General features: G+C 43.0%; 24 protein-coding genes and 1 long non-coding RNA gene across 37 annotated transcripts; 12 read left to right on the top strand and 13 right to left on the bottom strand.

The window, feature by feature from the left end:
- Positions 1 to 18,961: 18,961 nt before the first annotated feature.
- On the bottom strand, positions 18,962 to 32,239 carry LOC308134178 (uncharacterized protein). Of its 3 annotated transcripts, none has more exons than XM_080501812.1 (20): positions 32,214 to 32,239; positions 32,041 to 32,138; positions 31,227 to 31,416; positions 30,816 to 30,947; positions 29,207 to 30,085; positions 28,111 to 28,584; positions 26,588 to 28,033; positions 26,406 to 26,501; positions 25,750 to 25,905; positions 24,698 to 24,814; positions 24,418 to 24,540; positions 24,282 to 24,338; positions 23,697 to 24,206; positions 22,862 to 23,080; positions 22,064 to 22,724; positions 21,506 to 21,636; positions 21,362 to 21,415; positions 21,118 to 21,284; positions 20,957 to 21,020; positions 18,962 to 20,026 (listed from the first exon to the last, which is right to left on the bottom strand). In XM_080501812.1, exons 4-18 carry the CDS (start codon positions 30,876 to 30,878, stop codon positions 21,156 to 21,158), a joined length of 5,115 nt encoding a protein of 1,704 aa, XP_080357938.1. In that variant the 5' UTR covers positions 30,879 to 30,947; positions 31,227 to 31,416; positions 32,041 to 32,138; positions 32,214 to 32,239; the 3' UTR covers positions 18,962 to 20,026; positions 20,957 to 21,020; positions 21,118 to 21,155. The 3 variants fall into 3 exon arrangements, with proteins under 3 accessions (XP_080357938.1, XP_080357940.1, XP_080357939.1); XM_080501814.1 differs by having other exon boundaries at positions 26,412 to 26,501; XM_080501813.1 differs by lacking the exon at positions 32,214 to 32,239 and having other exon boundaries at positions 32,041 to 32,163.
- A 297-nt stretch (positions 32,240 to 32,536) lies between these two features.
- On the bottom strand, positions 32,537 to 55,387 carry jakmip1 (janus kinase and microtubule interacting protein 1). The gene is made up of 23 exons (XM_080502793.1): positions 55,124 to 55,387; positions 48,752 to 49,059; positions 46,913 to 47,245; positions 46,389 to 46,550; positions 44,408 to 44,620; positions 43,255 to 43,368; positions 42,868 to 43,014; positions 42,460 to 42,630; positions 41,262 to 41,321; positions 39,869 to 39,997; positions 39,551 to 39,679; positions 39,349 to 39,432; positions 38,361 to 38,423; positions 37,005 to 37,103; positions 36,024 to 36,125; positions 35,880 to 35,933; positions 35,726 to 35,791; positions 35,418 to 35,486; positions 35,127 to 35,204; positions 33,926 to 34,135; positions 32,929 to 32,994; positions 32,727 to 32,803; positions 32,537 to 32,619 (listed from the first exon to the last, which is right to left on the bottom strand). The coding sequence occupies exons 2-22, from the start codon at positions 48,905 to 48,907 to the stop codon at positions 32,753 to 32,755; spliced, it is 2,556 nt and encodes an 851-aa protein (XP_080358919.1). The 5' UTR covers positions 48,908 to 49,059; positions 55,124 to 55,387; the 3' UTR covers positions 32,537 to 32,619; positions 32,727 to 32,752.
- A 6,103-nt stretch (positions 55,388 to 61,490) lies between these two features.
- wfs1b (Wolfram syndrome 1b (wolframin)) lies at positions 61,491 to 69,882 on the top strand. The gene is made up of 10 exons (XM_080502789.1): positions 61,491 to 61,629; positions 62,540 to 62,920; positions 64,087 to 64,163; positions 64,344 to 64,488; positions 64,585 to 64,758; positions 64,870 to 64,950; positions 65,030 to 65,190; positions 65,584 to 65,820; positions 65,927 to 66,045; positions 66,514 to 69,882. The coding sequence occupies exons 2-10, from the start codon at positions 62,542 to 62,544 to the stop codon at positions 68,060 to 68,062; spliced, it is 2,922 nt and encodes a 973-aa protein (XP_080358915.1). The 5' UTR covers positions 61,491 to 61,629; positions 62,540 to 62,541; the 3' UTR covers positions 68,063 to 69,882.
- Positions 69,883 to 72,584: 2,702 nt separating this feature from the next.
- On the bottom strand, positions 72,585 to 92,900 carry LOC308134798 (serine/threonine-protein phosphatase 2A 55 kDa regulatory subunit B gamma isoform; the record flags this gene model as incomplete). 2 transcript variants are annotated; one of them, XM_080502599.1, is made up of 9 exons in its annotated part: positions 72,585 to 72,879; positions 74,029 to 74,120; positions 77,912 to 78,081; positions 79,015 to 79,179; positions 79,920 to 80,097; positions 80,721 to 80,833; positions 81,808 to 81,973; positions 82,416 to 82,513; positions 92,825 to 92,900. In XM_080502599.1, 9 exons carry the CDS (start codon positions 92,898 to 92,900, stop codon positions 72,585 to 72,587), a joined length of 1,353 nt encoding a protein of 450 aa, XP_080358725.1. The 2 variants fall into 2 exon arrangements, with proteins under 2 accessions (XP_080358725.1, XP_080358724.1); XM_080502598.1 differs by lacking the exon at positions 92,825 to 92,900 and adding an exon at positions 88,934 to 89,015.
- A 9,062-nt stretch (positions 92,901 to 101,962) lies between these two features.
- LOC308134579 (uncharacterized protein) lies at positions 101,963 to 105,140 on the bottom strand. Its single transcript, XM_080502354.1, has 4 exons — positions 103,795 to 105,140; positions 103,576 to 103,682; positions 103,332 to 103,449; positions 101,963 to 103,210 (listed from the first exon to the last, which is right to left on the bottom strand). Exons 1-4 carry the CDS (start codon positions 104,069 to 104,071, stop codon positions 102,243 to 102,245), a joined length of 1,470 nt encoding a protein of 489 aa, XP_080358480.1. The 5' UTR covers positions 104,072 to 105,140; the 3' UTR covers positions 101,963 to 102,242.
- A 7-nt stretch (positions 105,141 to 105,147) lies between these two features.
- On the bottom strand, positions 105,148 to 110,336 carry LOC308134580 (uncharacterized protein). Its single transcript, XM_080502355.1, has 5 exons — positions 110,264 to 110,336; positions 109,460 to 109,831; positions 109,071 to 109,198; positions 107,209 to 107,263; positions 105,148 to 106,323 (listed from the first exon to the last, which is right to left on the bottom strand). Exons 2-5 carry the CDS (start codon positions 109,758 to 109,760, stop codon positions 105,344 to 105,346), a joined length of 1,464 nt encoding a protein of 487 aa, XP_080358481.1. The 5' UTR covers positions 109,761 to 109,831; positions 110,264 to 110,336; the 3' UTR covers positions 105,148 to 105,343.
- Positions 110,337 to 111,681: 1,345 nt separating this feature from the next.
- mif (macrophage migration inhibitory factor) lies at positions 111,682 to 113,621 on the bottom strand. Its single transcript, XM_080501878.1, has 3 exons — positions 113,442 to 113,621; positions 112,107 to 112,279; positions 111,682 to 111,950 (listed from the first exon to the last, which is right to left on the bottom strand). The coding sequence occupies exons 1-3, from the start codon at positions 113,547 to 113,549 to the stop codon at positions 111,884 to 111,886; spliced, it is 348 nt and encodes a 115-aa protein (XP_080358004.1). The 5' UTR covers positions 113,550 to 113,621; the 3' UTR covers positions 111,682 to 111,883.
- A 2,625-nt stretch (positions 113,622 to 116,246) lies between these two features.
- Positions 116,247 to 121,466, top strand: LOC308134666 (uncharacterized protein). The gene is made up of 6 exons (XM_080502438.1): positions 116,247 to 116,384; positions 117,093 to 117,419; positions 118,849 to 118,902; positions 119,023 to 119,174; positions 119,786 to 119,897; positions 120,011 to 121,466. Exons 2-6 carry the CDS (start codon positions 117,125 to 117,127, stop codon positions 121,018 to 121,020), a joined length of 1,623 nt encoding a protein of 540 aa, XP_080358564.1. The 5' UTR covers positions 116,247 to 116,384; positions 117,093 to 117,124; the 3' UTR covers positions 121,021 to 121,466.
- A 1,737-nt stretch (positions 121,467 to 123,203) lies between these two features.
- Positions 123,204 to 130,935, top strand: LOC308134312 (zinc-binding protein A33-like). 2 transcript variants are annotated; one of them, XM_080501986.1, is made up of 6 exons: positions 123,204 to 123,771; positions 124,926 to 125,021; positions 127,180 to 127,413; positions 127,585 to 127,607; positions 128,260 to 128,375; positions 129,094 to 130,935. In XM_080501986.1, exons 1-6 carry the CDS (start codon positions 123,247 to 123,249, stop codon positions 129,654 to 129,656), a joined length of 1,557 nt encoding a protein of 518 aa, XP_080358112.1. In that variant the 5' UTR covers positions 123,204 to 123,246; the 3' UTR covers positions 129,657 to 130,935. The 2 variants fall into 2 exon arrangements, with proteins under 2 accessions (XP_080358112.1, XP_080358111.1); XM_080501985.1 differs by having other exon boundaries at positions 129,091 to 130,935.
- Positions 130,936 to 135,051: 4,116 nt separating this feature from the next.
- cabp2b (calcium binding protein 2b) lies at positions 135,052 to 144,367 on the top strand (the record flags this gene model as incomplete). Of its 2 annotated transcripts, XM_080501938.1 has the most annotated exons (7): positions 135,052 to 135,135; positions 135,705 to 135,986; positions 143,212 to 143,242; positions 143,330 to 143,464; positions 143,654 to 143,763; positions 144,008 to 144,155; positions 144,243 to 144,367. In XM_080501938.1, 7 exons carry the CDS (start codon positions 135,052 to 135,054, stop codon positions 144,266 to 144,268), a joined length of 816 nt encoding a protein of 271 aa, XP_080358064.1. In that variant the 3' UTR covers positions 144,269 to 144,367. The 2 variants fall into 2 exon arrangements, with proteins under 2 accessions (XP_080358064.1, XP_080358065.1); XM_080501939.1 differs by lacking the exons at positions 135,052 to 135,135; positions 135,705 to 135,986 and adding an exon at positions 140,979 to 141,027.
- Positions 144,368 to 145,370: 1,003 nt separating this feature from the next.
- Positions 145,371 to 146,433, bottom strand: LOC308134957 (beta-crystallin B1-like; the record flags this gene model as incomplete). Its single annotated transcript, XM_080502820.1, has 5 exons — positions 145,371 to 145,542; positions 145,644 to 145,786; positions 145,891 to 146,023; positions 146,116 to 146,234; positions 146,341 to 146,433. 5 exons carry the CDS (start codon positions 146,431 to 146,433, stop codon positions 145,371 to 145,373), a joined length of 660 nt encoding a protein of 219 aa, XP_080358946.1.
- A 1,546-nt stretch (positions 146,434 to 147,979) lies between these two features.
- LOC308134303 (beta-crystallin A1-like) lies at positions 147,980 to 149,306 on the top strand (the record flags this gene model as incomplete). The annotated part of the gene is made up of 5 exons (XM_080501974.1): positions 147,980 to 148,054; positions 148,186 to 148,304; positions 148,475 to 148,616; positions 148,721 to 148,863; positions 149,159 to 149,306. 5 exons carry the CDS (start codon positions 147,980 to 147,982, stop codon positions 149,304 to 149,306), a joined length of 627 nt encoding a protein of 208 aa, XP_080358100.1.
- Positions 149,307 to 161,434: 12,128 nt separating this feature from the next.
- LOC308134799 (catenin delta-1-like) lies at positions 161,435 to 178,923 on the bottom strand. Of its 4 annotated transcripts, none has more exons than XM_080502603.1 (21): positions 178,810 to 178,923; positions 173,085 to 173,209; positions 171,895 to 172,058; positions 170,214 to 170,282; positions 169,952 to 170,071; positions 169,580 to 169,839; positions 169,008 to 169,286; positions 168,668 to 168,908; positions 168,320 to 168,542; positions 167,660 to 167,855; positions 167,456 to 167,573; positions 167,156 to 167,306; positions 166,928 to 166,945; positions 166,534 to 166,602; positions 166,106 to 166,233; positions 165,792 to 165,942; positions 165,493 to 165,685; positions 165,052 to 165,260; positions 164,894 to 164,935; positions 164,730 to 164,797; positions 161,435 to 163,244 (listed from the first exon to the last, which is right to left on the bottom strand). In XM_080502603.1, the coding sequence occupies exons 3-21, from the start codon at positions 172,051 to 172,053 to the stop codon at positions 163,236 to 163,238; spliced, it is 2,703 nt and encodes a 900-aa protein (XP_080358729.1). In that variant the 5' UTR covers positions 172,054 to 172,058; positions 173,085 to 173,209; positions 178,810 to 178,923; the 3' UTR covers positions 161,435 to 163,235. The 4 variants fall into 4 exon arrangements, with proteins under 4 accessions (XP_080358729.1, XP_080358726.1, XP_080358727.1 ...); XM_080502600.1 differs by lacking the exon at positions 161,435 to 163,244 and adding an exon at positions 163,794 to 164,518; XM_080502601.1 differs by lacking the exon at positions 161,435 to 163,244 and adding an exon at positions 163,794 to 164,518 and having other exon boundaries at positions 164,730 to 164,794.
- Positions 178,924 to 180,664: 1,741 nt separating this feature from the next.
- On the bottom strand, positions 180,665 to 185,153 carry LOC308134665 (uncharacterized protein; the record flags this gene model as incomplete). Its single annotated transcript, XM_080502437.1, has 4 exons — positions 180,665 to 182,029; positions 182,161 to 182,236; positions 182,315 to 182,415; positions 185,147 to 185,153. 4 exons carry the CDS (start codon positions 185,151 to 185,153, stop codon positions 181,227 to 181,229), a joined length of 987 nt encoding a protein of 328 aa, XP_080358563.1. The 3' UTR covers positions 180,665 to 181,226.
- A 67-nt stretch (positions 185,154 to 185,220) lies between these two features.
- LOC308134863 lies at positions 185,221 to 186,949 on the bottom strand. Its single transcript, XR_013936781.1, has 3 exons — positions 186,538 to 186,949; positions 185,728 to 185,839; positions 185,221 to 185,642 (listed from the first exon to the last, which is right to left on the bottom strand). It is a non-coding gene; the product is annotated as an uncharacterized lncRNA (long non-coding RNA).
- Positions 186,950 to 187,432: 483 nt separating this feature from the next.
- Positions 187,433 to 187,834, bottom strand: LOC308134663 (uncharacterized protein; the record flags this gene model as incomplete). The annotated part of the gene is made up of 2 exons (XM_080502435.1): positions 187,554 to 187,834; positions 187,433 to 187,437 (listed from the first exon to the last, which is right to left on the bottom strand). The coding sequence occupies exons 1-2, from the start codon at positions 187,789 to 187,791 to the stop codon at positions 187,433 to 187,435; spliced, it is 243 nt and encodes an 80-aa protein (XP_080358561.1). The 5' UTR covers positions 187,792 to 187,834.
- A 553-nt stretch (positions 187,835 to 188,387) lies between these two features.
- Positions 188,388 to 193,166, bottom strand: smtnl1 (smoothelin-like 1). The gene is made up of 5 exons (XM_080502352.1): positions 192,925 to 193,166; positions 190,436 to 191,043; positions 190,214 to 190,328; positions 189,946 to 190,097; positions 188,388 to 189,726 (listed from the first exon to the last, which is right to left on the bottom strand). The coding sequence occupies exons 1-5, from the start codon at positions 193,003 to 193,005 to the stop codon at positions 189,363 to 189,365; spliced, it is 1,320 nt and encodes a 439-aa protein (XP_080358478.1). The 5' UTR covers positions 193,006 to 193,166; the 3' UTR covers positions 188,388 to 189,362.
- Positions 193,167 to 199,662: 6,496 nt separating this feature from the next.
- slc43a3b (solute carrier family 43 member 3b) lies at positions 199,663 to 208,792 on the top strand. The gene is made up of 13 exons (XM_080501966.1): positions 199,663 to 199,682; positions 200,021 to 200,291; positions 200,458 to 200,587; positions 203,404 to 203,450; positions 203,534 to 203,610; positions 203,803 to 203,895; positions 203,991 to 204,130; positions 204,746 to 204,855; positions 204,985 to 205,128; positions 205,381 to 205,488; positions 205,677 to 205,863; positions 206,470 to 206,593; positions 206,681 to 208,792. Exons 2-13 carry the CDS (start codon positions 200,126 to 200,128, stop codon positions 206,789 to 206,791), a joined length of 1,437 nt encoding a protein of 478 aa, XP_080358092.1. The 5' UTR covers positions 199,663 to 199,682; positions 200,021 to 200,125; the 3' UTR covers positions 206,792 to 208,792.
- Positions 208,793 to 213,633: 4,841 nt separating this feature from the next.
- rtn4rl2b (reticulon 4 receptor-like 2b) lies at positions 213,634 to 219,421 on the top strand. The gene is made up of 4 exons (XM_080501820.1): positions 213,634 to 213,771; positions 215,126 to 215,352; positions 215,439 to 215,672; positions 216,892 to 219,421. The coding sequence occupies exons 1-4, from the start codon at positions 213,723 to 213,725 to the stop codon at positions 217,762 to 217,764; spliced, it is 1,383 nt and encodes a 460-aa protein (XP_080357946.1). The 5' UTR covers positions 213,634 to 213,722; the 3' UTR covers positions 217,765 to 219,421.
- A 4,413-nt stretch (positions 219,422 to 223,834) lies between these two features.
- selenoh (selenoprotein H) lies at positions 223,835 to 225,684 on the top strand (the record flags this gene model as incomplete). The annotated part of the gene is made up of 4 exons (XM_080502434.1): positions 223,835 to 223,850; positions 223,946 to 224,093; positions 224,924 to 225,066; positions 225,578 to 225,684. The coding sequence occupies 4 exons, from the start codon at positions 223,835 to 223,837 to the stop codon at positions 225,682 to 225,684; spliced, it is 414 nt and encodes a 137-aa protein (XP_080358560.1).
- A 1,369-nt stretch (positions 225,685 to 227,053) lies between these two features.
- Positions 227,054 to 229,494, top strand: clp1 (cleavage factor polyribonucleotide kinase subunit 1). Its single transcript, XM_080502833.1, has 6 exons — positions 227,054 to 227,079; positions 227,496 to 227,770; positions 227,933 to 228,040; positions 228,128 to 228,247; positions 228,346 to 228,483; positions 228,595 to 229,494. Exons 1-6 carry the CDS (start codon positions 227,070 to 227,072, stop codon positions 229,279 to 229,281), a joined length of 1,338 nt encoding a protein of 445 aa, XP_080358959.1. The 5' UTR covers positions 227,054 to 227,069; the 3' UTR covers positions 229,282 to 229,494.
- Positions 229,495 to 230,911: 1,417 nt separating this feature from the next.
- Positions 230,912 to 242,174, top strand: zdhhc5b (zDHHC palmitoyltransferase 5b). Of its 5 annotated transcripts, none has more exons than XM_080502221.1 (12): positions 230,912 to 231,021; positions 233,099 to 234,509; positions 235,201 to 235,322; positions 235,518 to 235,675; positions 236,300 to 236,472; positions 236,626 to 236,728; positions 236,881 to 236,972; positions 237,310 to 237,442; positions 238,369 to 238,477; positions 238,659 to 238,765; positions 239,907 to 240,820; positions 242,038 to 242,174. In XM_080502221.1, exons 2-12 carry the CDS (start codon positions 234,361 to 234,363, stop codon positions 242,141 to 242,143), a joined length of 2,166 nt encoding a protein of 721 aa, XP_080358347.1. In that variant the 5' UTR covers positions 230,912 to 231,021; positions 233,099 to 234,360; the 3' UTR covers positions 242,144 to 242,174. The 5 variants fall into 5 exon arrangements, 4 of the variants coding, with proteins under 4 accessions (XP_080358347.1, XP_080358346.1, XP_080358349.1 ...); XR_013936766.1 differs by having other exon boundaries at positions 230,941 to 231,111; positions 239,907 to 240,937; positions 242,038 to 242,163; XM_080502220.1 differs by having other exon boundaries at positions 230,941 to 231,111.
- On the bottom strand, positions 242,172 to 247,903 carry tmx2a (thioredoxin-related transmembrane protein 2a). The gene is made up of 8 exons (XM_080502224.1): positions 247,684 to 247,903; positions 247,478 to 247,538; positions 246,753 to 246,866; positions 245,812 to 245,888; positions 245,436 to 245,542; positions 245,148 to 245,213; positions 244,908 to 245,037; positions 242,172 to 244,818 (listed from the first exon to the last, which is right to left on the bottom strand). The coding sequence occupies exons 1-8, from the start codon at positions 247,870 to 247,872 to the stop codon at positions 244,654 to 244,656; spliced, it is 909 nt and encodes a 302-aa protein (XP_080358350.1). The 5' UTR covers positions 247,873 to 247,903; the 3' UTR covers positions 242,172 to 244,653.
- A 126-nt stretch (positions 247,904 to 248,029) lies between these two features.
- Positions 248,030 to 250,180, top strand: pmf1 (polyamine modulated factor 1). The gene is made up of 5 exons (XM_080502697.1): positions 248,030 to 248,268; positions 248,420 to 248,525; positions 248,805 to 248,905; positions 249,725 to 249,920; positions 250,086 to 250,180. The coding sequence occupies exons 1-5, from the start codon at positions 248,051 to 248,053 to the stop codon at positions 250,149 to 250,151; spliced, it is 687 nt and encodes a 228-aa protein (XP_080358823.1). The 5' UTR covers positions 248,030 to 248,050; the 3' UTR covers positions 250,152 to 250,180.
- Positions 250,181 to 250,657: 477 nt separating this feature from the next.
- med19a (mediator complex subunit 19a) lies at positions 250,658 to 253,610 on the top strand. The gene is made up of 6 exons (XM_080502576.1): positions 250,658 to 250,994; positions 251,427 to 251,549; positions 252,316 to 252,449; positions 252,584 to 252,680; positions 252,767 to 252,861; positions 253,278 to 253,610. The coding sequence occupies exons 1-6, from the start codon at positions 250,775 to 250,777 to the stop codon at positions 253,341 to 253,343; spliced, it is 735 nt and encodes a 244-aa protein (XP_080358702.1). The 5' UTR covers positions 250,658 to 250,774; the 3' UTR covers positions 253,344 to 253,610.
- Positions 253,611 to 255,000: the final 1,390 nt, after the last annotated feature.

The following is a 255,000-nucleotide window of genomic DNA, read 5'->3' as shown; positions in this document are numbered from 1 at the left end:
GCTGCTTTATCTTCACATGCACAATGTCTGACAGGTGGCGTGTGTGTGTGTGTGTGTGTGTGTGTGTGTGTGTGTGTGTGTGTGTGTGTGTGTGTGTGTGTGTGTGTGTGTGTGTGTGTGTGTGTGTGTGTGTGTGTGTGTGTGTGTGTGTGTGTGTGTGTGTGTGTGTGTGTGTGTGTGTGTGTGTGTGTGTGTGTGTGTGTGTGTGTGTGTGCGTGTGATTATTCTACTCGCTGGTGGGTCACGGACAAAACCCTGTTCATCTGACACCACTACATGCGCAGAAACGTCGCCTCGCATATGTCAGTGTCTGCATCAGCATGCTGTAATGGACATGTCTTCGCTCGCAAGCATGCTGATGAATCCACCCACTAAGCACACGCATTCACACGCACACGCGCACACGTGTCCAGACCGTGCTCCCTCCACGACAGTCCGTCCAGGGTAAGGTAAGCGATTCCAGTCTACTACACAGTACACCTCACACATGTACTCCCCTGTCAGTCTTGCTTAACCCCTTCCCGGCTTCCTTGTAGCACCCTGCTTTCCCGACTGGATGGATGTCTGCCCCTGTTTATATTCCTTACATGGACTTTAGTTAAGGGAAACAATTTTCAGCCAAGCCATCGCTGTGGTTGAACAAAGGCCATCAAGGCCAATGATAAAGCCATTAGGCCATGGCGTTCATTAAAAGCTGCTCGCTGCATGAGCCTGCAATGGTGAGAATCAATGCAGGGTGAAATCAGAAACAGAAAGAGGGACGGAGGCCGTGTGAGAGACTTAGATTTTACAGACAAGAATGTAGAAAAATAAAACAACAAGGTTAGTTGAAAACTGGAGTGTGTGTTTAGTAGTGAGACACTTCTTTGGCAGGATGAACGAGACCCCCCCCTCACACACACACACACACACACACTTCTCTTTTCCCACCTCTCCAGATAGAGAGATAAATCGGACAGTAGCTTATCTAAATCAAACACGGACTCAAACATTTCGCACATGAACACAAGCACCCGCATGTGTATACACAAAAAGGTTCAGTGGTTACAGCGAGTAACAGTCACAACGTATCAGGAGAAACAGGTCTTTAACTACACACCACAGCGGCGACACGCAGACATGCTGATTAAATTCTGGAGACCCGGCTGAATAGACGAGATAAGGGAGCGTGATTTGCTGTAGTGATGATGTTTAACTTCGGTGGAGGAGCTGCACACACATCTGTCAGTAGAAAGAAAGCGCTTGGTTGATCAAACGCTTTCAAAACTCGGTGAACTGAAGGGGTGGGGTGGAAAAAATCCCACAGTAGGAGAGCTGAAAAACTGGCTATTTGGCTCAGTGTCTGCAAAGCTGACATTTTGTAAACACCAAGATTTCAAACACAGAGGGAAGAAAACAGAACGCAATCACAAAATACAAATAGAATAGAATAGAACAGAAAAGCTTATTTCAAGATTATAAAGTCCTACTGGATCGACCTTGTGCTGATTGTTGTGAACTGCTTTATCCAAGATCAGGTTTGAGTCTCAAACACCTCTGAAGAGGAGCAGGAGACTATATATGTAAACGCTCCTGAATGGCTTTTAAATGGATCTTGTGGTGAGGTTGTTTTGTCAACTGAAATACTAAATACTTCATTACTGTTGCTTCACAATCCAGAGAATGTCTGAGAATCTATCACCAAGAAAGAAAGAAAAACAACAACATACCCCATTTCAGCAAGCAAATACTCATATGTTTACATTCAGTTTCATACAGTGACAACAAGAATTGCCGCTCCGATCTGATGGGAGGAGGAAAGAAAACAACGGGCTGTTGTTTCAGAGTCACAAAATCTACAAAGATGAAGAGAACAAGCCATAACATGCTTATTTCTCTCCTTCATCAGTCAATACAATGTGAAAATTCTGAGCTGTTCATTGTTTTATTTGAGTAAAAAAAAAAACACAATCATGTGATATCTTTAGCACAATAAGACAATAACCATATTTTGAAATGGTAAATATGGAAATGGAGAATAGAGTAAGAATTGTCCATTTACCATTAGGGAATGCTGTCCAACACTTTAAATTTGTTACGTGCAAAATTCCAATTTGATTCTATTTATTTTTTAGTTGAACGCATCAATCAAATTGTTGGCTAAAGCAGATAGCCAAAAAAGCTGCTGCTATTTTCAATATAATCTGCTCCAGTAATGAAATTGTTTATTTGTCAAATGTATCCAAAAAAAAACCCCAGGAAGAAATGGGGGTATTGGGGTAAAGGGTTAATACAGAGATAGAGAGACACAATCTCAGACACATGTTCACACTTCGTGGAGTTTAGAGTCATTATCTCACCTAAAAGGCATGCTTTTGGACTGTGGGAAGAAACTGGAGTTGCCACAGGAGACCATGCAAGGCCAGGAAGAACATGCAAACTTCTCACAGAAAGTCCTCCAGCCAGTAATCAAATGGAAAACGTTCTTGCTGTGAGGCAAGAGTTACTACACCACAGTGTTGCACCAGTGAGGTTCAACCATTGTTTATAGTTACAGTAGACCCTACAAGAGGTTAACATTTGTTTGAAGCCACATACCTCTGAAAGCAAAATGGTTCCTAATGGTGTCTTTAAGGTCAAGTTGAATGAAGTCATGATCCAATTGGTTTGAGCATTGAAAACTCATTGATGATCACTGTATCACAGTCCTTCACTGACCCCCTCCCCCCTCGCCACCCCACCCACTCCAATCATCACCACCTGTGAGCTTTGTGGTCCTTAAACAATATAATGCACCTTTGCTCCAGACAAATGACAATCATAATTCTACTGCAGAAGAACAGCAAACGTTAAAATAACTTAAGCTGCCAAATTTTCATGGAAATTGCTTGGAAATTATTTTGGGAATTTGAAATAAATGACCAAAATAAATCTAATTTTACTTGGCTCATTTATCTATGTTGCATGTATTTTTTATTGGGGTTTTTTTTGTTTATAACTGAGAAAGATTGTGACGGAAAACGTGAATGTTTAGCGCGACTGCAGAGAATATATCAAATACTTAAATATATAATCTTAAAAAACATAATCACCATCTAATACATTTTAAAGTGATTAAATAATGATTAACATGGAAAATGACTGAGGCATTAGTTAAACCCGGACATTTTAAAATCCCTGACGTCAACAGGCTCATCACATTAGGCTGAACGCCAAACCCTTCCAAGACATTAAGCTGGACACGGTCTGTGCCGCTACTCCGTCCTGTCCAGGAGGCTGCGGATCATCTGGGGTGCCAGCCAAGCTCTTCCTCATCATTTATTAAGCATTACACAACAGACCTTTTACAGGACTGAGATGGCAGCCCGAATGAATAAATGGAGGAAAACATGGTTTTAGACTGTGGAGTTGAAAAGTAGCAAGCATCTGACAGCAGCAAGAGGCGGTGTTGACAAGCACACAAAGTGGTGAACAGGCAGTGAATAATAAATTGGCTGGTTAGTCGCTGTCTGGTCTTATTAGAGGAATGCTGGATGGAATCTGTCATAGCAGTGACCACACAGAGGAGGGGACGGAGAAGGAAGGGAGGCAGAGGGGAGGGAATAAAAGGAGACAGGGGAGCAATAACTGTAGGAAGCGAAAAGACAAGAGAGACAAACAAAGAGTGGGGATCTTGGAGGGAAGGAACTATAGATAGATTGGCGAGGGTGGATGAGAGCCGAGTCATGGGAGGGGAGAGCAGGAAAGAGGGTCTTCAGGTGAAAGAGACCAAACAGAGAACGCATGAGAGAGACAATCAAAATCTGCACCTGGCCTCCAACAGGCCCAGTGATGCCTGAGTCATCAAAACAAAGAGATTGATTTACGGATGCGAAGCGAGAAGGAGACGAACTCGGCAACCCCAACAGACACGGGGATGAGGAGTAACACCAAGACAAGTCAGTTCCTGCAGCATAGAGCCAATCAGGCGTCAGTTCTACGCTCACAAAGCCACAGGTACATGTGTCAGTTGCTCCACCACCAACGAACTCCACTGGGCAACGAGGCTCGACTGCGATCAATATGCAGCGAGCGAGCAAACACTGGCAAAATCACTTCAAGTCGACCGGTCACAACAAGTAAATCATAGCATTGTTGTTTTGGACCATTTAATTCAAATTACAATGAATAAATTACCTCTATTAGTAGTAAGCCATGCAGACAGTCTTTGTTTTGATTGTTCAAGCTTGTGCTGAAAACTGTAATCAAACAAATACTGAGGGACTGCTTCTTTTGCACTAAAAATTACAATTTGTCAGTAAAACTCCCTGCCAAAACGTCTGATAATTATATTGTGTAATAAAGAATGTAAAAGATTCCGATGTAATCAGCACAATAGAGGAAATTCTGACGATATAAAAGTGGCTCAGAAATGCTTTTTTTTTTTTTTTTTTACCAACAATGGATCACAAAAACAATCCACACAGTGACGTAGTGGTTGACTTCCTCACCTTTGTTCGGGTTGCTTGTTCTCCCCATGCATGCATGGGTTTTCTCTAGATAAGTGTGTGTGTGTGTGTGTGTGTGTGTGTGTGTGTGTGTGTGTGTGTGTGTGTGTGTGTGTGTGTGTGTGTGTGTGTGTGTGTGTGTGTGTGTGTGTGTGTGTGTGTGTGTGTGTGTGGGCTCCAACTTTACCCTTCTGTTTCAAGCTCGTCACATCTATTATGGTCTTTTTCAGCTCTAAATGATTGAATAATAATAATAATAATAATAATCAAAGGGCTGCAGTGATGCATTGGGGGGGGACTTAGTAATTAAAGTTAATTTCCGTTATACAACTGTGCAAATTTGAAAAGCCAAAAGTACTTAAACTAAAAACAAAACTCCTCAGAGCAGAAATATAATTTCTGTGACAGTGTGAGACATGAGGCCGATGTTGTTTTGCTGATGCATGAATAATGAGAGAATGGAACAAAGTTTAACTATTATTGAGAGAGCTGCCACTGCCGAAGAGTTTCATAATGTATGAGTCTGCTTCATATTTGCTCAATTAGTTATAGATTGTTTGGTTGCACTTGCTCCGAGCTCATTACAGGGTTATTAATTTAACCAATCCTCCAGTACTCAGAAATTCTAACCATCAATTCTTCCTAATATTTAGTGGGGGAAATAGAAAATGTTGTTATTGTAGTCATTCCATTTAGATGATTTCAGTTAGAAAAAATGGCATTTGCCAATATATGAATACATTATACAGCTTATTGGTTTTATTGTAATTGACTGATGGATTTACTGACATAACCTTTGAGCCGTACTATTGTACTTCAACATTTAAATGTTAATTTAATGTGTTTATTTGTGTATACTTAGACCTGTACTGTGAGTGTACAATCCACACCCTTGTGGACACATCCCTTGCTTTTGTGCATGTGCTGTAATTATAATTCTACACAAGTTGCTTTGGTTCCTTGTTTTTCTCTCGGATGGTCATTTAGAACTTACAGCTAGCGGTTATTTCTCTGTATTTGTGTTCCTGTATTACAAGTTCAGTGAGCTGCAGATGTTCTAACCTGAAATGTAAGAAAAACAAAAGGATTTTTTTTTTTTTTGCTTTACCTTCCGAAATGCGATGTAGTGAAAAATGTTAGATTGAGTTTGACTGTCATAAATCTGAGCAGCTGCCAGTGATTCACGATCATGAACATAGAAAGATTTCACTAAAATATATATATTTTAAGTCAGTGCAGATAAGGAGTTTAGATCAAAACAAAATGTAAACCAGAGGAAATATGATTCTTGCGCATGCAAGGGGTGCAAAATCTACAAACACGACTTATGATGAGTCTTCAAGGCAAAAAGAACAGAACATCTTGCAGGAGGAAAATATTTCTTCACCTACTTTACTGTAATTACTGATGTGAAAGTAAATGCACAGCGATAGAGCAAACACCACAGCCATATGCTGCAGTTTCTTTGCTGCGTGTCTTTAAAGTGAAAGTAAAGCAGAACTGTCACATCTCACATGATTAATTGTCCACTCACAGTCATGTTGCACCTATTTGCCTCAAATCAAGGCAAATAGTACATTTAGGTTGAATGCTTCTTATCCACTGTTTAAAAAATGCATGTATTGAAAGGCTGAGCTGTGCATATAGCACATATAGTACCGCTCAGCCTCAGCCTCTACAACCAACATTTACAGGGTTGCTCATTAGATTTATTCCATACATTTTTCATTTAAATGTGATTTTCAGTGTTTCATTCAGGACAGAACAAAGATGATAATTTGTTATGTAAGGCATTTCACCATATATTAATTATTTTGGACTTTTTGGCAGTGACACATCCCAAAAAATTGTGAAGGCAAATACTGGAGACGCAGATTAAAGACATGTAGAACTGTATGCAGGAAACCCAGATGAGCTCAGGAACATTTACACAAATTATTCTCTGTTCGAATCATGAATATAACTTAAAGGTGCATCATTCTGTAACTTCCCAACTAACCTGTCGCCACATAAACTATGCGTTGCCATCCTGGAGGAGGCAGCATTCATAGATTCGCTGCCAAGTTCCCACATTTTCTCCTTATCTATACAACCCTGGTCCCAATCTCTGTCATCCACATTGCAGTCACTTCCTTTACATTGAACTAGTCAAACCTCTAAATTCTCCATCTGATTTCCAGAGCTGGAAGTTGGATTTTATTAGACAATAAAAACAAAAGCAAATCGGGAATGAAAAAAATAACCATCTGACTGTTATCTGTTTAAAAGCCAGAACCTATACTGAGGTATAATGAGTCTTCACATCTGCAAATGCATTATTGTTGTTGTTCAAAAGTATGTAGACGTTATAAAACAATACTTTTACGTCTAGCTTACTTAAAGAGAGAGATTTGCATCGACCACATGCAGCCATCACATCAGTATGGCTTTACGGTTTGCTTCAAAATACACTGGGTAAAGCCTATGTGACAAAAAACATAGTAAATTGAATTAAAATGAAAGAGAAATGCTAATAAAATACAATTTTGTGTTAACTGACATAGAATGCTCATCACATCGAAATTGCGCATAGGTTTTTATGACTGGCAGTAGTAACAGTGTGCTTCATTTTAAAGAACGGCGGCCTCGTGTTGGCATATTTCTCCATGGCAACATTTTGTTCTCCTCATGGCCACAGCAGCTATTTTTCTGTCCCACAGTGATTCTCTCTGAAGACTCACCACTGCATGCCGCCCACAAGTTTTATGTTGCTGTCAAGACGTGAAAAATACCACTTTAGCAGCTTCAAACCGTCCTACTCCCTCTGGTCAGCAGACGGATGACGCGTCAGTCTTTAAACTCTGGTCAGTGTGAAGTGAATTTGTAGGACATAAACCAGGAGGAAGCACTCTGACACCAAGCTGTTTATCCATGCATTCCTCAGCTTGGGTGAAATATTTACAGCTTCATTTGCCATAAATGTTTTACCGACGGCGTCACCTTGCCTGTGGGCGCAGCTGCACTCAGGCCCTGTCACCCTCCACCAGCTGCTATTCCTGGACGTAGTCAACACCAAACACTCTGGAGTGTTTGATTCCTCGAAAGCGCAAATGCAAAATCCAATTTCCATTTTTGTTAACTGCTGCTACGTCTGATTCCTTTACCATGGGAGCACCCCAGTGGTTCAGTGTGAAGTGAATACAAACACCTCAATTGACTCTCCCCTCCGAGCCTCCCTTTTCCTCCACCTCAGCAGATGAAAGTGATGGGAGTCTTAATTGTATGCAGCTTGGGGATTGATTATAGCGTTGAGGGGACAACGGCAGCTGGTCCTAAGAGAGCCTTTTTCATATGAATTATTGTCCATTATATTTTGTATTAAACATTGGTTGTGTCCCCTGTGGCATGTTGAAAGTGATATGGCAGCACTTTGGAGAGAAGCAGTGGTGCAAACAGTCTCACACACACACACACACACAAATGCAAATACACACTGTATCCACACGAAAGCGTGTGAGCAGACACACATAAAACATGTGCTTGATTACACGTGCAAACTGTGTAATATTGTCTGTCCTCTTATGTTTTTCATTCTTCCCTACTCTCTATTCTGATCTGGCTGTCCTTCTTTCTCTTTCCGGAATACCAAACCGCCCGCCCCCGACTCAAAGCTGAGAGGAACTTGAAGCGAATATTTAGAAAAAAGAATAGCTGAATATTTGATCAGGTGCTTATGAGGCACACTGCAGAACTGAGTCTTTGCCGCTGATGACAATGAACCCTCAGCTTGAAAACCCACCTCAGTGCGTGTCACTCATCAACCGTCAGACAAGCAGCCTCATCAGCACGCACTTTGCAAAACTGAATATTTAAAGCTTCATGTGGTTAGAGTCAACTTCACTTGTGCTCCAATCTGCCGTGACTAAGTGGGCCTGTGTGCTTAATGTGAAAACAAAGAGAAACCTGACGCCCTCTGCTGTGCAGACTGAGAAACACAACGATGGACTGTCAAGTGAAGCGTCCATCTGCTGGACCATTTCATTCAATTTGGGTCACATGGGTCCTACCGAAAAGCAGGTTATCCATCCATCCATCCATCCATCCATGTCAGGAGAAACCCATGCCGAGATAACAGGATAACTCCAAAAATAAATGTCACTCAGCAAGCAGACTGAAACGGGAATTTTCTTGCTGTTAAGCAAAGATTTCTCATCACTACACCCCTGTGCAGCCCCTTCAGTCAAATACTGAAACATACCGGTACTAATATTCGCACAAAACAAACACTTCCAGTCCTGTTACTGACAGAATACTGGAAGCATTCATCAACCAAAATATTTAGGAGAATGGAGCGATCTGACGCTAATATATATTTTCAGCAGTAAATGACAGCATTTTTTTTTTCTTTTCTGACTTCTGGAAATGAGCTGTTTTCAGTGGAACAAAGAGCTAACAGAAAGGAGGACAAGGAGGGTAATTAACATTGCAAGTGCTTCCTTTTCCCCACAGAAGAGTCAACACAGAGGAAGTTTCTCGCTGTGCTTTGAAGAGCTGAATTTCACTGCTTTTGTTTTTTTTTTGTTGTTGTTGTAGAGAACATCCAGAAGGAAATGTAGAAAAGTTTAGTATTCAAAAATGTGAAAGATTTTTGATGCAGCAAATAGAGTCAAGTGAGGACAAAAAAAGAAAGAAAACCATGAGAAATAGAGCAAAGAAGAAGAAATACTGTGGTCGTGTTCTTTGAGGGATGCGAGTGGCAGCAGCCTTCCTTCTGGCTTGCTCTGGCTCAGACATTTTCTGTGTTTTGTTTTGGATTTTCAGCCAAACATGTTTTTGTTTGTTGATGACTGCCATCAGGTGCATTCACGTGTGCCCAGGCTGCTGCACAGCACACATTTCAACCACCAGGCAGGTTGGTTTTGGGTGCCAGTGGGATGTACCAGAGGGCAGGCTGCATGTGAAGGATAAGTGAAATGAGGCAGGCTGTTTACTGCCAGGCGCGGCTTGACAGGATGTTTACTGGGGTTTTTTTAGAGATGACGGGAATCCGAGGAGAAGTTTAGAGCTGAGGCAGTGCAAAAAGTGACAGACAGATAGAGGTGAGCGAAAAGGGAAAGCTAAAGCGATAAAGGGGATTTGGTGTAATCAGCCCGCAGCTACAGGAAGAGAACACAACTCGAGAGGGGATTTCTGTGAAACACCAGCAAGTAGATAAACGAGGGATGTTTTTCCACTCAATCCATCACCTCATTTTCTCACCATGAATAAATTAAAGCTGCCAAAGACTAACTGAGGGAATAATGGCACGTGAAGCATCAAGAATATAGTATGCTTGAGGCTGCAGACCAGGTCTTTTCATCTCTAACCTGAATATGTACGGTTCAATTTCATTTCCTCCTTTATGTGCCGCGAACAAAGGGGGTCCGATACAACATGGTCCTTGGGAGGATTTTTACTTTTACGACATTCAACGGTAGTTTCTTCTCATAATTGCATTGAAGGTGCAGAAGTGAATCAATTTGAGTTGAATTAGTCATGGTTGAATGTAAAAACCTCCTATTCCTGTTTCTGTAATAAAAGAAAATCTTTCCAAAACAAAGCTTTTACATATTGCATTTATGGTTGTATCATGGTTAAATAAAGTCTCTGCGTGCACATGATGTTGTCTTGTGCACACACATGCCACATGTATGAGTGTAGAACAACGACCACCACCAAATCAATTCAAAAATTTAAACGTCCTCAGGGTGCTGTACAGTTCCATTCTGATCCAGGGAGAAACTTTTATTAAAAAGTGGGACTTCTATGACAGCTCTTGGTCAAAGAAGTCCTGACGTACGGGACAGTTTTACAAGTATTCTCTCTCATCTCAGTATTTAATTATCTTTCTTTTCAGTCAGTGAATATTTTCAACACTGAGCATAAAAACACACAATATATGTGATTTGAATTTTCAAACAGGACAGGAAAATCTGTGTAAATCTGAAGCATGTTTGACAAGAATGTTTTGTTTTTTTGGGTGCTTTTTTTAAATACAACATGTATTTTCTGAGATCTACCAGCAGAGGTCATTGCTGCTCTTACAGTCTTATAAAGCTGAATTCTCTGAGAAAATGTGCCTCCACGATTTCCCCCAGCTCTCTGGAAACACAAACCATAAGTATATCTTACCAGCAAATGCAGCTACTTTTATAGATACTATTGGAGCACAACTATTCATCATGCCGTCCTTTACTGTGGATCTCAAAGTGTCCAAAAATGCTGACTGGTAAAAGGTCATCTGATAATAAGTCTGTAACTCACAGTGAAGAATTTAGCGGGAAAATACCTGAAACTCCATCCTCCTGATTTCAGTATGTGAGGAGTGAAAATTATTAATCGGTCAGGCAGTGAGTGTGCGAAAAGCCAGGGCTGGATGCAAAGATGGATGTTTGGATCAATATCCTAAAAAGGGCAATCATTGATTGATTGCACTTGGTTATAATTGACTATGCATGAATTCCAAAGGGATGTAAAAGGTTTGGATATTTCAAAGCCATGTAGATTAAAAACAGCAACAGAAAATAGCTCCTGAGGTATAGAAAGGGACATAAGAAGGTTGTGATGTTTCTATCAATTACAACTCGTGCTGTGTACAGTCCATTATGTTGGACATGTTTCTGAGGGCTGACTTAAAACCTGTCTTTCATTTTTTTCCCACAATCTTTCATTCTCTCAATGCTAAATCACTTTCCTAACTTCTTCAGACACTTTTGTTATGAAACCGTTTTGTCATCTGACCTTCATAAGCCTAATGGAAAATCATATTTGAAAAAATAAAATATCGTAAAATTAGATGCGATTAAGTATCATTAGAGAAGCATGAAATCACATTATCACTATTACACTCTCAGTCCATTAATGCGAGATGGCTTCATAACAACTATCCAGTTTCTGATGCAGGCACAGTCTGAAATAGATTTACATGGGACCCCAGCCCTCACTAAAACAGTGAATAATTAAAAAAAAAGAAAAAAAGAACAGATAATATGTGTTATTATCACCAGTTATTAAAAGCCAGGACGAAATGTAATTAGTATTTCTACTACCAGTGACTGGGGGAAAAAAGGGGCACGGTCAGTTTTTTTTTTCAAACCCAATTAAGACAACATCAAACACTGAGCGAGAATGGGCAGTAAATACAATCCATAAAACTCCAAAGTGTGATGGCTCTTTAAGCAGCTGGTGTGTGTGTGTGTGTGTGTGTGTGTGTGTGTGTGTGTGTGTGTGTGTGTGTGTGTGTGTGTGTGTGTGTGTGTGTGTGTGTGTGTGTGTGTGTGTGTGTGTGTGTGTGTGTGTGTGTGTGTGTGTGTGTGTGTGTGTGCCGTGAAGCTCATCGCCAAGTTGTCTGTGTGGGCGATTTGATGGTGTTACATGTCATGGGTGATAAATATGTGAATGTGTTTGTTCATGAACGCTCATCAGTGAGACTTTATTTTATATTTTGTTACAGAGTAAAAGCTTTATGTTGCTGTTTACTGCTGCTGCCTCCCCTCGGACTGTGTACGAGTTGTTCTGCTAAAGAGTCATTTGTTATGCAACCAAACCTCAGCAAGCAGCTCCTTCATGATGTGATGAGTGTGTGAGACCTTCAGGGCAATTCTACCCACTGTGGCTGAATGCTCAAGCCCTCCACAAGCATGTGTGTGTGTATGTGTGTGTGTGTGTGTGTGTGTGCATTTGAGTTTGTCTTTGTGCTGCTACTGTATGTGAATGAGGGACTTCTTTGATGTTTCCCATCCCTGCAGACAAAATGTCAATTGGTTTTTATACTGTAAGTAGTGTGTGTGTGTGTGTGTGTGTGTGTGTGTGTGTGTGTGTGTGTGTGTGTGTGTGTGTGTGTGTGTGTGTGTGTGTGTGTGTGTGTGTGTGTGTGTGTGTGTGTGTGTGTGTGTGTGTGTGTGTGTGTGTCTTCAGGCTGGTTCTGCGCTGCATATAGCTTCTTGAAGGCTTTGTATGAATTTCCTGATGAGTCCCAACAGTAAAACCAAAAAAAAAAAACCTCCAAAAAATTGTCTATTTAATTTTACAACAAAGAAACTGGACCTTTAGTGATCGAAAAAGAAAAATTCTAATGAATCCTGACAGTAAAACAGCTCACCCTCCCCTCAGCATCAGCCTGTGTACAGCCGCTCTTCCCCACTGCCGCACAAACACGTTTTATTACTCACATTCATCATGGCAGCTCACTCAGACACATTCCACGCTCTATATCAACTTTATCTCCCCTCTCTATTAGCTGCTTACTGCCTTCATCTCTGACTCCTTCCCTCGTCCCTCCAGAGAACCCGCACTGAACAAAACGAGGTCAACGGCAGACAAAAGTGGAGGAGGAGGAGGGCGAATAAAAGAGTTTGCAGGAGATGAAAGATGGAGTGGACTGAACTTTGACTTCTGCTTTTGATGCCGCTGAAGGGTAACATTTGTGAGCTCGCCTGCAAGACGGCTCCTCTTTGCAGAGCACAGGGACCCACTTTGAACTACTATTGACGCATGCGACACGTAAGACTTCAACTCACATGGACGCACTGAAACCAACCTCACCTTTACGCACGTACCTTTGATGAGAGTCCCGGTGACTAGTTTGTGCACAGACGTGGCAAACTTGACGAGTCCCTGTTTGCAGCGTTTGGCACACCCCGCCATCCCGACAGTGACCCGGGACACAGTGGGCTGAGCAGGGTCGGAGCAGGACCGGAGTTTTTTTTTTTTTTTTTTTTTCCCCCAGGTCCAAGTCAGCACCGGCGGCAGCAGCTCCAGCAGAAACCCCGTCTCCTTACCAAAGTGGCAAATCAATACAACTTCTTCTGCTGCAGTTTATCAATCCAAGCTCTTCTTACTGTGCTGTCTTTCGTCCTGCAAGGCTGGAGGGAGAGAAAAAAAAGAGAAATAGTGATCTTCCCCTCTGTTCTCGACGTTTTCCTTCCCCCTCCTCTTCCTCTTACTCGTCCTCCTCCTCCTCCTCCTCCTCCTCGTTCTGCATCCAACGTCTGAATGTGTCCAAATTAGAGTGAGATGTGCATGTAAGGGGAGTGAGGAAGGAGTGGGAAAGTGGAAAAGACTGAAGAAGGTGCGTGACAGAAGTAAATTCAAAGTCAAAGTGAAACAACTGCAACTTGTTCAAGGTGCACTTACCAACCCAAGTTTCTCAAAAACTTCCTTCCAGTCTGCAGTCAGGCTTTGGGACTGGAGTAGTAAACCCTTGTTGGGGTTTTATTTCTCTCTCTGTCCTCTTTCTTCTTCTTTTCTTTTTCTTTCCCGCTGCTTATCAAAGTTGACCCGCTTTTAAATGGCGAAGCAGTAATCCACTTTCAGCACCGGTGACAATGGACAGCTCCCCACAATGCAGCGCAAACACACTGGGCTCCTTCCGTTTTTCCCTGTAGGCAAATACACACAGACACACGCACACAAACACACTCACATCTACTGTACACACTCCGCCTTTAGCCACTCCCACAGCTCTCAACGTAGCACATGAACGCACTAGGTGTTCATCAGATCATAACATGAGCTGTGGCGGTCTTATATAGATAGATAGATAGATACATACTTTAATGATCTCCAAGAGAAATTCACACATATATGTGTTTATCTTCCATAGTATAGTCAACCTATTTCATTGAAACATGTAGATGTTATGTATATTTAACTGTCTGTGACTGTTCACATAATATTTTCAAATTTAAAGCATACGATGTTAAAAAAAAATAGCCCCAATACACCTTTTACCATAATTTCTGCAGTTTGATTTACTTCTGCTTCATTTTTTTTATACATGCAAGTGATGTCTATTGGCATGTACGCAAGATTTGTATAGCAGTTTTTTTCCCCCCGTTGCTTGGCATATTTGATGATTAGAATTAAAAATAAATTATTATACCCGGGGGAAACAATTCAAAACAGCCGAGTTTAAAAAGATAATATGTGCATGTAACTGGAGTTCTTCATAAATACAATGATAAAAAGAAAAAGGTGATTGAATTTTAATGAGATTCAATGGCCAGGGGCACAAAAGAAAAGATTATTTATACATGCAGTGCTCAGTTAAATTCAAAATTTCAAAAGTTAACATGCATAAGTGTCATTAGATAAATTAGGGACATTGTCGTATAAGTCATAACATGTGCTTAAACTGAGGGGGGTTTTTTTGTACAAAGGAATCTTTACCAAGTTATAACTCCTTAAGAAAAAGATAGTATAATGGTAGTATTAAGCTGCAAACAACATGGTATACATTATTCTAGTAGATGTTTTATGTATGTATAATTTCAGTTTCAGAGGGAGAAATTAGCAGTTGGTGTAAAATAATTTAACGAGAATAAAGTTCACAGTCTAATCAGATTCTGAAATAACAATGTCGGTCAAAGTTGCACTCAAGCTCTTTTTTTAGATGATTGTTCATTTTTGCTCATCATTAGTGAATCTTCATGCGTTTTATTTTCTTCCAATATCTTATCTCATTAATTACAATGACCTGCCTCTCAATACCCTCTGGACACCTCAATCGACTTAATCCAGCAGTTGGATTATGTGCTTTTGACCTTCATCAGGCCTCTGATTTGTCCTAACAAGACTTTACACTGCACCATCATCATCATCTGAAACTGGCACATAACTCAAGAGAGATGGTGAGACTAAAAGAGAAGAAAAGAAAAAAAAGGCAAACTCATGAGAGAGAACAAATGAGAAATAGGATGCAGGGAGATAATCTTATAATGTCTTTCTGCGCTATATTTAGTATTGAATCGTATGGTTACTGGACCAATGGTTAGGAGGCAAAAATGCTGGGAGAAAAAAAAAAAACAGCAATAAGGGCAAAGTTACACAGAGGAGAAATGAAGAAATAGATGAAAAGAGTCACTATGGGGCTGGGGAGGGGGGACGAAAGCAATGAAACAATAAAAATGCAAATGCGAGACATAAAAACAGCAGAAATGGAGAGAATAGATGGCAGAGAAAGGGAGGATGAGCATGGGGGGTTTAGCAGGAGGTGGAGAAGGGAGGCGTTGGCTGGAGGTGGAGTGTAAAGCTCGATGTCCAATACGGTCTCAGGGTTATCTGCTGTCAAAGTGAAAGGTTCTGCAGGGATGGGGATCAATACCGGCTCTGAATGTTCTGGTTTACCGAAAGAGGGGCTTGGCAAAGTGAGTTCAGCAAAAAGAGAAAAAGAAAAAATGAGAAAGAAAGAGGAGCGCTGAAAGAAAACAGAAACAAGTCAAACGCTTGAGTGCAGAAAAACCGGAGGAAGGATTGTTTGCTCAGGCACCACCACTGTCTTGACTATTAGGAATGAAGGAGATTACTTTGCGGGGGAATTTACATAAACATGCTTCCCTATTACCGCCCCCATTGTTGGTGATTAATGAGATTAGGCCTGCCATAGCACACAGATTCAAGGATGTAATAGCAGCTAATTGCTTGTCTCTTCCCAAATTAGAAGTTGCGTTGTTTGACGTTTGCTTCAACATGGGTTTGCTCAAAGTGATGAAGCTCCAGTTTTCTCTGCCTGGTGGGAGCGAGTGCCTACCTGAAAGGCACTGTAAATGATAAAGATGGAGAGAAAATGGACAAGAAACCAGAGAGGAGGAGAGGGAAACCAAGACTGGCTGGAGGAGATTGAGTTCCATGGTTCATAACAGCAAAAAAACATTTTAGAATGAACCAAGAAATGGACAAACTTGGGGGGAAAAAAAGAAAGAAAGAAAAAAGCAGAGGGTGGAAGAAAAGAGAAAGGGGTAGCTGTATGCTACTAAGAGGTGTGAAACGAAAAGAGGATTTTTTTGATACAGTCTGAAAGGAAATAGAGAGATTATAGTTCATAAAGACTACAAGAAAAAAAAAAAGGAGAAAACAGAATTGTGAAACGACACATGTATGCAAATGGAGTAAAAACCTAAAAGAAGGAGACGGGAGAAGAAGGGGAGATGAAGAAGAAAGGAAAAGGGAGGACAGTGAGGGAGATAAGAGAGAAAGAGACAGAAGGGGAGGTGGAGATGGGCAGAAAAATGAGCGAGACAAAAAGAGGGGAGATTGCTTTGAACGCTGTAGATCTGTCAGAATTGAATCAGAGGCGGCCAGCTGTAAGCTCTGATAGTGCTCTGCCTCTAAATATAACAGCCTGAGATGGACTGATAGGGCCACAACAACAGACACGGAAAGGGTGAGAATAAAGAGCGCCTCACAACCCATGCCTGAAGAGAGACGGGACGCTAAATGCCCTACGCATAAGAACAAACACAAGAATTGCCACTTGCCAGTCTTAATTTTTGTGTGCGTGTGATGTTAGTTTCACCCCATACAAGTGTGTTTGCATAACACGATCCCCTGCGCTGACAAAACATGTGCCTGTGGCCAAAAATACAACCAGCGGCAAGACTATCACAACGGCGTTGCTGTTGCATGACAACTCCACCAAACACAGGAAACCTTCCAGCATCAAGGCCCATGTGCCCAGACGCAGCGGGAGGATAAAACCCACATTTAGAGCTCGTCTCCGGGTGTGAGTGGCAAACGTTGCCCTGGAGGCTCTTGGAAGTCGACTTCAAAGTGCCACCCGGCTCAGGCCCCGGATGCTCTAAGTGTCAGTGGCAAGTGGTGGAGTGACACTGTCCCCTCTGGGTGAAATCACAACCCCCCCCCGACCCTCCGTCCCTCCTTCTCATCTGCCACTCTTTTTCCAGCGAACCCTCAACCCTCAAGCTTCCCTGCCGATGACAACTGTCCGTCTGCATCATTGCACAGACACATGCACACGCACTCCTGCAGGAGGGAGATATCCCCTGCAGAGCTGATGTGCTCTCAGACAAGCACACACACAATGGAAGAAAGCTCCAGAAGTGTCTGAAAGCGCCGCCAACCTAGATATCCTTGCAAGAAGCTCAAGCACATCTGTCGCTGGCGTTGACCTCCCTCTGACAAGTGCGCACATTGATCCGTAGCTCTTGTTTTTCTTCCATCTCTCTCCATCACCCATGATGGCCTGAATGGAATAGTCAGGGCTGAGCTATGCATCATTAACATCCAGCTTGTAAAATTAATTAACCCAGGAGTCATTAACTCATGTAAACAAGACGTTAAGCTTACACCACAGTACCGGAGGCCTTTGCATCATGCATGTCGGAGCGCATATTGTTAATAAAGGCATGTGTCCCTCGAGAGGGAGAATGGAGTCCTGTGGGTTCAGCAGAGCTTCTGATTTAGGGGCAAGGTGCATAAAAAACATCAACACAGCAGGTTTGGTTTTTTTTGTTTTTTTAAGTTTCTTCACAAGGTGAAATGCAGGACCTCGGCGGACCACCATTCCTCAGAAACGTCACACTTAAGCATCCACAAATGTGCAATAACCATGCAAATGTGCAACGCAACTAATTATGTATGAGTCTATTTGATACATAGAAACTAAATGTGTTTGTTCAACATTGCAGATAATGAATCATGCATTACAAAGCTTTCAATTGCACAAATATCACACGCGTAAGACTGCAGGCTGATCAAGGTGGCAACCATTACACCACCATGAATCCTGCTATTACTGCTTTTTATTAAGCGAGGTGAATATTTATTTTTGCAAAAAGCTAAAAAAGATTGAAACCCTGTTTTGTGTTTATGAGCTGATTAGCTCCCTCCAGATCTCACACACCTCCACCACACTCACCACCACGCAGTCCCCTCCTCCACCTGTGCTCTTCTGCTGAGCAATGAGGTCCCAAAGCTGCAGAGCACAGCAGGTAATATCAACCTCCTTCATGCTGCTGATGCTTGTCCTTTTTTTCCCCCCCTTGCTTCAGGTTTTGGAATTGTGCCTGATTTTTATTGAATGGTGAACCACTGGCTAAGATGTTTTAGCCTCCTTTAGCACATCAGCATCGTCCACTTCAGTAAATCTTTGTTGAAAGCAGCTGTCAGATGTAAACCTAGGAACAGTGCTTAAAAAAAAGAAAAGCTTTCAGTCCAGCTGACTGCCATCTAGTGTTCATGAGGAGGGGATTTCACATTGGACAGGGGTTCCGCTCAGTTTGATCACAATAAGGCCAGAGCTGAATAATGAAAGCTTAACAGAGAACTCAAGAACTTTCTATTATTTTTAATGCAAAGAAAATAGAACTAAATTCCAACTAGTTAAGCTACATAAACAAATGTCTTTTTACAGACTCTGATCAGATAAAAACACTATATTATATCGAAGTGGTGCTTTCATCTAATGTTTCTCTCCAGACTGATGCAGGAGCATTCCTGTTGCTTCTTTTTACTGCATAATTCTGCAACATGCATGTTTCCACAAACACACCCTGACTGTGTTTTCTATGGTTTGACTTTTTCTTCAGCAGCAAAGTGCACACTGAACATTTCAATTACTCGAAGTAAAACACATTATAGCAACTTGCGTGTATAAAATGCAACGGTTTGATGTTTTGTGCGTACACACAGAGACAGACAGCTGCTGGTTGGACAGATAATATTATAGAAACATTTAATCTCTGTACAGTTGCAATGGGAAATCAATATTATCAAGTACAGATAGAAAAATACTCTGTCGCACCATGATCACTCCACACCCGTACATATACAGTGAGTAAGTAGGAAAACAACAAAGGATGTGTTTTTAACAAATAGAAAATAGAAAAACAATATAGCGTGCAAAAATGAGCTCTATTAGTTGTTAAAAAAAACAAAGACATACAGTGTGTGGTATATTGGCATATAGTGATAATATTCTTTATAAAAAAAAAATATCCGTGTTACTTTCTTTTTTTCATTCTAGATATTGATATTATTAGCTGTGTGCAAACGGTTTGACAGAAGCAATATCTGGCTTCAGTGTTTCAAGACATCTCACAGACCTGCGTGGAGAAAGGAGACAGAAAAGTCTTTGGAGTGATTCACCTTGTCACATATTTGGCTTCATGTGTAAAAATCAAGTACTATGACCTCAGTGGGCGGGAGGTGTTGTACAAAAAAGAAAGGGGATGGGGGCGGATCAGAAGTCCGGAGAGGCAGCAGTGGAGCTCCTTGTTGAAGTGATAGGACACATGATCTTTCAGCGGTGGTGTAAACATGATGCAGACGTCACTCCAACTGTTTTTGCGTAAGTAAACTTAGTCTTGGTGTCACATCTGCAGCTTTTCACAATGGGATTCAACTTCAACTTCATAAATCTTTCCTTTCAGAAAAGCCGTGGGACTTATTTGATTGGCAGCAACTCTGGAAATCACTTGGCGAACTGACTGAGAGGTCCATCGGGTTCAACCATGAAACAGAAAGTCCATCCCGACAATCAGCCTGCTTTTGTCACAGTTCTTTTTTTTTTTTTTTTGACATCTTCATGTAATCATTTTGAGGTTTGAGCAGCTGGCTGCAGGTCACTGCGTGTTCGTATAGGCTGGTAAATACCGCGTGAGGTGGGTTTTTTTTCTTTTTCTGATTGGTTAACCTGACCCTCATATGGCGCAGTTGACCCAGCAGTGTGACGCTGTCAGAGGCGAGGTGGAGGTGGAGGTGGCAGTTCGGACGGTCCCGCAGAGGCCTGCAGCTATAAGTGGCTGTGCACAGAAGACAGACATGACACACACGGGACAGGAAAGAAGAAGTAGCCCATTACTGGAAAGACTCCGATTTTATGAAGATTGGTATGAATAAAAGGAAATAAACGATTCTCAAAACGTTTAGTGGAGGTTTCAATGACGTACGTCATGAATCAAACCTTTACTAAAAGGCTTTAAACACAATGCCTGGAATTTGTTTCACATAAAGACTGAAAGAAAAGTTACGTGCCAAGATAAATATCGGTTCAAAATCACTTCAAAGTTAATTGTTTGGCCAGAATGCAAGACAAAGTGCATCACACAGTGAAAACAGCAGCACAAACACCTTTTCAAATAATTGAATAAAAATTTCTAAATAAGTTTAAACACAATAAATATTTAGCAGAACAAAATAATGTCAGCTCCAGAGAAATGATTTGATGTCAATGCACACATATGTGTGTATAGACACACACAAACACAAACACATTTATATATAAAACAATAAGAAATTGTTATTAAAATCCTAAACGATAAGAACAATCAATTAAAAGCAAGGCTGAACAGATTTGTCTTGCGTTTGTCATAAAAACTATTAAACGAGAGAAAAGAGAAATTCAAGTCAACCTTTTATCCATTTTATTTGTACTTATTATGGCATCTAGTTAAATAGTCAATAAAAACATCAGTTCTGGTGAAAATTTGAAAGTTTATCTTGTAGATTTATGTGGCTAATGAGCTAAAATGATGAAGCATAACACAGAAAAAGGCTTTAATTATTCCAGTTTATGCGATGCAATGTTCATGGGAAATATAAGCAAGTTTCACTGTTTGAAATTAAATATGGGATTTGGGAAAAACATATTGAAGCATTGAAGCAAATAACTGAAGTTCCGAGTGTCTATCGTGCAGAGAATGTATCAACAGTGCTGTGCAAAGATCACTTACCATCCTACGCTGATCCTTTGCCAGGACGTTCCGTCACCGAGAAATCTACTGGACACTAACATCACTGCTCGTTGCGTGAGAGAGACAGATACCGTATTAATCAGGTTTGTCAGGTTTTCATGTACACTTGAGAGGAGAAGGTACAAGAATCCTGCCCCTGCCTGCTCGTCTGTGTTGTCGCAACGGAGGAGACCGACGGTCAGCGCTGGTCTGTACGAGCTGATGTCCTGTATACGGTGTGGACGCTGTTTGAAGCCAAACCGTTAGATCCCAGCGTCTGGACGCCGATGTGGAGCGGGAGGCTCAGGTCAACATTCTCCAGGACGCACTGAAAAGAGGGAGCACAAGACGTGTCACGCATGTTGGTTCAGGGAGCAGGGATGGAGAGCGGGAAGTGTCCGATACCTTAGTGCAGGCTGAGCTCATGACAGATTTGTGGAACTCCCCGTCTACGACCACCTGAGAGGTGACGGTATAAGAAAACAGTATATTTTTGAATACGTTGAAAACAAGGTCGATCTTTAGAAATAAAATGTGATATTTGTTTACCCTGTATCCATAGACAAATGTGCCGTTACTGCAGAACAGCTCATCGAGTGGCGGTCTCTCCCAGCCAATCAGGAGGCTGCTTTGACCCACTGTTTTAATGACCTCAACGAAGCCAACCGCAGCTGGAGCATCTGGAGGGAAATACATTGGAAAAAAAAAAAAAAGGTCCAACACATTATGTCTTTGATTTGGTTTTGTTTTTGTGAAACAAAATCCAACTTTATAATCCAGCAATTTTAAACAAACCTGAGTGATTTATTAAAAGTTAACCGACGTGTGTTGTTTTGGCAATAAAACACACCACCATGCTGAGAGAATCTACAGCAAAATGTGCCGCAGCTTTTTCTCAAATGCACAGGGCCGATCTAAACGGCACATATCGAGGCGGAATGTAATCACATTACAGCAGAGCGCGGCATTAAAACTCATATTCTGCAAGTGCAACGTGATGAACCGAAGGCAAAGATGTTGTTTCATTGTCAAAACAAAAAAGGTCATGTCACCTTTTTAATCAAAGAAAAATGTTTTCTCCCAGAAATTTCAATAACTGTAGCATACCCGGTTTGGGTTTGTCAGCGTCGTTCTTTTCTCTGGCCGACTTCTTGGATTTCTTAGGTGAGCAAGAACCAGAGCGAGTGCAGGATGTAGAAAATCCAAGGGCAGTGCCACTGATCTCGGAGGTCGTGTCCGACACTTCAATCTTAGTTGTGTTTGAGGCAGTTTTTTCTGGTTTCACACTTTTGCCATCACTGGCAGTCGTCTGATTCTGATCAGCAGAAACTGGACGGAGAGCGTCAGGTGTGTCGGGACTTGCAGCGATTTTATTGGTTAGTTTAGGGGATTTCACAAAAAGGCCATCACTTGAAAGGGGCTTATCTTTGCTCGGTGCCACGGTGACAAGAGAGGAGCTTGAAAGAGTAGATGTTGTTTTAGATGTTTCCGCTTTACAGGGAAGGTTAGCAAACCTGCCGGGACTGAATGATGTGCTGGCCGACCGAGATATCACTGCATTAAAAAGTGTCGTTGACTTATTTGTGGCCGTTACTGCTGGAGAGTGCTTAGCTTGTGTTGAAGCAGTGGTGGCTGGGAGACAGGCCGTCTGCTTAACCCTGAAACTCAGGTTCTGCTTCTTTGTGCGAGAGGACGCGTTCAGGGTTTCTGAAGCAGGGAGTGGCAGGCTCCTCCTGGATTCTTGTTCTCTTCCCTGGGTCTCTTCATCCTGGAAATGAAGACGAAGATTTTATTGTAGCTTGCGTCAGAAACATGATCAGACCAGATGAGATTTCTAAACACAGACCAACACGCAGAGCAGAATGAAGCAGAGCACTTTAGATCTCGTTAAAATTCTCTGTGTACCCGATAGCTGCTCATCAGTGTCTTCTGCAGCTGCTCGTGTAGGTTCAAGATCTTCTCGGGGCTACTCAGCCGCCTGCTTGGGCTGAAACGTGTGTTTGAGGAAGGAGAGGCACGACTCAGTGAGGGTCCAGTGAAAGAGGTTCGATCTGGCGAGGATTTATCCGTTACATCCATGTGGTGACCTCCAGTTTCCTCAAGTCCACGACCAGAATGAGATGGCTAACGAGGAATTGATAAATGGACAAAATAGAATTATTGTCAATTCATCTTCAATCTGTGCTGCTCATCATTAGCATTAGTTATAAAGTAACCATGTACTCTGGCCCTGTCTAAGTTAGCTGGGATTTTTTCCAGTTCCCAGCGACTCTGAACTTTATAAAGCAGTTTTGAAGATGAATGAATGAATTAATTTTTAAACATACTGTGCTGAACTGTCAACTTTTCTGAATATTATCTACCATCGTATGTGTCCTTAATGTCACAATGTCAGTGCAGTCACTATCTGCAATCCAGGCCTATTTTACCAACAGCATCTGATTTGTACTAAAAGAGCAAGAAGCAAAAAGGCCTATTTGATTCTGACCCATGAAACAGGATCTGAAGTTGTCTAGTTTCCACTAAAATATTTCTAACAGTCATCCTAAGCATTTTAGTTTCTGCACAGAAACTGTTTGGTCGTCTAAAACTAAATGTCTGTACAATTTTCTTTTGGACATGGATGGATGTTTTGTTTGTTGTTGTTTTTTTTTTTTACAGCTTTTTAGTCCCACAAGTCCAATGGCATTGTATTGGCTTTAAGATGCGTCTAAAAAAGGTTTTGCTCATGATGCCTCACCTGGACTGTCATCAGGCCCTCCGTCAGTGGCACTGCAGGTGATGACACTTGCACGCCACCAGGCTCCTGCACAGGCAAGTCAGTGATTTTCTTTCCTGCTGGTGCGACTTCATGAATGCAGACTTTAAGGTTTGTTGGAGACTTTGTTGTAACTGCAGCAGAAGAGTGTTTTTCACCTCCACAGCGCTGTGTTTCAGCTTCAGGTGTGACCCAGTTTTTTTGCTGCTTGCTCACAGAGCTCTGCTCATGAAGGGATGCTGAATCCCTGTTATAATCTTGAAACATTGAAATAAATTCTGGTTTCAAAGCAGTCCAGTAGTCCGGTCTGTTGATGATTCCCACGGGTGTGAAAGCTGCCGTATAGTCCTGCAGGGTGGCATCCCGGAGCAGCATCTCAACCTGATGTGTGAGATTTGAGTCCACGAAGCCTCTTCTGTGCATGATCTTCATCATCTGCGCTAGCAAGTTGTTCCTCTCTTGACACTTCATCACCAGGCAAGACAGCTTGGCCTGTGATTGGACAAACGCTCGTCAGAGCACTTAAACGAGAGCACAAACAAAGTCAATATTACTTTGTTTCCTCACCTTTAAGGGGGCTACGTCCAGATCTGTCTGGCTTTTCCTTTTCAGCAGTGCGTCATACTATAACCAAAGTAAAAACAGTCAAAACTAAGATATGCATTAGGGTAACAGTTTATAAAAGCAATCCAAGTGTACTCACCTTGGCTCTGATGTCATTGTAACGTGCCCTGAGTGAAACCAGAGCAGTACTCAGATCATCCCTGTTGCCCTGTCCTCTTTTCAGCACTATATACTCCGAGTTCAACTCCTCTAGAGCGACAGTCTGCAGGGTTTTTCAAAGGCACACGTGATGAAGACGAGAGTAAAGCAATCTAGGATTTATATATGTATATCTCAAGTATGGGGGTGCAATGTCAGAAGTTTACTATTCAGCTTTACTGGCTTCACTGAATATCTGAGAAAGAATAAAGACTTTATACCTTAGCTTTGAGTTGAGCAGTGAGGATATTGTATTGCTCCTCGGTTTGAGACTTGAGTGACAGAATGTCAGACTTCTCCCTGAGCAGGTTCGTCAATCTGTTCTGCAGCTGCTTCACCTGAAACGCATGAGCGCACGCACAAAACTGTTTAGGCCTGACAGACAGGTGTAGCAGCTTTCTCTGGTTTCTCTCCAAAAGAAAAGAGGTCAAATTGTACTGACACAGACTTTGAGAAGATACAGTTTTGTGAAAAAACTTTTTTAGAAAGCAAAGGAGGGGCAAAGTGACCCAAACTTACAACCTTCTTCATATGAGGTGAGTGCTCGCCACTACACCGACGTGAGACAAGACATATCTGATATTATGAAACAGCCACTAATTCAATTATGTGAAAATGCACAGGAAGGAACGACTTCAGGAGGGAAAACTGTCACACATGAACAATAAAGAGCTGTGAAAACAAAGCTTGTTGAGATCAGGGAGTCTTTCTTTTAATGGGAGGAAACGAGAAGTGGCGGCGAGTCAGTTTCAATAAAAAAAATTAAGCTTGGACGTTGAGCACGGCCTCCTGACAGTCAAGTATGGAGGGAGGTCTGTGATGCTGTTGGGGTGTGTTGCTGGTGAACTTGAACATTTGGCCGCCATCATAAATAGAGGCTTGTACCATCAGTGGGAAATCTTGGCAACCACATGATAGTTTCACAATCCAAGCACAGCTCTAAGTCAAGTGAAGTTAAGTTGAGGAATCACAAGTGTGATGCTGATTTTATTTTGTTTGTTCTAAACTTTAACGGCATTAAAATAAAGAAAGTCACTTCATGCAAACAAAAGAGTATGTGCAAAATGACTTTATAAATGAGAAAATCAGAAGCGTAGAGGAAACAATACTATAGATTTCAACTAAGCAATATGTGAAAAATTTTTATATTTCCATTGCTACATTTCCTTTGACCCTTTATCAAAGTTTAATTTTTCAATATATATTCATCTAACCACAAAGTCTTGCAGACTGAGGGGATTAGATGGTGTTGATTGCATATGGAGTTAAATACCTGGGTTGTGAGGTTGTCATTTTCCTTTCTGATCTCCTCCATTTGACTGTTGACGTCTGACAGTCCCATCAGCTTCTCAGCTGCCTGAACCGCTTTTCTCTCCGCCTCCTCCCTCCTGCCGTCTGACTGACACAGCTCACTGCACAATCTCTTTGTCTGAAGGATGCAGACGAAAATAAGTTGCCGAAGTTCTCAGCGAGGCATTGTGGTACTGAAAACATAAACTGATGAGAAGGGAAAAAAACTCATAGGGGTTCTGAAATGAAAGCATTACGTATGGGGAATGATAAAAGGCCACGTTCGGAAAAATATTCGAAAAAATGCTTATGAAAAAATATTTGAAGTGGGTGAGAGGATCTTTTCACTTCCAGTGCAGTGAGATGAGCAGTATTAGCTCAATGGCCATAGTCAGTCCAGGGGCTACAGTCTGTCAGGACACCAGTGTTTTAAAGAAAATAAGTACAGTTAAGCCGTTTAATCCATGATAAATGTTGTGGTGCAAATAAACAAGTGACCGTATGATCAAATAAAACCAATTTACTGGCTTGTGATGCTCTCTGAACCATAAGTTCAGAAAAAAAAAGTAAAAAAGTATAAACGATAGATGGATGGATGATTATGTATATTACTTCCTCACATTCAGTAATTTGACTCACTCTCACCTCGACACAAGTCTTGTCCAGCTCGTCTTGTGACCTCTTCAATTTTGCTCCCAAGGCTTCAATCTCCTTCGTCAAGTCACTTTCTTCCTGCTACAGATCAAAAAGACATGTCGATAATAAACTACAGCTCTCAGAGTGATTTACAGCATCAATCAATGGGTAAAATTACACGCCACCTGTGTAAGGCTTCCTGTGTGGTCAGTTTGACATCGTTGTGTGGCGTAATTTCCAGCATGACCGTCGGGCTTCTTTGTCACATTAGTGCTGCCTGCATTCAGCAGATTCTGCGTCTCGCTCCTAGTTTCTGTTGGTGTTTGGATGTCTTCAGCTTGTAAACTGCATTTGTCCTCCCTTGGGCCCTGGATTACCAACATTATCTGTTTTCTGTTTTGTTTGAAACAAACGGCACTTTCATTTTCTTCTTTGAGAGTGCTGACTGACTTTATCAGCTCAGCCGGCTTTTCTTTGAGAGTATCAGATAATTGTTCCTGGTTCCTCTGTTCTTTGAGACACAGGAGGGAATTGGTTAGTTTGTCTCTCTCCTCTTTCAAATTAATCGCTGCCTGGCTCAACTCATCACTTTCTGCCTGTAAACTTTGCAGTAACTGCATGATTTGATCTCTCTCTGCTTTTCCTCTGGAGAGAGACTCGTGTATCGCCTCTTTATCTCCTTCAAGAACCAAAATAGACTGTGTTAGCTGCTCTTTCTCCAGTTTTAAGCCCCCCGTGGACCTCTCAAATTGGTCTTTCTTGTCTTTTAGTCCACAGACCATCCTGTTGAGCTGCTCCTTCTCTTGCTTGAGACAAGCCAAAGATTGAGAGACGCAGTCTCTTTCCTCCTTCAGTCCCCAGATTGCTCGTGTTAGCTGCTTTTTCTCTTCCGTCTGTTGGTGGACTGACAGAGTTACATCTTGTTGCTGCTCTTTGAGGGCATTTATGTTGTCACTCAGCACTTGTTGTTCTGTTTTGAGACGCTGTATTGATGTGGCTCGCTGGACCATTTCATCTGTCAGTACACTGACATGCAGAGTTTTCTGTGAATTGCTCCTTAATGAGTCATTGTGACTATTCTTACGGAAATCAGATGCTGAATCTTCGGTCTCCTGGTTGCATATCAACTGAGCTTCTTCTCTTTTAAGGACACCTGCAGCTGAACTGTCTGTGCATTCATCTTTGTTGCTTGGTGGAAAATGTCCTGATATTACAGAATTATAATCACTTAACCACAGAGCGTTTCTGCACTCTGAACGCTTATCATCCGATTCCTGCCTTTGCTCTTCACTCTCCAACATCTTTTGCTGCAGCTCCATAATCGTATTGAGATCATCTTCAGTCTTCTTAGTAAGTTCTGCATTTAAACATGTTTGTTCCTGGTTCTCCTGCTCTAGCTTGACAACATTGTCCTCTAGTCTTGAGATACTCTCTTTCAGCTTTGTTTGCTCCGTCATGGTCTCCTCCTCTTTAAGCTTAATGTGAACAAATAGCTCCTGGATCCGATCAGCCAACGCCCGGTTTTCTTTATTCAGGGCTTGGGTGAGATCTTCCTGGGGGACGGCATGAGTTGTGTCATCTTCGGTAGAAGAGGACAGAAGATCTCTGTGATCACGAGTAGTTCTGCAAATCTGCAGAGAGGTAGAAATTGATTAGTGACTTACTGGAGTTGAAATGGCTCACTGTCACAAAAGCGCCTGAGATTTACCTTTTCACCTGAAGATCCTTCCTCTGACACTGCATGTTGTTCCTCCACCAGTTTCCTGAGTTGTAATTTCAGCTGAGCGTTCTCCTCACTCATCTTCTGCATCTCTTCCTGTGTGCGCTGCAGGGCAGCCTCGAGGTGTTCACGTTGCTGCCGAAGCTTTTCAAGATCTTCCCCTAACCCCAAGCTCCTGTACGCTTCCCTCAGGGCATCAGATTCCTCACTCGGGCTTTCCTCCACATTAAAAATCCCTTTCGAGCACCAGTTCCCAAGCTTGAACTCACCTAATGACTCTGTAGTGAAAGACGGTGACTTGAAATTGGAGTCAGAGCCAAAGCAGAAAAAGTGGTTGAGAGAATCATTTTCATCTGTGGTTTTTGATTTGGGTGATGTAGAGTGATCCTCTGTGGGCCTGGGTGTGCTCTCTGCTGCAGCCTGGTGGTGAACACCTGAAATTGTTACCTCTTCTGAGGATGGCTGAAACGACACAAAGATTCCAAGATCCTTATGTTTTATCTTTGCATTAAGATGCAAAATGTTCTTATAACTACAGTGGTTATTTGAAACTAAATCTTTGTGAACAATAGACAATAATGAATCAGAAGAAACAAGTGAATACAATTAAATGTTATGGTGTACCCTATCGATAAGCCCCTGCCCTCTCAAAGTGCCGCAGGATAAACCTCCCTTCACAGACATGTTCGAACACATTTTCCCTCAGGATACATAATGTGAGATTATAGTTTGCAGTTTACATATTTATCTCTTTCAAACAAGATTTGGGACAGACACAATATGAGGAATAATTTGCACAGAAACTAAACTACATAAATGTATACCATATTAGGACATGTTTTGATCTGGAGTAAAAAAACAAAAACAAAACAACAACATTATGTCACTAATGGTCAAATAAAATATCCAGCATAGTGTAAAGTTTCTCACTTCACTCCAAAGGTAATTAGTTTTACTGTCGATTACTGGGCCCTGCATCTCATGACAGTGTGTTCATCTTTAATTACAACATAAATCCATGGTTTGATTGAGCAACAAAACCACATGAAAAAACCATTTAAGGAATTACTCAATCTCCACATACCTCTCCAGAGCTCCTTGTCAAAGATGGTCCCATGACAGTGGCATAGGTGAGAGTGCATTTAGGCTTAATATCCGGTGAGCTGGCACCAGAACTTAGGCGTGAGGACTCGGGGATTGAGAAAGACGGACTTGGTGTGTGGTTAGCTGCCTCCCTGAAGACCTGCTGCAGTCTGTGGTTCTCCTCTTTCAGCTCTTCAACCTCCTCCATCAGGGAGCTTTCAGAAAGTTTCAGCTGGTGCACCTCTGCCTTCGTCTCCTCCACTCTGCAACCCAGGAAGTGGTTGTTCTCTTGGGCCTCCTGCAGCTGCTCCATTAAGCCCCTCTGCTCGGTCAGCCGGTCCTCCTCTCTCTCCAGTAGCACCTTGAGATCCTCCTGCAGGCTGATGATAAAGCTTTGCAGTCTGGCCTCATTTGAGGGATGTTTTGCATCATTGTTTTGGCCTCCGACATCGTTCTCCGTCTTTCCTTCATCTTCCTCTTGCCTTTCTTCTCTCTCAATAGCCACGTTTGACTGCCATTGCAGCCTCCTCTCCTCCCTTTTCTCCTCTTCCCCTTCACCCTCTCCTCTCGTGGAAGGCAGTCTGTCTTGTTCCTCCAAGTGTGTGACAGTCCCAGCAGTAATTCTGACCGCTCTCGTCGTTGCCATGCCAGTGGCAGCGTTCACAGTCATCTCAAGCAGCTGCTTTTCTAGAGTATAAACGCGGTTCTGCAGGGTCTGCTCTCTGTCCCGGGCTACGCTCAGCTTGTGTTGGAGCTGCACTTTAAAGTTCTCAAAATACTGTGACTGGCGACTCATCTCATCCTCTTTGGCCTTCAGTTGCCTCTGGCAGCGCTGCAGTTTCTCCCTCCATACCCGCTCCCCTTGCTGCTTCTCCCGAGTCTGGAAACAAAGGAGAAAACAGGAAGCAGAGGAAAAGAGGGCGATGCCACCGAGTGAAAATCAAGGAATCATTTTTCTGAATAAAATTACTCAAAGCTAATTTTAAGTCGCGTCACAGCCCATCCAGACAAAACTCTACTCTCGTCCAAATAGGTTATCTATTTGTGGAACTGCTCAGCATGAGGGGAGTCTACCAACCACTACAGACATTAGTATCCAACAAAGTGGCACATTAAAGCAAAACATTTTTATAATTTAAAACTAATCTGAGCTTAAAAACAGTACATCAACGTATTTAATTACACATCTAATGCCCATTTTTGTATTTTAAAGACTAAATCATCAAAGTTTAGATGACATGAAATAAATACTTGTGTAAAAAAGTAAGGACCACATCGCTAAAATAGAAGTTAATCTGTGTACCGAGGATGCAACATAGGAACCTGTGACTTTTTCAAACTACTTCATATAGACTATGAAGTGTTTTTTTGCTCAATCTTTTGTAATGAGTAAATGCTTTTTTTGCACTGAACCGCTTACAATGTGCGTAGACCTTCCCTTTTATTATCAGGTCATTTCATTGTCTACCACTCAAACTTGCTTTTCTATCAGCAGAACATCTGTTAGGTGTCAACTCAAATTGTTTGGGAGTAGCTTTTAAAAGCCACGCGCTCCAGAAAATATAGTTTCAGAGTTTGCATATTAAAGCTGACAGAAGATGTTCACTCACCATGGTCCTGACCTCCTCCCTGAGCACGTGGAGTCTCTGATCCAGCCTCTGGGTGTGTTGCATACTGAGCAGCTGACAGGCAAAGGCTAAGTGATATAACTGTAGCAGCAGGCTCTTCTCAGACTTCTAACTCTAAAATTGCCACAGTGCGATAAAGAGAAGCCCAAATTACATCACAACATCATAACGACGTCAACGAAGTACATTTCTCATCTAAAAAGCTACACACTTTAGTTTTACCGCCTGATATGAAGAAAAGATATAAACATAAGCTCCTGCAGTGAGTCATTGGCAGCAGGCAGTGTGCAGTGCAGTCAGGTGTGTGTGAGATACACGATATCACCAGAGCCAAAAGTGAGTATATAGTAGCAGGCGTGAGTGTGTGTCACTGGATCCCCCCCAGTCTCTTACCTTTTCCTCAGATAGCGGTCAGTCTGAATGCAGGAACCTGCATTCTGCTCCAGAATCTCCACTTTGTTAAGCACAACCTGCAGGTCCGGACCGGTTACAATGGTGGCTGAACTGCTTCCAGTACCTGCTGTGTCAGACGAGGTCATGTGATCCTCTACCGGTCAGCCTATGCCCACTTGGTCAGTGTTACCTGTGGCACAAGAACTAATCATGTCAAATTTGTTATATGGAAGTTAACATTTTGGACATATTTTTTTTCACCCCACACACGTCCGACACTGTTGCTGTTTTAAAATAAACAAAAACAGAAAAGGATGCATGTGCTTAACATTCACTTATCTATAATTCAACATGTCAACAGCTTGGTAGCAAGTTGTTGAGCAGCGGTATCTCAGGTTACCCCAACTCCCAATTGGTCCTCCACCTCCAACTATACATATATATTATAAGTGAGGAGTGTCGTTCTTTCCCATTCTCTTTTCAAGCAATATTCAAAACAACTAGTATTTGCAGTAATCATTACCGCTTTGCTTCGTTTACCTTAAAAACATGACAAGCTGGCTTTTGCTTTACGGTAGACATGTTGAAGCATGACTTTTCCTTAAAGCTCTGCAGAAAGTTTGGCTAATGCATAACTCTGCACGAATAGCAAGCTAATGAATGACTATTTCACATGGGTAAAACACAAAAGATGATTCTTTAAAAGATTATGATGTATGCAAACTAAAGCAATAGGAACACCAGCATGAATCATCAGTTGTAAGTAACAAAGGTTTAAAGAAGGAATTTCTTAGATATAAGGTTTAATAATAACCTGGTTTTGCATTGATCCTAGTTTCCTCCTCGAACTGCAACAACAAGTTTCCAGTAAGTTCAGCTCCTGCTTTGTGAACTTGGTTTCACTGCTGTCTCCTTAGAAACGACACAGACGTTGGACTTTGCCAGAATCCTCGATCCTCTCCACTTGGCATGCAGATTTTGGCTCACCCCGTCACGCAGCCTTCTAATTTCTCCTCTCACAGTGTCTCCACTTCTCATTGTCCTACCGAGCGGTCCCACAGCTGAGGCTGTGGCTCTTCTCCCTTTAAGTAAATCCTCTGATTCAGAGTCTTCTCTCCGTAAATCCACGTTTGCTTCTCACAGAGGAGTTAAGGGTTTTATGGTCCAGGTTCAAGAACCACTAAAGTAGATGTCCTCTATAAATAAATCTCAATAATCTCATGTATATCTGGGTATTCACTAAATTCTCAAATAGATTTGCATTCCAGCTAGGAGTCCTCTGCAAAAGTGCGCATTTATCAAAAAGGCCATTAGGTTTTTGTGAACTGTCTAAAAATGCATAAAAAATGTTGCTTCTCTTTCATCCTTGCTTGCATCCACAGCACCGAAACACCTAGAAGATACAAACGAATAAAGTTCAGACTGTTTTCAGCATCATCTTTGTACTCGTCCACATCCTAACTATTCATTGTGATAAAACAGTCAACACACACACTTTACCTGATGTGGTTTCACTGTTATTTTCATTAAGGCCAAAGAATAAATGCTAAAGAAAAGAACAGAAAGAGGAACAGAAACTAAAGGAGAGAGAAGAAAAGATGTGTCAGAAAAGCTTGTAAAACATCACAATTTAATTGCAGCAGAGATAAAATATTTAAATTCTGTCCCAATTATTATACAGGTCAGTGGCAAGGGTGTGTACCTTTTCCTCTATATCCTTTATTTGTCTTTTTTGCAAGTCAATCCTGTCCTCCAGCTCTCTAATTCTCTGCAAAGCAAAAACAGAAGTTGTTAAGTGGGTCAAAACATATTTACACACAAGGTAATAACACAAAGAAAACAAACAGTCGCTTAACAGTTAAGACGGTGAACCAATTATCACAGCATATACTTCAAATAATCTGCTGGCTTCCCATCATGCCCTCTGTCTCCATGGCAGCTGTGTTGGATAAGAATGAGTTGCCACGGCAACCGCCCAGCGGATTTAACTGTGAATGGTTGAAGTGAGTCCGTCTGTGGGACTTTAAAGCTGAGCAACACTTTGGATGAAAGCGCCCTCCGCTCTGTGATCGACAGAGAACATCTGTGTCCTCGCTACGCTACACAACTGCACATGAGGGCATCTGTGACTTGTTTTGGAAGCTGAAAACACAGCCATTTAATATTATGATCAGATGTTGCAAATCAGTCCTCGATTAAAGCTGAATGGTTCTACAAATTAACAGAATGTAATCCTCCATTTGAGTGGTGTCAACACTTTGTTAATCCAAACTGATTATTGAATGGATGTTAATGTTCTGTGGTTGAAGGTTATTGCGTTAGTAAGAGTAATTCAAACGACTGGAATGGCATTTCGGGCGTGGTGATTATTGATGTAGTCAATGAGCAACAACAAAGTGTTCAAGCCATGGGTGTAAATCTACTCGGGTGGTAGCAATATGGAGGTACACTGAAGGAGTTGGGGAGGGAATATTAATTTCAAAATGACACACACACACACATACACACACTCATCTGTTCACACTTTCACTACTCTAGATGCACTTACAATCACAGTACAGGTAGCACGCACAGGGATACTGCATCTTTTTCAAAGCACCAGGGGTCAAGGTGGGGTCAGAGGTTTCTGGTGGGTACCTGGGATCAGACTGAGGGCGGGCAGGACTCAACAACCTGACTTGGTTTGCTTTGAGCCTTACCTGCTGGGCCTGCTGTAGGAGCTCCATGCGCTCCTGTAAGATCTGACTGTCAAACTGCCGGCTCTGCCTGAGAATCTGACGCCGCAGCTTGTCCACAGCTAGCCTCAGCTCCTCCCTCTGCCTGTCTGTCAGCGACTCAGCCACCGCCTGGCATGCCGGCTGCTCCTGCTGCAGAGCGCTATACAGCGTGGCCTCCAGCTCCTCGATCCTCTGCATAGCCAGCCAAATATACATACATACATACATACATACAAGTATACAAACACACACAGACGCACGCATGCACATGCGCATGCAAAAACACACACACAAGCATGCAAAAAGACACACATGGAAGCACACCAACACAGAGACACACACACATCACTGTGACTATGGCAGATTGGGGGAATACGGTTCCACTTTATAGTAGGGGGTATTTAAACTTGACCTTTACATGGCAATTCTATTACAACACAAAACTGTGCTTTTGGTCTTATTTTCTCAGAGAAAAATTGAAATTGGCACAGCAAATACCATGTAAAAACCAAGAGCTGAGCAACACAATGTCAATTCAGACTATAAACACAAAACCAACACCAAAACTGACCAAACAACGTGGTTAGAAATAGATGGATATTGAACTAGATGTTTATTGGCAATCGTCTGTAGAAGTCAGTATGGAAGAGAATATTTATAGATCATTAATTCTGACAAATCTAGTATTAAGTCAGATTAAACCCATCTTGTCTGGAATCTTTCTTTGACTTCCATATGAAGGCCATTCAGTGGGATATTCCTGAATCAAATGTTCATTGTTAAATGTTCTGCTTTTTGAGAGAGAAAATCTGTGATTTGCCTTATGAGAAGATAAAAGAGGACGCAGTTGTAAACAAGCAGACAAATACCTCTGCCAATTCAGTGCCTCAGACTATTATAATTGTTTTATAGTTCAGACTTCAGTTGGTAAAAGATGCAGTATCCCAACACAATGTGACATATTTTACCTTCATGGAGTATGTTGGACTCATGATGTTTAATGGGGTCCCAAATGTTTATGTGTCATGCTGTAATGACAATGTGGTGCCCCTGCATTCCTGAATCACTGTATAATGAGACATGTTGCCTTTTACACTGGTGAGTAATACATGAAACGCAGATTGGTCATTTCCAATTAGATAGCGTGAAACCACACTGTGTAATACTGCTCCGGACTTCGTACCATGTAGGCCTGGTCCAAGGCCTGTTTCCTGTAGTCCAACTCTTCCTCAAGGAATCCTTTCTGCTTACTGAATAGCTCCTGCAGCAAGATCAGGCAACAGTGTGATAAATACCACACAATGGAAAAGTGAAAGAAAAAAAAAATCAAGTAAAAAGCTACACAAAAAGGCTTTTTAGCACTGGAAGAGAAGAAAAACTTATCAATAAAGTTTTTTGAGTGCATTCTCATAAAAGGAAATACAAAAATTTTGTGGGTGCTTATGTGAAAGTTTCAAAACACATTTTAATTTACCTTGTCATTTTCCAGATCAATCATCTTCTGTGTGAGAGCTGCCTCTGTGCTATCTATCTGCTTTAACCACTGCAGGAATCAGAAAATTAGAGTCATGGGTGTTGCAACTTTTTTTAGATTTTATCTCAGGATCAATCATGCAGACAAGAATACGTTGTTGTTACTAATTACATTAGTTAACATTAATTTGTTCCATTCCCCAAACTTTAACACTCAACTCAAATGCAATAGTTGAATTGGCTATGAAGTGAGATTTGCAAGGAACGTCCACTGTGTGTCACTAAAAGCACAGAGAGGCTTCATTTCACCTTTTCACAGAGAGAAATCACCGTCCCTGCCTGGATCACAGCGACCTGCTCCTCATTCCTCAAATTCTACAGAAAACAATTTATAAAATTAAATTGGATATTCAAAAAAAGAGCCATTCAAGATTATTTTAATGAGACAATTACTCAAACTCACCCCATTATCACCTAGAATATCCAGTTTCTTCATTAGCTCAGGAATAATAACATCCTGCACAAAAGGTCAGAACCAAGACATCATGTGAGAATCTGCGTTGGATATAATTAATAGGAAAGAATCCTTTTCTGAAATAATTTTTACCTTGACTCCCTCCTGGTGGCAGTAGATCTGCAGAGCACTGCTGCTGTTTTCAGGGAACGCTGACATGTGCAGATTAAGGGCAGGAGATCTGCGCTCCCTCTCCTATGAAAGGAAACAGCATGTTAATATTCATACAAATCAACAAACACATTGATATACATTTTTTCACATCAATTCCTGGGTACTAACGGAGCACCCCATCGCCATAATGATTGCGAGTGCAGTAAGAGAAAAACTTAAGAGACACTCTCTCTAAATGAATATTGAAGTGAAATGGAAGGGAATGAGGAATTTACTCACATGACACTGAAAACATGGTCGGGATCTGCCAAAATGAGGGAGGTGAAAACCCAAAAATTTTAAAAGGACAAACCAACTAAACAAGAAGGAAGTCATGCTTTTAAAACCGCAAGCTGAGATAGTGATCTGGTGTTTCACCGACACGACACAACTTCTACACAAACAGATAAACTGACTGGCTTAAGTAACACTGGAGCCATTGCCACCGATTGCCTTCTAGCTGTCATACAGGTGTGTGATGTTAACCAAAAATAACCACCAGCTGTAATATACCACATTTTCTACCGTTTCAGTTCTGTGTTATAGATTTGTTGTCTTATGGAAAATGTAACATAAACTGGAAAGTACCATGCCAAAATGGTAGACAAAATGAACAAGGATGGGAATGGATGGTGAACGTAAATACATCTTTATTCAATTAAAAATTATATTCATCTCAACACATTTAACATTCATGAAATGAAATTTAAAAAAAATATATATTTCAGTCCAGTGACAGGGTATGCACACAGCTGCCATGCAAAACAAGGGAAATTAAAAGCATACAGTGAAAAACTGAGATGAGTGCAGGAAGGGAATGCATGTCTGTCTGAGGAGTCACTGTATGTAGGTCTTGCGTCTGGAGCTGAGGCCGTTGTTGTCGCTTCCTGGCGACAGCTTGATGGCAGTACAGTCTCTTACTTCCAGTTCCAGCACTCTGAATTCCAGCAGCTCATTCTGGTCCCGGGCGTCCTGAACCTCAGCATGCAGCTTCGACTCCGTCTGCTGCAAGACACACATCTGCAGACAGAAATGTATCTTTAATCTTCGAGAGTTTCTGAACTGTGTTGCAGCAGAATCAGTTCATATCTCATACGAGATATAATTGATAATAATCTAATAAAAACCAAATCACACACAATAGATGACTTGCATGATTACACATCTGAGGATAAGCCCAGTTATTGTACCTTAATGATCATTAAAGTCTTACATCTACAGGTAGAAAAGACCTCTGTCTATATTATACAGAGAAGCCAATGACACTTCTGTACTTAAGCGAATTCTTCAGGTTTCTCTACCTTACTTGAACATTTTTCTGTTGAGGAATTTTTTACCATTACTTTCTACATTTGAACACAACTTTCTGTACTCTTGAGTAACCACCTGTTTCAATGCTGAGAAACATGATTCAGAGTTACAGTGAAGGAAAATCAGCTTATGGCAACAGTGATCAATACTGGCGCTTCAGAAGTAATATCAAATTAGAGTGAACAAGTTACATCAACAACTACTGAACACTGTCTTCCCATTTGTTTGTTTTTTTTAAAAAGAAAGATTCATCACATAAAAGTTTGAAAAAGTTTGTTTTATACAAATAGAAATTCTACATCGGTGATTAGTGACTCAAAACTGTAAGGTAAGTTCAACCATGATCAGCTTTAATTGATCATACAGCCACACTAAAAACATTGTATTATAATAACAGTTATAAAAAGGTTAAAGCTCTCATCAAAAGTTAGTATCTGTAATTGTTTTTAAGTAAAGAATGCGAGTGCCTGAATCAGTTTTGCACAAATGTAACAATCCAAAAAGTTTTAATGGAAAATACCAAAAACAGTGGATTACCTGGAATAGGCTGTAATCTGATGAGTGGTCACATATATAATCCAAAATTTCAGCTTTCCAAATTAGTATATGATGTAAATTAGCTTGGTTTTTAATAGCTTTTTTGACATTTTGAGATCAAGTCATTAAAATTGTATCTATTGATATACATCTATATGCTTAATATAAATGAATTGCAAAAAATAAATGAGTTGACTGATGAGTAAAATGATCTTATGCTGTTATAAAACCAGTTTAAGACTACATAAGGAAACTTGGAATTTTATATTGAGATATCTTTTTTAAAGTAAACAAGATTTATATTTCAGGTTAGAACAGGTTTATGAAATGCTTTTAACTAATCTTCGATAGTTAAAAAAAAAAAAAAGAAAGCCTTGCTGGTACAAAATATCTGTGGCTGCTGTGGTACAAGTGAGTGATTCAGTCTACCTTCTCATGCAGTTCCTGGTTGGTCCTGAGCAAGTACTGCTTCTCCTCCACCCATTTTGAATCCTGCCATAACAACCAAACAAAACATCAGCGGGAAACAACACTGGTAAGAAGAGGACAGGAAGGAAAAGATCCCCAGTGACGGATTGTAATGAACAAAAACGACAGTGACATAAACCAGTCATCACACGTTCACATGCCGAGCGACCTTCACCTGACGCATGCAGATGTAACACAGACACAAAGAGACAGGAGCAGAGTGGCACGAGTTTTATTGATGCACAGAAACGAAGCACGGTCCTGAGGAAACAGAACAAAACGAGTTGCATTCAACAAGCCAACAGGAGTTTACAGTGAGGCGAAAGAAAAACAGCAGAGCAGCCAATCAGAACCACAGCGCTGGATCACATCACAGTCCAACAGGAAACATGCGGAAAAGACAAAGAAAACCCTCACGATCAGTTATGTTAGGCTTATTAATATCAATTCAGAGTTTCAGTAGCCCACATGATATTATTCAAGTGTTGGTGATAATTAAGGTGCGAAAAAAATAAAGGCTTTTCATGAACGCTTGAACTGGTTGGGCTGAGTTCTCGGATTTAAACGTTTCACGATAACTTTTGTATATATTAGTAAAATATAATCAACCCTAACAGCACGTTCAAGTTTGTAATGATTGTTAAATCCTCCAAGCTTATCTCTTAAATCTATTCAGATTCCTATCACTTGTGAAACGGTTTACAAGACTCCCCCGAAGTGCTGAGAAACAATAAGAAACACCACCACCGACAGTACGGACAGGGGGTAAAAGTGGAGCATGCAGGCACAGCTGTGAGGTAAACACATGCGGGAAGAAGCATCACAGGATTCTGCGGCAGACCTGGTCAGCATAGCGCCAGCCCAGGAGCAGGACAGCCAGACATACATGCAGGAGAGCCACTGACAGCAGGACCTGTGAGCTCCAGTCCCCGTCCTTTGTCTTTATTACCTGCCCCCTCTCAGCCAGGGCCTTCTCCAGATCAACTATCTTGGCCTGGCAGCTGTTGAGCTCCACCTGCAGCTGCTCGCGATTCTGTGGGGGACAAAAGGAAGAGAGAAATTTCATCAGCAACAATGATTTGGGAGCGGTTGTTATTTCTCATGTACGCCTTCAACTCGGTTTTGTTAAGGGACAGATGACAGATACAAACCCTGGCCTCTCTCTCTGCATCCAGAGAGCCGCCGGTCTGCTCCTGCAGGAGGGCATATGCCCGCTGAAGAGCCTGATACTCTCTGGTGAGTTGACGGAAACGAAGTTCTGATTCTTCACGGGAAATACTCTGCCGTATCAAAGAAGTGACCGGGTCAAACAAACTAGAAAGTCTTCACCTTCACATGTGAGAAAGTGATTTTCAACTGTCTATGCAGTTTCACTTTTCCTCAATAATTGCAACATCCATCCAGCAACTATTATAAGAACGAAGCAATATGAAGGTCTTTGAATAACACTAAACTTAGAAAGGTTGTACCTCTTCCAAGTCCTCCTCTGGAGTGGCAGGCGTGCGGTCAGTGAGGTCAGTGTTATAGGAGGTCAGAGAGGACGTCTCGGAGTCCACCGACTCCTCATCAAATCCAAAATATGTCTCCACAACATGCCTCTGTAGGAAGTAGAGAGGAAACGAATGGAATAGCACACAAACAGCAACACACCTCAAAAATTTGATTACACCTGATTTCAGATTGGAAAACATTTAATCATAAACACCAAATTCAGTGTCAGTCTACTTTACGAAACAATACATTGCTTATTTATGTCAAGTAAGACCAAGCTGCTGCATGTTTTTTTTGTTTTTTTATCATTAACTTCTTCCTTACCATCATGTTTGTAAGTCATCTCCTGGCAACCCGAGAAATAAAGGCAGACAAGCGCACACAAACAAATGAAGGATGAAAAATAAAGGATGAGGAGGAGGTACTCCGTCATTCTGTCACAAGACCAAAAACACCAACAATAAACTCCAAAGAATCTGGTCCAAATATGTCTAGCATATCATGGACAACACTCTCCAGTCTACAGAGTGCACTGCAGGCCAAGGTCCAAAAATGTACAGTATTTCTCACCGTCACAAAAAAAATGGATAGTTTCAGATGTAATCAAGCTACTATCACAGATAAAGTAGAAGGCACTAAGCTGTGTTTGTTCCCCAGCTGCTGTGTTGTTGTTTTTTCCCTGTAATTAAAATTTTCCAAAAAGAGAGAGAGAAAAGAAATTCCAGATGCAGGTCCAAAAGCTCTGCCCAAGTCTGCATCCAACTTTCCAAGCTTGCAAACCGCTTCCAGCAGGAGAGGTGAGGGGAACTATACGACACGCATCTACAAACTCCTCCTCCTAGCAACATCAGACCCCGAAATGCCCCCTGATGTATTAAAACAAACATGCCGACTCAGATGTACACACACACAGAGCAGTTTGCTTTTTTTTCAGAACCAATTAAATATTATCAACCTTCACTTTAACAGTTAGTGAAGCACAGAAACGTTAAACACAACATTTAACTTGCAGCTTTTGTGATCCATCTGTGAAATATTCTATAAAAAGCCCAAAAAAATAAAAAATAAAAAAACTGAAAATGGTTTCCAACATGAATCGTTGCTGGGTGTGTGTGTGTGTGTGTGTGTGTGTCTGTGTGTGTGTGTGTGTGTGTGTGTGTGTGTGTGTGCGCAGCATGACGCTCCCAGCTGGAATGGATGCTGTCACTATTGTCTCACGAGTCCAATTAAACACAAACGCACAGAAAAGAACACACACACACACACAACTGAAAGTGGCGCATGACGATCAGTCAGCCACAGATATGGGAGTTGTTTAGTCACGCCTCACTGGTTCAACAGATGTGTCGGAAAAAACCCACGGACACTTACTTTTGACATTTTGAGGGGTTTTCTTCTGGTTTTTTTGCACATCACTAATCGGTCACGTTCCTACGGAGAAAGAGAACAAAGCAAATCAGCCTCAACAGTTTCATAAATCCCCCATCACATCTGAATTTATGACATGTCTCCGTGCACTGGGGAGCCACTTTGATCAACGGAAAAAATTAACTGCCAGCAGAATTTAACATTTCATTTAGCAATGTCTAATTTAGACTGCTGAGAAAAAAAAAAGTCCAAGCTTTTATTCTATTCCATCTTGCAAAAACTTGCAACTGTTGCAACGGAAAGATAAGATAAGAAATTCTATTTGATATCGCGGCCGTCAGGAACAGAGTGATGCTGAAAAATGTCTCCGTGCCTTTGTAATTCCCTGTCAGGGTGGGCACAGCTCCTCTCACCGATTCAAAATGCTGCTGCAGAATACCGACTGAAAGGAACCAGAGAAACCGCTTCTCTCACATACTCGACTCTCTTCAATGGCTCCCTGTCAGAAATTAAGGTTCTTCTTTTAACAACCAGGCTGAGTCATACCTTTAAAAAGCCGCAAGTCCCCTCAGAACATTTCATCCTAACAGTGATGCTTCATTGAGGTTCCCAGAGTTTTACGTTTTCAGGTTCTTCTAATGTGGAACTAGTTCCCTCTATTAGGGAAGCTAACACGGTCTTCACTATTACTAGAACTCCACCATTTGATCAAGTTTGCAAGTTAGAGCTCCCTAGACCATCTTTTATTTAGGCTGCTATAGCTTTAGATTGCTACAAGACTTTCTGTATCTCACTGTTTCTCTCCTTTTGTCACTCGCTATTCATTCATATGTCACTGATGGATGTCACTAATGACAACTGAAACTGAAGGAGCATGATCTCTGCCTCCTGCAGTGAGCTCATTGTTTAGTTTACTGACCAATATGAGTTTGTTTATTCTCTGCTCTGTCCTTTTCTCTCTTGTCTCCAAACACTGACTAGTCTAGACTAGACTAGACTCCTTCCGTAGCAATATTCTGGATATTGTATTTAAAGAGGTTATTGGACCCTAAATAACACGACGTGTGAATTGATGTGCACAGTTGTTTGTACTTTTATGATATCTACAACTGAATTGATTGACATTGGCAGTAAGAAGTCTCAAGAGTGAAAGACATTGTGCTCTGGAGTTTGATTATCGAGGTTCCAGGAAAATCTTGACCTGCGTGAGCTCGTCAATGATGCCCCGTTGCTCGGCAACCTGCAGCTTGAGAAACTCCACTTCCTGCTCCTCGTGGGCATGGCTCAGGTCTGTCAGGGAGCTCGGCCGCTTCAGCTGGGTTTGAAGACACTGCTGCTGCGAGGGTGGACGTGAAGAGGCGGCTTTTTCCTTCTGAGGAAGGAAAAGAGAGAAAAAGAGACGTTTCCTCACATAGCCAGTAGAGGGCCTGTTTTCTTTATAATGAACGCCTCAATGAGACCCAAAAGACAAAAACAAAGCACCTCTTTGTCGACTGCAAAACACTCATATCTCTCAGGACAAGTTAGCATTTAGAGTATTTAAATTTAATTTGATCTTTGGTATCAAGGGAGAAATAAGAGATGATAAAGTAAGGCAGGTGCATCTCACCATCTCAGCGTTGTCTCGGCTCAGGTTCTTGAGTTTCTCCTCCATGCGCTGCAGTGTTTGCAGGAGGTCGTCGTTCTTCTTGGACAGCCGCTTGTTCTTCTCAAACATGGGCTTCATCTGACTCTCTGCTTCTCGGACACGCTTTAACTGAACAGAGGACGGAAACAGGAAGGGGAAACCCTTTAATCTTATGTTCTGACCTCTGACACTGAATTTCCTCCCTGTGCTGTGCAGGTAAGCTCTGCACTGAAGGACTTCTAAAGTAACCACTTTCATTATGTCTCAAAGAAAATTATTTTTATTTTAATATACTTCAAGTTTTTGTCGGAAAATGTCTATATGTATGACTATAATGCACACGTGTAGTTATACATGTGTGTTCCTCACCAATTCATTCCTCTCGTCGGCCAGCAGTGCATTTCGATCCTCCAGTTTCCTGATGACCGAGTGGAGCTCGGCAATCTTCAGCTGGAACCTCCTCATGTCACGCTCCTCCACCTCCTGTTGAGTCGGGGGGAGAGGGGAGGAGGAGGAAGACAAAAACTGAAAAAAGGGAGAACATGCAGGCAGGCAAGCAGGTAATGGAGGTGGATAGGGAAGAGGAGGTGATGGATGAGGGAGGAGTAGTCATTTCACAAGGTGAATGTGCAGAACACAGACGTTATTTAAAATATCTGTCTTTGTAATGAGATTTTTTTTTTTTTTTTTTTTTTTTTTTAAATGGCACACTCTGAGATCTAAGACAGGGTTATCCAAACCTTTTTTCAACGGATGAGACTTGAGTGTGTGAAAGTGCCTCAGGGCCAACAGCCTCTGATAACGGTTTCAAAAAATAAAATATAAAAAAAAGTTTTCTTGCAACACTGATTTTAGTTACATTTTTGTACCAAGTAAGGAAGCTCCATCTTGTTCTGAGGGCAAAAATATGTTACGCTATTAGCATGATATAGTAAGTCATGCAAGATTGAAAAGGCTGTGATGGGTTCACACATTACATAATTCACAGGTAAGTTACACAGTCGTGCTGAAAAGACAGATTAAAAGTAGTATTGCACGTTGATTGTTTTGACTTTGTTTGTGCTAAAAAAAAATATATAACATTCAGGGACACTGGAGACAAGTCATATGAATCAGACTGTGATCCTGGAGTCGCATTTTGAACATGTCTGATTTAAGTTATCCCAAATAAGCTTTCAAGTGGAATTGAAATGTAAAAAGAAAAAAATTATGAAACATCTACTCAAAGAAGGAATTTTCCCTCTTGAAAAACGTAAAACACAGAGCAGTTGCACTTTTTCTCAACAACAGCAAATGTCAGGGAGCAGTGCTCCTTTCCACTTGCAATTTTTTTGTTTCATTTCTATTTCAAAGATTTCGTAACCTTTTCTTGACATTACTCAACTGAAAGCTAAGAAAAATATCTGTCATACGTATCATCAGAATCAAAACTGTATAAAATTGCATCTGTCATTTGGTGTTTTCATATGAAAGGCTGCATCCATGCAGAAGTATAGATATTTCACTCTGTGTGTGTTAGTACCTGGTTGTTGACCAGGTCTTGGTTTTCCCCGAGCCCAGGCATCACTTCTCTCTTGGGGCTGCCGTGGTTGTGTCTCTCAGCCTCTCGTACCTGACCCAGCTGCTCGTCCAGGGCTTCCTTTTGGAGCTGGAGCTTCTGAGCGTAGCCTGCCTGCACCCCAAGCTCCCGCTCCAGAGCACACATCACCCGATCCTTCGCCTTCAACTCATCCATCTATGAGTGGTGGGTAAGAGCACAGTGACTGAAATTATACAGGTTTGTGAAAGTGAAAGTCTTTCCCCCACCCTAACGGTTCATTGTACCCACATTATTCTGACTAAACAACTGGAATATTTAGTACTGTATTACTTTAAAAAAAAGAAACCACACACACGTGTGAAAGGTACAATGTTCTAAAAAAGTGCTGTTTTCTTCTGGAATCAAATCTGAACAGAAAAAAATCATGTTAATTTAAATACATCCATTACCCAGCATGGTAAATCGTTCTTACTTTATCCAAATGAATATTCAGTCTTCATGAAGGCAAACCCTCAACTCGGATTATTCATTAAGTTTCTAACTAGCGGACGACTCAGTAACCTCGAAGTCCTTTCAGTCTCAAAATGGTTGATGATGACCCCTGGTTACTTATTATCAGCGCTAAAGTCTTTAAAATACCAGAGTGCAACCTTGATAAAATTACAAAGCTTTGTGCTTCCTTCTAACAACTCTTACCACCTTTGCTTCCCCCCGTATTTTGTTCTTTAACATTGGTATTTCCTGCACCGCCGGCTCTCACCATTCATCCATGCTACAGCCTACTCTTTTACTCTTCTTGGTGAAACATTCCTGCGCTAAGGACACATGTTCTTGCAGCCATGCTCTTGTTACATGGTTAATGAATAACTGAAGCAGGTATAAAGGCTTAGAAGTACCACACTGTGAAGATAAACTACAGACAGGCAGTGCAGCCAGTCGCTTCCAACAGGCCAGATAAGCTGAGCTGGAGCTAAACTTCAGAAGCAAGAAAACAGATGTTAGTCTGTGAGGATTGGAGATGATACTCAAATGAGGTCATGAAAGACACAGACCAGAAAAATACTGTTATATATGGTCTTGTCTTTGTATTATTTTAGGAAAACAAGAAGCATGCTTCATTGATTCTCTTGGGTAAATTAAATATTTGCATAACTCATCCCATTCATGGTTAACCTTAACTTCACATTCAGGAAGCAGTGGGCTGCCACAGAGTGGTGCCTATGGAGCCCAAGTGTCTAATAACTCAGGGACCTAAAGAGGATTCGAACCTGTAATTCGCCTTTTTTCACCCTCCAGACAACCCCTGCCTCTCCATACTCTGTAACTCTACTGTGGTCAGCTCATTGTGATGTACATAACAGGACACATTGACTCTCTCAAAGAAGCCGTTATGGGGAAACGATCATGCGAGGTATCAAATTTTAAGGTCCTGAAAATGTGTTTTGTCAATCAGCTTCTTAGAAATAACAACAGAAAGATTTGTATTAGTGTCTCCACCAATCAGAATTTAATTTGAATGTGACGACAATTGAAGGTTTGTTTGCAGTAGTACAACTTAACTGTATTAATAAATTAAGCACAAAATAAAATGCGTTTGTTGTAACAATTCTTCCTGGCAGCAATACATCTTAAACAGTTTGTAATCCTGTTCTTTTCCCTTTTTAAATTTGTATGGAGTACACATTTGGAGGATGAGCAGCAGAGCTTAGTATGCAGACTGCGTCAATTAAAAAAAAACATTTCTAATGGAAGAATAATTTAAAAAGAGAAATAAACCAGATTTACATTCCCAGACATGTTGCTGCTAAGAAGTATTGTTGACCAAAAACCAACTCAAACAACAAGAGCTACAAATGTGTACAAAGAGTCTCACCAGAACTTGTTCAAAGTTATCTAAAGACATAGTTGGGGAAGTGATATGAACTATCTGTAGTGCATGTTTTCCAATTTCATGCGGTCTCACCAGTCGACGGATGTCTCTCTCACAGTCGCGTTTAATACGATGCACCTCATCTTGGTGCTGTTGGTAGGCTGTCCGTAGATCAGCAGCTTTGGCTTTATCAGCTTGAAGAGCATTGGCCAGCGCCTCATCAGCCTGTTTCCTGGCTGTTTTCTGCTCCTGAATCTAAAAGACAACCACAGACACACACACACGCATCAGTGTTCCTAACCCATTAAACTGCTGTAAATTTAGATGTCATGTCAGTCTAAGAAGGCCACAGTGAAACAATAGCTTGGCAACGAGCTTTTCCACCCTACTTCCTGTTTTTCGGAAGCAAAAATACAAAAGGTGGACACAGTCACGCATAAATACACACACGTAGACCGATGAAGAAATGTCTGTCTCAACAATAATCAGTGTTTTCAAGAATCACTTTTCTGAGATTACAAGATGCCATTTTCCAAAGCAACGACTGCAGTACGTGCAGTTTTTTTCTATGTCAACATTAAAATATGTAATCACCTACATATCAGAAAATAACCCACCTCCTGCTGTAGCTTGAGTCTCTCCCCGTCAAAAGCCCTCCGGGCCTCCTCCCGAGCCTCTCCGAGCAGAGCATTTTTGAGCTTGTCAGCTGCGCCATCTCTCAGTGCGTTCACCAGCCCCTGGAGCCGCTGCACCTCAGCGTCGCGAATCTTGATGGACCTGGCCAGTTCCACCTCGTGCTGCCGTGCCAGAGCTTCACGGGCAGTGGCTACCTCGCGGAGCTTCTCTTCATGAAGTTTGGCACGCAGGTCAGTGAGTGCGACAGCGTGCTTGTGTTGCTCGAGCTCTCGGGCCTGCCGCTGCTCCTGGAGCCGTTCGCGAAGCTTACATACCTGTAAGAAAGCATAAAGAAAACGTGGTATTGCGCACGTGCGATATACACCGTGTGCCAAAATACTGTATAAATCTGAAAATATAAAAGGGTTGTCTTGTATTCGGGGTCTAATATTTCTATCCAAGTTCTGCATAACTGTGGGTTGTCTTAGACATGGATCAATATCTACTCATCACAGTGCATTCATCCATGTGTTGAAATTATAAATATATTTTTGGGTTAAATGATTGTCAAACCAGCATAGTCGTTTGCGTGTTCAGATTTATGATACGTGGCAGATTTTATTGCTACAAAGTCTCGACTTTTCTTTTCTATTGTTTATTTTAATGTATTTTGTTGCCAACATCTGTTTTAGTTTTGTAAGTACAACTGTTTGTCCTTTCAGATTACGTGAGAGAAGTCCGAACTGAGCAAATGTCTATGATATCAGCTTTATATATGAATCTGATGTTAGATTTGTCTTACTGATAAGTTGTATGTAGAAGTATAGGTAATATGATTTATTTGAAGTTGACTATACACTGAAACAGGTGTGATTTTATGTTACAGCTTCATGTGCTTCGTTTATATTGAATATATACACAGTTTTTAAAAAAGTCTCGACTTTCCTGAATTATCACATTCATATAATAATTGCAGTCTGACCTATTCCACCTGCTTTCAGTGCTGTTACAGCCATCTCTCAGCTTTATAAGTATGCAGAAATGAGATGCGAGAGGGAGTATGGGCGTCAATCAGTAGAAATGAAAAGAGATCCTTTTCCTCGGGGCAGCCATACAATGTTGCCTCATGTGGTACATGCCAATGAAATATACACTGCATGTCGAGGCCCAGATTGGAATCTGGTCCCATCCATTATCCGGCCGGCCCAGATTGAAATTCCTATCAAATATATCTAATTCATCCTGCCTGAAAATTGATAGGAAAAAGTTAAACTTGTCAGAGTGATCCTGACTATTACTTATTTACAATAATACAATTATTTAGCACTTGTCTCATCTTTTCATTTATTTGCTGATTATTTTTCATCTGTGCATTATTATTTAGTTCCGTAGTTTAATTTTTAATAATTAACATGTCCATGACCTGCTTTCTAATCAAATCAAATTACATTTGTGGGAATGACTGATGAAGTCTTTACGTTCAACATGGAATTCCAATCCGGGCCAGTTGGATTCCGGATCAGGCCAGATTCCAACATATACATCCCAAGGCGTAAACAACTTTTGTGAGGGTAATGTGAGCATCCAGCTCGTAAAACTGTTATTTGTAAAGGTTAACAATCATTACAGCTCATTATAATATTGCTAGCTCCAAAATGTTCTTGTTGAATTTGCTGAATCTGAATAACTGTAAGGAAACATGAAAAAGTCCATATTTCATAAATTGTTTACGGTTTCCCTCCTTGTACTTTATATATAGGTATAGCACGTTGACTTTATACTGTCGGGGGAATCAAATGAGTACACATCCACTTGTTCCTCCGCTTCCTCTGCCACCTCACCTTACCACCCTCCCGCTGGAGCTCGATCTGAACATCCATCAGTTTGCTCCTCAGTTCCTCGTTGGTGGCCGGCACCGAATCAGCCATCACCTCTGATTTCTCAGGCTTCCTTCCCTTTTTTGGGGGTTGGGCCGAGGGGGGTGTGGTCGATGACATAGCACTCCAGTTGTCCGGTCAGGACAGACATAGAGCGCTGGGTGTGCCCAAGCGGAGGAGAGTCAGTCGCTGCTGCTCCTCCTCCCTGCAAGGCCCTGCATCACCAACACGTCACGGAGAAGTCTACATAGCTGCTCGACGGCGGAGAGTTTCTGTTTGACAGACAGACAAGTGGACAAGAGAGAGAGAGAGAGAGAAAAAGACAAGATGGAATATGTGTGAGTCATTGTTAAAAACCGGGTTACACGAAACAACTCTGAACAATATTCTCAGCACAAAGACATGTGACGCACTCCAGCCAGGGGAAAACAGACTATTTTAGGGAATAACATTTACACTCTCTTCTCGACAACATATACTTGTGGGCCATTTCTCAGCATCCTATTTCAGTCCCTTGGCTGTACTTAGAAGCTCCGTAGTGCATGAAAATGTGTCTGGCCAACACAGTTTCAGACCTGAGCTTCTTGCACCTCGCTAGATGCTTCCTTCTTCCTTCCATCACAAATCCTTCCATTAGTTAGATTAATCTTGCCATTCCTGTGTCAAGAGAGACCATAATCTGTTTGTGCCCAGCAAAAACTAATGCGGTGTCAGCACTCACTCATTACTTAACGGCAAATTCCTAAACTAAGACAGCCTCCTCTAATGGGAGTCCCAGAGAAACATTCAGCATTTAGGTGAGAAGTTGCTGCTTCATTTCATCAGTCCTTGTTGATGTTTGTCTTTTCCACTGCTTCCTTTTATTTATGCACCCTCATTGTGATTTGCATAAAGATTTGAATACAGACAGCAACCGGCCATCTGATTGACAATTGTTCCTTATACTGTACCCATTAGTGTAACCCAATAGCGAGATGTCTTTTCTAAATACGAGATAAACGAGAAAGGCTATACACCCGGCATATTTTGCGATTCAGTCTGCTGCAGGTAGAATTTTGGAAACCTGTATGCAAGTTTGAGCATTTTAATCCACTTTTAAAATTTATATTTGACTATAAACCCAAATAGTTGACTATAACAATTAACAAAGTTACTTTAAATGGACTTTCAGAAAGGAGGTAAAAGTGATTAGTCAAAAGATACAATCATCCCAAAAATTTAGTGGTTGTTGCCTTCAGCGAAGCTACACAAAATGTCACGACCTCACTGAGCCACAGAAAACAGAGCAGACACAGACTGGGAGCATGTGAAATGTTTCTTTCTTCACCCTCATGCATATTTTCTATACATGTAAACTTGACGTCGGTGCGTTACAGTGACATGCATTTACTGAGCTGAAAGCGGAGTCCTCTAATCTCATCCTGGAGTGAATTGTAACCCAGTAACCTTCCCGTCGTTCTGTCTACTATTAAATAAATAATGCAGTGATAAGGGAGATGAAGCATTAAGACCGTGGGCGCCTCCATCTTTTTCCTGCGCACACATTGCCAAACATTCACACAACATACACAGATGGCAGAAATAGTTACCAAGGCAACCCTTGCTCTCAAAAACTCTTCCTTTCATACCAAAGGATGATGGGGAGGACTAGTCTCGAGCGGATAGGAAACACACAGAAACGGCACACACGCCCTCGCTGTAATGGTAATATAGAAGCCGTGCGTTTAAAGCACTCATGATTTTTGTTATCCGGTCCAATGTTTGAGCCGAGCTTGAGTGAGAGACAAAAAAAAAAATGTACTGATGCTGGAGGGCAAGGAAGCTTTTTTTTCCGCATGAATCTTTACACAGCGCACACAGACAAACGCTGAGTGAGAACCAGCAGAGAGAGAGAAAGATGGAGGATGATTACGCCGATAATAGCGAGGCAGACGAGAGGAAAGAGCCGAAGCCAAGTAGAAAGAAAAAAAAAAAATGCAGACCACAAGTGGAGAAACCAATCTTTAACCATCTCCCCTTACATTCCCTGACCTCGTCTCAATCCCTCCACCCCCATTTATTCGCTGGCATGGTGATGCTGCTGATCTCACTCTCATTCACAGAGACAGAGAGCGATCATTCAGACACAGCGAGCTCCGACAGGCACGCATTCGCTCAAGCCCGAAACCGAACAACCAGGGACAGATACAGCTGACACGTATTCTCTCTCTCTGGTCACAAACATCCATTTATTTAAAGTACACTGACCGGGCCTGCTGTGCTAACATGTCTCACAACCTGCACATATAATTCACAAGAATCCAAGTGAAGAGACAGAAGCATTCACAGGTCACTCTGCAATGTATAAGAAGGCCTGAGTGGCAATTCTATGACTATGTGCCATGCGCTCCAAGTGTCCTGCTGCATGAAAGTCCTGTCTATGAATTTAGGGAACCACTAACATACACACAAGTACTGTACACTTATTTTTTTTTACTGACGCTTACAGTTTTTATAACAGCATCACAAAAACCAGCTCGTCTCTAAATTGGCCCAACAAACAGGTGTTTCTCTTTTTCCGCTAAGATGTAATACAAAGGGTTGTCCAAATAATAACCTATAAAGGGCACAGGTGAAATAAGACGATGTCTCACACCTCATAAACCCCAAAATTTCACCTGAGACTAACATGTTTTCACAAGCACAAACCTATCAGCCACCCACAGAGCGTCCCGGAGCCACATGTTCCCAAGCTGCCGACCGGGCGCTAAATCTCAAGGTTTATAGTTCCTATGAAAACCAGGAATGTTATGTGGGAAACTGGAACGTTTTATTGGGGCAATGAGACGCCAACGAGCAACTTCACAGAAGCAGAATAAAAAGCCAGTTGAAGTCCTAGTCGTTAAGTTGCTTTGTGCCCTCCGAGCATCAACAGTTAGTGTATCTTCTGTTCAACTGGAAACACTCAGAAAATGACAAGAAACCCTTCAACAGAACAAACTTCTTCCTCATCACTTGTGAAAATCTTTTTTTTTTTCTTAAACCTGGATGCAATCCCACATTCCCAACCAACCTCAAAAACGTCTGCGACTCATTAAATCAAGTCATACTGGAACCCCTTACATAAATTGAGCAACACGTCGACAAAGGACCACCTTCAAGGTCTATTTAAAGCCAGTGAAAGTAGCACTCAGGAGATCGGCTTAAACACTAAGTCAATGCATCGTGAGCGCAAAGAAGGATGTGATGATGAAATTCTGCCGTTTCCCACGACGGAGAACTACCGCTGAAGGAAAGTGTCAGCATCAATATGGATTCATCGTCATCAATAAAATGTTAGAATACATAAATTCATGCAGAAGCAAGACTTCAGTTCCTGTCTGGCTTATGGCAAATCTAGGACACAAAGGTAGGTTCATCACCAGTTCAAAATATTTCTTTTTATCTACTGTGAGATGACAGGTCTATAAAGGGTGACAGCAATGCACCGGGGATTAACCTGGTAGTTAATTTTGTAGGAATGACTGTTAATGTACATTATAAGCTTTTGCAATGTTTCGTACAAGTAAAACAGCTCAGACGCAAACTGAAAGAGTTTTAAGTTTGACGAGACAGATATATAAACTGATCTTATTTTGTGCCTCACAGTCACATCATCCCATTTGAGTTCAGTCTCTCTTCTCGGTTGTTAAAAATCCAAACTGTTCTTGAACCTCAGTGTGCAGCCCTCCTCTCTCCCCAACCATCACCACCTCACGTGTCCACCTGGTCAGTGAGTCTGTCCAGCATTTCTGTCACCACTCTACTACAGACCAGTGTCTGCACTCCAGAAGGTCCTGAGATGTTTTCTCTGATGTTGCTTCAAATTGCTCGAGTCTAATCGGCAAAACGTTCAGATTTATTCTGCATTATAAAAATTATATATTTTTTCTCATCATATGGTCATATTGATTTACTGTTGACCATTTATCATGTTTGATCTGTGAATATTTCATCAACATATTTTAATAATGGTGTTTCTATTGTGCTGATAAAGCAGCTTAATGCCATTTCTCAAATTTTAGGATTTTTAAAAGAAGTAGAGAAGGTGGATGGATTTCTTTTTTTTTTGCAACCTGATTCATCAACCCTCACAGTTCAGAAGTGTTCTGTATGTCTTACAATAAGCACAAGTTTCAGAGCATTATATTTTCTTCATGGTCTATTAAACACCTTTGTTTGCAGAGAGAGTTTGCAGACTGTTGCGCAATACTAATATAACAAAACAATAATGTAACATCATATCACTGAGCAAATAGACTAGACAAAAGTACAAATGAATTTATTTTTTTTTAAGCTTGTGCAGATACACATCTTTAATGTGGTTGAATCTGGTTCACAGGGTCTTTGCAGTGGTCACAAACTTGTTTCACGCACCAAGCCAGACAAATCAGATACATCCGCAATGTGTTATATATTAACTAGACTACAGAGTGACATAAAAGCCCAGTAAAGATAATACGTGTTCCAGTCGGTGCTCAAACAAAGACACCTCACTTCTCTGGCTAGAACAAACATCAACATCAAGGGTGTGGCGAGACTGATATATGTGCTCTTGTACTGCACATTTGTTACGCTGCCTTATCTTATAGTCTCCCTCACACACACACACACACACAACCCTATTGCAGCCTTGTGTCAGTGTCAGCCAAGTGTAGACTGTCAGAACAGGTCTGGCCACAGTCCAGACATCATTCCACAGTCTACACAAACAGACGCACACACTTAAAACACGATAAAGATCCCGCTGTGAGGCTGAGTAACCCTGCTAAGAGCAACACAAGTAGAGCATATGACCTAAAAACTATTACGCCAGCAGAATTACTACTAGTGACTGACCTCAATGACCAGTCAACCCAAACAGACAAGCATGAAGGGTCTTTCTGACTCAGGTCCCCGCTTCATAGGAACTGGCATTGCTCGTTTCATTGCACGGGCGATGATCTCGTTCACCTTGCCTCTGAATCCGTCGATACTGACATCCATTACGAGAGGATGAGTGTTTTCAACGTTTGCATGCGCAACGTGAAGGAGTGTTTTTGCATGCACGAGTGCAGACGCGTTAGCAGGGATAACCTCATCCTCCACTCCAAGACATGATAGTCTGGGAAGGATAAACTGTGGCTGTGAGAATTAGGAGGAGGCAATGAGGGGGTCCACTGGGATTATTCTGGGAGCAGCCAGTCACTCAGCCCATCACACCGAGCACAGCAGTGGCTGTGAAGGGAAAAGATGCATTATGTATAAACAAATTAAGTTATGACAAACAGGGGAGGGTTGGTTGGTTGAGAGGTTAAAGACATGAGACAATAAGGACATGTACATTCCAAGCCTGTAAGACTTAAGGAAATTCCTAATGTGAGACCTGAACAGGGACTGGGTGAGGTCATCTGGAAGCTAAAACACTTGACAAATCACATATGTGGCACGATCTACAGTGCTGCTGCTTTTGTTCCCGACTGCATTAGCCCGAATTAGGAGCGCCACAGCATGCATCAGCCTCTGATCAAACCGAAGTGAGTCTGAAACGCATGCCCGGACGTCCACCGAGGCAGATTTACGAGCCTCCCGGTGCCGCCTCTGCTACAGAAGCAGTGCCCTATAGTCTTAGGACAGACAGGAGTCTCCCGCCTGTAAACACAACGGTCAGGTGTGGCAGTGGGCTCTCCGGGGTGAAAAGATTATGCCGGAGACATCGGGGTGGCTTACTGTGATGTGGCTGGCTCTCTAATGAGCTGTCAAAGAGGAGATTAAAGGGGTGAGGAGCTGCTTGCTGCTGGAGGAGAGTGCTTTCACACTACCGCTGACACCCTGTTTGTCCGGCTTTGCCAACCACACCCCACAGCAACATGCATGGGGCTGCTGCAGCATCCTCTCCAGCCACGGAGGGACTGGGGCAGCTTCATTCCAAGTGTCTGACTCCCATGTAGCATGTCCATCATGGAGAGTAACCACACTACACCACAGGGCCTCGTTCAAAGCTGGGCAGGACAAGGAGGCAAAATGCAACGAGACAAGAAGGGTGAAGACATTAATATTAATTACTCGTCACGCCTCACAGCTTCCTGCATGCAGTCAGAACGATCATTTTCACATCCCAGCGTCCATGAGAGGATGGGCGACTCAAACTCACACAGGGAGGCTGAAAGGATGTAGCCCGGGAGGGAAGAGGAGGGCGGAGGGGCTGCCTGTCCGTCACTGCGCCCCGAAGCTCATGCAACACGGATGTCAAGACCTGTGCAACAGCAGCCAGCCGCTTCCCCGGTGTCCACGAAGCAGTCACTGGGAGTTACCCGAGCCCCGAGTCAACAAACTTACATGAAATGGACGTCCGGAGGTCCCCCAAGCGGTCTGATGTCGGGACGCCGCTGCGTGCTCACATCCAGGAAGGGAGGCTGTGGTGTCGGTGCGGGTTCGCTCTCCTCCCCGGCGCCGCGGGATGCGCAGACCGCTCACAGCGACCGTTAAAAAAACTTTTGCCCCGCAGATTTAGCGCACATTTCCCGGCACCAAGTGGCCGCTCACTGCTGACAACCCTCCCGTGGCTGCGGTCCCGGCGACTCAGGTCTGAGCTTCGGCGGCTTCTCCTCCTCCTCCTCTCGCGCTGCACGTTGACATTTTTCTTCCACGCCCACGCGCATACAAGCACGCTACGTCATCAGTTCCCATACACACGAGGGGGGGAAATAGATAATAAATAAATAACTCCGCTTCCTTGCTGGTGTCGGACGTGGACGTTAGAAGGGAGAAAAAAAAAAAGAAAAGAAAGAAGCCGGTGGGCGTCACCGGCAGCGTGATAGAAGCGCGACACCTGACTGCGTGTTCAAGGATGACACCGCGCGCCGATAATTGCGTGGAAAAGCAGCGCGCGCGCGAGAGAGACGTTACGTCGTCTGCTGGCACTGTGACCCACACACGCGCGCGCTACCACAGCATTTCTCTTTGAAACATCCTCGAGATCACACACGTCCAGCTCTTTGTGATCTCCATTCGACCGGGTTGAAAAATAACGTATGTTAGTGCTACGAGCTGCAAGTACATTATGAGAAATCCTGCATTTAATTGAACATTTAATTGCAGCTTCAACAATGAAATATTCGTCTGCTCGTGCAGTAAAATCTCCCAAAACCACGTTCGCATCTCATTAATTTCATTGCACTCAAATATGCAAAAAGAAGAGGAAACATTTTTTTACGAGAATTTAAAAACTGTTAAAAACATATCAAATCCTATTTTTGGCAGTGTTTCTCTTCATGAGCTATGGAAATGCATGTTGTCACAAATCCAACTGCACAACATAGCTTTGATGCTGATGTTACTTTGCTGATAATAAGGTAACTCGATTTCACCGATCTTGTGGCTAGGACTATTGCCTCATTTGTGAAATTTGTATGTTCTCCCTGTGTATTTGCAGGTTTTCTCCTGTGAGTCTGGTTTCCATAAAACAGTCCAAAAACATGCATGTCGGCTAACCGGTGAACCTGAATATGGTGTTTGCATGTTCTTCCTGTTCCTAGGCTGGCTTCTTCCAAGTAGTAGTCCTCCCTCAACCCCCCCCCCCCCCCCCCCCCCCCCCAAAAAAAAAAAAAAACCATGCACGTGAGGTTAATTAGAGAATGTAAAATGCATGTGAATGTGAGTGTAGTGGTCTGTCCCACTGTATTTGTCCTGATAGACTCATGATATGTCCAGAGTGTATTCTGTCTTCACCCCCAGTGTCAAAGAAGATGAAGCAATACATGTCACATGACGCTTAATTTAACTTTAAAAAGAAAGTCACAGGGTGTAGGCAAATCCGCAGCACATCATGACCATAACAATACAATAAATGAAAAACAAAAGAATTGTGGTTGTTCAACTGAAAAAACAAATGTTGGTGAACAATCACAAACTTAACAACAAGCCGATTGTTCAATGATGTTAGCAATGTACTATCATTTTAAAAAAAACACTCAAAAGATTTCAAAGTAAAGGAGAAAAAACGGTGATTCTGCTACCATTGTACCCCGCAGAGCATCACTGTAAACAACATTCTCAGTAAAAAAAAAAAAAAAAAAACATACAATGATTTTACAGTCACCATTTTTAAAGCGTTGCTCTTGCGGTAACACTATACTCCATTCCTAGTGAAAAGCTTCACCTTAAAGGGATGTTGGCCTCAAACTGTTTATTTATTTATTTATTTATTGTTTAATCTAGGACAATATGACTCGTCAAATCATAACAGTAGGTAAAATAATCCGACAACATGAAAGTGCTGTGAGTGTGGCCTAGTTTCTGGAGGGATGCATTACTTCCACGCAGCTGCCCGTCTCTGCCTCACCACACTGTGCCTGCCTGTCTGCCATTCATGAGCGGCACCACACCACACACGTTGCCCCTGCTCTCCGTGGCTGCAACATATGTGGTCCACTGCTGCGGGGCAAAGCAAACTGCAGGAAGTGGCCCAGGCAAAAAGAAAACAGTCAGGGGATGAGTTCAATTGTGTACATGAACTCTGCTTCCGGACTAATTGCTCACTCGTTGAGAATTGCCGCTGTGCGTCGTATTTATTTTCATAGGGCATTTGTGAATGAGGTTGAGGTATTATTCTGCACTCCCGTCTGCTTCCTCCCGAGACACATTGAAGACAGAAGTATTTTGGGTTTGCTGCAAAATGAACTCAGGCAATTATGTATGAATGTGCTGATTTATTTACTTTTTTTGTTTCTTTTATGTATTTTTGGGTTGTTCTTCCCATGTTTTAAACAACATTGTGTTTTCGTTCATTTGGTACCATACTCCAGAAGGAATAAGAGCGCAGCTCATAGAAACACAGCATGAATGGAACTGTGAGAAATCTCCCTGTTTTGGCGTCACACGCTGACCTTGTGATGAGACTTGTGATGTCTCACCCTCAGATAAAAGGACTTGAGGTGTTTTTTTAGACTCAGGTGACAATATTGCTGTAAGCATTTCTCTTGCGCTAATATTAAAACGTATCCACACACGTCTATTCAGGACATTTACATTCCCTTTGCTCAACAGCGGGAAAAACATGGTATTGTGAGGAGTCACTTTCATGATTAACTGAGCATAATCATCTTAGGTTTTCAGCATATCTATGAAGGATGTCCATAATGAGCTTAACATGGGCAGATTAAGCACATATAGATTTATGAGAGTGCCTTCAATTTTCACAGACGGGGCAAAGCATCAAATGATTACCATAACTAGCCTTCTGTTCATCCAGGATTTTTAAAAAAAACAACAACAAAAAAACTGTGCACACAGAAATAGACATAAAATCAAACAATATTCACCTTTCAGTCTGTTTCTGCAGCACAACGACCTGTTTTTTTTACGATATAAAGTCAACAGTCTGGAGGAACACTTTCATATGAAGGTAATTATGCTTTCTGGTCATGAGTCACTGCTGTTAGTCACTAAAAAGTCTTGAGTTCGATGTTCCACTTGCATCCCAAACACTTTCATTCACAATATGAATCGTGTCGTTGTGTCTCTTTGCTCTGTTAAAGAGGGTTTGTTTTTTTTCTTGTTTTTTTTCTGGAGGGGCACCAGTTTGAGGTATGAGATGAATCATGAAAAACGGCTGTTAGTCACTCTCACATTTTCCAATGTACAGTCCAAGTCTTTGAATGCTCCACAAGTACAGTTTTACTGCCTCAGTCACAACAGAAACATTCAAATGTGGCCACAGTGCAGTATGAGTAAATGGAATTAGTCTAAATGCATAAAGGTTCACATTAGCATTTATTGCCCGGGCAAGTCCACCATATGTTGGTCACTTTTTCAGTTTCCAATGTGAACTGAATTCAAGTGGAAGGTTTTTCTGGAGTCATCAGAGTTTGTTTGTTTTTGTTTCTAGATTCACAGTATTTTCATCAACAAATCTTCAGTGAACTGGAAAGATTTAACATTATTCATTTGAAATGTCAAAGTAACTGAAAGTCACCCTGTTTACAGTTACTCCAATTTCTTCTGTTTAATGTGCAGTGTTATTAGTTTCTCCCTGTTTTACTCAGAGGAGCATACACAGAGGAACTGGTTGCTAAAAAAAAAGAAAAGAGAGAGAAATATTTCCCAAGATGAAGTTGCACTTTCTCTCTTTTGAAAGTGTGCAGGAATGTCCACTGGTTTAACCACAACAGGATGTCGTTTTACACGTCAAGTTACGTCATTAGTGGTTTCAAATGTGCAACTGATCGGATGGAAACAAGTTTGTTCTTTTGTTACTAACATCCCTCCGAGGTCCATCCTGACTGATCCAACTTGGTGCTGATGTCAATTCAGACTGATTGTGGGAAAAGATAAGAGAGAGACGAACAGATCATCAGTCCATCGCAGAACAAACTGAGAGAGACAGACCAATGCAGTCAACCTCAAACAAATGTTGTTGGATATTAGAGAGAAACTGAAGTACCTTGAGAAATCCCATCCACACACACACACACACCCAGATTGAACAATGCAAATTCTACAGGGATTGACCCAGCTTGGACAATTCCACCACTGCATGACCCAGGGAATCCGCGAAACACCATGAAATCTTTAATTTGGCCCAAGTGTCAGCTCACTGCATCCCTCGCAGGCAGAAGCTTCAAAGGTCAGAATAACCACCAGGTAACATTCGTGTTGGGAGTACTCATCTTCACTGCAGTCAACGTCCATTCTGATGTAACCTCTGTAGTTGCTATGGTTACTGACCGCACCACCTCTTTTCTACCTCAGGTGTCTCCTTCTCTGTGAGTCACTGGCTCCACTGAAGTGGACCTGTGGTCTGTACTGCATATACCTTTACCACAGAACGGGGGGGTGGATTTTCAACTCACAATTCATTGTTGTGTCATGTGTTTCTGAAGTGATGACAGGGAATCTCCCTCACGTGAGACCTGAGTCATTCTATCCTTGAGGGAGATACAGAGTGAGAGAAAACAGGCAGCCTACAGTCACCCCAGCTTATTTCCACTTTCCATTGTGAAAATACAGACCAAACAGTTGGCAAAAAAAAAAAAAAAAAAGAAATGTGTGTGTTGACTGTGCAGGAGGGGACAGGGGCATTGGGGCCCTGACTAATCTTGGATTTGCATAATCAAAGATTTGGACTCATAACAAGCTGATTATTACAAATATCCTCCTTAGCTGTTCAGCATAACTTAGATGAGATGCATTTGTGAATGCATGTGTGTCTAAGCCCATTAAAAGACGGATTGCCTCAGATAGATTTAAGGTGTCCATGTGAGTGACCAAAACTAGTTGAAGGAGTCTTGTTTATCCTCTCAAATGGATTGTTTTAATCTACTAATCGAGATGCATTTACATAACAGTTTCAACGCAGCTGCAGTTGAGCAATTACTGTCCTAATTTCCTTCTTTTCCCACAGTGAGAAAGCTCTCGTTCTCAGACATGAATCTTAGTCTCAATCTCTCCCCTGAGTCTTGTTGGCTTTAAAGTTCTTGTCTGCTCTCCTTTTTCTTTTTCTTTTTTAAAGGTTGTCCCCCATTTGAACTCACTATTATTCTTAATTTTGTATGTTTAGCTGCTTATGGCAGGAGGTTTCAATTACCACTAATACTATTCACGCTTTTGATCACAAATACTACTTTTGTATAAAACAAAAAAAGGTTGTTCTTTAAAAACAATAAAACCAATAATGCCATGATTGCCTTGTTTGTGTAATGTATTTTGTGGAGTTTGAACAAAGCGACTATACATGATTGATGAATACAAAAGTAAATCTGATTGCATACTTGGCACATTTAAGCCACTTACAGTGTTAAATCTAAAAAAAACACTTGTCTGCCTGTGTAAAACAATTGCATATTTGCACAGTTAGTGTTTCTCTATTGAATTTGTGTGTTTGTTGTTTGCTTGCCTGCTTGTTTCCGTGAAAAAGAGTAGGAAGAAGCATCGGATTATTGAATCCAGTTCATTTGTTTGCATCCTGTGTTTTTTTTTTATAATTACAAAACAAAGCAAAGAAGAAGGCAACCAGTAGATAACAAGAGATATACACAGAATGTAAAAAAGAAAGAAAGAAAGAAAGAAAGAAAAAGAAACACCTAGCGTATATTCCATCCTTCTTTTTCCCTGTATGGACTGACGCAACCAGTTCTATTTTTACAATGTTGTTCTTATTACAAACATTTGGCAAACACTTTAATTTAAATAGTTTCTAAGCTTTTTCTACGTTTAAAAGGCTCGAATAGTCTTTATTGTTTATCGTAGTAACACTAATAAAAGGCCTGCAAAACTATGAAAACAGTGATTGTGGCATTTTAAAAAGAAGCTATTTAAAAAAAAAAGTTTTATGCTGCCATCTAGTGGATCGAAACTGATATTACACGCTGAAGAAAAGAAACAAAAAGAAACACATGTATCAGTTATTATCCAGATTAAAGTAGCCTATTATGAGGTCCTTGTTAAAAAATTGGATTGTTTGTTGGATAATCTCCCAAATCTGACTTCGCAGCCAGAATTTTGTTGTGAGCGATCAAAAAGTTTACCGATCCTCGATTGCTCTTGACTGGTAACGTGCGGGTGACGTCACTCTTCTTCAGGCCAATCAATTCGCCCGAGTCAAAACGTTGCGACGGCGTCAGCCAATGAGAGTGTCCAGAAAATAAAGTAGGCGTGTCTCAGGCTCGGAGCAGCTGGCAGACTGTCCTGCATGATGTGTGTGTTTTCGGAGTTTGACCACAGAGTGAGAGACAGGAGAGGACAGGATACAGCTTTCTGGTAAACAGGAACAATGTCTCAGGGCGACAGAGGAAACTGAACTGTCTACGAAAGCCGGGCCGGATTTCAGATCGACCGTGTGACAGGTGAGCGGGCAGCAGAAGTTTGATGTCAGTATGAGTTAGCTTTAGCTGCAACTCAGTCCAACTACTGGAAAAATGTGTCATGTGAACGACAACCGAATCGAACAGTGTTCTGATTGTGGGAAACATCTGCTAGTGTTTGGATCCGTACATTATGTTCTGATGATCAGAGGAGCCGAGTGTTGGTGGTCAGGAGGGGGTTTCCTCTCTGCTGCCCTCCAAGGATGTCACCTCTTCTCAATACAGCTGCTCAGGTTTCGCTTCATGAGACCCAAAATAGACCACGGAACACATGTGAGCTTTACTGTCAGAAAAAAAGAAACTGTGGGGTCAAATGGCATGAATAGGCAAAATAGATCAACTGAACAAAAATTACTTAAACGGGTTTATGCAGATTTCTGAATCGTGTATTTTGTTTATACAACATGAATATCACTGTTGGCTTCCCAGCATGAGTCTTGACCACAAAGATTAAAAATCTAATTGAAATCCTCGAATCCTTGAAAATCGACTAACAAGCAAAATACAATATAGCTCCATAGAAATACCTGAATACTCTGAGAAGCACAAGCAAATTCCAAAATATGACCCCGATTTGACAAAAAGCTGGAACTAAGACAGGCAGGACTATATAACAACCTTGTTCTGCAAAACCATCACAAAAAGATTCAAAATGACAAATAGATAAGTAAGATAACTGCTTTATCATATCTCGTTCATTTAGTTTATGTGCTATAATTTGTTGACTATACATAGCTTCATAACTGCAGGTAATCTAACCACAGTATAACTTTAAAGTTATGCCTGTGACACATGAAATCAACGATAGCCTTTGTCAGACGTCCTACTCTTCGCTGCACATCACAACAGTAAAGTGTGAAATTTTACTGATTTGTTTGACATATTCTTTCAGCCATGGATCCCAGCGGGAATTCATCTGTCCCCAAACGCACCACATCTTCTCCCACCACCCTGAGGCCGGGCCCCTCGTCCCTCAATGCAGCACCCACCACAGTGGCACCAGCCTCAGAACGGGCTCGGCCCAAACTCTCAATGCCGACGCCACCGTCGACGCCGTCATCTTCTCCCTCCACTACCTCCCCTCAGTCCTCCCCGGGATTTTATTCCCGCTCTTCCTCACTCTCCACGCCAACAGCTTCGCCCCTCCGTCAGCCTCTCAGGAGCCTTTCTCAGACGGGCAGATCTCAACTCAATGCAGCCGCCACAGAGAATCCCATAACTGGATCCTCAGCTGCTGGGGCGGTGCCGCAGACTCCTCCCACACCTGAGCCAGGTGAGCATGAAACTCTGACCTTTGACCTTCTGCATTTCCTTGGTATGAATGAAGTCTTACAGCATGGTTTCACTTTGCACTGCCTCAGCAATCAGTGCAGCCAGCACGACCCAGGTTTTTCCATCTGTACTCCAGGGTCGCCATGACAACGTGTACCACAACATGCAAAGTTGCCTCTCCCATTTAGCTGACCTGAGGGGAAAGTAAAAGCTTGCCTCACTATGGTCTTTTTATCCAATCCTCCAGCTGCTGCATGCAAGGGTTACATCGCAGGAGGGATTTGAGCAACACTGAAAAAAATGTGATTTAATTTTACACTTCAAGTAAACTGAAAAATATAACATATAATACATTGTGTGTCCAGCCTGTCTAAAACAGATAAAGTTTGATACATTTCAAAATTGAAAAAGGGGGGGGGGGGTTGTCGATCGCTAGTCACTGTGTAAGCATGATTGTTTACTGGGATCGAGAAAACTACCAGCTGCTGCTGACTGTGCTGAACAAACAGTTATTTTCGTGATTGTGCGTGCCAATGCAGAGGGCTCGCAGCCGAGCAGCTTCCCAGGAGCATCTATTGAGAGCTGCCAGATCTCGTCACATTTCCCTCCGTCTCCTCATACAGACGAGCACAAACTCACGCCCACCAGTATTACTTACATGGAGTGGGCGTTCGTGAATGTGGGAAACCTGTCACCGCCTCCCTCCTTTTTTTTTTTTCTTTTTTTCTTTTAAACACATGAAGTGTGACACATTTTCAACGGAACCTCCTCTAGGGAAGTGCATTTTCAGGGTTTCAGAAGTCATTAGCTGAAAGAAAATGGTAATTAAAACAAGGGTTTTCAGAAATAGAGTGTATCAGCTGTTTCTGAACGGGTCTGACTCATGCTGCGAGCACTCCTGTCACCCACTGGCACACTGGCCTGGTTTACATAGGCTATTTCGGTTTGTGCGGGTCATGTGTGCAGGTTATTTTAAACTGTGAATACGTAAAAAGTTACAAGCTACCATTTCATGTTAATTCCCATAAAGAAAAAAATTATAATTACAAAAAGATGTAACTTTGCTATAGTCCTCATACTGTTATTATATAGGAAGACCATAATCTATTTGAGATCAGGTGTGACAGTTGTCTCATAAAGGTTGTTTTTTTTTTCTGTTTGTTTCAGATGAGCCAGAGGAGGAAGTCAGCTTTGAAGATTTGGAGGAGAGAGCAAAGTCGGGTGATGCAAAAGCTCAAACCAAGGTCAGTAGCAGTGAGCATATTGTAAAAACCCCTGACTTCAATGGCCATATGGTGTACAGGCTGAGCTGAACAGCCAAGTAATGATAATTGTCATCTTAAGGTGACATTTTGACAGGAAGGACAGGTCGATGAGTCACAGTAATGCCTGTCTTGCAAGTCTAAAAGTCTGTGTGTGTCCAGATGGGCCGATATTTTCTGGCACTGGCAGAAGAAAGGGACGAGGAGCCCAACAGTTGCACCGCCGTCACTTGGTTGATCCAGGCTGCAAAACAGGGCCGCAAGGATGCTGTGAGACTGCTGCAACAGTGCTTATCCTCCGGGAAAGGTATGAAAATGCCCCTCTCAGTACGCTCAATCGGAATTCATCAGTACGGCAGCGGTGGCGCAGTGTTAAGGGACGGAGCTTCTCTTGCTTTTCAAGGCATCACTTTGGAGAACTTTGAGGAGGTGAAGAAGCTGTGCACGGAGACGCGGTTCGAGCGGGGAGTGAGGAAGGCGGCTCTGCTCATGTACTGGAAGTTGAATCCTGAGAAGAAGAAGTCAGTGGCGGTTTCTGAGATGCTGGAGAATGTGGAGCGCGTCCACACAGAGCCAGGTAGAGCAGCGAAATGGACAGATGCTCAGACCAGTTGTTCATTATTAGACATATTTAAATTTTTGATGAGGAAAAAACCCCCCCCTTTTTTTTCTTTTTTTGTATTTACAGGCAAACCAATCTCCCGTGGTCCACTGAACAGCTCTGCCAAGAAGCAGCGGCGAGTCCTGGAGACGATGGTCACCAGCGAGGGTACGTGCGGAGGATTGTGAATCGAATGAATGGATGGTAGTTATGGTGAAATAAGCTCATCTTCTGTGCCTCTTTGCAGCCAGTTCCCACGTGGGTCTTGATGACTTTGTCGAGATGACTAAAAAGTATGCTCAGGGCATCGCACCGCCTCCAGTCATGGCAGCTGCCGGAGGCGATGACGATGACGATGACGGTGAAGTACCAGTCAAGCATCCAGATGAACTCCCCCTGCACCAAAAGGTGGGAAACCTCTTTATGGGTTAATTTGCTGTACTCCTGATCTTAACAAGTTATTGTTCACATCATCTTTATCTATATCTTTTATGTTTGTTAACTGTTTTCTTTGAAAATGCAGTTCCTAACAGTTTATTGTTCTGCTTTTAGATTTGGTTTTAATGTGCGTTTCCTATTTAAATGCAATTTCTGCAATGGTATCAACAATTGTTTTGCTTTGACTTTGTTTTTAATGCTCTAAAATGTCATTTGAATGTTTCTTCAGTGTTTCATTCTGATGTATTTCCTCCTGTCTGAATGCTACTATATAGATAAACTTGCGTTGCTCATATTTCTCAAACTTTAGTACCTTGTAACTGACCTTGATTCTTTCCTCCTCCTTTCTTGTGGCTCCCTCAGCTTTTGAAGTTCCCCCTGTACGCTTTGCTGGAGATAAAGGAGCACCTCATCGACTGGGCTTCACGAGCTGGCATGCAGTGGCTCAGCGCCCTGATCCCCACCCACCACGTCAACGCGCTCATCTTCTTCTTCATCATCTCTAACCTCACCATTGAGTTCTTCATCTTCGTCATCCCACTGCTGATCTTCTACCTGTCGTTCTTCTCGATGGTCATCTGCACACTTCGTGTGTTTCAGGTTTGTCTTTCTACTCCACCGCCGCACACTTACCTGAACGTTGCTCACCTGAATGTTGTCTAGTTGAGGAGATATTGAGAGCTTAAATAAATCTATATTTCCACAGAATTCCAAAGCGTGGGAAAACTTCCGTGCTCTGACAGACCTGCTCTCTCACTTTGAACCTGGTCTTGATCTGGAACAGGCTGAGACCAACTTTGGATGGACCCACTTGGAGCCTTACCTGTAACTCATTCTCAGTTTCTCTCTAGAAGCGTGTTTTTGAGGCCTCAGCTGACAGTTAACACACACAGTTTATACGTATATTGTTGTCCGCAAGATCATTTGTATCAAATAGCAATAAGTTAAACGTTACAGAAGAGCTTCAGACAAACCCTGTGACAGAATGTCGGTATTGCCACTTCTAATCTGTTCGCTCATAAATACAAAAAAAATGTTCACCCAAATACTAAGAGCTGTTAAATTTATAAGCCTTAAATAATGAGGTGGAATAATTTGCTACACACGACAAATATTGTAAAATGAATGATTCACAATCGTATGTAGCTTCTTTTTTGCAGGTTTATTTTTTAAGAAGTCAAAAATATGGTGTTTGATGATTCATTAGTATGAGAAAGAAACTGTTATTTAATCTGTACTCATCAAAAAGAAACCGTAAAGCTGAACTTCCTTCCTGTGTCTCTGTTTTCCCAGGTATTTTCTTCTCTCGGTGGTCTTTGTGGTGTTCTCCTTCCCCGTGGCGGATAAGTCCTGGATCCCCTGCTCGGAGCTGGCGGCCGTCGCTCTCTTCTTCACCATCACTGCCTTCCTCAGCCTCCACGCCTCCGCTCAGCTCTTTGCCCGTAAGGCGCTGGCCACCGAGGTCCTGTCTGGAGCGTGCGCCCTCACACACCTGCTGCCAGACTCGTTGTGGTTCCTCAGGATCTTTGGGTTGACGTTCGTCACTGTGCCGCTGGGAGACGTGGTGGCTCTGAACCTGGGGATGCCGTGGCTCCTTTACGGACACCTGTTCTACCTTCTCTTCCGCATGGCGCAGCTGAGGGGCTTCAAGGGCACATACCTGTGCCTGGTGCCCTACCTGGTGTGCTTCACCTGGTGCGAACTCTGCCTGGTGTTTCTCAATAACGCCTCGGCTATAGGGCTCATCCGCACCTGCGTCGGCTACTTCCTCTTCCTGTTTGCCCTGCCTATACTCTCATTGGGTCTGGCTGCCATGCTCGTTATACAGCTGCTGCAGTGGTTCCTCACTCTGGAGCTGACCAAGATGGTGGTTACATTGACTATTTGTTTTGTGCCGGTGGTCCTGAGGCTTTGGACCCGCTTCAGTCTCAACCCTATCGCGGTGTTTCGGTCGTTGTCGCGGAGCAGCATCGTCAAGCTCATCCTGGTGTGGCTCAGCGCCGTGGTGCTCTTCTGCTGGATGTACGTCTACAGGTCTGAAGGCATGAAGGTCTATAACTCGACACTGACGTGGCCCGAGTACAGCAACCTCTGCGGCCCCCTCGCCTGGAAAGACTCCAACATGGCCCAAACACAGATTCTCTGCTCCCATTTGGAGGGGCACCGCGTCACCTGGACGGGACGCTTCAAATACGTCCGCGTGACGGACATCGAGAACGGGCCGCATTCAGTCATCAACCTGCTGCCCGTGTTTGTGGGGAACTGGATGAGGTGTCTGTACGGCGAGCCGTATCCTCTGTGTGATGCGGTGAAAAACGCCACGGGCTTGCCGCAGCCCCTGCCTGCCCCGGCGCCGCCTCCGGAAGATCCCCTCTGCAAGCTCAAAAAACTCGCCAAGCACAAATGTCACATCAAGCGCTTCGACCGGTACAAGTTTGAAGTCACGATGGGGATGCCGCTGGAGCGGAAGACCAAAAATGGGACTATCGTAGAGGACGAAGACGTCACGAAGGACATCGTCCTGCGCGCCAGCAACGAGTTCAAGTCCGTGCTCCTGCACCTGAACACCGGCAGCCTGGTGGAGTTCAGCACCATCCTGGAGGGGCGTCTGGGCTCCAAATGGCCCGTGTTTGAGCTGAAAGCCATCAACTGCATCTCCTGCCGCGACGTTAACGTTCCCAGCCGCCGGCAGTACAAGATTGAGCACGATTGGAGGCACACGGCTCAGAGCGCCCTGCAGTTCGGCTTCGACTTCTTCTTCAACCCTTTCCTGACCGCCCAGCTGGAGCAGCACCCGGAGACGGAGAATGAAACGGAGACCGTGACGCTGGAGGGAGGATGAAGAGGACATGCCGCCGGTGGAGATGATGGCGGAGGTACTTCCCTCAGGTGGAAATGACCCGTGTTTGCAATATTAAGTAGTTATTTACTGTGCGATTTGCTGACAGATCCTCATTCATTTGTGTTCAAATGGGATAAACGCACAGTGATGCAGTTTTTTTTCAATTTACTGCTGAATACTAAATATGGAAAACCTGGATGTAAAGCTCCTCAACTCTGTATATTTTTGGTTCTTAAAATGTCATCCAGTTGAAGCTGCAATGTGTGAATTCAGTCATTAACTAATTTGTTTCTTGTGTACTGTATCGATGCTGTGCTCAAGCACAGATTTTTACGTTCTTCGGTCCATGTCATGATATTTTGTGGCAAAAGCCAAACTCAGTATTGAGTAACCTGTGCTCTTTTTCTGTGGCCGGGGATTACAGCAGTAAGATGACCTTATAGATGTAAATGACATCATGAAAGGTTTCCTTTTATTTCACCCTTCAATCCTCAAATATTTTCCATTGTATTTGAAGTGAGTCATTGGGAAGTGGTTTCAAGTGCCTTGAAAAGATTAGATTTCAAACATGATTTTGGGGAGGAAACAGATTGAATTGTTCATATTTTACCTTTTAAAAAAGATTCAGTTTATTCAGGATATCTGCTGCTTGGAAGCTTGGATTTAAATCCTTGTCACACTGTTAAAACACACACACACACAAATTCCCTCATGTTGAGCATTTCAGTCGGTGTATAATGAACGCTACAAACAAATGTTCGCAGCAATAGCGAGAAGATCTCACTGTTTAATGACATTTGCAGACTTCCAGACAGCTGATGACGCAGCGGCCTAAAACCAGCATCGCAGCAGCAATTTCACTTACAGGAACATCACCTGTTAATTCAAAACTGCGGCGGTTTTAGTTGTATGTCTGCTCAGTTTGCGACAGTGTGATTTGTAATTGATTTATTTTGTTGCATCCCATATCCAACTTAAGATCGGAATCTCTATAGCCGACCCCAGCTGACTTAATTTAGAATGTGGAAGACGACACTTGTACAGGCACACACTGAGAACATGCAAACTCCACATAGGCCAAGCCCATACTTGAACTGAGAATATACTGCAAGTTTATCTTTGTTGTGTTATCAGGATTCTAAATATTCACATTGCAAAACACTGCCTACACTGCAATAAATTATGTTTTAATGCACTACGCCTTCCTATTCTGCATGTCGACTTATGGCCAGTCATGTCGAATCTTACCACACTTTGGGTGATTTAAGAATAATCATATTTCACATCATTATTTCGTTATTGCATCATATTTGGTGGCAACAGTCACTAAAAATAATGGCAAACATAAATAAATAGTCATCAACAGATGTGTGTTTGAAGAAAAAGATGACGCAGTTGTGTTTGAGTAAAATTGGGTCCAAGAAGAGAAGGAACACGTAAAAGCTCGAATTCCAAAGCACAAAGACGTCACAAGATTTATTAAAATAATACTAAGGCTTGTTGAAAATATAATTAACACATTCTCAGTCATGGACTGAGTGCTGTACACAAGCTGTCAGCTGGGATTGGCCCTCCCCTCATTGTGATGCTACTCACTGTCCACATAGAATTGATAATAACTCTGCCATTACTACTCCTCTAACGTTGGTGATGAATTAACCCAGTTTGCCTCTGAAGTGTGTTTCCATGTCTCTCGTCCTCCCCAAGTGTTTTTCTCCTGTCTTGTTTGTCTCCTTCTCTGCTGTGCAGGGTTTAATTATACTCAATATTTGCTGTCAGCAAGTGATGGTGTGCTGAGAAATGGGATGTCACTACTGTTTTTCAAAATGTGATCTATAAATATTGATGAAACTTTAGGCCTCCTGCTGTTTTTGTTGTATTTTGATGTGTTTTAAATCAATTTGTGGAACAGGTGCTTACATTTTTGTGATAAAATGTTTGTTATGCTAATGCTGCACGTTTGCAGTGTTGAAGGCAGGGTTTACAGACATGATGCTTTAAAATGTCTCTGCAGAAAAAGTCCAGCGTGAATATAAATATGAAAATTAGGGAGATTATAATTGACAGTGTTTGGAGCTGCTGGTTTTTGCTGCTCTGGCTCGCTGTCCTTCGGATTGTTGAGACTATTGAACAGAAGAAAGCCAGTCAATGCAATGATTTGCTGCCTTTTTGAATTGTGACAAGTCAAATTGTCTGCTGTGAAAATGATGTGCAGTCTGTCACCCATCCATCTTCTTTACCAAGTTATCCCACCTATCAACGCAGGGCGCTGTAACTTTTCTCAGCAGGCAGGTTTTATAGCATGATGGCTCACAAATCAAAAAGTTTTTAAAATAAACAGATATTTGACAGGGAAATAGAAAGAACTTAGTACTTTGAAATGCAAATTATGGGGTGTATTTCTCTCTTGCTTTACTTTCAGACAATGAATAAGGCACTTTATCGATACATTCCCAGATAATTATTCTGCAGTTTTAAATGCCAGGGTATCTCAAGTTACAAACTTAAATCCATGGTACTTTTCATTGCCACTTGTAGCAAATGTGTATGAACAGTAGGTGGCGCTGCAGACAACATGACCTCAGACCCATTTGAACTGAAACTTGACAAATCTTTCCTACTGAAGCTTTAAAGAGGGCAAATTAACATAATGGCCCTATTATCAGCTATAAAATTACACTGCAATAAAAAATCACAACTGTACGCTCATTGGATGCAATTTCGTTGAAATTTTATTCAGAAAAAAAAACCATATTAACATTATTTATACCTGCCCATTTGACAAGTTTGTCATCAACATACATTAACACAAAAATATGTGAATTAATGTTAGTTTGGTAAGGATGCCGGAAACAACTGTCAGATGTTAGAAAACAGAAGGGAAAATAAAAGAATAGGCTGTTTTCTAAAAAATAAGATCTTCTGCACATCAGCAAAGGAACCAGTGAGGAAGGCGGACAAGATAAAAGTACCATCTCTCTGCTGTAGCTTTGGAGATAATCATCAGAATGATGTTCAGTCCATTTACAAAAAAAACAAACAAACTAAACCTCATACATGTCCAAAAAAAAAAAATCAGCTGATATATACAGACACAATTTAGCCCCTTAGATTTTTTTGTCTTTTTCTTTTAGGGAACAGCAATAATTGGAAACATTCCCCATTCTTCTTGGCTCTCAGTTTCAGTGTGTAGAAACTGACCCGCGGACGGCTTCATTCAAAATGTACGTGTATGAACCGAACACTGGTAAACATGCTTCAGCGTCCGAAGACACAAATAAAGGTAGGAGAGCTCGGTCATTTATGGTTACTCGTGCTGCAAGGAGCCCCGAGGCCCCTGAAGCCTTTGTACAGCTGGGTCTAAATGGTTAAGAAGGCAGCCAAGTCAGTCAGTCTCAGTTCAGACTTATAAACACCTAGGCTAAATCTGTTTGACATGCAGCATCTTTTTTGCTTGATTGTTGACATATTATTTCAGGTATTTTTTTTTTTTTTGATTTTTTTTTTTGATTTCGTTTTTTTTTTTCCATTTTTGCTTGATCTGAGTATTTTTATTTCGAAGTAGCACACAATGCAGCCCCGGACCAGAAGCAGAAACCACAATCGGAGGAGTTTGGGCCCCAATTTCAGCAGATACAATTGCGAAGACGGAGAGTGGAGCGGATACAAGTGTGTGTTCGCACGTTAGGCCATGACGTGACAATCTGGTAACATCTGCGTTTATATGCGTCACCTGGCTGAACATTGCCCAGTCGGTTGGTCACCTCTCCTGATTCAGGGAGAGCTCAGAGGCGTCCGGTGCACTTGGTGTATGGGAGGGACACCCCTTCCACATCTCACAAAGCCTTTCATCAAAATTACCAGCGTCAACATCACTAGACATGAAGTTACATGAACATAAGTGGGATAACTCATGTGAAATCAAACAGTTATATAAACTCCCCACTTCTCATCAGCGCCGCTGGTAGACAACCACAAAGGATTTTGCTACGCAAAACAGTGGGCACGTGATGAGAATAGGCTCCGTTCAATCACACAGAGGAGAGGAGCAGGACGAGGAAGAAGCAAAAGAAAATTAAAAAAATTAGACGAAAGAAGAAAAAAAAAAGAGACACGTATAAAGATCCCTCCAGTCTGGGGAAGGTTGATCCTGCTTACAAGCTGAGCTGTAGCGATCGACACGCCATCAAACGCAATCCAGAAGCCAACAATCAAGAAAATCCTCCATTCAGACCATTTTGCAACCATAATCCATTGCGTAATCCAGCCTGTTCCCTTTCTAGCCCTGTCGAGGTCCTTTCAGTTCTGGGAGGCGGAGGAGGAGGAGGAGGAAGAAGAGGAGTGTGTGAAATGGTAGACCTAGATGTGTGTATGTATTTGTAGTCGTGCCGCGTGTGTTTGTGAGGACGGGCGAGTGTGTTAGGCATCTTCCCGGGAGTGCGACAGAGTGTCTGTCTGGTCAACGTGTACATTCTGGCATAGTTGTGTTCAGGTGTAAACTCGTTTGTCTGACATTCGTTCGTTAATGCATCTCAGAGTTCAGCTTGTCCTGGAAGATGTACAGGTTGTTGGTGGCAGCGATGGCGATGATGTTCTCCGTCGGGTGCCACGCCGTGTGGAGGATCTTCTTGGTGAAGTCCAAGCTGTCCACGCTGATATCGTCCTTCCGCCGCTTTCCCCCGGCGGCGCAGACCCTCCGCGGCTTCAGGACGGCCCGCGGTTTGCTGCTCTCTCTGGACGCCTCTAGCGTCACGTCGCGCTTCGTGTTGCGGTCAAACATACGGAAGAAGTTGTTGTAGGCTCCGGTCATAATCACACTGGACAGTGAGGGGGGGGGGAAGAAAAAGCCAATTTAGTAATCATTTAAAAATATCACATGTATAGCATATCAAGCACGTCGCTTTAAAAGATAAAGCTCGACACGAAGGTTTTGTGAACAAAACAATGGTTTTGTCTGACTATGAAGCAGGTCTTAGTGATAATAAATAAAGAATAAATAGAGACATTTTGTGGAAGTAAAGCACACAACCCCTATTAATCCACTTTGAAGAGAAGAATCTTTGTTACTTCCTGATGTTTCAGTTAAAAACATGTTAAATTCTGCTTTATAGTACGAGCAACAGCCAACAAGTCAACCTATAAATACTCCTACATGTCCTTTTGGTTCAAATGCAAAAGAATACTCACATTTTGTGCACTTTTTTATGAAATCTATACTTTGGCCAACATGTTTGACATCTCTGGGTTAGATTTCAATAAATAGTTCAAATGTAATATAAAGCTTGAAGATTTAAATCTATACTTGATCGTTTTTACCACACACAAGAATATTTTCTTTAAGGCATCAACAGGAAACTGACACGGACTCATTCTTTACCTGTGACCCATTTAACTACAAAATAAATCCCTGTGACACAACAGTTTCACAAATTGCTACATTTACATGCACATCTCTTATGTGAGTGTGCCAGAGTTTGCTTCATCCTTCTCTCCCCTGTCCTACTTTGTGGAAAAACTCCACTGGAGGTCATGCTCTGTGCTTGGAGGATTTCATTGTGTTCACCTGAAGTCTGCACAGAATATAAGAAATTCATTTCAGATGCTACTCCCTCCAACCGGAGGCAATTGAAGAAAAACTTCGAATGAGGTGGTCTTTTTTGTATTGTTTGATGGTCATTTTGAAATATTATCTACCAGACTGCATCAGGGACGACATTAAGAATAAATCGGCAAGAGGCATCTGGTTCTGAACTTTTTAATGGACATAAAATATCTCAACTATTTGGTGTTTGTATCTCCTTTCTCTTCTCTATGTCTGAAACAGTTTCCATGTTGCTGCTATTCTGAGACTCTTCTCCCTTGGAAAGAAGATGTTGATAGCTATCAAAAGTTCTAAGCTAAAAACATTACGTCAATAAATTCAGTTCGTCACAGTGTTAAGACAGAAACAGATTCAGTTCAGGTACCTGTCCGAGCCGTTCCACGCACACTCAAACTTGTCAAAGATGCAGTCGTTCTCATAAAGGGAACACAACTTGCTGCGGAGGTAATCATGAACCTGGAGGAGGACACACACACACACAGACACACAGACACACAGACACACAGACACACAGACACACAGATTTGATTAGAAATGAGTTGGCACACAGCTGCTCCACTCATAGCTATTGACTCAGTGTAAACCATAAATACAGGGGGCATGCACAGCACAGACAAAACACATTAAATGTGAGCAAGCCGTAACGCGAGCCTCCCTGACGGCAATGCTAATAAGACAAGGCCTGGCCTCAGCAATAGGAGGACCAGGAGTACATTTTAATCTAAACTCCATTTCCATATCACTAAATCCATTAACGTCCGGTTCTCTATCATCACACCCACCAAGGGCGTGATAACGGACACACGCATACAAAGACGCCAGCACAAACACACACATATTCACCGATTAATAATGCTTTTCCCCTCATGCTTTCTACCAACCTGCCTGCGTCAGCATTGTGAAATCTACACCTTACGCCAGCCACCGTGCACTGCATCAAGCCCCCGGGTTCCCACATTCTGCATAAAGTCAGCAATCAACAGTCTCCTTGCAATCGATATATGGTCAAGCCGAGGTCGTCTCACGGTGGTACATCAAACCCGGTGACATTTTTGTTTTTCCCCTATGGGTGTTTTTCTGCACACGGTGAAATGAAACCATGTCAGCTGGAGCTGAATGTACTGATTTACTCTTCCAATGTGCATGATCTCTGATTTAGCGTACAGTGCCTCATCCCTCATGAATTTGAAGGTACTTTCTGTGTTCCGCCATGGACAAAAGTGTAACATTGCAACTTGTCTCTTCTGCATAAGAAAAACTTGCACGAACCACACAGATTTACACTGTTCCTACCGTAAACGTGACCTCACCACAAAGGGAATTTTTGAGGCCTTCAATGACAACAAAGTGAAACCTTCACAAGAGGGACAGAAAATAATTATACAAATGATTCATTGAACCTCATCTGTGTGGTGCACTCACAATGGAGTTAAGGCGCTATGAGCTGTCGGTCGGTCTCTGTGTCGTCTACAAACATGCTGCTCTCCTAATTTCTTCCTGTTGCGTGTGAGCACCTCGAATGTCTCCAGTGATGTGTGTGGAAGAGGTTGCAGATCGTGTTGAGCACTTTGAGATTGCATAAGCCGTGAAAATGTGTCATTTAGGGATCGTGCCATCATGTTGTTTACATAGCAAACTGGTAAACATGTTCTTTCTTTCTTAGAACAGTATTCTGCTGGGTCACAGTCAATGGAGTTTGTTTAGACTTGCCACTAAGAAGAGAATATCTGGCGACTGTTTACTGAGACTGCCGCCCTCCCTTTCATCTCACCATTTACAGTAGCTACTCTCTTCACTCCCCCTCTCACCACACCATCCTCCTCTTTCCCAAACCCTCACCCCTCTCCTCACTCTGTCCCCTCTTCCTCCCTCTCTGTGCTGCATTGCAGATCTAGGTGTCAGGCGCTGTGCAAGGTATCGCTCCTTCCCGCTTTACTTTATGAGGGGAGGCTCAATGACCTATAAATAGCTCCAGTGCGTCTTAGCCTCCCACTCCCGGCTGCCTCATAGGCCCTCACACGTCAGGCAGCCCCGTACACACAAACACACACATACACACACACACACACACACACACACACACACACAGCAGGAATATTAAACACACATTGGAAAAAAAAAATGTTGACAAACACTTCTATTGCCTTGAAATGCATGAACAGCGGCCTCTGTGGCCTGTTGTAATCTCTCAGAGGGGCCACAAGAGACACACACACACACAGCATATATGAGTAAAATATATGTTGGTTCCGTACTTCGTGTGGTCTCTGCACATTTACTATCCATCATTGCACACATGACATTAATCATTCGTTGTCTGTATTTTCAGATCTTTACAGCACATGTGATCTGCCGATCGTAGTCTGAAGGTAAAAACTTTGGCTGCAGTGAGTTCCCATGCTGATGGGAAGTCGGTTCTTTGGCCGACAATCAATCCAATTATCTTTAAAAGGTTTTGACAAAATGTAATCATGAATAAGTACAGTGTTTGTGAGAAGCCACCTTCTGCCCATGATTCATTTCTGTCTCCAATTATGACTTTTTTTTTTTTTCTTCCAGGAAGATAAAACTGTCGTTCAGCCAACCAACAGTTAGTCACAAAGTTGTTTGGGCGACACAACTGTGACTTCAGTCAGGATCAAATACATCCTACAACGGCGTGCAATTAAAACAAACAATTCTGCTGTAGTTGATTTGACTCACTATTGTGCAGAATAGATTTGTAAACTACGCAAAAAAAAAAAAATCACATACTTGTAGATGTGCACTTGTATGTCCATGCAAGTACATGACGATACAAGAGCACATGCATGATTTCATAAATGGGAATTTATGGCTGCAGTATGTGGTGCAAGCAAGAAGATTCCACCACACCTTTGAGGTCCGTGGCATTAAGGACATTTTGGTGCAACGTTTGGCGTTGGCCTGAGCACCCAAAGAGGAGGAGGAGGATACAAGTGGTCACAAATTAATTAGTCATTTCAGTCAATTGTGTTTCATATGACAAATGCAAGACCAGCAGCACTATTAGTCAGATGAAATCAGATTTCCTTTGAACAATGTTGGGAAAGCGTGGCCTTCTCTACCTCTTTCATTAAATTACTCAGTTTGACTCGGTTACTGGATGTCAATAGAATCAATAAATGTTAAACAATGATGGCCTCATATTGCTGTTTACATAATTCAAGACTTTTTTTTTTTTAATACTGATGCTTTTTTTCTTTGATTGCAACATAAAAGTTATGAAACCATGTTATTTATATAACAACAGTTCTCTGAATACTATGAGGGTGACTAACTGTTTATATCATAACCTTTTCATCAGTCTGATTGACTCTTTCAACTGAGCTTTCAGATTGTAATGTTTACGTGTACACTAAAAAAACACTGATCATATCGAGGCACAGGGTTACATGCACTATGAATATCAAATCAGTCAGTCCATCAATCCCATAATGCTTTGCACTGTGACATTGGCTGTTTATGACATCCCATATCCAGGTTTATTGGCAGCTTTTGCTTCGTTTCTTTCAAAATTGCAACACCAAACAAACGTTGCCCTTGTTGAGCGATGCCGCAGCCATTTTTCTATAAAACGGGTGGCAATGTTTCGAAACAAACCTGGACAACGCACCATGAGCGAATCAATTCGACGTTGCATTCACATTGATTCTGGTCGGATCATTAACATAGCTACACCACCTCCTCCACCGCGATCATAACTTCAATTAGACAGAGCCAATTCAATCAGGTAGAATTGTTTACATGACATTATTGTAATTGAATCAATACTTAATCAGATCACTTCTGCCTATCTGATCACAGTGTCTCAAATGTAACCCCCCCCCCCGCTTTAAATTTTTTAAATCACACACATTTATTCATTTCTGTAGAATCTCCCCTTTATGGAATTAAAAGGATGGAGTGATGTTGTCTTACTTGAGTGTCCCTTGAAACAGTTTTTAGCACCTTCAAGCAGACACGCCTTGATTTTGAAAACATGGATTGACAGTGCTCAAATTGAATTAGTTCAACATATCAGTTCAATTGTGACCAATTCTGCTGGCTGTCCTACTTTAGAGCATGCTCTGCGACAAATCAATTCTATTGGCCCAAGTAGGGCTCTTCAACACATTAAAAGCTCCACATACTAGATGGGTAAAGATGAGGAAAATATGCGGTCAAGTGGTTCCTTTTGTCATTGTAACACAGCGTATCGTTTTCGTTCCACGTGGCCCGTCACACACCTGGTATGTCTCCAGGGGCTTGCTCTCCATGTTGAGGTCCCAGACTTTGGCAGTCAGGTAGTCTCTGGTGAGCAGGTAGCGGCCGCTGTGGCTGAACTTGACATCTGACACCGAGGAGATGATCTCGGAGAAAAAGGAGCGGGCGCTGGGATCCTCCGGCTCCTCAAACACTGAACAGTGTGAGTGAGAGGGAGGGAAAGAGCGAGAGAGAAAGAGAGAGGGAGGGCGAGCTGATTAGATGCCAGGCACAAACACAGTCAGAAATCGTTCTCAGAATATTTGGCACCTCTGAATCTTTGCTGCAGAATTTAGAACGACCCATATTTGTTGTTGTAAATGTTGATGAATAATGTTGAACTGCTTAGGTAGTTTTTCAGGCATTGATTATTTGGCCTCATACTGTAATATAGTCTATGTTCTGTACAAATTAGTCTGAAAAGGACAGTGTATGTGTCCTGATTTCATTCCCAGACATGCATACTTTAAAGGAGCTAAAATCTCATACAGATGGCTTCCGTGTACTCATGTACGTGTGATGCTGTACGAAGAGAGTGGACATAAAAAAACAAAAAAGTTTCTCTTATTGCTGAGCACAGCTTGTGCAGTATCACTGCATGAGTGACTCATGGTCAGAGCTGTAAATCAAATGGAAAACATTTCAACAGGAACAAAAAGTGGGAAGAAAGAAACTCAGAAAGCTGAGACTCGCGAATACAAGAAAAACTGTATCACGAATTGAAGTGTCGCCCCTGAAGGAGCTGTAGATTTATGATGAAACCATTCCTTCTTTACTAATAACAGAACTGACGAGTTACAAAATGTTTGATAAGAGAGCACTGAGCACAAATCAAACTTCTTGCATTGCAGCCAACATCCAAGATGACAATAATACTTTTGTTTGTAACAACATGACAACGGAACCCCTGCTGAAAATGTCTTTTATGCCATTGAAGAAATACTAAAAATGAAATAATGAGTACTTTTAGATGGATTTATATTCACATTAATTTCCTCTGGGAGGTAAAAAAAAAAAAAGGTTTGGGCTATAGATAAAAAAAAAGTGAAACCTGTTTGTATGTCTGTGTACTAGCAGGTGTACTCACGTTTCGAGTGCTTGTCGCACAGCGCTGCTTCTCTCATGTCACAGAGGCGCAGCGTGCCTTTGCTGCTGCTGTAGACGAACAAGTTACAGTGATGGGGGTGAAACTCAGCCGCTGTGATCACCTCTGTCAGATCCTCCATGTTGGCTGGCTTGATATCCACGATGTCTGGTAGAAAGCGCCGTCGCTCAGGGAAACAACAGAGGGTCCTTTGCTTTGCATGTTTACCACAACACCGTAAACCCAGGCCAAGTTCACTCATTCATCCCTTTTTTCAATTTATTCACTAAAAGAATGATAAAAAAAACAAACAATTAACGATAATATTTATCAGGAGGAGGCCCACATAAGCCCATGATCATCAAATATAGCTATACCAAACATAAACAGAGCTAACGCAATGTAATAATTTACAGAAGAAGAAAAAAAAAAGCAATTTAAGTATGTCTTAGGGGGGATTGTTTGTAGAAAAGTAATTTCAGCTAAAGCGTTATATTTTAAATCTTGTCTGGGTCAGGGATGTGCCTTTTCTATGCCCTATTGAGCTGGATTAAAACTCAGAAAGAGGCTGAAATATTTATGCAGCTTCTGAATTATTCATTAAGATACATTTTCACTCCTCAAGTATAATATCCCCCTCCCCCAACACCGAGCGGGGCTTTGTGTATTTTTATGTACATCAAAGTGTGTTTTCAAATGTAGGAATTTGTAATGTGTCTGTGTGTGTCGGGGGCAGCAGGCAATTATAAAGCGTGTCTGAGCCTCTACGTGTCGATGTGTGTGTTAACGGTCATTGTCCTTGTGCTTTAATAAATCCATCGCTGCTTTGTAAACATCGCAGCGTCCGCATTGGCTCTCCCCGCTCGCCCCGCCAGCGTTCATATTATTCACATGCTCAACAAGGATACTGAAGCTGCGGTCAGTGATGTCTAGATGCCAGAGGTTGATCCGCAGGTCATCCGCCGACATGTAGGTCTCATAGTCCGAGTTGACCGAGATGGAGTTCACGTGGTAGGTGTGGGCGTTGGCAAACACTCGCCGAGGGCTCACCTCCACCATCAGGTCCATGGGCTTCAACACCGGCACCTGGGAGAGACCCAGAGAGAGTTCAGCAAGCCTCGTAACTCATTATAGAAGATGAGAGGTGGTCAGTAAACAGAGTGGATTCAATTAAAATTATTTTATTTTATTATGAATCAAAAATTAATGCACGACTTCCTGTGGCATCAATAATGCAACCCTGATAGAAAAGAAAAAAAAAATATTTGCTTTTTAGTAATAATACGTGTTGATGAAATGAATGTCCCTGGTTGGTTACCATGACTACGGACGGATATGCTGTATATACAAAAAACACACTATAGTTTCCAGCTAAAAGAAACGTTGATGCTTCGACTATTTTAGTTCACGTGCAGAACGCTGCAGATGTTGTGTTGCTCCTCTGGATAGATGGAAATCGAGGATTTCACCAACCCCCACACACTCACACATACTCACATGCACCTTGTGCCAGTGACCCACTTTTGCACATGCAAACACATCTGTACGTACTGACCCGGTTTTATTGGCACAACTCCACATTCAGATAGATAGATAGATAGATAGATAGATAGATAGATAGATAGATAGATAGATAGATAGATAGATAGATAGATAGATAGATAGATAGATAGATAGATAGATAGATAGATAGATAGACAGACTGTTACCTGCAGGGATGTGACTGTGGAGATGTCCTTGATGCGTCCCTCTTCATCTTTGAGGTTGTACCCCTCGGGCCGTTTGTCTCTTTCACTCACCTTCCACAACTTGATGGTCTTATCTAGTGAAACACATTTGAACATTATCTCATTAGAGAGAAGTGTAACAATTTCTTTTTTGAAAAAAAAAGGTGCTTGTTGAAATTATTAGAGATCAGAGCATGATCAGGAGATCCGAGATTAGATGTAATTGAAAACATCCACTCTGAACAGAGGATGTCACGTTAAGTTCGATTTTATTAAAGATAAAAGCCTGAAGCCTTCAATTAAGCTGTTTTAGAATCGTAGCAGGCAGTCAGCTCATGAATCCATTACCAGTGACATTTCAACAGGACAATCCACCACCCTCCAAAGTGTCGGTATCTGACTGTCTATATTATTCTGGGGGAAAAAATGACAGCAACCGTCTCCACCCTTCTGCTGAGGCAGGTCTTACATTTTTTATACCCTCAATTATAAATAATACAGTGCTTAAAGAAATCAATAATACAGCTTTCAGGGTAAATGTATAGATTGTCCCGTACAACCACAAACAATCAATGTAAACTGTAAAATGGGACCAATGTACCAAGAAAAGTAGGCTCCGAAAAGATCCTAAAGTACATTTGAGAAAATTCATAACTGAAACTTAAAATATATAAATGAATGAATTGAAGAATAAAGAAAATGACTCAGTAGACACTGACAGAGGCAAGTAGTTTGCACATGCTCTGAATTAGAATTTTATCGAAATTAATAAAGCAGTATAAACAAATAAACAAATAAAGCAAAACAATATCTATATATGTTTTCTATTCACACTGACCTGGCAGCCCACTAATCCATTCGGCGATGCTCATGTGTCACAATACAAACTTTTTCCAAATAGGTTAGCTGGTTTTAAAGAATATTTGTGCACAAGCAGAACAGAAAAGAAAATCTCACATGTGTGACATAATTTGCAGCTTTAATTATTTGACCTGCCTCAAGTAAAGTGAGTTCTGCAAAGTATCGATCACAGCCCCACTTTCACAGCTTCTTGTTAAGTGTGTCTCACCATTGGTGGAGAGCAGAAAGTGTGCGGCGTTCTGCTGAGGCAGCCACCGGATCTTATTGATCTTCTCCTCAATCTCCAGACTCTTAAGGTAGTCGAATTCGGGCTCATGGCTCTGAAAGGTGCTGTAGACATTGTACTCTCCCTGGGAAAATGGCTCAGTCTTACTCTGTGGAAATATACGGAGGAAATGAATGTGAACGTGTGAGAATGATAAACCCGCGCTGGACTCGCAGACACAGTCACGGCGCTGTGTCACATTCGCGACCTGATACAGTGACCTTAACCTTGATCGTGCGAGGAAACAGCATGGCACAGACTCGGCACAGTTATAATGATACACTCTCTGACACAGCAGGGGCATAAACTATTTATCAACCAATCGAGAGAGTCGCTGGAGGGGAACGGAGAGCATTCATCACTGCCCCCCCAGCTGGAATGACAATGTATATTCAAGGGTACTGTATGTGTGTGTGTGTGTGTGTGTGTGTGTGTGTGTGTGTGTGTGTGTGTGTGTGTGTGTGTGTGTGTGTGTGTGTGTGTGTGTGTGTGTGTGTGTGTGTGTGTGTGTGTGTGTGTGTGTGTGTGTGTGTGTGTGTGTGTGTGTGTACCTCAGGTTCCCTCTGAAAGATGACCACACGGCCTCCTTTGTCCCCTGTAGCCAGGAGCTCTCCTGTGTGGTTGAACTCAACAGTGGAGATGATATCAGCTGGAAAGACACAAAGAGAGAATATAGAGGAAGAAAGAGGAGGAGGAGAAGAAGAGATGTTGTGGCGTGAAAGGAGAAATGGCGAGGAGAAATAGAGGCAGCCATTACTGGATTGACCACATCTCATTATTCATGTTTATATTACTTATCTGACTATAAAATATTGAACCAAACCAATGTTCAATGCAACATGTGAGTGCATTAACATAAGTGAATTAACATGAGGATCGGTATTGTATTTGATTACTAGCACAAACCCTGTGGAATTGTGGGAGCATTTTAAGGGAGATTCATCCAATAAAGAGCATAATAATCCATCAAAACACATAAAAAAGAAGATACACGCACGCACGCACACACACACACACACATTGAAGCACAGCTGTCTCGCAGTGGGCACAGGTGTTATCTGTGATCCACTGTGACACATACACAGTGACGCACAAGATTACAGTGCCACTTGAGTTCATCTTGTGCGGAGATGAATATGTACCCTTCAATCTCTCTAGTACCTGAAAGAGCATGTATATTTCAATCAGGGATTAAGCATCATTACCTTTTGGTACATTCACTTTTTTTTTGGCGACATCACAACTCAGTCATGCCTAAAAAAGTAAACACACTCCGATTGAGACTAATGAATATGTTATTTATCACTTAGCATTTACTGCGGCGCTTTCAAGGGGTCTGTCTCACATCACAAAAAATGCACAATCTGGAAGAAGAAAATCTAATAAAAGCATCATGTGAGAAATCTGATTAAAGTCGCCGATAATCTACTCTCCGCTCCTTAAATCGCAGATTGATGATTTGGCTGTAAATATTCGTTCGGTGACAAACCTGCGTTAGAAACACGTAAGCATCAGAAGTAAAGCTCATTCAGGGAGATTACAGATTGAGGCTTGACAAAATAGATAGCGGAAGAAAGGATGTACCTAACATAGTACAAAGTAATCTCAGGTTATCTCGCCCCCGCACAAACTATTCTGGATCGGCTATGGAATAATCCTCCACGAACCTCGATGAGTGCATGACTTTAAACATGCCAACAAAAGGTGCTTTTTTTTTTTTTAATGTCTATATGCTTAGTTGCTGTGACAAGTCTCTTTACATGAATGTTTCTTTATTACACTGTACTCAAATTATTCAAATGAAAATAGTCGCGTCATAATGAGTATGTCTTAAACTAAAAAATGAAGTTCTGAAGGTTTTAATCAAAGAAAATGTAAATTATTATCTTATTCCATTAAGAGATATCCTTATATGCAAAGATGAAATAAAAAAAAAAGAAGTAAAACAAGAAAATCCTGCAAGCTTTCATTTTGCCTAAATGGTCTAGATGTGCTTAAAAGAAGAGAGGATGAAGTGCAAATTTAAACTGTTAAAAAATATTCCCTACAAAAAAGCCCATCTTGCTACATTTTCAGATAATAATAAAAAAAAATAAAAAAAACCAACTCTGGATTCTCCTGGTATTTTACTCACTGAGGTGGAACAAAGAAACTATTTTTATACTCAAACCAATGACTCCACTACTAAAGAGTCAAGTTCAGGTTCAGTTTTGATAGAAAAGTAGATGGTTTTCCACTGACTGCAAAAAAATTTTTTAAAATACAATGTTCTGAGTGTATTTATTGAGAGTCAAAGTGATTCAAAGCTGTAGCCTGGCCTATTTTGTGGTAGCCTTGAAAGAGATTTTACGATTGTGGGGGCGGGGGTTCGAGGCCGCTCCTCAATTTTTACACCTGCCTAACCTTATTCATGCTGTTCCACATTCTGTGTATCAAGGGCAAACTCTTCCTCCGTTTCTATCAACTCTCCACTCGTTATTGCACAATTTCTTGAGCTCGGAGGCTCTGCAGACACTTCTTCACAATTCAATTTCACTCCTCTCAATCCCATTCCCATCACATGGTCCTTTGTCATCTCTCCACTCTCACGCCCCAATCCCTCTCTTTATTTGCCCCGTTTCATTCTCTCATTTATTATTTTTCCGTCCACATTCGGCTCTCTCGGCCCTCCCCCACAGCGCTCCGCTGCCTGGCTGAATGTTCACGTGTACGTGGAGATGGTGGTGGTGGTGGTGGTGGTACGGCTGCTGGAAGAGTGGGAAGGATGGGATAGGAAGGTAGAGGGAAGCGGTGCCGGGGCGGAGGCGGCGGAGGGGGTACTCTGGTGAGTAGGGGTTGCCACGGTAACGGGTTGAGCCAACCAGTAGTGGCGGCACTCGTGGCGGGTAGCCGTATATGGAAGGGTGGAGAAGGAGGAAGTGGAATTCATCAATCCAATCCTCGCAGGAAGGAGCGTGGTAAAGTAATTACGCCGCTGCAGTTTTTGTCCTTTAACAAATGTGGACGAATTAATATCAGGAGATGGAGGAGATGGAGAAGACGTGAAGGCAGTTAATGAATGCCCCCCCCCCCCCCCCCCGTGGCACTCGAGTGAAAACAAACTCACAAACGTGCACACAATTTTGAACGCACACAGGCACGCCCATGATATAGAACAAATGTGAGGTGCTTGACACTGTGTGTATGGATTAGTGCCTCGTGCACTAACAGAGGGCTGTGTCGACAGTCAGGTCGCACATGGAAAAAGAGCTAAGCTAAGCAGAAACCACAGAAGCAGCACAGAGTACAGTTGAATAAAATATGGAGCACACACTCTCCACTGTCTCATCCTCTGCCGGCTCACAACCTCCTCCCTCTTCATTTCTGTATTTCTCTATTTCCCTCCCATGCACACACACACACACACACACACACGCACACACATGCACACACACACTTCACAGCCATCTGTCTCTTTCACTCTCTTTATTAGAAGTGCACTACAGAAAAGTAAACCACTACCCATGCAAACAATCTCAGCAGAAACAAGCACAATCATGAGCACTGTGTTCCTCCCCCAAGAGGTGCCACCGACCGGTACAACGATACGTATGTGTGAATGTATGATTGTCCGTCTGTAAATCACTGTTTTATTGTGTAGATAAGATCGTGTGTCTTGGAGTACAGCAAGCGGCCTGTATCAGTCTCCCACAGACAGTCCATTAGCACCAGCAGGCCTTTCTGACTCATTGCCTCACAGTGAAGATGATGATGGAACACACTGTGACTGCAAGTGCATGCATGCTCGGACGCACCCACACACACACACACACACACACACACACACACACACACACACACACACACACACACACACACACACACACACACACACAGAATACCAACCAACGCAAAGCAATACAAAAACATGAATGAACCCAATGACACGCCAAAAAAAACCCAAAAAACATACCACAGTTATGAACGCACAAACAAATGAAAGCTCACATTTCCTGTGTTGCCTTTTTTTCATGAAAAAATGTGAAATATTGTTTAAACGAGTTGCCAAGTCTGAGTTTTGTGTTCCTTTGGTTACATGTGGGTATTTATTTAAAAAAAACAAGCAATTTCCCAATATCCCAACTTCATGGCATTTCATGCAAGTATCCTGATGGTGAGGAAAATATGTGACGGGTAAGAGTTTCCATACATTACTTGATTAAAGACTTAAAAGAAAGTACCAAACTTCCTATTCAGGTGTCAGATTTAGGGTTTGTTTTTTTTCTTCTTTTGTCAAACAGGTACAACCACAAAAATCCATTTCTAAAGGCTTGAGAGATTTGACTTTTTAATGTCTAACAAAGCAAAAACTAAATGTTTAATTGACAAACTGGGGAGGGGAGAGGAGAGGAGAGGAGAGGAGAGGAGAGGAGAGGAGAGGAGAGGAGAGGAGAGGGTGCAGGCAGGGAGGGGGGGGGGGATTCCTTATTTTATTGTTAAGGTTTCTATAGGGACAGAGAGGGGAAGCAGACGTCCCACAGTCCCAATTATAGATATCTTTGGTCTGGGTAAACACAGACCATTAAAGCCGAGCCAAAAACACACACTCCTCAAAAGCCAGAACAAGCCGCCACGCAGCAGGAGACGTACTGTGTGTGTGTGTGTGTGTGTGCGTGCGTGCAGTAGCTCAAGCACCCCGCATTGCCTGTGTACGTGCACACAAGTGTGTGTACTCAATTACCCAGTAAAGAAACACACTGGCTGGAGGAGTGAGGAGGAGGAGGAGGAAGAGGATGGAGCAAAAGAGATGAGGGGAAAGACTGCCAGAGGGAAACAGTAAATGGATCCCTGTCCTGCAGTTTTGGAGTTAACGGCAAAAAAAAAAACGGGTGCATGTGTTTGTGTTTGAGGTGCACATGTGTGCAGAGGGGTGATTTGAGTCCACCACAGCAGGGAAGCTGCCATTTCTCCAAACACATACCGGCACAAAGGAGCAGAGCTGGTGTGAGCCTAATGGTTATAGACACACAAAAAATTAGAATCACAAACCGAGCCCGCTTCCACGTGAACGGAGTACACCTGTAATCCCCCAAGAACAATCACAAATGCCCCGAACTGCAGCAGAGGGTGATTGGTTTTCAAAAATAAACCCAATTCTTGTTTTGCTACAGGATTTGTACAACTGCAGCGTGGAAAAATAGATCAGGGGCTGAGCCTTTTTAGCGTTTACACACTCTAACCCCCGCAATATTGAAAACCCAGATTATGCGTTGAGGATTCATAAATGATGAAATGTAATCCTTCGTTCAATAAATAGCAGCACTTTTTTATAGGCTGTCCCACTCTCTCATCTCTCAGCATGTGCGTAAATAATGCAATAGAGTGATTTGTATGGTAATGAATTTGCTGTTTTTTTGCACAACAATGACAGCTTTTGCACATCTCCTCTGTTTTTTACAGTTTGTAATTTAATGTCTGGATTTTGAGAAGATCCCTGCAGGGGATCACAAGGTCTTCGTGTGATTATTGTGCTCAAAACAATTTCACTCTGCAGTAGATAATTTGTGAGTTTGTGCGGAAATTGACAATTTGTAATTACAAACTAAAAAAAGGATCACGTAATCTTTTACTGTAATAATAAACAACCGCTATACTATGGAAAAAGGTGCAATAAGGTGATTGGCTGTGTCGAAGAGTCAGACTCAAACCAGGGACTCCAGCTTCCAGCCGCGATACAAACATGCTCCATTAGTGGAGGTTAATTGGTGACTCTGAAAGCCGACGCATACTTCAGAAACACAGAGAATTATGTTCTCTCTCTCAGGGCTACAAGAAAAGAACGAAAACAAGCAAAATGTGATTGCTCCGAAATTTGAAGTGAGAGTAGCGAATGCATAAAATCGCGTTGTTTTCTTTGCTCCTTGCCTGTCGGGATTTCTGCTCTTGAGTTTCTCACGAAGTATAAATTGTCCTCATCGGAAGTAACTACGTTCTTGAAGACGCAACCAAATTTGTCTGTATCCACCTTGAATTGACTATAAATGTGTGTGTGTGTGGGGGGGGGGGGTGACTGTGGGTCTCTCTTTGTTCACCCTGTGGTGGGCTGGACACCTGTACATGGTGCCCCCTGCTGTTTGCCCCGTGTTGGCAGGGCTGAGCTCCGACCCCCTGCTGCCCTAATCTGGACTGGAAGAATTCCAAGGTGACTATTGTCACTGTCAAACAAGACAATGTGACTTCTAAAGACTATGCAGGCTCCACATTACAGCGTAATGATGTTATGAGGCCACTTTTAGAGGTGCTTATCAGAAAGATTCCAATGCACACAAGACTTGTGCTCGAAAATTGCATGAATATTAAAAAGCTGCAAGCCGAGCAAAAACGGCAGAGTCATTATTTGTGTGCGAACTGATGGCTATGATATACTGGGTGTTTGTCAATGTTTGAAACATTTTTAAAAGCCTCCATTGCTATGCAAACGATTCAGAAAATATTATTCGGGATGACTTTTGAATAAAAACTATTCTTAACTATGCATGTGTGTGTGTGTGTGGATGTGTGTTATTGAAAAACAAATAGACACAGGATATCTGTGCTTTGAAGGAGATTTGGTGTCATTAGGACAAACTATTTAAAGCCAAGGCGTGTGCGCACGCGCACACACACACACACACACACACACACACACACACACACACACACACACACACACACACACACACACACACACACACACACACACACACACACACACACACACACACACACCCACGCACAGAAACTGACAGACTGAGACAAAACAAAAACAAAAAAAAGCCAGTTACATCCCAAAATAGAGCTGCACAAAAAGGATCTGACGACCAGACAGAGACAAAGTGATGTTCAAGATATTTATAACACTCAGACACACATGGGAAATCACCTCACTCAAACTGCACCCATGCTTAATGTCATACCCAGCCTCTCAACACACACACACAACCTCTCATATGCATACAACACCACGCTCTCGTTTCCCACTCTGGGGTCATGTGGCGTGGCTGTGTGACATAGATATGACCTTCGGGATAAAAGAGGATAGAGCACACACCTTCAGTGTAAGAGGCAAACGGCTCAGGCTCCAGAGAAAGGGTAGTGATGTCGGAGCAGAGGACCTGGATGGGGCTCAACATCCTGGGGGAGGACTCCAGGGTGGAGAGGGGTGGACGGGATGGGCGGAGCTCTTCAGGCTATAGCCAGGAGCAGCCCTGCAAGAGGAGCAAGGATGGACGGAAGTGGGGAAGGAATGGAGAGGGTAGGGCAGAGGGTGAGGAAGGAAGCCGTGGGTTAAGGGTAGGGACTGAGTTACTACATCACCACATCCGGCCATGAGCACTCGCCAATGAATATCTACCGGTGGTCTATTAATAATCACACTTTGTCTATGTCACATGAAATATTCACATGTGGGGTTTGGTGGAAAAGGCTCGCGAGACATGAAGGATGAATGGAGAGAAGACACCTAATGGGACGCCGTCGTCTTTGGTCCCTTTCAAGAAATGAACTATCGCAGGTGTGGATAAAAATGCAGACCGCATACCACAAGGAAGAGAACAAATCAAGAGATGTGGATTAGTTCCACATTACCCTAGTGACTCGATTACTCTTAATATTGATTTTATTCAATTACCCTTTAATCACAGAATATAGAGAATAATGAAAACTGCTAATTGAGTAACACCTACTACACAATCCAATGACTCAAAGGGATTCAATGTATTACTTACACCTAACCTAAAGTATGACATGTTAAAATAAAATTGTTCAATTTCATGTCTAAAGCTAACATACATGGAATTCTGTACATATTGTTTTTACTTTATGTTCCACTGGTTGTATTAGCCTACACATTTGATTTGTGCCATCTTTCTAAAGGCTTCTGTGAAGTTGCAAAAAAAAAAAAAGCTTCCTTAAGCTGTACTATTAGATGTATTATTAGATTCATTTATTATTGAAGAGATGAAAAATATTATTAATGATAAGGGAAATAAGGCCCAGCCTTTATATTACGCTCCAAGCATGAGCCCTAATCGGATTTCATCACGTCTGGTTTCCTCAAGTGAACGCTTCAATGTTTCTAAAAGAGAATAAATGAAACTAAAGGACTGCAAGAAAAAAAAATGTGTCATCCTTTTCCTGGTTGTGAATTCATGCACCTTGTTCTCCAAGCAGAACTTTTTTCGTGCGTGGTCCAAGAACTGTTGTGTGATTGGTTACACACTTGGCATCGTGAATAAGGTTAAAAAAAAAATATATATATATATAAATATAAAACATAAACACTATTGTGGTTTTCATCTTTTGGCATCATATTTTATTAAATTCATTGTGAATATGAATCTAGTGTAGAGTATTGTTTGCAAACACATTATAATGTATCGTAACAGTAATTGGTGTAATTTTAAGATATCAGACAAGACTTAGAAAAAAGTAACAGTCGTCAAAAGGGTTAAAATTTCTAATTTAACAGTTTAAATAAATGTCCCACAATGTGGTATTGAAAGAAATATGTTTCATGAATGGTGTGACGACCTGATTTTTTTTTTTCAGAAACGTACCGAATCAGGATTCTTTTTTCCTTTCAGGTGAGGCGGTTTGCAAGTTCCCAGTTAATAGTAGACACTTCTGTGTAGCTACAGACTAATATAGAACATACATAGTAGGCGGTTATGCCCTTATCCAGCCTGAAATCTATTGCTACTCAACCTGGAAGAGAGGTTGCAGCAAAGAGATATTTTGGAAGGCAGAAGGTGAAAAGAGGGGAGTACAAGATGGAAGGAGGAAGGGAGGGAGGGAGGGAGGGAGGGAGGGGGGGGGGACAGTGAGGTAGCGGGAGGTTAAGCTCCCCTCCCCTGTAGGAGTCAAAGGGCAAGGGAATCCCCATGGGAAGATCTAGAGACACACAGTTATGTATGCACATGCACGCACGTAAACACACAACACACTTGCGGATGCACACCAACACACACACACACACACACATCTACACACAAACTTGAGCACAAAAAACAGACACACTATCAGAAAGATGGAGAAAAACAGGAGACAGCAGAGTAAGCCCAAGCATAAAATCACGCGTCCCCTCTCTCTCTCTCTCTCTCTCTCTCTCTCTCTCTCTCTCTCTCTACCATCCTCTGTCTGTCTCAGACGCACAGAAGCACATTGTTTGAGCAGCCTTTAGAGCACTGTCGGATAATTGTTTGGCAGATGCACCACTTCAGCACCGCGCAATGCTGCGAGGTGCATTAGAGGACCGACGGGGGAAAGGGGGGGCGGGTGGGGGGGTTAATGGGGGGGTGGGGGGTGGTTGTGGGGGATGGAAATGGGGAGTGGGACGGGGGATGGGGTGAGTATTGAGGAAAGGTTGAGGGGGTTGTAGTGGATGTAGATGACAAGGCAGGTAATGACATTTTGTTTTGTTTTTTTTCCTCCTTTATCTCTGTGACAGAAAACCAGACTTGTTGGTCATCGGATGAATTCCTGCATGCCAGATTTTCAGAGCTCAATTGATTCACCAGCCACATCATCCGAGCTGTCACAGGGTGTCACACAGCTCTTTCACACGCGGCGTGTCCACGTTAGTGTGAGCTCATCAACAATTCACCCTGAATAATGCCTGTGTCTGCCTCGCATGTGTGGAATAATTAATACTGCCATTATTGGTGGGTGGAGATGGCCTGTCAATCATACTGGCCAAGCATGAAAAGCAGCATGTTTATCATCACTGACGGTTTCTATGGCAATAATGGATGGATGGTGATGGATGTTAAGAAGATTATTTTTGCCCCTCACTCATCAAGATAATTTTCGCTAGAATAGACAAAATCCTACATTTCTCTTGTAATGAAACAGACAAGCATTCACATTCTCACCTACACATGAACAAAGGCACGTGCTGAGGCAGCTTTCACATACACTAACATTTAACACGATCAACAGGCTTCACTACAGGTCTCCCCTGGCTCCAGCATGTGCTTCTGTGCAAGAAGAAATTATGTTACAGCACAGACAGAGGAAGGCCAATTCCCTTTCCGCAGTGATACAGGGATCATAAATGAGGTTGCAACACGTCCCTGACCCCTAAATGATAATCCGCTGTTCTGGGCTAAGAGGCGTGGCGAACAATGAGCTGAGTGTCAGGCACAGACGGAAAAAGGAGGCGGGGAAGCTAGAGTGCAGGTAAGATTAGCTGTGTTATTGCGATTAGCCAAATGCGAGTTATAATCCATCTCCTAAATGAAACAAAGCAAAGGAATTCACTGGTTTATACAATTCTAGGGCTTTTTGAGTAATCTCCTCAGTCACTTACTGAGACTAATGCAATTTGACAGCAGCACCTGTTATACAGAGGAGTGGGAGGCCTGTGCCTCTGTTATGATTCGAGACGTGACAATCAGTGTAATAAGTGCAAGTTATCTGCTCTTTATTTGCAGAAGAAGCCCTGCTTTCTCTCTCTAATTCTCACACACAGGGACACAAACGGAGACATACATACACTCATTCATTCACTGACCGGATCAATTCTTCCCTGCAGTGATACAAAATACAAGTGTTACACAAGGAAGGAAAGCAGCTAAACACAATCACAGGTATAAAAAGCACAGGACAAAACCGAACGAAAAAAAAAAAAAAAAATCAGTATGAGAGGAGGGGAAAAGGAGAGAAGGAGAGAAAATAAAATTGCTCCGGATAGTTTGATTTTGCAGAGAGGGAAATGTTTACCTCTTGTTGCTCTGTCTTAACGCGGAGCTTATGGGAGATTAAGAAACCCTCCTAAGCTTGTTTCGTCTGAGAGGCAAGCACTTAGGCACGCACACACACACACACACACACACACACACACACACACACACACACACACTCCAAAAGTTGAGTAATGCGGATGCTCGCTCGTGGTGGGAAACACTTAAAAAACACGACGAAGGAGCTCCCCCTCTCTTACCTTCAGTCACATAGTTGTGGTCGGGGAGGAAGCCGCGGTGGTTGAGCGTCAAGGTGGCGTCAGTGTCTTCGCCCATCGGCGGGGCTGGGGGGGGCGCCCTTCTTGGTGGGGCAGCGTGGCGGTGGCAGTGAGGTGGTGAAGGGGGTGGTGGGGATGCTGGTCAGCACGGCTCCCATACTGTTGCCCGCCGACGCCTCCTCAGCACAGGGGCGTGCAGCCGGGCATCCTATCCTTCGCTGAGGATGAGGGGCAGGTAGCAAGGGATGGGGGCAGTCCCAGATGAGGGATGGATGCGTCGAAGGGTTTCCACACAACCGTGCCCCCGAGAGCCAGACGCGAACCTGCAGAGGGATACGTTCTTAGAAAAGGGTGTTTTGGAAAATGTGCTGTGGCGAGCGTGATTTGTGCCCCAGAAGACCACGCAGCACTTGTGAGGCGGTGGAAATCCAACACACCTCGGGTCCACCCTGCAGTTGTTGAGTTCAGGTGTGGCCAGACCACTTCCACTCTCACACGAACACATAAAACACACGGCGGCCTGTGCCCCCTTCGGAAATGGGCAAAGTCGGTGTTGATGGGAAGCTCCACGAGAAGAAGAGGAGCGGAGAAGATGAGGAGAAGGAGAGTGGGGGGAGGGGAGAAAGGGATGAGCAGAGCCCCTGGACGGTGTATCTGCAGTGCTGCTGGTTCTGCAGTGAAGTCGTACGCATGGACACACACTCACAGTGGGATTAATACACACAGACACACTCACCTACACACTTGCAGCCTGCGGGTCAGCTCCTTCTCACTGGATGCTCCATGAATGATCCCTCTCTCTCTCTCTCTCTCTCGCTCTCTCGCTCTCTCCTCCTCTCCTCCTTGGCAAGTGACTGACTCTCGGGATTCTCAGCTGCTTCAGTATGGGGAGGAAAATCCTGCCGGCCCTGCGTTCTGCTGCAGTCTGTGCTCTGGCGTATCTGTGAAAGGCAGACTGAGAGGTAGAGAGAGGGGGAGGGCGAGTGAGAGAGGATCGGTCCTGCTGCGCTGGTACGTGTGCATGATGCATCAGTGGAAGCCCCGCCCATGGTTTGGTGTGGCCAATCATCACAGACTCGAGATCTGCCTGACCACTGATTGCAGGTGATTAAATATGAGGGAGAAACTGAGAGGACGGCGGAGTGGGTGGCACGGCGGAAGCGACTGAGTGTCTGTCTTATAAGGACGTGATTAATGAGAGGAAAAGCAGAGAGAGCAGGAGAGCGGCCGAGAGTGGAAGGGTTTCACTTGACTTGGTGCTGAACATGAACCACAGTACAGTGACGACTGAAGCATTAACCTGGAGGCACAATTATAATTACACAGAAATAACTAACACACTCCTGACACGGATTTTTAGAAGGGAACTGATTCAGTTACAATCATGTCTGCATTATAGCCTATAAATTACTGTTTAGTATGAAGCCAATGCTAGAAAAGGTCAGCCACACAATCAAAACACTGTTGGACAATGTTATGTGTCCAAATGGAACAAATACACAAGTTGTGTTTTTGCACTGTATAATGTGAACCATGTCAATACTTTAAAGCAAGTAGTAATTCAACAGAAACTCCGGGAAGTGAAACGAGTCAGTACACACATCTAGTTCAATGTTTGTGCATATTTAACAGAGACTACTTAAAAAGCACATTTTGATTCTCTTTACTGGCTCTTTTGTTCTTTTAGTTTCGTCACCTCTGATGGGTCAGGTCATTTTCTCTCATTTCAATCTTCTGGGGGGGGGGGGTTAACGTTCTATAAAAACATTTATTTGAACAAATTTCTTTGATTATCTATCTATCTATCTATAACGTCCATACAGATAACCCATAGTCTCATAGGAAATCACCATTTTTGTTATTCTTATATCTCATCTGTATCAATGGTATGAATTACTTATTGATAATCTGTAAATTTCCTTTAGAGTTCTTAACCTCTAATACTTAATTTGCACTGCATACACACACACACACACACACACACACACACACACACACACACACACACACACACGCACACACACACCAGCTTTAGTTTGCGTGGCAGCAGAGTGAGGAGCTGCTGGTGACAGTTGGTGCCATCACTGCTTCTGGCTGCGCGCCATCAGGATTTAACCCACTCCTCCCGGGGAGCAAAAAGGAGCTGATTATGTGACTTACTCCAAGACTGCCAGAGCACCCCCCCCCCACCACCACCACCACTCACTGAGAATGAGCACATGCCACTGCCATTTCTGCCCTTATAACTGCCCCCCGCCAGCCTAACACCAACCACAGAGCTCACCCACTGTTAACCATATGTAGCTATAGCTGCACTGTCAACTCTGCCTGTTCACCTCAAATATATGTCATTAAAACCCCCACACCTGGTTGAATCTTTAAATTATTAAGATTTGATGGTAAATTCATCCATTCATTAGCATCAGTTGTGATCCATCTACTGAGCCCAGGACAGAAAGAGAAAGGTATAATGGTGAGTAATGATGGTAATATTTACACTTGATAGTTGGATTTCTTGAAGTTAGTTGAGATCAGCTATAATTCTGTTTAATGACAGCTGGACACACATCTAGAGAAATGCAATCATGTGAAGCCACTGACATAGAGTGTTAGAAATCATTTAAACCTTATTGCAGATCTGTTTCAAACTTAGTGTTTTCAGTGGCTGAATGTAACTCAACATTAAATTATAAGCAATATAGTTTCTAATTAAGGATGCATCTAACTTTTTAAAAAAAACAAACAGTTTAGGAGTTTGGTTGATATTTGCACACACTTTCTACACATGACTCGTTACAAGATCATCTTACAATTTCTTTTGTATTCATAAAGAAGTAAACCAAATTTAACTCGATACTAAATTATACAACACAAATGACACCTAAGTGAATATACTGGTTGACATTAACACTGGAATTTGTTGAAAAACAAATCATTTTCTTTAAAGCAGTTACCATGCTAATGTGTTAGCAACACTTTATCACTTGAAGTTTCCTCACAGAACTGTTTGTATTGGAGTTTTTGAGCAAAATTGCATTGGTAATGGAATATTTGTCAACATAATTGTCCACTGACCTTTCAGCAATGACTGGTCCTCCAGATATATGCATTGAGAGATAATTCAATGAAAGCTAGGAAGCAGGGTAGAGGATGGGAGTGGCTAAACCAAACAATCCTTCTCAAGTAACCTGGATTTGGCATTCTTAAGAAAGAAAGAAAGAAAGAAAGAAAGAAAGAAAGAAAGAAAGAAAGAAAGAAAGAAAGAAAGAAAGAAAGAAAGAAAGAAAGAAAGAAAGAAAGAAAGAAAGAAAATTAATCAATGAGTTTAAAGACAATTTGTGAGTCTCCTTAATGAAATTAATAGCAATTTAGCTCAATGGTATCGTCTCACCAGCTGGACCACTGAGTCAGTATTTCTAAATGACAATAGTAAAAGGACATGATAACATTCATGGCAGCAATGTCCAACTCATTTATATTTATTTGTCATATATAGCCCGGTGTGCCCTGTGGTGGATCACACCAGTAAAAGTATTACAAAAAACCTTTTAAAGATAACAAATTTAAATGTTTCTCTTTGTTGAATGATGCATTGAGGTATTGGTATGTCATGAAAACAACAGCATTTAATTGATATCGCAAAAAAAAAAAAACCCTGAAATAAATTTTAAGATAAATATACCATGCCATTTGTAGTACTTATTGCAATATTCAAGTTTAATTTCTATTGAGCAAATTTGAACTGCGAAAGCACTCATATTTGATACAAAACATTGACTTAATGGAATATGACATCTTTCTGTGTTTTCTTCCATTGTAAGAATCATGATAGGAGTGTGATCACTATCATCATCATCATCACCCCTCTATGTGGCAGGATTGTTCAGGTATGGTAGATCCAGTTGTTAACCCGCCATGCCTGACCCTCGACCTGAATGTGTGGAAGCAGCCCAGGGCCTGTCTGCTGTCGAGACAGTGTCAGTCAGCCGTGAAGACTTGGCCTCAGACCTGTTTCCTTGGTGACAGGAGAGCGTGACCACCCGACATGCCCTCCCTCTCTGGGCCCTGATGCCCTGCAGTTTTGTTGGACTCGCATCATCTGCTTCAGGGCAGATGGCGTGGATGCTGCAGTCTTCGTTTAACGTCTAACTACTTCACGCGAGCCCGTAATCAGGCATCCAGATAATTTATGTCAGATTTCATCCGAAAACATGACAGAATAGCCTTCTGATGTCTTACGGTCTGAATTCTACAAGGAGGGAAAGTGCAAGTGTGTCAGTTTTATGCAAATAATCTGATACAAATGACAAAAGTACACGGTATCAGTATGAATAAAATGTTGTTGAAAAATTATCATTTCAATGACATCTCACATCTGTGATGCCATAGAATAGATTAAAATACAATTTATTATTGTTATTTCCAAAACAAAACAAAAAAAACAGCTCAACATAATAGTGCAAAATGGATAAAAATAGAAGAAATTATAATAGTATTTTTTGGCAATTTTTTCTGAGGACAATCGTATTTTCCTATCTGTTGAGTTAATCTGCCCACTCCAGGTCCACAGCTGATGCTTCAAGGCCAATCCCTTCACTTTCCATGCTGACCAATATTAAAAAAAAAAACCACAAGGCTATAGGTTTGTGAGTTATGGTGCTGCAGAATTTATTAGCCAGTGTCAGCAGCCGCGGCTGTACTTGGACAGTCAATTACATCTATTAAAGGACATTTTAGTGTGTGCGGATCCATGGCTTCCTTCTGAAAATGACCGGCAGCACAGCCAATACCTCCGTCTCTCAGTCATTCAGCTGTTCCATGCAACATATGAGCTATAACAAAAATAATTGTTTTAAAAACATACTCTTTTCTGCACCTGTGTGAACTGGGAACACTCAAATCAAATCACACTGTTGTCTTAACTCTGTACATTACAGTCAACTGGACCTTGGTGAACCATTGAAACCTCTGCGTATTTTCAGATACACAGACTGACGCTTCAGTAATGACATGATCATAATTCAACTTTTACCATATTGAGTCAGAATATAAAACCTTCCTCCAAATGATAAGCTGCATCGGCATTCATCCACTGGTGGTGGGACTTGATTGCTCTTGAATTCGTCCAAATCTGCAGCCTCAATCTGGATAACTGTTACCTTCCGCAGATTTGATCCATTTACCATCTGTAGAGGGTAAAAGAAGCATTGAGTCAGTTTTGAGAGTATATGAAAGAGAAAGTACACGTTTCTATCAAACAGAGGGAGCAAAAGCAAAACTTGACTTAACTTAACAAAAGAAAGAAAGAAAGAATCTGTTTAAAGTACAGTATTGTAGTATAGATAATTTGTTACTTGCTTCCTTCTAGACATAATCAGTTCTGTGTGATTATACCACCAATTGATCCAGGAACAGCATTATATCTCAATTATATTCAACAGTACGGTGTAAATAGGACAGGATAGCTGTTTTCCAGTCTTTGACAATTATATTTTTGTCTTGTGCCTTTGAAGTGCTCTCTTAGCAAGGGACAAGCTATTTCTGGGCAGAATAACATTGCTTTTATATCCACTGGAAAACAGGTGAGAAATATAAGATAATAAAAAAAAAAAAAAACAATCTAATCTACGACTGGACAATGAAGCCTCTCATCAGTTCTCTGTGGTCCCCATTATTAAAAATATGAAGTGATTAACAACATAAAAGGGACATGCTTTTGGAAACCAATCCCTGCTGACTACAGGTAAAGGCGGAGTACACCTGGACAGCTCGTCAATCTCTCGCGGGAACTCATTCACAATACTTTTCCTTTTCAGAGGTTGTTCTCCCACAATGGAGAACTACGTTTTCAGAGAGAGGAAGTGGACTTCCAGCATTCATTGCAAGTCAGGCCAACTCCCTGTCAGCGTGAAAATGATCAGCATCATTCATCAAGAGAGCCAAGGTGTCCAATGAGATGCAGCGATGCCTCTGCCTGCCTGTGTTGACCTGGCGCTTCACCGTCCTCCCACCCCCACTTCACTGTGCAGACACGGGGTTGCCTGGCAACGTAGGAACACGCGCTCATCCTGACAGACACAGACACACACACACACACACACACATTTGGAAAACCCAAGAACTCTGAATCAGGGAGATAATGTGCTCTCTCTCACTCCAGTCCCTCGTCATCACGCTCAGTGACCCTCCCCTCCACTGCCCGATATGAGGAGACACAGTCTGACCTGATGTGTCTGGAAGCAATCCAGCTGTGGCCCTCTGTTCGACACAGACCTGCTTACACACACACATGGAAACACAACACTCGGTATTTGAGAGCAGACAGGTCAATGCACTCAACTGTACCAAACAGAAACAATCTCACATCTTTGAATAAAGAAAAACCCTCTGTTCTAAGGCATGAATCTACATCCAGAACCTGACTTAATATTTTGTGATTTTGTCTGCTTACTGATGGATTTAAGGCTGGCAGCCATGAAATCAGCATTTCCAACAGACAAAGAGGTTTAGGAGATGAAAGTTAAAAAGCTCCACAGCATCTCCCCAGTCTAACGCTATTAGCACATTAAGTGAGTGCTTAAATACAGTCAGCAGACGATGGATCAACTCAGTGCCTTGAGCGGGAGACAGCACTGTAATCCCCTGAAGGAGGGGGGTTCACTACTGTAATGGCAGCCCGTATGAAACTACGGCCCCTGGGGAGCGGTGAGACTGGGTAGATTATGAATAGCCTTGGGGCGATGCTAAATCCCTCATAGACCCCAACACACACACACACAGACACTATTTTTACAACCATAACATGCAATCGAGTGTGGTTGATAATAGAAAAAAAATAACAGGCACAGACACACACACACACACACACACACCAAAGAATAACACATACACATCTTACAGTTCAGACTTGACTGATACCTCTGAGGGGGTAAATAATTCCTCTCGGTTTTACATCTATGTGACATGTTTGGGTGGGGGGGGCACGCTTACTGGGTGTCAGGGGGATCATTTTACTCAGGCTGGTTTATGAGATGGTGATGGAATGACTCTCTGGGCCAAAGGCAGCGAGATGGCACCAGCAGACGCTTTTTTTCAGTTTATTCCAGGCACATTAAAGCAGAAGGGCAAAAGAAATTGAAACACGCCTCCATATAGGTGAACGGAGAACCTCGTGGAAAATAAAAACACAAGACTCTGAACACGTGATGAACCCGGATTAGGACAAGATCATCATAAAGATGTCGTCAATATGCAGCGATAAATGTATATGGCGAAACCACTTTTGTATTTCTTACAATCTTTTACTTGATGCTAAACAGGAGAAGCTGTTTTCAATGTAAAACAACTTATCACCCAAAAAGTGGATAGTGAAGCTGTTCAACTTCAGAGCAGGCATTGATAACAAAGTAGGCTACAACATTTTTATTTTCTTTGATACGACGCCTCAATTATTTACATTTTAATAAACTGAAAGGGTTTGCGCTTTATAGTCCTTCCAGTCTGGTCAAGTGTTCATTTGTTGCCTTTCCCCTCCCGCATGGGGAAAAGCTGCTTAGGCCAGAAAGGAGATTACACACATAACTAAACATACAAACAGAAAACACTACAAATCCTGTGTGGCTGCTGAACATAAATACACACACACACACACACACACATACAGACCTTTTTGGAGACCTAGATCTGTGTATAGACGTTCATCTTATCCAAGCATAAATGCAGTATTTAAACAGTATATATTCTGAGAGGTCTGTGAGAGTCTGCAGCTTTTCTCAGCGGGGTTTCAATCTTCTCGTATTAACACAAATACACACATCACCCTGACCTGACTCAGATTTATAACTATGAAACTGCAATGTTTAGCCATTAATGTTTCCCTCTGTGCTATTTTCAGTGAACTGTAGGCCTGTGTGACCATGTACTATTAAATCCATTCAGGGTTTTTTTTTTTTTTCTTTATGACTGGTACATGGGCCCAGGGCCAGAGCGGATACAGGTGACCTTTGGGGGGAGGGCAGGTCATTGTCTGGAATCTTTCTATGAGCAAACCAAGGACTCAGCAGCTCGGGGAATACATGCAGTGTGATCAGCCAATCCTCATTCAGCTGTTGAAACGGCATTGGAAAAGAGAGCAGAAACATGGAGAAGGACCCCATCACCCTCTACACAGCTGAAATGCTCAAGGCTTCTTTGTAGATCGAGATTAAGCTTACATGTGGTCTTAACAGAATGCATTCAGACACAGAATGGATACTTTCTGTTGTTATTAGAATAAGTTCCCCATTTATCATACTATTTACATCGTGACTTACAGTGGAGAAATAATCACTCAGTGTTTTGAGTAAAATAAGTAATTTAGTGCTGGAACATTCGAGGTGAGTGCTTGTGAAAACTTTGAACACACTAATGTTGGCAACTGCACATTTTTGAAAACTATGCATTTATCCTTTGAGTTGGGCTTTAATGTTTGATGATGATTTGCAACTCTAAAATTGTCTGTGGGTGTGAATGAGTGACTGTTTCTCTATTTTCTGGACAGACTGGTGATCATCACTCAGTCTGCTGGGAAGGCGGCTAAAGCAACTTAAAAAAAAAAAAAAGGATTGTAAATTAATGATTTCCCGAAAAGAATTTTTTTTTTTTTTTAGACAACATCAAGGGAGAATCCAGGTGTTGGGCAGAGAAACACAGTGACCCAATGACTTACAACTTGATTCTGCCAAATAAGCAGGATTGTAGTTTAATTCCTATATGTGAGGTGACATGTTGACAGAAGTGCATGCATCAGGAAAAAAATTATATATATATATATATATATACACACATATATATATATATAAAATTTAGGGGAACATGCTGAAACCTGGAGAGCATCACCCTTGTTAAAAAGCTCTTGCCATTTAGTTCCAGTTCTCTCCATCTTATACATGTGGAGACTGCCCTCTACTGACTACTACAGAACAATGCAATATTCTGAAAGTGTAGGGGAGTTATGAGTGAACTGCGTGCAGGAGGATTGGATAAAGCAGGTATGGAAGACTGCAGGACGGATGGCATAGAATCACGATCAAAGCCACAGAGGCCATTTGTCAGTGAGTATGTTGTTTATTTTCACATTGCTAAACCAGGTTAAAAAAAAAAAAATCAGAGCACAGATCTTCAGCGAGATGGTTATATACTTGCTGCAATAACATATTGCCATCTTACAACACACTCAAAATAAATATTTGAGAAGATGAGACATACATACACACTTCTGTGGGAAGAGACGGGCTATCCTACCTCAGCATGCCATATGTCTAAACCTAACAACAGCTTGACTTGAATCTGGCAGTTCCCAGGCCGAGAACTACATTTAAAGTGCAGAATAGAAGTTTTTTTTTTTTTTTTTGCATTGCCATTAAATAGGATTCGGCCCAATGTCAGGCTCAGGCGGGTCGTCCATGTAGTAGGGATCTCCTTGATGGACTCTGTGATTATGCACCCTCAGGTTTCCCCTGTGGGCGAATCTTTTGCCACACTCAGTGCAAGCAAAGGGCCTCTTCCCCATGTGAACGTCCCGTTGGTGGGCTCTCAAGTTCCCGCTGCGGGCGAAGCGCTTACCGCACTGAGCACAGCCAAAAGGCCGCTCCCCTGTATGGGTGCGAGTGTGTACCGTGAGCTCCGAGGGCGTGAGGAAGCTCTTCTCACAGAACTGACAGGGATGCAGTCTGACGCCAGTGTGGCGTAAAAGATGTCTCCGCTGGTGGGAGGGGTAGGTGAAGCACTTTGTGCAGTACGGGCAGGTGTAAGGGCGTCCGGCTCCTCCGCCTGAAGCTGGAGGGTGATTCAGAGTGATTGTGTGTCGCACAGTGAGCGACTGCGAATTCAACTGGAGCCGGAGAGGGTCCCTGTTGCCAAAATTTGCGATTCGCCGTGTGTTATTAACGGGCCCTCGCCCACCTCTGTCGTCTCTTGATCTCCATGGTGATTCACCGGAAGCGAGCTGGGATTGGTCCTGGTGAGTCCCCCTTTGTCCCACACCCTGGCCCTGCACCGAATTCTGATTGGAGTCCTGGTTCTCTGGCTCTTGGTCCAGGAATGGAAAAGACTCTTCACCTTCATTGCTGGTTTCATCCGAGCCAAAACCAGGTCGGAAACAAGAAGCGTCTGCGCCGGTGCTGCTGCCATCAGCCTGCAGGCTCTCCAGACTGGTCACGCCACCTCGGGTGGGGTCCAGCCCAGGCAACCATTCCCCTGGCTGAGCGAGGCTTGGGTCAGTCCTCGGGGAGCAACGACCACTCTGAGAGATGGCGAGAAATGGGGAAGAGTCTTGATCCCGAAGAGGTCTTCGATCCACACCACGTGCACTCTGATCCCAATGGGTTACTGAGGAGAAAGGAATGTAGAAATAAACATGTCATGCACTTTTATTTGATGACAAACACACTTTTCCCAACGTCATCTTACACCAGCAACTAACAGGAACATAACCCAACATCCGTCTTACATTTAGTTTTGACCTGTAGGGCAGATAGGGCATCAATCTGCTTCTGCTCTGCTGCAGAAAGGATTCCCTCTGATGCCTGGGCTGTGACAGAGCCCTGCTTCAGGCGCGATGCCGCATGCTGTCAATAACATGAGAAAAACACCTTTAGAGTTTAGAAAGTTGAAACAAAGACAAATCTACACGCGTCACATTACACATGACATTTTTAAAGTTTGAGAATTAGAGCGATGGGATTCATTCTAACCTCGTGTTTTATTGAAATTCCATCTTGACCTGGGACCTCTTCCTTCAGCCTGCCGCGTCCATCTGAAGGGTCTGGAGAAGATGACACATCCTGCTCCACACTTGGTCCTGAGGAAGAGAAGTCGAGTCATTTAAATTAGGATTAAGAAAGACACACAAAAAAAAGAATCAACACATGACTCAACTTTTAATGACTTCCTCAAACAGTCAGCTGTCATACCTGCTCCATCCAGGGTCTGCTGCCTGACTCTGCCCTCTCTGTCCCCGGGTGACAGCTCTCCATCCTCGCTGCCTCCAGCCTTCACCTTCTGCCTCTTCTCCACCTTATCCAGCTTGCCCCGGAGCGCCGAGATCTCCTCGGCTTTGTGCGCCAGCTCCGCCTGCTGCTCGCACAGGCTGCTCTCGAAGATCTTGGCAATCTCGCACACGGCGGCCGCCAGCAGCGAGTCCATGACGGAGGCCAGCTGAGCGTGGAAGGTGCTCCTCGCAGACTCCATTGTCCTTTGTTTCGTTGATGCACTTTCGGTGTAAACAACGGACACACGCCGATGCCTGCCTCCGGAGTCAGATGTGTTGGTTTACCCCTGCATGGTCCTCCGTCCGGGCATCTAGAGGCCAGCGAATGTTGCAATGCAGAACCAACTATCTCGGGTTACAGCAGCAATAGTTACAGAAATATCATGCAAGGTGACAAATACTGATAGTTAATCTTTCACCTAAGGTAAATTAAGACGCTCTGGGTCCCTACGTAAGCTGGAGCTCCTGCTGTTTGCAGATAAAGCTGGTGCGGTGTAGTGAAATGAAGCAGGTGGCATTATGCGAGATCATTGACTATTTTAAACCTGTATTTAATACGTAAAAACTACTGGTGGCGACAGTGAACGAAGGAAGCAGATGTTACTTCTCTCCAACGTGCAAACAAGCGAGCCAGCGAAGCGCAGCCAGCGCTAGTCCTGCTTAGCAACAACTGATGCTAGCTGTGCTAATGCGACGGAAACGACCACAAACCGCTGGCCGGAAACGCTTTGGACAGTCCGAGGCCAAATCTCCGCAGCGGTTATAAAATGTAAATATACTGTAACACATCTTTATCATGTCCTCCTGAGCAGAGATGCAGTCACTCATCGCTTAGACAGCAGGTTGGTGGACGTGATGTGACACCGCCGAAAGTCTCGCGAGAAGAGAAAATCTCGCTGATTGATGACGCCATTGTTAAAGATAACATTCGCAAGAGTTTATTTGCAAAACAAAAAACAAATGTAGCCTCTCGAATTTACGATCTGGTTGAAGATCGTTGGTCAATAACAAAACGTATTTTGGACGGAACCTCAAGCATGTATTTGAAAGAAATGATACAATACCATAAACATATAGCACATAGAACTTTAAGAACACGAAGGCCTCTAAAATAGTCATTTGCATGATAGCTTGAAAAGAGAAAAGAAAAAGAATTAAAAAGTAAATACAATTATTTCAGAGACAATTACAATCCTCTATTAAAAACATTTTGTATTGGCTTGTCACAGAACACAATCATTCAATGTGACAATACTCAAAGATGTAATATTTCAACACTGCAAAAAAAATATGCTAGATCGTGGTCAGATTTTGTATTCACTTTATGGATATACCTAAAAGTAAAAACTTTTTTTTAAAAACGGCTTCTAATGGAAGCCTCAATCAGCAAGCATGTTTAGTGTCTCAATGATGCATTTCCCTGGCTGCAGGAACAAAACTTTGCCCGACACTACTCACAAATAAATGGCATCTCATTTGTGGGTACCCATGTGTTCAACCAAGGCATATTTGCTTGTAAATATCTTCTGACACAATAAGCACGTGAAATACTTTTGCTCGCCTTTGCCCATTGTTTGCAATTTCAAGCTTAGCACCGAATTTGGCTTTTCTTTGTTTTGGGTTGGCGCTTGACTTGCCTTCGTTCGGATGGAACTCCGATCCTGTGTTTCATCATCAATCTCCTCAAGGGGCTCAGTCCATGTGAGATCTTCCCTGTCACGCGAATTCACTCCATCTTTATGGACTTTCGCCATGTGGATTTTCATGCCTCTCTTACTGCGACACATCAATTTGCACAGGCTGCAAGGAATCAAGTTCGTCCTCAGATGAACCCTCATGTGCTGCGTTAGCAAGTATGGATTACCACACTTTTTGTCACACTCTTGACAAGAGTACTTCTTGGCGGAAGCATCTGTCCGCGTGGACAGTTTTCCATCAGAGGAAGGTGTGCTCCCTTTCCTATTGGTTGTCGGTATTTTGCTTGCAGTGGGTCTGTTTTCATGTACAGAGGACAGTTTTGCCGTGGTGGTTGTGATTGCCATCATCCTACTGTTGTATTCCACACAAGACACCCTGTGATAAATGAGCTCCTTCTGAGTTGGTAAGACTTTGCTGCAGCCCCAGCATTTCCTGTGGAGTCGTGCATGAACACGTTGGCCATGCTCCGTGTCAAACACTTTCCTGCAAATTTTGCACCTATGTATGTTTTCGACATTTGTTCCCACCGTGTCCACCACTGCAGACCTCGACTCCGCAGCTGAACCTTTTGCCTTTTTCTCCTTCTTCATCGCTTGCTTGTCCACCTCCTCTTCTGACTTTTTATGCCTTCTTCTCAGTTCTTTGACTTGTGCTAGGTCAGATAACTTCCGTTTCAACTTCAGCAAAGGGCTCTTTTGGTTCGGTACGGGCACTTTTCCAACCGGAACGGTGTTCTGACTGTTAGAAGCAGGTACTAAAAGAAAGAGAGAAAAAGCAATGCCACTCGTCATTTTGCAACTACAAGGTGGGACAAAAATGAGTCTGCAAATGACAAATTTGTCTGAATTTTACAAAAAATTTGGTATTTGCTGCAAGGAATCTGAGGCATGTTTCGAACTGAACCGTGTCAATGTTAGAAGAATGAAGCAATTAGTTTAATATAAAGTAAACCGTTTTACTCAAAACAACTAGCCTGTGTAAGGTGTTGTAAGGAAAGAAAAAAAAATACATGACCTGCAAAGCATCTAAGATGTGGAGAGAAATCAAGATGAAGTCAGATACAACTATAAAACAATAATCATGCTGTAGCCATTAGGAAGGCATTTACCACTACATCTACTTATTATTACTGAGGAACTATTTGTGCATTCTATATGAAAGCAGAAAAATGCGTGAGGCCCAAACTAAAGGTGTGTTCATTCTCGTCACATTGTATCCAGTTAAAGTTAACCCTAGTGCGATTCCTGCTTCAGTGCATCAAACAAGTAGACCAAGTAGGACTCAGGATGCTTGCTTATAAACTGATGATTAAAGTGCACCTCAAGTCTGAAAGCAGCACGCATCGTATAAGATGTCTCACAGAATGAGGTGCTGCATCCTCACAGTTTATCATTACCAATGTGCAAACCAGAGGAATTTAACAAATTGTTGCAGGGTTCTGAGCTGATTAAAATCACACAACCATCCAACACATGTTGTGTTACATTAAACTCGGCCGAGTGTGTTATAGAAGTTATCTTGCAGAATATACACCCAATGACTTATCCCTCATTCGTTTTCACACTTGCATGCACACACACAAACTAACATCATATATAGAACAGCCATGAACTCAAGAAAAGGTAAATGTCAAACTCACTTCTCTTGGAACGCTGGAAGGTTTCCAGGTATGAGCCAGTATCACAAGCACCCCCCTAAACACAAGAACATTATAGTTTATCTTTGGTAATTATCAGGATAAAGAAAACATCAATATTAACTTTTATGCACTTTAGACAGTGAAAAGTAACACATCAATACAGGTAGCTGTGCCTCATCACACCACAGTAACTCCATACAAAGCCCAAATCCCAAAACAGAAATACAATACACACAAACAGTTAATGATATTTGGCTTTTGGTTGAACGTTGTGGAAAATGTCAAAAGTTCATACCCCAGTGATATTACTTCATGAAAATAGGGCATTTTGGTAGACATGTGTAATGATCATTTCCTCATGTGAAACTTTTTTTTTTTTTTTTTTTTTTTTAACAAAAGCCAACATCATTTTGGTCTCACAATGTTAAAACATGACGAGGAGGGCTGTTTAAATACCAATCCTAAAGCCCCGTCTCCACCGCACAGAAAGTACCAGCCTAGACGGATTTAAACCGCTCCGGCTCGCGTCTCACGACATGTAATGCAGTCTAAACTGCTCTAGACCGCTCCAAAGGCGACCGCTTTTCAGCTACCCATCCTTTGGGGTGCCGGGGACCATGGAACGGGTCTGAGGTTGAGCTGCTGTCTGCTGATTGGTCAGTGATTTACTACGCGCCCTCAATATTTTAATGTGCTGGCTGGATGAAGCCTCTGCTGTCACTGTGGTCAGCTGCGCACTGGTTGTTTTTAATTTAATTTTCTTTTCTTTGCTGCTCAACTTTAGTGTTTGTTGTGAAAGAGCGGACTTGAGGCAGGGGGAGACCGGGGCTCGGGACTTTGCATCGCGTTTGAGTTTTCTGTTTGCAGCATAGCGCTCGCCGTGGCGCTGATGCGCGTCCGTGACACCGGAGTCTGGAGCTTTCGTCTCCGGCGCTGACCGCGCTCCGGCAGCTCCGCTTCCCAGAGGCGGTCAGCGTTCTGTTCAGCCGCGGTCAGTGGCGCTTTATCGCGGGGACAGACCGCGGAAGCAATGAAAAGGAGCTCGGAGCTCGGAGCTCGGCGCCTCCGTGTTCCGGCAGCACAGCGCCGGAACACGGAGGCGCCGGAGTGGAGAACCTCCTGCAGAAAGCTCAGACTCCCGTGTCTGTGCCTCAGCCAACCGGGGGGAACGCTCCGGCCACTTGCCCCGCACCCGAGCGCTCAGTGCGGGGCATGTCGCCCGGCAAGCGGCCGAGCGACTCGCTCTCTCAAAACAAACACGGAAGTTGCGGCTGCAGCTCTCCACTGCAAAAAATGACTGCTGCAAAAAGTAACTTTTTTTTTTTCCGCTGCAAAAAATAACAGTGCAAAGTGGAGAATTTAAACAACAACAGAGGATTCATAAGATCTACATCTGACGACGTTCTTTTGTTATAATGTCACATTTCTGCGGAGCTCATAAGCCCCGCCCACTTTTCATGCTCCTCTCTGCAGTGGAGACACGACCCAAAATTTCGGTCGGGGTTAGTGCTTCCGAACTGCTCCGCTCCGGCCCGGCACTTGTGTGCGGTGGAGACGGGGCTTAATTGAACAAAAAAATGGATTTGTTGATTCATAGATCAAACACCTGTTGTGATTATTGCTGTTAAGCTCCTGGTTAGAGAACAGAAAGTTGTGCAAAAAGTACTGAAACATTGAACAGTTGGACAAGTGTAGTCAGAAGTTTAGACAAGAGCAGATCAAGATCACCTGTAAAAGTTCTACTGCAGTTTAGCTTTATCAAACAAGTTTTCCCCTTTTGTCTTCAACAGCGTCATTTAACAAGTGATTGTGGTTGAATCCCCAGTTTCTGGACATCAACGTCCTCCACTTCATATACGCACCTCAGTTTTGCGGATTGGAACATGCCAAAGAGGGATGGACAATGGGCGAAGTTTGATGCTGGGACAGATGCCAATATCTCGAATGGTCACAGTCTCGGAGGCCATGGGTGCACACCAGTCTTCAGGGACTGCTCAAACCAATCAACAAAGACACACGATTAACTTGAATTTAAAAGTCATGCGATACTGAATGACTAAACATGCTTGTTCCATGGAAAATTATTTTGGAAGTGAAAGTGGTTATTAAAAGCATAACTGGGCAATTTAATGCACTTGGTTTGAATTGAAGTGTCTAAAAATCATCGACAATATGTCTTAATGATGTGTGATCGGTGTGAAAAAGCAACGGATTTAGTTATCAGAGTCAACCATTCATATTACATGCATACCATCAACATCAACTTCGGAGACATCGATGGGTGGTCTCGGGGTTTCGGTTGCTGGCGTTGTAGTTTGGACAATTTCCTGTTCCCCGTCGTTCCCACACAACACGTCTTTCAGCTTTAGCTCTGCTGACTGCAACTTTATTTTAAGTTGAGCCACCTCTTCTCCTTTGTGTGCAACCTCCATTTGATAGTCATACACAGTGTTTTCAAAAATATTCATGATCTCAAACACCGCCCTCCTTAAGACTGCATCCATTGATGTGGTCAGCTGGGCTCCAAACCCCCTGGTCAGGCTGTCAGACATCTTTGAGGATGACGAACTACTCCTTCCGGGTCTGTGACGCGAGAAAGACTTGTTGGAGTGGTCCCTGTAACCTGCAAAAAGAGAGATTTAGTTACTGCTGCACCATGCCATAAACCAATAAAGGACCCTAAATACGATTTACCTAACACAATGTGTAGACGTGTACCACTGCGTCTATTCCATTACAGGTTTGATTCCGTTACTGGCATTACCTTAACTTTAGTATTTCAAAAAATCTTCCCAGTAAAAAGTTAGTAAACAGTCACTGACCATCATCTTACCATCAACCCGAATCAGTTACAGGTTTCAATTATTACGATAGTGACATTAACCACGAGAGAAGCTATCGTGCCTCACATGGTGGGCTTCTGAGCAGTCCACGCTAAATACGGACTGGAAGTCGAGGTGCTTGAAGGCGCCCACTTCACCTCAAAACCAAACGACAAACACGTTTCCGTGTAGCGTAAAACGTATCGAGCAAAAGACTAAAGTTTAGCGTTTACCTGTGGTTATTCAACCGATGAATAATGCGAACAGCGATCCACCATATTTGTCCGACGAGCGGGATTGGTGACGTCATCTGCCCGCGACGTCGCAGTGCCTGAGCAAACTCAAATGAAATCCATCACACAATTCAATAATTTCAGTCTGGAGCGCTGAATAAAACATCCATGCTTCTTCGAACAGAATGTTAGCAAGTTAGACTTAAAAAAATGTTTTCCAAAGAAATACAACAGAGTGGGACAACAGAATTGCACAGATAAAGCATGTCCCTGCTTAATACAACAGTTACATTTAAACCACCGAGTGACCAAAGAGTGTTTTTACACAGTTCGCTTCATGTTGCTGTAAGATAAGGTAAAAAAAATTTAAATTAGAGAACTGATTTTGACAAAAGTACAGTAGATTTTATGGAATTAAACAAACGCAGTGACAAATTAGTTGATAAAATTATGTTACAGTTGTAACTCTCAGTAAGTTTAGCATAAATACTACACAAATCGAACATTAAAATGAAACATAAGGAAAAGTGGAAAATAATGACATATGATTTTAAAGAACCTTGTTTAATAAAATTAGGGACAATTACGCAGAGCCTCTAAGTATTTTAATCAAGGACCTGAACTCAAAGTGCAGAGAAAAATTAGATGAAAAATTAATGAGGAACAACAAAGAGAAAAGAAAAATGTTGGTTTCCCTGTTGCGCCAAGTGATGACGTACAGGTGCTTATATGCGCATGTAAAGTAATCACGGCTATTAAAAAAATATATCAGGGTGTTGGATCCAAGCAAAACTATAACATCAAGTAAAATGCAAATATGTAAGAAATCCCTCAAACACTAAGCATGTCCCTCAGTCCCTGCTGAAACTTTGAGGGCCTCCTAACCTTTTCTTGCACTGTGTGGCTCTCCAGCTGTACAGAAGAGCCCAGAAATTATCTACAGAAGGTGGTGACAGTGGCGTGCGTCATAAAGAGATAATTACCCCGGGTAGACTATCTGGGTCCTCTACATCTCTCTAATTACATCTACACTAACCGAAAACATGGCCAACTATGATTTGAAAGTGCTCTACTTATCTACTCAGTACTAGCCTTTGGAAGGACATACAGACTCTATAAAACCTCCAAATAAGACAAAGCGTCCCACCCTCATGTACGCATAATCTGAATTTTAATAACTCCTTAATCCAGGGCCGCGAGGGCCGGTGTACTGCAGCCAGTGTACGTTTTAGCTCTCTCCAAGCTTCAGTACGCCTCAATCTAATGTTGAGGTTATCAAGCTTGCGTCAGTGAAAAATCATGACAAAAATCATTATTTTTGTCTCATATTATTGAAAAAAAATAGAAGAACACGGCAAAATGGGACAGTAACTTCACAACTTCAAAAAACAATGATGACAAGAGAGTCATTCATGGTCAACAGAATTTTCTTTATTGCATTGGAAGAGGTTCAGTGCAAATCTAAGGGGCTAAGCGCTTGTAAGTCATATAATATATCAACCTGTATATTGTTACCATTCACCTTTGCTCATTTTGTACGCATTATGTAAGCAGTAATCATATGCAAACATGTAGGAAAACACTGGAATGACTCTGTATTTCACTGTGTTGTCCTCCATCTCAGCCAAATGTATGGCTGCTCCAGCCCACATTGGCAGAATTCATGTCAACAAAGTTGATGTAAACCCTGAAACAGACACCATGAGAAATAGGTTAATGAGAGCCAGCACGAATGTGGAGTGAAAATGCAACTGCTTTGAGTTTGTATGTGGCTGTAATCATGTAACCATAACTGATTACATGACATACACCGGGTATGTGTGTTGATGTGCATATGCATTACCTGTCAGGAGAGATCCCCAAGTGTGTGTTGAGTAGTCCACACAGGAGTCTGGAATATTCCTTGTTTTTTGCATCACTGATCTTGCCAATGCTGTGCAGGGAGCAGAGAGCGCAAGGATCCTCCTTTCCTCCAAACATCATCATTTGGTCAGAGTTGATGTGCACAGCAATGTACTGGTATAGGCAAGAGAAATAAAGCAAAATTCAATCCTAACTGAGAATATCAATTATGGACAGTTTCGGCATTATAAAAAAAGGTGACCATATATGGAATATAATCATGACAGAATGAAACAAATTTTCTTTTTTAACAAAGTCATTAAATATTTCAGGACCGCCTCACATAATCTAGTGTGTTACACAGGGAGATAGTTAAAATATGCAGGATGGAAGCACTTTAGGACCAAGATTAGAGACCCCTGGTCAATGTGATGAGCAAGACCAGACACGTGTAAATATTTGCTGAGCAAAGAATAGTCCAGGTGCTCAAAATTAAAATATTACTGAAGGTATACAATTATGAAAGATGAAAATCTAGACCTTGGCCACAGACTGGTGTACACTAGTCTCATGATGTGAATGTCCCCAGTTGGATTTAGAGACCTTTCTGAAAGTTCGCACTGTGCGTGCATTGTTTTCTTCACTCATAGTCAAAAATGTGAGGTTAAATGTTGACCAGAAAAGAAGCTGTAGTTCAAAGTGCGTGTTTGTCCAGCGATGTACTGGCAACCTGTCAGCTTGGATGTGCTTCAATGCAGAGTGACCTCAAGTTGGATAGAAATTTAAAGAAGACACCCAACACTGCTACGAAGTGTCATGTCCACAACTTAACACGCCTTTTCAGCCACTCCTAAACTGGAACTGTGCAAAAATATGCAGAGTTGTTGTTCGACATAATAATAGAAGCTTTATTAATCATCTACCGTTACATGGTTTGGTTTAACAGGCACTGTCTTTTTTTCTTGATTTCACAATACAGTACAGGCATGGGGTGATCCAGGAGGAACATAACTGTCATAGACATATCTCTTGTCACACTTATGAGAAATTAAACAAATAGATCCCAGATTGTATAACTCCAAATTGTATTAAATTAAAGACTGCATCTTTTAGTGACTTTGGCACTCTCTTCCCTTCAGTTCAGTCTGGCTTCTTCCACTTGTTAGTGTAGATGTGATTTACTGTTCATGCATCAAAACAATGTCAATATGCGGCTTGTTTGCGAATTTAAACTCCAACGAAAGGTCAAATGTGTTAAGAGCTTCGAGTTAAATAATGCTGAAACACAAGGAGAATGCTGAGGGTGGCTGGACAGTCGAAGCTCGTCCCGACCTACCTGTGCAGGTTTACCCATTACAGTGGCCAGCTTCTCCGTGGCCTCGGACAGGAGAGCCACCGGGACCTGGCTCCTGGCCACGTTGGTGTTCACTACGAACATCGGCATGATTTTCTCTCTTGAAGCGGTTTGTTCTCCTCAAGCTGCAGACTGTGTGGCGCACACTCAAACCGTTTGCAAACTCGGAAGAAGACAAGGCAGAGAGGTAGGGCTCTCTTTCTCTGCTGCTGAGGCTATAGCTGAAGTTGACCACAGCGCCCCCTCTGTCCTGGAATACAACTCGCTCACACGTTTTGCTGCTCTTTTATTAGATTGCACTCTGTGAATAGCAAGAATTCTCTCTCTCTCTCTCTCTCTCTCTCTCTCTCACACACACACACACACACACACACACGCACACACACGCTGTGTGTGTGTGTGTGTGTGTGTGTGTGTGTGTGTGTGTGTGTGTGTGTGTGTGTGTGTGTGTGTGTGTGTGTGTGTGTGTGTGTGTGTGTGTTCCTACAACAACAAATAACAATAATTAGATTAATGGACCTCAGAATCACAATCACAAACTGCCTTCAGAACATATTAAATCAAACAGGTTACAACGTAAACAGAATTCACCAAATGTATTCACCAGAACATATGCACATTAACTCACATATATGTATCTCTAGTCAACAGTGACACCTACTGGATTTAAAAAGTACAAACCCACAAATCCCCCTGACAAGTGTCAATTAAGATATATTTACAGAAACTACAGTACTTCGTACCATTGGAACAATAACACACACATCTTAAAGGACTGGTAGACGAAAGGTTTAACAGAGAACACGAACTATATGAGTAAAACGTCCTGACGACGAAATAATATCACTTATTCCAAGCAGTACCAAGAAAAGAGTAATGGCATTTCCCTGCCGGTAGGTGGCACACTAACCCACAGCAAGTCAACCCAACAGAACCACACGTCAACATAATCAATAGAGCAAACAATAACCATTAATAAAGACACAAACATGCACAACTTCAATCCCCACACCCTCTGTCCAAGACTTTCTAACAATACCTATATTGACCACTCTTCTTGTATCTGAAATGCTTAGGGTAAAACATGCCACAACAACCTCTATTCCAATACACCAAGTTGATTTGTATTTCTAAATATAATCTCTCGTCACAATCAGTGACATTTATTCTTCTTAATTTGACCAATTTGCCTGTCTTTTTTGCTTTCATAGTCTTTTTTTCTATTTGTTGACTTTATTTACTTGTATTCTCTGTTATGTTGTGACTTTTAATTATTGGTTAGCCATTGCTGTCTTATGCATTCCTTGAATGTTTTGTAGAATGTTTATTAGAAACAGTTTTCCTTAATGACAGTGACTAATAACATTTCAGAATGACACTTGATGAACCAATGACTATATGACTAATGTAGAGTGTAGAGCAAATTTGCTATCAATTCAATTATTAGTTAATTATGATGAAATTATAGAATATGAAGGAGAGGACCCAGCAGCTTGTTGAAATACAATTATTATTACTTTTTCTCTGTAGGACTATCATGTCATTGTGAACTCTGAAACCGGCACAATATTTCTTCATCAACACACCAAATGCATATTTGTTACTCAGCCTAATGTCTTTAAATATTCCCAATTTGGGAGAAGCCCAACCTGACAACACTGGTTGATTCCTTAAGACATGAGCTGGGAAACAAACAAACGAACAAAAACCCTTCTTGCAGAAAACTCTTTTTGAGCAAACTCTCTCAAAGATCTAACATTTTCTATTCACCCATTTCAAAATTCACAAAGGAGGGCCTGGCCCATATTTGAACCCACAATCTTCTTCCTTTGTGCTACCAATTGTGTCATTGCCTTGACCCTTTACTATTGCCGTTTTGGACAGAACAGGTTGAATGGAGGCGGATTTCTCAGCTGTATGGCACCTCACTTGGAGAATCATCTATTTGAGAGGCAAACATTATCATGATCATAAAACTATATTGTATCAAGTTTAATTGATTAAAAAACGTCTGGCGGCCCTGACGAGTATACCTCTGCAGAACTGAGAACACACTTGTTTCTGTGTATATGCCCTTGCCACTAACTTTCTTTTAGTCTCTCACTTGCTCTGGCTCTCTCTTTCTCTCTCTGTGTGTGTGTGTGTGTGTGTGTGTGTGTGTGTGTGTGTGTGTGTGTGTGTGTGTGTGTGTGTGTGTGTGTGTGTGTGTGTGTGTGTGTGTGTGTGTGTGTGTGTGTGTGTGTGTGTGTGTGTGTGTGTGTGTGTTGAATGTTTACCATGCTGCAGATATCTGTGAGTTTGCGGTTTGCATTTCTGGGCCATATATTGACAATTGCTGTTTGCTGTTCTCCAACCTGATATTTCCTCTCTCTGATTTCCCCAGACCTGAACTGGTCGAGACAAACAGCTGCTTTTTATAAGGTCTATCCTTTGTTAATTAATTAAATAATTAATTTAAGAATGGAAAAATCCAGTACAGAATAGAATAGAATACAATAGAACTTCTCTGATCGTTGAGTTTACCGTGGATTGCATCGTATCAGATCTACTATTTATAAATCTATTCTCCCCGACATGGTGGTGCTGTAATTAGTGTTATATAAGTGTAAAAGAATCTTGAAATGAGGGCACGTGTGCTTTTTCTTTTCACTTGCGCTGCTGCTCCTGACTCGGGTGATTACGGTAACGCGCATGCGCAGTGTGCCTGCGGGTTGGTAGGCGCAGCGTAGGAGGCGATCAGGAAACCAGTAGCAGCCAGGCAGAGCTCGAGAGGCAGACGGAGCAGAAGTTGGATGGCGCCTTCTTTTGTTGACGCGTTTTTTGAGCTCACCAACGGCTACCACGCTCCTTCGTGATTTAGAACATCGTGCCGCCGTTCGTCGGTACACGCCAGCGGTACCCTCCCCTGGTATCTCCTGTCACACGGTACGTGTACCAAGCTAAATCACTAGCCGGGCTGCTAACACTTTCCAGCGTTTGAGGCTGCTGCTCCCTTTCTACTTTTGACACGATAGCGTGTCGACCAGCGTTACAAGTTTACTCTCGGGCGAACATGACGCAGACTGCGTGTTCGGTGTCGAGTCAGCTGTGATATCTTTGCGTCACTAAGCGGCGAAGGTGTCGTCTTTAAATGAATTGTAACAGAGGCGCAATTACCACGTCGTTACTATGCCTCGTCCGACATTTCTGTCGCTACATATGGGGTTTTGTGAAAGCGAGCTATCTGCTAAAGTTAAACGACGCTTTCCATATAGATCCGAGGCGTATCAACGGTGGCTTTATCACACATAGGATGATCTCTAAGTTTTGTGATCCGACTGAGAAAACGCTATTAAATGCATTGCGAATAATACAGCGGGGGCTTAATAACATGACAATTACCTCCCGAATCATCACACCGTCAAAGATGATTTACAGACAATTGAAAACATGAAAAAGGCAATACAATACAGGCAATTTCAAAAATAAATAATGAACAACAAACCGATTGCTTCACCTGGACACATATAAATGTGTTAAGAATGCGTTGCTTATGTCAAAATCAGACCGTAACCATACCAAGTATCTTTAAGACAACATGTAAGATGTGGTTTTGATAATGATGTCAATGAATCTCTTTGAATTGCTCATCAGATCTGCAGACACAACCCCATTGGGCAGTGAAGATGGAGGAGTCGGTGAACATGTTTGAGACGCACCTGACGGCTATCATGGATAGCCTGATCCGAGCGTCGGTCTGCGAGATCACCAAACTCTTCCAGGAGACCGTGAACGACTACCTGGTGGAGATGTCCCTCAACAGAAAGGAGAACGACGCTCTCAAACTGCGTCTGAGGCACACGGAGAACCTGCTGAGAAATGAGCGCAAGTACGGGATGGACTGGGCCACCAGCCGCCGCAGCGCAGGGCTATCGGAGGAGGAAGGTGGCGGTCGGAAGAAACGTAGAGTGAACTCGGGCCGTAAGTATTTCTCCACACTGTGGTGGATGACTTGAATATGTCTCTCGTTAATGATTTGACGAGCGTCCTGATGTACTGTGTAGTCCAGCTGCCATATCAGTTGAATGGCACTTTATCAACATGTCCTACACATAAATATTTGTGTTTTTTAATATGAGAAGCAGTATTCTCTTTATGCAGTTAGGGCTTATGTGAAGACGCACTTGTTTTGTTTGAAACCATCTGGCAAGAGCTGATCTCTCTCTCCCTCCCTCCCTCCCTCCTCCTCCTCCTCTCTCCTCCCTTCCTCCTCCGCCTCCTCCTCATGATCGCTCCCTCTGTCCTTCACCTCCCCCTCTCCTCTCTCTCCACTGCATTCTGTCCCTCCCACTCCTCTGTGCTTTTGCTCACTCCCTCCCTTCCTGCCTTGCTCCTCTCCCTCCCCCCACCTCCTTCTCCGTCTCTCCAACTGTGCCTCCTCCCCTTTGCGCTCCTCTCTCCTTCACGCCCTCTCCTCCTCCTCCTCCTCTTCTCCCTTCCCCCACCTCCTGCTGCTCCTCCTCCTCCTCCTTATCTCCCTTCCCCCACCTCCTCCTGCTCTGCTCTCTCCTTCACACCCTCTCCCCCTCCTCCTCCTGCTCCTCCTCCTCCTCTCCCTGCCCCCACCTCCTCCTGTCTCTGCGGCTCTACCTCCTCCCCTTCCTGCTCCTCTCTCTTCACGCCCTCTTCTCCTCCTCCTCCTTTTCTCCCTTCCCCCACCTCCTCCTGCTCTGCTCTCTCCTTCATCACGTTGCACACACACACACTCCCCCGCCTCCTTTCCTCCTCCGCTCCTCTTCTCCTTCTCTCCACCTCCACCACCCACCATAATTACACACTCCCTCTCCACATCCACTTCTATGCTCTGTCTATCTCCTCTTTTCACTTTTTTTATCCTACTTCATCTGTCTCCTTCATCATGCCCTCCCTCTCTTCTTCCTCATACTCCCCCCCCCCCCCCCCCCCCATGACCCTCACAAACTCCACTTTTTCCTCTCCTCTCTTCTTCTCCTCTCCTCCCTGTCACGTGTTGTTCCTCTCCTTCCCGCTCTGTTGTCTGTCCTTCTACGCCCCCTCTCCTCTCTCGTTCATCATGCTCACTCCTCCTCCCCGAGCTCCTTTTGGTCTCTCCCTCTCCTTTCCTCCTTTTTCCCTCTGCCTCTTCAATCCTGTCATCCTCATCTCCTACTTCTCCACCCTCATCTCACCCGTTTCTCTCGTTTGGCCTTCCAATCATCTCCTCCCACTTGCCTCTCTCCCCCCCCCCCCTATATTTCATTCGCTCTCCTTCCTGTCTTCTGATGCTCTCCGTTTCTCCTGCACCCCCTCACACTTTGTCGTCCCTCTTTCACCTCCCACCCACCCTTCCTTCATCACCCTCCCTTCCTTCAATGCCCTCCCTTCTCCACAGGAGGCAAGTCAAAAAAGGGCCCAGCAGCAGCCTGTGGCAAAGCCTGGCCTGAAGGTGTGTGGGAGGAAGGAGGAGGAGGAGGAGGCGGCGGCGGCAGCAGCAGCGGCAGCAGCAGTGGCGGGGGAGGAGGAGGAGGAGGAGGAGGAAGTAGAGGAGCCACAGGGATGGTAGCAGGAGCAGAAGGAAGAAGGGGGAAAGAGGCCAGAGAGATGTACCTCGTTCAGTACCCCCGAGATGAAGAAGATGAGGGAGGGATGGCGGAGGACGAGGAAGGGGAGGGCAGCCTCAGTGGTGAGGGGGAGGAGAAGACCAACATCAAAGAGGAGGTGAGGGAGACGCTCTTTCTCGGAGGAGGAGTAGGAGGAGAAAGTGGCACAGCATCGCTGCACAGCTCAAGCAGCTTCATATAAACCAAGAAAATGTGTTGACAGAGTCGGAGAGATGAGAGTTTTCTGCAGATCAGACATCAAATCGCTACAGAGATATGTAGTGGGTAAAATGAAGGCCATTGAATTGATATTAAGCTTTCAGAGGAGTCGCTCAGTAGGGTCCTTCACATCTCAAGTGCTGTAAGCCTTCAGAGAAAATGCTATTGGTCGGGTGAAAAGCTTTTGGCTATCACACCACATAACCAATCCGGCAGGCCAACATCCACTCTTTCCTACTCTTCCACAGCTGAATATTCAAATTATTCAGAGTATTATGAGTGTCACTGTGACGTTTTTTTTTAAGAGGTTTTAATGGCGTTTAGTCATTGACATTGCTTTCATTTTGTGTACAATGTGAATGCATCGGATTGATAACTTTGTGATGTGCATTTATGTTGAACCACGTTTAACAGGTTGCCCTCAAATAGCGTCTGCAAATTTACCCCTGAACATCGCGATGCGCGTCAACGTAAATGTTCACTTCAAGCTCTCTGTGCTTCTCAACGCAGTATTCTCAAACAGAGAGTTATCCACCTGCCTCTCTCGGGCTCATCAAAGAGGCTTTGAAGATGGAGATTCCCAGCCAGGACCTTCATTCTGGCTCCAGATCCCAAAGTGAAGGTAATGAGCTCAAGTCTTACTGATTGATTGAAAAGGCAAGTTAGCGAAGTGGTCAGAGGACACGGAGGATGAAAGCAGAAATGATTTCTCACGGCAGCGCTCTCTTTTCTCAGGAGACCTGTCCGATCGTCCCCCGACGCTTCACCCGGGAGACACGGAGGAGGAGGACTGGGACGTGGACTCGGCCGAACCGTCAGAGGGAGGAATGACCATGGAGGAGCTCAGGGGTCTGGAGTCTGCCTTAAGAGCTGAGAGAGGACGCGAGCAGGCTGCCATGACGGCCTCTCAACCCGACAGCCCCGACTCCGAGACGGTGCGAGGGAGTGAGTCCAGCCTGGCCCCAAAGTACATTGGCCTGGATGGAATGGAGCAGGATGGCGAGCACGACCCCGAGCCGCCCACTCTGCACCGGGAGGAGCACGTGGGGCCGGGCAGGGCGAGGGATTCCGGGAGGTCGGGCTGGTCGAAGAAGCTGAGGGAGGGCGACCCGTCCGCCGGAGGCAACGGGATGGAGCCGGGAGAGCCGGAGCACATTCCTCATCTGTCCGCTCCAGGAAGCGTTGGCGAGAGCGGCGGGGAGGAGGACGTCGGCGGGGACCTGCTCCATTTCTGCCCACAGTGTGGAGGAGGCTTCACCTCGGAAGCGGAGGTGGAGGAGCACCCCTGCCCGCTGGGAGGCGCCCACATGCAGAACAGCGGCGACGAGGAGCGGCTCTACCCCTGCACTCACTGCGGCAACACGTTCAGCCACGCCTGGGCCCTGAAGAACCACGAGTGCGCCTGCGCCGCCGAGCGGCCGCACAGCTGCGAGATCTGCGGGAAGCGCTTCACGCACTCGCGCTCCCTGGAGCGCCATCACCTGGTGCACACGGGCGAGAGGCCACACCGCTGCCTGCAGTGCGGACGCAGCTTCAGTCGCCTTGGCAACTTGGAGCGGCACCAGCGCATACACACCGGCGAGCGTCCGTACGGCTGCGAGGCGTGCGGGAAGCGCTTCAGTCGAGTGGAGTACTTGAAGAGACACCAGCTCATACACAACGGCGAAAAGCCAGCACTCCAGTGCTCCAACTGTGGCACGGGCTTCAGCGACGTGGAGCAGCTTAAAAACCACCAGTGTTTTTAAAAAGCCTCGTCCCCAAAAAAAAGCTCCGGTGGAACGTCAAAACAAACCTGTCTCATTTATTTGATTGTGGTAGACTTTAGGTGCGGAAAGTGACGGTTATATTCTTGTATTATTCTCAGTGATTAATATGGAGAAGCACATACACAACGGAATAGGTTTTGTCAAAGAAAGCTACTTTCCAAAGTTGATGGGTCAACTGCAAGTAGTGTTTCTTTTTCATAGAGGGGAGAATGAACTTTAATCTCAGCCATTTGAACTGGAGGTCATCTCGTGTATGTATGTACAAACCCTGGACTTCTGTAAGATGATGAATTGTACATTTTTATCTTTTTATTCTCGCTTAACTCACATGGAAGCTGTTGGCCTTGTCTTTTTTCTGACAATATAATTGACAGTCGAGTATTTTGTATGTTTGTGTTTTGGTCACATTGGTAAGAAATAAACCTTTCAATTCATCCAAAGACTCATCCATGAGTTTTATTGTGAAGTTGGGAACAAGTTTGCGTTGAGGACAGGGGACAGGTCTCCCTGTGACGTGCTGGCGGCTTGTTCTGCACCCAGACTTCCCCGGTCACATAGGAGTGGCTCCAGCACCCTGCGCTCCCAAATCAATATAAAACAATATAGGAGATGAATGGATGTTTGTTCCTCCTGTCCGCTATGGAGCCTAACCTGGTTTTTAAACTGTGTCAGCAGAGAGAGACACCAAGTACAGAGTGGACATTAAAGATGGATGAATACAGGTTTTCTCATTATGTTGCTATTGACCAGTGTTCGACGAGCTAATGAAAACACAGTGATTGATTGCAGTTACTCATTTGAAGGCAGTGGAGTACAAGTCAGTGCAAAGAGAGAAATAAGGAGTTGCTGTAATATTTTAGTGCCGCTTAGTCACGTCAGCTGAGCTGTCAGCCTCCTGTGGGTCAGTCTGACTGATTTACACGTCAGTCCATTTGAGGAAGATGGTTTATTATCTGGCTGGTTAGAGCTTCTTGTAAAAAACAAAAACAAAACATTGACATTTAGAAGCACGAGTAACAAAACAACTGGAGGTCCTCTCGTATGAACTGCAGTCAGAAAAAGTATGTAAACATTTTTTTTTATTATTCATGCTCGTTGATCAGATCCGTGTCCAATCACAAGCGAGTTTAAGCTAATATCACACTCACAATTAAACTGAATATTTCATGTAATTGAAATTCATTGAAATTGAAATTGAGGTAAAAATCTCCCACCCACCAAACAAAGTTCACGTTTCATTCAATAATGACATTGCGTTAAAAGAAATGAAATTTTATGTGAGGAGGAGGAATGTTTTGTTTTTTTTAATCAAAATTATTTTTTAGGAGTGAACTTCGGGTTTCATTGAAGTGTTTTCAGGTCAGTCAAATGTCCTCATTTTGAAACTCGTCGATCTGCACCATCGTGGATAGAAGACCGATTGAGTAATGAGCGACTCTTCATCTCCATCTCGTGGATAATTGACAGTATAACATTTGGCAGGAACCGTGACTGACATCTGAACACTGAAACTTTCAAGTCTGTGAAACTTCCTTTTCCTGGAGTAATACAGTACTTCTGTAGTTGCGGTCACGAAATGTTGCATGCGATCTGCAACGATCCAAGAATGGGAACATATTGTAATATTAAGAGTTAATAGTTTACGCATGACGGAAAGTTACCGAGCTGAAAGCCTCGTCTCCTTCCTTGTTTTAGTGACTCAGACACCAAATGAAACACATCAGAGGCCGTGGGTGTGTGTATTTGAACTTTCCACGGTGAAATAAGTTTACTTTTACTCAAACACACAATTCAAACGCTTATCTGATCCCTTGACGCTATAGTGAGAAAACATCCCTCCTTTGTCCACTACGTCTGTATTTGGGTGTCGCTTCTTGGTTAGATGGAGGAAGGAAAAAGAAAAGAAAAAAACTTTCTTCATGAAGGAATGCACTTCATTCCTTCTGTCACAGCTGAGTCTGTCTGAGAAAACCAGTTTGGCGGTTGAAGTCTTGCCGGACGTGCGTCCTGACGCGCACCTCCGTCGCGCTTCTACGCGGAGCCTGTCCCTGCACGCCTTCCGCATCTTTCGGTGAAAACATTTGCTCAGCTGTCAGGCCACTCCCAACCCTCGGCGAGAGCTGCAACAGTCTAGTCTTTACTTGTAGCAGAGCGAGTTGCCGTCCACCGTTCTTGCGCTCGGGATTATGCGCGCGGCGGCGGAGAATGGCGGACACCAACGCGCTTGAGGAGCTGCAGTCGGAGCTCACCTGCCCGGTGTGTCTGGAGCTGTTTCACGACCCCGTCATCCTCGAATGCGGACACCACTTCTGCCAGGTGTGCATCATCCAGTGCTGGGAGGCCAAGGCGGACGAGTTGTCGAGTTGTCCCAAGTGTAGGAAGTCGTGCGGGCGCAAACTGCGCCCCAACTCGCTGCTGTGTAACGTGGTGGACAGCGTGCGTAAAGCCCGGGTCGTGGACGCGGCGGCGGCGGCGGGGACGTCCGGTTGGGACCACGAAGGAGCCCTGGAGATGCCCGAGGAGCGTGAGCCCGGGTCCAGTATGAGCAGTGTGGCCTCTTCCATCGGGCACTGGCCGCACTTGGGTGTTGATTTGTGCGAGGAGCACGAGGAGAAGCTGAAGCTGTACTGCGAGGACGACCAACTCCCCATCTGTCTGGTGTGCGGCATGTCCCGGGACCACAAGACCCACAATGTCATCCCCATTACCGAGGCTTTTGAAATCTACAAGGTAGAGTGGGATTGCCCTGGTTTCCAGGCCCTCCTTTCTCCGATCTGCTCCCAGTGTTCCTCAGGCGACACAAAAGTTTGTTTCCACCAGATGTGGAAAGAGTCAATTACGTCCAGCAGATGTTCCATTGCTTGGATTTGACTAAATTACAACTAAAAGTTCTGTTGGTGAAGATACTGAAGTAGAAGAAAAAAAAGCACTCTTCATATTCCATTTAATTTGTTTGATTGATTCAAATGATAGTTTCATAATACAGTTCCCAGATAAACCACAAAGTAAATAAAATCACATTGTGCATTTCTAGAGAACATGTGTCATGAGTGCCGATCATAAGGTTTGAATAGTGAAAAGCAGATTACACTGTCATTCGTTACTAAGTAGGAGTACAATTATGTAAAAGTGCCATAAAATATTATTTTAATACAATTATGTAAGTTTTTGTTATGTATTTTACACCTTGCCAGCCACTCGGCATCTATTCAGGGTTACAGATTTGGAGTTTAAAGTATGATAACTTATTGGAGATGTGGACTAATACATATTTGTTTAGCTACACAGCTTGTTCGGTGTTTGACAGTTTGAAAAACACAAAAAAAGCATTCAAGCTGAAGCTTTAAATACTACTTTATTGAACACCACACATTTATATTGAGAGAAGCAATTTCAAAACCCGAGAGTTGGTGCCAGTGTTAACAGAACTGTCTTTATAAGTAACTGAGTGCTGCTTGGTGTGACTAAACTCGCCATAGTCAGAGTTGACATGACTGTAATGTTTTAGAAGGTCCCCTCCCTCTTTGCCCCGGCAACCCTCTGGTATTTTGTGTTTTATGGGAATCCAGCAGGCCCGTGTCAGCTCTTAGCCCTCCTCTATAGTTTTAACTTCACCGTGTGTTTGAAGATTCGCTCTGAAAGGCCTCTCTGTGCAGTTCGACATGTCTTGCCGGTGCTAAATTCCAGTTTGGTTTTTTTTGTTTGGGCCTGTGGGGCAGAGAGCTCAGGAGGATGGTTGGGTAACTGGGTAACCATCATAAGACTCCGATTAAAGATGAGATGTTGTTGTTCAGAGTGACTTGGCGATCAAATTAACTGGACTTTTTTTGAGCATAATCTCATTGGCCAGAGCTTATCAGTCACGTATCGCATGTGATTTTCAGGACAAACTTTCTGTGGCACTCGAGAGAGTTCAGCTACAGTCGGAGGAGGCCAACGTCTTCCAGAGAGAGACCAACGAGAAGATCCTCCTCATTAAGGTACCAAGAAGCGTGTGTGTCGTCTGTTTCAAGTCATCAAGATTTAGTCCCCCCCCCCCCCCCCCCCTCCAGCTTTCGTACAGATTCCTACTTTTCAAAGTGCTTCATAATATGAGTGTGGACAAAACACAACAACTCAACCCAAGTCGACATTTTCAAGAAAGTGGTCAAATAGTAAAAAGATCAAATAAAACTGAGAGATGCTTTTAAGAATGCAAATGGTTAAATGACTTCAGATATCGAGCTTTTTTGCAGCTTCACTGATCGAAAAGCGCTTTGTTATCACAGGAAGTCACATCCGCACACACTGACGGCATCTGATGTACAAATGCGAGGTCCCCGAGTGCCGGACCTCCGTTGGGAGCCATTTGTGCTTCGCTGTTGACCTCCAAGGGCCCCTTGGCGGGTCAAGTTGGGGATTGGACCACCAACCTTGACATTGGAACAAGTTGTATTTTACCAACTGAGCCACAGCAAATGACAAATCCAAGGCAAAATTGAATGTTGAAAACTAGATGGAACATCAAAATGAATAGAAAATTAGACAATTGGAATGAAATGTAAGCTGATAAATGGCTGAATAAGCGGAATTAGGTCAAATGACTAAGAAATGAAAATGGATCTCCACAAACGACAGTGTTTAACTACAGGAGTTCGTTTGTTCGCATTGATATGCTAAAACAAAACAAGAAAAAAAGGTTTGTTAGCATCCTGCATGTCGAACCAGAAATCCCGGTTGCTCGGCAACGGGTCACCTGCATTCCGACACCTCTACCTGTCGGATGACTCGTTCTGAGTGTGACGGGAGGTGACGTTAACAGGCCGTCGCTCTAAACGCCTCGTAAATATCCGTACATGTCACGGAGAGAGTTTGCCTTTCTCACGCCCCGTGCGGCACACTCGCACATGTACACAATGTACGACTCGACGAAGACCTGCTCGCTGCACATTCTCACGAACGGAGATAACAGGCTGGTCCCGGTTGGACCTCCACTCCAGGCCTGTGTTTTTGAACGGAGATATGAGGGTGGTGTTTGCAGCGGAGCGATAACAGATAATTTCACATATCTCTACCGCAAGTCGCCCCACTCATCCCCCCCCCCCCCCCCCTCTGTCAGTTTTGCTGTGTGTGCGTGTGTGTGCTTCATCGTCTTGTCTGTTTGACCCAGTTTATGTGCAGATTCTCAGATTTTCACTTCTCTCTCTGTGTGTGTCAGCGTGACAGGATGTGGGTAAGCGGGGCTGAGGGGAACTTTGTCAACTTGTCATTTCCTGCGAATGTTTTATGACACAAGTGTAGCGATGTCTATCTTTCAAAAACACGAGTTTTTAACGCAATACTTGGTCTGTGTGGCTTCTTTTGTGTTGCCTATAAATACCATTATAAAGTATAATATAAGTAATGCCACTTTTGTGCATCATCACTGTAATATCCAGTTGGATAATGAGAGCTGGACTGACAGAAAAATTACCTTTGCATCGTACTTGAGGATATTTAAACACACTTTAATTCAAAGCTTACAAAGTCCCAAAGGGAAAAAAATATATATATATAATATATACATAGTGAATGTTCCACTTGGCAGACATTGATAAAAGTATTGGTGTTCTACATTGTCAAATTTTATCAAGCAAACAGTGCATTACAAAAGAGTTTTTTTTTCTTTTGTATTGCAACAAATTATTGAATATTTAGCTTTTACCTGAAATAATTTCTTGAATCATTTGATTACCTCTCAGATGTCGGTGAGTCTGTGTGCTCTAAATAATGTAATCTTTTAAAATGATGTCTTCCAGTCTTTCCATCACAGTTAAAACGTATCTGCTCATTCACCGAATATATTTGGTTCTCTGGTATGAGATCTTGTGCTTTCGATACAGCATCCTGGTGTTTTTCCATCCTTTTGTGGGGTTAATAGCTTAACTCAAATAATTCTATATTTCCAGCACTTTTTTTTAGCTTCCTAATTTAAAAAAAAAACACCCCAAAATGACTTGTTTACATGAGATTTTAGTCACATTGTAGCAGAAATGTAGCTTTTTATTGCCGAATAAGACCGAGTCCAGATCAGACATCTAATTTGAATAGTTTCTGTTTTGAAAACTTCCACGCAGGTAAAGGATTTCAAAATGACATGAGGGTCTTGCTGTATTTCAGGAGCGAGCCGGAGACCTGGAGGAGCTGGTCACTGCAGAGTTTGACCGCCTGAGAGAGTTTCTTCTCGAGGAGGAGGAGCGCATGAAGGAGAAACTGCAGAAGCAGAAAGAGGAGAAACTCAACCAGCTGGAGGAGGCACTGACGCAGGCGACACAACAGATCAGCCAGCTGGAAAACACGGCTGACCAACTGCGGATCAAACTCCGGGAGGAGGAAAACCCCGAGCAGCTCAAGGTGAAGAAAAGAGACAAGCCAGGAGGAAATTGAAAATATAGAATCAATTTTGTTTGGGGAGGCTTGGTAGATTAGAGAAAGTCAGAAGTGCAATAATAAAGAAAGTATCAGGAAGTTGCAGTAGAGGCTGAATTATTTTGAAATTTAAAGGCCTGTTCTGATCTGTTTCAGGGAATCAAAGATTTCATCGGAGGGTGAGTATCTTCTCTCTCTTTCTCTTTTTTTTCTTCTCAAGAAGATCATTCCTGGACTGTGATTTAATGAGATCACTCAGTTTCTTGGCTGTTGTCCCCTGTATGACTGTGTGGTCGTTTCCCAGCATAAAATGGCACAGACAAGGAAAAAAAGATGTTTTGTTTCGCAAGTGGTTTTAAGTCTTGTTGAAACAGGACGTGAATGTAAGAGTGTGGTTTGGTGACTCACCGTGGTCACGTATAATTGTGCCAACGAGTTGCCAACAGCAAGCAGGAAGCCAAATAAGTATAGAAAACTGATAATTGTTACATTTAAAGCTATTCATAAATATGGAAAGTAAAGATCCGGTTGCCCTTATTTAAATTCGGCATCTCTTCTTAATTTCCCAATAGAAGAATGTAGATTTTGGACATGGACTTTAGAAGGCACTTGCTAAAAGGCTTTGACACTTCCGGTTATCATTAAAGGTCATTTTAAGAAGCAAGACACAGGAATAAATGTACAAGTTACCAAATATGGTCACGTGCCCATTAAAATACTTAAAGCCGACCGTCTCAGTGTCCTGCGCAGAACTATTACCTTATTTTCCGGCATTATTTGTTTTTATTACAACACGTTTCCTTACCTTTCCTCCCTCTGCATCTCTTTCAGTGCTGAGGGTTTGTTTGAGCGTCCCGCTGACGTCGGTGTGGACCTGCAGTCTGCCGAGTATCTGGGACCTCTGCAGTACAGGACCTGGAGGAAAATGAGCTCCATTTTTCAGCCAGGTGAGACGATGCTCACACAAGTCTGGAAAAATACAAAAGATCACTTATTCCTTGTTAGATTTGAGAAAAGAAAAAAAAGGGGGGGGGAGAAAGACTGAGCCAGCAGGAGTTGAAATATCTTGATGATGATGATAATAATCATATGAATAATAATAGACTTGTAAAATCAGTGAAGAAGATTTGATTGTAATTACATATAATTTACTCTGCTTCATGTTTATTTGTGCTCTTTAATTTTGATACTTCTATGTACCCTGGGATGGTCTGCTTGTAGATAGAAATCTTTATATTAATTTGACTTCAAAACAAAAAAAGTGTCCATTCTTGCTTTGTTTGAAACAGTCGGCTGTATCTGCTCTTAAACCGCTGAAAATGTTAGAAAAGACATATTATGGTGCGTTTAGCATTTAGAAAATACATGTATCTGTTGAAAGTGTTTGAAATAGTGAGCTCTATGTGCTTGATTTTCCACATGGTTGTTAACTCTGTAAAATTAGACTGACGCACACAAGTTAAATGAATCTCTGGCGCTCCGTCATTTATTTTTAATTTGTATCCATGTTAGCTGATGCACTTATCGAGCTCGTCTTACACCCGTTGCGCAGGTAGGCGTTCGGTGTCTCCCTGAAGGTCCCTCCCGGGTCACCCGGTTTAAACACATTTGTCGCTGCCGTCGTTGATTTGTGCCTCTTCCCTTGCTCCCTGGCTTTCCCAGCAGTCACGGCGGTGACCCTTGACCCCAACACGGCCTACCCGTGCCTGTGGGTTTCTCCCTGCTGCACCAGCGTCCAGGTGGGAAGGATACAAACGAACCTGCCCAACAACCCCGAGCGCTTCACCCTCTATAACATTGTCCTGGGCTCGGAGGCGTTCTCCTCGGGCAGACACTACTGGGAGGTGGAGGTGGGCGCCAAGACGGCGTGGGGTCTGGGCGTGGCGCGGGCCTCCGTCAACAGGAAGGAGGAGATCAGCCTCTGTCCGGACGACGGCTTCTGGACGCTGGTGCTGAGGGACAACGGCAATGGCACGAGCGATTACGAAGCCTGCACCGACTCGGAGGAGAGCTTGTTACGTCCCGCCAAGCCGCCCAGGAGGGTGGGCGTCTATCTGGACTACGGGAGAGGCGAAGTGGCCTTTTATGACGCCGGAGACATGAGTCACCTCTTCACTTTCTACGACGCAAAATTCAAAGAGCCAGTTTTCCCCTACTTCAATCCCTGGCCAATCATCAACGGAGCCAACCGAGAGCCCCTCGCCATCGTCAAGCCGCACTGGGGGTAGACGTTCTGTCTTGTCGAAGCAGAACTGACACACAAACGCATGACAGCGGTTCAGCAGCTAACGGACTTTGATGGAGTCGTATCTGGAGCAGCGATACGTCTTCTGAACATGCAGCTTGATCTGTTATCGAGCAGAAGAAGAAAAAAAGAATAAATGACTCCAACAAACCCCCGCAAAAAGACCAAAAACACTCGATCCTACGCACAAACACGTGTTGCCAAAGCTTGAACAGTTATATTCCTCTGAGCTGGATTATAAATGTCTTTATTGAGAACACATCGATCAGCCGCAGTGCTGCGCTTGGCCGCCATTATCCTTCATTGTGATGAACATGGTCTTGCATAGTGCTCTTTTATTTAGAGTGGATTACACCAATACTCTCCTGCTACTGTGAATACGAACTGGTGCCATGTTCCTGGAGCCGAGGTGTTTGTACTGAAAGAGGCACTTTGGGGGAATGTGTCATGCATTGATGTCAAATTGATTCTATTTGATAAATCTTGTTTAAATTTTAGGGTGAAATCTATTTTCAATGTAAACCGAGAACCATCTTGAATGTAAGCCGCCACCCCAATCGCGTCACCAAGTTGTTATTATTGGGGATGGATATGTTCTCCAATGTGTTTAAGTGGTTATTACCACAAAAAAAAAAAAAATTGTGTCACTATGTTTTTAAGTCACAAAATATTTCTTCGATCAGTCACACACAATATGCTCTTTTGTGTAATGTGATGTAAGATTTTTACATTTAGGAAAAAAGTTCTTTAAATGGCTTGGCAGGCATTACACAACATAAAATATTAAAATATTATTGGTCACAGAAGTAGGTACCGAAACTGTGCTGTTTTCTGTTTATCCTTTTTTGCATAGTGTGCGTGCAAGTGTGCATGTGGTTAGTATTTTGCAACTGATTGCGTGTCTTAGTTTATATTCAATATAGGCATCATCCCAGTGAGCAACAAACATTTATTTTATTTTTTTATATTTCATATTCTTTGATTACTCTTGAAAATTAGTAATTGGCTGAATAATATCTACTCAAGCTTTAAGGACAGTTTGAAAATCATAATATTGAATTGTAATTTGTTTAAAAACACAGTTTCTGACGATATAACAGTCAAATCCAGGAGGGCCACTACCTGCATGCGTTATATGTATTTCTCCTCCAATGCATCTTGATTTAAAAAAAAAAAAAAGGTGTATCATCATCAAACTGTAGGAAAGTTGAGGAGAAACCACTTATCAGCGTCAGAGCAGAGAAAGACTGAAAAACCTGCAGGACCGTGGCCTTCAACGGTATCATTGAATCGCACACCCAGGTTGCTGTCACATTTGTTTCCACTTGAGGGCGCCCACAGCCGACTGACTGCACCGTCTCTGTCCTGCAGAACTGTTTATAATGCCACTTGCAGCTTTTATGAACCATATGGAAGCCGGCGTTCATGCAGCTGCTGCACACTTAAAGCGTTTAGAGAAGATCTCTTCTTAAATTGTGATTCAAAACATATTTGAGATCTGATTTAGGCCAAATCTCTTTGGAATAAGAAGGAAATGCAAAGAAAATGTAAAGCAAAGAAGAAAGATAACTATATATATACATATAGTTATATTTGCTCATGTTTGATGACCTCATTAGTTCATGTCAAAATAACAGTAGTGAGTTAATCATGTTCACAGGAGAAATGGCTGCTGATCATTGCTGCTGATTCTTAGAATTCTGGAAAGAAAAAAAGAAAAAATAAACACCATGACCCCCCCCTGGTTTCAACTTACATATATACAGCATTGTCTTTTTTTGGTTTGGAAAAAAAAACAAATTTCTCCCTGTTTGTGCAGAAAGTAACTCACACTTCCTCTAAAAGACACTTTGGACACTTTCAGCAGCTTTTATTGCAAATAACAAATGATGTTGTTGGATATTATTACTGAATACGGAATTTCCTTCTGAAGTATTTAGTGAGTGTTTATGCCAGGGATAATTCGAGCACTTAATGAAATAATTACGAGAGTCATATCATCAGCCATTTAAGGATTGTTGGTTGTTGTTTTTTTTCTTTTCCAATTTCTTTCCTGCAAATAATCACCCTCGTGTGACTCAACACATTTCCATATTTAAAGCAAGAAAACGATCCTTTATCAAAGCAGGATTACTTGGTGGGCTTTTGAGACGCTTAAAAGTAGAAGAGCCGGGATGATTATCACAAGTTCTGCGCCAATCAACATCCTACAAAATAGTTTACACATATTTAAATGATGGTTATTAACCCACTGTTGGTAATCCTACATCCTACAATTAAATTCAAACAATGTATTTAGATCTTATATACATTCATTGTTGTTAATTCGTTTTGAAGATTATAAACACTTTCACAATAAAAAGATGGTTTAATTATTTCATGTTTGTTGATAAGGGTGATTTTAAAAGGAAGAAACACAAGCTGAGCTTTTGATCAACTGAATAATCAGTTGATTGAGTGGATCCTGGCTTTGGTGTTTACCTGTCACGGATCCGTACGGAGCTCCTTCTTTCACTCCTGACCAGTTGGACAAGGCTAATCACCCCCAACCTCATTGTGCAAGGCGAGCGGTTGACTACAATTACGAACAAATAAGTAATGAGAATCAGTCTGACCTGAATAAAACTTAGCTAATCTCTGGGAGTCATCTACCTTTACCTGTCAGGGTTGTGCTCGGCTCGGCCCTGCTCTCCTCTAACCGTCCTGATCTGTAATTAGATATTATAGATGTTCGATAGACATGCAGTAACACCGGCCTTAACATCGACATCACGCCCGCTCTCAGTTCAATGACGCCTTTCAGCACTTTCGAGGTGCCCCTCCATGGTGAGATATGCCAACTTCAGGAAAGTTTTATCACCCCTTTCACATGTCAACGTACTGAAACTACAGTGTTTCCCCTTTTCAGCTGTGTGTAACTTAGCTTTTCTGTAATGGATCTCTTTTCTGCCTTCATTGAAGAATTTACCTCTCCCATCCCATCAATAATCAACGACAAGAGGGGCTCAAGCAAGACAGATGGGGTTGATGTGATTAATGGAAACCTCATTAGCAACTGGAGAGACGTCAAACTATACATTGGGCCCCAAGTCTGGATCCATATACCGTATACGATCAGGGTTTCAGGTTAAATGACAAATGTTTAATGCAGGTTAACAGGAGATGCGGAGTGAGACAGCAGCAGGGGCAGGACAGAGTTCAGCTGAGACAGCTAAGGGCAAAAGGGGTAAAAGCGAACGAGTTCATCAGCTCAAATCTCCCTGACACCTTACAACATCTTCTCTTTTTCCCGTTGGAAGGAAGAGAGATGGGGAGAGGAAGCGACGGGACATTTCATTTATGAAGAATGAGTGTATTTAGTTAAAAACCCAGTCACATTATACCACAAAGATAAAAGCGCAGTGCTGGGCTCACGCACTCGCGTGAACATTCATGTCTAAAAATAGAGGTCGGTGGTGACATGTTCACCTGTGTGTGCATGTTCAGCCATGCTTGTCGGATGAGATTATGCATGCAGCACAACATTGAGGTGAAACAAAAGCCTTTCATCATCACACAGCTGCCGAGTTTGTTGCATCCCTTCACCTCTTTCAATCCCGTGCTCACTGAGGGAATAGCTGGCATTGGTGCTCCTGCTGGGGGGGCACAAAAAAAAAAAAATCCAATTTATGTTACAGCAAAGGCTTCAAATGTGACCGAGGATTGGAGTTGGGTGGATTGAAAGAAAGGGAGAACTACAGAGAGTAAACACAATTACTTTAACAAAAATCATGCGGATAATAAAAGAGACCAAAGACCAAAAGAGCTCGCTTCTCACCAAATGAGATAATAGAGCTGCAAAACATTAAAACTTCAGAACAATAATTGACATAGTGAAGTGGTAGTTTTTTTTTTTCATATTTATATGAAGCTAATATTGAATTTGTGAAATTTAAGTTGAGAGAAAACCTGAAGGCCTTTACACGTTACAGCAGTTTAAATTAGTTGATTAGCCTGTTTCAGTTCCAATTGTTGTTTTGAGCAGTTTTATGACGATGTTTTTAAGGAATTTTAGTAATTGTATTCACTTTTTCACCCATTTTGAAGCGCTTTTGCCATCTAAGCTATTCAGTCATTTTCACGATTTCAACAGTTTGAGCAGGTTGAGCCATTATATTTATTAATCTCTTTTAGCCATCTTTATAGTTTCATCAGTCTCTTTTAGCCTTTTGAAGTCTTTTGACAACAAATTTCGTGTTTTTTTTTCCCAGCTATTGTAAGCTGTGTTGGGCTTTTATCTGTTTGAGGAGAGTTTAACAGTTTTAGGAGCAGCACACTGTGCTTACATTAATTGAGTGATAATAAAGGAATTCTATTCTATCTTATTCTAAATTTCACTTGTTTGTTTCTATCCACATATCAATCATACAGGTAAAAAGGTTGTGATGGCAGGTGAATGTTGAAATAAGTGCCACTTTCCTCTGAGACTTTATTTTTGATTTATTCAGGGTTTGATTACCACGAGAGGTGTGTTTACAATCAGGAAATTCATCATCTGCTGTGCAACAACAATAAAAATAACACAAAAAACAGATTGTAATTTTGTGAAATCAACAAAGAGCCTCCAGAGCTGCAGGTTGAAGACACCTGAGGCAGACAGAGCAGATTCCCTCACGTGTCTGGAGATAAATGTAGACTGTATGAAGGTGGCAGGGAGCAAAGCAGGAGGAGGAGGAGGAGGAGTATTTACCTGTGATGGAGGGGAAAAGGTGGATCAGGAGGAGGAAGAGGCGGAGAGAGAGAGGTCGATGTCTTACAGGTAGATAACGCGAGGGAGGTAAAGTTCGGAAGGTATAGGGTGTCGCCTAAATGATCAGGAGATAGCGAGCGAGGGCAGAGGTGCAGGAACTCAATCCCGGAGCCAAGGCGGCAGCTGATGATAAAAACCTCCTTGCATGCACACAACGAGAGACAGATATGGACGGGAACCTCTGAGGAAGACAACTGGGGGAGACATTGATCAAGAGAGGAGACTGGAAGGACCAGGGAGACTATGCAAGCTTTAATCTATTCCAGAAAAGTTTTTTACATATCCTGTAATTTTTGAGGAATTTTTCTTAAAGAAACCTTGAACAAAAATCTTCAGAAAACCAAACGAAGGGGAATTTCCAATTTCTTTAAGAGACTCATTGACTAATTTAATGAGCGCCTTTTTGACCTTGTGGGGAATTTTGACACATTAAAGTAAAGAAAAAACAAAAAACAAAAAGGTAATAAACAGAAATAAGCTCAGTTTGTACTGAGGAGAGAAGAGTGACTGGAGAGGGTGAGGGAGGGGGAGAGTGAGTGAGGAAGAGAGAGAGAGAGAGAGAGAGAGTACGTGAGGCTGTGACACCGAGATGTTCATGATCATTCGAGAGCCGACCACAGGAGGAGGCGGTGCTGGAGCGATGAGCGTGCCACCGGAGAGGAGTGCAAAGCAGGTGTGTGAACAGGGAGCATGCGTATGTGTTCATTTATAGAGCTATACTGCAGTTTCAGACAAACATGTGGACGTGTAGGCTTTTTTCTCTCTCTATCAGTCTGTTTATTCTCCAGAAAGTGATCTTGGTCAGGTTTTCCTGCATGTCTGATTCACATTTGATGTAATATTTCAGAGGTTTTATGCGTTAGTCCAGAGGATTTCTTTAAAAAAATATATATATATATGTTACTATTAAGTTTTCATGTTTGTGTTACATATGTTGTAAATTCGTGATAAGCTAAATTTCCCCAATAGGACATTTTTAGGGCTGAAGAAAATACAACATTTCAGACGGGAAAAAAGTTGCATGTCATGACGTAGCCTCGTAACCTGCAGGGTGTTATACATGTTTGACATATTGTGTCTCTTTTAAATGAAGGAGTTGCCGTGTCAGAGAATCTGAGCTACTGAGCACCATAATACTTCATCCATAATGCACTGCACTGTTAAAACTGAACTGTGTGTGCGCCGGCTTCATGTGTATTGGCCCTCAGAGCCCTCCGCTCCTCCACCCCTGTGCGCCCCCAGGTGCAGGCCGCCATCAAGAAGAAGATGGAGAAGCAGAAGAAGAGAAGCAACAGGCAGGGAGGGAGCTCCGGCGACATCCAGACCGTGACTCCTCAACCCCCACGCCATCAGAAACCCAAACCGCCTCCCCAGACGACGACGGCCGAGGCGGCGGAGGACGGAGAGATGCTGGACGAAAGGCTGGAGGAGATGATGGAGGGACCGCAGAGGAGAGAGAGGGGGAGCGAGAAGGAGGTGGAGCCCGTCGACCTGCTGCCTATAGTGGACTCGGTGTTCGGACAGGTAGGAAAGAGGGTGAGGGTTGAGGCCATCGGCGTGAGAGATTTAACTGCAATAAATGCTTGTGTGAGTGTGTGTGTGTGAGTGTGTGTGTGCGTATGTGTGTGTCCATGCATGTGTGCGTGTCGGCGTTTCAATTTCTTCATCAAGCTCTCTGGCTGATTGGACGTCTCGATTGAAGGGCTTGATTGAAACTCTAAGCCTCCCATTTGAATTTAAAACTCCAGCTCTTGTGGCGGTCTCGCTTTCACGGCCCTGACCTCTGACCTCTGACCTCACACGACTTTAACTTCAATACAGCAAACCGAACAACATTACCCCCCCCCCCCCCCCCCAAAAAAAAAAACCCTTGTGGAAGTGGCTGTAAAGCCCGAGGGAGTCAAGCGAAGGATGATAGTGGCGTGTGTTTGAGAGGATTAAAGGTCCTTTACTTTGGGAAACATTACGAAAGTATAATCCGTAACAGATACGGCCGTGGTCAGCCAGAGATCTGATGAACACCCTATCGGCGCGGCCATTGTATCTGCCACGGTATCACGTCGCAGCGCGTCACTCGCACGGCAAGAAGTGACACACGACACGGCGCGGCGGGCTCGGCCATCGCGGCATCTGTCGGCGCCGGGTCAGACGTGTGGCGCGAGAAAGCCGTGTTTGTGTACGAAAATAAAATCAAGGGGGATTACGGGCCAAGTCAAAGCCCCGCTCGCTTCAGTGAGGCGGAAACATGGGGAATGATCGGCATGGAAAAAAGAGAAATGATGTCAGCGGTGATGCGAGTGATCCAAAACGGTGCGAGAGTGGCTGAGTGAGTGGGAGCGAGCAGGGAGCAAAGTCTGCAGCGGAGAGACCTGCACTGTCGGGGTCTTTGGGGGACGTCTGTGTCTCAGTCTGACAGCCTGTGCAGCGATTTTATTCCCGAGATATTCAAGCCCCCACAGAATGAAACGAACCAAAACAGACAGCTTGCTCAGACTCGTCATCTCCCGAAAGGGAATATATATATATTTTTTTGTTCTATGGTTAATTATACCAACTTACAGAAGTTACTTCAAAACTGAACCATCAACTTGCAAAATGGGGATTCATCAAAGCGTGTATTCAGAAATACACACTCAGAGGAGGTTTAAAAAAAAAAACAGCTCTGACCAATTTAAGATAATATAGTAGTTTGCGAAGCAGTCGGCCAATTTGGAAAAATCAATAAATTGGAATTTCACACGTGATTAAAATATTAAGGTAATTTTTTTTACTATGTAATGTTGTAAATGATCTACAACTGTCGGTTGATGTATTTCACTTTACGTTCCATTCATTTAAATAAAGATGAATTCAACATATGAACTCGATTCCAAAGAAAACATTTTTTTAATGCCTTGTATTGAGACGTCAACGTGCTATACAGGCAGTCATGTGACCTAAAACCAGCTGCATCACCTTCTAACTGCTCAGATAGAAACATCAGGAACCGTAACACCATGATTCATAATGACAAAGGTAAATTTCATTGAAAAAGAAATACAGAATTCACTATATTTAAAGTTTATCTTCTTCATTCCAGTGAATAGAGGGGTAGCTTCTCACAGAGCTGCTATAAAGTTAAAATGGAAATTGCAAAGCAGCTAACTCCAACCCGTCTTGGATTCTTCTCAGTGTAGCTTCTGTGATTTAGCACGAGAAAAAAAAAGGGGGTGGCGATAAATAAGAAAATAACTTTCACACAGGTTTTGGTCCTCCGCAGCATTTTCACTTCTTTCACGATTTGTTGCAGCCCAGTTAGTTATAACAAACATGTCGTTGGATGGACTGGGCTTGACACCAGTTTGGATGGCGGGGGGAAACAGGGAGAACATGCAAATCTACCACAGAACCTTCACGACAAAGGAGGAGGAGGATTAAAGCTGTGAGGCAATGACTGCTGCTCAAGAAACACTTTCATGTAAAACAAAAATTAGAGACATATCATCCATCATTTGCATTAAAGTAGAAGACTTCAGGTCTGCTATCGAGTGTCAGATGTCTCTGCTTCTCCTTTTTAGAGCGAAGGAAAGTTTTCCTCGATACCGAAGGCATGTGTCTGTCCCTTTCCTCCATTCCTCCTCCTTCCATTCCCACCTTCCTCCGTCCGCCTCTTCTCTAGTTTCTGTACTCGTCATCTCTCATTACGGGAAACCAGCAGATGTACACCTGACACCAGCGTCAGTGCATCTTCTGCCTTACGTGTTCGCTCAGAGCATGAAGGAGCTCATCTTCAAGGCCGCAGGCGGACTCGGGTTACCTCTCAGATATCACACACACACACACACCGTTACCATCGGTAACAGAGAATTAATTAACCCTGTGATTAATGACTTTTAATGGTATAGAGGTGCGTCTTGGGTTGTTGGTGTAGGTTTTCGTCTTCGGACAACCAGTGAGGTGAAGCATGAGGCATCTCATAGCAAGAAATTATTCATCAGGTTGTTTTGGGGTGTCGTGGAGCTGATAGTGCCTCACTAATTAGACCCGTGTAGATGTGGCTGTCTGGCTGTGTTAACAGGTGTTGGAGCCTGTGATGCAGTCCTGTTGGACTTATTTCTCAGTCAGTGATGCGACGGTGAGGAAGACAAGATAAGACAACGCTGAGACCCAAAACTGAACAGCAGATGGCGGCAACACTTAGAGGAGATGCCAGGGATAAGAGCTGGTAATCTTACTGCTACCAAAATATTATAAGTGTTAGGCAAACTGGGGATGAGGTTGTGAAAACAAGAACATTTGTATCAAATTGTATTTTGCTTTGCTTCTTGTTTTATAACAGTTTGCTTCTCAACTTTTACCTTCGTTTCATGTAAAACTAGCCAAAGGCCTCATTCATCAGCATTAAATATACAACTTACCATGGAAGTACCATCGCTTTTTGTACAGAAAATGTAATTCTGCACTATTGCTCATTCTTAAACTGCTGTTTACTTAATAGCAGCCTCTGAATTCATACCTGTTGGCATGCTGGGCACATTTATTTAAGTGCATCCATGCAAATTCTGCCGAGGAATTGTTTTGTGTTTACTGTTTTGAGTTTATTTCCCTGTTAGTGTTCACCCTTAAGCTGCTCAGTCTGTCGCGAAGTTCTGCTAAAAATAGGAGTCATATCCTCACTGCAGCAGAGTTTGAGAGCAGCAGCTGTCTCATGAAGTTATCAGACTTGTCCTGCAGTGGCCTCTAGTGGTCGTTTCTGGCTGCAACAAATACGTCATGAAGAGATTTGATCATGTTGGATTTCTGTTATTTGGACGTATTTTGTCCACTGTCGTTAGGAAAATATAAAGCTTAGATGATCACGTCATTATTTGCTTCACTTACACATCCTGTTTTACACAGAAAGCTTTAAAATCCAAACTTTGCATAAATGAACAACTCATCAATAAGAATTTTTAATTAGTTCATGATGATTAACACATGCACCAATGTTCCTTCTAAGTCATATTTAAGTAACATTATACTTTATATATATATATATATATATATATATATATATATAACACTCAGTACTATACAGATGCTTTTATGTAAATATCGGGAGAACTCTTCCACATTTTGAAACATTTTTAAAGTATAAATGGTTGGAACATTGTGATTTTCTTCTGTTTTGCACTCTCCAACAAGTTTCTTCTTATACAAATGTGTATATCATATTGTACTGTAAATTAATACGTAGTTCCACAGTGTATTCTGTGTTCATGTTGAGATTTTTTTTTTTTTTTTTTTTTAGATAAAATCCCAAAATTGTAATAATGTGTACTTCCTGATCATATAATTGAGAGTATAGCACTGATACTCCTCTGTGTAGGAAAGTAGGGGGCTGAAAAATAGATGAAATCGAGAGTAACTGATGTAACGTACATGAGCTGAGGCTCGTACAGTAGAAATAAACGAACACAAATCTGCTGCTGGAGAGATTTGTAGACAGATGCTTGGTTGAGAGCTCAGCTGACCACATAAAACTGCACCCCTAACCTCCTCTTGAGATTTTAACTTTGCCATTATTTGGAACATTTGGCCAAATGAGTGTGGGGATGGAGAGAGAGAGAGGTTCAGCAATCAGAGCTCCGACCGCCTCAGACTTTCAACATCTGGTTGAGTTTGAGTGGACAGATACCTCGGGTCCAGGCGGTGTCTTGCATAAGCAGCAATTTCCTGAAGTTTTTTTTTTTTTTTTTTTTTTTTTTCATTAGTTTTGGAAGTTCATCACAGTTTAAAGTGTGAATCACATCTTAATTCTTCGTGGAATACCGTTAAATGATAATCACGGACCAGGGAAGCATTATCCAGAGAAAGCAAGAGTTCAACACCAAATCAGATTAATTAAAAAAGAACAGAAGTAAAATACATAGGTTGATAACTGTATGAATTAACTGGATTAGCATCAGATATTCGGTGAGAAGAATACACACATCTAGCTCCATTTCACCTCATAATCATTCTTATTCAGGTAAAGTTTTGTTTTTTGTTTTTAAAGATTGTATTTCATTTAATATTTGAAATCAATCCTTGCTTTTTTTTATTTTTTGCTTTGATCTTTATAGTTTCTGTTCACCCTGTCACTTTAATCTAAAATTGTTGGGATTAATCTCTCCTTATTTTAATTCTCCCTCTAAAACTCCCCATGCCGTGTAGATGAAGTCATTTGAAAGCTGGTGTAACAGAGAGAGAGAGAGAGAGAGAGAGAGAGAGAGAGAGAGGGAGGATTAAAAACACTGTGAGGAGAAAAGTGTGATGCTGCATCTGTGAGGAGACACACAAGTGAGCCGCTGTCAGTGCAGTTCAGGGTTTATTTCCTGTGGTAGACCTGCTTGTTTTTCCACCTCTGTCCGATTGCGATGCTGAGACTTCTGGGCAGAAGGAGGATCTCTGTGCTTCTTGCCTGAATTTATTCAGGCAAATTCATGTTGAGGTTTGGAAAAGTGCAGACAAGCTGAGAGAGGAAGGAGATATTGGTAGACGCAGGCCAGAGGGGCAGGGAATGGGCAATTGCACCGAACCGTCTCTGAAAGACAAAATGAAGAAGGTAAGAACACTTGATAAAGATGCTTTAAATACAATAAGCAGTTTGTATGTCTGAGGCAGTGCTGTGAATGAACTAAACTGGCCATACTTGATATTTTCCTCCTTAATTTCCTTTTTTTTTAATGACAATGAGAGAATAAATCAATATTAGTGGTGATAAAAATGCATCTCTAAAGCTCTTACAATTATGAAGGTGTGATAATTATGTGATACTTCTGCTTTGGACAGAAAAGTAATTATGCTTTGCTTCTGTCTCTGACTCTGGGTGAGTGAAAATATAATTGGTTGGGACAATCACATTCAACAGGAGTTTAGCATTTTAACAGAAATCTCGAAATTTGTCAACTATAAATATCTCAGGTTAGAAATTGTGATATATTTGTGTTTTTGGTCAGATTTATTCCTTCCTTTGTAGATTTCTGATGCTTGGGGCTTAAGCAATAGAATATAAATAATTACATTTGACTTTGCAGCGTTGTCTTTAGATCATATCAGTAAAAAGACAATGTGTCCACGACAGAGGACAGGAGTTGCTGTTGAATTGGTTTCATCTGTTGTTTGAGAGAAATCAGTGATCGCGGGTTAACAGTGTGGTCTGCCTCTAAAGGGGGGGCTATGTGGGTTCCTCTGGGGGAAGGGGAAGACAGTGGGCCAGCAGGGTCTGCAGCCGGAAGGAGAGCGGGAGCAGGAGGAGGAGGAGGATGAGGAGGAGGAGGAAGAGTGCAAAACTGCCCTTGGTGCTCTGGTCAAGGACTGCAACATGCTGGGCCCGGCCTGCGTCTTCCTCAAACAGGGCTTTCAGACCTTCGTATGTAACTGACAGTAACAGTGGCGTGACCCTCACTCAGTCAGACTTCCTTCCACTCACCTCGACTCGTCTCTTTTTTTTCCATCCCCGTCTGTCCACCCTTCTCTCACACCACCCGCCTCATCGCTCCCTGCATCACCGGCCCTGGGTCAGACGGGTCGACACCCCTCCGGGCCCTGCAACGCTCAGCAGGGGTCGATCTCTGAGCGGAGCTCAGTGGAAAATCGTTCACTGGCTCTGTGGAGTTTATTTTCCAACGTGTGGCCGAACGCTGAGAGCCGAATTTCCAAGCAGTCAAAACAAATTGACACGCGGCGTAATATTGGAATCGCCACTCAACTCTGTGGCTGGATCGGCCTTTGATCGTTTCAGTTTTGTGTTTATTGCGGCTTCATTTTTATAGCAAAGAAATGCAGCATATCTGTGGCATGTCACATTCAAATAGAATATCCAGAACAGAAAAAAACCAACAAAACAATTTCCTGTGAGGCAGCATAGGTCATAGGTGGGGGGGGGGGGGGGGGGGGGGGGGGGGGGGGGGAATCATCTTTATATAAATGTAAACAGAAACAAAACTAATTAAATCATCTTTTGCTTTCATTTCTGACACTTTCTATCTGATATGACTCAAGAAAAAACATTAAATTAATGCACAATCTTAACAAATGTTTTAATTTGATATAATTACATACAAAGTTAACTGGGTATATTGGTTTTTGTGTCACTTTGTAATAATTACACAGCAAAATTAAGCGGAGCGATTTTCTAAAAGCAAACAGAGAGCATAAAGATCTTAGAGGATTGTCCCATATTGTTTCTTTCTAAAGCTCTTATCATAACATCCCCTATACTTACTTATAGCTTTCATATTGTGCACTTACGTTTTTACACGCAAGCAAGTGTACGTATGTACTTATGTATCACCACTGAACATGTGTCAAAAGATCTCTGCTGCACTAAATCTCCCAAATGTCCTAATCTCCAGAGGTTGCAGTCTCCCGTCACTAATCTGGTTACATTTTATGGTGCATGAATTGTTATATAGGAGATCTTATGCTATCTAATCCTTATAGATTTTTTTTTTTAAACAGATTTGGAAACGCAGTGTGTAAAAAGAACATCTCTGCATTTGTGAATTACACTGAAAGTGTTTTTTTTTTTTAAAATACAAACACAGGTTAGTCTTACAACGTCCCTCATCTAAATGAAAAGCTATAAGTCTGTTGGAGGGGTTGAACTCCGTCCCCGTTCGGTGTCCCCTCATAACAGTAACGTGCGTGTCCCTGTGGTTTATGTGTGCATCATGCTAAACAAATTTTCAGACATTTAAAGCTGCACAAAGACATAAACTAAGGTGGGAATTGTTCTTTCCAACAGGACAGAGAGCTGAGACCAGAGGAGATCGAAGGTGAGATGATGTGGGGGGGGGGGAGAAAACTGACATGAGGCTTGAAGAATTTTTTTTTTTTTAACTTTTCTTTGTGTTTCTCTGCAGAACTTCGCGAGGCCTTTGTGGAGTTTGATAAGAACAAAGATGGCTACATCAGCCATAAAGACCTCGGGGAGTGCATGAGGGCTATGGGATACATGCCCACGGAGATGGAGCTCATTGAGCTGAGTCAGCAGATCTGTGAGTGCACCAAGAAAAAGAACATAAAGGCTAATGAAGCAATAAACATCTCATATAAACACAAGTTCAAATCTATTGCTTGTTTTTGCTGCTTCGTCAGTTATTTATTTATTTATTCCCATTAAAGTGATACCCGCAATAATGCAAAGTTATTTTGGACTTGTGTTTCTATTTGGACGTGTCTTTAAGGCGGAGGAAAAGTGGACTTTGAGGACTTTGTGGAGCTGATGGGACCAAAGATGCTGGCAGAGACTGCGGACATGATCGGAGTCAAAGAACTGCGAGACGCTTTTAAAGAGGTCAGCGTGCACATTTTGATATTGGCCACACTTGTACTTTTGGGTGGATGCAGGATTAAGACACATTTTCAAGCCCTGGATTAGTAAGCAGCCTTTAGGAAGTAAGGAGGGGATTCGATTTGCAAATTATATACTTGGATTATATCGCTGTATTTGGCAGAGCACTTTACTTTTCATTTCACTGAACCTTTTTGTGCAAACGAGTATTCGCAAAGTCTTTGCTTTGTGTCTTCTTCCCGTCCAGTTTGATTCCAATGGCGACGGTCAGATCAGCTTGACGGAACTCCGCGAGGCCATGAAGAAGCTGATGGGAGAACAGGTGACCAACAGGGAGATCAACGAGATCCTCAGAGACGTGGACCTCAACGGAGACGGCCTGGTGGACTTCGAAGGTAAGAAGGCGCGGGAAACATCAGCGGCTACGTTCATCAGCACACTTCTCCTTCATTCTCCTCACTCCTTTCTTTTTGTTTTTGCAGAGTTCGTGCGAATGATGTCCCGCTGACGGACGGACAGACAGACGACCACCGTGCAGCCGCTGGATAAATGAAACACACTACACTGTCGTGAGCTTTCTTCTTCTGCTCTTGAGAGCGTGCATGGGAAATTATATTTTTGTATTAACTAACCAAATTAAAAACAAATAACACTGCATACATATAAATCTGAAGTGAAATGTAAAGAAGAAGAACAGCTGTAAAACATATCAGAAGCTTCATATTAATGACTTTTTGGGGTTTTTGTAGATGTATTTTTTTATAAGTCTTTCCTCTGAGTGTAAAATCTTGTTTGTAATATTGTATATGTAAGCTTTTAAATAATAAAACTTGTGCAAAAAGAATGAAATATTTAATCATTCTGGTCCATCATCCATATCTTCCAAAGAATGATTCTTTTGTGGACACGGTTGACACGTTGTGTTCTCGTTGGACAGCATGTTGATTTACTTTGCAGCAGTTTTATTCAATTTGTTGTCAAAAGCTTTTTCCTTGAAGGTTTTTCAGTAACAAGCGACAACCACAACAACACTTCTGAAATCAAGATTTTCCTTTTTATTGAAAACTTGGCCAGGATTCTGTACAGCAGAGAGGCTGTGCAATGCACAGGGGCAAGAAGACAGGGGGGCAAGGGGCTCAAGGGACTCAGATTCCCATGATGCATCATACCTTGAGCCGAATCGAGTGTGTAAAACAGCAAGAGGTGTCCCTCTATGGTGTCTCAGAGGACTTTGGAGGGGAGTGAAGTCAGAGACTTAAAATAAAAAAAGGGGGGGGGGGGGGTGTGGGGTTGGGGGGGAGGGAAAGGAGGAAAGTATAGTTCAGTTCATAGGGGAGGAAGAGAAAAATAGAGATAGAGAAGAACAGAGGGGGGGTGGGTGGTGGTGATGGGGGGGGGTTCTGGTGTGGTCAAGCAGGTCCTTTAACTTCAGTGTCGCCTCTGGTCAGGAGCAGATAAAGATCCTCACCCCTTCCCCTTGCAGTGTTAGACTTTTGTTTCGAAGGTACTGAGGTTAAAAAAAAAAAACCTCAGACATCTCTCCCCCTTTCCCTCTTCCTCCGCCCCTCTCCCTCACTTCCGCTTTTTCTCTTCCTCTCCTTCCCTGAGCCTCACTTGCTGGCCATGGTGTAGCAGCCCTGTTGGTGCCACTGCATGTCACGGATGCGCCTCACAGACTGGAACTGAGGGTGACGGGCACCGTACTCGTTGAAGTGCCTGAAGTCGCCCTTCTCCAGCAGGTACTGGCTGCCGCGGTATCCGGGGAACTGGTATCCCACCCAGCTGCAGGGGCCAAACAGGGGGGAAACAAAATGGATTTTGTAAGAATGTCTGGATCTCTGGACCTCTTTTTGCCGTCTCAGTGACGCTGGTTTGACACTCACGTTCCACAGCTGACGATGATGCTGCCCACTCTGTCGGTGAAGCCGTAGGAGAACAGGCTGGGAACGTCGTCGTCCATGATCTCCATCTTGCGGCCCTTGAACTCTCCAACCTCATACAGGCAGATCTTGTGCTTCTCAGGGTCCTACAGGGGGGAAAAAAACCAAACAAACAAACAACAACCCAGCAAGTTTAGTGACGTGTATGAGGCAAACATAGAGAGAAAATCTAGATCTCAGTGCTGATTACCATTCTGACGGGCCTGAAGGACAGCAGATAGTCGTTCTTCTGGCAGTTGCTCCAGGAATCCCAGCGAGGATACTCTCCCTTCTCCAGGATGTACATCTCACCGCAGAAGTTCATCTGCTCAAATCCCACGAAGCTGCAGACGAGACGGTCTTTTATGTTTTTTGTGCGTGCCCAGGTTATGGTAAAGAAATACAGCAAACAAACATGTCAATTTCTCATACTTACGGTCCAGACTCAACACGCAGGGAACGCACGCGGTCCATGCCCATCTCACACACATTCATGCACTCATTGCTGATCTCGATCATGCGACCCTGGAAGTTCTCCTGGTCGAACACGTACATCTGAGGGGAACGAATGCGCAGGGGAGGGAGTCAGAGCAAGAACAGCGAAGGTCAAATGTCGACTTCTAAATGTGCATAAGCAGGGGGTCCTCTGAGAGTCACCCACCTTATAGGAATTCATTCCCATCTCAGACTTCTTGCTCTGGGCAGCCTTCCCATCGGTCTGGGAAGAAGTCTTGGACTTATCTCCACTGGACATGATTACTGAGCAGAAAGAGAGATGTTAATGTGAGAAAACTCATCTGAGGAAATCAAAATATGCATCAGGGGCCGAGTTATGATTGCAAATGGCAAACTTGTGTGCATGTTAGTCTAATTTTACATCCTCTACTGGTGTTGTTCTTTACCACAGACATATGCATGTTTCTGTGTGTATGTGTGTGTGTGTGTCCATAGCTTACCTGTGTGTGCGGTCACTGCGCCGAGCCTCACTCAGAGTGTGTGTGGCTCGGAGTGCGCCCCTCGCTTTTATACGCTGGCGCCCACAGGAGAGGGATTATGGGGAGAGAAACAAACCTGCTGAGGTCAGAGACCGAAGACAAAAGAAACCCGCACATCATCACAGAGGGACGGGCGAAGGGGATGGGAGGAGGCAGGCAGAAGCTGGGCGACTCACTGGCAAATTATAAACAGTCATAATGAGCGAAATTAAAGTTTTACATTGAAGGTGGTTAATTTTACCATCTTCACATAACTTGACTGATCAAAAAATATCAACAAGAGGCTCGGATTATATTCATTCAGAGAACTCAGGCAGCTTTATTGTGACTGTGGCTGATTTGCACCCTACATCTGGCAGCATCTCGAATAAAGCCCCAGATGTATAGCTGATGATTTGATTCTGACGCTTGTCAGAAAACACAAGATAGCGTTCAGTTTACAGTGGCGTGATGTCAATATAAAATCTATTTGCTGTTTGTTTTGGGGGGTTGTTGTGTTTTTGGGTGGGGGGACTAACAAATCGATCTCTCAGATGGGGAGGAAAGCTGATAATAGTCCTTATGATCATATTTATATCACTGAACCTCGAGGACTGTATGAAGACTCATTTGATCAAACTGCACGTGCACAGGTGATTCACTGCGATGATATTCCCTGTGAACAAGAAAGAAATCAAACTTTACCCCCCCCCCCCCTCCCGTAGCGTCCGAACGTTGATCGGCTAGTGACCCACATGACCTCTCCTTCTCTGCAGCCCCGTTAATCCTCCACATTCTGCGCGCGGATCCCGGGCACAAAGGGCCGGGCCACGCGCTGGACTGCTGACCGGGGTGCGAACATACCGGAGCGCCTTTTGTTTTCCCGAGCCTCGGCGGCTCTATGGGATGTGCTGAGCTGGCCGCTGCAGGAGGACAAACAGTGTCCATTGCGCAACGCAACGCACCGCGCCCGCGCCCGCACCCGCACCCGGGGACGCGCCGCGCGGCCGCGCCTCCGTGCCGAACGGACGGTCTGGGAGGCGCTACGGGAGGCGCGCACCCCTCGACAGTCGGTATAAAACTGAAGCGCCAGGTTCTCTCAAAGCTTTACGCGAGGCAGGCGGTAGGCGCGTATCACTTCCCATCTCTTCTAATAAAGTGCCAATCTAGGTAAGGCTGCATCTCTCAGAGTCTCACTGACTCGCCAAAACAAACCCTGAAGCACTTGGATGCCTGTGTGTGTGAGAAACTTATCTGCTCTTATACATTTTCCCCTCCAATCTATGCCCACCTCTCAAATCCTCAACTTCAATCACAGGAGTGAAGATGTACAGAACTACAAGATCCCCAATGATGCAGCCTCTGGTCAACTCAGGCATGGGCATGGCTCCTTTCTTTAAGGTATACGGATGCTCATTTGTGCATGTATTTTGTGGAAAAAAAAAAAAAAAAAAAAAACTGAAGTGAAAATAATATGTGCTGACTGTTGTTCACCTCTGCTGAATGTGTTTGACCTCACTCCGTCTCCCCAGGTGACTGTGTTCGAGCAGGAGCACTTCCAGGGAAAGTGCCTGGAGTTCACCTCCGAGTGCTGCAACATCCAGGAGTGCGGCCTGGACAACATCCGCTCCATCAGGGTGGAGAGCGGAGCGTAAGTCTCTCAACGGAGCAATCCAAAGGGTTGAGGCCAACAGAGGAATAAATCAGTGGCTGCAAGGAGTTAGATAACTTAGCGTGAGCTTCATCGAAACCTAAAGGATGCATCATGTAAGCAGTCATCTGTTTGTGTGTGTGTGTGTGTGTGTGTGTGTGTCCATAAAGCTGGGTGGGCTTCGAGCACCATGACTTCCAGGGCCAGCAGTTCATCCTGGAGAGAGGAGAGTACCCCCACTGGGACTCTTACAGCGGCTCCCTCTCCTACCACGTGGAGCGCCTGATGTCCCTGCGCCCCATCTACTGCGCTGTGAGTACCCCGGCCTCCCCCCCACCCCCCCACGACCTCCAGTCTCAATCCGTCCGGCCTGCAGACTCTTGAGACGTCAGCCTGCCTCTCTGTCCCCGTCCCAGTCTCACCAGAGCAGCCGCATGGTCATCTTCGAGAAGGAGAACTTCATGGGCCGCAGCGTGGAGCTCTGCGACGACTACCCCTCTCTGCAGGGCATGGGCTGGATGATGCCTGAAGTCGGCTCCATGCACGTGCAGTGCGGCGCGTAAGTTTGCGAACCGCCGAGGGGATCCGACGCGAGAGCGTTAACAGCGACAGTATGGACGGTTTGTGGGCCACATTTGAGGGTTTCAGATCGTAGAGATTTCCACAGAGACTCTCTACGATCTGCACCGGGAATCACTGTGATCCCTCTTTTGGCGTTTAACGGGATTCAGCAGACGTAACCAGCCGAGAGCTCTAAGCCCCACGCCCGCTCAGCGCTCCGGGCGGCTCCCGAAATAAGTCTCCCGTAACTAGTTGCCGCCTCCTCCGTCTCCCCCCCCCCCCCCCCTCTGCAGCTTCGTGTGCTACCAGTTCCCTGGCTACAGGGGCCAGCAGTACATCATGGAGTGCGAGAGACACAGCGGGGACTACCAGCACTGGAGGAACTGGGGCTCCCACTGCCAGACCCCCCAGATCCAGTCCATCAGGCGCATCCAGCACTGAGAGGAGGACATGCTGAGACTGAGGCCCCACGGACAGCAGCCACCTTTCGCCCTCCCCTCCCTTCCTCTCTCTCTCTCTCTCTCTCTCTCTCTCTTCTCTCTTTCTCGGGTCATTTTCCTTCTTCTCGACTTGAGCCCCCCTTCCCCCCCTTCCCTCCACCTCCCCAATAACTCCACTACTGATTTACAGCCGCTGCCAAAGTGTGATAAGAGACTATATCACACTGTTCAAGCACAGGGAAACACACGCACGTTGACAAACACACACCGACACGACTGACACACACTCACAGTGTCTTTTTATCTGGTTTTTAAGAGGTCGCCACGCGCCAACACACGAGCACACGCCGGCGCCGCCGGAAGAGTCGCGAGTCAAACGGGGCGGAGAAACACCTCTGGCGCAGCTCGGTGTGTCCCGGTGTGGTGTGCAGCAGGTCGATCCCACAAGGTTGACGACAAATAAAGTAGTTTTCACCTCATGTCAACTTGTTTCTTGGTTTGTTTTTGTTTAATCATTTCTGAATGTGTATTTGAGTATTAGATCTGAGAGTACATGAACAAATGTGTTTCAAAAGTGAATACATCGGTGTGATTGAGGGATAACTGTATTTTATGTGGCAGATGAACTATATTCTTTGGTTCTATAATTCAACACGAGGCCATATGTAATGAACCTTTTCAGATTTAAACATATTTTGGTATTAAAAAACGATTTCTAATCTCATAGTGGACGAAACAAGTTTATGAGTTCAAACAAACAAAAAAAAGTCCTGTTTTTTGTTTTGTCTGATATTGTACACTGAAGCCAGTTCTTTTCACACTAAAGTACAGGGAAAGTGTCAAGATTCTAGGTTTTTAAGTTATATCCATCTCAATGTGTGCATTTAAGTAATCATAAACACATCAAAAGGAGAAAATTAAAAATCAAATCCAGTAGACAGGTGGTAAAACGTGCAAAAACTCAACGGAAGTGGCATTTAATATAAAAAAGAAACGTCTTTTTATTGTAGAAATCAGATCGCGGAACCAAAGGCACTGTGGAAAACATTTCCAAAGAGAACATCACAATAACAGGAAATCAAGAAAAATCTTGAACATTTTGCGAGAACAGAAGTTGAACTTGGTTAAATGTAAAACTATTATACTGTCATAGTTGAACCAACGGCGACATGAACACATTCCTTTGTTTTTTTGTCTGTCGAAGTTAACGCCCTTTAAAACTATGGTTTGTGTCAATAACGTCTGGTGAAGGTTAAAACAAAGTGCTGAGTCGACACTAATCAGCTTTGTAAACTAAAAGCCTGAACTTATACAACAGTCCTGTAAATACGTAGGCTGTTTTTATGCACCGGGATGCATAGATTTCTTTTATCGGTCAAAAACTTGAAAACAAGAAATCGGCGCGGGTGATGAGATGCTCGATGTGAGCTACCCTCACTTTTCCCCAATGACGTCCACGTCCTCTTCCTCGGAGGCGTCCGTCCAGCTGATGGTCACGGGAGCCGGGGCGGGACTGGACACTCCGATCACGTCGACGTCTTCGTCCGGCTCCCGCACGGAACGCCAAGGTGAGACCCAAGGCTTTGTGTGGACCGAGCGCGGCGGCGGAGACGTTCTGCCCTCCGGAGGCCGCGACTCTTTCTCCCCTACGGCGTCGGCGTCGGCGAGACGCCGCTCGGTTCCTCTCGGACCTTCTTGTGAGCGACCGGCTGCCCTGAGTGGACAGGTCCTTCCATCTCCGGCCTCCTCGGGCTTCACGGTTGCCGGTTCTCCACGGCTCGGCTGCACCGCGTTCTCCAAGCAAACCTTCTTGGTCGCTGTGACGTCCTCACCCGGGCCCCGGCTGGACTTTTTCTTTCTCCGCCCAGGCTTCTCTGCCCCTTTTTGAGCTTGGACATTTGACTCCCGGTTGACCTTCTTCTCTCCGTCGGTGCTGGCCGGGTTTTTGCGCGGCCTGCCTGGCCCGTGGCGTGGCCAGCCGGCTGGGAGCCGCCGCTGCTTTTTGACCGGCTCCTCCAAAACTCGAAGTGGCTTATCGATAAAGGAACAGCTCTCCTGTGACGACAAATGAAGTGAAAGCCAAAGCAAAAAAAAAAAAAAAAACCTTTTAAATGAACATTTCAGACTGTTCTAAGTGATAAACTGACAATGAGCCAGGTGTCAAATTACAAGCTTCACTGTGGATTTTTTTTTTAAACAAGCCACTTTTAGGGCGTGAAAATCTGCACACACAGACGGAAAAGATCCTGAAAACATGGATGGTTTCTTTTGTAATAACAACTTGGCAGGTTTTGGGAAAAGAAAAGGAAAAATAAGCAAGATGCTCACAATGAGGCTCTTTTTCATCAGCCTGCTTCTGATCGGATACATTTTTCGGCCTGCAAACAACTGCAGATACTCTTCAGGCAGCGAGCCCTTCGAGTTTTTCACTGCCGGTGAAACCTCCATCCTTGCAGGATCCTACGAGACAAATGAACCGAGGAATAACAAAATAACATGTTTTCATTAAAAAAAAAAAAAAAAAGTGTGTTCGGCCTTCAAGCTTCTCACCTGGGCTTCGAGGTCCCGCAGCGAGACGCTGACCGGCATGTAGGGGCTCCGCCTCAGTTTCACCACGGGAATCTGCTGCAGCTGCTTCTCGGCCCGGCCGCTGACGTGGAAGCTCACGCCGGGGATGGTGACGGCCATCTTCAGCTTGACACGCTTCTTCTCCAGTGACAGCGGGTATTGCTTCGGTGCCCTCCTGGCGCGGCGTGGCCGCGAGGGGCTCGGCTGCGTCTGACCGCTCCTCTCCTTCGCGGCTCGAGGGCGTCCGACCGGCTGCGGCGCTCCGGCGTTTTGCGCGCGAGGCGACAGGGATCTCTTGCGCTCGCCGAGGCCCGTGCGGGGCGGGCTCGCCTCGGCGCCGCTCTCGCCGGCTTTCTGCTCCTCCTCGCTGTTGACGTAACGCTCGTAGGACTGAAGGAACCGGTCCAGGATCTTGTTGGCACCTCCCTCGCTCACCTGCCGCAGGACACACACCTCCCCGCCGGTGGATCCGCCCACTTCCGGCGAGGAGAGGCAACACTGCCGATCCCGGGTCGGCGTGCGGCTGCAGCCGCCGCCGCCGCCGCCCACGGGGGTAGGGCGTGCAGCGCCGCTGCTCTTCGGAAAAATGTCGAGCCCCATCATGACCTCCTCCAGGAGACGGTCGATGTGATCGGGCTGCTCGTCGTGAGGGAGGGGGGCCGCGGCAGGGAGGGGGCAGGTGTGGAGGAGGGACACCGCCGGAGACAAGAAGGAGGTGGCGGGAGAGGCGGCGTAGTGGAGGGCGGCGGGTAAAGCGTTAGTGACGTCATAGACGCACACGGGGGGTTGAGAGGATGACTCCGGGGATGACAGCTGGTTCCTCGACCTCGGCGTCCGACTTGCAGAAGAACCGGCCTGCGACCGGAGAGAATTTAAACAGGTCAGATATGAAATCGGAGACACGGTTGATCGGATAACAACAGCTGCGGCTTATCTGGTTTACCTGCGGCGCTGCGTTCTTCCTCACCTGCTGGCCACTGCATCTTCTTCCTCGTCCTCGTCCTCGTCCGCTGCACAGCTGCAGATCTCCAGTCGGGTCCAGCTGCCACACTTTACTACGTACCCGTTTCTTCTGCTGGGCCGTGCTGGAGTTCAGCATCTCTCTGGTCTTGAGCCGCACCTTCCTGCCGGCGGCGGCGCCGCCCTGACCGCTCCTGCAGAGCCTCCCCCCCAACCGCTGCAGGTAGAGCGTCTGCAGCCTCCCCGCCGCCGACACCTCCTGCACGTCCACCGTCTGGGTGAGCGCGCCTCGCCCTCGACCCCGCGCCGCCCTCTGCCGGCTCCTCCCGGCGGTCCCCGCTCTCCTCCCGGCGGTCCCCGCCGCCACTCTTCTCCTTCGTCCAGCTCGCCTCCCGCGGGGGCCGCCCTCCATGTCCGGATTCAGGAAGTGGCTGATGAATCCCGGGATGTTACCCTGGAACTGCTCAAGGTGCTCCTGGTTCATTTCCTCGGCCGCTTGAAGGGCGGTCAACCCGGCGTGAGGCTCGGCGCCATACGGCGCGGCATGGCCGGAATAGAGGAGAGAGAAGGGGGCAGACGCACCAACAAATTGAGTTGACTCCTCCACCGGGACGGAGGGGGCGGAGGAGGTGTGGGCCCACTGGCTTTCATTGTAGACAATGGATACGGGGACAAATTCAGTAGGAACAAGTTGGGAATTTGTCTGTCCTAAAGTCTGGAGGGAGTTAATATCGATGGTTTGAAAGGAGGCAGCTGGATGAGGAGGAGGTGGAGGAGTAGGAGGAGGTGGAGGTGATGATTTCAGTATTGGCAGCTCCTCCGTCTGAGTCCACGTGTCCCGTCCACCACTTGACTCAGTTTCTTTCCACAGTAAGGTGACTCCGTCCCTCACCTCTCTCCTCCATCGAGTGCAGCCGCCCTGGCGCTCCTTGGGCTCCGTTTGCACTGCCACCTCCACCTCTGTGGGGGAGGTTTGCACCGCCACCTCCAAGACGGAGGTTTGCACTGTCTCCTCCGTGGCGGAGGTTTGCATCGCCTTGTTCACCTCCGTGACGGAGGTTTGCGCCACCACCTCCATGGCAGTGGTTTGCATCACTGCCTTCATGGCGGTGGTTTGCATCGCTGCCTCCACCTCTGTGGCGGAGGTTTGCACTTCCGCCTCCACCTCCTTGGCGGTGGTTTGCATCGCTGCCTCCACCTCTGTGGCGGAGGTTTGGAATTCCGCCTCCACCTCCGTGACGGAGGTTTGCACCACTGCCTTCATGGCGGTGGTTTGCATCGCTGCCTCCACCTCCGTGGCGGAGGTTTGCACCACCGCCTCCACCTCTGTGGCGGTGGTTTGCAGCGCTGTCTCCACCTCCGTGGCGGAGGTTTGCACCTCCGCCTCCACCTCCGTGGCGGAGGTTTGCACCACCGCCTCCGTGCAGTGGCCCACTCCCCCCTGAGGTCTTTGCTTCCCGTCACTCCTCCTCACCTCCTCCAGCCCGTCGATTCCCAGCCTGGCCGCCATAGAAAGAGCTTCCTCCCTCTCCCACTCGCCCTCCCCGGCCATCTCTCCGGAGTAGAGCAGTTCCACCATGTGGTGGAGCATCTGGGCGTCCAGGTCCTGGAACTCCACCGGCTGTCTCGTTCCAGCAGGCAACAGCGGCATGGTGGACAGAGCGGAGGAGAGGAGGGGGCTGACCGCTGATAAAACACAACTGTGAGCAAACACCGACGCATCTGGAGGACAAGAGTGTCAGTAAGAGGAACGATATGAGGTGTAAAACACAGGAGGTCTGAGAAGAAGGACACGTTGTCCCTTCAAGGTGATGCGATGTACCTTTGGCCTTGAGCAGGATGTCGCAGTACTGGCTGCACTCCTGCTGCCTCCGCAGCTCGGCCATGAGCAGGGTCTTAAACCCCGGTTTCTGGTAGCACCACATCTCTACATCCACTTCAGAAGAGCTGCGGAGAAGAGAGCGAGGGGGGGTATCAGAATAGAAATACTTAAAAAATCCAAGAGTACAATTTTTGATTAATCGAGGGAATTGTCTTACTACAGTTTTCTTTGAAAACCTCAGAACATGGCGACGTTTCCAGCGCTCCCTTTAGCATCTTCTGTTCACATCAGAAGATCAGAATTTAATGATTTGCAGTTGCAAACATGAAGCCAAAAATCACGCATTAATTCGTACGGCTTTATCTGGATAGTGATCACTTTATACACATAATATTAGTTTATGTTGATACGGTAGAGAAAATTCAACTCATCTCGAGCCTGTGTGTTCTCAACGGTTGTTATTAAGGCTTTTTGCCTTCGTTCTGTAAATCCTGTTGAAGTCAAACATCACCACTACCACATAAATACAATACTTCTAATAGAAATAGCACTGTAAATCAGAAGAATATTAAGATAATTGCACTTGTTTGTGTATTTTCTTTCGAAGCCTTTCTATTTTAACTTCAAATAATATACCACCGAATGCATAAAGTAGTTGAGATAGGTGAAACCTGGGCAGGGTTTATGAATATTAAGACTACTAATGGAATTTCTGCTTTAAAATACTCAAGATCACTTCCGTGAGGTGGCCTTCCGCTTCAACTGAATACATTTAAAATATGGTGTTCCAAACTGTGCATTGAGTGTATTAAGTCAGTTTTACACCTTAGAACTGATTTTATTCTAGGCTTAATGCCATGCAATGCAATTTTTCTCATCACATGCAGGCAGGTGGAGTTTTATCCTGTATAAGTACGGCTGATATCGACCGTGTTTGAGTGCAGAGTTGCTGGAGGAGAAGCACATGCTGCTGCTGGCAGCCAGCTAGCATCACAACAGGTGGATAAATGAGAATTCAGACCAGCTGTTTGTTAACTCATCATCTCCATCGCAATAACTCGTCTGATCGTGTGTTTGTGTGTGCGTGCGTGTGTTTCTTCATCGTATACATACTTTTTTGTTTTAAAGTATGGGAACTTTCCCTGCAGGTTAATCAATGTCGCGCTAAGACGCGCTGCAGAACTTACCAGTTAAGCAGGTGAACCAATCTCACGTTGATCCACTTCTCTGCGCCGAAAGAATGGAAAACTTTACATTTTGATTATTTTCCGATAAGCGGACAGAGTTGCATTAATCTCTTCGTTTTCTTTTTTTTTTTCTTTATTTTTTTTGTTTGTTTAATTTGAAGAGGTCAGCCATGGGTCAGCGTGGTGCTGACGCAGACCGGGGCGGTAGTTTTCCGTTTGGCCACCAGATGGCGGCAGCGACAGAGTCGTCAAGTCAAAGACGACAGAAGCAACGTGAAGAGCAAGATGGTTCACTCGAAAAATACACGAGGAGCAGAATAATCACTATGTTTGTAGAGGAAACAACACTTGCTGAATGCGGATACAAACGAGTAGATAGCAAAGGGCGCACAATTAATCAATTTCAGTCAAAAATGTATTACATTTGTCCCGAAAGCATGTTTTCATGCAGGTGAAATGGTTCAGTTATATTAAAAACACCAATAGAGTTCATTTCAAAACAAAATAAAACTGTGCATTAGTTTTAATGGCTTGAGTATACTGCATACATGTAATTATAGACTACACATCTCTATATACTGTCAATACAATCAATATGTACATTAAGATTTGGTCGAGCAATGATTTTCAACACTTTTTGACTTTTTTGTCCCTTTTTTTTTAACAGCAAACATCATTAGACATAATTTAATTGGGAATGAACTTGCTATATAGTCACCTTTCAACCTATTGTCATGACTTTCATCATCAAGCAGGTTTTGCTCCTCACGGAGATGGTGTGCATGTTATCACATGGTACATGGACATGGCCTCTTACTCTCTTCATTCATTAGTATCTGTGGAGGACTGTGGTTGGAAACTATAAATGGCACATTGCCATTGCTGAAAATACTCTAGTCGCAATCACCACTCAGCTCTGTCACAATCTGATTAGGGATCAACCTCAGACTTAGTGATATCAATAAATAAATGACAATTGTACCCATGCAGAGACAAATGTTTTCTTTTTTAGACTAAGCTCGTTTGGTGGTGAAATTTCAACTTAAGTTTGATAGAGTGCTATATGATGAGAATGATACACAAGGCATACATTGATTTGAAAATGTCCTCGTGTTGCACATTAAAACCAGAGGTGAAATAAAGTAAACAACTGTACAGCATTCAACGCGTCTCAGAGGATTTTATGGCTCATTATGAGTGGTTCTATTTGTGGCCGGCAAAGGATGGTTCCAACATTTGTTATCGTACATCAATAACTTTAGAGGTTGCATGATCAGAGGTGTCACACAGGCTGGCACTGTGAGCTTTTTTGGAGTCCGCAACACAGTGCAATCATGTCAGTCTGTACACTGAATGTCCCTTTGCGGTGAGATCCAGCTGAATGGACGAGCATTTATTTTCTTCGTGAAAACAAAAAGTGTTGTATACATGGAACGTTCAGGTCAAGCAGACATTCATTTACGATGATGAGGTTTCACAAAGCAGGGATTTGATGCCACAAGGACTGTAATGTTGAAATATTTCCTCTTCATTTATCAGATTTTCCTGAATCTTGGTCGTGTCGCAAAAGTGTTGCCATTTTGAAGTTATATACAGAAATTCACTATAAATGTTTTATGTCATCAGTGTCCTGTGGTAACAAGTTGGCTGGCACATTTTGACTCAAACATCATAGAATTTATACTAATTTACAGATCATTAACTGACATTCATATTTGGATTCAAACTACTTACAAAAGTCCCGACAAAAAGTCCCAATGAAAACATTGCATCATCAGTCTACATATGAATAATTTAAAAAAAACAAGTGACTGCTGGATGAGGGAGGCTTCCGTCTCCCATCAAGGCATCAGATGGTGATGTACAGGAATAAAAATCCATCTCAACTTGGGTTCATGAGTTCATATGCATCCCATAAAGGCTGGAGTCCAGTGTGAAGGAAAGGTGCGATCACACCACAGTCAATTCTCTGTTCGGTTTTGATCGTGAATCTTGTGCGGGTTTACGGAAAACAACCCACATCTTTCACTTCACATCGTCCCGTTGTCCCTGTCCATGTCAAAGAGGAGCGACTCCAGCGGCGAGGAGGAGGCGAACGCCTCGGGCGAAGGTGGAGGGTTCTCCCGGTTGGGTCGAGGCCAGCGCTCGTTGAACTTGACGAAGAAGTACGGGTCTTTGAAGGGCCCGCCGTAGATGATGGCCTGCATCAGGTAGACGAGCGCCACCACCATGAAGCTGATGAGGAAGAAGGGGATGAACGGCCTCAGGTGATGCCACGCCACCCCGAACCCGTAGCCCAGGCTGCCGAGCCCGTTCTGCTTGCCAGTGTGAGAAGTGTGGCGGGAGGAATCTGGCAGTGGGGTACCGCCCGGCGACTCGTCGTCGGAGTTTGAAGACGACGGACTCGGGACACCAATGAAATCCATGCGCGAAACCACCAAACGGCCAACGCTTTTGCTCCCAAAATAACCTGGTTGTTTGCACTTTTTGCCACAGATCGGACTCCACGGATCACGAGGAAGGAAGCAAAACGCCGAGCATATCCTCCAAGCGCTTCGATTTCCCTACCTTATCATAAATAGGAGCTCTGGCTCGACTGTGACGTATCAAAAGAGAATGTCCTCCCACATACGGTCCGTCCTCTTGAGGCCATGCGTCTCGCTTCTTTCCCGGCGCTGTTTTCCTCAGACGCTGTGGGCAGTCGTTGAATGTCGCAGCTTCTATTTGAGCTTTAGAAAGATTGAAGGGAAATCAAGAACAGCGGGAGAGCCGCAAATAGATATGACACCGAATGACAGGACGCCGGGAAGGAGGGAGGGAGAATCTGCTGCGTTTGGCGGTTTCAGGTTTAAGGACGGGTGTGTGAGTGTACCAGCTGCGCAGGTTACAAACATAACATACACACTCAACTGACTAACACAGACAGGCACGCACACACACACACACACACACACACACACACACACACACACACACACACACACACACACACACACACACACACACACACACACGCACACACACACACACACACACACACACACTGGTGAGTCAGACATCTACTGGAAGAAATGCAATTTATGTTTCTCTGCAGGTCGCCGGAGCTACGTACGATAACTGCAGGCGTTATCACACCGGAGCAGTCAAAGGGCTGAAGTTTACTGCAACTTTACACCTTTAAATGTCAAATATTTTCTCATAGTTTGTTTGACTATAATATCCAAGCAAGACAACATGGTGACATTTGTTTGTGGTACCTTCACAGTGGGACTTATAACAAAGAGCAGAGAAGAATTTCAGCATGGATTTCTAACAATAACACCGCGAACATTATGAGATACGTCAGACAAACTGAACACTCTGCATAAAGGTCGTGTAAGCGGAGAGGGTGGAGAGACATTTACACTGAACTACGTCTAAACAAAGCCAGGTGTATCTTGAAGGACCTCCAACCAATCGGCACATCGCCTCTCCTCCACGCTGTCCTCTTGAAAATAGATTCACACACTTCAAAACCTCAACTTCCCGTGTGGTGTATGTAAAGCACTTGGGAGTTAGATATACTGTGCACTCATGTGGTTAACCTCAGCTGTACGTCTGACGCAGCCTGAGCCTTTTAGTGGATGCATGAGGAAAATATAATTGTACGACGGGCAGCGGTGGCGTCCGAAGCAAATATATACAAATCTTCAGTGACATTGATAAAACAGCTTTTCGTTGTCGTTACCATCAACTCTTGCGTTGAGCTTCGGGTTGAGCTCTTTCAATGCAGAGAGAGAGCTCAACGACATTTAGTGGCAGTTCCGTATCCACACAGTTTTGGATCAAACCTCTATGATAAAAGTATTTGCCCTCACATAGCAGGGTTTATCAGAGACCGTGGAAAAGACAGCGCTGCCTGCCAGCCGTCCTGACCTATTGTGGGATCAGCCTGGCTGCTGGTTAAAGGACGGGATTCGTCCCCCAGCAGTGTGTGGCCACGCCGGCGAGGAGCCGCCAGGCTGTTGTGGTTGTTTATGTTTTTTCCACATGCTAAGAAAAGCCGTTTGGCATCGCCAGGGAAGATTTGGAAAGTTTCTCACGGGTGCGAACCACATATTCAGCTCTGCTGCACGTTCCTATAAATGCATGTTTAACATAAATGAGGCTCCATTCATGATGTAATCAGGTTTTCCATTGCAGGATGTGTTGACAGGAAACATTAGAATAAAAATAAATCTCATCAGACAGATGCTAAATTACTTTATGTCTTCACATTTGTTTCATGGCCAAAGTTCAAACATATTTTCTTGACAAATCCAACAGATGTTTTAATAAAATGCCTCTCAAACAGCAAAACTTTTTTATATTATAGGTTTATTATAACTTCAAATTTCAAGCGGTTTTGTTTTATTCATGTTAGCTTATAAGAGATGAGTCATTTATGGTTAGTTATACAATCAACATTTAGGAAAAAACTTTTTTTTTTTTTTTTTTTTTTTAAGTGACCCATTTAACATTTCAATCAAACTGTTAATTTGGAGAGTTTGTCAGACTTTATAAAAGCTCCCCGACCTTTGACATTTTGATTTTCTTCAAACCGAGTTTCTCCAGGTCATTCAACAGTAGAAAACTTAATACAGATGGTTTGGATGGCTTCTTAAATCTCATAAGATTCACAGTCATTCTTCCTGAAGTGCTTGGAAAGCTTTTACATGTTGGCCTGGGCACAGTTTTAACAGTAAAGAACTGCAGAGGCTAAAAGCCACTGGTTTAAACAAAAGTAAGACAAGATCCACCAGTTACATCTCCATGACTCCAAATACAAATGATCTTAAAAAGAACTTCACACTTCGTACATGTGCGTTCGTCATTACATCAAGTCTTGATGTCAATGATGTTAATCTTAAAATCGTCTATGATTGGCTGTGACTCCATGTTGTCTTGTTTTTTTTTTTAAACAATAAATGTGAGGTTAACTTCGGGTCACAGGCCAGCACATACACACCATAGCCTCTCTAATGTCTAACTTTCACACTCGGGACATGTACTTGGTGCCCCTCGTGATCCGAGCAGCTGCTTCCGAGTGTTTGTGTGGGGTGAATTACAGCGACACCGCAGGTCCTCAACCTGCCAAAGACGTTTTCACAACCTGAACAAATCCTCACATGTTCCTCCGGCATCTCCGGTGTTTGACAAAGTCACACTCTCGCCGTGTAACGCCATTCAGTGTCAACATGTCGCTCCGTGTGAAACCGGAGAGGAACGGCGGAGCTCAGGTTGTCATCGGTCAAGTCCTAAAATGCACCGCGCACTGCAGGCCGTGTTGGAAAGCCGCTTCGGAGACTATACGATTTGCTTCCCGAGACAAACCTGTAACAAGCCACACAAACGGGAACAATAGAGCCGCTCATAATTTAACTCTTAAGAAACAAATCCGATGAAAGTCACTCAAGGTAACGCGGAAACATCAAACATAGTGTCAAGATGAGACATGAGCGGATGAGATTACACACACGTGCATTCTGGCTCCCTTTAATTAGACACGTTTATCGACGGGATACTGAAGTCGCCGCTCCACACGCATCCACATCAATCACACACACCATCAGAGCTTGTCTAAGAAAAGATCTTTATTTATAAAAACAGTATTACCAGTTACATACTTCACTGAAAAAAGCAACTTCTCAGAGCCAAGGCAGGTATGAATGGTACATCGTAATTTTACATGGATAGGCAACAGTACAAATATACTATGTGTGTGTGAAGTGTAAAAAAAAAAAACAAGAAAAAAAAATGATTGGTCTCTTTTTGCCTTTGAAAACAACTTCGCTGTAATAGTTGGATTGAAAAGTAGAACAAATTGCATAATGATCACACCAACCCCTCCCTCACATACAAATCCCAAAATAAAATACAAACTGGAAACAAAAGGAAAGATTAAAAAAAAAAAAAAGTGGATTATAGACCAAAATGTGCTTCATATCCACCTCCCAATTAAATTAAACGTCACAATCCCTACCTGAACGGTCTGTTCACACTGGAGCTTCTAAGAGAAGAAGCCTGTTTTATGTACAATGGGGGATCAATAAACAGATGGAAATGCACGTTTTCTTTTTAAGGAAATCCAGGCTTAAAGAGCACATAATGTATCCCAAAGAGTTCCTCCTGTCAGTCAAAGAACAAAACAAAACGGTAGCACGACTTGGGCGAGAGTTTCAGTATCAGTTTCAGCACGCGTCGGTATGATGACGGTTTTATATTGAAATATTGTAGTGTTTGCTCGCAGCTTCACATCTCAGTACCGGATTCCATGAGCAGTGAAATGGTCCCACAGGCTAAATCCAGAAAGGAAACCTCCAAATAAAGCAACAGACACCAATGTTTCCACTTGAAATGTAAAAAAAAAAGAAAAGAAAAGTATGAAATTGAATTATTGAACAGAAAAAAGAGGCAGATGGTAAATAAAAACTAAGACAATTAAAAAAAAAAAAAAAAACATTTTGCCACAGGAGGGACACAATTATATATATGTAAAAAAAAAAAGACAGTATGGAATAATCAACGTGCATTTTTCATGGGTCTGGTCCGTGCATAAACACGCAGAAACACATTCGCTCATGAAAGGTCCATATTCATTTCTTTCACTCACTCTCTCTCACACACACGTTTTAGTGTATGACAAATATACACACCTGCCCTCGCTTTCTACACCTGTGCTCATCCAAACCGAGAGAAAATAACTCTATAGACAGGAAAATAACTCCGATATAAACAACATTCTCAATCTACAGGGCGGTCCATCAGTCTGTCCCAGCACAGGGATAATTTAAATTAATGAGCCAAAACTAATGCAGTCATCCCATCTTTTTTTTTTATATACAGCATATACCCTACACACACACACGTCTAAATACAAAGTCATCAGGATGCGGGTGTTGGCAGCAACACGTTTGACAATTTATCGGAAATGTTGATGGTAGCAAGAAAAAAAAAAAATATGGAAAAAAATAGAAAAGAAAAAGTAAAAACAAGCAGGATGACAACACCAGAATTAAATGATTGTCAACAAAGGTGATTGCCTTTACAGAGACATTAATAAACGGAGCATATTTCTCTTGCTACAGTTGAATGAGTTTGTAAAAAGTAGGCGAGTACGAGTCTGAACACGCGTGTGCTGTATCTCAGACACACACACACACACACACACACACACACACACACATACAACTAGTTTCTTTGGAAGCCAACCCTCAATCTTTTGATCCCATCAGTGCGGGGATAAAAAGAGGAAGAGAGTCGGGGAGAGATGGGGGGAGGGGGGGACGACAGGGAGAGAGTCTGCATATGTGGGTCTTCTCTCCTCAGTAGCAGTGGTAGGGCAGGGACGGCCCCGTCTGGGTGATGCAAACTATCAGTTTTTCTGAAGAGCAAAGAAACACACCATTTAAAATCGTCCACACAAAAGGAGACAGGCTTAAAAAAATATAGAGAGAAAATATACATAACGAGAAGGCGACACAGAAGCTTAGAATGTGGTATAAGTGTGGCATGTTGCACAGTAGCGCCGTCACATTAACCATCCAGTAACAATATTGTCAACGTTAAACTGGGATGGAACTACGGGATAAGTTTTAACGTTCGAAAAACAAAGTGCTTGGCAAATGCAAACCAATACAATACAATCTACGTAGACACATTTTGATATTTAGACCAGATTAAAAAGGTCATATCTTATTCAGTTCATTTCAATCTTCCTTTACAAGATGGTCATCAAACTAACCATCATCTGCACTTAACTTAAAAACAGTTTCAAAGCTCGTCACTCACAATATGACCCTTTCTCCTCTAGAACTGTAGTAAGCGTAAAGTAATGAAAAGGCTTTTACACCCTCTCGAATGCACACTTCCATACTATATACAGTGTACAAGTCAACTCACAGTCCGTGGTAAACTAAAATACATTGCAGTGTGAGCCACTGGATACTGTGGTGACGGACGGCTCATAAGACTGTAAAACAATTGGAAGATCCTCACTGGAATCTACATAAATGTAGAGGAGGGAGCTCAACCCCTCAACAGAGACCGTCCATGGGATTGAATAACTACTTTACATGAATGCAGGCAGGTATTTTGTTGGTTGGACTAAAAATTTTTATTTAAAAGAGAAACATAAAGTTTTTTTTTAAGTTGAATTTGTTGAAGTCCATGAGTTCAATGTGAGAACAGATTGCCACTCATGGCACTTCACAACAACAGCGCTGAAGTTTCTGATGTTGTGACAACGCGACTGTTCAAAGGAAAAGTTTATTATCCTCATAAATTGAACTCTTAATCGTCAGTACGATTACACGCCGACAGAACTACATGAACCACAATGCACAAGGAAGGACCTTGCGGCATACTATACCAGCATGTACACAGCACATCGGGGTGTCAAAGTTAAGCATCGGAACAACAGACCTCCGCCTGTGTTTCAGTACAGCAGGAAGCACGGCGGGTCTAACGCTATAAGAGACAAAGGAACACAGCTCATAGGCCCCATGCAGGGTTAGAGGTCAAGTTGGACATACCATGCTGTTACATGCAGTGGGGGAGTAGAGGGGGAGGAGGGGGGAGTGGGGCGGGGAGGGGGGGCTAACCATCATAGGAGTCCAGAAGAGGCAGGGAGCCCTTTCTGCCCCCATACACCCCTCGCTGAGAGACGGCCAGAGAAAGAGACAGAGAGAGAAAAAGAAAGATGATGCATAGGAAGTGAGTGTGAGAAAACACAAGCAGTCAGTAATTGTGAGGCTCTAAAAAATGAAAAGGTTACAGTGAGGAAATACTCATAAGCTGTGCGGGAGGCTGAGGGTTAGTGTTGTTACGTGAGCCCGCTGTCAGTATGTGCGACAGGAATATTAAATACCGGTAAAGTGTCTGTGGTGTCATCCAGAGTGTGTCTCCTCTCCCTCTGGTCCAGTGTAGAGTAGGCTTCTGACAAGAGCGTGACAATACGAGACTTACCGCAACGTCTAAATCAAGAAAATTACATTTATGGTTCAAAAGTGCGGCAAAGATAAATGTACTAACCGGGGCCAAGGTCGTTCAGTGGAATCATGTCTCTCTTTTCCCCTATAAGGAAACAAAAAACAGGCCATAAGCGATGTGAATATAAAAACTCAAGACGTCAGTTTTTTTGTTTTCCTTCTCTCCTTTAAAATATTCTAAACCCTCGTCCTCACACCGACCTCTGTCCAGTAGAGGCGTGGTGCTGTCTTCATAGGTGCCGTTGGCTCGGGTGCTGGGGCCATTGGTGGTGCCGTTGCTGGGGTTCAGGTTGACCATGAAGTCCGTCTTCTTCCAGCCGTCCTTCTCCAGAGGACGACGCAGTTCTTTGTGGGCCCAGACGAGCTGCAGCACCTGGCCCGCCCCCCGCACCTCACGATCCGAACGCTTGCTGCGGGACACCCGGAGACAAAGTGTGGCGAGATGAATGCTTTTTGAACGGAAACATGCAATCTCAAAATTATGTTTAGCTTCTCCTCAGGTATCAGCTCAACTTTTGATAAAACAATCCTTATCGTAAATAAGAGCTCTGAGACTCCAAAAAGCACTTTTAAATGGTACGTTTCTGCAAAACACTACAAATTGTGAAAGCACCAGACTTCAAGTTATTCACAAGCCCTTACCCATCTTTGTTGATGAGCACCAGTCTCTCGATGCCTTGCGAGGCTCGGAGGGTCTTTGCAGCCTCCAGGCTGTTGCCGAGCACCTCGGCAAGCGTGCTGAGCACAGAAACGACCGTCTCCTCCGACAGAGTGCGTCCAGACTGACTTTGCCCACCAGGCAGGTTGGCAACAAGGTGAGGTACTGCATGCAAACCTGCAGGATATATATATATATATATATATATATATTCAAGATGCGCCGACTTTGAATGAGGCCTGTTCTCAAAACACAGTGTCTGAAGATGTAATCGTTATCTCACCGAGCAGTTCACAGTTGCGGTTGTCAATGGCGAGGTTCCTCAATGCCCCAGACATTGCGCGAACCACCCGATCATTGCCATGAGCCAGCAGCTCTGCCATCATCGGCAGGCCTTTCTCGAGACGCACAGTGGCCCTGATGTACCGGCCATACTGAGAAACGCACACGGGGAAGATACGACTATTCAGGACACGCAGATTGTCACGGTGCAAGTAATCTGCATTCAGATCAAATTCTGAACAGAAGAAACTGTTTTTACAGTTGAGGCTAGGCAATGATGAATTAAAAAAAATAAATAAATAAAAATGGTCTCACGGTCCATCGGCCAGCGCACAAGTTCTGAATAGCGCCAGCAGCAGCTTCGAGCACGGAGGGGTTTTTGCTCTCTCTGAGCAGCGAGGTGTAAACTCGAACCACCTCCGGCTGGAACAACAGCTCAAAACCTGGAGTCCATACAAGAGGTGTGTTATGTTACAGTTACACTTGGAGGAATATCAACATTTTCTCTGGACACGGATGAAAACCTACAACACTTTGACCAGCTCAGTACGATACAGTGGGAACTAAAAGGCTCAACTTGAATAGTACAAAATAATCTAAATAATGCCAGTGTAAATAGTTACTAAGGGAACTAATAAAATAAACCTCTGAGAACAGAAAATGCTAAGATCTCAATCAAGCTTCAGTTCCTCCACAAAATGAAGAATCTTTAAACGTGTTGGTGGATGATAAGAGACAAACACCTTTTGCAGGGGTTGTCCTCTTTGGAATGTCAACCTGATCTCCACTTCCGTCATCTCCATCCTTCTTTCCTGCATGTCGGGAAAAAAAAGGAAAAGAAAAAACAGGAAAAGTTAGGTCATGAAAAGAAAGAATTTGGGTTTGGTTCGTGAGATGCACATTCAGATGTCCTCAGTCTTCCGTGACGGAACCTTGTTACTTAAAATGCAAACATGCAAACAATGGAGCAAGCGAGGTCAGCATGCAATGCTGTTTGTGACGTCAAGTGATCATGCGCATGTACTGCAGGGGGTGGGGGAAGACAATTCTTTAGACATTCTTTAGTGAAGTTTTGCATTAGTGAATAAGTGATGACCTGATAACGTTCATGACAACGCCGAGAGGAAAAAATCTTACCTTTGGAAAACCATTCATCTAAACACAGCAGAGAGAAAGGAAGAATTGAAGAAGGGAAGGCGAAAGGAGAGAAGAGAGGAACAGGGGGACACATTGGTAGAATGTGAAAAACAGCAACAGGTGCTCCCGCCAACCACAAAGCTCAAACCAACCAGCGACTGCCCGTCTTAGAAGAGCAAACCTCCTGCAGAGTGCACATCTGCACTGCAGAAGTGGTCCGACACTGACCTTTTCCTTTACGAGAACCGAAGCAGCCGCCTTTGGCCGGAGCCGGGCCCTGGTTGACGGGCATGGTCTCTGCATAGCGCTCGCAGCCTGGGACTTCACGGTGAACCTGATAGGACAGATTCCTCAGGAGGCAGACGCTGTTCTCCACCAACTACACAAAAACAAAAAACAAACAAACAAAAAATCAAAAGAAATGATAAAATCTGAATACAAGCCGTCATCGCTTTCATCTCATACACAAGGACAATATAAATATTGAATATCAAATGTTTCAACTGTAGACAAGTATCTCCACTGAACCTTATTATCCACATCGTTGCGGTTGATCTGTGATTGGACGATGTACATGAGTGAATCCACCAGCCCCGAGCACTCCCTCAGCTTTCGCCTGGCCTCGCTGCGCTCTGAACTCACATTCCTGTTGGTGGCGGTAAAGAAGAAGCACATAATTGTATGCTTACTCAAAATAAGCCAGTTCTTTGTTGCTTTCCATCGCTGGCATACCTAAGGCAGCCAGCAGTGTTGGTCAAGGCGGTCTCCCACTCCAGATGGCGTGGTTTGCAGCTTTCTTCTCCTCCGCCATTGCTCCCTCGTTCCCAGCCCGAGTGTGGAACGATCACTTCATCGGCGAGGGCGTGCAGGGCGTGGTCCACAATCTCCATCTTCACTGAATCATGTGACGAGAGGTTCCACAAGGTGCCTGGGATGATGATATTATATGGTTAATATCAAAAAGGTGGAACATGACAACGGTTCAAAAAATTTTTTTTTTAAATCAATCAAACTGGAGGAACAACTTGCACATTTGCCACTTTTATGACCAAATGCATATTTGCATTGATTTAAACAAAAAGAATCCTGAATGTTTAACAAAATCGGGGGCAACTGTTCATTAGGGGTAGCTGGAGCTGAGCCCCTTTGCATGCAAAGTATGTTATTTCTTTAAGTTTATCGACAATATTTTCTTATCTGTGAATAAAGCTTCCTCCTAAATTGCACATAATTTGTGTGTGAGGACAGTGCTCCTTGGATATTGATCTCCTCTTGCCACTTCGGGTACAGTACGATTCCCGTTAAGAAATATAAGGCCCCGGTTTGATTCTTGTCTTCACATTTTTTAAACAAAGAAATTTTAAAACAGGATTTCGGAGCAAGCAGAGGTACCTGTGATGGTGTCAGTGAGGTCCTGGTCACGAGTTTTCCTCAATAGCCTGACCAAAGCAGGCACGCCATCGCAGTTCTTGATGGCGATCTTATTGTCCTGATCCCGCCCATATGAAATGTTCTTTAGTGCCCCACAAGCTGAATGATGCACTTCTTTACTGGGGTGGTCCAGTAGTGACACCAAGGCCGGGATGCCCTTCAGGCGACGCACCTCTGACTTGACCTGCAGACACATTAAACACAAGTCTCGTATGAGATTGACTGAACACTGACCATTAAAGCTATTCAAACCGCAAAGAGAAAGAATAATATCACTCATTGGCTGCTGCTGGGTGAGAGAGGCTTCACCTTGTCATTTTTGAAAGTAAGATGCTGGAGGAAGGCGGCTGCGTTCGTCTTGACTGGGTCCAGGCGGTAGTTCAACATGGCAATGACCTCAGGGAGCTCCGGCTGTCTCCACGAGGTGGGAGGACCTTTTCTCAATGTACTGTCCAAAGAAGCCATGCTCCCTCTCTCCATTGTCATGGGAACGCCCCAAGCGTAAGGATCCACTCCTCCCATGTCCCCATCGAGTGTGTCCTCACAACTCCTGCATGTCGGAGAGAAACATTTGCTTTCTGTCCTTTGTCAAATCAGAGATTAATCAAGGCTGATGAGCCGAATACAGATCAGTGCCTTCGGGTTTTACCTGAGCCTTCGTCGGTCCATACCCCCAGGGCCTGCTCCAAGGCGTGGCATGGTACCGTAGCCTCCTGGGTGCATAGGTGGAGGCCCCATACCGTAGTCATCATATCCCACACTACGCTGATCGTCCTCCAAACCGTAGGGGGCGTGGCCATACCGCATATCCATCGCCGAGCCCATGCCTCTCATTCCACGGCCCACCTGGGGCTGCGCCGCATACGGGTCCATCTGACGGCTTGGGGCCCGATAACCAGAGTCCAGGGTTCTGTAGCCATCGACCGGCCTGAAGAAACGGGGAAGGAAATGACAAATGTGTAATCCCCTCCACAGAAAAATACAATCCAGCATGTGTCGGTGTAGTTCTCCATTCGTTGACATCAAATTGACAAATGTCTATATAGCTGTGAATGCAGACGTCTTATATATTTTTCATAGAATGAAACAATGAAATGAATGAAACAATAAATGCAGGTTAGTGGATCATCTACCCTGCCCTGGCTCAGAGCCAGTTGGAACAGCCCCAGTCACATAGGCCTCAAATTTAAATATGAATACACAAATGTTAACGCATCAAACCTGTATCGATCATCCATGTGTGAGCCCCGGCTTAGACTGGTGTATGCCTCAGATGGCGGACCTCCCCGATAGTCATTGTAGCCGCCCACAGGCTCGTAGTGGTAGTTCCTCGGCACGGTGGCAGTAGGGTAGTCACCACCAGGCGGCCGGTAGGGCCGGTCAAGCGTGGCACTGTAGATGCCCATACCGGGCATTGTCAAGCCTCCATCAATGGACATGGAGTCAGAGGGCAGAACGGTGCGCGAGATCGGCTTCTTCATCTGAAGGAGAACAAGATCAGAACTGGCATGTCAAACTGTTTTGGGGGAATTTTTTTTATTTAAATAGAGTCTGTAGTCATCAATTCAACAGAAATGTGTCATAAGGACCGACCCCGTTATCCATCCGCCGTGTGGTTCCTTCCTCAGAAAAGACAGAGTGCACTTCATGGGAATCATCCTCGGGCGTGTAGCTCTCGTCGAGAGCGCCATGTGCAGGGTCCACCATTCTGTACTGTAAGCACACACACACACACACACACACACACACACACACACACACACACACACACACGTTTGACCCCTGACCAATAATGAACAAATGCAAAAGAAATCATTTATTTCACATCTGTATCGGGATGTTCACAAACGCATACCTGTGTGCCGTTTATATAAGAGTCAGTCAGTTTCAGCCGCTCTATGTCTGCATCACATAAACGCCCGTTCTGGAATTAAAGGGAACAATATTCCATTTATGTCTTGCAAACATTTGCCGGGGAAAAAAACAAATGCAAAAAAGTTCACTTGAAGTCACGTTACCCAGGGATGATGTACTTTCTCACAACCAACCCAGATGAAATTACTGCTACTGAAGCACATTCAGTGCCGATCAAACCTTCTCAGCATGTTTATGGTCTGTGAATCACTGCCAGACACAGAGGAGGACATTTGGAGTGCAGCCATTCATCCTCACACTCCACTTCCTCCTGCACCAAAAGTCTTGCATAATCACTGACTGTTCAACTTGGATAGTTTCTAGACAACACTTAAAAATGCAGAGTGTGGCGCAATGTCATGAATTTCAGTAATCAGGCGCGATAGCAGGAAACCTTTGTCCGATCGTCCAGTCACACAGTTAGATTTATCAGCATGCCATACTGCAACCGATGTCGTGTCCACAAGGAGGCAGGTCTGCATTTAAAAAGCAGCGGATGTGCAGACTTCATCACAGTAATCAGAGAGGCAAGAATTCCTCTATAGCCGGTCTCTTTCTATAATGCCAACTGATCTACAATCAACTCTTTGGATCTGTGCTGGCAGAGCAGCCTTGTCTATCTTCACTAATATTTATAGTGATAAAACATAGACACTCAGCACAAGGTCAACCAGACAAATTTCCTTCCAGCCTTCCAAAGATGTAAAGACACAAGGCAGAAACATATAATCTATATCACCAAGTGCTAAAGAAACAATGTAGCAGACTCTTTGCCTGAAATCCGAAAATGTCCATCTCTAAATAAGAGTAACCTGCCAAAATAACAGATCTGCTGTAATTGCCAACTTACTGGTGATTTGAAAAAATTGCAACAACAAAAACTAAATATTTTAATACGAGCACGAATGATGGGGTAGGGCTATTATAAGCAGACTAGAGCAGTCAGGTAAAACAGGCACATTTTTGAAGTAAAGCATTTGACATGGTCATAATAAAAGTATTCACTACACATGTTTAAAGGTTGATGGACAGAAAGAACAAATTCCACCAAATTACTATTATTATTATAAACATGTTTAAAATTTAAAAAAAAATCTTGATTAGTAAAGACAAGAACTGAAAATCTGTGCATTAAATGAAAACACAACATTATAAACGATGAAACTCAATTGGACACACGACTGTGTGACACATGCACAACAAATGACAGAATTTCGTAACGCGGCATGCTGAAACAGGGAGGAAAATAACTGAAATTCCACGACGGGGGCTGCTGAAAGGTAGACGTGCGTGTCAGAGAGCATCCGGAGAGGGACACAGAAGGCATGCGATGATCCTCGCAAGGAATGGAGAAAGCAGAGCAGGCATGAACTGGTGTGCTGATGAGGGTCGAAGAAATGTACACAGGCAAATGCTGGTTTGACCGCTGATGGAGGCCAGTAGGAATCAGCCAAACGACTGATAGATGAATGGCAAAAAGGTTTAAAACTGATGCATGAAGTCAATGGAAAGGCGAGAGAGAATGATGGCCCATGTACTTGGTGCTGAAGTGAAAGATGAAGGCGGCAGACACTCGTGGGAGGCCACAGATTGGGATGCTTGGGTTCTCGGGGGAGTGTTACCTGCATGTGAGGGAGTGGGCGACCCAGGGCAGAGGGGCTGGTGGCAGGGAGGCCCACCCTCCTCCTCTCCTCCTCCAGCGCCCGGGTCAGCTGTTCAAACTGCACCTCCTGCTCCCTGACCGACTCCAGCAGAGCTGCTGCGCTCTCACACTGCTCCATACACACTACACGGCCCCAAGGGGAGAGAGGGGGGCATTACACAAACACATACAGCCTCAGAAGAGCACCATAGCGCAGGCCGCCCGCGTCCAACAAGAGCAAGCACGCCAGTGAATCAAGATCACATGGACGCAGGATTTCTGCTGCCGATAGGAGGAATTATTTCGTCCCATCTGATCTTGTTTGGTGACTTGATGCCGAGATTGCCTTCTTGGAAAGCTACTGGCACTGCGGGGATTGCACAGGAGTTGATCCCCTGTCCGGACTTTTGTGAAGAAACTAAAGTAGCCACCAACGCAAAGACGTGTCTGCTAAAATCTAGCATGGCAGACCCACTCATTCCTAATTATTTCCATCTCATGACTCGTGTTACAGCTGGAAATACAGCAGAAATGATTTCAAGTGAAAGAAGGAAAGAACAAAAATATAAACTATCCCACGGGTGCCATCTCAACCTCATACCTACAGTGCTGTGTAGTTGAGGCCCGGCAGTAGACATAATAAAAGATAAACAGAGGAGGAGGAGAGCAGAGACGATAAGAAGGAAGAGTGTGATTCTTTAAAAGCCTCCTTGCTGCAATGACCATAAATTTTTCAGCACATTAATATCCATGCTGTCGCAGTAGTTAAGGCAATATTGTATTTTTCAATATCACATCAACCCCTCCTGCAAGAAGATCAATAAAATAGCACGTGAACACGTGGAGCCTCTCTCGAGAGAGAGAGTTCCACACCCAAAGTGACAAATTAAAGAGCATCAGTGCAAATGTCCCTCAAAAGTAGACAGAGCTCACGAGAATAAGTGTTGTCTGTTTGATTACATATGAATACATTACGTCAGAGAAGACGATATATGCCATTACGCAAGTGAGGAGGGACTTTTGAACATTTTAACCTTGGAAGGAGAACACAGCGATGCACAAAATTTTAACCAAGGACAATGTCATGCACCATTTTTCTGGTTTAACCCCACGCATTACGGACAATCATCTCAAAACCCATTGAGAGAAAATCTAAAAAAAAATACACACCTTCACCTGTGGGCGTGGTTTGGCGGAAGAGGTGAGAGATCCCGCAGAGGTCAAAGGGGGCAGCTCTAGTTGCTCATGTGGAGAAGGTCACCGAACCACCAAGCCCAGAAACAAGAAGGAAAGGACTGTAGGAGAGAAATAGAGGGGTGGGTGGGAGAGAAGACCACAGGCAGGGAAAGAGGGAGGGAAAAGGTCCATTACTGAAGGCACCTCTGCTTGAAAAACAGCAACATAGTGAGAATACCATATAAGTGTGTCAACAGAGTTGTATTTGTTCTGAGAGCAGAGAAGCGCAGCAAGACACAGCAGCATACAGTAGCCCGTTGGACACAGCCTGTATTTACTCAACATTCGGGCCAGTATGCGGCCATGAGCTGTGGGAAGCTGACCAACCTGCCACTCTATCAGGACCAGGGAACATCCAACGTCAGCACAAGAGAGAAAGAGGTTTTTCCAGATAGCAGAGAACCACATGTTCCCTTATCGGCTCTTGTTTTCCTTTCTAAAGCGTACCCTTGCTTACTTTGTTTGTCTTCCAGCTTTTTCGCTCTCTAATCAACCTTCATCCCCCTCTGGCACAACTCTTTAAGCCTGCAACTCGTGTACTTACAACTTGACTGTGTTTTGCGTCTTCCCTTAAAACCCTTTTCATCCCAACTTTTAAAAAAAAGAAGCATCAAAGCCAAACAATTCAACAGTGGAGACACTGACAGAGCCTCTTATCTAACCGATACACCCTATGCTTGAAAGGTGAATAAACGTAGATATTGCCACACATCTACCTGTATGACCGGTTGGATGAGGTAGAGGAGATAAGAGGAGGGGCAAACAAATTTGAGCATCCGCGTCTCTCCGTCTAGCCAACCTGCGCATGCTCACTTCTGAGAGTTGGTCGTTCGAGCAGCAAACAGGTGTCTATATCCGACAGGTCGAGTATTACCAAGTGCAAACAGAGACAGGGCGAAGGTGTAATAAGTTCAAGAGATGTGATGAGTGACTCAGTTTGAGTTTGCGTCAGGCTGTGGAAACCGAGCAAGACAGACGGTGATATCATCACCATGGGCAGATTACTATGAAACTGTAGTGGTTATTTCACTGGTATCAATTCGGGTTTGGGCCACATCTAATCCTGTTTGATAATTCAAATCCATGACTTAGACAAACACACAAAGATGATTTTGACCCTTAGGAAAAAAAAAGAAGAAGAAAAAAAAAAAGTTTGAGGAGTGCCTACTGTGGGAATGAAAGGGAGTAAACTGGGAAGGCCTGATGAGAAAACAAGGAGTGGCCAAAGCGCGTTTCCCAACACAAAGGAATCTGTAAGAACTAAAAGTAGGATGTGCATGACTGTGGGATAAGGCTAGCTGACAGGAAGACATTATGTCACAGACACACACACTCAACCAGAGTCATTACCTTGTACCTGAGCAAATCACAAACCGCTGTGCTGACCCACACACGTCTATATATGGTCATAGATTGGTCAGGGCCCACATTATCCACAGCAGAGGAGCAAGAGCATGAGAGCCACAAACAGATTGAACAAAGACGACGATGAGGGAAAGAGAGCACTAACAAGAGAGCTTGAGTATGGTGGGGGATGGAGATAAGGGAGAGAGGGCCAAATAAAAGATAAAAGCTAATCTCACATTCCTAGCATTGTCTCATGTCAATTGAGTGCAGCAGCCCACCCACTCATTCACTGTAAAACGACCTTAGCATGACACTGGCTCATCACCATTCAGAGATCCGTGTTTGTGTTGTTGGAGCATTTCAAGGCAAACTTGCTGGTCACAGTGACACCAGCACAGACAGAAATCATTTCTGTTGAGCACACTTCCTTCTGATATTATAAACCGCATTACAGCATTGGCCTCAGCTTATCCCACACACACACACAAAATAATCCATAACAGTCTGTGAGGTATCTTGTTTCACTAATGAGCCCAACTGTCCATTTGACAAGACGAATTATAAACTGAGATTGACATTTCTTGGCAGACACAGATGGGAATGTGAAATTGTGTGTGCGCCTTTTGACCGAAGCCAGAAGGGAATTTGCAGCTGTCAGTCCGGGAGGTTGGCGAAACAATGAGAAGTTTGTGCAACTGAGAGCACAAGTGTGAAAAGAGCCGGACAGCAAGGCTAACATCGTTGGACACATTTGACAGTTTTGTGCATGCGCTGGAGCTCGTGTGCGTTTCTGTGGGGTGGGGGGGGGGGGGGGGGGGGAACCAGATAAATTTGCTCCAAATAGACACATGACTTCTGTCTGCTTCCCTCACAGCTGTTAGTTTTGGCCTTGAAAGTCATCTGTGAGTTTCGTTCAACAATGAAATCAATCAGTGTTGTCCCACGCCACTCCCCAGCCTCCCTCTCACCCACTTCCAGAGAAACAGGATGTTGCGAATTCAACGTCAAGAGATCTTTAAAAGGACTTGATGGCTTCTTTGGCTTACCATGAATCCTTTTCCTTCACGCAACTGCTCGTGGACAAACCATGAGAGCCCCGAGTACATACACATTAATACTCCACCTACCCTAATGGAGGAAACAAACCATCAGTCTATGATCTTTCGCAGTAAAAACCCCCCATGCACAATACCATGATCATGCGACCACTAGCCACTTCCTATTTTACTAATACTGTTCCCCATCTCCTGTTTGCTGTTCTGTTTTCAAAAGATCTCTCTGTTAAACAGCACGGTGGTGCATTTACACGCAACTCATTTAGATTTCAAAATGACCACATAGCTGGAGGCATTTTTTTGCCAAAGTGATTTAAATTTACATCCACAAAGACAAAAAAAAGAAAGAAAATAAGGTATTCATTCACAACAAAACCAACACATCATATGCACAGCTTTCCAATCACTCACTTCAAAAGGAAAGCAAATTGTGTTCTTCCATAAAAGGTCATGTCATGAACGCCTTGAACAAATCAAAAGTTTAAAATGTCAAGTAATGACTAGTGAGGTCAACAGCAGCATATGATCGACCCCTGACACACCACAAGTCATATCTACATCCATCAGTCAGCATGACTCAGTCCACCCTGTCAGAAGACATCTGTGATCCTGGGCTCACGTAACCTACAATGCCGCTTTTGTCGAAACTCGGGTTAGTGAAGTCCACACCTGCTGCCAGCAGCAAAAACTCCCACTGAAGTAAAAATGCACATCTGTTCGCACATCTTCAGGTGACAGACACTGTAATTTGCTGATCGTCCGCGCAAAGCCACCGGTGCTGGTTTAAGATGTGCACGCCTTCTAATGGGATTGAAGCTTTACTCCACTAATCCACTTACCCCCTAACACATACACACGTGATGTGCGCACACAGACACACTAGACCCTTTGTGGATTAACCTGCTCACCTTTCAGACAGCAGACACAAAAGGAGTCTCTGTTGGGAGCATGCATCAACAATCAAACAGTGACTTGGAGATAAACAGTAATAAAAAAAAATAAAAAAAGCCGACATGTGGTGTTATTAATGCCTTGGCACCTGTAAGCGCTCAGAACCCACAGCAGGTAATACCTGTGGTGCTCGAGTATTGTGTAAACATAAACCAGGACAGAGTTTACAGCAATGCCAGTAAACTACACCACAACATGTGCCTACATGTAACCTGTGTTTACAAGGACGAGCTGGTTTGGTTGTGTTATATTCAGGCTGACAGTTATTCCCACCCATAAGTTTTCCAAAGAAAACAAGCCAACACAGAACCCACCCAACAGGTTCAGACTGACAAACTAACAAATCACAGGCTGTGAAATCAACTGCTAACAGAGGACCACCGCCACTCCAAGACGGCATCAAACACGTCAAACAGCTCCATGTGTAAACCTTGTCAAACAACTGAAAAAGGCTTACGACTGCCTTCAGGTACTCCGGGATCTCTGGAGGCTTTTCAACAGGGAAAGCCGGTGGCGTGATAAGAGCGCAGTCTGAAAAAACTGCCAGCGCCTGACAGAAGATGCGAAAATCAAGACATTAACTGCATCTCTAACTAGGTCAAGCAGAGATGCATCCTGAAAGATACATACTCAGTAACTACAGAGAAATGAAATAAGGAAGAAAACAGAAAAATGCTGGCAAACAAAAAAAAAATAACAGCACAGGGAAAAGTAGCAACACAGATCTACTTCCTTTTTAGTTCAAACATTCAGTAAAGCACATTTATACGTTTTTAGTTCGAATTTCAAAGAGTTTATTAAACTCAGAAAACAGACTATTTCAACTTGCCTCTACATCTGATTCACCAACACTGTTTGAATAGCTCAGCACTAATAAATTATTACGGTATTTAGAAAGCCTTGCCGTTTCCAAATGAAAGGATAACAAACTAAAACATCAAATAAAATTAAATCCGGAGTTCAGCTGCCAGAAGAACAAGCGAAATTCAAGTGAAGAATATAAGAAACAAATTCCCTGAAGGAGATCAGATGAAAAAGTCAGGGGAGACAGTTGATAAATCATTGTGTTGTCCTTCCTCCCTCGTTAGAATCAATACGTGATAAACATTGCCGTTTTTTTTTTTAATACAATCTGATTTAATAGCAACACTAGACCACGGCGCTTGATGCACAATATAGACTGTTCGCGAAACAGCAATTCTGAATGCCTGAATAGTCGAAGCATTCAAGTGAATAAAGCCTCGACTGAAACGAATCGTCGTACAGTAAAACGTGCACGGAGCTGCCGGAGCAGGCTATAACCAGGCTGCCGTGAAGCCGCCGGATCGTCACCTCCTAAAGCCAGACTGAACTCCGAAAAACCCTCTCCTCCTCCTCTTCCTCCTCCTGGCCACGAACCATCTGGAGGAGCGAGCACTGCCCTGTTGGATCTCGCCAAAAAAAACAAAAAAAAACAACAACCCACAATTGATTTGCTAACGTAAGACACTAATGTGGGGCAGCAGCGAGAGAGAGAGGAAAAAAAAAAAAAACAGAAAGCCGTCGATATAAACTGACTCTCACGAACAAAGACTCACGCGTTTGAATCGCTGGTATAACGACACGATCCGAATAAATGACAACGCTGGAGATCAAATCAAACCTCAGTTGGCTCAAATGCTCGCTCGTCGCCCGTGTTGACCTGGTTTGGCTGTCTCGCTGCGTTAGCATCACAATAACCCACAGAGCCCTGAAAGACCGCTGCCGACAACTGATGTTTCGGTTCCATTGGCTTGCCGTTTAAGTGGTGACCGACTTCCTTTTAACGGCGGATATTTAAAATCCCGACAGAAATTCGCAGCTATTCTGGCGAACGACATTTAACATTAAAGTTTACAGTCTTGCACCTTTTACGAGTCTCATTTCAGTATCCGTGATCAGCAGCATCGGGGCACTCCTGATGAAGTTGCTCACCAGTTAACACGGAAACCAACGAATCCGAAACACCGTGCTAGTGTTAGCCTAGCAAACACAGATTAGCCACTGGAGTTAGCGGGTTAGCCGAGCGGCCTTCGGAGCCACCGCGGGCTTGTTTTAGCGCAAAGCCAGCAAAGCCACGTTTGAGTCTCCAAAAGAGATGAAGCGACCGAGTGATGAAGGTGAAGCTTGGGACTTTAACTTTCGGGTGAGCGCGGTGAGCTAACGTTAGCCGTGCTGCTTCATCTGTCGATGATGTGACCACTCCTTTGCCAACGCTGCAGTGCAACACTTCTCTGTGGACAACACAAACAAGAAGCAACTCCCGACGTTCAAGTAAAACCACTCACCTTGCTCTCGGTATAAAAAAAAAAAAAAAAAACCTGCCCCGACTCCCTTTCCACGATAGTCCCGTATTTTTTTTCTTCTTCTTCTTCGTGTTTTCTGCACTCTGCTACCCCTCCTCTTCCCCGGGTTCTGGGTCAAGCTCGTTAAAGACGAAGCGACATCACCGAGTTTTCTATCAGACGAGGGGGGCGGGATCAACAAGCGGCTTTTACCGTAAACACGGCGCGCGCACATCTCCTGCTCCCCACACACAGGTGTGTGTCACGAGTCTGCAGGAATGGAGCGTCCATTCATTAAAACACGCATCTATCAAGAAGAATGATTTTACTAGAGAACAAGCAGGACTGGCTATTATTTGTTCACGGGAACAAATAATATAAAGCACCGAGCCACAAATTCCACCCTCTTCAAATTTTATTTCTTTGTAAAGCTTTTATGAGTTTCTTATATTTCTTTGTAGAGCTCTGTGAATTTCCTTGTGTTTGAAATGTGCTCTATAAATAAATTTCCTTGCCAAAATGCATATATTTTTTTTTTCAACAAAGCTTTTAATAGTCTTGAATGTTGTGCACTCTCAGCTATTTTATTTTTGCCGAAGATACTTTTACAAAAATGCACTTGTTTTATCTTTGTCCTATTTTTTTTTTTGTTAGAATTGCTGTCTATATAACTAGATTATATTTGGGCTGGGTTATCTTTCTTTTTTTGTAAATAAAAGCATATTTTCTAATGTACAAATAATACAGCATATGTACTGATGTTTCACTTATTTTTCATCAGCTCCATTTGTAAAACTCCACTTGTAAAACTTAAATTACCTGAGTTTAGAATTGTCTTCTTCTTCTAAACATGTAACATAGTGACTAAACCATAAACTCAAAACTTCCTCCACCAGGACAACTAATTGTATCACTATTTGACCTAATCATTAAATTTTTTAAACTTGATTTTAAAAGTATTAGTAGTAGTAGTAGTATTTCTTTTAAATAAACTGAATTAGTCAGTAACATTCTCTTCTAGCTGGACTTGCAGACTATGAATAAAAGGCAAATAAGTGACCTAAACTCTGCTGCATGATAGGAAAATACCTCCCACCACCTCCTGGCCTGTCCCACTTATTTCCTTGTCACTGCCTTCTTGCGCTCTCTTGATCTCTCTCTCTCACACACACACACACACACACACACACACACACACACACACACACACACACACACACACACACACACACACTGATGTTTCATTGATTGCCCAAGAACAATGGTCAGAGAGGAAGTAGCGTTCAGAGGGGAAGTACACCAGCAGCATTCCACACCAACGCGACAACTATTGTCACACTAAAAACCACTACCAGTGACCGTCTCATCCCCCACATGGGCTTGATCAATGCACACTACTGGTAAACAGTCCCACTCTGTATGAATCATGTTTGACTGCAGCTATTTTGGTATCACTCTGTCACTGCACCTCGAAAAGTCAATTTACGCTCCATCCTGAATGTTTTAATGTTTACTTTCTTAATCTGCGCGGGTTGCACATTCAAGTATCCAGCCACACGCTTATAAGAGCTTTGTTGTGTTTTAGTTGTCAATAGTCAGTTGAAACTTGTTTCGCAATACATTTAGGGTGGGCTGGGTGGAAAAAAGGAACAATGCAAGGAATTTCCCTGGGGTTGTCCTCCCCCTCCTCCCACCCGGAGCCGTGTTTCAGTATGAGTAAACTTGAGGTTCAATACATACAGGCTACAAAAACAATGCTGCTCCCTAGAGGTGCAAAATGAGACTCAGCAGACATTAGAAGAAGTACAAACACACCTGTATTAATCCATGAATGCATATCCAAACTAAAAAAAATCTACAAACAGGACCTACACGAAGTGATTATTGCCCAGTCACAAACAAGCTGGGAGGTTAAAAATAATAGGAGCTGCTGTAGACATGCCAGTAGAGGTAGTTTGTTTCAATAGAAAATTTACATATACACACATGAAAGTTAAAACCGATGTCAGTTTCCCAAATGTTAAATAAAGACTTGAAGTATGAGCAGCACCCATTGAGATGAATGATCAAGTATGCTTGGCTGGATTTCGACAGTTTTGTGATCTGAAAAAAGTGGGACATTCAAAATAAAAAAAATTAAAAATAAATATGTTTACATCAATCCTAACTTACATTAGGTATCTCTTGATTTGGGTAAACAAAAAGTAATCAACAGAAACAGCTGCCAATACTTGGCAAATGAACGAGTTGGACAATTGGGTTACGTTTGATTACATTTTGTCAAGATCAATCAAAATATCAAACTGTTGAAATGTCAGCCGCCACACACTGAGCGCACAGTCGGGGAAAAAAAAAAAAAAAAAAAACCCCAATGATGTGAAATCCACATCAACACGCTGGATGTCCTCGTGGGTTTATGGTCAGAAGACCCCGTTGGAGTTGTGTGTGATCATGTGTCTGCGCAGGTTGCTGGGGTTGTTGAAGCTGGCGGGACACTGGTTGCATATGTACGGCTTCTCTCCGGAGTGAGTCCTCATGTGGATCTTCAGGCTGCCGTTCTGCGTGAAGCGCTTCCCGCACTGCGAGCAGGCGTACGGCTTCTCCCCCGTGTGGATGCGCATGTGGATGCTCAGTGTGGTCTTGTTGACGAACGACTTCCCGCACATGGGGCACGGGATGGGCGACTCCCCGGTGTGACTCGCCCGATGCACGATCAGGTCTTCGCGGGTGAGGAAGCGCTCGTTGCAGAAGCTGCAGTCCAGCGACTTGTTGACGCCGTGGGGGTAGACGCCCTGCTGCGGGCCGAACTGACCGCCGACGTGACTGGGGTGCCCCGCCTGGCCCTCGGCGCCCGCGATCGTCGATTTCAGCGCCGCGGAAGACATCTGCGTGGCGTGAGTCAGTTCGAGGCGGCTGTTTCTACCCGACGCCACGCTGTTGTCCTGCATGGCGCTCATCGGCGCCCTGTCGTTGGCGCCCGTGGCGAAACTCAGGAGGGTGTCGTGGGGGACGCTGTGGTCGGACAGCGAGGTGAACGCCTCAAGCTCAGACGCGGAGAAGAGGGTGTCGACCTGGTCTCTTAGAGGGCCGTCTCCTCTCCCGTGAACGCTCACGATTCTCAGGTCTTCCTCGTGTGCCAAACACGACGAACCCGATGACTCCACATTCTGCGTCTCAAGGGAAACGCCGGCCTGCATACTGTGGCTTCCAAACTCATCCTGACCTGCGAGGGGCGGAAGAGGATAAGCACACGTGAGGGGCCGCTGTCAAACTCGCTTCTCATCTGGGTCGAGGCCATACCGCTGTGTGTGCTTTGGAAGTAAAACGATGTCACCGTGTGTGACGGTTTCTCACCATCCACTGGCTCACATCCACCGACGTCATCTTCGTCTTTGATCAGGATAACGTCGAGGGTCTCCTCTTTCGAACACTGGAAAATAATAGCAGATAAGCGTAAGAAAAACCCCATAATAAAACAATAACTGCACATACACATCACTGTACGAACCTGCACTTGCGTGACTGCAGGGGAGATATTACTGTCTGATTGCAGAGTAATGGAAGCAGCTTCCACAACAGCTTTCTGGGCCACTGGAGACTTAATAACAACTGCAAGATGGGGGGAAAAAAACATAATTAATAGTCAGGCCACAGTAGAGAAGAGAAAAATAATCAGGAGGGGTGCATTGTTCAGAACAGAGGAGAGGTTTGTTTATGTCCTCGAAACCACATTTCTGACTAACATTGATGTTATGTAAACACAAATCAGCTTCTTCAGTTGTTAAGAAGCAATCTGACTGAATTGTTTTATTGAAAGCTCCAGCAGTGCTATTAATGATTTTCTTTTATAGCAGCACTGCAGATAAAAACCTTTATCTAATCTATGAGAACATTAATCAATTAAAATATTGTAAAAGGCAGTGATAAGGGAACATGTCAAAACCCATGTTTTTTTTACATTAACCGAATGGGCTGACACATTTCATGTATTTAAGATTGTTAAACTTTTATGTTTTTGCAGTTTCATACATTTCTTATAATGTATCTCAATCTTATTTCAATTTAGCTTTTCTCTACATTTGTTGCTGGTTTCCTGCTGTTTGTCTTCATGTACCGGTAAAGCAATTTACAAACTGTCTGTGGATACAGTATAAATCAAACTGTATTTACAGAACGCAAATACAGAATATAACAAACCATCAACATGCAAGACGAGGCAGGCTGCATTATTAAAGCGGCTGTGGCTGCGGGATAGTTTTAATCCAAGTCTTGTTCCCCAGTTTCGATCATTCAGACAATAACAAACAATCAACATGGCTGCCTCCTACAGTGTTGCTTTATTGCTGATGAAAAAAACAAACAAAACAACAACAAAAAACTCCTCATCAACAAAAAGGGAAATGAAGTTGCTGATGTCTTACAAAACTTGGATTATTTAATGGACTCTGGTTACTACGAGTCACTTGTGAATCTGATCCAGTGTTTGACTCATGGTGAGGATCCAGGTCTGAATGTTGTACCAAATCCGAAATAATGAGTCCACGGTCTCTTATTATCTGATCCCGTGAGTCATCCGTCGGGCTGAGGACACAAGGCGAGGTATAAGCCGACTCATCAAAAAAAGGCTGCAGACTGAGACGATTCAGTTCGCCGACTTTACTCCACTGCTGGCGTTAGTCAGGCCTTTACGATCGACTCAAGTGAACCAGATTACTTTCATGAGTAACTCGAGTCAAATTAAATAAACATGCTTCACACCCTTATGGCGCTTCTCTTTTGTTGTTGTGTGAACTGGGAAATGGGACTTTCCCAGCAGGAAACCTTCTCAGTTAACATGGAAAAAGGTCGTGAGGTACAAGGGTTATTTTAATGGAACAAAAAACTACCCGGAAGCCACGATTTCAGTTTATTTGTCTATCGGTTTATTTCAGCTTAATATTTGATTTCGGACGCCAGGGTTCTGAACATATGTATTTCATTCTAAAAAGGGCAATGGCATTTTTTTTTTTTTACACATTGAATTTGAAGTGCAATAAAGACAAGTGAGCACTATGTTCCATTTTTATGGAAGTAAAACTGTGCCATCAGATTCTGAATTCGAATTTCTAACTCTGAATTTTTTCACCATCGAAATCAGACTTTGAATTTGAAAAGCTGTCTAAAACATCTAAAAATATTCAGTGTGTAAAAATTCAATGTGTCTAAAAATTCATCTGCAAAAAAAAATTCGGCTGCAAAAAAAATTCGGCTGCAAAAAAAAATTCGGCTGTAAAAAAAATTCGGCTGCAAAAAAAATTCGGCTGCAAAAAAAATTCGGCTGCAAAACAGCCAGAATATCTGTGCCATCAGGACGATGCAATCGATACCTGTCTCATTCACCCAACATCCAATCAAGGGAAGCTTTGTTGGTCACGTGACAAGTGCAACACTGGGCAGGAGCGCCCAGGATTTTCAATCAGCCATGGAGGCCAGCGGTAGTGACGGCGCTTCGGTGAGTATTTGCCATTTATGTCTGTAAATCACACATTGCAAATCACCAGAAGTTATGAAGCAACATATGTGGCGAACTTTTAATGATGTGTGAAAATGTTTTCAAAGAAATTACATTTACTGTATGCAATGTTTTACATGCAGAAAATAGTTAAATTGTCTCCTGTTTGATTTTTTTTTAATGTCCATTGAATACTCTAATCTGCGAAATGCTTGTTATGGCAAAAACATTTTTTAACAAACATAACCAGGTCATTGACGGTGGTGCTAGAAACACTATTGCAGGGGGAGGGAACCCGCGCTCCGGAGGCATGTGGCTCTTCGGTAACGTCTTCAGTAATGTTTTGGATAATATTGTTTTCAAAGCATGGAGTTATTAGTATGCAGAATGAAACATTTTTGTATACTGCTTGTTTCATGTTACTTTATTACATATTTCAATTAAAATTGTCTCCATTTGTAGGGCCTGGATATTCCTGACATTGACTGGAAAAACAGTGGACTTCCTTATGATGATCACTCGAGCATCGTTGTTCCACACACAGGATGCCCACTGACTGATGGACAAATGGCAGCTTTAAGAGCTGCAGTTCACCCAAGAGCTGCTCCAGTGCTTTGGCAGTGACATTTACATTGCTTCTGTTCAATTTTGTGAGCAATTCCTTCATGTCTGAAGGAATTAATCAGAGAATCAGCTCTGAGTTTTGTATGTTGTAGCTTGAGTGTTGTAACAATGTAACAAAGACTTTCAATTGTGTAATATGGAAATAAAATCAGTGTCCACTTTATAAGTTGAATACTTGGAACATTGCATATGTCAAACTAGAGTAAGAAGGGCAAGGAATCTCACAGTGCATGGTTCAGAGAATCGGTGGGTTGCTGTTCAACAAATGCAACAATTCAGTCAAGTCTTGGAAGTGGGATCTATGCAGTCAAATTTATTTGAACAATTAACAAACATCAACACTACTTACTTTGGACAAACAAGAAATTCAACCGTTCTCATTTCTTAAATTTGGATTGTATAAATGAAAAACTTATCCAGACATCCAGAGCTCTCAAACATGTAATTTAGGCTTGGAAACATGAACTTTTCACTTTACCTAAATACAGGCCCAATATAGTAACTCACACAGGACCAAATCCCGTATGGCAAGTGGCAATGCATGCCAGGATGTCGTTTTTAAAAGAATTGTAGTCCGTATAATGTCCTGGGATGCACAAGGTCTCAAAGCAGGTGGAGGCCGTGGGGTGTTTGCCACTGATGATTTGGATGGTGAGACTTTGTGGCAGAACCTCCCATCCAGTCCAGAGCTTGACCAGGTCATTTAATTCACTTGCAGCTGCTATAGAGTAGAGTAAAATAGATTATGATCACGTGTACTCTGCGCACACTCAGACATTGGTAGCATGAGGAGGCCTTAAACCTACCATTGGCTATGAACTGTCCTACATAGCTCGACGTGCAGCATTTTGCTTGAATTGAGCAATCGTCCTCATCATCACTGTCATCTTGAGGCCATGTGATCCGCTGAAGAAGAACCTGCATTGAAAAAATAGCATGATAATAACTGATCATTTATCTAGAAACTAGAACTTCAAAGATAGTTTTAAACAACTGAATATTACTGGACTTTAATTGAAGTGACATAGTTTGATTAGCAGAAAAGATGACACTTAAACTGTGGTGTATACATACATTATCAAGACCTAACAACTAAATAAAACATTTCCATCAGCAAACATAAATTCAGATATGCTCATTCAATATGCCTTTAAGATATCATTTTTTGTTCAGGTTTTGTATTTCCTAAAATTATTTATTTAATATCTTAAAAACAAAGGCAGTACAACCCACCACCAATGCAGATTGACACAATTTTTGTTCATAATCATTTTATTATATCTTACAAAGTAAAACTGCACAAACGATACTTTTAGTCAGCACAAACCAGGACCAACGCAGCACAAACCACTTGACTATTTTCAGCTCACGTTATGTTTGTTAAAAAATGTTTTTGCCAGAACAAGCACTGTGCAGATTAGAGTATTCAATGGACATAAAAAAAAATCAAACAGGAGACAATTTAACTATTTTCTGCATGTAAAACATTGCATACAGTAAATGTAATTTCTTTGAAAACATTTTCACACATCATTAAAAGTTCGCCACATATGTTGCTTCATAACTTCTGGTGATTTGCAATGTGTGATTTACAGACATAAATGGCAAATACTCACCGAAGCGCCGTCACTACCGCTGGCCTCCATGGCTGATTGAAAATCCTGGGCGCTCCTGCCCAGTGTTGCACTTGTCACGTGACCAACAAAGCTTCCCTTGATTGGATGTTGGGTGAATGAGACAGGTATCGATTGCATCGTCCTGATGGCACAGATATTCTGGCTGTTTTGCAGCCGAATTTTTTTTGCAGCCGAATTTTTTTTGCAGCCGAATTTTTTTTACAGCCGAATTTTTTTTTGCAGCCGAATTTTTTTTGCAGCCGAATTTTTTTTTGCAGATGAATTTTTAGACACATTGAATTTTTACACACTGAATATTTTTAGATGTTTTAGACAGCTTTTCAAATTCAAAGTCTGATTTCGATGGTAAAAAAATTCAGAGTTAGAAATTCGAATTCAGAATCTGATGGCACAGTTTTACTTCCATACATTTTGGGAAAACGCAAATGACACACACACAACCCTGAATGAAGTGACACCACTTAACCTGAATCCATAAAGGATGGACTGACTTATTGATCAAACTTTATTTGTCCCACAATGTGGACATTTTCATTGTTGCAGCGGAAAGTGGACAGTACAAACAATAAAAACAATAGTAGTAACAATAATATGGGGGGGGTCATTACTGCGACAGAACTGATTCTACCACCACATGTCAGTTAATTATGGCTGCATAATAATAATAATAATAATAATAATAATAATAAAAGAGGAGTACAAATCTAATTTACTGTACCTTTGGATGTCTGTTTCGCAAATGTGCTTGCATGTATATTAACACGGGTTAATAACACACATTGTTTATATTTTTAACGTCTCATTGAAACACGTGGGCTGTGTGTGTCACGTGTCCACGGTGAGTAGTTTATTGGCTGTCCGTCCACTTCGAGTTTCAGACTTGACAATACATAAACACCCAGACAACGTTAGTGACGCATCGGCTACCGAAATACCCGAAGCGGCTTCTTGCTCCCGGCAACGCAAAGTATTCCCAAAGTTAAAAGTACCGCTACCTTGACACTTGGGTCGCTGCCTGGCGACGTTCGCCCTGGTCAGCGAGAAGCGGCTGGCGGGTCTGTTGGTCCTGGTCTGCAGCCGGAGGGTGAAGAGCTCGCTCTTCATCACCTTCATCCTCATCCTCAGGGTTTCGTTTTCCTTCAGGCTCTGGGTCAGATGCAGGCGGAGGGACGACGAGCTCTCCGAGAACAGCTGAGTGATCTCCCCCACCGCCGCCTTCACCAGCACGTCCATGATGGACAGAAGCTGCGACTCCAGGTTCAGGCTGCCCGGAGCCATGTTCTCGGACATGTTTTCACTGAGCTGCCGCCGCCGAGGAGAGTTTCGCCGAGAGGAGCGCCAACACACACTCGCTTTAGCCTAGCCCACAAAAGAGGCAGCACAATGGCCTTCCTGGTCACCCTGTGACGCTCATTACCGTAATGACCGGAGAACAGACGCAGTGTGTGTTTTCGGTGTGTCTGCGGCACGCTTGTTCCAAGGCGCCACCTACCGACCACGTCAAGTACTACTTCACATCCAACATAAGATTCACATTTTTTTTCCACCCTGATAGCAATTATTGCAATATCATATAACCTGGTGGCTCAGACTGGTCTTTTGTACAAATAAGAGTAATTAGCAGGTAAAATAACCATGGAATCATGTGCAATGACCTTTGTGGTGTTGGATTTCAAACAGGACGACCTGAAAGGTTGGAAAAAAGCAACTCTGGGGGAAGATATATATTTATATTTATTTTATACCATAATATTAATTACACACACACGCACACTGCCTGAGAAAGACGGAACAGACACAGTTATTAAGCAGATCTACGCTATACAGTATCTGCTAAACTACACATTTCTTTTTTTACTTTATTAAAATATATATGATTTATTTTTTTTTAAACACTTCATGCCAATTTACCCCCCTTTTTTGAAGTTAGCACCACCTCAACTGTCTGCCTTCTTTCTTCAGGCTTTTTTAAGCGTTTGACAAAAATTCCTCCGCTTCACTGAGCTATGAGACAACATTATCACGACAACGTTAACAGAAATACCGGTAACACTTGAAAAGGGTACATTCACTAACACTGATGATCCTTAATTGAGGTGACAACTTGATATTTATGCTGGAGTACAAAAAGCAAATGATTCACACAAATAAAACTGGCCCTTAGTACTTTAGTACACGTTATTGAACAGCAGTTTTTTTGTATGTATGGTGTGTGTGTGTCTCTCGCTCTTGGTCTGTTCATAATCTTTTTCTAAGAACTTTACTTATTGCTTTTTATTAACATAGAAACAAATAACTCAAAACCCACTCCCACCCCAAGACCAGGAAAAAAAAAGGGGGAAAAGATATGTCTCATATCAGAAATTGTGCAGCAGGATAGCTACTATTAGATATGATATATTACTACTACTACTCTGGAAAAAAAAAAAAGATATTTCATCAGATATCCAATCAACAAAAGCTTTTCAATAACACACAAACAACTTTGGTTTTCAGAATCTCAACATTTAATCAACTTTTTTTTACCTACGAACACAGCAAGTAAAGTAAAAACAAGTAGATACGGTTTTTTTGTGTTCAAATCATAGACAAAAGCTCAAAAGTTAATCTAAAAATACACACAGTACAGTCCATTTGCAAACATAGCTACTATATCTGGGACGTCACATTACTTCACATCACATAGCTGAGCGTGGACCTCATGTAGCTCACTGTAACCGTCGTGGATTCAACAACAAACTAAGACTTACTCATTGTACAACCAGCAGCTTATCACTTTGGTCTTGGTCTCTTTGTTTTGTCTTCTAGGACTCTGTGTCGGCCACCAGGCTCTCGCGTTCTTCCGTCGCACAGCTTTTCGGTGGATTATCCGGTTCCTGTGCGACGACATCGTCGGCTTCCTTCTCCGCTTGGCTGTCTGCCGTCTCAGCAGATTCTTCCTCATCCTTCTGCAGCACCTCTGCCCCTTCGTCGTCTCCTTTCTCCTTCCCCACTTCTTTGCCACTTTTCTCCTTTTCCTTCTCTTCTTTGTCTTTCCTCTCTTTCTCTATTTTGGACAGGCTGTGGCAGAGGGACTGGACGTAGGTGAAAACGCACATGGGGTCTGGGTTGGCGCCCATCATGACCATGTCGTCCACTTCGATCAGGGGGCAGCAGTCGGCCAGGGTCCTGGTGAGAATGGAGGAGAAAAAAAAAATGAGAGGAGAGGAGAAAAAAATATGAGGTGAGGTTTGAGGTGAAAAAAGCAGTAACGCAAGATGTGTTTCATGCAGGCGCCGCAATATCAAAGACAGCCGGTCAAACCAATAAACGATGATTCCAAAAACACAAATTGACTAATGAACCGAGAGGAGAAAACGAATGGGAAGCAACTATAAGTTCATATACTCTGCCGCTTCGAAGGCCAGCGTGAAGTTTTTCTTCCTGTTCTTTGGCTCCAGCGACTTGAAGTCAAACGCCTCTGGGAAGAAACGGTGGATCAGAGCGCAGAACGCCATGCCGTCGGACCAGGAGGAGGAGAAGTTTTCGATGTTGACACTCTGAAACGATCGAGGACGAAAGATGGGAAAAAGCACTACTCGTATTTATTTTTGGCTGTTCCCAAATGGAGAGAATCGATCTCGGGGCAAAGCCGCAGACGGAGAGCCCAACACACCTCGTACTTGCGGGTCTTGCTCCGACACCACTGAAGCATCTTCTGTTTGATCGAAGCTCCTGTCGCTGCAGCAGCAGACGACTTTTGAATTTTGAAGTTGCGAGCTACCGGGGTCCTGGAAATGTCAACAGAATCTTTAAACTGAGATCTTTATGGGCCCGTAATTTGCAGTCGTTGTATTAAACAGTGACTTCTCACACTTTGTGTCTGACGGGGACTCACTCTGGTGCGCCTTGTTGGAACTTTGCCATGATGTCGTTCCTCGCGGCGGCTCTGATCGACCTCGCCGATTGCCTCGGCCTGCCGACAGAGGAGGGAGGACCAGTCTTTCTTTTGGGCTTCCCCTGCTTCTCTGCCTCCTTCGTTTTCCCTTTTGCTTCTGCATCAGCCTCCTTGACTTGTTCGTTCTTCTCCACGCCTCCGGCCTCTTTTCCAGCGACGTCTTTCTTTACCTCGTCCTCACATTTACTGTCCTCTTTGCCTTTCTTTTTATCCTTTGTCTCCTTTTCATCCCCGCCAGATTTTTCTTCCTCTTTCTCCTTGTCTCCTTCCACTTTTCCATTTTCTTTAGTTTCTCCCTCTGGTACTTTTGACTCCTTCACGCCAGCACCAGAAGACGACTTGTCTTTATCTTGTCCGTCCTCTTCGCTATCACTTTGGCGCGGCTTTGACGTCGTCTGGGGTTTGTTCGTTTCACCACTAATGGCCGTCTCTTCTCCCGTGAGTTCCGACATGGCGCTTTCCTCCCCCTTCTCGCCCGCGTCCATTAGCCCTTGACCTTCTCCTGTCGCCACTGGTTCTTTATTTTCCACCTGCTCTGGCTCACCTGTCTGGACAACAACAACAATAAAAGCATTAAAACACATTTTGTGGCGGCAGTGTAATTATATCAATGCACTTTATTTGCATTGCACCCCATATTAAACCCTTTACATCCAGCTGGATGCATCTTCTTTGATGGAAAACGACCTGTTCAGATGCATGAATGACCTCAACATCCTTCTCTTATCTCTAACAGTCGAGTGCTTCACTAAGAGTGAGGCCGCCTCCATACAAAGAGTACTATTATAGACGCTTGTGTCCACAATCTCACTGCCTTATATTAGTCAGCTCTCTCTTCACCACAACAGCTCTGTAAGTCCATTACTGTGTCGCCATTTGGCTTCATGAAATGTGTTTACGGTAACTCTCCAGTTTGACCACGGCTGCGTTCAAGATGTTTCCCTCTGCTTTAAATTAAACGATTTGCTCGCGTTACTGTCAAAGATTTTTTACGAATGCTGGTAGAAAAATGCCTTTCTAATTATATTCAACATGACTATGATCGGTTAGTTACTTCCAGCTGTGATCGAGTGGACAGAGGCTGATAATCCTCTAATTTCAATACTGTCGGTTCCATCGTCCCATCTTTTCCCGTGTGTGCGTCAAAGTGTCTTTTCAGCAAGGCACTGAACTCCACATTGTTCCAATGTTGTGCACGTTGAATAGCAGGTGTCGCCACTGTGTGTGTAAATGAGACGGACGTGAAATACATTAAGACTGCTCAAACAATAAAATGTGCTATACATTCAACAGAGCAGCTGATTTATTGTTTCAGTTGTTAATATCTCAAAAGGAACATTTCTATTACTTTATGTCAGATACTTGGATTCTTTTCTGTGATTAAAAAGTAATCCTGATGGGTAATGATGAGCCTACAATACTTTCTTTGTTCTTGTAAGTGCAGTGCATAAATAAACATTTGATTTGTTCAACACTAGTCATAAACACAAAGAAGATTAAAGGGGAAAAGAGGGAGACTCTAGTGGAAGTTGTTTTGGAATAATTAGGAACACCGTCTTCATTTGATATTATATAAGGACCACTAAATTTAGTGTCTGCACATTACTCAGGGATAACATGGTACTCGTAACATGAGACCTGAAGCTCCCGTCTCGTGTTTTTTTTTTTTTTTTTTAATCATCTTGCATACACTATTTAGACCAGCTAGATGTTGAACTCTCAAATGGAAAATAATGTTGTTTTGGAATTTTTTAGGCCCCAACTACATTGTGGAAATGTGTCATTCTGATATCATAATATAAAACACTTTGTGTGAACATTAAAAGGATTTTTAAACCTTCAATTTCACTATTTCATTTTCTTCCATTCATGATGACGAATGGAAAGGGGAATAACTATCAAGATGTTGGGTTTTTTTTGTTGTTTTTTGTTGTTGTTTTTTAAAGTTGTGTTAAATGTGACGACCTACTGCAGGATCAGTCACACCAGGTCAGACTTTACTGGTGACTCATCAGCAGGAATAGGAAACTCCACAGTCTATGTGTACCATGTGCTTTACTCTGCATGTGTGTGTGTGTGTGTGTGTGTGTGTGTGTGTGTGTGTGTGTGTGTGTGTGTGTGTGTGTGTGTGTGTGTGTGTGTGTGTGTGTGTGTGTGTGTCTGTGTGTGTGTGTGTGTGTGTGTGTGTGTGTGTGTGTGTGTGTCATGCTTCAGCCAGCAGACAGAACAGGTGCAGAACAGCGAATGCTGTCAAAATCACTTCTCCTGCTCCACTTCAAAAGACACGGCACCTGTCACCGCCACAAATACTCGTGCTGCCTTTCCCCAGAATGGAGCATATCGCCAGTCAGTGGGTTATACAAACACGGAAACAGCCAAGCCGAGGAAGATAAGAAAACAAACAAACAAATAAACAAGCAGGCAAACACCTCGTCATTGTTGTTCGTGTCAGTCTGATTGGTCGTCCCGGTCGACTCGGCTGCATCCTGGCTGAGTGTCCCTCCTTCCATGATGTCCAGAAATGTCAACGTGTCCACACTCAAACCAAATTTTCTCCCTGGACCTTCTGATGAACTACTGCTTGTCGGACCCCCTTCAGGAGAGTCTCATTGAGTAAAAGGTGAATCCTCCTTTGCGACACAGCTACCACCAAATGTCTCTCGCTCTCTATCGGGACGGCCCCCCCGTGTTTGTGGACATCCACCGTCAACCCCCCCCCCTTCACCCGACACCCCCACCCACTTCGTTGTGAGGATTCCTACGCTTCTTTATCTGACCTTTTGAACAACACAGGCTCCTGAAATAGAGCCATAGTGGCGTAGGCATGGTCCTTTGGGCCGGACAGCTGCGTCTGCTGTGGAAACCGTGGTTGTGCACACAAAATGCACATGTGGGTTGCTCACACGGGTTTCTTAAAAACATCCCCGCTCACATGTGCAGACACAAGCTATTGGGAGAGTTGAACTTGCAAGTGCTTGGATGTGATGCTTGACGGCCGGAATCAAATCCGGACATGCACACTTCTTTACTGTAGATCACGGGATTGATGCCAGTACTGGAGAAGTATACCAAATATGACACGGGAAGCAATTAAATCAATAACAGAAGGTCTGGCGGGAAGTGGAGGAAGTGCTGGAGTCGTTTTGATGGGGTTGACAAACATGGAGCTCAGGTGTGCAGCTGCTGTTGGTGCTCCAGGCTCCACCCACCACACACCACTTCCAGGGCTCGTTCGGAGCCAGAGCCCGACTTAGCACCGGTTCTAACAAGGGAGGGGAAACAGACTGTAATTAAAAAGTAGATCAAGTCAGTCAATGATTATTCTCGACATTATATTTTGACTTTATCCTCAACGTTTCAGATTTTTGCTCGAAGTGCGTGATTAAAATATAATCGACCTCCTATCACTTGTCTTTTTTTTTTCTTATGCCACCTTGGGAATGACTTTTACTGAGGTGAACTTTCAGATATTAGAGATATTAGAATGAATAATATTCATTGAGTTTGTGCCTTTTTTTTCAAATATGAAAAATAGTCACACTTTCATACTGAATGTGTTTGTGTTTTAAAAAAAAAAGATCCGTTTCATTTATTTTTCACTTGTTTTTAGGATAAATGTTGGACTTTCTTTGCATTTTCCTCATTTTCATGTTCATATCTGTGTGATTGTGTTGCCTCCGCCCAAGTACTCCTACAACATAAAGTAGGAATATAGTGACACAAGTAAAGCCTCTCAACTTGCAGTGCTCATTGCATCTATCTACTCATTCAGCACAAAACAGATGGCTTTAAAAATAAAGGTCTATCATTATCTCCTCCTCCCCTCTGTGTCATGGGGACTATAAATATGCCAGCACCTTCTTGTGTATCCCTCCGACTCCCCTCGTCGTCCAATCACTGAAGCACAACTGTGCACACGCAGCGCCTCAGATATTTTTCCTGACCAGAAGACTTGATGCAACACAAGTGACTAAAACAAAGGAGCAGTCTGAATGTTGTTAAGTGTATTGAATTAAAATACTAAATCTGCCATATAATTATGGTTGCAGGTCATTTAGAAAGAAACAGTCTTGAAACAGCCTCCAGTCATAGTCTTTCTGTTGAAAGAGATATTTTTCATGTTCTATGGAGAGAGATAAAAAAAAAAATCAAGTCATCTAAGTTCATGTAGTTTGATAACATTACTTCTTACATTTATGGGGACCAATGTATTTGAAGAGTTGGCATTTCATTCACCATTTTCAGTTCTCTCAATGTACAACGGTCTAAATCATTTGTTAATTGCATGTAGAATTTTGAAATGAAAGCATACAGAAATGTGTGTCACGGTCTTCCTGTACTAGAAATGTGATAAAAACATGTATATTATTAAATTCCTTACACTTACCATGGCTTGTGTTAACTCCGAACGCAGAAATGAATCCAGAATAATTCAACCCTTTGAAAAGGCTTTGAAAACCTTTGAAAACCCTTTGAAAAACATTAATTTCCAATTAATGTAATTGGAAATTGACATTTTGAAGATTAGGATATTGTTGAAGGATATTTCAAGACTTACTATTTCCCTTTCCTGACGTTTCATTGTCAGTTTCCACTGTTCATACCATATTAAAATCTGTAAAAGGAGTTTTTTCTGTTCCATAGCTCATTTCATTGGTCGTTTTTGTAAATAGTTTTCCACATCTTAAATAAACTTGTCACCAATCACCGTAAAATGATCAACAACAAAAAAAAAGATTAACTGGACACATTGGTTGTGGAAGAATACAAATTGTTAAAAGTAGACGCAAAATAAAAGATGAATGCTTTTTAAAAATAATAATAACTTAAAGCTCCTCCAACCCAGTTACTAAATTCCTGATACTCCTAATTTGAACAGTATTTTACGTCTTTGTGAAGGTAAATCTTATTTATAAGGTGAAGGAAATTACTGAACCAGTCTGAGGCATTTTTTATTTTATTTCCGCTAAACAATGCAGATACACTATACTGCCACATGATGTCGCCAACAGTCCGTACAGAAACTATCCTTCCTCAGAAAAGCCAGTAAATACATTTTTCATCCACAAATTTTTTCAAACCTTGTCTGTGCCTTTTACATTTAACTCCTCGTTTCGAGCTTTCATAATAATGAATTCATTTGAACAAATATTCAAATAGCAAAATACATAATCAAATAAATGAATTGCGGGGGGGGGGGGGGGTGTTAAGTATAGGGTTGAACAGATAAATACCAAAATGATCACAAAAAAATGTATATCAAAAATAAAGAATAAATAAAAATATAAAACCCTAAAAGGTTTTCGAGCTTGGTTGATTTTTCTTCTTAAGGGGCATTTGGACCTGGAGGAGACAGACGTGTGTTTGTTATCAGGGAGGGGGGGGAATTGTGTGTGTGTGTGTGTGTGTGTGTGTGTGTGTGTGTGTGTGTGTGTGTGTGTGTGTGTGTGTGTGTGTGTGTGTGTGCTCAACTGGCTCCTGCAGGTCCTTATGTCTTATAGCCACTGGACGGACAATGTATGGATTCTATGGATGATGGGAGCACAGTAGGAGAGCACAACATCAAGTAAGCGCATACCCTGTCACGCAAAGGCACCCTGAAAGTAAAGGAGAAGCTTTCTGTCACACGACTGATAATGCAGGTTACAGTTCAGTGTGAGCAGCAGTCACTGAGTTGGCCACAGCATCAAGACCTGCTCACACTGTACCAGGCAGCACTCACACTCTAGTCTGTAAAAGAGGAGTGATTTTTAACATCTATTCTCAACATCGCGCCGCATCAATCAGATTCCTTTGCAGTCCTGCTGTTTTCTGACTCAATATGATGTTTGCAGGAACTGATTTGATAGCTTAAACGACCTTTATTATTATTATTATTATTATTATTATTATTATTATTATTATTATTATTGCTAGTAGTAGTAGTAGTAATGGCCAAACAGTATTGTAGTAGTTCACTCTGTTGTCTCACAACATAAATATTCCCGGTAGTTTTGGGACCTTTCTTTGTGGAGTTTGCATATTCTTTCCGTGGGTGTTTGAACGTTGCCTGGGAGCTTTTTTATGAATTAGTTTGATCCTTCAGCTTATTCATGTGTGCAGAATTATTCGGCAAGTTGTATTTTTGATGATTAATTGTATTTCCTAGCAACTACAAGCAGTCTCTGTAACTCCAAAATGTTAATAAAGCTCAAACCTAACTACTTAAAAAAAAAAGAAATCAATTTTGTTTTTCTAAAGAGAATATGTCAGCGTAATCAATTATCTGGCAAATATTGAGGGCACAGAATTATTAAATGAAAAACTAACATTTTCCCATTGAACTTGTTCATTTTTGACTGTTAAATAACTGAAAGTGTCAAAATAAACATTTCTAACATTCCAACACACACACACACACACACACACAAAAACAATCACTGACTACTATGGTCCATGTCTTTTCAATAACCGTCACAAGCCTTCCACCCATGGACTTTGTTAATTTCTTTATCTGTTCAGCAGTCAACTTTTTGTGCAGCAACAAGCAAAACCTCCAGACACTGTTGAGAGAGTTGGACTGTTTTTCTTTATGGTAAATCTCCCGTTTTAGAAGTTCTCAATAGGATTTACTGTAAATCAGGTGCGGAAGGGCGCTATGTTATCTTTCTGTCATATTTAAGGTATGTACTGGCTTTCCATAATTTGATGCATGTGATGCGGCATCGTCCTGCATATAAATAATGGTCTTCTCGAAAGATTCTGGCTTTGTTTTTCTCTACCACTTCTTGAAGAAACCATCCTCTTAAAACTAGCAGTAGTTAGTAGTTTGAAATGAGAAAATATGCATAAAAAAGAATGGTCAGAATACTCATTGCGTAATAACTCTACACACAGTGAACTGATTTGGTCACAGGGTCATGGGGTGCTACGGGCAGTCCTTACTGACTATGGGCGAAGGAATCTGTCTTAAAACAGTGTTCAAGAACATGTGCATGTGTATATTGCAACATGTTTAAGTCGCTGCTGTCGTTCCTCCTCCTCATACAGGGGACTTCTGCGTCCTCCAGTATCAGTGATGGGGACAAAATCCACTGCACTCTTACTGTGTAAACACAGGTTCCAAAGTTCATCTGACGATAGAGGCCTCAGCAGCCTGTAAAAAATGCAAATTAAGTGAACAATCTTTCAAATGTACAGGCCTTGTGGTAGAACTTTTTTTTTTATTTGTCTTTTCATGGCCTCTTGTGTCGAGAACCTGAGGAACACGCACCTAAATTATAACATTTACTCAACAGAGGCTGCTTATGTCCTATAACTTCAATGAGCTTTTGAGTGCAGATGGAAAACATAAGCCTCCGTGAGGAGCGGGTTATGTTGTTTCCAAACTCAGTTTAATTTAAAATGCAGTATATCTCAGGCTGGTGAAGAGCTTTAAGGTCACTTTGTGTCATTGCAGCTCATCACACGGCGTGAAGCTGTACGACACCAACAGCATTATGTCAAGGCCTTCGTCACCACCTGACTTGAAGCATCATGTGCCGCATTCAATTCAAACAAAAAGAGGAAGTAGTGAGTGTGATGGAGAAAGAGTCCCGTGGCTGGTCTCTTTTAGGATTTTTTTTCTTTTTCTTTTCCAAACAAAGATGTATGACTACTTAACTCTTCCCGAAAGTTGCTGATGCCAGCACTTTTACTCTTGGCATAAATGGAGAGAGAGTTGTGGGCTGATTACACAATCAGAAAACATGTGATCCAGTCGATTTATATAGATTTTTTTTTTCCCTTTCAGGAAATCAAACAGCAAGAATGATGAAACTCTTGCAACATTTAAAGGATGTGGGGTGGAAAATGTCTACTAACGTGTTGTTAATACCAGCAGTTCCACCAAATATTGGGCTCTCAAAGATACGTTTACACTTTATGGGGTGGTTTAATCACAGACATCGCTATGTTATATTTACACTTACTGCGGTGAATAACATCCTGCATTGATATTACTGCCACCTGCACAATAGCTGCTCCTTCTGTATTTTCTTTCTTATTGCGTTGCTGTAACAGCATCAAATTTCATGATGTCTGGCTAATTTAAAGCTTGAGGTGAGTATTTAAGTTTAATCCAGTGTAACAACACTACTCTCCGTCCATTGCAGGATTTATTAAATAGACATTTGTGCGAGACGGGGGAAAGTGTATTTTTGGAGTCTAGTGCCACAAAGATCAAATCAATCTTCTGTAGAAAGGTGAAATAATGCCAGTATTGTTGTTCCATCTATAATGACTCTGGATTGTGATCAGAAAGAAGTCATGGGTTGGTGTTTTCAGGTCATAGCTTCACATTCCTACACATATGTAGTGTGATGACGGTGTTAATAGTGGGTCAGTGGTTTCAGGAAGTGTTTGAGGCTTGCGTGCCTCTGCAGTCTGCTTGCGGGGTGTCTTGTGACGACGACGATGCTCGCAGATTTCCATAGGTCCACATCTCGTATGAGTTGGATTATTGTTAGCCCTCCTCCGGTGACTAACATCTCGGCCCTTGGCGACGTCCAACCTTCAACCTCCATCGTCTTGTGGACACTAGAAACTCACAAAGGCAACGTTTCAAGACATTACGAGGCTCCACGACAAAAGGCCTCTTTGGCTGGCATCAGCGCACAACATCAACATGGAGTAAAATCATGAGTTATTTCTGTTTTCCATCATGGGACAGATTCAGTTCACTGATAGTTAATCCCAGGCCTATAGTTCATATCATCCCATGACTTTAAAACTATGTTTCATTCTCGTGAGATGCGCGTAGCCATGAGGAAGTGGAGCATCCTTCTACGACACGTCAATGAACGATAACGTCAGATCAATGATGTTTTGTCATGTAGGACTCAAAATAAAAAGTTGTTTTCTTTCATTTCTCCATGATCTTTTGGCAAACCCTCCCATGCATCCACATCTGGAATATGTCTTTGTAGTTTCTGTGGCCTCAACTAAAGGAATGCTTGACTGTTTATTGTCTGCAGCCGGTAGTTCACCGTTGAGGAGGTTTTTCTCTCTGCTGCAGAGCAGCAGTGATTGAGAAAGGAAAACACTGAGGAGGGGAAAGAAGGAGGGCACAGAAGAGGAAGGAAGTGTTTGTCTATATAAAGCTGCAGCGCTGGAGCGCACAGGTTGTGGTTTGTGGGAGCAGTTTGGAGGGATCATCACAGGCTGGACTGTGAGTATGAGTTTGTAAGCGTGGAGTTTGTTTTTTTGTGAGAACGCAGGGAGGTTATTTTGATTTTATTTATTTATTTTTTTTTTCTGCGTTCTGTCCAACGTCCATGTCTTTTTGGAAGTGGAGTGACCTGTTGAACTAGATTTGATGAAGATGTTTTGAGCCCTCATTGAGTTGCAGCTGGTACCTCCCAACATCATGACTTCTCATTTCAGTCTGATGTGACATGAGTGATTAATTCTCTCAAAAGTGACTGAATTCATTTTACAAGCGCGGGTATCAGAGGTACCAAAGAGCCAATCGAATTTGTCATTCCTTTTGCTTTTTTTTCCTGGCAGGTACAGGCACACAGTGTGTGTGTGTGTGTGTGTGTGGGTTTGACTCTTTGTCTACAGAGTGTTTGTGAATTTTCTGTTTGCGTGTGAGTGTCCGTGCCCGCGACCATGTCGGTGAAGCGCTACCTCACCTTTGCCACGGGCCTGCTGGAGTGCCTGGGCTTTGCTGGAGCCGTCTTCGGGTGGGCGTCGCTTGTCTTTGTGCTCAAAGAGGACGGGTACTTCAGCTCACTGTGTGTCAACACCACCGGGGTCAACGCAACACACACCTTAGGTCAGTTTTATGACTCTAAGCTGCAGAAAGTCCATCACTGGTGTGTCCGTCACTCTTAGCCTGAAAACTACTGAACAAATGAAGATATTTAAATCTAAATAAAAGACATCTCGTACTTGTGGTAGACCTATTTCTCTACTCCGGCTCTGCTTTTTGGTGTTTGCAGACTGCAGCAGACAAGATGAGCAATTCTCGCTCATTTTCACCATCGCCTCATTTATGAATAACTTCATGACGATGCCCAACGGTTTCCTCTTCGACCGGTACGGCACTACAATGGCTCGTCTCTTTGGCATGTAAGTCCAACACCCCAATTCATTAAATTTATTTTTTTTAATTAAGTTTTAATCCCTGTCAAAACTTTATGACGATCAGCACATCAAATGTGTGGAGGATTTCAAATCCAACACTTTTTTACATTTGACCATTTTTTTTTCTGCAAACTTATGAAAATCTTCGGGAAGCTTAAATTTACTTATCATACTGGAATTTGAATGATTATTGATATAATAATTTACTCAAAGAATCAATCATTACCGTACATCACACTTTTTTTCTTTAGCAAAACAAACAGATTTCAAACAGGTGTTGTTTGAAAAACTGTTGTGTACGGTAAGTGTTTCCATACTGTTAAATTATATTGAGAAAAAAAATGGTATTGACACAATTTCTGCGTGTCATAATAAAAAAAGGACATACTAAATTAAGAGCATCAGGAAGTTGTTTATCGATTATTAAACCATAATAAAAGGTACAACATGAACTTTACCTAATGATTGTGATCAATACGCACCATAACGGGAGACATGGATCCTCCATCCTTCAGCCTTGATCTAAATCTAAATATGTTATTTCTTTCATGTGTAATGCAGGGAGAAAGATTAGTTTAACCACTTTGGGGCCTCTGAGCTAATATTTGTTATATCTGTGGCTCTATGATTTTCATCTCCAAAGAAATGTGTTTATTTACAGTAACAGCTGTGATGTTGGGGTGGGGTGTTAACCTGCAGAGGTCAGACATATTTGGGAGGTTTTCGGCTTAGTAAGCCATAAATGAGGATGTCCATATATGCGTTCTCTTCTTTTCTCTGGTAATATGTGCAGCACCATGAAATCTATATGAGATAATACACTATTTTTTAACTTGAGGTGCAAAACGATGCATTTTCATGAATCATAACAAGTGTTATATTTCAACATAATGCATTTTTACTGTGTTCCAACCGTATGTCATAAAATCTTTCTCACTTATACAACCTTTCTCACAAACTCAAGTTTATCTCATGAATATAACAAGGAGACTGAATAATTTACCCCAAAATTTTACAATCCAGCAGGACAGAGGTTTTCTTAGAGGAATAGTTTTGTTTTGTTTTCTGAGGGGATGTCAGCTACTAATCAAAACATTTCATTCAGTTATAATTGAAAAAGCTTAATCCACTGGAACATTTGGTCATCAGGTCAATACAGGTCATTTCCAGCAGGGAAATATGCCATACTACCATCTACACCCTCTTTGAAGGTACAACAATAACAGTAATTTTACCTCACACAGCAGGGCACTGACTGGTCAACGACCACTCCCTGTCTTTAAACATAGTTCAGATCCAACTAATGTATTACATCAACAAAAGCCACAAACATAATTAGCAGCAGATGCAGCTCCCACAGTCCGACAGGTAAAAGACTTATTTTGTGAACTATTTCAATGCAGCTCCAAGTTGGAAAACATGATATATGACACGATTAATATATTCCTTGAACATTGCATATGATTAAACTGCTATATTTTTGTATGTTTAGGTTTGTTATTGATCATGTCCACAACATTATTTAATTAATTTCAGAAGATCTCATGCAACATTGACAGAATCATGTAACAGAAATAGAATTAAGTGCATCAGTTTTATCTGTGTCACATACTGCATAGCCATTGCAGGTAACACGATAACATTCATAAAGCATGTTTATGTTGGCTTTAGTGTCCGAGATATGACTGAGTTTTGATGCTTTTTGAGCATGTGATCCATCCAGTTTATCCATGTTTTTACAAAATAAATGAGATATCTCGTTCTCCCAAGGAAGCTACAACACTGTTGTATGTGTATAGTCAAATGCAGCCAAATGATGCAGCAAACAAACAAGAGGGGGGATTAAAGTAACCTACCTACTTTATCTGTGACGTGTCCCCACAGCTGCTTAATTTGTTGAAACATTTTTAAACTTTGCCAGACTGGCAGTAAAAGGTGCTGCATTAAAGGTGACAATAAACGCAACTACATGTGCAACATCGTTTTGAAACTCAATAACGCTGAATCCATTATAAACTGAGATAGTCTCATTTTCAAAACCCACTCTAAAAAGTGTGAATTGCCACTTTAAGTAAGGCATTACTTTTACCTCGGAGGGAACAGATGTGGGAACAAGCATCTACATACCAATCTGGAAATGTTTTCTAAAAATAATTGTGGAACAAAAGTTTGATCAAATTTTGAACTGTGGGGTAAGTTCCCACTGGAGAGAGAAATGTGAATACATATCTAGGTCAGGATCATTACTCACTAGCGGGTGGAGGAATGTCAGTAAAAAAAAAAAAAGAAGTTTGAGCTTTTTCTTCTACAGATGTTCAGACTTCATGACTAAGCCATCCTCCCTCTCTCCTCAGAGTTAATATATTATAACACCACATACACACTCTACCTGTCTAGTTTGTCTAAATCCACAATAACAAACTGGCACTAAGGACATCCATATGTTTCCAATAAAAAAGGGTGGATGGAAAATAAAGAGCCAAGGAATATGAATAGTTGGCAAGTGAAGTTCGAGATGCTTAAGAAAAGCCAAGAGAGGAAATTAAAGTCGGCCAGAAGTTCTCCAAACAAAACGAGACACCAATCTGGAGATTAGCAAGTCTTTAATGTGATTCCACTCTATTAAGACTCACATTTTTCTTCTAATTATTTAAATATACAGAGAGAGAGAGATGTCTACATAACTTGATTATTCAATTTGATTTGATACAGTTTCAAATTCAAGAAAATTAGATTTTTCAGCTGTGATGAGTTTTCTGTTGTTTTGTGCCCCTTTCAACACTTTTCTTCCCGACCAACAGATTTCTTTACACAATGGGTACCTTGATGGTGGCCTTCTCAAGTTCAGGTGAATAAACAATTAATCCCTTCAAATCTTTTTAGACTTTTGCTGTCTCTAAGTTTTACAAGATGAACGTGTTCCCCCCTCAGCTATTCCAAACCTGCTCTTCCCAGCCCTTTGCTCCTTGGCTATGGGGGGCATTTTCCTCCTCATCACCAACATGCAGGTAATAACTCATATACTCCTCAAAATAGGAGCATACAGCTGGTATAAGAACCAGAAGCAATCTTATTAAACACCGATTAGAGTTGAAATACATCATATAAACATTTATGTTTCATACAAAAACAGTAAAAATACATTTTAATGCCTGTTTGTTTTAACTAATTGAAATGTTTTATTTTCTTTTTCCCTGAAGGTTGGGAATTTATTTGGCTCACGTCGATCCACCATCATCACCCTTTATAACGGCGCCTTTGATTCTTCCTCAGCCCTCTTCCTCATCATCAAGGTGACTCTCGCACACACATATTTGCACGTTTATAAAACTGACAGGATCTATTGATCGCATGTCGTCTATTAATGATTGCCCCACTCCCCGTGCAGCTGGTACACGAGTCTGGTGTCTCTCTTCGCGCCGCCTTCCTCTTTCTGTCTGCCTGCAGCGTCATTCATGTGCTCAGGACCTTCTTCTTGCTGCCAAGGAAATTCATACCTTACCCACTGCCTGATCGCTACACCTACGGGTAAGGATCACCAACAGACAATGAACACGCAACTGTTGAAAACTTTAAGGTATTATTTCATTCTGACAGGCAATTCATATTCGCCTTAAAAATCACCAGTTTACTTATATTAACATCATTTTACACTCAAGAACTGTGTGGCAAAAAAAATTGAAAAACAAACAAACAAACCAATATCCCTACAGGCACAGGGAGAAAATGTAAATTCAACACAGAAAGGATTAATTCCTGCACAGGTTCAGGCCAATAACCTTCCGGTTGCTGAGCAACAATTAATACTAAGAAAGTGGCTTTATAAATACTAATGGAAATAAGAATAATTTGATGGAACTGTTTAATCCTCAATAGAAATTAACTATTTAAACATACAGACATGAGAATTAATGTCCTTCAAACATGAATCCATCTGTCATCTAATCCCTCGTGTCCTGAGACGACTATGTTCTTAACTAAGTTGAATAATATCTCCATAAAGTCTCCCTTCATATCCTGTTCTGATTATTGAGCTTGGATTTCAAAAAGCTAATTTATAAAGTAGATACGTACAAACCCAGAAAGTAATTCCCTGGGTCTTGGCGGTGTCTGCCTGACCTCACTGTGATCTTTAACCGTCAGAATAAACTGCAGTAAATCAGAGGCTCTGAGCTCGGGGGTGTCAGCGAACGATAACGCACAGCCGGCAATCGAGGAAACACCCCTCAACAAGGACGCAGAAGTGAAACAAGGTTTGTGCTTTCATACATGCAATATGAGAGTTTAGGGGGGGGGGTTAGTTTCACACATTTTTTTTTTTGTCATTGTATAATATTTACTCTCCTGGCTTTTTTTCTTGTCCCTGTCTTCGTCTCCCCCAGAGAAAAGTTTCCGCGAGTGTTTGCTCTCCAGGTTCTTTGCGTTTCACCTGCTTTGGTTGTCGGTGATGCAGCTCAGGCATTACCTGTTCATCGGCACCCTCAACCCCATGCTGCTGAGGCTGACCGGCGGCGAGGCCTCACTGGGTAAACAGGCAGAGAGCATGCTTTGCAAACACTTCTCTTGTCAGGGGAAACTTTAACCATCCTCCCCATTAGCAAGGCCAGCTCAACAAACACTCACCGCGTTTATTCCTGCACCTCCCCTGTCTTCTTAAGTAAAACGAGCATTTAACATCAACCAGCTGCTTGTAAAAGCAGCAAATAGTAAAATAAGATAATCTAAAACAAAAGGCTTTGTTTCTCTATTAACTCTGTTTGACCACTTTGTGGTTGCAGTGAGTCAGTACATCAATGCCTTTGCCGTCACCCAGCTGTGTGGAGTGCTGTGCGCTCCCTGGAACGGCCTCATCATGGACCGACTCAAGGGCAAACCTCGAGCTGCAGGTAACATGAATCACATTCGTAAATCTCAATGAGGTCACGGCAATGGCGTTTGAAGTCAAAGAAAAGCAATTGTAACCCTTCATTTAAGTTTTTAGCTATTGATTTTCTTTTCGCTTGTTTCTGGAGGAACGAGATAGTTGTTTTGATTTTCTGCACGGCTTCATATGTGTGTGTGTGTGTGTTTGCAGGAGAAACAGAACAGGAGGCGGACTTGCGGGCCTCGGTGCTTTCCCTCTTCCTGACGGCGCTGCAGTGTGTCCTGTTCTCCCTTTGTGCCTCCACCCCCTACCTGCCCCTGCAGTACCTCACCTTCATCCTGCAGGTGCTCAACCGCTCCTTCCTCTACGGCGGGAATGCGGCCTTCATCAGTTTGGCGTGAGTATCAAACTTAAGAGAATGCAACTTGATCACTATTTTGTGATATTCTGATCGAATTCTTTCTGATTGAACCGTTTTATTGTCCGGTTTACATGAACACTGCGATCAGATTGACGTGCAGGTTTATATGCATCAAGAATATCTTCCACATCAACCAGTTGACCTTTTCCCACAATGTTTGACCTGTGCACGTGATCCCACGTCCAACTTTACCGTGAAACTGTACCAGAACTGAAGATGGATTCGTTGGCAAGACTAATCAAGCTTGTAATAATTGTAATCAGCACTTTTACAATACAGATTACTTTAGGTCCATGTAAACACGGCTTGAACTACAGTGCCAACTACAGAGGTTTGATATTTCGGGACAGGTTTCATAAAGATATGAACTCATATTGGGTTTTAAGTTTGGTCATGCGAATGCGCATCAGTCAGAATACACCATGACATCACAGCTGCCTTGTAAACTAGTAGGAGCCAATTAAAATAGAAACTAATTCTTGAACTAAATGCATTCCTAAGAGGTATTTCAAATGAATGCATTGTGTTTTTATTATAATGGCCCTAACTTCCTCATCACTTCATCTCTTTTGCTGTATCCAGGTTCCCTTCCTGCCACTTTGGGAAGCTCTATGGTATGGTCATGGGGCTGTCAGCAGTGTTTTCCTTACTGCAGTATCCCTGCTTCGCTCTGGTGAAAGACGGGTTGAACGGAGATCCTTTATATGTGAGTACACGTCACCCGCTGCTCACGCCGTGGTCCTCCATGTCACGCCCTCACTCCGATTCCTCGTCGTCCTCCTTGTGTCTGCAGGTGAACGTCGGCCTGACGCTGCTCAGTCTGCTGGCCTTCATCCATCCCGTCTCTGTCTACCTGCACTGTCGCCGGACTTCCAGAAACAAAGCCGTCACTGCTTCCACATGAAGTCTGTAACGTGAAAAGGATGAACTTGTGCACTGAATTCACCATCAGTCACACCGTCACCTCTTTAGGTTATGCTCCCGGGCGCAAGGTTAAAGTTCTTTCTTAGCTACTGCTAATCCAATCCAGATTTGTGCAATGGAAAGGAAGTCACACATGGTTAAAGAGAATCGTCAGCCTGAAATCTTCCCTGCAGCTGACCGCCACTCTGGCTCATCATCAGCTCTCAGCTCCTCTTCCTCCGTTAAAGAAATGCCCCTGTGCCTGAGATCCAGTGACTCATCACCCACTTGGAGGATATTCCTCCTCCTCAGCTTGAAAATCTAGTCTGGCAGGATTCAGCTCAACCCGAGAGCATATAATACTCTTGCTTATCTCTGTGTCCGTCCTGCCACTTCCCTCAGCAGCGGAATCATCCGTAAATGTGTCATTTCCTCATTTACATGTTCAAGTCATCCCGGAGCCAACACATGACGTGTTTTGCTCTTGGGCGTTTCTCGTTCACCGCACAGTCCCCTTTAGGTCATTTTGATGATGGTTCTCTGTTTTTGGTGCACGTGTTGAACTTTTGAGATCCCAATGGAGTTGTCATGAGAGTCTTCTCTTGAACGCCTTCGTCTCGGTGAGCTCTTCAGGTTTTTCTTCATCACACAAAAGATTTTGTGATAATAACAAACACTTCACACTTTCAGTGTGAAAATGTGCTTTAAATCATGTTCATGTTGCCAAATCAACTACCTCTACCTTTTTCCAATTCATTTTTTTTTTAATTATTATTTATGATGATATCTTTTATTTCCATAGTTACATCAGCATTCTTTATAACAGCACAAGTGTCAACTCTCAGCTTCAAATAAACATGTGTTGCTTTAGACCCAAGAAACATTTTGTCTTGAAAGAGGAATTGAGATTTATTTCAACAAATGCTGGTTGGATAAAAAAAAAAAGAGGAAATCAAATGAAAAATCCATAGTAGTCGAGAGTAAAACAATATTAGTTTTGCTGAAGCATAAACTTTGCAACAAAATATTTCAAGTATAATTAAGACAGTTAAATGTATTGCTGTAATGCAGAATATATCAAATGCAGCGCTATTTGAAAAAAGCCATTTATTGCTCATGATTCTGTGTAATCTTTTACGATGAATAATTCAGCAGATGACCTGCACACACAAAAAGGAGGGCAAATTGCTAAAACGTAAGATCTGGACGGAATTATCCCTGGTCTGACGTTGCAAACTGAGGTCACACAGTATAAACATACTACCTGCTAAACTGAATAATAATATGAATTTAAAACTATCTATGTATACATCATTATGATGTGTTCACTGTATGATCTTTTTTTACTTGTGTCATCTGCTTTAATTGTAAGCTGCATTAACGATGATGTATGATATGTACCCTGCAGTCTATTGATGAACATATCCATCCAATGTTGCTCTTTGTATGACGTGTAATCGTGATTACATTTAAACTTCTGGCATCATTTTGGGATGTATTCTTACCAACTTCTCAGTGGAGCCTTTCTGTCAGTCCTGATATATGTGTGTCACTGTTCAATAGGAGTGAAGCAGAGGAAACACGCCTCTGCCCTCTGCTGGATCTGAACATGACCGGTCAGATACCAACTTTTACATCCAACGCAGTCTCAAGTGCCCTTTCGAGTCATGAGGGTGTTTAAATGTACTGTAACATAACTATAATGCGATAAATCATGAAGGGAATTCATTTTTTATATTTGAGAACAGTTGGTTTGTGTTACTGAGCACTGAAAAATAAATGAATGCTTGTTTATGTGCAGTTAATCCACAGTGCTCAACCAAATGTAATTTTGCTTTTGATATTAACGACACCAGTTTGTTTGTTTTTTTTTTTAAAGGGAAGAGATGATGCTGCACTTCTGTGGGAACGTCAAACTATCTTTTGTTAGTTTTCACCCTACTGTGATGCAGTGAAATTCAGATTTCTGTTTGCCGGTGGTACAGAAAGTGAAACAATAGATACATGATGTGTGCTCAGATAGTGTGTATTTTATATACATGCCGTTAACTGTAATGAAAATGCCAATAAAGTGCCATTTAAAAAACTTAGCTACAACCGTGTTTTTCAACGAGTCCTCGGAATCCCCTGAACGTTGAATTAATTTATCAAGAGGTATGAAGTGTAGTGTACAAAAATTGTTTAGCATTTTAACCAGCCATTATATCACCAGCAGAAGGTAAAGGAGGAGGACTTTGCTTGTGAATTAATACCATCCTCCCAAATAATGTCCAAATAATGATAAAGGTTATGTGGAACTTGCACATTGTTGTCTCACAGGAAGAAAACCCAGGTTTGATTCCAGACTAACTTTTATTCATGTCAAGAGGTTTGGAAGTTGTGATCAGTTTTGTTCATCAACAACATTCTCATCAGTAGCTTCTCTTTATGATTCTTTAATTCAGCAGCAAATGCGAACAGATGTGTGTGGGTGTGTGTGGTTGTCCAAAAGAAACAAACCAATTTATCGAGTATCACTTACGGTTCAGCAACACTGTACATGAGAGTATTTACTGAATGTGCCACAATGCAAGGTGTGCTTTGCGGTACCGCAGCATTTCTCTTGCAAAGGTGCAAGTTGAACTGAAATATGCACAAACTTCAAGTTTTAAATCGTAAAAGATAAGTTACACTTTGATATAACAGTGTACATAGTTTGATTACTCATGAATGCACTCGTGGCGCATTCATGAGCAACGAGCAGGTTTTAAAGGTGTCACTTCACCATTTCAGGTTCGCGATGTCTGCTTTAACTCAACATGGCAGCGACAAAGTTTTTGTGAAATTGAAGACATACTTGTCCCGCCCACAAATAACATTTTGATCGTAAATTTTGCTTTTACTCATCGGCAAAAATCCACCCGCCAATTCAGTGAATCAGATTTGCCATTTGAAACTGCAAAGCGTTATGGCAGCAGTTATAAGGTATGCAAATATTTTAACAACAGGAAACAGCAAAGGAGCAGAGAGATGTGCATAAATGCACCTCCTGCACTTCATTTTAATCCCTCTTGGTTGATATATGTGATGACTGGCTTGTTTGCTTCTGGACCTGAACAGCAGCAATGGAGCATCTGTGTTGAGAAAAGTGACCATGTTTCAAGATTGTTATTATCATTTTAAAACTAGCAACCACAAGCAAATCTAACCTCACCAGCTGGTGGTAAATAAAGTTCAAGTCTGCAGAACTTCAGAGCAGCCTTGGTTTACAGTCCAACTTCTTCATTCACACTGCTATTGGTGATACTGGACAGCATCTGCCATGTTATTCCTGAAAGTGATGGAGAGACATTACATGAGGGAGAAGAGAGTGAGGAAGAAGAAGAAGAAGAAAAAAAAAACTCTGACACCTGAATTAACAGGGACACACCCCCACAACAACTGCTCTGCCCTAACTCTCACACGCTCTCAGCCCAGAAATAACTTCAACTACAAGTCTATCGCATCAAGAAGGTGTGGTTGTGGCTGTGCGAGTGCATATGCATGCATGTACATGAGTATACGTCCGTCCGAGTGACGAACATGTGCATTGTCTGAGTCATCGATGATCACAGTGTCAGTATCTCACAAGTTTCAAAACACACAGTCTCGCATAAGTGTCTGACAGAAATAGTGGCGATGTCCAAAGGAGGGTTAGATAAAAATAAGCAGTCTTGTTAATGAGGTGAATTGCTATATCCTTGTGTGTTACAGTGGACTCCGTGGATGAGCGTTTGACATGCTGGCTTACTCAAACCGTCAACTGTTCCCTTCCACGAGTGCAACGACAGGAGGAAAGCAATGATTATCCAACTGCTGCAAGCGGCTAATACAAAATCAAGCGACGCAACATTTTCAGTGATATGATATATCAGAATAACTTAATATTTTCACCAGTTAATTTATTGTTGAAGTTAGATTCATATGTGTCATTCTACTGAGTTTATGCACCCACATTACACTTTTGTGACCTTTCAGGGCCCTGAACAGGCGGGGATGTAAATCAGTTGTAAACATGATTTGCTCCGACCGAAGCATCTCTTCTGACACTTAAAAGTAAATATCAAATGATTCATTATCTTTGCAAACAAAGTCTTGTGAGACCGTAGCTGTCGCACATGACTCCCACATTTTGTCTGATTCATATGATTCCATCGGCTTCATCCTGCCTTGAATATCTTAGTGTTAAAAAAATATAGACTGTATATATAAATATATAGTGCATTGTAAAACCTAAGAACTTAGTTCAGCTCGCGTAATTCAAAATTTTGAAAATGTGTGTGTGTCTGTCTGTGTGTGTGTGTGTGTGTGTGTGTGTGTGTGTGTGTGTGTGTGTGTGTGTGTGTGTGTGTGTGTGTGTGTGTGTGTGTGTGTGTGTGTGTGTGTGTGTGTGTGTGTGTGTGTGTGTGTGTGTGTGTGTGTGTGTGTGATCCAGTGAACATGCGGTGTTTACACCAGTTCAAATCAGTCAGTGTTCCCGTGAATCACTTTGAAACAGCAGGCAAATGTGAAGATAACTGGGAGGGAATCAGGCAGGGGTACTGTGTACATACGTTGCCAGCCAGATGAATTTGTCTGCATTTCTTTTCTTCAGGAAGTCCACAGGTCTTGATCATGGTGCACAGCCATAGGATGATGTGGACGAAACGTTTCTGGACCTCAACACCACAACTAAAAGAGAATGCTTGCACTTACCCTAACCTTTGGACCTTATGTTTAAAATCACTTTCTTTCTGCCACTCATAACGAGACCCTGTGACCAGGATCCCACATTATCAGTGAATCCTGCACCACAGCCCCTCAAAGCCTCTAAAAACATGAACACTAATTAGTGAGCTGGCTGTCTCCCACAGATACCCAATGGTGCTGTGAATACATACATGTGCAGGCACACACACACACACCCGACCTTATCGGCTCCACGGCCTCCTGCAGAGGCCTGCTTGGTGAGCTGTCTGCCTCCCCCATGCAGTCAAACCACGCCGCAGCCAAGAAACAGTGTGATTCCACAGGAGCAATTTATTCCCCACACTTTGCCCACAGCTTGGCTTTACAGATGACCTTCCAAGGAGCAGGTTTTGGGTGGTTATGTGATCACTGGGGAACAGACGATGTGCATCACGGTGGACTTGCCATGAACGAAGCAGTCAGTCATCAGTCAACACGACCCACCCCGGCACTGACACCATTCATCGCACATGCTCAAGACCTCTGTGTTCGTCCATCTGCTGATCCAGGGTCGTAGGGTGCCAGGAGCCAATCCCTGCATACCCAGTCTATCACGTAACAAACACTAACAACCACACTCCCTCACACCTGGGTGCAATATAATCTCACATGCATGTTCTTTGGCCGTGGGAGGAAAGCCAAACACACACAGGGAGAACATGCAAACTCCACACAGAAAGGCCGCAGGACAGTCATCAATTCACGCAGTAGATTTTGGAGTTTGACTCTGAATGAGACAATTAAGCAAAAAAAAAAAAATGCTGCCCCATTTGTTTACGCACATAGTTGTAGTCACAAAATCAAAAGGTATAAAAGTGGTGAGCGCCACTCTATAGGCCTCAAAAGTTAAATGTCTTGCGACCAAACAAGAAAATGGTCTTAACTCTGTCCAGTCTGCATTAAACGAGGTTGTTGTCGGACCAACCAATGCGGTCCAGATTTAGCCAAAATATAATCCAACTGTGGTCGTTGAAATTGGGGTGTTATTGTCCAATAATAGTCCAAAAACACCCCAATTTAAAAGAGACTATATTTCTAATAAAGCAAAATTGAGGATATGACAGACCAACCAGATTCAATGAAAAAAGAATGTTTAATGTTTGGTGGGTTGGCGCTATTGCCTCACATCCAGAATAAGTCCAGTTCAAGATTGAGCTCAAGCATTTGTGTTTGCAGTTTGTATATTCTTCCCTGCCTTTCATGGATGGATGGATGGATGTGACAGACAGTCTTTCACTGTCATAATCAATGATTTGTTATTAACACCTTCATTCCACATAACAAACCACTTAATAATCCAGCCAGTTGAGACACAATGTCGGATAGTATTTCTTCAAACAATGTGACTTTTATTCCAAACACATTTTTTTCGGTGACAAGTGATACTTGAAGAACAATGTGTGTGGTCCCGCACAGAAGTGTAATCTCTGCCTCACACAATTGCAATGGCCCCATATGCTGTGTGAGTTAGATCATTTCGCTCCACCGCTGGGTTTTCCTCTCATCTTCATCTGTTCTGTATTGTAGGCGACTCTCGGCTTCCTTCCAAACGAACCCACACATGGAGCACTGTACTACAGGCTATTCTGTCTTTAATGCCAAATGAGTTTCTCCCTCCTCGTGTCCTCCTCCAACTCCCCCTGGAAGCGCATGTGCCACGGCGGAACCGCACACTTCTAATAAGGAGTAGTCATCTAATGAATATGATATGGGGCGTTGTCAACACTATTCCTCCCACCTTGTGCTTTGTCTTAGATGATGAATAGAGAAAATTCGAATAAATTAATGAGATATCTTAAAATTTTACAATAGACTTTCTTTTTTCTTTTTTCTTTTTTTTTTATGGTGTGTTTATTTGCCATCATTAATGTTCCTAATGATTAAAATCGAAATTATTTTCTTTGACAAATTGACAGTAGGGTGTTATTACAATGCCAATAAAACACGCCCCGTCAGTGCCTTTCTTGTCCCTTCCTCCTCCTCCCGGGCTGACGCACAGAGGATGCTCCGCTGCCCACGGGCGTGGGCGAGCTCCGGCCGCGGGTATAAACACCTTCCCGGGAATCCTTCACGTCACTGCTCGAAGCCGCAGCGACTCGGACACCAGAGCTGAAGCCCAGCAGAGATAGCAGCAAGCAGGCACCTCCACGCCGCGCAGGCTAACTCGCTTTCGGCTTTGGTTCGAGATGTTGACTCGCAGCACCATGAGGGTCTCTGGCGCCCACAAGTTTAAGAGTAAGTTGCACATCTTTTTGTATTTAAAAAAAAAAATGTGTGCATAAGAAATATTGAGTTTGCAATTTGATTCAAGTAGTCTTGCATGTCTTAAAAAGTTTTGTCGATGTGTTTTTATTTTTTCTGCGATGGTCACATAACAAATTTGCAATTATATGAATAATTTGTTATTCTGGCTTTTTGTTTACTTGTGCATGTATTGTATGAGACTTTAATTTGTCCTGGTTTTTGTGACTTAAAATTGTTCCGTACCGATTTGAATTGTCTGCTATGCATAGGATTTACAATGCCTGCTGCAAGTAGATTGTTTTTGTTTCGACTTTTTTGTTTTATAAGTGCAAATATTCAACAAGTTAAATTCAACCTTAAGCATCACTTGATAGGTGTTGATGGTTTCAGTTTTTCGAGACCTGCTGATAAAATTCTGCTCAAACCTCCTTTACGCACGGAAAGACAGAAGCGCGTCTTTTACGCGTAAACTTTTGTCACCGTCTCACGTCACCATTTCAACCATATAATACTCAGTGAAGCTTGTTAGTGATCTCAAGAGGCTCGTATCAAGCTGAGTCCAGCTCACCTAATAGTCCAGCTTGTTAAAAGGTCAAGGGGTGAGACGCTGGAAAAAATTGCGCACGTTGCGTGAATGGGAACTTCGTAAAATATTAACGCATGTACGTTTCCTGCGGTGGACACTTTTGTCCAAGGATATCCGAGCTGTGCCAAGAAGCTGTGAAATTATTTACAATAACTGAAACTGATCTGGGTCTGGTTACCGGCTTTACGCGTGCCTTCCGCACGATGAAGGTCTTGGGGGGAACATCCTCGAGGCACATGCAGTCTGAGAACAAGGTTAATGCAATGCAGGGAACCACGACTACATGCAGGTTTTAGTCTTTTTAAAATCTGAATTGCCTGCTTATGGTTATTTCATTTGATCCCCCCAAAATATTGACATTCAAAGTTATGTAACTGTGTAAGAAAAGACACTGATGCCACCCATGTAAAATGATCAGGTGGCTATGAATAGGTGAATGATTTTTGTAATGTAATCTGGTGAATTATAAATGAAGCTGGGAGTTCTGGAAGCCATCAACAAGTCATGGGTGAGAGGACAGCAGTGCTAAAAAAGAATCACTGACAACAGCTACAGGATTGACTGACAAGTAGAAAAGACCAGCAGGCTTCCACAGCTGAAATCCACCTCTTTCTTTGTCTGCTCCTCATTTTCACAAACAATATGCAGGACCTGCAGCAATTACCCTCTGCTCCTAATCAGACTCTAAATTGTGTGCCCATTTTCTAAGGACACGTATAATACTTTTCTTTCTTTTTCTCTTTCTCCTTCTTATTGCAGGCGGACTGACTTTGTGGCTGGTTCTGTGGCTGGTGGTGGTGAAGCCGGGCGGGGTGACAGCATGCCCCAAGCTGTGCGTGTGTTACCCCACGCCCATGACAGTCAGCTGCCAGTCCCAGAACCTCACCATAGTGCCGGCCGGCGTGCCCTATGACTCTCAACGTGTTTTCCTGCAGAACAACCGCATCACTGAGCTTCGCGCAGACTCCTTTGGCTTTGAGACTCAGGTGAGAAAAGTGGGAGTGGATTGCATTCCTATCCTGTATTACTCTGTGTTTGTCTTTATTCTTGACCCACTGAATCCTTTTTGCAGGTGCTTTGGCTTTATGGCAATAACATCACATGGATAGAAGCCGGAGCTTTCAGTAACCTCAGGGTACTGGAGGAGCTTGATCTGGGCGACAACCCCTCGCTGCGGCACCTGGAAGGTGGAGCTTTCAGGGGACTGGAGAAGTTGCAGAGCCTGCACATGCACCGCTGCAGGCTGGCCACTCTCCCCCATGATATCTTCCACAAGCTGTACAGCCTACAGTTTCTCTACCTGCAGGTAGGCACAAGACACACACAGTCTGCCTACAACACACACAAGACATGCACAGGACACGCACAGATTGATGGATGGTCATAGTCATAATGCCTGCAGGAGCACACATTGTTTTTGCAGGGCTAATTGTTTTTTTTTATCATTAGTCAGTTTCAAATGCCCACATGGAGGCAGCACACCCACACATGGATGCCTTCATACAGCATGTGCAGTGTGAAGGATGATCACAAGTCCAGAGAGATGCGCAGTCAGTACATTGCAAAACGAAACTAAACAAGTATTGAAACAAATCACAAATCATTTAGAAGCAAAGCAGTTTACTTAGCTGCACAATTTTCAGATATTAATAATCTTAACACAAACGGTTGCATTTATGCCAATAAGCAAGTCTCAATCGACTACAAAACACACAGTGATCAGCTAAGTTAATGCCAATCCTGACTATATAACACACAAAATGCACATGTGCCCACACAGTTCCTTTCAGTTCTAGCTCAGAGCCAAATTACATGTTAAAGCTCTCAATGAGATTATATAAAACCTTTACAATTCTTCACGATTATACTATACCCAATTCGATGAAACCTTTATGCTTTAATTTTACTAAAAGTGTTTGGAGGATAATCTTTTAAATGCTAAACATCATGTCAGCAGAGTAGTTGTGAACAGAGAAGGAGAGATAAACCATATCACAGCAGAATTTATATTTGTATTACACTGCATCAGTCTGTCTGTATTTTTTCTTTGGTTTTGTATTATGAAAAAAAACAAACCACTTAAAAACACTTCAGAAAATTAACTTGTAGAGATGTCGCATGCATTTTTGTTGCTGTTTTTTTGCCAAAGTTGTTCTTCTTGTATGCTGTCAGTTGTTGGCAGCAGTGTCTTTGAAAGCAACTCTGTTCCAATCAGAAATCAAATCCCTGCCAAGATGCCTTTGCCTGAAATGAAAGAAAACACATCCCACATTCAATGAGCCTCCGAACAATTCAGGTCACTTATAACTTCACTGCATCGAAACAGGAAACGTCCCAAATATACATAAATGGTACACAACCAACTGATGGTAGGAAAAAGCTCATCTAAGCTTTCTGCATGTAATTAGGAGCATAATGTTCTTGAGGTCCTAGTTTTTAACATTTACACCTGTGGCCAACATTTTCACTTTCCCTTAATGCTTCTTCACAGCACTTAATTCTATTGTGTTCTTATTTTGCTGCAGGAAAATCAACTCCACTTTCTGCAGGATGACCTGTTCTCAGACCTGGTCAACCTCACCCACCTGTTTTTGCATGGAAACCGAATCCGTGCCCTTTCTGAGAATGTGTTCAGAGGTCTGGTCAACTTGGACCGCCTCCTTCTCCATGACAACCGCATCCGGCAGGTAAACCGCCGGGCCTTCCGTGACCTGGGTCGACTCACCATGCTCTACCTGTTCAATAACACCCTGGCTGAGCTCCCAGGCCAGGCCATGAGAGACGCCCAGGGCATTCAGTTCCTGCGCCTCAACGCAAACCCCTGGTCCTGTGGCTGCGAGGCCCGTCCCCTCTGGGAGTGGTTCCGCGAGGCCCGCATCTCCTCCTCCGAGCTCATGTGCACCTCCCCTTCCCAACGTCGGGGCCAGGACCTTCGATTCTTGCGCGAGATGGACTTCGCTCTATGCCCTATGCCCGACCCTGGCTCATTGGCTGGATCCACCACGACCACCTTCAGCACCAAGACCCGCTGGTGGTTCTCCAAACACAAGCCTGCATCTTCCTCCAAAGCTTCCTACCAGAAGAGTTCGGAAACAGTGAAGGCCTTCCCTTTCGCTGGTGTCAAGCCCCAGTACCTCCCCAAATCCCCCATCGAAACCATCCCCGCCAAGTATGAGTTGTCAGCAGATGAGGCCGCGCTCCCGAAGGTGGACCAGGAAGAATACTGGGCCAACTATGGGAACGAAGACTCCTCTATCCGCTGCTATGATTTGGATTGTGTTTCAAACTACGACAACCCAGCTTTCCCCTCGTCCTCCTCTTTTACCATCACTCCATCAGCTCTCCATCTCCTTTCCCTCTCCATTGTCATATTTTCCCTGCACTTTCTGTTTAGCTGAACTCCTTTCTCCTCCTCAGTCCTATTTCTCCTCTGAGTTTCTCCCCCCCTACTCTTTCCAACTCTGAACAAATCTTGGATGATGAGTCTTTTCAGTGGCTTCCTGGACATGCAGGAGTGCAACACTGAGGCAAAAGCGCTGTTCTAAAGAGCGGCGATCAGTAGATGAGTTGAGTTAGAGCAGAATAAGGTCTTTAAAAAGCAGATATGACATTAGGGAAAACTGCTCCGGCAGTGAGTAACAAACAGAAAGCGACCAGTGAGGATCTGTTTCTGTGGCGTCAAGGCTGTAAACAACGCAGGCGTTGTGAGTCATTTTCTCCACTATCTTTTAAAAAATATATATATTATCTCGTACTCATCATCAAGGATATGCTAAAATCCTGCCTCATTATTTTCTTCTTATATAATGAATAGAAAAGATGGTAATGGTAGGTAGAAGCGATTAAAAAACACATACAAAGAGAGATATTGGAGGAAAAATACAATAAGTTTTTGATGGTCAACTTGAAGAAAATATAGAAGAAGCATCATTAAATCTGCAGGTAGGAGTGAATCTGTGCTCCGCTTCAGATGAAAGATCCAGTGATGTCGGGAAACTGCCGCCTGTACATACCACATACCATCATTGTACATACACCCACTGCATCTAGTTCTTTTAACTAGTTGGATTTGTACTTTATTTTTTAGCACAATTTAGTAAAAAAAACTGACTTTTGTCGTAGGATAGATACTTAAAAAGTGAAGGCAAAAAGATTACATGTGGAAACTCCTTTCCCTCCCAACTTGTGTTTACCATTCTGTTCCATTCTCCTTTCTTTCTTTTTTTTATGATCACTCAGTCTGAAGAAGAAATTCAAATATAATTTCATTTTATTAATGAACTTAGATTTCTACCTAGAAATGAGAAAGTTTATCCTCCAGACAATCATATTTTGTGTGTCTCTGTTTTTGCCGTGTGTGTGAAACGAGTGTTGTGAACTAAACCACCAAAGTGCCCGTATGTGTACGGCTCTGAATCTGACAGAGTTAATCAGCCTGTTAGTGTGGATGTCCAGACTGACACAGAACAGGCTATAAAGTGACACGAGGCACGAGTCCTACATACTGGCTTGAGTTGTTTTAAGCCGTCGGGTCGCGGTTCCGTTGACTCCAGTTTCAAAACACTTAGGCCTGCATTTGCTCTACAGTCTCTGTGTGTGTGTGTGTGTGTGTGTGTGTGTGTGTGTGTGTGTGTGTGTGTGTGTGTGTGTGTGTGTGTGTGTGTGTGTGTGTGTGTGTGTCAGTGTGTGTACGTGCGTGCATGTGTGTTTATTACTTTCAAATGTGGATGGAAGATCCAAAATGTCCCGTATGCAAAAACAAACAAACTCAAATCTTTCAAATACCCTAAATCATCTTCTTTAATTACTCTTCATCCACATCAGTATGATTTCATATGTCCATTGATTTGTTTGGATAACACTGTTACGTGACCTAATTATACGGTTAGACAGACACCGACAAACATACTGTCAAATAGAAGTTCTAACTTTTTACCTCCAGTTTGACTGGAATGAGAAATGATGTCACTTTTATAATCAACTGCACCAACTAATCAGTGATCCAAATTATTCCTGAAGGATGTTCCCTGACTGTACCGTATGTAATCTCTGAACCCAACCCGCGCCTTGATTTGAGTTTCTGAAAAGAACATGAAAGATACTGTGATGTTGTTATATACTGTATTTTTCAATGGGAAGAGTTGTGAGAAGGTTGTTTTGTTTTTTAATAAAAAAAATAAAGAAACAATAAGACACAAATGACTCTGTTGTTGTTTATGATAATAGTTACCCTCTAAACAAAAGTGAGAAACTCCAGTTTGATGACGGTTAATGAGTCGACACATAAAGAGTCAATAACTGAATAATATTAGTATTTGGTGAATTAAATGATTTTAGACTTTCACTGCAACTTCAGTTGTATACAGACCAATGACCCTGGCTGAATAGCAGCTGGGGCTGTAGGGACATACTGTACATACAATGACAGGAGGGAGGTGGGATTTGTTAGACATCTGAGAAAGTTATGTACAGTGAGCATGTGTGTGAGTACTAAAGGTCACCAGCCTCAAATATGTTCACCCCTCATCCTCGTCACTTTTCTTCTCGTGCACAGACGGCAGCTATATTGAGCCACATTATACAGTGAAAATGTCTGATTAAGCCGTGTGTGTGTGTGTGTGTGTGTGTGTGTGTGTGTGTGTGTGTGTGTGTGTGTGTGTGTGTGTGTGTGTGTGTGTGTGTGTGTGTGTGTGTGTGTGTGTGTGCGTGTGTGTGTGTTCATGGGGGCCTGGTAGGAGGGAGGGGTATGATTCAGAGACAAGACAGAATAGGGAACACACCAGGATGAAAATGTGACGAAATGTCCTGGCATCACAACACCCCCTCAACAGATTAGCTCGATAATAATGATTATGATGCACGCATTCATGCATGTGCTTGCATGTGTAAGGACTCGTTTACATAAACCATTAACATACAAAGACACATTCAGATTTCTGAAGTTCAAGGAAGCTATGTGGAGTGGCATGCAAATCAAATCAGTATGTAGATATTGTTTTCTTTTTTCCTTTTTGTTTTCCAAAGTGAAAAATATCTGCCACTCCCTGCCATTTAAATTATTACGTTTGGTTAGTTTAGCTCAAAGGTGAGAATCAAGACAAAACAGGGAGGCTGGTTTTGTTGTTGTTTTGTAGCAAGCAACCAGTAGAAATCACACCAATTATTATGTGTTTACTGGCCGGGTTGTTTATCAGTATAAACAGTTGGACAGGAAAATACTGAATTTGCTGCCTTACAAGTTACAATCTTCAACCACCAAACATGTTTTTGCAACCCCGTCTCACAGCAGTTCATCAACTGGTCACAAAAGTTATTGATTCGTGTTCAGGAACACGTTTCGCACCTCCTGATGGTTTTTCCTCGCAATCCTCTGTTGTCAGATCACTTCCGGTTATTGTTTTGAATTTATATTATTTGCTTTCACAATACGTGGGAAGAAATTCAATTGTGAGCTTGTCCTCTTAGCTTCCTCTGCTAGAGACAACCACCTGCGGAAATGCACATTAAAAACTTTCGTCGTGACCAACATAATTACTCTTTCCATACTGCCTCGTTTCCCCGTTCGCAGCACAACTGTAGGCGTTTGCCTTATATGGACCAAAGCAACTGCCTGGGTGGTCATGGGACATGCCTTGTGTGTATTTTTCCGGTGCAGGAACTCAACGACGCCATTAGTTAGGAGACGTTCTCTGAAGTCGCCAGACTTTGATGATGTGCGCCCACTCTTCTTCCCCAATTGTCTCTCCTATTTTTCGAACATGTGCTTTTTTTCCCCTCTCTTTTGTGTTTGTGAGCCTTTTATGTTGCTGTCACTCACAGCCTTTGTCTGAGGCCCCGTCACTCGAGCACTCCTCACTCCCCGTCCCTTTCCCACATGGCAATGCTCGTCTTGGCCGAGTCTATGCGGTGGCTTGTATGAGTTGGCGTGTTGGCTTGCGTCTTGATGGCGTGTTTGCTGACGTTCACCTTCACACGTGTTGTTTGTGGAAGATGAACTGTGACTCACACCCTGACGTCAGGAAGCTCAAAGAAAACGATGAAATCAATTAATGTCAGTGCCCGAGCACTTTCTCTGAGAAATAATAGAATAGAATAGAATAGAATAGAATAGAATAGAATTCATAATTGATGAACTTCATTTGCAGCTCTGTTGACTCTCATTGTCCAGCATGTGACAACCTGAGACTGCAGGGCAGTGAACCTGTGCACCGGAAAGGTCACAGTGGAAGAGTGAGCTGGAGCAGAGAGCTGAGGAGACCCTTACACTGTCTAAATTAAACATTTTGAATGGAAACGCTGTCTATTCTCTTGTAAGCAGAGACTTCCCTATGAGTTCAGCCACTCAGCATCCCATGATCCCGTTGTCACTGGATGAAAGGGCCAAAATGTCATCCTTTGGAAAGCCTCCGGGGTGAATATTTGATTCACAAAACAAGCATTTTGAGGAAAACAAGAATATATTATTATGATTTAAAAAAAGATGTTTCAATTAAAAAATAAACTATTAATTAAACACATTGTTTTTGCTTAATTTTTCATGTGTGCAAATTTTGGATGCGGAAACACCACAAGGACCCAGTGTGCGGAAATTACTTATATGGATAAATTAATTACCTCCCTTCTGCTGCCGCTCCTCTGCATAAATGAGTGTGTGTGCGCAGATATGTTCATGTGTAGATCCTCAAGTATTTGTAGAACAAGCGTGGAGGCAGCCGAATTTGGACGTCCGTTCATGACTCACTTGCAAGTCAAAGTCAAAAAGATCAGAACAGGGTGAAGGCAGGTCACATCTGTCCAGTGATCTGTCCCCTCCTCTGAAGGTTTACAAACCCAGCTGAATATACACTGGCAAAACGCTACAGAGAGAGATTGGGAGAGAAAGTGTGACGGGTACGACAAATATAACCACATCAAACTTGACAATGCTGCCAACAAACTCAAAGTCTTGAGTTTGCCGTTAACAAATAAAGAAAAGAGTAGTGATTAGATGAATGGTTGTGAGCCAGTCACTCCGCCTCGCCATGGGAGGGTTTATATTTTCTGGCACACACGCAACTCGTGATGTCCTCAAGTCAATTACTGTGAGTGTCCAAACGTATGAATGCCACACTCACTGTGACAGATGCCAGGATTGTCATTCCGTTAGCACCATATTTGCCCTCGACTTTGATACACTCACACACATCCGTCTGTGTCTTTACTAAGTTTTAGTTCCATTTTTTCATGTGTATTTTGGATGCAGTCTTTCAATCAATCCTCGCAAATCCTCAATTGGAGATTATACAAGCCATTAGAAAATGTGGAAGCACCTCTCTTGGGGCCTACATTCATCTGTCCCTCTGTTTACAGAGGACAACACACAGATCTTTATTTGGAACAGCCAGAAGGGAAGATTAATCTACAAGTGTACCCAGGCTTTAGCATGATGGAATGACGCACATAGAGACCAAGAAAGTCTGCTGTAGTCCCACACTGTCAATGTAGATGGGTTTTTGTTTACAGCCTGCTTCAATGAGTAAAGTACATGATGTGGTTCAAGGGAAGAAATGTATTGCTACTGTTGGGAAGTGAACTCAAAAATTATATCAAGTTGTAGTGTAAAAGTGTAAAGCACTTTGAGGACTGCTTATGCAGAGGAAAAGCGCTGTTTAAGTGAAATCCATTAATTGAAATCCATTTAGTATGAATAGTACGTATCTGTCTCTTTTTGTTTTCTGAACAATAACTCAGCCAGTGAATGTTTCATTAGCTAATTGTTTGTTGTTGTTTTTTTACCAACAGCAGCTTGGCTGACTTTAAGGATGCCTTGGTGGCAAACAAACTCTCTAAATCAGTCCTATCTGTGGGAGCAGAAACATTTGCTGACTACCTTAATATGGCTATCTGTGAATTATACCTGCAGTAAAAGCAGCTAAAGAAAGACGGTTGGTCGTCTGTAGGAACTTCAAAGCTGGTTCCAGTCTTCCCTTACATTTATTCAGTGCAAAAAAATGTGTCCATCAGTTATTGCAGCAATTCAATCATCAAGAAAAAAAAAAGTATTGACTGAATAAAAATAGGATTGTCTGTAGCATTTTTAGAAAAAAAAGGAGGTTTTTAAAATTTGGATAGAAAAGTTGTCACACATTTATGAAGCTGTAGCTTTTTTTAAGGTTAAAAAAACCACGTGCTGACTCGTACAAGTTGATGTTAATTAATCTCGTAAATAGTGGATAATATTTTTGCATTAACTTTATAGAAGTTCATTGAAAATAAAGACAAGGCCTAGAATATTGGTAATATTTGATGATATTGAGAAGAACCAGAAGGACACTGAATTCAAATGTTTTCATTTGAATTGGTCCGGGTTTTTTTTTTTTAGGGTAGGAAGCCCACTTATTTATGGTATCGCCCACAACAGTCGAACCCCCCCGCACATGCATACAAGATGGTACAGTCCACTTTACGCGCTAAAGACCAACAATAGTAATGGCGTCCAGGTCAGGTGAGTGCGTGATGACTGTAAACACTACAATACAGAGACATGCTGAGTTTGAGTCCTTGCAGAGGACAGAGTATAACAGCAAGTCTGTTGTCCAGGTAGAAGAGGGACAAAGCGCAAAGTGGAGGTCCAGGCCGAGGAGGAGCCGTGTGTGGAGAAGAAGGACCGAAGCGTGGAGGAGGAGGAGGAGGAGGAGGAGGAGCAGGATGAAGAGCAAAGAGGGCCAAAAGTCATCATTGAACACTGGTAAGTAAACGACAGGTTTTCAAAGTATGAGTCTTTACTCACATGATGCTAAAAGGACGTTTCTGCTCCCACCAACTTAGTTTATTTGCTTTATTTCGCTCAAATCCTGGATTTCACTGGGATCACGAGAACGTTGATTAACACCAAACAATCAACACGTGAGAGCAGAAGTGGTAATTGTTTGTATTTAGACTGTAAACAATACGAGGTTTGTGTGACGGCACCTTTTTATTTGAAGATCAGCAAAAATAGAATATTTCCTCAAAATACTATATTATCTGAACTATATTTTAGGTAACTTTATTTTTTTTCTTGTCCCAAGCCAAGTTATAAACTAAAGACAAGTATGAAAGGCCAACGTTCATACATGTATTAATACTGACTCTCGTATGATTTCAGGAGTTAAAAAAAAAAAAAAAATCTTGCATAATGTTGTTTAATTTTAACAACAAATAGACGTGTTTAATTTGTTGTCACAAAATACATACATTTGTGTTCCCTGGTCAGACCTGCTTTTTGAAAGCAAATGTCTTAAAAAAAAAAAAAAAACGTGACAAATGTCAGGACTTAATGACAGATTTGTTATTCTGGCATCTATTTTGCAAAGTCACATTTTCTGCATTGGCACTATTCTGTGTGAAAATTATTTTGTTTATAGAATTTCCTCTTCATTATTTCTCACTTTAGTTATCAACTGATTTTGCACATTACCCTTAAATGCAATAAAGGAAAGTTACAGTCCGAGCATCAGTATTTGAATTGATTTCATGCAGTCAATCTCTGATATGATGTTTAAAATGCTGAACAAGCTGGTCTGTTCTCTTTTACAGTAAAAGCTGACGAGTGTATGGGCGTAATGCCCAGGAGGTGAAGTCTGCCCTCTTGGCTGCCAGCCCTGAACTGAATGTGGTCCTCAACCCTGAAAAACCGCGAAGGAATAGCTTTGAGATAACGCTGTTTGATGGAAGCAAAGGTAGAGTGCTTCATGGCAAATTCAGAGCATCTCTGCCTTCTCCTATTTTTAAAAACACGACCATTGCAAGGAGTGTGGACTCTTAAAGTCTTTGAACGCTGAACAATAATTACACCATCAGTCATGCGCGCATAAACATTCATGTTGTGCTTGCAAACCTTACACTGAATTACATATGAGTTATACTTTGAAATAACTTTCAAGTTGAAAAATTGTCATGGGCCACAGGTCGGAAGACTAAAAATATTTTCAGAACGCTGTAAATCCTTATTGTTGCTTCAACTGAAGGCATTAGCATCTTGCGCATTGTTTATATATCCGCAACGGCACTATTTGTTCTCAAGAGATTACACAACAATTGTTGCCTAGTGTTTTTCAGTACCAATGTCAGTATCTTCAATTTGTCCTGGGCGGTTTCATATGAGGGATGACTATTAGGTTACTTTTGACACCTAACTGAATTTAATGTGTTTCTATTTAATGATATGTCTGCTATGCCTCACCTCTACAGAAACATCTCTGTGGACTGGAATAAAGAAGGGTCCACCCCGAAAGCTCAAGTTTCCTCTACCTGATGTGGTTGTTGCTGCCCTGCAAAAAGCTCTGAAGACTGAATAGATGCCCAGTGAAGGTCTGTCTAAACAACTCCCAATACTGATATGCAGAAAGACACGTATATTAATGTTCCACGACATCCAGAAACTGCTTTAGGAATGCACAAGACTTAATATGAACAGTGTGGTGTTTCTTGGTTGTCTCCTGTCATGTGCAGCAGTGCATTCAGGAGACGTGACTGGTGGAAGCAAAATGATGAGGAGTGACCAAAGAGAGAGTCTCAGTCTCTCCCCTGATGAGCCAAGCTCCAGCTGCCATTGTCTTCTGGATACACAGCGCCATCTAGTGGAGCATCTTTGAGCTTGAACAGTTCCCAAAATGCCCAGTGATGCTTTTTCCTCTTTTTCAAGTTGTCATTTTCGAAGGTTCATTGTGTTTTTACATATATTTTGTTAAATAAAGTTTCTCATATTGTGTGAGTATTTTATCTGTATATAGCAATATTCAGTCTATCACAAGGAAAATGGAGATGGACAATTACTCACACTCGCACTCTGGACAAGCGAGTGTCACCAGTTGGCGAGAGTGCTGGCCGCTGTGTGGCACCTGGTTTCTCCCCATAGTCCAAAACGTGCAATTGAGGATTATTAGTCATTCTAAATTGGTCATATACTTGCTTTGTTGGCCTTGATAATGTATCTGTGTTGATGTGTGTTTATTAGGGTCTGAGCGTAGCTGTGTGTGACCCTATTGGAATGCACGAGATTTTTTTGTTGTTTTTGGGTTTGTTTGTTTTTTTTAAACTATTTTGGTACTGTGTAAGCAGCAGCTTCACATCACTTGTACGTGTGGGATCAGCTTTTTTTCTGTTTGTGACAATTCTTGCACAAATATGATGTAGCACCTGCTGATACAGAAGTGACCGGGTTAATATGTTTTGACTCTAGAACTCTAAAGTTAGATAATTTTCACCCAGGCACTTACTGGCATTTTATTCTGTGAAGGCTGATTCTGAGAATCACTTGCATTTTCTTAATCGCTTTGGCTCCTGCAGTCTAACCAATTTGAAGATAAGATAATCCTTTATTGATCTCACAGATAGAGAAATTTGCAGTGTTACAGCAGCAGCAAATTAGGACAGGAGAATATATTCTCACGGTGCACAATACAATTTTGACCCGTTCAACGCTACTTGCAGCTTAAATATTTTTTTCTTCTAATTTTGCCCGACATGTTGCTTTACAATTTATCCATTACATGTTTGTGGCCAGTGGTATTTATAGTACTTAACATAAACCTTCACTATTTAAAAGTTCTTTGACACTCTTAAAATGTTCAGTTATCAACTGAATAAAATGTTTTTAAAATACAGTAATTTTGGTTGCTACGTGTTGGGGACGAGTGACGCGACGTCATCAATCCGCGACTTGGCACGGAAGCAGTTCGTCATGAGCACAAGTGAGGGTTTTACTTTTATTCGATATTAATGTTCGAAATTAGCCTGTAAGTACTGTACAGTCAAACTAGAAAGTATGGATGTATCTTGTAACATTACAAAAGAGTTGCTGATGTTGGAGACGGTTTTAGTCGTTCGTTTATCCACGAGGTATCACTAGTTTAGCATCGCTATGCTAACTGGTTTGTAGCGCACAAGTGTGCACCTGATATGTTTACAGGGGATGTATAATTTGTCTCTCCTTTCTTTATGCGCAGACTTATTTACAACAACATGTCAATATTGCATAACGGGCGTTTAGACGAACTCTGTCGATGCGTGTCAGCATCGTCAACACTTGCAGTACTGTGTTTGGTGTGACTGTAAATTTGTTCTCGGTACAATTGTGACCGCACGTAACGCACATTTCTCTCGTCAGTCATGGCAACAGAGGTTGTGGAAAAGGTTGGCGAGGATGCTCCTCCACCTGGGAAGCTCAGTACCAGGTTTGACCTGGAGAAGGAGACTGAGCTACGGTTCGAGGTGGAGGCAGGGGAAGCGGCCGAGCAAGTTGAACTCGAGCTTCTCACAGGAATGGCTGAGGTGTTTGGCTCAGAACTGAACCGAAACAAGAAGTACACGTTCGGGCCAGGCTCAAAGATTGCAGTTTTTACCTGGCAGGGTTGCACCGTGAATCTTTATGGGAAGCCAGAGGTAGGTACACAGATAGGGAGGAGTGTGTGCACATTGGACTCCCAAGTCTCTCTTATGAAAAGTGTTCCAAATTCCAAAATCACATTTCACACTGTTCAGCTTTGTGTTGTTCCTCGCATATAAACAGCTTAATAATTAACTGTGATTATTGCATATTTTCAGGTTGCTTATGTGTCAAAAGACACTCCGATGCTGCTTTATCTGAACACACATGCTGCCCTGGAACAGATGAGAAAACAAGCAGAACGGGACAATGAGAGGGGGCCGAGGGTATGTTTTAATAAGGAAATCTTCATTATACGACCCTCAGACCACAGTGAAATGTTTTGTAATGGCACTAAACTGAATGGTCCTCAGGTGATGGTGGTCGGACCGACAGATGTTGGGAAGTCAACAGTGTGTCGTTTGCTCCTCAGCTACGCTGTGAGAGTTGGAAGGAGACCAACACTTGTGGAACTCGATGTTGGGCAAAGTGGGGTAAGAAGAACTGGCTGACATGATTGTAAACTTTAAAGAGTGACGTATAATAAGCATCGTATTCAATATTGATGTTAAATCCTCTTGGGCTGCATCAGGTGTCTGTACCTGGGACCGTGTCTGCACTGTGTATTGAGCGTCCAGCAGATGTAGAGGAGGGCTTCTCCGTTCAGGCTCCCTTGGTCTATCACTTTGGCTCTACTACCCCAGGCACCAATATCAAACTTTACAACAAGGTAAGACAAAATATTCTGGCTATCTGGACATTTTCCATTCCAACCATCAAATCTTAAACCACAACTTAAGTAATTGTTTTCAACGATTTATTTTCTCACTCTGCTCTCAAGCTGACATCGTGCCTGGCCGAGGTGTTTTCCCAACGCTGTGAAGTGAACAGAAAGGCCAGTGTGGGAGGCTGCATCATCAACACCTGTGGCTGGGTGAAAGGCTCCGGTTACCAGGCTCTCGTCCACTGTGCTTCCACCTTCCAGGTGGATGTGGTGCTCGTGTTGGACCACGAGAGACTCTATAATGAACTAAAACGAGACCTTCCTCACTTTGTCCGGGTCGTGCTTCTACCGAAGTCCGGTGGCGTGGTGGAGCGCTCCAAGGATTGCCGGCGAGAGGCTCGGGAGGAGAAGCTCCGCGAGTACTTCTATGGCTTCCGTGGCTTGTCCTTCTACCCTTTTTCTTTTGAAGTGCGTTTCTCAGACGTCCGCATCTACAAGATCGGGGCGCCTTCAATCCCTGACTCTTGCTTACCCCTGGGAATGTCCCAAGATGACACACAGCTCAAGCTGGTGCCGGTAACACCGGGACGAGACCTGACATATCATGTTCTTAGTGTGAGCAGTGCCGAGGATGGAGAGGAAGGTGCGAGAAAAGGAATAGTGGAGACCCCAGTCTGTGGCTTTATTGTGGTAACTTATGTAGACACTCAGACACAGATCTTGAAAGTCTTGTCCCCAGCACCACGACCACTGCCGAGACATACTCTGCTCATAATGGACATCCGCTTCATGGATATGAAATGAAGCAATGCCTCGGGGAAGTGGAAGTTTTGTAAACAAGAGTACTGTTGGATGTTTTTTGTGTTTTTCCCCCCCAGTGAATATAGTATCAACATGTTGAAATTGATAGCAGATAATAATTGAAGTGGATAGCATACACCATACACTATTGCATTTTGAGGCAAGGGATGTTTTATATGTTGAAAATAATTATTTTTTTGGGAAGAACTTTCATGAACGCTGTAAATTGTTTTTTGTAATAAAATATTTTAAAGTGAACGTTTGTCTGTGGGCTTTATACTAGCTATACTATAAATCTTTAAAAAAAATAGTTTGTTTTTATCTGTTATTCAATGGACTCTTAATAAAAAAGAATGGGATCAGATCTTAATTATAACCTATTTTAACTGGGCTTCTACTCCTAAGAAAATAAAACAAATTCAGTAAACTTTATGTGTCTCAAAGGTATTTGAAACATTTCGCATTTGCATTATGGCCATCCTGCAGAGTTCATTCTCATTCTGTTTTGTAAGACAAAGGGCACTGACCTGTAGGCCAAATCCTAACCAGTATGGCAAGAACTGTTTTTGAGCACTACAACGGGAGCTCATCAGATATTTGTGCTGTAAACACCCGGCACCTCATACTGGAGTACACTGAGTGTTCTTTTCACCCACATACTCTTTAACATTTCATGTTTAGTGTTGAAAAAGTCTGCTTTCTTGACTCCTATTTTCTGTTCTCGGAAATTGATCCTTTGCTTTAATCTGCAGGATCTGGCTGTGTTGTAGGTGGCTCTACTGTAAGGGCTTTCAAGTGACTGTCTGTGATCTGCATTCCAAACGAGAGAGAAATAGTGAGCATACTTGAGGCAGTTAAAATAAGAACATCCTGATACATTTCTAATTTGAGAGACCTTTTTTGTCATACCTGCATTCCATATACAATAAACAAAATAATCCTTAAAAATTGTATTTTCTCAGCCAGCTTTGGATGTGTTTTGAGTTTACCTGGCAGGAAGGTTTTGTTTTTAAGTTGGCCTCGAACACTTGAGATAATTTTCCTCAATCAAAGCACTCTTACAAATTTGAAAATAGATGAGGAAAATTTTGCATCTGGCTAATTTTTGTGCCATAGGATAAAATAGGTGTTTTACACATGTAAGGAATATTACATCCCATTTGATATTTTTACATTTATCATGTATCACATTTAATTCCCTGGATCAACATTTTACTTTCGTTTTCTTGTGTTTTTTTTAATAAACGATACATTTCGTTATAGTCGTAGAATGTGTTTTATAATTCTATTTTGTATTTTATTTGGCTACATTTCTATTTCAGCATTTCCATTATATCCTTCAATTCAAGTGATCAGTTGCTGTTTTGTTTAATTAAACCCAGTGCATCAAATATTGCTTCCATTTTATTGCGCTTTTTTATCCTTTTGTTTTAATATTTTGTTTCCATTTATTCGTGATTTACCGCACATCACCTATATGATGGATTCATTTATAGTTAATAAATCTGGTGTTTCGCTCATTAAATTTCACGACTCAAGTGTGACGTAAAAAAGCTACTCCCACAGACCACGCCCCCTTCTGCCTCTGATTGGCTGCTCGTCCCACCTGAGGGACGACGGACTAGTTCCGGGATTCCGATGTCGGCCTAGGGAGAGAGCTAAGTAGTTTGCTAGCGGCTAACTCAAGGAGGACCGAAACTACCCACGTCCCATAGATACGACAGCCCACATGTTTAACATCAGGTGCGTGTTTCTCTTGCTTTTGGCGTTGGCTGTTGAAATGAAAGCAGCTTCAGACGTCGTGTCGGTCATCAATGGGAGCTAGTCCGCCAGGTAACTAACGTTAGCTAACTCTTTGTAGCTGTGGTAAAGGACCGAGCGGTGTCGCAAAAAAAAAGAGATAGAAAGAAAAAAAAAAAAAACTTTCGAGGCTGGTGTAAAAAGCTCATCGACCGACGACCAAGTGATTTAACTCTGTTCTTGGAAATGCGGCGAAGCAAAAACACTCCGCTATGTGCTCGTTTGAAGCAGTGTTGGGTTTTTTTTTGTTGTTGGTGAGGTTCGTGCCGCTGGGAGAAGATTATCGCAGTTGTCTTGACTGAGCCCTCTGCGCTGGCCTGCTGTGCACCGCTCGGTCTGTTTTATCACTCCACAAAATGAAGTGACAGTAAATCCAGTGGTTGGGATTCACGCGAGACATCAGCAAGGGACCGTAGGTGTGCCACTGTACCCTCGGTAAATGGGTTAAACCGTCTCGGTTGGCCACTTAACGATGCCGTACAGATTGTTGCGGTGACATGACAGCCAGGGCTGGACACAGATTTTAGGATTAACATGCATTATAGTCGGGGGTGGGGTGGGGTTGGGGGGGGGGGGGGGGGGGGGGGATTTGTTGGGGGGCAGATGAGATGATTAACAACAGGCACACTGACATTCTGTCTCGACTGTAGCTCTGTATTTGTTAGTACGGATGATTGCTGAGGAGAGGGGTGTGTCCAAACTATCAGATTACAGAACCGTTTTCAGTGTGTTCACGGGCTCGTTTTTCACCCAAAAGATGAGGGAAGTGACCATGGTACTTAGAACAGTAATAACGCACGTAAAGCCAATATCTCAAGTCGATTCACAACTCCTCACAATATGCACAACTTTGAAATTTAGAATAGTAACGGTACTTTTAGGCAATAAGTGATCTATAGGTATCACCCGCCATCAGAGATGCCAGAATTTTCAGGTCAACATTATCAAGAAAATAACAGGACGACTTCTTACAGAAGCATAGTGCCATGCATTGCTGCAGGGGACATGCAAATTCAGCACAGAAAGACCCAGCTCATAGTCAAACCTTTGCTAAAGGAAATTATCACCCATTACACCACCTTGCGGTCCTTTAAAAATGCACTTGGATGATAATACTGACTGGAGGATCTGGAGATGATCCAGAAGGTTGTTTTCCTGTAGCGTTCTGGTTTTGGTTGAACTGCCAGCAGGTTTCTACCTGAGGATCTTAAATAGCACACAGGTTGGGACAGGGACTGCAATTTTGCTATGTAATCAAGTGACAGGCCTCGTCGCGCTTTAACAGTGACAGGTACAATCTTATCATCAAACTTGGGCAGCCAGGTGTCGAGACATTACAATTTGACCCATGCATTCTCTTAATGTGAGCCAAATTGTTTGGACTCGTCACAGGTTGTGGTCTCGTCATTTTGAATTTCCTGTAATGGGAAGGGTTTTGTTTTTGTGACCACCTGAGGACATTGAGATGACAAATGTCTGTTTAACAACAGCAAGTTGTTGAACAACTCTTTTATGACTAATGGCGAAACATCTATGCTCACATGTGTTAACGCAATCTTTTTAGCACACCAAGAACTTTGTTAGTCACCGATTGTTGTGCAATCTTTGTGAAACTATTCACTTCTCTCTCACAACCTAGAAGATCTAAGACTTTTTCCTGTGTACACAAAAGGCCTGCTTCTATGAATTATTGTCCACAAATCTGTTTAAATCTGTGTTCGTGAGCACTTAAATAATAGATACTCCATCCACCTCACAGATGTGGCACATTAAGATGCTGATGAGACGGCATGGTTATTGCACAGCTGTGCAAATTTTAATGCCATCAGAAATTTTGTTTAGCATCAGTGTTATGGAGGAAATCACAAAGTTGAAAATAAGAAATCAGACATTTCTTTTTTTCTTTCTTTAAAAAAAAAGACTTTTACAATTAAGTCCTTATTTCTGTTGCAATCACTTTCATTATTGTATGTGTCAGTTGTGTGATCTCTTCTTCTTCTTCTTCTTCTTTTTTAAACAGGGGAATTTTGCAGTGTACACAGCAAACCAGCGGGTGACAGAAGACGGGAAGCCAAAGATTTCAAAAAGGATCTGAATTTTTCGGACCATGTAGCACCCGTGGCGTAAAAGACATTCTTCAATAAATGCAACATGGCAAAGGAGGTCTTTTCTGCAGAGAATTTGGAGGAGGGAGAGGTTGCGACACCCACACCAGGACCAGTGCGGTGACACCTCTGTGACATATGCAGGACTTCTTTATGGAAGGAGCTGATTCTCTCCTCGTTTTAACAGAGAGACTAAAGATCAGGAACTCTTAACATCCAGTGGACTGCCTGGCCATTTTACATGTATTGGCAAGGCTGGACATCTATTTTTCTTTGAAACGGCTTTTTATGAGAAATTCCAGCTGGACTTTTTTTTTTATGTTGAGCAGCTTCCCGCACCTGGTTTAAAAGTGAATTTGTTTGTTTTCCCCTGCCGACGCTTGAAATGCTGCAACGGTCCCTTCTGCCGCCATCCTCGGTTGCTTCCTCCCACCCAGTGCCTAAATAAGCCCTCTCGGGACGACCACAGAAGTCATCAGCAGCTGCTGCGCTCAATCCTCTGCCTCTTCTCCGTGTGCTTCTGCTCTTGGCCTCTTGGTTTCCCACCAGTTACCTCTGATTTGTCGGTTCCTTTATATATTCACTTTTCTCTGAGAGAGATAATCAGAGTTGAAGCATAGTGACAAACATCAACACAAAGTTTCAGGAGCATTAAAAAGAATTAAAAAAAAAAAAAATCCATCGTTAGATGCACTGTAGTCATTCAGGTGTGCCAGAGCCAGTTAGAAGCTACAGATTACATTTATTTATATCTTTGCACCAAATCCACTTACATTCAAGCCATAACTAAATATATATATATATATATATATCTACACATATTTTTGTATCACATTGCTCTTGTATAAGCTTTATTGAAAATTATGCATAGATATTAATGATTTGGAAACACGTCGACATTGAGTTACGTATGGCAATATAGAAATCTAATTTGTTTTCTTGTGAACAGATTTGTGCTGGAAGACAATTGGTGTCTAAACATAGTGTCCCTCATGTTTTTATCTCCTGGCTGCTTTGCATAGTATTTATTTTTTTTTCCCCTCCTCAGTCTGTCGTCATGGCCCCTCCTCTCAGGCGAACCGTTTTGCATTTCTGACCATAACATTTGGCCCCTTCACCCCTGCAGACTGTAGTTGTCTTTCGATCGCGCCGAATCCCTCTCCTCTCTCCGTCTCTGATGCCGGGCTTCAGCGGTGGCGGGGTCGGGGGAGGAGTTGGTGGCCCCGCTTCTGCTCCTCCCCGTCCGTTTCGCCCCAGCCGATACGTCCCGGTGTCCGCAGCCACCACCTTTCTTGTCGGATCAACAACCCTCTTCTTCTGCTTCACGTGAGTGTTTCAACGCAACTTTGGCGGCTGTGTGAGGAAAAACAAATTTCATTCTCGCAAATATTTTGACCATAGTGAGAAATATCACTTTTCATTACATGGAAATAACTGGGATCTCTATTGTGGTCTACTAAAGTAATGTGCATGGGTTTAATATTGTTCGACCTAAAATTAAATAAAACAGTAACTAGTAAGTGATACTTCTGTCAAATGTGCGTAAAATGACCTTCCTTCTCTCATCACCTGTGAAACCAATAATTTATTTTTGTAAATTAGCTCATGGGCCACCACAAATTAAAAGAGCGGCCACATATGGCCCACAGGCTGCCAATTATTTGTTTTTGCACTATGTAATTCACGCAAAGCACACTACGTCATCTCCATTTGTAGAGAAATTGTTGACATGCATGTCTAGAGAGTTGTTCTGATAATATGTATGTTTGCAAGAGATGTGTACACATCATGCAGTTTATTTTCCCCTCAGACTCTTTTTATTCAGGTGACTTTTATTGTTGGAAGTTTCACACTATCACACCTAAAAGCTAATTTTCATAGCCTCACTTTGGTTATCTCGTTATAAAAATCGCTTTTCAAGAAGGTCTTAACAGTTGCAGTGTTACTTGATTTTTCTGTGCCAAGCCAACATTTGGGGCATTTTATGATGGTTTTTTTTTCTTTCATTATTATCTAGATGTCCATGGCTGTCAGAAAGTTTCTCCTCGGTCATTCCCATCTACATTGCCGTGATCTTCCTCTTCACCCTCGCCAACTTCTGCATGGCCACTTTCATGGACCCGGGAGTCTTTCCCAGAGGTAAAAACACAACCAACCGTGTGGACGGGGCAGTTTTTGTCCAATAAAGTTCCAACGACGCTCGTGCACTGCTCTTAAGTAGATGAAATACACTGAACACAATTGGCGGCTGTGACCACGAGCCCGTGGGAACCCCGCCGAAGCGACAGCCTGGCGCGATCGGTGATTGCCTGCGTCTTTGCGTGTCGTTTTCAGCGGAGGAGGACGAGGATAAAGAGGACGATTTCCGGGCCCCTCTCTACAAAACGGTGGAGATCAAAGGCATCCAGGTGCGCATGAAGTGGTGCTCCACCTGCCGCTTCTACCGCCCGCCCCGCTGCTCGCACTGCTCGGTGTGCGACAACTGTGTGGAGGTACACACATGTACACAATGCTGTATTGTATCAATGAATTAATTGTTTCACAATATCAAACTGAAAGATTTGAACTTATAAACAACTATGGGGGCGGGACTCAGTCTTGTTTGCATTTCTGCCTTTGTTTAGAAGTGTTTTTTTACTTTTACTTTTGAAAGTAAATGTCTTTAAACCTGTAATGACTGGGTGAGCTTTGGCTCAGGCGAGACCGGGATCTTTTCCAATCCCAGAGTTGACGATGTGATATCTTGTCTCGCCCTGTCCTGATGATAACGTGTCTGTTGGCAAGTCACTGAGTCCCACATTGCTCCCAATGGTGAGTGTGTGTGAAGGGAAAGTGGTGGAAAACGCGCTGTTTGAGTGAAGTCATTTATCTTGACTATAGTGAACTGCTTGTCTATTTGGAATACTGTATTTACACAACCTACACATGTGTAATGGATTTGTACATCATAAAAAACAAATCTGTATTTCATAGCAAGCTTCTGGGACAACCCAGAGCCGTCTTGTTCTGAGCTTCTGGAAAGTGGAATTCTGGATTGCGACTGTGACGGAGTGATTCAGACAAGCAGCAACTGGAGTGATATCTTTAAATGTGTTTTCCCTTTTGTTCTCTCGTAGGATTTTGACCATCATTGTCCGTGGGTGAACAACTGCATTGGCCGGAGGAATTACCGCTATTTCTTCCTCTTCTTGCTATCACTCACCACCCACATCATAGATGTGTTCGGCTTTGGCTTGGTCTATGTCCTGCACCACCGCCAGCAGCTGGACACGCCACATGCGGCTGTTACGTATCCTTTTCTTGGCAGGCTGAAACCTATAAAAGTTCCGAACACATAAAATTTGACTTTGTATTTCCATTACACTTGCATTGTTCTATTGACTTGTGTATCGTTTCACTCTGGTTGAGTGTTTTTGTGATCTCCTTGACCCTGCGTTCCCAGTATGGCCGTGATGTGTGTGGCCGGTTTGTTTTTTGTCCCAGTCGCCGGCCTGACTGGGTTCCACATGGTGTTGGTGGCCCGCGGACGGACCACAAACGAGCAGGTACGTACAGGAGCTCTCTGCCTGCGTCATTGCATTAATTTTTGACACCTTTTTGCTCTGCCGCATTGTTTATGTTGGTACCCATGTGGGTTGAGAACTGCGCACAAGTAAGGACGATGGATTTTCTCACTCCCACTCCCATCTGGCTGTAGGTGACCGGGAAGTTTCGGGGAGGTGTTAACCCTTTCACCAATGGCTGTATGAGGAATATTTCACATGTGCTCTGCAGCTCACAGGCCCCCAGGTCAGTCTTGTGCTTCTTCTCCTTCTGTCTTTCAACACACAAGAGCATACATCCATATAACTCAGAGTTAAAGAAGTCTATGAGCAGGAGTCAACTTCTATTTTTCTAGTCTTGTCTAGCTCGACTGAAATTTTTTTGGGGGGAAAGCCAGGGAGAAAAAAAAATCGTTTTGGCTCATTAGGATGTGGCCTTCGTCTCTTTCCACTGCTTCTTTCCCTCTTCACCTATCCACATAGTGTTCTCTTTGTTCAAATAATGCAATATGAGGTCTGGCCTTGCTCGGCCTTATGTTTTTAAGCTTGGGTCAACAGGATCTAAGTATATGCCTATGTTGTAGATACATGGGCCGGTGGCGAAGCAAACAGACGGTGGACGTACAGCCGCCGTTCCTCAGACCGTCTCTCACCGAGGCTCAGCTGGAGGCCAAGGTCTTGGACAATGGCATTCAGAACGACCGACACAGCACCAGGGTACGTAACGTGAAATCCAGCAAAAAACATGTATTATACATGTGTTGCATATCACTCTTCAGACGTTATTTATTGTGATATTCAGAAGGGTCGGCTTCCTGCTGCCTGTTTAATTTTAGAATAGTCATTTTAGAGAGACGTTATTGAAAAAAGATTTTTATTTTGAAGGATTTTCATGACTATCCTGCTCACAGGTTACTGAATAACAAGACCAGTCTGTGAATGTTGTAAGTCTCAGATCATCTTTTCAATCTTAGATACCAGCTTTATCAGACCACGTCAGTCAGGTCCCAGCAGTCTTGGCAGACACTGGGCATAAGGGAGGGTTCATCTCAAACCGGTTCGACAATCAATAACATTTGAATTCTGGGAGAGCGCCAGAGCATACTGATATAACCAACACAGACACAAGAATATCATGTAAACTAACATTAAATCTTTACTACTCTGCAGTTGGTCATAAAAAGTATGTTTTTTTGGCTCTGTAAAATTGTACAATTTCAGTTCATGTTTGGTTATTGGACAATGTGAAGTTAAGGAAAAAAAATATTCTGCTATGTAACTACTGGCCCAAACTGAAGCACGAGGTCAAATTCAGCTAATCCCCACAATCAAATGAGTTCAATATGTTCTCGTTCTTGTCATATATCAAAATGTCTCAGCTTGGTGTTTGCAGGTATTGATCTCATGGAAATAGTCTTAAATCCTTCTTCAATTACAATACCACGTAATAAAACGGGAGATTTCGTCATTTGTGCTTTTACAGCTTCCAAGTGATGATCTCAATATTTGAATGTTCATTTTTAGACACTGGACAGACTCATCCTGTTCACGAATATCTGTTTATACTGAACCAGACAACCTTGTCCGTTAGTCTGAATTCATTTATGTTCTTCTATGTCTGCTTTTGTTTCTGTCCTTTCCAGTCCAAGAGCAGTCTGGATCCGATGGAGAGTCAGTCGGCTGATGCAGAGGCTCCGCCTCCTCCGAAGCCGGAGCTTCGTTACCCTGGTCTGCCCCGAGCTGACACAGAGGGTGAGAAATACACACACACACACACACACACGCACACACAAATACCAAAATGAACCAAGACAGCTGCAGGCGTCTCCCTCGATGTGTGAACTTCTGGGTGCTGAGCATAAAGTGTTGTCTGTCTTCTGTTCCAATGCGCATCCCTCGTTTTAAATGTCGCCCTTGGTTTCTTCTCACTCAGAGAGCAGCTTGTTAACCGAAGCTCCACCTACACCGTCGATGTTCAAGTACCGACCAGCCTACAACAGTCCCGGAAGGAACCATGCCGGCCACCCACATCCGAACAAGGTACGTCATGTATGCAGACACTCCACTGGATCTTCGGTGTCATTAACATTTTATATATTGGGGAACAATCAGCTACTGTGGTGGTCATGAGTGTTCCTGATTTGTCTTTTTTTCTTTTTTCTTTTATAAAACAGAAACGGATGTAGTTAATTGCTATATAGAGAATAACTAATTCCTGTAGTTTAAAAAAAAAAAACACTAACAGTGGGATTAGTGGCTCATAGGCCCGCCCCTCCCCCCCATCTAATTTTCTCTGTGGTTAATACATGCCCCTCTTTTTTTTGTTTTTACTCTAAATTGATCATTCAGTGGCCATCGGTTGATCAGTAAGTTTCAGTGTGTGTGTTTCTCTTTGGCTGTCTCTGTGTGTCGAGTGATATATCCCCCCCTCCCTCCCTCCCTCCCCGAGATTGCATTGACTGGAATGTGTAGTTTCATGTACCGTATGTATTTGTTCCTCCATTTACGTGTTGACACAGAGTCCTTGACATGCAGTATCAGTGCTTGTTCAGACAGAACTGTATATAAAGATGGATGACTTGTCGCAACCTTTTCGCACAGTTTTTTGAAAGTGAAGTCAAGACATACCAGTCGACCAACGAGATGACAACTTTATCCCAAGATACTTTTTTCACTCATGGCTGCAAATAATCTTGGCATTTCGTCTGATTTTAGTGACAAAAACACAATACAATTGATCTAAAAAAAACACTTGCGGAGGCAATTTAAAATGGCCTAAAATGGCCAAACTATATATTGAGAGAAATGATCTGATTTGACATTGAATCATGGAGGTGTAACAACAGCCAACCGCTGAGGGTGATCAAGATGTTTTAGCTTCACTTTTGAGCCGCTGTCATGTCCTCCATCTCATTATACAGTCGATGGTTCAAACCAGTCAATGTTTCCAAACCAGTAGTGTGATGATGGAGTAGAGCACCGGTCAAGCATCCAGTTCTCCTCACCACTCTTCTATACAAGTCTGTGCAAAACATTTATTTTGTTTATTATCCCAGAGGTAAAGATAGTAATTTTTTTTTTTACTACCCCCTGCCTTCCTCCTGCTTCACTCCTCTCTTCATCTTCATCATTTTTCCTCACCCTCTCCCCTTCTCCACCACTGTCCTCCTCTCTCCTTCAGATGATTCGTGGAGAGAGCCTGGACTCTCCGTCTCCATCCATCCTCCAGTCCAGCCGCCAGCCCAGCTACCGCTCGGAGCCGAGCAGCCTGGATGGGGCCACAGTGGTGGGGGGAGGTGTAGGGGTGCGCAGGGTGGGAGGGGAAAGGGGCGAGGGCCCCGGGGGCCCTGGGGGGGTGGTGTCGGGGGGCATGTCGGGTTACTCCCTGACTGGGCGCTCCTACACTTCCTACCCGTCCTCTCTGGTTCTGTCCACCGGCGGCTCGCACTCCTCCAGCCTGCGCTCGGCGCACGCTGCCCACAACCCGCTGGCCACGCTCCAGTCGGAGGGCACCACAGACACCAGCTACAAAAGCCTGGCCAATCAGACGCCTCGGAACGGCAGCCTGTCCTACGACAGCCTGCTGACGCCGTCCGAGAGCCCCGAGTTCGAGTCGGCCGCCCACGAGCTGTCGCCGCAAAAACCCCGAGCGCCGTTCCCTCCCGCCATCGTGGCGGGCCAGCCCGGGGCGGGGTCCCCCGGTAGCCCGCTGCAGGGCTACACGTCGCCCTTCCTCTCAGCTCAGCTCGCCCAGCAGAGGGAAGGGCAGCTGCTCCAGGGCTCCGCCACTTTCTCCTCCCCGCACAGGGCATACCTGCGTGCCGTCAGCCCGCCACCCCCTTCCTCTTTCGGGCCTCCCGAGACCCACCACCTGCTCCAGCACAACCAGGACTTCTCCCGGGCCCCTCGCAACCCTTCCTCCTCGTCCTCTTCCCCCGGGGCTCGCTCCTTGGAGCCCCCCGTCTCCCCGCCGCCTCGCGGCCTGTCCCTCGGCAAGTCCCTCTCTTACACTGGGGAGGCGGGGTCTCAGCACAAGCCTCGGCTCGCAGGTGGAGGCGCTGTGCTGGGAGGGGGAGGAGGAGGGCAACAGGCACAGTGAGTAGTGATCCTTCCACAAATCCGTCAGCCTGATACTCTTCTTCCTCCTTCTCCTTTACCTCCTCTTCTTCCTCCCCCGGTTTGTGTCAGCTCTCCCGTTCTTCCCTGATCTGTGTGAGTCTTCCTTTTCCTCCTTCATGGTTTACATTCAGTCTGCTTGTTTAATGTGCAGTAGTTTGGTGTGTGTGTGTGTGTGGACATGTTGTGGGTTCACTTTTTTGCAGTGTGTGTGTGTGTGTGTGTGTGTGTGTGTGTGTGTGTGTGTGTGTGTGTGTGTGTGTGTGTGTGTGTGTGTGTGTGTGTGTGTGTGTGTGTGTGTGTGTGTGTGTGTGTGTGTGTGTGTGTGTGTGTGTGTGTGTGTGTGTGTGTGTGTGTGTGTGTGTGTGTGTGTGTGTGTGTGTGTGTGTCCGTGTCCGTGTCCGTGTCCGTTAGTGTTAACAGCATGCCAGTATGTGTTCAGCTCTGTCACAGCATGCTCACTCATGCTGCTGTTTTTCTTCTGTCCTGTAGCCTTTTTTTTTTCTTTTTTTTTGTCTTTGTCTCTCCTTACACACGTAGGCTGTTTTCACACTTGTGAGGTTGTCTTTTCTGGACCAAACTGGGAGGGGGGGGGGGGGGGGGATTTAATTTCACACATGAGCACTCTGGCATTTTTATCATCAGACCAAAAAGTGGAAACTGGCAGAGATGTTCTACCTTTACCAGCAATAGTGCAAGCCGGGTTAAATGCAGTTGTAGAATTTTACCTGCTGAGACGTCGTGTTATCTTATTAAGTTTGGTACATCAATATGGCGGCTCTGATTTCGTTCAGTGTGTCCACCTGCTTTTGTTCCATGCTGCTTTCTGACTTTAGTTGAGCTCCACTTGTCTTTTTTTTTTGAGGCAGAGTCACAGTTGAAACAAAGTCTCCGTTTACATTTTTTCTGTGCTCCACAGCTCAGGTTGCACAATTTATGCTTTCAAATCTCCCCGGCAACAATCGCACTGTAGTGTGTCCATATTGGAAAGAGACTTCCGTGGTGTGAACACATCCTCGCCTACCAAATGCCTTACAAGACCACCGATAGGAAAAAAAAACCCAAAATGTTGTCTGTGCTTGCTTGATGTTTTTGTAGAACCACTCACCTCCACCTCCCTCTCTGCTCTCTCCTCACTCCCCTCTCCCCCCACCAATCCTCCCCCTGCTCCCTTTTCCGGGCGGCTGTCCACTCAGATCAACTTCTCGCCCAGTCTTGGCTAATCACACCACATCCAAACCGGGGGGCGGAGTGAAGAAGGTGACCGGCGTCGGAGGGACCACGTACGAGATATCAGTTTGAGTGACTTAAAAGTTTCCCACGAGGTCGTTCCACAAAGAGGGGAAGAAGAAAAAAACCCAAAACATTTCGCTGGACAAACTTCCACTTGTCCCTTTTGCCTGAGCTGGATATTATTCATGACCGTTTCCCGCTGCGGTGGATTCGAGGAGCTCGCCGGTCTGGTACTCCATTTTGTTATCTTTGTTAATGCCACTGACCAGTCTTCTCTGCCAGCCTTTCAGATTTCAACGAAGAGTAACTGGGGGGGGGGGGGACACTGCTTCATTTTTCGCAGGATCAATCGTCTCCCATTTGTGAGCCATAGACTGATGTGACGGTATCGTCACGGCTGGGTACAGATATGTCTATAGAATACACACCGCTTATTCAAGGATTTGCTCTTTACTTTGGTACATTAGCACACGGCGTATTGACAACGGTGTCCGACACTCGAGGAATGGATGGCCTTTATCCCGCGGATGTATAAACTTCAGAGGGAGGATCGAGGACTGCTGACCAATAATGAACGTCTCAACGGACCACGGAGCCTGTTTTATCGACGAGTCCGACCTTATAAACACAGTATCATTTTAGTTTTATAAATCTTTTTTTAAAATATTGTTTTTTATAAATGTATAAAAAAAAAAAAAAAAAATCGCACAGATTATTATTATTATTATTATTATGTGGTCAAATTGTAAGGTATGGCAGATGACTATGATGGGTTTTGGCAGATGTACTGTATGTAATTATTCATGAAAGCGATTTTCAAATCAGTTGCCTGTTTATAATTGATGGCTGCATCAGCCAATCTTGAGCTCTCGCTGGAGTTTATCGTCCAAAGATGACGATCGTTTTGGTAGACATCTGAAGTGGCAAATAGTTTAGCTTCCTCTGTTTTGTTGGTTTTCTTTTTTCTTTTTCTTTTCTTTCTTGAAAGCCACAAAGAAATTGTCATGATTGCAGCACAAGCATCTTTGTGGAATGTACGCTTGTAATGTTGATGTTAGAGACATTATGCAAAATCTGTTTGTAGCTTTAAGATCATTTTATGTACTTTGGTGGTTTGCTCCTATTTTTTTTGTATTTTTTTTTTTGTCAGCGTAGTTTCTGTCAGTCCTTTAAGACACTAGTAGAACCACACCTTTAATGGATGGCCAGCCAAATAGGTGCAGTGAGGGAAGGGCTTATTTATTTCACCAGACAACATAATCCTGTAGTTCTGAACACGATTTCAAACCAGTTTCTGAAAGAGAAAGATGAGATGTCACTGGAATATTTTTTGAGGAAACAAAAGAGGGTTGTACATGAAATAGTCTGACTACATTCAGAGAAGACTGGTTTGAGACTGTCGATTGGTTTTTGCCTTGAGATCATTCAGTAAAACAAGTTTTTGAATTTTTTTTTATTGACAAACTTTTTTTTTAACAATTATCCTGAAATAAGGCAGATTAGATTTGTTTTTATTGCTCATTTCGTTAAATTTCAGTAAAGGTACAATTAATGTTTTTTTTTCTTTTACCCCATGGCATGTTGTGAAAGGAATAATTGGAGGGAAAGACACTGGTTCGTCGGTTTCTCTTTGGACTGGGCATTACATAGGATTTATTTATTTAATTGTTTTGATATTAAGCCCCACAGCAGGAAGTCCGAACTGTCTGGTGGCGGCACATTCTTTTTCAGGGTGCAATTACTCGTTCCAAGCACACAAATATCATCCGTCAACCCAAACAGCTGTTAGAAGCTTTCGACCCTGCTGGGCTGCGTATTCAGTGTGCATGTGATATTTTTATTTTATTTCACCCCCCCCCCCGTTTATCATGCTGAATGCTTCACTGGCGTGCGTTCTCGTGAGATTATTGTTAACCAGGCGAGTGTGTATGCGTGTGTGGGCAGCATCAAGGAAGAATAATCATCAGTTGCACAAGAAGCAACCATCGTACAGAGATACAGAAAACCTGTGTTATTTTTCCTTTCTGCTCTGGCCAGGAGATGGCCATTGAACAATCTGAATTTTACTGAGAAAAGAGAATATACTTGTTTGTGAGATAAAAAAAAAAAAAAAGAAAAAAGATATTGCTATTGTGGGCTGTGATGAATGAAATGAGTTTCACAAATATCTGTAACAAGTACATTGAAAACCTTTCCAAAATGGCCTTATAAAGAGTTTTTAAAAGATGTCTTCTCAGAATAAAAAAAGGTCAAACTTAAATTAAAAGTTTCCAGAATCTTTTCAGTCTCATTACCACTTTTAATTTGCTTATGAAATACAACACAATAGTAAACACAGCAGGTGTAAAATATAGTTCACATGTGGTGATGAGATCTTGCAAGGGAAACAAAACAAACTCGATTTACAAAAAAAAAGATGTTATTAAATAACTTTTAAGGCTTCATGCAAAACGTCCTTGAACTCACTGGCCAGTGACACGGTGGCGTCTGTAGTTATGGAGGCCAGGTTCGGCAGAGGTTCAATGACTCTTGCAATAATGTAAGGCACGAAATGAGAGACTCGATTCTGCTCTCCCTCCTCACTGGTCCTTCTTGCTCTCTGAGGTTTGGTCTGCGCTGTCCTCCTCGTCGCTGCCCTCTACTGGTGAGCCGTTCTGCTGCTCTTCTTTCAAGCCCCGACTTTTACTCAGCTTCTTTGACTTCTGGAAGAGCTCGTTGAGGTTAAACTCTCGAATGATGTTTTCCTGCAGGTGAAATACAGTTGGCACCATTGTTGACGTGCACAAACGGGGAAACGGCTTTTACGTGTTCGCTACAGTTCGATATAACTCGCCTCATTGAAGGTCCAAGACACGGCTCTTCCCTTGTTGTCCACCATTGGACGTCTCATGACTTCACGCCCTCCTTGAAAGAGCAGCAGTGAAGGCAGCTGCTTGGCCAGCGGAGACGTGCTCACCCTGTACCTGTTCAGACAGAGTTCAGGGAAAAGTTAAGGCCTCTGAAAGTAATGGTGGAATAATACATAAGCAGTTAAGCTGTGAAATTAAAAGGCAGAATGTAAAAGATGACCGACTTCTGGGAAACTTCTCCATAGCGTCCAATGTCCACCTTCCCAAACCGGAGTCCAGTACAGTTGTACCTACAGGATGTAAATGAATGTGACATTTAGGCTGAAAGGCAAAAGTTTTAATTGTTACTCAGCCATAATTAAATAAATTAAAGCCTTTTGGATTTCAGCTATAATTTACTTAGTCTGCAACTATAACTACTGTTCTATTAATGATCAACAGTAACATACAGTTGGGAGTCTGCTTCATAGGTGAGAGAACATGGGGAATTAGGAATGAGAGGATTTGCTCACTTGAGAGAGAGGTCGGCGAAGATCGGGGCGAACGACTGGCAGTCAGAGGACCAATTTGCGTAAAACTCGACGATCCAAGTGACACGACTGTCCCTCTGCAGCTCGTCCTGGCGGTTCAACAACACACGATTACGTCAACTTTTCACCTTCAGGACGGGGGCATCATTGTTTGACAAAGTGTGTTTATCTATTTCTAATATTAGGCCAGAATCTCCTGCTATATCTGCTTATATTCATATTCGATGGACAGTCCATCACTGAATCGACTGTTTCTTCTTCAGGTTAATCAGAGAATATATACAACAGCCAAAGAGGAGGGATACTTAATCTCTCTATTCACCATCCACATATTAATCCATTCTCAAAAAAGACTCACATCGATGGTCTTGTCACTGAAGTATTTAATGTACTCTGGGCCCATGTACAGCGGAGGCTTACAGGTCATGACGAAAGCTGGAGACAAAACAAATGAACAGATAAGTACACCTCGACAATAAAAAGATTGTTTACTAAAAATCAAAATGTACAATGAGGGATAAATATTTGTTATTCAACTTGGAGGTTAGTTTTGTTTACGTGAGCTGTATTACAAAACTAATCCACAATATATTTACTTGTGGGGAAAAAAAAAAAAAAAAGGGCTATTGTCACATTCAACCACAGCTTAATGAGTCATCATTTGAGTTTATTCAGTCACGGTATAAATGCTCAGATTATTTTAGGAATAAATCCAAACTTTTTCCATAAAAATACAATTCTGACCTATTCAATTAATAATGTATATATCTAATATAAATAAGCTTTTTATGAGTGCAGCATCTCAACACGGATCACTCCTGATTACTAAATAAGATGCTTTAGTTTCATGAAAAAAAGTATTTGGCTACTATCAGTGTTCCTGAAGCTAAACAATAAAAGGAAGCATCAAGTATTTATGAACTACAGTTGTCATACATATCACAATCACAGATACAGTGAGTGGCCTGTTTTACAGCTTTTCATTTGTTCTTGTCGTATTTTTGTACTACTTTTTTTTTCTCAGTTTAACTGAAAATAAACCTTTGTTCTACTCCGCACTCATCCTGTGTAATAGTACTGTGTTTCCCCAATCAATTTCTTTCTTTATTAAGTATTGGCTGTGATGGAACCACTGACTGGTACCAGTACTGATAACTACTTTTTCATACCCATTTAGCAAATTGTAACTTTCAATTTGATTTATATTTTGCCTATTAGATTGTTTTCAATTTGATGGGGCCTGTTTACATCACCTCGTAGCGGTGAGCGGGTTGTAACGGGTGCTTTGAGTCCACTGACCTACACACAATGCGGCGTACAGGATGCCAAGTCGAATGTCCAGCCTGAAGAAGAGGATGACGTTGGCCACCTTACTGAACAAGAACACATTTCCCATGTGCTGCTCCAGTGTGACTGAGAAAGGACAGGGGGAAGAAGAGACGAGGAGAAATAAAACACAACAGAAGGAGTGAAGACCTTCACACTGCTGATCAAGGTCAGATAAATGTGGGCCAAACTTAAGATTTACACAACAAAGCTGACGGTTCCACGAAGGGCTTCCGTCGCTCGAGGCCGTTACGTTTTGAACCCTGCGAGTTAATGTTTACCAGTCGGGTGCCATTAAGACAACAGTGAACTGTGTGAGGTTTAGGTTAAAGATAAGGAAACTTCTAAGGAGTGGTATTCAAAAAGTAGATGTAGTTAGAGGCGTGTGTGTGTGTGTGTGTGTGTGTGTGTGTGTGTGTGTGTGTGTGTGTGTGTGTGTGTGTGTGTGTGTGTGTGTCTGGGGGGGGGGGGGGTACAGGGTCCTGTTTCTTTCTATATCAGCCCATGCAGCATTGCTGCATACATGCATGTCTATATGCATTTTTTTTTCATTCATGTTGACAGTGTAAACCAAAGTTAGTTTACACATAAACACGTGTGTGTGTGTGTGTGTGTGTGTGTGTGTGTGTGTGTGTGTGTGTGTGTGTGTGTGTGTGTGTGTGTGTGTGTGTGTGTATGTGGGAGGGGGAGTTACTTACTGGCTCTTCTGTTCTTCATCATTACTATCGCGCTGAGAAACATGAGGATCTCCAGCTCTCTCTGCAAAAACAAATGAAAATAAAGTGACTAAAAGTCCCAGCAGCCTTCCTCCCGTGCGACAGCAGCTGGCCTGCAGACTGTCCCTCCATATTTAGCAGCGCAACCCAATCCTCCTCCGCCACCTCGTCCACGCTCACTCACTCACCCAGTCAAAGTCGCAGGAGTTCCCGTCGTCCCTCTGGGTCGCCAGGTGCTCGCACAGCCCCGGAGCCTTTCTGACCACCGCGAAGGCGACAGTCATTAAGAAAGACGCGACATAATACGGCTTGAGCAGCCATTTGTAGATCTGTGGTAGATGGTACAAGAACGTGCAGAGCCCAGTGATTAGAGCCATGCTTGAAGGAGACCACAGCGCGAGACGCGCGAGGCTGAGAGCAAAGTGACAGTTGAAGCGACCGGAGTGCAATGCGCATGCGTTGGAGAGAAGCGCTTTTCCTATTTGTGGACGCAACAGCTCGCCGTAGATTTGGCGGGTAATGTAAAACGTAAACACAGAAGTCGGAGTGGTAAGAATGGAGGAAAGTAAAGAAGCAGCACAGAATGAGACCGTAGACAACGTTAGTTCGAAGGAGTCCACCGAAAACCGGCCGACCGACGCTGCAGGAGAAGTTTCTTCACAGATGTCCGCCGGAGTTAAACCGTCCGAGGAGACCGAGCCTCGCTTCGTCAGGCTGAAGTTGTTCGATAAAGTGATTCAGAAAAGCATGGACAAGTTCATCGAGCATGTCAGGTAATACGTTTGTGCATGAAGTTGGTTTAGTTTTGAGTCACAAATCAGGGTTAACAAAGTAACATGACGATCAGTAATTCGTCGTACCAAAATTCAGAACTTTTTAGAAAAGTCAGTCATTTGCCTTTTTGTTTGGTGTTCTTTCACTCAGCTTCAACAGATTTGCCAACATGTTTCATCCACTGTATAAGAAGAACCCCCAGAGGATGGAGAGCATTCACAAGCAGTTCATAGAAGAGTTACAAAAGAACATTCAGGTTCGTATCTCATTGCACCAATGCCATATATGAAAGAACATCAAGTGGAAAACCTGTCTCTTATTTGTATTCACATCCAGAGTCAAGAAACAGCCGTGCCATTAGTTCATTCTGTTTGAAATTTTAAAAAGTGGATATTATATACATTAAAAAAAAGTTTGTTTATTTTAGCACAAAAAATGAATTGGTGTGAATAGTCATTTTCTGCACACATGAGGACTGCTTTCGATGTATTTTCTTTGGATTTTAATAAATGTTTGTCTTTCTGCATACATAAAGGAGGACATCAGCAAACTGATGGAAGAAGGAAGATTGGAGCTCAAACTGAATGAGCTGGACAAATTGGAGGATGCTGCCAAAAGCGATCCAAACCCTGCATGGTTAGTAAACTGCATTATAACTCTCATATGTCCACTGGAATGTGACACGCTCCTGTCTGTAATATTCCATTTTTATATGCATCTGTGTCTGTCAGTCATCTTTTCTCATTTTTGCCGCTCAATCAGGGACATGGTTACATGAAGAATCTACTTATTTAATTTAGAATTGCATTCACGCTTTGCATCTCAGAATAACAACAGAGATTCTGTTAACATGTATTGATTACAACAGGTTGTATTTGTTTGATCTTCCAAAATTATAGACAATTTCATGCCACAAAAAAACCCCAAACATTTTCAAGTGTGAATTCAAAGGTTATTATAGCAATAATGTACCAGCCCAGACCACTCAAGATGAAACTGGACTGTATGTGGCTCCTTAAGTAAAGTTTGATTTAGTATTTTGTATTATTTGGTGTTTGATTTGTTCAACATTAGCTGGTCCCACAATTTATCCCACCTCAAAATGTAGTATTTTGCAGTTTAGAATGCACCATTCAAGAACCTTTTTTTTTTTTTTCTAAAATCTTCCCAGGGGAGAATATCTAATTATTTTATTTTTTTAATTGTATAGTAATAACAAAGCAAACATGTATTCGGGTGCCGTGAAAATAAACCAGGTGTGGAACCTTGATTGTCATAATTGCTAGTTAGTATGTCGATGGCAGCTTATTATCTCATTCAATACTATACATCCAATGTTTCTGGCTTTAGGATTTGTATAATAAGCATGTTGCCTCTCTTTGCAGCACCATAAATAATCATCATACCTGAAACTGAAAGTCTTTTAATCCAATAACCTCTTGACTGTTTTCCTAGGCGGCCAAGTGGAATTCCTGAAAAAGACTTTTGCAGCTTTCTCATGCCGTATTATAAAAAGCAAGAGGCCTACATGCTGCTGGAGCTGAAGAAGATCAAGGCTGAGAATGCTGCGCTTGCACAGAAAGTTCAGGCTGGTCGAGACAGTATTGCTCAGACTGAACATCGCATCTCTGCTGCTGTTGATGAGTTGAAGGTAAGAGGGAAACGATTAATACGGCAGTGATATTGATCGTCTTTAATTAAACACACTAAAAAAAAGGGAGTACACATTTCTTTTCCAATTGTCGAATTAAAACCCCATTTATTTTCCCAAATAGTTAGTAGTTTCACTTGTGTCTCATTTTCCTTTCACTTTCAGGTGTCTGTTACAGAGTTTGAAAGGCTGGCATCCTCTCTCCGACCAGCTGATGTGTTTGATGTTTGACCCACAAATGATTCATGTGTAAACTATCTTAACTGTATATATTAAATTTGTTTGCTGTAATTTGTTTGGAAATAAACAAGAAATTTTGTCAAAATAAACAGATCTGACACTTTTGGGGGGGGGGGGGGAATTTGACATGGCTCCACACAGAATGAAATGGCAAGCATAGCAAGTTAAATAAGAAATGTAGAAGCTGAATACGAATGCCACAAGTCATTTACAAAATAAATTATGTGCTATTACTCCTGTAATCTTCAACTGATCTGCGCAAATATCAAAACGTGCGGCTCACTCGTGAGATGTGTGCTATGTCCTGTGTTTTTTAAAATCTTTACAGGCGAGAGACGACTCATGGATGTCAAAGCGTTGATCTTAACACATTGATCTATTAGTACTACTGTACTTCCTGTCGCCGTGCTCTCGCAGTTCAGTGCGCGCGGATCGTTGGTATTACGGTCGTGTGCGAGCTGTTTGTTGGTATTACGGTACTGTGGCCCTGAAAATGACGCCACAAAGAAGTGAGGAAAGGAGTTGATCTCTGAGGATTCCGTGAATCGTTTTCTTTTCCCAAGCAGAACAAATCGACATTTTATTTGACTTTAAATATATTATGAGTGGTAGATATGACGGAAATGTATTCAACTCTGTTCGGGCAAAACGACGCTCAGGGACCGCCCGGCTCCTCGTCTCTGGGTTTCGGACCGGGGAAACCTCCGCCGCCTATGCCGCAGAATCAAGTCTCCATGGCGGGTCAGATGCCAGCGCAGCTCGGGGATGAAGGGCCTGCTCTGCGGAAACCGGGAGCCATGAATGAGCCTTTCTACTTACTGCGAGAGCTTCCCGGTACAGTCGGGTTTTTGAGTCTGCTGCGTGTTTTGTGTGTTGATTTTACGATGATTTTGGGGGAAAATAATGCTTATCTGCCCGTGAAGGTTGCTAAGCACTTTGTAAACAATGCTAGCTACCACGGCTAGCTACACAGGTGTTGGATAAATGTAGGTACCATGTAATCCTAAAGCTTTTTTTTCCTCGTGTGAAGAGTTGTATTTATTCTAGTTATACCTTAAAAACACCCCTTGGCTAATTTTACGCTTCAGTTTCTGTTGGGTGGTTATGTAACCCCCCCCCCCAATTGAACATTAGTCGAACAATCATGACAGTCGAATTTATTTGTTGTTCCCATAGATTTTCTGAGCTCATTTACATGTAGTGAATATATATTGCATGGCTTATGTTTTTTTTTTGGATGAATGTGACACGAGTCTGTGTGTTTAGTTGGAAACGAGTTAACGGGGAACACCAACCTCATCACGCACTACAACCTGGAGCACGCCTACAACAAATTCTGTGGGAAGAAGGTGAAGGAGAAGCTCAGCAACTTTCTGCCAGAGTTACCAGGTGAGCGTCAGATCTGCACGTTAATGACGAAGGAGGCACTTGTGCGACTAATGTAATCATACGCATGTAAGAGAATCATCACAATTTTGGTCTTGAGTAACGTCAGGGCAGGAGAGCTCATCATGATTTGTTATTGTTGAGCCTTCACAGTCTGGCCTTTCAACTAATAATCTGGAAACTATTCCTTTTTCATGTCTGTCTTTCTTTTAATGGCACGTGGACCAACGTCCCGTGATTCATTATTAAGTTTAAATTACTTATATTTGATTAATACTCCTTGCTTTGATACTCGCAGTAAAGAGATATACTCAACTATACTCGATATACTCGCGTCTAAACTGTGTATGTGCACTCTTATTGCTAATTATTGATATACATGTATTCGAGAGATGCCAGAATCTAGTATTCATGAGACACTAAACACAACACAGCACCCAGCAACAACACATCCTGGAGATTGAGATTATTTCTTCAACATCTATGATGAGCTTTTATAATTCATCACATTGGGCATTTCAATGGGCTTGTATGGATATTCATAACTGAGGGACGCTTCAGCCTCCAGTGTCCGACTATGTGATTAAATATCTGTAAGAACCATTGCATCTCCATGAGTAAATTGATCAACTCCACCACATACATTTCATTTAACAGAGAGAAATTGAGTGAGGAGATTAAAGATCTGACAAACAACTAATAGAACTAGTGTCTTGACTTCTGTCACCCTGTTTTATTCCAACGTTGCTTGGTGCTCTTCCTGGTGCAGGGATGATTGACTGTCCGGGCACTCAGGATGGCAGCTCGCTTCGCTCTCTCATCGATAAGCCTCCAGTTTGTGGGAACTCTTTCAGCCCGCTGACCGGCGCTCTGCTCACAGGCTTCAGACTACACACAGGACCGGTACTGGCAACACAACACACCAAGACTCCACATAGTTTCTGAAGGCACACTTTGCCAACGTGCAGACACAAATATAATGGTTAACTATCCGGTTTTACTCTTTACTCATATGCATCCTGCTGTTTTTTCCACAGCTTCCAGAACAGTACAGACTCATGCACATACAGCCTCCAAAGAAGAAGAGCAAACACAAGCACAAGCACCATCGACCACAGGACCCGTTACCACAAGGTACGACTTTAGGCATCCTCCAACAGTAAGGCAAGAAATCATGACGTTGTTTTAGAGTGACTGACCTGCTTCTTTGTGACGCACAGAAACTCCATCAGACTCTGATCCCAAGAAGAAGAAAAAGAAGAGGGATGACGATCCCGATCGCAAGAAAAAGAAGAAAGACAAGAAAAAGAAAAAGGTAAAAGCATTCGATACGACCACAGTAAAGCTTGCAAACCACTAATTCTCACCTTTCTTGTTCGGTAGATGGTCTATCTCTGGGGTAAATCGTCCAGTTTTAATCATGTTTCCAAACATTTGAGACTAATAATTATAGACAATTGTCAGACTAACATAACTAACTGAGACGTATAGATTTCTAATTCAATATATGAAACAATAATACAACAATAATGCTATAACCTGATGGATTATCCACAGTTTTATCCTGTTTGTGTAATTTTCTCTGATCTTGTCTTTCATTCAAAATAAATCCAAGCTGTAAGGTGAAAAAAACCTCTTGGCCGACCTCAGTGACGGCGCTTCACTTGGGGAAGGCGTATAAAATACATGTTATTCAGTTCTTTATTTGACCGCCTGTCTCTCTGCCTGCAGAACCGACACAGCCCCGACCACCCCGGCCTCGCTGGCTCACAACCCAACAGCAACAGCCTCAGATAGACAGGAGCCCACTGTGTGCATGCCCATGTCTGAATGTGCAACTTTTTGTAAGAGGATGTGTGTGTATTTTACAGATAATTGTATTATTAAGAGTATGTTTCATGAGAGAAACCATTTGAAGAATGCCGTGTGTGTCTGCGAGAGTGAGCAGTGACACAGTTGATGTGTTTCTTGATCGTGAAGCAAAATGTTACAGAGCAGTGTAAAAGGTGTGTGTGTGTGTTGTGATATCTTTTGACCATAATGCCAAAATAAAAATAAACTTTGATTATCTTTGTTTTCCTCTCATTGTTCTTTTTAAGATTTTTATTTTATTGTAGATCATTTATTGCAGATCTGTCAAATATGTAACTCATTTAGCAGATAACACTAGAGAGCTGAGATCAGTGAGTCACTGCTGCTGATTTGATCTTTAATTTTCCATCAGACTTGAAAACAAGTCTTTTTTTTCATAGTTTTGAAGACGTCATCGTCAAGAATTTGTCAAAGTGTCTCTTATCGGTAAAAACAGCAAAATGTTTTCTTTTAAAAATTAACTTGACAAAAAAACATGGAGACATTAGAAACAGCAACTCTGTTGGAAGAAACATTTCTTTATTCCTTCCTTTGGGGCAGATGTTTGACAATGACAAGACAAAAAGTGACAAAATACTTCTTGCATTCAACTGTTTTATTTCTTCATCAAACGCTCAAGCTGGTTACAATGATTGACAGCAGCAATAAAGTGAACAATTAACAACAACTGTTGGACCGAAGAGATAACGAGAGAAAAAAACACTTTAAATGATGTGGTCTTAACATACAGATAAATAACTTTCTTGTGGAGACTGGTAGAGGTGTTGATTAAATATCATACAATATTTTTTTTTGTTTCTCAAGGAAATAACTACTTGGAATCAGAGGTACAAAGGAGCTTGCATTAAGTTGGTTATCAGCTATAACAGATGTTTGAGCAAAATGCACTCATTTAAGCAACCGAGCAAAAGCAACACCTGTGACAGTCGTCAAGAAAACAAACTTGTTTACAGAGTAACGCATAGTTTGACGAGACACTGTTGTTATTTTGATCCGATGTGCTCACCTGAGGAATAGTGTCACAGAGATTCTTTTACAGTCCCTACAGATGGCTTTGGTATAGAGAAAAAGATTGCGTTGGTCATGCATTTTTCTATTGCAAGAGAAACCGCCTACTTACAAATGGCAGAAAGTTTTAAATTTTAAAGCGCCGAAAGAGTCAAACCGATGTAATGCAATGAATTGTGGGTTATTTTTGGAAAGAAAGTGTACATTGTGTAACGTTTGCCTCTAAAATGTGAAATCAAATTAAAAAACAAAAAAAACAAAACACTAGTATCTACTCCGATATCAGTTCATACACTGTACACATCTTAATATCGGGAAGCAAGCAGAAAACATAACAAAATACCAGCCACGCCTCAATTCTATTTACAAAAAAAAAAAAAAATGTGCGAGTTGTCTGTCTGTTCCTAACTCAATACATGACCAAAAAAAAAAAAAAAAAAGCAAAAGCAGAATACAAAATAAATCACCTGGACTTTATTAATAATGAGCCCTCTACAAAAAGCAGTTTCTGATAGTGAAACAGACACTTCCCTTTATAATACTACTGCAGCTAGAGTATAAAAAAAAAATACAC

Source organism: Blennius ocellaris (assembly GCF_963422515.1).
Source record: "Blennius ocellaris genome assembly, chromosome: 9".
NCBI lineage: Eukaryota > Metazoa > Chordata > Actinopteri > Blenniiformes > Blenniidae > Blennius > Blennius ocellaris.
Note: the sequence above shows the minus strand (reverse complement) of the source record. Positions and strands in the feature narration are given on the sequence as shown.

Excerpts from the sequence above, each read along its gene's own strand:
- LOC308134178 (XM_080501812.1), bottom strand. The coding sequence starts at position 30,878 with ATGCAACACACCCAGAGGCTGGATCAGAGACTCCACGTGCTCAGGGAG. Across the intron at positions 28,585-29,206 it reads TGACAAGGAGCTCTGGAGAG|CCATCCTCAGAAGAGGTAAC; the intron begins GTATGTGGAGAT and ends GTGTCGTTTCAG. Across the intron at positions 21,285-21,361 it reads TGAGCTCAGCCTGCACTAAG|TGCGTCCTGGAGAATGTTGA; the intron begins GTATCGGACACT and ends CCCTCTTTTCAG.
- jakmip1 (XM_080502793.1), bottom strand. The coding sequence starts at position 48,907 with ATGTCATCGACCACACCCCCCTCGGCCCAACCCCCAAAAAAGGGAAGG. Across the intron at positions 39,433-39,550 it reads ATGCAGAGAGAGAGGCCAGG|AATCGCGAGCAGCTGCAGGT; the intron begins GTTTGTATCTGT and ends TGTCCCCCACAG. Across the intron at positions 34,136-35,126 it reads CCTTGGACCAGGCCTACATG|AGGATCGAGGAGCTGGAGGC; the intron begins GTACGAAGTCCG and ends CTGGCTATGCAG.
- wfs1b (XM_080502789.1), top strand. The coding sequence starts at position 62,542 with ATGGATCCCAGCGGGAATTCATCTGTCCCCAAACGCACCACATCTTCT. Across the intron at positions 64,489-64,584 it reads GTGCTTATCCTCCGGGAAAG|GCATCACTTTGGAGAACTTT; the intron begins GTATGAAAATGC and ends TTGCTTTTCAAG. Across the intron at positions 66,046-66,513 it reads ACCCACTTGGAGCCTTACCT|GTATTTTCTTCTCTCGGTGG; the intron begins GTAACTCATTCT and ends CTGTTTTCCCAG.
- LOC308134579 (XM_080502354.1), bottom strand. The coding sequence starts at position 104,071 with ATGGAGTCTGCGAGGAGCACCTTCCACGCTCAGCTGGCCTCCGTCATG. Across the intron at positions 103,450-103,575 it reads GAATTTCAATAAAACACGAG|CATGCGGCATCGCGCCTGAA; the intron begins GTTAGAATGAAT and ends TGTTATTGACAG. Across the intron at positions 103,211-103,331 it reads CCTACAGGTCAAAACTAAAT|TAACCCATTGGGATCAGAGT; the intron begins GTAAGACGGATG and ends CTTTCTCCTCAG.
- LOC308134580 (XM_080502355.1), bottom strand. The coding sequence starts at position 109,760 with ATGTCTGACAGCCTGACCAGGGGGTTTGGAGCCCAGCTGACCACATCA. Across the intron at positions 109,199-109,459 it reads CTCCGAAGTTGATGTTGATG|TCCCTGAAGACTGGTGTGCA; the intron begins GTATGCATGTAA and ends TGGTTTGAGCAG. Across the intron at positions 106,324-107,208 it reads CTTCCAGCGTTCCAAGAGAA|TACCTGCTTCTAACAGTCAG; the intron begins GTGAGTTTGACA and ends TCTTTCTTTTAG.
- mif (XM_080501878.1), bottom strand. The coding sequence starts at position 113,549 with ATGCCGATGTTCGTAGTGAACACCAACGTGGCCAGGAGCCAGGTCCCG. Across the intron at positions 112,280-113,441 it reads TAATGGGTAAACCTGCACAG|TACATTGCTGTGCACATCAA; the intron begins GTAGGTCGGGAC and ends TGCCTATACCAG. Across the intron at positions 111,951-112,106 it reads TTGGGGATCTCTCCTGACAG|GGTTTACATCAACTTTGTTG; the intron begins GTAATGCATATG and ends TGTCTGTTTCAG.
- LOC308134666 (XM_080502438.1), top strand. The coding sequence starts at position 117,125 with ATGGAGGAGTCGGTGAACATGTTTGAGACGCACCTGACGGCTATCATG. Across the intron at positions 117,420-118,848 it reads ACGTAGAGTGAACTCGGGCC|GAGGCAAGTCAAAAAAGGGC; the intron begins GTAAGTATTTCT and ends CCTTCTCCACAG. Across the intron at positions 119,898-120,010 it reads CTCCAGATCCCAAAGTGAAG|GAGACCTGTCCGATCGTCCC; the intron begins GTAATGAGCTCA and ends CTCTTTTCTCAG.
- LOC308134312 (XM_080501985.1), top strand. The coding sequence starts at position 123,247 with ATGGCGGACACCAACGCGCTTGAGGAGCTGCAGTCGGAGCTCACCTGC. Across the intron at positions 123,772-124,925 it reads AGGCTTTTGAAATCTACAAG|GACAAACTTTCTGTGGCACT; the intron begins GTAGAGTGGGAT and ends TGTGATTTTCAG. Across the intron at positions 125,022-127,179 it reads AGAAGATCCTCCTCATTAAG|GAGCGAGCCGGAGACCTGGA; the intron begins GTACCAAGAAGC and ends GCTGTATTTCAG.
- LOC308134799 (XM_080502600.1), bottom strand. The coding sequence starts at position 172,053 with ATGGAGCAGTGTGAGAGCGCAGCAGCTCTGCTGGAGTCGGTCAGGGAG. Across the intron at positions 168,909-169,007 it reads ATGGACCGACGAAGGCTCAG|GAGTTGTGAGGACACACTCG; the intron begins GTAAAACCCGAA and ends TCCGACATGCAG. Across the intron at positions 164,936-165,051 it reads CACGCCTCTACTGGACAGAG|GGGAAAAGAGAGACATGATT; the intron begins GTCGGTGTGAGG and ends GTTTCCTTATAG.
- smtnl1 (XM_080502352.1), bottom strand. The coding sequence starts at position 193,005 with ATGGAAGGAGGGACACTCAGCCAGGATGCAGCCGAGTCGACCGGGACG. Across the intron at positions 190,329-190,435 it reads TTCCAACAAGGCGCACCAGA|GACCCCGGTAGCTCGCAACT; the intron begins GTGAGTCCCCGT and ends TGACATTTCCAG. Across the intron at positions 189,727-189,945 it reads CTGGCCTTCGAAGCGGCAGA|GACCCTGGCCGACTGCTGCC; the intron begins GTATATGAACTT and ends CATTCTCACCAG.
- slc43a3b (XM_080501966.1), top strand. The coding sequence starts at position 200,126 with ATGTCGGTGAAGCGCTACCTCACCTTTGCCACGGGCCTGCTGGAGTGC. Across the intron at positions 203,451-203,533 it reads GGTGGCCTTCTCAAGTTCAG|CTATTCCAAACCTGCTCTTC; the intron begins GTGAATAAACAA and ends TTCCCCCCTCAG. Across the intron at positions 203,896-203,990 it reads CCCTCTTCCTCATCATCAAG|CTGGTACACGAGTCTGGTGT; the intron begins GTGACTCTCGCA and ends CTCCCCGTGCAG.
- rtn4rl2b (XM_080501820.1), top strand. The coding sequence starts at position 213,723 with ATGTTGACTCGCAGCACCATGAGGGTCTCTGGCGCCCACAAGTTTAAG. Across the intron at positions 213,772-215,125 it reads TGGCGCCCACAAGTTTAAGA|GCGGACTGACTTTGTGGCTG; the intron begins GTAAGTTGCACA and ends TTCTTATTGCAG. Across the intron at positions 215,673-216,891 it reads TACAGTTTCTCTACCTGCAG|GAAAATCAACTCCACTTTCT; the intron begins GTAGGCACAAGA and ends ATTTTGCTGCAG.
- clp1 (XM_080502833.1), top strand. Across the intron at positions 228,248-228,345 it reads TCGATGTTGGGCAAAGTGGG|GTGTCTGTACCTGGGACCGT; the intron begins GTAAGAAGAACT and ends GGGCTGCATCAG. Across the intron at positions 228,484-228,594 it reads ATATCAAACTTTACAACAAG|CTGACATCGTGCCTGGCCGA; the intron begins GTAAGACAAAAT and ends TCTGCTCTCAAG.
- zdhhc5b (XM_080502221.1), top strand. The coding sequence starts at position 234,361 with ATGCCGGGCTTCAGCGGTGGCGGGGTCGGGGGAGGAGTTGGTGGCCCC. Across the intron at positions 235,323-235,517 it reads CCCGGGAGTCTTTCCCAGAG|CGGAGGAGGACGAGGATAAA; the intron begins GTAAAAACACAA and ends TGTCGTTTTCAG. Across the intron at positions 236,973-237,309 it reads TGCAGCTCACAGGCCCCCAG|ATACATGGGCCGGTGGCGAA; the intron begins GTCAGTCTTGTG and ends CCTATGTTGTAG.
- tmx2a (XM_080502224.1), bottom strand. The coding sequence starts at position 247,872 with ATGGCTCTAATCACTGGGCTCTGCACGTTCTTGTACCATCTACCACAG. Across the intron at positions 247,539-247,683 it reads ACTCCTGCGACTTTGACTGG|AGAGAGCTGGAGATCCTCAT; the intron begins GTGAGTGAGTGA and ends TTGTTTTTGCAG. Across the intron at positions 244,819-244,907 it reads TGTCTTGGACCTTCAATGAG|GAAAACATCATTCGAGAGTT; the intron begins GCGAGTTATATC and ends TTTCACCTGCAG.
- pmf1 (XM_080502697.1), top strand. The coding sequence starts at position 248,051 with ATGGAGGAAAGTAAAGAAGCAGCACAGAATGAGACCGTAGACAACGTT. Across the intron at positions 248,269-248,419 it reads AAGTTCATCGAGCATGTCAG|CTTCAACAGATTTGCCAACA; the intron begins GTAATACGTTTG and ends TCTTTCACTCAG. Across the intron at positions 249,921-250,085 it reads CTGCTGTTGATGAGTTGAAG|GTGTCTGTTACAGAGTTTGA; the intron begins GTAAGAGGGAAA and ends TTTCACTTTCAG.
- med19a (XM_080502576.1), top strand. The coding sequence starts at position 250,775 with ATGACGGAAATGTATTCAACTCTGTTCGGGCAAAACGACGCTCAGGGA. Across the intron at positions 251,550-252,315 it reads CTTTCTGCCAGAGTTACCAG|GGATGATTGACTGTCCGGGC; the intron begins GTGAGCGTCAGA and ends TTCCTGGTGCAG. Across the intron at positions 252,681-252,766 it reads ACAGGACCCGTTACCACAAG|AAACTCCATCAGACTCTGAT; the intron begins GTACGACTTTAG and ends TGTGACGCACAG.